Source organism: Eleutherodactylus coqui, chromosome 9 (assembly GCF_035609145.1).
Source record: "Eleutherodactylus coqui strain aEleCoq1 chromosome 9, aEleCoq1.hap1, whole genome shotgun sequence".
NCBI lineage: Eukaryota > Metazoa > Chordata > Amphibia > Anura > Eleutherodactylidae > Eleutherodactylus > Eleutherodactylus coqui.
The window spans coordinates 58729167-59012337 of NC_089845.1; the positions used below are offsets into that span (position 1 = coordinate 58729167).

Consider the following 283171-nt stretch of genomic DNA (forward strand, 5'->3'; position numbering starts at 1 on the left):
AGTCACTCGTGAATCCCAGCGATGCAGGCCCTATGGAGCCCTAGCCTAAATGAATTACTTACACTGGTCTAATGTTCATTCTTACCGTTTTACTTGAAGTTAATGCTTTGTGGGTTTCACATTCTGATAAGCTGAGCTGCTGTTAGCAGTATTCAGAGACTTGCTTTACTATAGACATATGGACCATTGGAACATGTAGACTTCAGATGTTCATTGACTTCTATGGGATAATTTTCTAGCCATGCTGTGGGATTTCTGCAGAAGTTGTTGCGCAGAGAGGATGACCATCATCTATTGTCAGTGGTAAAGGGTGTGAGATTAGTGGCGTTCCAATGTGAGGTGGAGAGAGAAACAATAAAACAAAGGGGTACTGGAAAAGAAATAGAAAGGGACCCACCCCAGACGTAACCGGACCCTGCAAAGAAGGTCTCGGTTCGTCTAATGATCCAGGATGGCAGGTAGTCTCATATGTTGATCCAAATTACTGGTCTAGATGACATCCCAGGAGGGGAAAGCATAACAGGGTGGCTCTAGGTAAAAAATACCAGAGAGGGCAAGAGAGAATAGGGTGCAAGGAAAAAAGCCCTGGTGCTCCAGTAGTTTGGTATTTAGAAGGAACAGAAAGGAACTTACTACGTAGGGGTGTCAGTGAAATTGACACCCCTAAAATCCTGGTTGGCGTGAAGTAATGCAGAGGATAGGCTCGTATTGCTAGGATTCCAAGGTAGCTGTTTTATTACAAGTAACAACGCGTTTTGGCTATACAATTTAGCCTTTATCAAGCATGCTTGATGCCGGGCGCTTATAGCGACATTTTTGGTTGGCGTCAGTTTTGGGTTATTTTCTTTCTTATGTATACATTGTTGTTTTATTCTGTAATTTTGTTTTACTCATGTATGTAATTATGTTTTTTACTATCTTTTTTTTTATTGGACACTATCCCACTATAGCTGGGGCATCCATAGGAGCCCCAGTTACAGGAGAAAACAACCCCTGTAGTTACATTAGTCACTGGCAGAGCTGGCCAGGGTCTAGTATGACCCTCCAGCTCTGCTGTAGCAGGTAATCCCAGTCGTCACATGACCCCCCGCCCCCGACTCCCGTAGTGAAAGTTACACTTTATAGAGCACTGTGTACCTGGGGAAGCAGAAGGCAGAAAGGGTTAAAAACCCCTCCTGCCTTCTCCTCCGGGTTATCAGCTGTCACTAACCGCTGATAACCCGTCCTGCCTCTGATTGATTGCAGAGCCAGGAGGCTGAAAGCGCCGCCGTAATTTTACATACGGCTAAACTTTAAGCCCAGGACCAGGGGCCGTAAATTTACAATCCCTGGTCCTAAACGGGTAAATAAAAAGAAATATTAAAAATGGGCCAATATAACAAAATAGACATAATATAAAAGTGCAAAAAACATACTTAAAAAGTGATAAAGGACTAAAAAAAATCAAAATGTTCTATACGGCATCACTGGGATATAAAGGAAAGGGGGTTTAGAGGAAATTACATTGGTTGAAAAGAAATTAAATGACCCACCAGATCAAGGTATCCCCACCAATGCAATAATGCCAAACACTCTACAAGGAAAAATAAGATGACTTTAATCTCTCGACAAAAATGTTTTTACCAATATGTCCCTAGCCAAAAAAAGATAATCAATATCTTCATAATGCAGTAGGGCATATTAATACCCAGCTTACTGGATGAGAAAAAAAAAAAAATCACATAAAACATTGTCCCTTATACTCCTCATCAAAGAATTAAAAAAGGATGTAAATCAGATTCCCCATAACAAAGCGAAAACCAGCAGATGTGTAATTCACTTTTTGACAAGTACAATCTTGCACTTATTTATACTCAAAAGGTTCTCAGCTGAGCGACTGAATTATTGAATAAACTTGCTGCTGTATATGCAGTTCGATTAAACGCAGAGGTGTAACTTAAAGGGGTTGTCTCGCGAAACCAAGTGGGGTTATACACTTCTGTATGGCCATATTAATGCACTTTGTAATATGCATCGTGCATTAAATATGAGCCATACAGAAGTTATTCACTTACCTGCTCCGTTGCTGGCGTCCTCGTCTCCATGGTTCCGTCTAAATTCGCTGGCAGCTTGCTTTTTTAGACGCGCTTGCGCAGTCCGGTCTTCTCCATTCAGCACGAGCCGCTTCAGTGTGCTCCCCGCTACAGCTCTTCTGCGCATGCGCAGACGAGCTGTCACGGCTCGGGAGCGCGCTGGAGCGGCCATTCTGTACCATCCTCTGTTAGAGGAAGGTGCAGAGCTGCCGAGCTGTCCGGAGAAGCCGCCCAGCTGTCCCGCCGTCCAGCTGTCCTGGTAAGTCATGGGCCGGGGGGGCTGCCGCTGCGATGGGGGGGGCTGTCGTTGGGCCGGGGGAACTAGCGCTGGGCCGGGGGGGGGGCTGTCGCTGCACCGGGGGAACTAGCGCTGGGTCGGGGGGGGCTGTCGCTAGGCCGGGGGAACTAGCGCTGGGCCGGGGGGGGCTGTCGCTGCGCCGGGGGGGCTGCGCCGGTTACCTGCTGCCTGGCGGTGGGTGACTGGTCGGCGGCTGCGGTGGGTCCGGTCGGCGGCTGCGGGGCGTCTGGTTGCCATGGAGACACAGCTGGCAGCGTCTCGGGAGCGCGCACGTCGGGCTGCAGCGAGCGACGGGAAAAGAGCTGGCGGCCATCTTGGGGAAACTTTTATAAGTTGCTGAAACGCTGGAACGGTAAGTACGAACCAGCTAGAAATGTCATTTACAGGGGGGCTTAGTAATGTGTACTTAATGGGGGGGACTGGTCAAAAAAAAAAATTCACTGCTTCCTCGAGACATCTCCTTTAAAGCTTTTGGGCCCCAATGCAAAATGTGTAGCAGGGCCCCTAATTATTATGTTTTATTAATAGTACTGGGCTCCCTATATGGAGATGAGAGGCCTTATGGGCCCCCTAAAGCTCCTGGGCCCGGGTGCAACCACATCCCCTGCACCCTCTATAGTTACGCCCCTGATTAAACGGACATTCAGCTCATAAAGTTACTCATAATATAGTAAGTAAAATCTGTTAAAACAACTGAACCTTTCCAACAGATACTCTAATCTAAATATTGAATAAACCTGTTGCTGTATATACAGTTCATGGTATTATGTTAATTGCTCTGCTAAAAATAACTAAACCTAAATATTAGGTACTCTACTCAACGCATTTCTCTAATGTACCAAACTAGATCATCAGGAGACTTCCAGTTATTACTTAGAGCTAATGATCAAAAGCCTAAATAATGTCTCAAAAGATGAGATATGCCAGCATGCGCTAAAGACAAGAGCCTAAAGGTGTAACCAAACGCTGATAACTAGCTAGTATAGAGAGACAGAAGAGGTAGGAATAAAAATAACAAACAAAAACACCATCAGCCCTGATGGTGGGCTAATGGAGTTCAGCATTCATCTAATTGTAATCACAGCAGTGAAAGTTTAAAGCCCTGATAATTCATCAATGAAATGTACCTGATTTAATAAGAATTTAAAACCCAGGCCTTTGGTGCTTTTAACCATGAAGTTCAGAGTCCATATGATTCAGAATATAAATGGACAAATGTTGACAAGTAATTCATCAACCGAAATAACCCCATTTTTCTGGTGGACTTGTGTCTTGTTTTTTGTTGCTTTCTTTGCTATTAAAAGGTTGAAGTGTAGTAGAATATCTAGAACAGTTCAGACACACACAGAATTCATTATTACCTTTCAGTAATGTCTGATCTTGCTTGGTTTTTCTAACCAGTCAATTTCACCTGTTAGATTGAACATGGTATAAGATACAGTGCCGTAACATTATTTGTTAGCATGTTTAGTGTTGGCTGCACTGATTTGATGTTGCTTTTTTTCTCCATTTCAATGTCTTCCATTTTTTTAAAGAAAAACTCCAAAAATTAGCAATAATGTGTGTTCTCTAACTGTATATTTTAAACACTCCCTGTATTAATTATTACATTTTAGCTTCTACATTACATCTGGTAAACGGTTCCAGGGTAATGAAAAGTCTGGGCTACTATTCAGAATTTCAGCATCACAAATATATATTTACATTATGTGTATAATGTAAAGGGCGCCAAAGTTATGGCAAGCATTGTACATGGAAGAGCCTGCTATCCCTGCTTTCCGGTTTGTATTTTCAACGCACGTTACTTATTCACTTAAATGAAACTAAAGGTTATTGCATTGTGCTATTCATTTGGTTATTACACAGGATTTGCATTTGTCTTTTGATTGAATTAAAAATTGATAAGTGCATTTTATTGAAGAAGGCCATAAGTGTCACAATTGCAAATAAGTAAATCAACTGTTATGTAAGCATCTTGTGAATATTTGGTTGCATTGAAAGCAAAATTTAAGTAACAGGAATATGTGTTAATTAGAGATGAGCGAGCGTACTCGGAAAAGCACTACTCGCTCGAGTAATTTGCTTTATCCGAGTATCGCTGTGCTCGTCCCTGAAGATTCGGGTGCCGGCACGGAGCGGGGAGCTGCAGGGGAGAGCGGGGAGGAATGGAGGGGAGATCTTTCCCTCCCTCTCTCCCGCCCGCTCTCCCCTGCTCCCCGCTGCGACTCACCTGTCAGCCGCAGCGGCACCCGAATCTTCAGGGACGAGCACAGCGATACTCGGATAAAGCAAATTACTCGAGCGAGTAGTGCTTTTCCGAGTACGCTCGCTCATCTCTAGTGTTAATACATCATGCAGCTCATAGAATGCAGTATGAAGGCCCCCATATATGTAAGGTGGATACAGTTTCTGTGATTGTTTTATTGCTACATGAAGTTTTTATGTCCCGCTCCAGGACATACCGTTACGTCCCGGGAGCCTGGTACTTCCCGCAAAAGGACGTACCGGTACGTCCTGGAGATAGCACGGGATCACATATGATCCCGCGATATCCCGCAGCGGGAGCCGGCTCCAACAGCGGGGGGACATCGGAGATGCGCCCGCCGCTGTTAACCCCTTCCCTGCCGCGATCTAAGTAGATCGCGGCAGGGAAAGAGTTCACAGGGGGATCGCGATCCTTGTGTGTCTCCGGCCGGAACTCGCGATATAATCGCGAGAGCCCGGCCTGTCACCATGGCAACAGGACGCCAGACACTGGCGTCCTGTATTGCCTGTGCCTATAATCGCTGTACAAGCGATAAGGCATGGCAGAGCAGTAGCTCTGCCATGCCTTATGACAGCGATCATAGGCACAGTGATGTAAGTCCCTCAGAGGGACTCAAATAGTATAAAAAAAAAGAAAAGAAAAGTGTAAAAAAAAGAAAAATGTAAATGAAAAAATGTAAAAAAAAACCCCTTTTTTATGCTTTTTCTAATATTAGCATAAAAAAAGGGAAAAAAAACTAAAACCCCACATATTGGATATTGACGCGTCCGTAACGACGTGTACAAAAAGTTGAACATGCTTTTTATTTTGTACGACAAAAAGCGTAAAAAAACCCCCTAAAAAAACAGAGGCAAAATACTAATTTTTAGCATTTTGCCTCACAAAAAATGCAATAAAAGTGATCAAAAAATCTGTACATTTTCCAAAATGGTACCAATAAAAACTACAGCTTGTCTCGCAAAAAATAAGCCCTTAAAGAGCTCCGTACATTGAAAAATAAAAAAGTTACATGACTTTGAATGCAGCTATAGAGAAAAAAAAAAGATTTCCAAAAAAAAAGGGGGTTTTATTGCAAAAAAGTGTAAAAACCTAAAAAAAATAACAATTTTGGTATCGTTGTTACCATACCGACCCGCAGAAAAAATTTAGTGTGTCATTTATGCTGCATGATTAACGCTGTAAAAAAAAAATAAAAAATCTATGGCAGAATTGATGCGTTTTCTCTCCCTGTTATCATTAAAAAAATTTTACGATATTGTCTATATACCCAAAAGTGGCACCGATAAAAACTACAGATCGCCACGCAAAAAACAAGCCCTTATACGGCCGCGTCCACGGAAAAATAAAAAAGTTATGGCTTTTGAAAAATGGAGATGGAAAAATACCAAAAAAATCGCTTGGTCCTCAACGCCAAAATAGGCCGTGTCATTAAGGGGTTAGTAGGAGGCAGAAAAAGAGACAGGAAGTAGTTGAGAGAGGTGCTTGGTGCAGGATGGAGGTTGAAGCAGGAGTCTCTCCTGGTATACTGCAATGTCGCAGATATATTCCTAAGGACGGCTGCTTCTGGGAGAAAGAGATACAGCCATTGAGAAGCTCGCAAATTATGCAGAGAGCAACTAAGCTGTGGACAGAGATAGAAAGGGGTTTCTTCTGGTTTATGGTACAGGGTTGTAGCAACAATTGTTCTATGGGCAGTTTTCTTCTGATAAAATTGGAAAGGAGTGCTGAATAGTGACATCAATTTCAAGTTGTTCTGATGCTGAACCCGTGGCAGTGAGCCTGGAAGAAAGTCATCCCTGGTCATCTGGGCGTAGAGTTGTTATAGATATCCTGCACTACCAAACCTAAAGACTGTTTATGAGACAATTATCATTTATTGCTGATCTCAGTCAACTGGCTAGGACTCTACAACCATTCATATGGACTCTTGAACTTTGACAGACTGAGATACCCCGAATCACCAGGTCATAAGTTACCATTTTCCTGTTTTACTGTTAATAAAGCGTTATTTGTTCAGCATTGACTCCCGTGTCCTATGTCTGTCAGGCTGACATTGACTTTGAAAAGTAAGAAAGCTCCAAACCCACTTCCTGTGGTCCCTTACAAATACATGAGAGAAAAGAGGGCTGAACCTGGCGATTTCAATGGGAGACTTTCTCACGTGTAGGAGGGACTTTGGACTTTCCTGTAATGATGTCATGGAAAAGAAGGATCTGGCATGTTCAGTTTTAACTCCCTCTTGTTCTCATGGGTGGTATACTACTACTACTGAAAACATATGCAACTATTGAAAGTGTATGGGCACCTTAAGAGTGAAGACATCACAATAGCAATGGCAGGAGAAGAAAGCTGTGTCATAATGAATGCCAACAGTGTTTGTTCAATAAAAGGAAAAAGGCAATTTCTAGGAGGCCAAGAGGCACAATATGGAGCATGTTTCTGTATGGGAGGAGAGCGCGCATGTTCGGGCACTGCTCCTTTGATTTTAACTGATTAGCTGGAAATAGCTGAAATCATCAATTAAATGAATGAAGTTGTGGCAGAGCAAGCACACGGCCACTCCATTCATTGCCAGCCACACAGATACAAGACCTCTCTCTTTTCCCTAGTATTAACTATCCCTCCTAGCTTTGTGTCATCAGCAAATTTGATCAGTTTCCCATCAATTTCCTCCTCCAGATCATTTATAAAAATGTTGAACAGCACTGGGCCTAGGACAGAGCCTTGTGGTACCCCACTTGATACATTCTGCCATTTGGATGTGCAGCCATTTATGACCATTCTCTGAGTATGATCACTCAGCCAGTTGTGAATCCACCTAACAGTTGCCTTGTCAATCCCATATCTGGTCAGTTTTTCAATAGGTATAGTATGAGATCCTATCCTGGAAGGCTTTCTGCCTTCCTGTTATCACATTACAGCCATTCGTGTGAATGGCCTTCCTGTAATTCTACATTTTCCCTCTAGCAGCTGCTACAAGGAAAGGTCAGGTTGACTGCTGCTTTTCCCAGCAAAATCAGATGGTTGCTTGGGGTGCGGAAAACAGGATTCGGGACAATTAGCTGTGAGACCCACATTCTAAAAAGATTTGTGCATCTTGGCAGAACCCCTTTAGGAGACAGAGAATATTGCAATTCAAATGGTCAAACTAAAATCTCTCGATCACATCTATACTTTTAGTGCATCAGACCAAAACACTTAATGTCAGCTCGAAAGACATGGAGGGAAAATAAGTGGAGTAGAAGAAACAGGGTGATATTTGATGGTCAGAGGTAGCTGGCAATTCAATAATAACTCACTCAGAAAGGAGAGGGGAGAGAACATCGTAACCTGCACTCCCCGAGGACATCCAGGATAGATTCGAGTCAATAGAAGAGAATGGAAACTTCCATATCTACATACCAGAACTTTATTGGTCCAAACACATTTTGAGGGAAGACTAAAACAATTCCCCTTCCTCAGGAATGAATATACAATAAGGCTGGTTTCACATGGGTTACAAAATCACACGATTTTGTAGCGATGTGACAGCGCTACAAATCGCATGTATGTGGAGCCCATAGTGTCCAATGGGTTCTTCCACACAAGTGATGTTCTGTAGGCTGCTACATTGCGAGACAACAAAGTCGCAGCATGCTCTATGCATCCGCGAATTGCTATGTTTTGTAGTCCATGTTTCCCTATGGAGCCTCCTTGTTTATCACATTGCATAGCATGAACTTTTTTTGTGCTATGCGATTTTAACATTAGAAAGTCTTATTAACTTTCTCGCTATAAAAAAAAACGTACGAGAAAATCGTGGGTAGCAGCGACGCAATGCACATTTCCCTCCCCCAAAAAAGCATCACTGATGCTACAAAATTGTGTGTACATAGCAGCGATATCGCTGTCACCTGTGTGAAAGAGGCCTAAGGCCTCATGTTCACGGGCAGATTGGATTGCACATGCAGGAACCCGCAGCAGAATCCATTGAAGTCAATGGAAGCCGTCCGCCCAGGATCTGCAGAAAAATGGAGCATGTTGCAATTTGTTTTCCGGACCAGAAGGTCCACAAAACAAATCTGCATGCTTTAATTAAGCTGCGGACGCCCATGTCACCCTATGGGCGGCTTGAATTGTCGATCATCCACGTGGGTGCATGAGGCCTAAAAGTTTTGAGCAACTTTCTTACATATACAGTGAAGCCAACAGTGAAATATTCCACCTAGCTCCATAGGCTTGAGCGGGTGGATTTCCTGTTAACTTCTTGGTCCGTGAAGCAGTCTGCAGCGGTATTTAACAAAAATGGAAGCCAAACGGAACACAAGTAAATGGAAAGCTGTTTTTTTTTTTCTTTTCTTTAAGCCCATTGAAACCAAAGGGGAAAAACTGAAATTTTAATTCCATTTTAAGTCCATTTCTCTGCTTCAAAGATGAAACCGGGAGACAGTAAACCCTAACGGAGTCCTAACGCAGGTGAGAACAAACCCTAATATACAATTTATAAATTCATCTCATTTACTAGTACAACTAAAGCATTTCCTTAGTATTATCATATTTGCATGCAGGTTACAGTCAGTATAGAAAAACCACTCTGATCTTTGTCTTATAAAGCTCCTTCGTTAAATGCTGCTATCATCTTACTCCCCAGGCAAGAGGAGTTTTCCAGAAAATCTGAGAGCAAAAGAGAATGAAAAGACAGACGCTCTAGGGAATAGACAGTCTTTTAAGTGCTAGACGAACGAAATAGAAAGACTGTTCAAGCAAGCACTCTCCATGCTAATAGAAAGCTAAACACTATATGACATAAGGCTCTGGTTATTGATATTCTAAATAAATGTGATTACTGCTTGTAATTTATTAAACGGTAGCTTTACCTTTGGTGAACTTACTCTAAGATACTACGGCATTGTACAATAAGCACTATGATACATTTCTTTAAAAAGGCTGTTCCACAAAAAATGTTTTAAACATCTGGCCATGAGCTAAAACGTAGTAATACTCACCTCTCTTTCCCTCCCACCATAAGCGGCACAACAGCACCCACGGCCCTCCCGGTCTGTGTTTGCAGAGGAAGTCAGGTGACCATGGCAGCTAATCAGATGTCTCAGCATCACCATTAGAGATGAGCGAACGTACTCGTTTAGGGCGATTTCGCATTCGAGCACCGCTTTTTTTCGAGTAACTGACTACTCGGGCGAAAAGATTCAGGGGGCGCCGGGGGTGAGCAGGGGGTTGCAGAGGGGAGTGGGGGGGTGAGAGCTCCCCCCTGTTCCCCACTGCTACCCCCCCGCTCCACCACGCCGCCCCCCGAATCTTTTTGCCCGAGTAGTCAGTTACTCGAAAAAAGCGGTGCTCGAGTGCGAAATCGCCCTAAACGAGTACGTTCGCTCATCTCTAATCACCATCCATTCTCCTGGCATCAGTGCTCGCATCCTGGATGCCATGGGCGACAATTAGGCCTTGGTCCAAGCTATATCACAAAGATTCATCCTGGTAACATGTGAGCAGAAGAGAAGTGGCGTCTGTAAGGCGCTCACTGACACAATTAGGAGATCAAGAGAGTCAACGGCAACGTGTTTCAGCACCGGACCAGTGCCTTCATTTGGCCTTTACCTTACTCTTCTCTTCTACTGTTCTTACCAGAGAATCGTTTGACTATCGGGGAGCTTGTTGCTATAGGACCATTGCTGAAATGTCTTTTTTTTATATGGTCTCAGGTATCAATTTTCTATCCAATTCATTACAGACCGCTGAGATGAAATATGCCCCAAACCAACTATTCCGTAATTCATCCTCCATAGGTTATATTCACTTTGTAGAATCCACGTTGGATTTTCTTGTGCCACCACAAAAGTCATGGTAGAAATCTGTAGATCTGCACACGAATTCCCAACACAGATTTGACACAGAATCCATGTCCAGCAGTAACGTTCCTTTTTTTTTTCCATGCGCGAACTTGAAATCCATGTGTTAAAAAAATCCATGCCGAAACGGTACGGCGCATTTCCCATTCCAATCAATGAGTCACATTGCAGATTGATTTTGCCATGGATTTGATGGCATATTTTGTACGGATTCGGCTTTAGATCTGCATGAAATTTACGTCTTGTGAATATACCCTAACAGAATCTAATAACATCTAGTTCTATAAAAGCCGGCATGTCTGTGCAGCCGATCACAAGGACAAACCTCCAGCTACTCTGCAAGCGCCTGCTTCTCTGTACATGCTGGAGCTGATTGCAGAATTTGTGTATATAATTTACTGTATATTCCAAAGCAGCTGCTGTCTAATAAACTGACGCTATGTAATATATCTACATTTGTAGATCACCCGTTACATAAGCAGCAGAATGTGAAAAGGAGTATGCCTTAGCATTCTGTTTTATAATTTTAATTTCTATTAAATCTTTCAAAAGGAAAACACAAAGAAAAAACAAGACAGAAGCGTCCATTCACTAATCAACCTAGGCTGAGCTCACCTGGCCATATGCGTAAAACCCTGCGCGAGTCAGAAAAGGTTTTACCGCTGTGAGCTGGCCTATCACAGCATATGGCAGTGAGATTGTGCTGCATGTGATGCATGCCGTCATGTGCAGTCTTCCTGTTTTTTTTTATTTTTATTTCCTGCGCTGTCGCTTTGCAACAGTGCATATATACGGCGCCCATATGTATTGTAATTGCGTATTGGCAGTGTTGATTATGCGCCCATAGAGAACAATGGACTCTCACGCGTAAAACGTGGCAAAATAGAACATTCTGTATTCTTTTTTGCGCTCATGTATTACGAAATTCTTACACGCAAATGTAAGTGAACAAGTATAAGGCAACGTATTTGATTGCCTGCGAATTACCGTGTATCACACGGTTATCTTACGCCTGTGTTGGACCAGCTTTAGAATCAGAATACAGAAATAAGAGGAGAACTGTGGAATAAAAATAGGTCAGAAAAAGAGAAAGAAGCATTTCACAAAAATTCTTCATATGTCTTAACAAAAATACAGCAAAACATGGCAAAACTTGGAATTACACTGACCAAGGACAAACTGATAAATCATACATGTAACAATATGAATGTTGTGCAACAGAATATTACAAAAGGAAAAGCACTAAGGCCTCATGTCTACTGGCACACACGGTTGCCCAGGGCAGAATCCCGCAGCGGATTCCAGCCGTGCCCGCAGACATGAGGCCAAAAAATACATTAACTCACTTGTTCGGATGCAGCGAGGGTCTCCTTAGTCGTGGTTGGATCTTTCTTCTTCTGCACAGCGGAATGCGCTTAGGATGCCAGGGACCGCACGTGTGATCCGCACGCCGGGATAAAATGATATCCACAGGTGTTTAATTACCTGTGGATGCCCAATGCATGTCTATGGGCTTATTGAACTGTGGATCATCCGCGTGGGTAACCCGCGCGGATTCCACATTTCAATTTTGCCCGTGGACATGAGGCCTTAACTGTAGCACTATATATAAGCAATCAATAAACAAGGCAAGACTAAAACAAAAAATGGTAGAAATTACAGAAAAGGAAGTATGAGAATGGGGAGGGTATTCCTGCCTTGTCCATTCCTGTAAGGGTGTGTATCCACAAGGGCCGTACTTTGAGGCAAGGATATTTAAGTTGTCCCAGGTAGCCTCAAACCTCTCCAAAGTATTGTTAAGTGAGGCTGTAAGATATTACAGAGAGTAGATCTCACACAGCCTGGCATGTAAGGCAATACAGGATTGTGCCGCTGTTTGTTTCCAAGACTGCGCTATGAGCAACTTAGTTGCCAAGCAGACAAGAAGAAGAAGCAGCCTGGTAGAAGCCTTATTGAGGTACCTGGGAGAAGTGCCAAGTGAATGGGTAAGAGGATCCAAGGGGATGCTAGGATAAAAAGAGATCCTCCATTACTATTTTTTCAATAGGGTGAAATGAGGGGGCACTCCAGGGAGATATGGAATAGCGTGTCTGTAGCTGACTGGCCTTGCCAAGAAGTAGAAGGAATAGAAACATTAGTGTGCAGGAGAGCTGGGGTGTGGTACCAGTGCATTAAGATTTTTTTCTGGTTTTCCTTGTAGTGTGAGGGTATATGTATATATTGCCATATGTTTTTTATGCTTTTATACCTGTATGCAAGTTCTATTCAATGCTAAAATGAGAAAACTTTAATATGTAGCCTTATATCAGATATTCCAAAGCTTTGCAAGGCTGAGAGAGATGTGTCCAGAAATTCAGAGATGATACAGAACCGGACACGAAGGCCACATGCTTGGCTGTTTTCCCAGAAGCGCCGTATCTAGATAGCGACTGGTCAACTACGTATATAACTATCACTGCCTCAGGCGTAAACGCGGACTTCACATATATGGTTATGCGGTGGATTTGAGCCAATGAGAACATTACCCATTCCTAGTGACGTGACCAAAATGTATAAGACTCCATGTAATCTGTAATAAAGTGCGCAGTTATGTCCCCGTGTGAGGAACTATACCAGACCTCCGTGTGTGGTGTTTCTTCTTTACCGCCAGCAACAGGGCATTGGGGTAGGCCTGATTGGTGCTGTACGGAGAATTTCCCTGACAGTAGGTCATGAAAATAGAATATTTCACAGTCCTATTCCAAAATTCCACAGTCCCTGGGAAATGGGTCACCCCATAATTGTTTCCCATTTTACCATATATTTAGCAAAGTTGGAGGCTCCACTGGAGTCAGCAAGATTTGGTAGATTGCCAATATTAGGCCCTTTGTAGACACCCCGCCTCTCTAAATTCTTTCAAAAACAGATGAGGAAGAGACCCTGGAGGAGCCAAAAAATTAGACTATATAATGTCACATTTGGTGATAGTGCAGGCACAGTAGGCAAAAGATGCTGGGACTGTGTCAGGTATTTGAAAGACCTAAATTTCCAAGATACAGGGTCAACCAAATCTGCCAAGTGGAAGATCCCTGCAGCTGACCAGGTGTGCACAAACCCAGTGGTTAAAAGGGGTGGTAAAAAGATTTGCAAATTATCCCCTATCCAACTTGCTGATCAGATCCCCACCATTCTCAAGATCAGGGATCCTGTGTCTCCTGTCGTCTTTACTGCAGGGTTACTGAACCCGCTCACAGTGAGGAGGAGACTGAATGGAGCACTGGTCATGCAAGTGCACCAGTGCTTCATTCTCTTTCAAAGGTTCTGCCGAGATACCCAAGTGGAACTTGCTCAGGTATTTTGGTCAGCCCTCTTGAAATGAATGGAAAGCTTGACCATACATGCTTGACCTGTGCTCCCCTCATGCTGATGTCACTGTGGGAGGGGACGCAAACCCCGCAGTAACAGACAGAATAGGACATGGGAGTCCTGTTCTCCAGATTGGTGGGGGGGTCTCAGTGTAGTGGCCCAGAACCAGTGGGGCCTCTCCATAATTTTGTATGTCTGTCTCGTGCAATTGACTTGTCGGTGTCTTAATTGTAGTGTGCATTTGGTATGTGTATTGCATCTCTGCAGCACTGAATGGGTTAATGTCTGGAAATGTATCATGTGTGTCACGTGACCTTGTGATATATATGTCAAGGTGCAAGGTACAGTGCAAAGAGTTCTTGGAATGCTTGCAAAAAGCGGGACATGCCAGTTTGAGTTGGTCTTGCAAGAGTCAGCAAATGAGCAAGTTAGTGAGTGAACCCCACAGAGATTGATCAGTCTGTGTGTGGAAGATGGAGGAAGCTGAGCGACTCCATTCTGCTTGGCCTGGGCTTACCCTACCCAGGATGTGCCAGTGCTACCACTAAGCACTGAGAGCGAAAGGAAGAAGGACCACTGCTAGAGAGAGAGAAAACACCAGAAGCATGAGTGTTTACCGGTAGAATGTTGGAGAGAAAGAGTCGCCGGGAGCAGGATCACAAAGATAACTGGGACTGTGGATTGTCCGGATTACTCCAAGAAGTCCTCCCTGTCACTCCAGCTTCTGGAAGTGTAATTTGTGCCAAACTACTGTTACACATTGAAACTTTCTGAAGTTACAGTAAACGGACATTACCGACCGTTCCCAGGTTGTCCAGAAAGTGTCCCTGTGTATGGACTAAGTTAATTACTTCACCGAGATTCACCGCAGAGGAACTGAATGGTGACATCACAAGTGACAAGAATATTGCAGGTACCCGCCGATTACATTTTTCCTGTGACTCCCCCAGCAGTAACTTTGACGGGTCCCGAACTACCCCCAAGGAAGGGGATGGGAGTGCCACTGTGACAAGGCCCTTATCTACCCCACCATCTCCTTGGCTGTGGGCCTGCTCCTCAGACGCTGCATCAGCAGTGAGACTCCCACCAATCAGCAAGTTATCCACTATTCTATGGATAGTAGATAACTTGTAATCTTGGTACAATCTCTTTAAGCTCTCTGGCATGAGAGGGTTGTAAAGGAAAGAAATCATGAATTAGTGCTTAAATGCCAGAGAGAAGTATCTGTTATACTACGGTAGATCCAAATATCCTTCGTGAAAGCGCATAGGCCCAAGAAGGTTGGCAGGGAAAGGGGAGGTTGCGAGACCACAGGAGCAAGTTAGGATGCATCGGAGCAATTCAAAGCTTCTCAATTTCTGTCCACTTAGCATAGGAATGCTGGGCAGCCCAAGATGGAATACACTATCATATAATAGTACAGTATCCTAAGTACAACTACGTATTCCCCCATGGGAAAAGGAGTATGCAAGTTTGTTATTGTGAGCAAGATGTTGTTAGAAAAAAAAAAAGAGATTTTAAACTCTCGATCCCGGATCTGAACCCTTTCAATATGGGGGTGTTGGTGTATCTTAGCTGCTAAGGATTCTGTAGATAAGGCAACGAAAAGAGGGGATAGAGAACAACCCTGTCTGGTGCCATTGGAGATAAAGCCGGTGCGGGAAACAGAATGTTGAAGTTTGACTGCAGCTGTACGAGAGGAAAAAAAGCATAAATGACTGTCAGGAAAGAACCTGAGATGCCAGGGGACTGCAGTATTTCAAACATAAGGGCGATCAATAACCTTTTCCACATCAAGGCCTAATAGAAGAGCTGGCTCGGATTGCTTATTAAGTCAATCTTTTAATGAGTCCTGTTTTAAATGTCATTTTTTTTCAAAGAATTAAAGCAGGTTTCTAAACACCTTGGTCAAATAACATTAGGCCAGTTTCCCATAAGCACATTATGCACCCATAATACAAGTGATTGTTCTGAATGCACCAGTTATACAGTTGTTTGAAACTGATCTAAAGGTATATAATTGTTACAATGCTTCTTGGTGTCTGTTTTTTAATGATACATAGAATGTACAAATGGCAGGGGAGTAGCTAAGTGGGACACAGAGGTAGCAGTCGTGAAGCAGGTGGTGGTGTTGTGTATAGCATGACGGTAACGACGGAGGTAAAAGCAGCATTTTTTTTACAAAAATATCAACTTTACTGCATGGAGTTTAAGATTAACTTTTTATTCCATAGGAGGGCTTTTTGTACTTACACGTTACATAATATTAACAATTCACACTCCCAATGTATTTATCCACATTTTCTTATCAGTGTATCACTTCGGCGGGACAAGGCACTTCGAACTTTCACCCATGACTAACCACTGTTCTCATAGTACTCCATACTTACATTTTCACTCCCTACTATATTCTCGAAGGTATGCATTATAGCAACATTGCAGCCTCAACCATCATAGATGCCAGAGTAAATCACCAATTCAGGAAATCCACGTCACTGTAGTTTCAATGCACTATAGGTGCAAACAGATATTTCTTGTAGATTTTTGTCTCACATCTCTTACTGATGCACAGCTCTGCTACCTCAAACGGCCTAGTTCACCCATCACAGTATATCACATCTACACATCACATTTTGATAAGCATCAAATATACCAACTTTCCCATATCACAGTCCCTTTTGGGGAGATACTCCCACAGTTGTATATGCAAGTCTGTCATTGTTTAGTCTGCACACATTAGAGACTGTTGTTTGACCGGTCTTATGTATCCTGCAGCTTTGTCGCATCTGGGTTCACGGCACCATTGTCGAATCCAGGTTCATGGTGATGTTTGCTATTTCAGGGACTGAGTCCCCTGTGAGAAGGGAGACTCCCTTTCGTTTCCCATGGCATGATACCGGTTTTGGTCCCCAGGTCACAGGGCCTTCTTTCTGGCAGTTTGCATCTTTGGCCCATGGTTGTCAGGCTCTTTCATCATCCAGTTAATCCCTCAGTCATCAGGGCCCCTTCCTGCACTGCTTTCCAGTATGGGACAGTGCTCACGTCACCCTCTCAGAAACAGAGGCTGCCACATCACTGTTAGGCTTCAATTGCTGCTGTGCCTGCTCCCCTCTTTGCCGGTGTAATCAATTATATGGCCAACATGGCTGCTGTAACATCACCTGTGACATGGCTTAGTCCTAGCAAGTTCCAAAACCTTTCTGTGGGCAGCATCAATGGTCCTTTTCACTCCACAGCCACAAAATCACAGCAAATAATCATGTGACCTCTGTCTCTGAAGGTCCTTGAACATACACAAGAATGTATAGATGTCTACTCATGTATAGGCAGGCACATCAAAAGGGGTTCAAACCCTTACGTTTCCTTACAGTCATGCCTACACCAAAGCTCACCTGTCAGATGAGAAGGTACAATAGCTGGCACATGGTGGATAGGGGAGTCCTATACAGGATACAGAGATAATGTAGCAGCCACACTCACACCAAGAAGATAGTAGTGAAAATAATATATAAAAGGCAGATGGCAGATTTTGCTTTGGGGCCCAGGACCTTCAAGGTAAAGGAGTTTTCCAGGGAAAATACTATTGATGACTTATCCTGAGGAAAGGACATCAATAGTTGATCGGCTGGGGTACATCACTTGGGACCCCAACCAATTAGTGGATCGGGCGCCTGCTGACAGCGCCAGAAATACACAGGGGTCAGAGCAGAAGTCGTTGTTCCGCCTCCTATGTAGTGGCCGGCTTTTGTAACTGCAGGAGCAGCTCTCATTGAAATCAATGGGAGCTGCGCTTGCAGTTGCAAGCACCAGCCACTACACAGGGGGCAGAACAACGACTTCCACTCTGACCTCTGTTTAATTGTGGCAATGTCAGCGGGAGCCAGATCAACTGATTGGCCTGGGGTCCCAAGCAGTGTACCCAGGCCATCAATGGTATTATTGTATCTTGATGCCACTGGAAGCTAGGGGTTTGAAAGGGCTTCAATGGAGGAACACCCCTGGCACACCCCTAGCTCCTGATTGGCTGAATAGGTGCAGGTCCTGGAAGGTGCTTGCAAGGCCATTATTTCCACTCCTGCCTCTATTCACTGAGGCCTCCTCAGATGCTTGGCTTGCCCTTGGTCACCTGGCTGCTGTGAGTACTGTCATACTACTCCCCCACCCCACCCGGCTGTGCTCAGCCAATGGCCGGCTACTGTTCTCCCACTTGCCCCGCTCCATCAGCCTTGGGGTCCGCTGTTGCTGTGCCATGGCCTACGCTGGTGCTGCCGCTCACGCTGCTTGCCGCCACCTCTGCTGGCAGTGCCACTGCCTCTGCCGGCGGTGCTGCGTCCGCTCTTGGGGGATTGTACAGGGCAGTGCTGTCAGGCTCCCCTCTGTCCTCCACCACCTGTGGCTGTGGCGCTGCCGCTCCGGCAGTGTGGCATCTCTGCTGTTGACCCCGCTCAGCGCTTTAGCACTGAGGGGAGTGCCAGCTTCTGGGGCGCCGCCATGGAAGACCTTTGTACCTGCGGCTGCAGTGGGGGCCGCTCTGTGCTATGAAAAACCATTCGGCTGGAGGCCAACCTTACAGGGCTGTCAGAACCTGCAGCCCAGCCAGCTCTCCAGCCAATCACGTACAGGGGGCATCACCCCCCTGTGAATCTTGACTCCACCAGTGGTTCCTGGTGGTGTCAAGATACAATAATACCCTGATCAACTGTTGATCTATGCTGAGGATACATCAGATATCTTAAAAAAAACACTTTAAGCCTCTGACATTGTGTCTTACTGCTCATGTATAAGGGAGCTGTTTCTGTATATTAAAGATTAAATCTGTTTTTGGTATATCTTCTAAATGCCATTTTATGTAAGAAGTGTACAACTTAAAGTGGCAAACTCAATTATAGTAATCGATGTAAGTTGTTTAATGCAGCTAATAATGTTACTTTTACATTGTGATTAGTCAAGAACTGTGTTTTCTTTGCTGTATCTGAGTTACTGGCTTTGTGGCTCCTCAGTTTAACCAGATAATTAACAAGGCTGTTCCTTTGCTGTGAATTAGAACTGTCAGAAAGAAGAACAAAGTAGACAGCATACTATCAAATGAAGTACATGTATACAAAGACTATGGGAGGTTTGTTATCAGTTATCTAGAACTCAAAGTGACCTTCTGCAGATGTAGTTTTCTCTGTTTTCTGTAAAGTCTCTGAACAGACTAACAGTTGGGTACAGCAAATGTATTTTTGTACAAAACAAATGCTCATTCATTTTGTCTTTTAATACAAATAATTCAAAAACTATGTGCAACAATGTTCCCTAGTCGTTTTATAGAGATGCCTGGTCATATTCTATACCAGAGATGGCACAGACTCACTTACTTTTGTGAGCCACAATAATGATTAGCTGACATTCGGGAGAATACTCATAGAAGCACCTGCCATAGCAAATTATTCAGATGCATGCCCAAAAATCTAAAATAATCCCTCATAATAACAAGACAATCCTGTGTTCCACGGCCAGGTACCAAAAGCTAGTCATACACATCATGCTGTTGAATTATTTCAAATAGCTGTGCTCCTAGAAAGACTGTCACATTCTAGGGCCACATAATAAACAAATAATAGTGCTACCCAGCAGCTAGTCTCCCTTTTTGTTTTGTTTACCCCTGGAGAAATGTAGCTCAAACAGAAGGTCCAGCCCAGCAATAACCATAACATAAACTCGCCCAAATCATTATATCTGCCCCAAAGATTGCATGGAATATTCAATCCTGAAGCTTCTGGATAGGTGAAAAACGCTAGATCAGTGGGGCACCCCCCCCCAATAGCTAGAATAGGGACCATAGTGCCCTGTGCCCACCATCAGCAAGATCATAGCTAGGAAGGGTAGCAAAATTCTGGTTACAGTGAGGACCCTAATGGTCAGGTCCCAGCTGATCTCGTATTTATTTTTTTTTATCAGATTTTGGTTAAAGTTATAATAGTAATATAGTACCACATAATTTCTATGCATTAATATATACATAAAAGTAATATACATAAGGCATAAAATTACCCAACCCAAACAGTGCATTGAACCATAATTATATTTAAACAGATCATACCCTCCCCCGTCCCCAACCAAACCTACTTAAAAAAGAACAATACGAACTCACTCTTCTCCACTCTCCCCCTAGCCCAGTCTAAATCCCCTAAACTTCAAAACCTCTTTTTTATATATATCCCCCTTCCCAAAGATACAACCTCACCTCTCTTATATTTGCAATAAAATCTCCCTCTGTCAGGGCAGAAGGCTGCATCCAACGAGCAGTAACCAGCTTCGGTGCCGTTCTGAGTGTGACCATCCCATCTGCATTACCCAGTATACAAAATCTGGTATTAAAACCAATTTCGAAAAAATATATTTTCTTAATTATTTCTAACACTCCATTCCAAAATTCATTTAATTCTACACAGACCCAGAACACATGCATTAAATCTGCACCATCCATATTAGATTTCGAGCAGTCTGACTGTAATCTAATAGCCATATTAAACATCTTTAATGGAGTAAGAAAAGCTCTATGCACTAAATCCAATATAGATACCCGTTGACTTTTAGAAAGAGATATTATTGGAATCATATCAAATTCTGTGGCCCATTTATCATCGCTAATTTGGTTCAAGTCTTTTTCCCATTTCTCTGAACTTTATTGGGAATTGCTGTAAATAATAAGAAAACATCTGTCTATTTAACCCCTAAGTGAAGGCCCCATTCCCTTTTTACGTCCTGCCTAAGTGGGCTTTAAAAAAACATGGGACATAAAAACATGCATCCCCTGTGTCGTTAAGGGGATAAATCAGTAATCTGTTCATAAGTACCTTCAGCAGAATTTTCACATCAGTGGTCAATAAAGGTATTGCAAGATAAGAATCAAGAAGAGAGAAATCCTTTCCGAGTTTAGGAATTAAGACAATTATAGCATCTCTTATTGATGGTTAGCCTACATAATAGTATTATGGTATTTACAGAGGGTGGTAAAGCAGATTAAGCATATAAAACAGGGCCATGCTTACCCTTCCCAATTAAGGAGTGAGATTACGTATTAAAAGTTGCATCAGAGGAGGCAAAAACAGCTGCAATTTTTTCTTGAGCATTTCTTACCACGGTTGCAGGAGGAGTTGAGCGAACAAACTGCTACCTATTCACTGCTTTGGTAAAGTGATCAGAGTTATCAGAATGTTCTGTTCATTCCACGCGTTCACCTCACTCAATACTCAATGCTCACTCAATGTTCCTACCATTGTGTAGCGTTTGCATATGTCTGCTCCTGATCACCATCCTGAAGCGCAATGGCTTCTCTCCTCCTTGTCATCGCAGCTTTAATTAGCGTCAGCCAACCTCTCAGCAAACCAGCTGTCGAGGGTTAATTTGTTCAAACAGACTGGTCAGTTATGTTGTCGGTTCCAAATTGACCTAAGCAGGAGGAGCGCTCCTTTGAGAGACCATGCACAGACCTATACACACAGTATATGGTTTGAAACAAGTGACTCTATTTTATTGTCTGTATCTCTTGGCTTTTATAGCCAGCCCCTCTCGCAGGACGGGACGTGTGGCTAAACAGGGAATAACCTCATGATACATACATTCATCTGATAAAAACACATGACTTCTATATCTTACAATGACATAATTATTCAATAAACTTTAGACGTGTGATATATGACTCAGACAAACACATCTTTAAGAAATTGCTGATTTCATATGACTTTTAGACATTTAACTTTAGACAGAGAGAGATGAAAACTCTTTGCGGTTAGGCCCTGTCTTGCTACATCCCGAGACATCTGGCCTTAGAACTTCCTGATTCCACTTAGATCAGACGTAGACCTTCAGTGTAGACAGAAACCACAGGTTACTTCCTCAAAATCAGTCATGACTTCTGTTACACATACAATATATTGCTAAAATATTCTTTTTGCTAAAATAGATTGATAAGCATATATACTATTTTTGATAAGCGACATTTATTAATTTCTTTACAGCCCCCATTGGCCCTTATCATTCCCCCATTTTGGACATCAGGAAGTCACACACAGGAATGACAATTATGGGGAATTTTGAGGCTGAGTTGATCCAGAGGAAGGCGAAAACCCTTTTAGGAAAAAGCCAATTATCCTTGTATAAAAGGGGAAAAATTCCTTCCTGACCCCAAATATGGCGATCGGAACAAGTCCCAAGATCACAGCCGACATCTGACTTTTTAAAATGTATTATTGTTTTCATGAATCTAAACAAATCTCATCATTTATGTGAAACATAAAGTGTATGTTTGACCGCATCACAATGGAACAATATTCATATACATTAAGAAAGGTATTCTCCTGGAAAACATTGCTCTCTTCCACATCACTATCGTTATGCACTATTGAATATATATCGCGAAGTGTCTTTATTGGAGTGGGGATAGACAGTAAGCAAGTCCGTAAAATATCTTCCCCACTCCGAAGGTTGGGCATGCACATGTGGGAAATATTCAGTACGTCTTTTGCAAAGTATTCCCACATGTTGGGGTGTCCTTCCGCCCAAACAGTCCATCTTCTTCTTACATCGACAGTTGATGAAGAATTGTCCCGAAAAGAGAGTAGTCCAAGAAAACAAAGGGTAAATAATACACCTATCCAGACTATCAATGCTGGTGTCCAGGTTGCCATCCTCCTCCCCCACCCTGGGTTGGGCTTACTCTCCACCCCCCTCGTGGTGCTGAGGCGTTGGAACTTTCTTGCAGTGTGAGGCATGGATCCAAGTGGGTTTGCCTTCTAGCTTGACCGAGGTGGGAGTGGTTAACAGCACTTGGTATGGTCCGTCAAAGCAAGGTTCCAAAGTCTTTCTGACGTGTCTCTTTACCACCACCCAATCTCCGGGATTCAGAGAGTGGGATCCTTCCAAACTATCAGGGTCTGGAATAGAAGAGAAGACTAGGTCGTGTGTTATTTTTAGCTTTTGGCATAAATCCTGCACAAAGGAAGTAACTTTATCATGACCCAGGGATAGAGCTTGGGGGTGATACAGTCCTAACCTGGGCACGGAGCCAAAGAGAATCTCATAAGGAGACAGTCCTGTTTTCCTATTTGGTGTGGTTCGTACTGAGTAGAGGGCCAGAGGTAGGCACTCGGGCCAAGGTTTTCCTGTTTCAACCATGGCTTTCTGTATCTTAAGTTTGAGGGTGCCATTGAGTCTTTCTACTTTTCCGGAGCTCTGCGGATGATAGGGGGTGTGAAAGGCCTGCTCTACTCCTAAGGCGGACATGACTTCCTTCATTACCTCACCAGTGAAGTGAGTACCACGGTCGCTCTCAATGGTCTCTGGTACCCCAAATCTGCACACTAACTCTGACACAAGTTTCTTTGCAGTGGCCTGGGCAGTGGCCTTCGTGACCGGGTAGGCCTCAGCCCACCCAGAAAAGAGGTCAATGCATACCAGGACATACTCATACCTTCCTGATCTGGGCAGCTGGATGTAATCTATCTGTAGTCTCTGGAAGGGGTACAAAGGTCGCGGAGTGCACTTCCGAGGGGTCTTTACTACTTGACCGGGGTTGTGTAGTGCACAGATTTCACAAGCCTTGACGTATGCCTTTGCCATCCTGTCAAATCCCGGAGCGTACCACATTTTCTCCACCAGGGCTACCATGGCATTACGAGAAGCGTGCACCTTTCCATGAGCCAAAAGGGCCATACTAGGATAGGCAGCCGCAGGTAAACACATACGGAAACCCATCATCCAACCTTCATTTCCTTTTACTGCCCCTGCACTTGCCCAGCGCTCCTGCTCTTGCCCTGAGGGGAGTAGGTCCACCTCCTTCTGTGGTGGGACAGAGAGGGTCTGGTCCTTGGCAGGGGGATCAGGATCCTCCTCCGCTGGGCAGGACCTGGTCTGAACTCTGCACACGGGTGCCCTCCAGTCCAGCAGGGCTGCAGCCTTTGCTGCTCCGTCTGCCTTCTCGTTGCCTCTGCTTTCCAAGGAGTCCCCTCGGGTGTGTGCCTTTACCTTTATTATGGCTACCTGCTGAGAGAACCTGTGTATCTTCTGGGGTCAACACATATACAGTACAAGAAGGAGGCGGAGTGACCAAGTCTGCTGCCATGAGACAGAATACTTGGTGGTCGGCCGCAGAGGTACTGACATGAGCCTCACCGGAAGGATGGAGCTGAATACAGCACCCCAGGGGTCCCATCACATCGGTTCCCATGATGCAATCCCCAGCGGGTGACACCAGGAAGCGAGTGAGGACTCGTGACCCTTGAAAGGAGACTTCTATGGGCTCGGTCTCACGCATGGGTGTTGGTTCACCGGACACTCCAACGGCTATGGCTATGGAGTCTGAGAGGGGAATACTAAGATCGTTGACTTGTGAGGTACTGACACATGATTTAGTAGCCCCTGTGTCAATTAAAAAGGGCACCTCCTTCCCCTGGATTTTTAGAGGCTGAAAAATTTGTGGCCCACGTGCGTCAGTAACTATAAGGGACACGGGGGAAGGAGTGCCAGACCTTCATTGGTAATTGGTATACCCGTTATTTCCCTGTGGGCGGGATGATGTGGTATTGGCCGTACTTCCCTGTTGCCCCCTTTCGTCTGACGTGTTCTGTCTAGGGCGTTTAGGGGCTCTACAATTACGGGCCAAGTGTCCAGTCTTCCCGCAGTTATAACACTTACGGGTCTCCCGCCTGGGGTCGTTAAGTCGGACTGTGTCCCCCTCCATGGTGTAATGTTTAACCATAACACACTTTGCGTGGTCTTCTGTATCCATGACAAATCCTACAGCTTTCTTATATAGATCACGCGGTTTGGCCTGTCGCCAATCGGGGGTACATGCTTTAACGCGTTCAGACAGGCGCTTATCTATTCCTTGCATAAAGGCTTCACAAAAAGCAGCATTACGTATTGCTTTTGGACAATCATATAAACCCAGATCTCTGCCAACTTCCTCTAAACGGCCAAAGTAACATTCAATAGACTCGCCCTTGTTCTGTCTACACTGGGTTAGGGCTGTACGTCTCTCTTGGGCTTTATCCTTAAACCAGGTCTTAACCTTGTCAACATATTGAGTACCACTAAGTAATGTCTGGGGGTCATCTGGGCGATCTTCAAGACCACAAAATTGAGCAATACTATTGTAAAGGCCCAGAGGACATTTTACATTCATAAGACATTCCATATCTGTCCAAGTGGCAGAGTAGTTTTTCTGTATGACTTCCAACTTTCTATGGAAAGCTGCTGGCTCTGTCTGGGGATCGGGCAGTTGCTGACACAGTGCCATCTGGTCTGTGGCGCTCCAGGGTCGCCATGTAGTGACTGTAGACCCGGGAGTTGGTCTATGTGCGTCCGTAGGTCTGTCATTAGAAGACGATGGTCTGTCAGTGTCCTCTTGTCTGACCGTGCCCAATGGTGGACTCGGTCTGTTTGGTTCTCTATAATGGGTAGTGGAGGTTGTAACTGGGAATAAGGGAATCGGTTGTCTACACTGATCCCTGGGACGTGGAGTCCCACATACTGTACAGAGTTCTTTAAAACAGGCATTCTGTTGACCACAACGTGGACAGTCCCAAGCCGGACCTCTATTTACTTCAGGGCCCGGGGATCCTGATTGAGGGCTGTAGGGAGGTGTATCCATCTGGGCAGTAGCCTGTGGATACGTAGGAGGCAAGGGTGGCAAATTGGGATACAGAGAATTAAAGGGATTATTAGGAGACATTGGTGGAACGGCCGGGACGACAGGAGAGACTAATGGAACCGTAGGGGTTTCCATGGGAACGTCTATTGGTGGCCGGGGCATAGGACAATAAACTAAAATGCCCTCGCCTCGGGACTCGGAGTCCCAGTGTTCGTCTTCTGCTGTTTTAGAGCAGTCCAGAATAGCCTTCATGCCTTTTTCCAAACCCTTTTTTCTTATTTCCTTTCTATGCTTATCCTCATATTGTGACCAAAATTCATAATTGAATGTTCCCGCCTTCTTAAGGCCTATACGTTTGTAAACTTTATAGGCTTGTCTGCAAATGTCCTCCCCTTCTCTATCTTTAATTATCTCAATAGGAGTCTGATATATCTTAGATTGTTCAGACCCCATCTTGACCACTTCCAACTATTCTTCACTAAGTATACAGGACATATATTTCACACAGTAAACTAAGATAATCACTGAGACTATCTGGGAACACACAGTTCCCTGTCCCGGAATAGATTTACAGAACTAAAACGTGGTCAACTTCAAACACTAGGATTCAGGGGAGACCAGACTTCGCCTCTTAGGGAACTTTTAGTAATATTATAACAGATCCAGAGTAAGAATATGACTGCCAGAAATGAGACTATAACAATAACAATTATTTCAATCTCCAATACAGACAACATGACTCTTTAAGTCCCAATGAGTGAGTTCTTCCGTCTAGGACAGTTAAATGAACTTATTCACTCTAAAATATGGACGGGGCAGAAAATATAGGAAACAGGCAACAACATACCTCTAGTCCGTTAGAGACACACAGATCAAAAGAATCCAGACTGTATAATAGTAAGATAAGCTCTTACCTGTTACACCGGTGTTTTAGTCTGGGGTCTCCGAATCCAGTATCCACGTCAACGGGCCAGGAGTTTGTTTCAGTCTACTGGTTGCGATGTCCCGTAAAGGTAAGCCCCGCCCCCTAGTTGGACGCCAAGAACTGTCGAGGGTTAATTTGTTCAAACAGACTGGTCAGTTATGTTGTCGGTTCCAAATTGACCTAAGCAGGAGGAGCGCTCCTTTGAGAGACCATGCACAGACCTATACACACAGTATATGGTTTGAAACAAGTGACTCTATTTTATTGTCTGTATCTCTTGGCTTTTATAGCCAGCCCCTCTCGCAGGACGGGACGTGTGGCTAAACAGGGAATAACCTCATGATACATACATTCATCTGATAAAAACACATGACTTCTATATCTTACAATGACATAATTATTCAATAAACTTTAGACGTGTGATATATGACTCAGACAAACACATCTTTAAGAAATTGCTGATTTCATATGACTTTTAGACATTTAACTTTAGACAGAGAGAGATGAAAACTCTTTGCGGTTAGGCCCTGTCTTGCTACATCCCGAGACATCTGGCCTTAGAACTTCCTGATTCCACTTAGATCAGACGTAGACCTTCAGTGTAGACAGAAACCACAGGTTACTTCCTCAAAATCAGTCATGACTTCTGTTACACATACAATATATTGCTAAAATATTCTTTTTGCTAAAATAGATTGATAAGCATATATACTATTTTTGATAAGCGACATTTATTAATTTCTTTACAGCCCCCATTGGCCCTTATCACAGCCTTAGCTATTACCACTTGTCCGCTTCTCCTCTACTCTCCCACAACAGGAACCATGATCCAACACAACCAGCAGCCCAGAAACCAGCAAGACAATCAGTGCAGCAGAGGTAGAAGCAGCAACTTGGAAAGAGAGGGACTAACGGGACCTGTTGGGAGTTCTCCTGGCGTGCCTGCACTGCTCACATCATGCTCTAGGCAACATAACCAGTCTGATATCCCCTGGACATGTAATAAATGCTTTATGCTATAACAGTACCCATACATATGCCAGCCATCAAATTACCGAAATAAATGAGAAAACCACCATTTTCTATAACTTTACAAACTTAGCTACTCCCAAATTTTGCACTGTTCTCGGTTTACATTTACTTGCAGTTCTCTTATAAGGTTGTCTCCAAAAGACCTAACGATCTAATGTTAAAAGGTAAAACTGGTTTGCCAACTGCCATATAAAAAGTTATTGATCCCTTAACTGCATAATGTGTCTTTCATTATTCTAGCTTCTAGAACATTAGCAATTACTTTTGTTTACTGCATTATTTCTCATAAATAGCCATTACGAGTACATTTATCCCGTTCTCCTCGTTGTATTATACTAATCAAATAATTTATTCATGTAGAAGAAGAAAAAAGTGAATTACATCTCTGTAAATGCCTTATTAACACTTCAAGCAGATCCCAGGTTTTCTACGGTATAAGCTTTAGGCTGGGCTCACACGACCCTGTGCGGGAGAATCTCTTGCACTCACACAGCAAGTAGGCAATGGCATGTGTATTTGCTGCTGCCGCCAATCCCCATGCACTATCTTGGTGTGTGTGAGTATGCAATACGTGCCAAGATAGTACATACTGCTATTTATTTTAAAGCGTAAGTAATACGCGTGCGAAAAAAACGCTGGTGTGAGTGATCCAATACAAATCAATGGGCTATTGGCATTACATGTCGTGCATGGGAAAATTGTGTGCGCACTGCACAATGACAATACAACACCTGTGTGAGAGCGGCCTTAAGCTAATGCCCTCAGACAGTCTTTTTCTGGCATTTCATTTCTTTAAAAAAGGTTTTAAAAAAATATGTATTTTTTATGAGGATTTCTTTTTACAAGTGCTTTTTTTTGGGGGGGGGGGGGGGGAGGGGTTATTTACAGTTGCAATCATAATTATTGAACCCCCATTCCATATTAGATTTATTTGCCATAGTTGCAAACTTTCAGCTGTTTGAAAAAAAGACAGTCAAAGAAGAGCAATTGAAATAGCTCAGCGTAACTAATATAAGAAGTGTTTTTTGCATATCCAACCCAAATTGCCACTTTTAATGGCTATTACAGCTTATACCAGTAATACATATATAATTATATACAGGAGATACCCAGTATGTTCCATATCCCTATATACAGGAGATATACATCCCCTGAATACAGTGATACTGATGTAACCTGGATATGTCCTGTACATAATTATATGTACAGCTGGTATAATGTATACTACCTAAACATACAAGATTACATGCAGTACATGGTACATACCTCGTTTTACTGCATTTACTGCTTCTCTGCTCTCATCCACAGGTCCCGACACTGTCACTGCAGGGATGGCCGGACATCCATCCTGACCCCCACACACTGCACACACAACACTGCTACATCCATCCTGATCCTCCACACGTCACAAACACAGCTCCGCTACATCCATCCTGAACCCCACACATCACATACACACAGCTCCGCTACATCCATCCTGATCCTCCACACGTCACAAACACAGCTCCGCTACATCCATCCTGAACCCCACACATCACATACACACAGCTCCGCTACATCCATCCTGAACCCCACACATCACATACACACAGCTCCGCTACATCCATCCTGATCCCCACACATCACATACACACAGCTCCGCTACATCCATCCTGATCCCCACACATCACATACACACAGCTCCGCTACATCCATCCTGATCCCCACACATCACATACACACAGCTCCGCTACATCCATCCTGATCCCCACACATCACATACACACAGCTCCGCTACATCCATCCTGATCCCCACACATCACATACACAGCTCCGCTACATCCATCCTGATCCCCACACATCACTTCATCTTATGGAGACACACACTCTCTGTGACACTTGGCATGTTACACACACACACAGCGGCTCATCAGAGTTTTTCCAGAATAGACTGTTTCCTTCTATCTGAATCATTAATTTAGAAACTCCAAGGCAAAGAAACACAGAGGAAAACTAGATTATGGTCCTTCCCGACATATCTTTATCAGTCAGAGGATTTTGTGAACTATCTGAAAATACATTGGGCAAATTATCTCGATGATACAGGAGACAGGCCTCTTCTGGGCAGCTTCAAAGGCGGTCATGTGGGGCCACATAATAAATTACACCTCAAGCAAACGAAAGCAAATCAGACAACAATTCTCCAAGTTGCAACGCAACTTGTTTACAGCTCAAAACCGACAGAACAAGTACACATAACCACACAAGACATATTCTAGAATCCTATGTCCAAAGTCAGGCCCTTTGGCTCACAAAAATGGACCAAAATAAATATTACCGGTAGGCCAACAGACCGGGTCGCTTATTGGCCCGCTTAGCAAAGGCACAGTCTAAAAACAAATCTATCTTGTCCCTCACTGACCCAACAACAAGTATCACAACTTCAAACTAGAAGAAACTGGAAAATATCTTACGTGACTATTTTGAAGACCTATATAGAGCACCCCCCAAAGATATGGGCAAAATGCAGGAGTGGCAAGACTCTTTAATATTGCCTTAACTCACGGATGTACAAACAGCCTTTTTAGAGGAACCATTCTCTGAAACAGTAGTGATCATAGCATGACCAAACAATATAACCCCTGGCCCGGATGTATATGGTAACGAATATTATAAACTGATGCAGCTGGACATAGTCCCGGTCCTAACCAGGCTATACAATAAAATCTATGCTCAGGACATACAAGTAGACATTCTACTAAATTCAAGAACTATCCTAATACTAAAACCAAATAAAAACAGAACTCAAACACAGTCATACTGTCCAATTTTCCTACTAAACAGTGACTATAAATTCCTCACAAAACTGATAGCCAACCGACTGCAAATCCTGTGTCCACAACTTCTCCACCCCTTCCAGAGGGGCTTCATAAATAATAGACACTCTACCAAAAATGTTTGAGCGGCGATAGCCGCAACGATCGAGGCCAAACACCCACTGGACCCGCAGAAGCTATTGATGAGCCTGGATGCGGAAAAAGCATTTCGCAAAGTGTCATGGCCCTTCCTACAACTCTCCCTACAAAAAAGGCACTTTGGCCCAAATTTCTGTAATTTTATTGATTATATCCAAACTAATGCCTCAACCACCCTGACGATAAATGAACACAACATGCAACTGATAGATATGTTCAGGGGCACAAGACAGGGCTGCCCTCTTTCTCCCCTTCTTTTTAACCTCTCTTTAGATCCCCTACTGTATCATCTCCAACCAACTCCTCTTGATAGGCCATCCTGCTCACACCACCCCAATATGTCTATAGCTGCATTTGCGGATGATGTGCTCACATGCATTGCCCGTGCCCTCCCAGAAAATTCTCCAAGACCTCTAAAATCTAGGCCTACTTTCAGGATGTGCCCTCAATTTAGAAAAACAAGAGTCCCCATTGACAAAAGGTTCCCGAAGGCCATGCTGGACCCATCAATACCTCTTCCAATGGCGAACATGCTTCATCACCTATCTGGGGATTCGTATACCTAAAAAAAATGTGTGAAATATACAATGCAAACATCAAACCATAAATAACAGCCCTAGAGCAGACTATATCAAAGTGGAGAAAACTCACACTCTCATATATAGGCAGATGCCATCTGCTTAAGATGGTCGAATTCCCTTGTCTTCTATATATACATTTCACACCCTCCCAGTGTACCTTACCCCTGCAGATGAAAAAAGGATAAACTATCTCTTGAGAACATTCATCTGGAAGGAAGGAAGGTGCAGAATCCCTTTTAACATTCTTAGACAACCACGGAATAATGGAGGGATGAATTTCCCTAATATACGAACACAGAAAATGGCCATATACTTACTGACTAAGGAGGGCATATAGCTGCATCCTCTCATCATGCAGGTAGCAGACTACCAAATGAGGGAGCCAATTACACCTGTGAGGGCACCGATGAGACAGCCACTCACACAGCCTCTTAATATAAAGTGGCATGACTGCTTGGTGTGTACTCCCACAAAGAGTGGACACAAATTGTCAGACCTTCTGATACATGTAGTGCACCATGCAGACCAGCAACCTAATTAACGACGCCATAATAGTTTGGAGGATTTCTCTGCACTTTAAAAAGTTAACCACATTGGTACTGCCACCCTGGGCTCCCCCTGGCGTTTTAAAGCCACACTGCATGTGAATAATAGATAATAAATGCAAGGCATTAGTTGGCTTTTGGCCAAGATACATCAGCTCACTAAGCGCGTCAAGGTACCTTGCCTGTAGGGAGTCCCTATCTATATATATAAAGACGAAAGCCCTCACTGACTCACTGACTCACTGACTGGCCAAAAGTTCTCCAACTTCCCGATGTCAAAGAAACATGAATTTTTGCGCAAGCATAGATTATCTCCAAAATAGGAAAAGTAATTGGGTCCCAACTCGATTATTCAATTCTAGCGCAAAAGAATTGGCGTCGAAATTTAACGTACATAATCTAAATCTCTCAGTTCCCAATGTCATAAAAACTTCAAATTTGGCACGGGCATTGATTATGTCATAAATAGGAAAAGCTAATGGGTCCCAACTAGATTATTCAATTCTATGCACAAAAGAATTAGCGTCCAAATTTTACGTACGGAATCTAATTTTCTCACTTTCCGGTGTCATAGAAACGTGAAATTTGGCAGGAGCATTGATTATGTCATAAATAAGAAAAGGCAATGGGTCCTAACTCGATTATTCAATTCTATGCGCAAAAGAATTAGTGTCCAAATTTTACGTACGGAATCTAATTTTCTCCCTTTCCGGTGTCATAGAAACTTGAAATTTGGCACGAGCATTGATTATGTCAGAAATAGGAAAAGTTCATAGGTCCCAACTCCATTATTCAATTCTAGCGCAAAAGAATTGGCGTCCAAATTTTACGTGCGGAATGTAATTTTCTCCCTTTCCGGTGTCATAGAAACGTGAAATTTGGCACGAGCATTGATTATGTCATAAATAGGAAAAGCTAATGGGTCCCAACTCGATTAATCAATTCTAGCGCAAAAGAATTGGCGTCGAAATTTTACGTGCGGAATGTAATTTTTTCACTTTCCGGTGTCATAGAAACGGGAAATTTGGCACGAGCATTGATTATGTCATAAATAGGAAAAGCTAATGGGTCCCAACTCCATTATTCAATTCTATGCGCAAAAGAATTAGCGTCCAAATTTTACGTGCGGAATGTAATTTTCTCCCTTTCCGGTGTCATAGAAACGAGAAATTTGGAACGAGCATTGATTATGTCATAAATAGGAAAAGCTAATGGGTCCCAACTCGATTATTCAATTCTATGCGCAAAAGAAATAGTGCCGAAATTTTACGTACGGAATGTAATTTTTTCACTTTCCGGTGTCATAGAAATGTGAAATTTGGCACGAGCATTGATTATGTCATAAATAGGGAAAGCTAATGGGTCCCAACTCGATTATTCAATTCTAGCGCAAAAGAATTAGCGTCCAAATTTTACGTACATAATCTAAATCTCTCACTTCCCAATGTCATAGAAACGTGAAATTTGGCACAAGCATTGATTGTGTCATAAATATGAAAAGTTAATGGGTCCCAACTCGATTATTCAATTCTAAGCGCAAAAGAATTAGTGTCCAAATTTTATGTATGTAATCTAATTCTCTCACTTCCTGATGTCATTTTATATAAAGGAAGCGTCGCATGGTTACCTCCACGTGGTGTTTTCTGGGTAACGCAGAGAACTATGCAAAATGGTGAACATATCTTTTTCCTCAGTATCTCTAAAGTAACCACGACTTCATAAGATTTTCCATGTGAACACCAGATAAACACCAGTACCAAATTAACTCAGGCGAAGCCGGGTATATCAGCTAGTACTACTATAAATACGTCATAGAAGGGAAAATATAAAAACATAAAAACAATCACAGAAAATGGCCATATACTTACTGAATAAGGAGTGCATATTGCTGCATCCTCTCAACATGCAGGTAGCAAACTACCAAATGAGGGAGCTAATAACACCTGTGAGGGACACCGATGAGACAGACACTCACACAGCCTCTTAATATAGAGGGGGGTAGCCGCTTGGTGTATACTCCCACACAGAGTGGATACAAAGTGGCAGACCTGGGAGTATACACCAAGCGGCTGCCCCCTCTATATTAAGAGGCTGTGTGAGTGGCTGTCCCATCAGTGTCCCCCACAGGTGTAATTATCTCCCTCATTTGGTAGTCTGCTATCTGCATGATGAGAGGATGCAGCTCTCTGCGCTCCTTAGTCAGTAAGTATATGGCAATTTTCTGTGGTTGTTTTTATATTTCCCCTTCTGTGACGTATCCCTAGTATACGAACATACAATATAGTGCCATTAACCAGAATAATAATAGATTGGTTGCAACGGACATCGTTTTTCAAGGATATTCAGGCAGAACAGAAACTTGTGCCCCAAATAGCCCTCCCTAACTTCCTACACTTAACATGCCAAATGATCCCAGAGGAACACAGAGAAACCCCCTTCTAATGTCAACGTGGAAAGCGTGGCAGAAATTCCGTAAAATAACCTTCTTACACCTGAACTTCTCGCCTTATCTAACATTGCTAAATAACACATATTTGAGGCTAATTGCTCATGCGGCAAATTCCGCCACTGGCACGACGGGGGAATAGTCAACATTGAACCTTTATTACACCGAACTACACATAAAATGCTGTCACTGGGAGATCTACAGGCTAAATACCCACAAATTCATTTCACCTTCTTCCCATACATACAGGCCAAAAGCTATATAGACAGAATATTGCTGAAAACACCTGTAAATGAATGGCTGGGACTGAATCAGTTACAGCTGCAGCATCCCCTGGCACATGACGCCATATAACCAGAACTTACCAGTTCTTAAACATCCCGATAGACCATATTTCAAAAACTGCGCTTTCCAGGTGACTCAATAGACATACCTGAATTAACAGTACCATTGCTCTTAAAAGCATTACGATATAGTATAGTCTCCCTCCCATCAAGCAGGTATATCGAGATGACTCTGCAGCTATATCAGAGCATATATCACCCCACAGCGAGGCTACAAAATAGGAATATATAATGATGACAGATGCTTCAAATGTGGGGAACTGAGGGCGGGCCTCTGTCACTGTCTGTGGGACTGCACGGTGGTCTGGAGTTTCTGGAACAGAGTTCACCGCTTCACTATAACTAACCTGACTTCTACAGCCCCACTGGATCCAATTTTCGTATATATAAATCCAGATAAACAGAGTTCAACCTGTAAGCTTTTATTCATAGTGGCCACGGCAAGGGTGAAAACGGTCTTACAGACATGGATTGATGTGAGCCGCCCCCCCCCCCCCCCCCTCAAACTCTTTTTGGAGAAGCTTTCCTTTATTAGGCGCATGGATTGGGTGGAGGCCTCTCTCCGAAAGGAGACACAGGTAGAGGGATTTTTCAAGATATGGGATAGTCTTATTGATATCCTACCACACAAAAAGAGCAATACATGAGTCTTTCAGAACAACTACATGGAGCATGACGAGGTCTATGATGGCAGACCCCCAATTGGCGGAGTATGACGAACAAGGGTGGGCGTGATGGAGGCCTGCATGCGCCGGAGCGCTTATACGCATCCGGGACGAATAATATAGGTCTGCTTGCTACTTTATGGAAGAGGAGAGACGCAAATGAGAAATTAAAGTAATTAATGGTGTCAACTTAGTTTATGGTTGGTCAGGTTGTTGAAGGTTTTTTATTTTTTTTTACACACAGAATGTGACCCCATATTTCCCTCCTCCGCCCCCTTCCCTGCCCTCCGTACGAAATGAGAAGGCAGAAAAAGTATAGTCAAGTTTTAATGACTGAATCTATTTACAAGGATAGATGAAATATCTTCCTAGGCGATAAATATGTACTTGTTTCTATACAACTGTATGTTCATCAATGCAAGCTCTGTAAAAACACGGAAACCCTGTTAAATGCTAAAAAGGTTTAACAAAAAAAAAAGTCTAAAAATATTTACTAATATACTTCGGCTCGGACTGGGCCTTGACAAAAAAGTGGACCCCCAGCTTCCCTTCATGAGCGGTGCAAAGACATGCTGGCCAGGATCCTCCTTACTTGTGGGCTTCTCAATGTTGCTGTGGCGCCCCCGTCAACAATCATCTTAAAGGGGTCCTGTCACCATTCCTAATATGTCTGTTTTAGTAAATACCTTTATTCCTTATAAAGTAATAATTCCGGAGCATCTTTTCTCATAACTCTGTTACGCTATTTCTTTGTTATTCCTCCTGAATATTTAGGAATGAATTGACAACTGGGTGTTACCATTCCTCTTGTCAAAAGGGGTTCTTCCTACATAGTCTGCAATCTGCATTGATCGGACAGTATCAATGTGTAGAGACCCATTCCCAAATGGTAACCCCCAATTGTCAATTTATTCACAAATTTTCAAGAGGAATACGTGAAGAACATCCCAACATGAGGTTATAAGAAAAGAAGCTCCAGAGTTGTTATATTATGAATTATGTACATGAAATATCATTGTTGGACTTTTTTCAAAAGAATTGCCATCAAATGTATGTAGATATTGTACACTTCTCGCTACTATATAGATATGGCTTACAGGAGACGGCAGGTGAGTAATAACGTATTACTGTCTAAAGTTCACTGAGGCACAGAACAGCCAGATCCATTCACATTGCTCTAAATTTAATGAAAGGTCACGGCACTCATGACCATATGCGGTAAGTCATTCAAAGGCCAGCAATTTAGTAACCCAATGTATATAGAATTGTATAAAAGCCTATTTCCCAATTGTGAAAGCTTCTTACAGTAGTCATACATTTTGTTCTCTAATTGTAACAATTGAGCTGGGAACAAATAATTCTCTAATATTTATAGCTGTACGATCAATCACATGGAGCGTTTGCTCCCTTTAGGCACATGGCTCTTGCAGATCAGCCCTTGTCTTTAAAAGTGATTGGCCGAGATACTGAACCAGTTAAACTGTAGGGCAGAGGAATATGACAGCATTACTAAAGCATCAAAGCACCCTTACATTAGTATGTCAAAGAAAGACATTATTTGGGCAGTCCACAAATGTCACCAAGCCACATTCTCTTATCTTGCACATCAGGGGAGACATAATAAAGTACCCTAATAAGCATGGGCTCCCCACAGAGAGGGGAGTGTGACACACATTGAGTGCTAACTGTTTCTGATAATCTGTTCCTTTTTTGGCTATTACAAAGTTAGCTGTACACAGGGCTACATTCAGGCAGCAATTATAACATATGGAAATTTCAAGCCAGCTGTGCTTTCAAATACTTTAGCACATTCTCTTTATCTTCCCTTGCATGATATACAATACTGCTTAAATATAAATTAACTAAATGCCAACTCTTATATTGGAAATTTGTCACTGTCCATTAGAGGTAGTGGGCAGTGGTAAAAAGAAAGGATTGTGTCCTACATCCAAATGGTTAAGCTTTGTAGGAGCGTTTTGAGATGCTTGCAAATCTCAGTGTATTGGTTTATTGTATTGGTAGTGTTACGTCCGACCCAGATGTATTGGTTGAGTCCCAAAAGGACAAATATATACATGTCAAAAGGAAACCTAAAATAAGGAAAATAGGGAAACTAACCCTAAATCCTCGGATAAAAGACGACCCTACATACCAACGGAGCACTCGCCTTGATAAGGGCGACCCCACGTCAGGGACCTTGGGCAATTCTGACTCTCCCTAGATGGCGAAAGGGAATAGTGGCAAGAGTTAGTTGACATACAATAAATATGTAATAAATAAACCACAAGAAACAAGAGTACAGGGAATAAGATGTTCAAACAGCCCAGATTAATAAGTAAAACACCAGACTTGTGTTAACTGAAGTGCAGAACAGCACCAGTACCAGATGTACATGTGCATTAGTGTGCATTGCTAGTCTAAGAACTCATTCACATGGGTGTATTGCATAGTTCGGTCAAGCTTGACAGGGGGGGGGTGACACCCCCTGTACCTGATTGGCTGCACATGTGGTAGGTCTGTAGGTCCTGCAAGACCACTACAAAATCCGAGGTGGTAGCGTTAAGCGCGGGATGGAATTGGTAGTGGTGAGCAGGGCAGCCGACTAGCAGCTGTGAGCGGGGGGAGTGCCACTGAGCAAGCAGAGAGGCTGCAGGGTCATCTGACACGGAGCTGACAGGCGGCTGTTGGGAGACAGGGCTCCAGAGTCGGGCGGCTGGCTCTCCCAGCCGCCAGAGCACAAGCGCTGCCTGCGTTACCATTGCGATCAATGACCGGGGGAGCAGACGTCAGGGACCACAGAGTTGCAGCGCCCGACACAACGTTCAGAGTCCGCTGCCTGGACACAGCGCTGAGCCGACGGCCAGGCTGGAGCCGAGGACGTCTTTTTCGGTAACAGAAATGGATGCAGCCTGTGCATTGATGTGTGCCAGTGGTGCTGCCTTAGGGTGATGGTGTGTGGTCTTCTCAGGCATACATTATTACATGTTAATGCTCCCATGTTACTGCGGTAACCTGGCAGCATTTACATCTCATAATGTATGCCTAAGAAGACCAGAAAGCTTCAAGGTGCACCGCTGGCACACATCAATGCACACTCTCCTGCTAGCACCTTCCAGTCTTGACCCAATCGGGAACTGGGGGAGTGACAGGGGCATTAACCCTGTCAAAACCCTAGCTAATGGTGGTGTCAAGATACACTAATACCGGAAGCCCCTTTAGCTTCCATGTAGGTGAAGATGGAGGAAGAGGAACAGCATCCTGTAGTGTTTGGAGTGTGAATGTGAGAAGAGGGAGTTACTAAAACCCCCAGAGTGAGAGCAACCCCAAATAGTTCTGTATACAGGAACACACCTTACCAGGTACCTGTTCACACCTTAGGCTTTTCTTGTGCGGCCGTCCATAGTTAGGATCACCGCACAGAGGTACTTTATTGTGACACCCATGTGTCTGCCGCGCAGGGGGTTTATTGCCTAAGCCTTCTTTAGCAAGTGTCTGCAAAAGTGTCTACGGAGTGACCCCTACCCCCCCTTTCTCCTCTGGAGTGCTTCCAATCCAGGACCGTTGACATACAGATAACGCAGAAGGTAGGTCCGTATTCATCCTGTGTATCCTCCCTACCTCTGAGCCATAGCCGTTTACCGTTTAAAGTGAATTGTACCTGCATTACCTGTTATACAAGTTATTCTTCAGTAAAAGTTATACCGGGCCCTAACTGTTCCTAGGGACCCGAGGTACTACACACAAGTCTCCTTGTGTTCATTTTCTCTGCCGCATAGAATACCGGTGTGTGGGAATGGTGGCATCACGAGTGATTTGTACTACTACTCCCCCCACCCTGTTTATTGGCATTCCCTATCAGAGGTATGTCGAAGCTGGCCTGCGATATTACACTGGCCTTGGCTACGTGTAATCTCTCTGGGACCAGAACCTGGTAAGTGCCACCGTGACATGTCAGCACTAGAGATGAGCGAGCACCAAAATGCTCGGGTGCTCGTTACTCGGGACAAAATTTTCGCGATGCTCGAGGGTTCGTTTCGAATAACGAACCCCATTGAAGTCAATGGGCGACCCGAGCATTTTTGTATATCGCCGATGCTCGCTAAGGTTTCCATTTGTGAAAATCTGGGCAACTCAAGAAAGTGATGGGAACGACACAGCAACGGATAGGGCAGACGAGGGGCTACATGTTGGGCTGCATCTCAAGTTCCCAGGTCCCACTATTAAGCCACAATAGCGGCAAGAGTGGGCCCCCCCCCCTCCCAACAACTTTTACTTCTGAAAAGCCCTCATTAGCAATGCATACCTTAGCTAAGCACCACACTACCTCCAACAAAGCACAATCACTGCCTGCATGACACTCCGCTGCCACTTCTCTTGGGTTACATGCTGCCCAACCCCCCCCCTACACGACCCAGTGTCCACAGCGCACACCAAATTGTCCCTGCGCAGCCTTCAGCTGCCCTCATGCCACACCACCCTCATGTCTATTTATAAGTGTGTCTGCCATGAGGAGGAACCGCAGGCACACACTGCAGAGGGTTGGCATGGCTAGGCAGCGACCCTCTTTAAAAGGCGCGGGGCGATAGCCCACAATGCTGTACAGAAGCAATGAGAAATCCAATCCTGTGCCACCTCCATCTGGAGCTGTACACGTGGGCATAGCAATGGGGAACCTATGTGCCACACACTATTCATTCTGTCAAGGTGTCTGCATGCCCCAGTCAGACCGCGGTTTTTTATAAATAGTCACAGGCAGATACAACTCCGCAATGGGAATTCCGTGTGCACCCACAGCATGGGTGGCTCCCTGGAACCCACCGGCTGTACATAAATGTATCCCATTGCAGTGCCCTGGGCAGCAGAGCTAACGTCAGCTAAAATGCAGGTGGGCTTCGGCCCACACTGCATGCCCCAACCTGACCGGGGTTTTTAATTCATAGACACAGGCAGGTACAACTCCCTATTGTGAAGTCCCTGTGGACCCACAGCATGGGTGGCTCCCTGGAACCCACCAGCGGTACATAAATATATCCCAATGCAGTGCCCAGCACAGCTCAGGTAATGTCATGTTTAATGCAGGTGGGCTTCGGCCCACACTGCATGCCCCAGTCAGACTGGGGTTCTTTAGAAGTGGACACATGCAGTTACAACTCCGTGTGGACCGACAGCATGGGTGGCTCCCTGGAACCCACCGGCAGTACATAAATATATCCCATTGCATTGCCCATCACAGCTGAGGTAATGTCATGTTAAATGCAGGTGGGCTTCGGCCCACACTGCATGCCCCAGTCAGACTGCGGTTCTTTAGAAGTGGACACATGCAGTTACAACTCCGTGTGGACCGACAGCATGGGTGGGTGCCAGGAAGCCACCGGCGGTACATAAATATATCCCATTGCAGTGCACAGCACAGCTGATGTAACGTCAGCTTTAATGCAGGTGGGCAAAAAATTAATTGGATTACACTGTAGGCGAGGGCCCCAAAAAATTGGTGTACCAACAGTACTAATGTGCCTCAGAAAAATTGCCCATGCCCAACCAAGAGGGCAGGTGAAACCCATTAAGCGCTTTGGTTAATGTGGCTTAATTTGTAACTAGGCCTGGAGGCAGCCCAGTTAAAATAAAAATTGGTTCAGGTGCAAGTTTCAACGCTTTATTGAATTGAGAATTGAAACGTATAAAAATTGTTTACAAAAGTTATATGACTGAGCCTTGTGGGCCTCAGAAAAATTGCCCGTTCGGCGCGATTACGTGAGGTTTCAGAAGGAGGAGCAGGAGGAGGAGGATGAATATAATACACAGATTGATGAAGCAAAAAGGTCCCCGTTTTTTAAGGTGATAGAGAACGATGCTTCCATCCGCGGGTGCAGCCTACGTATTGTTTAGGTATCGCTGCTGTCCGCTGGTGGAGAAGAAAAGTCTGGGGAAATCCAGGCTTTGTTCATCTTTAGGAGTGTAAGCCTGTCGGCACTGTCGGTTGACAGGCGGGTACGCTTATCCGTGATGATTCCCCCAGCCGCACTAAACACCCTCTCTGACAAGACGCTAGCCGCAGGACAAGCAAGCACCTCCAGGGCATACAGCGCGAGTTCAGGCCACGTGTCCAGCTTCGACACCCAGTAGTTGTAGGGGGCAGAGGCGTCACGGAGGACAGTCGTGCGATCGGCTACGTACTCCCTCACCATCCTTTTACAGTGCTCCCGCCGACTCAGCCTTGACTGGGGAACGGTGACACAGTTTTGCTGGGGAGCTAGAAAGCTGTCAAAGGCCTTAGAGAGTGTTCCCCTGCCTGTGCTGTACATGCTGCCTGATCTCTGCGCCTCCCCTGCTACCTGGCCCTCGGAACTGCGCCTTCTGCCACTAGCGCTGTCGGATGGGAATTTTACCATCAGCTTGTCCGCCAGGGTCCTGTGGTATAGCATCACTCTCGAACCCATTTCCTCTTCGGGTATGAGAGTGGAAAGGTTCTCCTTATACCGTGGGTCGAGCAGTGTGTACACCCAGTAATCCATAGTGGCCAGAATGTGTGTAACGCGAGGGTCACGAGAAAGGCATCCTAACATGAAGTCAGCCATGTGTGCCAGGGTACCTGTACGCAACACATGGCTGTCCTCACTAGGAAGATCACTTTCAGGATCCTCCTCCTCCTCAGGCCATACATGCTGAAAGGATGACAGGCAAGCAGCATGGGTACCCTCAGCAGTGGGCCAAGCTGTCTCTTTCCCCTCCTCCTCATGCTCCTCCACCTCCTCCTCCTCCACGCGCTGAGGTATAGACATGAGGGTGCTCTGACTATCCAGCGACATACGGTCTTCCCCCGCCTCCGTTTCCGAGCGCAAAGCGTCTGCCTTTATGCTTTGCAGGGAACTTCTCAAGAGGCATAGCAGAGGAATGGTGACGCTAATGATTGCAGCATCGCCGCTCACCATCTGGGTAGACTCCTCAAAGTTTCCAAGGACCTGGCAGATGTCTGCCAACCAGGCCCACTCTTCTGTAAAGAATTGAGGAGGCTGACTCCCACTGCGCCACCCATGTTGGAGTTGGTATTCCACTATAGCTCTACGCTGCTCATAAAGCCTGGCCAACATGTGGAGCATAGAGTTCCACCGTGTGGGCACGTCGCACAGCAGTCGGTGCACTGGCAGATTAAACCGATGTTGCAGGGTGCGCAGGGTGGCAGCGTCCGTGTGGGACTTGCGGAAATGTGCGCAGAGCCGGCGCACCTTTCCGAGCAGGTCTGACAAGCGTGGGTAGTTTTTTTAGAAAGCGCTGAACCACCAAATTAAAGACGTGGGCCAGGCATGGCACGTGCGTGAGGCTGCCGAGCTGCAGAGCCGCCACCAGGTTACGGCCGTTGTCACACACGACCATGCCCGGTTGGAGGCTCAGCGGCGCAAGCCAGCGGTCGGTCTGCTCTGTCAGACCCTGCAGCAGTTCGTGGGCCGTGTGCCTCTTCTCTCCTAAGCTGAGTAGTTTCAGCACGGCCTGCTGACGCTTGCCCATCGCTGTGCTGCCACGCCACGCGACACCGACTGCTGGCGACGTGCTGCTGCTGACATCTTGATTGCAAGACAGAGGTTGCGTAGGAGGAGGAGGGTGGTTTAGTGGAGGAAGCATACAACGCCGCAGATACCACCACCGAGCTGGGGCCCGCAATTCTGGGGGTGGGTAGGACGTGAGCGGTCCCAGGCTCTGACTCGGTCCCAGCCTCCACTAAATTCACCCAATGTGCCGTCAGGGAGATACAGTGGCCCTGCCCGCCTGTGCTTGTCCACGTGTCCGTTGTTAAGTGGACCTTGGCAGTAACCGCGTTGGTGAGGGCGCGTACAATGTTGCGGGAGACGTGGTCGTGCAGGGCTGGGACGGCACATCGGGAAAAGTAGTGGCGACTGGGAACCGAGTAGCGCGGGGCTGCCGCCGCCATCATGCTTTTGAAAGCCTCCGTTTCCACAAGCCTATACGGCAGCATCTCCAGGCTGATCAATTTGGCTATGTGCACGTTTAACCCTTGAGCGTGCGGGTGCGTGGTGGCGTACTTGCGCTTGCGCTCATACACTTGCGCTAGCGACGGCTGGACGGTGCGCTGAGAGACATTGGTGGATGGGGCCGAGGACAGCGGAGGTGAGTGTGTGGGTGCAGGCCAGGAGACGGTAGTGCCTTTGTCCTGAGAGGGGGGTTGGATCTCAGTGGCAGGTTTGGGCACAGGGGGAGAGGCAGTGGTGCAAACCGGAGGCGGTGAACAGCCTTCGTCCCACCTTGTGGGGTGCTTGGCCATCATATGTCTGCGCATGATGGTGGTGGTAAGGCTGGTGGTGGTGGCTCCCCGGCTGATCTTGGCACGACAAAGGTTGCACACCACTGTTCGTCATTCGTCTGCACTCTCAGTGAAAAACTGCCAGACATTTGAGCACCTCGGCCTCAGCAGGGTGGCATGGCGCGAGGGGGCGCTTTGGGAAACAGTTGGTGGATTATTCGGTCTGGCCATGCCTCTACCCCTGGCCACCGCACTGGCTCTTCCAACCTGCCCTGCTGCTGCACTTGCCTCCCCCTCTGAAGACCTGTCCTCAGTAGGCTTAGCAAACCAGGTGGGGTCAGTCACCTAATTGTCCTGCTGCTCTTCCTCCGAATCCTCTGTGCGCTCCTCCCTCGGATTTACTCCAATTACTACTACCTGAGTGATAGACAACTGTGTCTCATCGTCATCGTCCTCCTCACCCACTGAAAGCTCTTGAGACAGTTGCCGGAAGTCCCCAGCCTCATCCCCCGGACCCCGGGAACTTTCCAAAGGTTGGGCATCGGTCACGACAAACTCCTCCGGTAGGAGAGGAACCATTGCTGCCCATTCTGGGCAGGGGCCCAAGAACAGTTCCTGGGAGTCTGCCTGCTCCTCAGAATGTGTCATTGTAATGGAGTGAGGAGGCTTGGAGGAAGGAGGAGCAGCAGCCAGAGGATTCAGAGTTGCAGCAGTGGACGGCGCAGAACTCTGGGTGATCGATAGATTGCTGGATGCACTTTCTGCCATCCACGACAGGACCTGCTCACACTGCTCATTTTCTAATAAAGGTCTACCGCGTGGACCCATTAATTGTGAGATTAATCTTGGGACGCCAGAAACGTGCCTCTCTCCTAATCCCGCAGCAGTCGGCTGCGACACACCTGGATCAGGAGCTCGGCCTGTGCCCACACCCTGACTTGGGCCTCCGCATCCTCGCCTGCGTCCACGTCCTCTAGGCCTACCCCTACCCCTCAGCATGGTGTATTACCAGTAGTGCAGAAACAGAACGCTGTAATTAAATGTGCCGCTTATTGGCCTGTGGTTGGAGGCTGACTTCACTTACGGAACGCACAGCAGAGCCAGGAAAGAATTTTGCACAAGCCTGCTGTAACACTTAGCTGGCTGCGTATTAATTAGGACTACTACCCCCAGCAGAGACGCAGTACACTCAGGACGGTCGCAGGCAGCCCAAATAGATTTTTTTGTCCCAAATTTTTTTGGAAAAGCCCACTGCCTATATAGACAGTCTATGTCTTTCAACTTTTTCACTGTCCCTGCCTCAGCACTACTGGCCCTATACTATGTAAAATTACTACAGACTGTTTCCCTCTGGACAGGATGACAGCGGTGATGTAACGGGCAACGCAGAGCCAGGAAAGAATTTTCCGCAAGCCTGCTGTAACACTTAGCTGGCTGCGCATTAATTAGGACTACGACCCCCAGCAGAGACACAGTACACTCAGGACGGTCACAGGCAGCCCAAATAGATTTTTTTGTCCCAAATTTTTTGGGAAAAGCCCACTGCCTATATAGACAGTATATGTCTTTCACCTTTTTCACTGTCCCTGCCTCAGCACTACTGGCCCTATACTATGTAAAATTACTGCAGACTGAGGACGCAATGCTCTGCACAGCCGATATACAAAAAAATAAAAATAAATGTGCAACACTGCAAAAAGCAGCCTAAACAGTACTGCACACGGTCAGATGTGGCCCTAAGAAGGACCGTTGGGGTTCTTGAAGCCTAAAATCACTCCTACCACTCTCCCTATAGCAGCTCCAGCATCAGCAGCACTTTCCCTGAGCTATGTCAGAATGCATCTGTGGCGAGCCACGGGAGGGGCCGATTTATATACTCGGGTGACACCTGATCTCGCCAGCCACTCACTGCAGGGGGGTGGTATAGGGCTGGAACATCACAGGAGGAAGTTGTAATGCCTTCCCTGTCTTTCTATTGGCCAGAAAAGCGCGCTAACATCTCAGAGATGAAAGTGAAAGTAACTCGAACATCGCGTGGTACTCGCCTCTAGTAACGAGCATCTCGAACACGCTAATACTCGAACGAGTATCAAGCTCGGACGAGTACGTTCGCTCATCTCTAGTCAGCACTTATCCCTCCCAGCTCTTCATGTTAGCCAGGTGCTCAGGGTCACCCCTCTGGGGTGTTGCAGTAGATCAACCTTTAAGTCTTCGACTTGTTATGCACTTGCATTCTTAAGCCCCATTTGCACGCAATGATTATCACTGAAAATTCACTCAAACAATGTCTTTTGAGCAATAATCGTTGCATGTAAATGCTACCATCGTTTATTTTTTGCCCGAAAGATAATTTTTAGTTAGCAGGGACCAAACCCTGTGATTCTCCATGGAAGCATTGATAACATTGTTTTTAGCTAGCAGTCCCATGGCAGAACAAAAGAGCTGTATGCAGATAACAGACCACCTGCTGTTCTCTGCATACAGCTCAGAGAGGCTCATTTACATGCAAATGAAAGTAATAAGCTAATCGGCATTAGTGCTCAATAGCAGCTTATGCAAAATGATCGATCAAACTGTCATTCTCCTTATCTTTTGAAGGAATTTTGAGCAATCATTTTTGTGTGTAATTGGGGTTTTAGTGTTAAACAATATACTAATGTCACAGACTGTAATCCTAGTTTTATTTCTTTTCTTATAAAACTTAACTTTTAATTAAATATTATACTCTAAAATCCTAAACGGAGGGAAAGGCTTTCATAAAAGAACTTTTTCTTGTGTATGCAGATGATGCATTTCATTACTCTCTGTATATCTCATGAGACACCTTGATCGGCTTTTTATTAAAGACAATCTGCTTGTGATGTGTTTGCAGACTCTTTTTAGATCTCTGAGTTAGTTTCACACCAGCTTTTGTAAACAAGAGTGCACCAAATAGTGTTTATGCGCTCAGTTGCGCTGGTTTGTAGATATGCAGGAATATAATATCAATAACTATGATCCTCTGTAAAATATTGAATTTATCACAAAGAGACGAATAATCTCTTTTTAGGTTCTGTTCTCTCTCTATACAGTGCTCAACGCGTTTCCTCGCTCACGCGATTCATCAGGAGCAATGTCACCAAACCTTTAGAACCAGATAGAACGACCAGGATCAACAACTCTATATTTATAAGTACCCTAATCCCATAAATTTTTTGATCACCAGTGGGATTAATTGTACGGAGTGCAAAAGATCAAAAATGACTAGCGTCTGCACACTCAGTAATGAATTGTGAGTTCATAACGCTAAGTAACCAAAAAGTCATCTGTGATGATCGTCTTAGTTAGTTACCACTATGCTGCACATACACTGGTGTCTATTTCTAGACAAACAAGTGTGCTGCCAGAGATCAATCTAGGGCTCTTTTAGCAATCTGACAACAATCTGTCGTGATGCCAGACAGTTTACCTAGCTAGCTCAATATTGCACCTAGATTTCTGAGGTTGCAAAACCCCCCAATTTGTCAGGGTATCGGTATATAGCCTAAGATCCTTTCCTATGCTCAGGCACTAGTACTAATTACCAGTAGCCCGGCTTTGCAGAGAGGTCAGCAACACACAAAAATAACAAACAAGGAGAATCTGGCAGCAGCTCCAGCCTTGGTTAAACAATTTACTAAAAACAGACACGTGGGGAGATCTGACAGGTCCTCTTTAAAGGGATATTCCCAGAATCAACATTTAGCACCTCTGCACAAGACAGGTGATAAATATCTGATTGGTGAGGGTCTCACCGCTCTTAGGAATTTTCTATAAATAGCTGATAAATGTTGATTTTTGGAATTTCCCTTTAAGCTTACCAAGATATATTATTAATGGAGACTGCATGATCAAACCAAGATGCACAGCTCATATCATAGCATCAACTCAAATATCATGGCCAGCAGCCATATTTACCAATATACTAGTACAAGAATACATGACGGCAGGTAAAAACAGCACTTCCTAACAAAATGCAGACAGACAGGTTGCTATATGGAGGAGCATTGCACAACTGCAAGACACTGATGAACAAACCCACTCACAAACTTACCACATACTCGGTAAAGTGTCTGCCTAGGTGTTCCCTGTTACCATGCAGGGCGGCGCAGGGTCCCGCGGTCAGCGCGCGCCACCCCGGCGTCGGCTCTGGCGTCCTGGAGCCCTGACGTTGGGGCTCTCCTGGCGACGTGGAACTGCTGGTGTGCGGCGGCATGGGCGTGTCCACCCGTAGGGTGCCGCCCGCACTCCTCCACCTCTCTTGTGCAGTAGTGGGGGAGCTGGCTCCTCCCACTCCGCCCCAGGGTGGAGCCTTGTAGTTAAAAGACTGGCAGTGATCTGAGCTCACTGCCGGTTATTGGTTCTGCTTGCATCTAGTCAGCCTGTCTCAGGCAGTGCTAGTTGCTAGTCTCCTTCTAGTTTGCTTGTCAGCTTCCATCTCCAGCCTTGCTTTGCCTTGTTAGTCCTGTTGGTCTTTTCAATCTGCCTCTCTGTTGGCACTCTGTCCCCCATCAGGTAATTTCTTCTTGTCAGTCGCCAGGTCCCTAGCCAGCGCAGGGACCGCCGTCAGTTGTCCGCCTGGGGTTAGCCAGGGCCGAGGCAAGTAGGCAGGGACAGTGGGGTGCGGGAAGTTCAGGGCACCCCACCTGGCGCTCGGGGGGCAGAGTGCCGTAACATAATAACTGGCCCTTTAAACTGTTTTTTTTTCCATGGAGGCGATCAGCTTCCTCACAAACCAGCTGCAAGCCCTGGTGCCGGTGATCCAGGATTTGCCAGCTCGCATGGTGGCCCAGGAGCAGTGGGCATTGTCGCAGGGGTGGAACGCCTCAACCAGTCCCGAACCCAAGTGCCCTCTTCCATGAGGTGTTCTCTGGGGAGAGGAACAAGTTTTTCATTTTTCAACAGGCGTGTCTGTTGTTTTTTCGGATGCGTCCCCGTTCTTCCGGGTCGGAGGCCCAGAGGGTCAGGCTTGTAATGTCCCTGCTGCGGGGCTTTTTCCATTCCTGAGGGTTCCCCCGGCCTGCAGTCGGTGGACTCCTTTTTCCAGGAACTCGGGGGTATCTTCGATGAGCCTGACCGAGTAGGGTTGGCGGTTTCTCGGCTGTTGGCATTGCATCAGGTGGTCGCTTTGTGTGGAGGATTATTGCTCCTATTTCAGATGCTATACGGGTGATACTGCATGGAACGATAGCGCTCTGAAAGACGTTTTTCTGCAGGGTCTCTCGGACGCGGTTAAAGAACTATTGATTTCCCATCCCATTCCTGGGTCCTTAAAGGAGACTATGGAGCTAGCGGTGAAGGCAGATAGGAGGCTCAGGGCTGGGAAGCAAGATAGAAAGATCCGTAGAGTCAGGGAGGTCGTTTGTACTGTTCCCTCCTCTTCCGTACCAGTCTCTGTTCCCGAGCCTATGGAAATGGACCCGCTGGACCCCAAGGAGCGACGCAGGATTCGTTTATTGCATCACCTCTGCCTCTATTGCGAGAAAGCTGGACATCGGGTGATAACCTGCCCCCTGAGGCCTCAGCCCCCACAGTCCGAATCGGCAGAAAGACTCCAAGTCCTAGGCGATTGCAGGGAGGATCGCCTAGGACTACAGGTACGTCCTAAACTTCTGGTACATTGCCAGGTTAGATTCCGGAACTTCTCCCGCTCAGGGCAGGCGTTTATTGATTCTGGAGCAGCCGCTAACCTGATAAAGCATGCGTTTCGTTAGGCCCCTGATGGCTGAATTTGTGGCGCTGAAGACGCCAATTCGTTTTACTAGCATTGATGCTACCCCTCTTGCTTCGGGCTTGGTACGATGGAGGACCCCCGTGTTACAGTTCACGGTGGGAGGTCGCCACTCGGAAGATCTATCATTCCTGGTGATGGAGAAAATGTCGGTAGACATGGTACTAGGGATGCCGTGGCTGGCGTTGCACAACCCCCAATTCGATTGGGCCACTGGGGAGCTGACCCAGTGGGGACCATCCTGCCATAGCCATCTTGCTCCCCTTCCTCTCTGCTCAGTGGATACCGCGCTCAATCCCCGTGGTCTGACTTCCCTTCCTACCCCGTCTGCCTGTCCTGCTGCTGAGGTCGCCACCGATGTGCTGCAGGGGGGATGGAAGGAAGTGCAAAAGAGTCTAGAAGTGGTGGGGTCTCGTATGCAGTTGCGTAGTGGGAAGAGTCTGTCTGTATCTGAGCCGTACAGGGAGGGACAGAAGGTGTACCGTTCCTCTGGAAATCGCAAAAGGAGGGTTCGCAGGGTGTTCCATAAGTCGTTATCGAAACCTTTTGTCCCTTCTGCCAGTTATTGGTTATGCTTGCATCTAGTCAGCCTGTCTCAGTCAGTGCTAGTTGCTAGTCAGTCTCCTTCTAGTTTGCTTGTCAGCTTCTATCTCCAGCCTTGCTTTGCCTTGTTAGTCCTGTTGGTCTTTTCCATCTGCCTCTCTGTCAGCACTCTGTCCCCCATCAGGTAGTTTCTTCTTGTCAGTCGCCAGTTCCCTAGCCAGCGCAGGGACCGCCGTCCAGTTGTCCGCCTGGGGTTAGCCAGGGCCGAGGCAAGTAGGCAGGGACAGTGGGGTGCGGGAAGTTCAGGGCATCCCACCTGGCGCTCGGGGGGCAGAGGGCCGTAACATTCCCAGTATTCCATAGCAACTGAGGACACATGGGATTTGTAGGGGATGGAATACTAACAAACACTTACAGCAGCCGTGTGCTTAAAGGACCTGTTATGATGTCACTGTCATGTGATAAGCCACCTGTGTGGGAGCAGTCTAGGTTCACATGACAGTGTGTGCTGTGCTGCTTTTCATCCCTGTTCTATGAAGAATGTATGCAGCAGAGCTGTATGTGATGTACATGTAGCAGAGCTGTGTATGCGTGACGTGCATGTAGCAGAGCTCTGTGGTGCATTGCGACACCAGAAACATTGGTACTATAAAATTTCCTAATAATTACTAGTTGGGAGGAGGTGTTTTAACCTGCAGTTGTGTATACTTTTAAATTGCATACAAGGATACGTATATAAGTATATTGGTAAATATGGCAGCTGCCAGTAATGTTTAAGGTGCATATGTCAATTTAGCCCACGTTTTGCCAGTTTAGTAATGATCGCAGACAATACATTTAATTTTTACTAGGGAGCAAGGTTGGCAATGCTAAAGACGTACCGTGTCCCATTTAAGGCACCATTATGAGGAAGTACGCTATAGATATAAGGTCACAGAAGTTAAGGTCACTGTTTGGTGATGTCCCAGTTGGTGACAGTGGTCGGTAGGCTGGTGGCTTTCCTGTAATGATACCACAGGGCTGATAAAGCACAGAGTATATGACGTCTTAAAGGGCATTGTCAAGGACACTGTTTGATCTGCCCCCTTTAATGTTTTAGATTGAGCACTGACATGACAGGTAGGTGTGTGATGGGTAATGACATGGATAGCGGTGCTAGCCCTATAAATAGTGGAGCCACAGCTTGCAGACACCCACATGGCTGCATCTGGAAGTAAGGCAAGGGATGAAACTTGCAAACTTGGATTTTCTTCTTTTCTGGACAAGTAACCCAAAATCATGCACAGCCAACAATATTTACGGACACATTGGAAAACTGTAATGAATGAATTATAAAGATTATTACGGTAAGTAATGAATGCTTATAGCTCCATATACTGTATTGATATCAGTGCATTACCGGCATTTGCTGCGAGGGAAGGGTCAGAATTTGGGACAAGCAGCATGAATCGATAAATGCTTTGTCTGGCTGGTGGAGTAATGATGTGAGGAATGTTCTGCGATATCTGTTGATGGATGCCACAATGAATTGTTGTGGTTGTGAAGGGCAAGGGTGGTCCAAAGCACTACTAAATAGGTGTCTCTAATAAAATGGCCATCCAGGATATATAAACTAGTGGTTTTGTGAGCGTAGAGAGGGGATCTGTTTAACTTACTGGTTTTCTCTTTACATTAATGGCTTACACACTTATGATAGCAAGGATAATGCAGTCAAATATACTGAAACCATACAGAAACCTGATCTCGTTACACTGGAAGTCAATGAGGTCAATTAGGATTCAGTGATCCTTTCGAAAAACTGATCTGTCATAGCGGTTACAGCTCCGCTAGGAACGGACATCATGAAACTAGACACTTGAGTGAACTGAGACTAATTGATTCAAGAAAGGGTAGACAATATTTCTGTGATATCTTAAAGGGATTGTCTCGCGGCAGCAAGTGGGGTTATACACTTCTGTATGGCCATATTAATCCACTTTGTAATATACATCGTGCATTAATTATGAGCCATACAGAAGTTATTCACTTACCTGCTCCGTTGCTGGCTTCCCCGTCGCCATGGATCCGTCTAATTCTGATGTCTTCTGGCGTTTTTAGACGCGCTTGCGCAGTCCGTGCTTCTGGCTGGTGAATGGGGCCACTCGTGCCGGAGAGCTGGTCACCGCGTCGTCATCGTAGCTCCGCCCCGTCACGTGTGCCGATTCCAGCCAATCAGGAGGCTGATATCAGCAATGGAACGCACAGAGCCCATGGTGCACCATGGGAGAAGACCCGCGGTGCACCATGGGAGAAAACCGCAGTGCATCCCTGGGAAAGGACCGGCGGCCATCTTAGGGAGATTTTTATAACTCCATATTTCGTTGGATCGGTGAGTAGCAAGCGGTTTAAAAACCGCTTTAAATTGCTATTTTATGCCGGGGGGGGGGGGGGGGGGGTGACGGGGAATGGGGTAATGTAAAATTTTGATGTTTGCCACGAGACAACTCCTTTAAGTCTTACATTTAAGAAAATGTGTATGTGCATATGTAGTGCCCCAGACCTAAAGGCTACTTCAGAATGTCTTTCATGTTTGCCATATGCATTTGCATTGTTAGCAATGTCTGTATGCATGAAGTGTATGTGGTGCACCTCTGCGGTGCTGAAAGTGTTAAGTGTCTGGAAATGTATCACTTTGTGGTCACCTGACCATGCTTTATATTAATGTTCGCAGAATGTGAGTGCAAGTTAGTCCTAGACTAAGGCCTCCTGTGCACTTGCGGGCACGGATTTCACTGCTGAATCCCGCAGTGGAAACCGTGCGTGCCCGCGGACGTAGAGAGGGAATAGACAGTTTCTTACCTCTCCGGATCCAGCACGTCTCTCCTCCGTGCAGGCCGGATCTTCTTTCTTCAGCACGGTCTGGTCTAGTCGATCAGTCTGCAAGAAGTCTGGTCTATGTCAGTTGGAGAGAAAATCAGTTCTTGGCCTAGTCTAGCCTGAACCAATCTAAGAGCAAGGACACTTGGAATATCGGTTGATGTGTCTTTGATGCGCTGCATATAGAATTTCCCTGTGCTGTGGAAGTGAGAATAGAAGAAGCCGAAAAGGTATCACCCATCTCCCTTGGACATATCTGATTTCAGGAGACTTCGGGAAAACTACAAGCCGCTGTGAGAAAGAGGAGTTCACCATGCAGCATTGGGAGGCGTCTGAACAAGTGAGTGTTGATAGGTTGAGAGTCCGGAGAGGAAAGAAGTGTGTTGTTTTCCAGGAGCGGAGCTGCACAGATAACTAGGACTGTGGGTCCGATATTCATCCTGTGTTCTGCCTCCCTGTCTTACTACCAACTCTGCCTATACCCGTGCTGTGATTTGGCCTATGTACTGTTGAACTGTTTTATGTTGGCCTAACAAGTAAAGCAACATTGCTGACCGTTCCGCTTTGTTTTCAACTATAGTGTGTGTGTGTGTGTGTGTGTGTGTGTACGTACTATCATTTCATTATCCAACTCAACGTCACTGCAGAGGAAGGAACGGTGGCATCACCTATGACAACCCAAGGGAACTCAGTCCCGCTTTCCCACTACTTTTAATAGCCTGCCCGTGGCCCTGTTGGACGTGTCCCTGGCTACCTTCCGGGTAGCAGACAGTAGTGCCACCATGAAAAGGCCTACAACTCATCCCCACTGTCTCCTAGGCTAGGGTCCATTTCTCAGATGCGGCACATACTTTCCTACAGTCCCAAACTTGACACGGCACTCACTTTTTAAGCACAATCCCTACAAGTATTGGTCCTAACCACTGCCCTGCAAAACGGAAATTACAGTTTTGTTGTTTTTTTTTTTTTATCAGTCATTACCTAATAGAACAGTTGAAAATATAGCAGCCAGTATTAATTGCAGACTTCTCACCTCCAGGACCTTGTTTTGGGTGATGCACACAATGGCAGATTTGCTATTCAAAATGTGATAATTATCTGGTGCAAATTACCACATTGACTGTGTTTTAGCCACTTTCGGTCACATTTGTTATTGCGTCTGACAAAAGGACGTTCCTTCAAAAAAAGCGTGCATGGCTTAAATTGCACCACAAATTGTGCCAAGTTACGTCTAAATTTTGACAAAAGTTTATCAGCAGAGCTACTGTGATAAATCTGGTACATTTTAAGGCCACTTTCACACATGTGCTCTTTTTCTCGATTACCACGACGTTTTGAATGCCGCAGTTATCTTGGTACAACGCTCCCACCAATTTCAATGGGGCCTCACAGACCTGCGCTCAAATGTGGCCATTTCTAATGCTACGCTATTGGAGCGCTGTTTGCTCTATTTTGGCATGTTTTCACGCTTTTTAATGCCCTTCATCACTTATTACAATAATGGAGTATGCTAAAAAGCGTCGGCAACATGCTTGGCGTTTTGCCGAGGCTATGTGTGAGAGTGGCTGAAGACTGTCTAGTGTAACGTTGCGCAGTTTAACTTTTAGACCATATTAGTAAATAAGCCCCGACATATTGGATCTGGCGAGTGTCAGGACATCATATGCAGTTGTGCAAACAATAACCTTATGCTGGCCAGCGCAAGGATGCCATTTATGGTGATGCACAGAGCCAAAGAGGAAGGGAGAAGAGTTGAGTAATTAAAAGGGGACTAGTTTGAGGTCGGAGTATTAGGGTCCCCTCTAAGATATGGTCTGAGTATTGAATTTTGATATGGGGGATGGTCGGGTGCAGCTGTAAAGATGGACCCTGCGGATGAAAATAGGGCCAGGGGGTTTAACAAGGATTCTGGGGCACTCGCCAGTTTCAGGGCAGTGGTGGTCTCAGCTGGCATGGCATTCACTATAATTGGGAATTTCATGGCATACAGGCGGTCCAGGGCCTCTGCCCTGCGGTTTCCCATCAAGGATAGGAATCCACTATGGCAGGGGAGTCTTTCATCCCCGCTGCAGTCCCCTCATCACTGAACACTGTGACAGTGTTTAATGATGAAGGGACCTTCTTGGAGCAGCTGCTCCAGTGAACGGGCAAAGTTTCATACGCTGCGCATATGAAACTTTGCCCATTCACATGTATTCCACTCATGCAATTATCAGGGTTTTTTTGCGCACATAGGTGTGCAAAAAACACGCTCATCTGAATGAGGTCTAAAAGAGCACTTTATCTTCTATAAATAAATGTAGGCTTCTTATGACTTAGCACCATTCACCAGCTCTACTACATAACCCTAATAGTGCTATCCCAGACACCTGATGGCGCTGCAACTATCGAGTAGGAACCCTCCATCATACTTTTTTTAGGAGTGCCCCTTAATTACCTCATCATGGTCCATAATTTATTCCTCACTTTGGGACATATCTGATTTAGATTTACCCTCCAATCCATCCTATGAGTTATCCCCCCAGAACTAGTACCAAGCGCCTCATTTAGCTTTTCTGGAAACATACTGCCTATCCTTCCATGACGGATCTCTACAGCTGTAACAAGCGCATGAGCACCATGGCATATTCGGCTGCTTCTGTTCACAATATATTAGGCACATTTTACTGCACATTGACCCCTTGAGACTTTTACCTTGTCACTATACATGTATGTTATTCCCCTCCCTTTCCTATGAGACTGTATAGCCATGATTTTGTTCTTTCATGTTCTTGTCGTCTATAAAGTACATGTTCTACCTTTTGCATACATACCGGCATATTCACTTACAAGCTGGAGAAGGTTTCTGCTATAATTTACGACAGTTTCTGGAGGGCTAATTCACCCAGCCATATATTTCGGCCATATGCTCGCTGTGTATTCCAGATACCACAAGGCCCCATTATAAACAATTTTTGAGATACCATGAGAAGTAAGGGCAGCAGTGTTGGGGAGAGCAGTGAAAAATCACTAGCATCTCAGACAGTTAATTCACCACACATGACTTCTTTTGGTTATGCAATTAATGTTTAATAACTTCTTTATTATATACACACACATGCGTATATGGGCTCCAAATAACGGATCCACCTTCTTCCCTTTTATGAAAATAGAGACATTTGCCCTTTTCCAATCTTCTGGAACTTCTCCTGTTCTCCAGGAATTTTCTAAAATTACAGCGAGTGGTTCAGCAATTTCCTCCACTGCTTCCTTTAGTATCCTAGGATGTAATTCATCTGGACCTTGAGACTTGAATTCATTTAAGTTAGCTGAGTGTTCCCTCACCATCGGTCTACTTATAGATATCCTGCATTCTTTTATTCCCCAAATAGCACAAGGAAGATCAGTTGATGTTCCATCTACTTTCTGAGAGAAAACCGATACAAAAATAGGAATGTAAAAGTTCGGCCTTCTTAGCATCATTCTTAACCAATTCACCATTTTCATCTTGTAAGCATCCAATAGCATCTTTGACATAACCCCAAAAGCCTTTTTTTATTACTTTTTGCCTCTCTTGGAAGCATCAGTTCATGATATTTAGTAACTATATGGATTTACCATATTTATTAATCTTGTTTCACTCCCTTTCCTTTAGATGATCCATTTTGTATCAATCTGCATTCTTTGTATCTTCAAGTAGTGCTGGTAATACACACATGAATGATATTAGTTCTTAGTCAATGTGCTGTCAGTTGTCATTTGCTGTTAGTACTGTATGGTTGTCTCTGTCTCCCAGTATGTCCTGTAGTTTCCTTTTCTTTCCCTCCCCTATACCTTTCCTTGTGATTCCCCTCCATTTCCCCTTATACAAACCGCCACATTCATTGAGTAACTTTACTATCCCAGGGCAGGCTACCCTGTTTACAATTTCCTCATCACATGATGTGTTTTTGTTCCAATCATGTGGCTGCTAAGGGCGGTCTTTTAATGTCGGCATGAGATTTGTGAATGGTACCTATGCCCTCCTAGCCACTTTTTAAAGGACCCTCCTTTGGAGTAGCTACAGGGTTCCTGTCATACTATGTGACCAATATATTGTGGTGAGTATTGGGAAGTTAAACTCTTGATCCTCTCAGTTCCCATTTAGTTTTTAAGATACATTTGGAGGTGGTTTATAGCTGGTGTATATTACAAATCGGCACTGCAATAGCCTATACTGCACTACATAATATAGCATGCTTAACTATTACTAGATGCTATATCCATGCACAGCACGTGTTGCCCGATTCTTGATTTTCTACTAATACCATGTCTGTTGGCAGCAAAACCTCTGGTTATAGATCCTTGGTGCTACAAATATGCGTGAAGCAGCATGGCCACAGTGTACTCTGCACTGCTGTTTGGCCAATATTCTTTGCATATATTTTTCTTGTAGTCCCCTTGGTATATCCCTAAATGAAGCTGTATAACAAACGTCACACAAAACCTCTGCGTCCTAATAGCAGTGTACAAACAGCTACAAAAAGCGTTAAATTAATGGATCAGGTGTGACATCTAGTGGTTGTACAGGGAAATTGCACCTTTAAGCCATAAGGTACACATCGTTCACATTTTTGGGCCCGCTTCACACGGCCGATAAAAAATAAATGAATTTAAAAAAATCACGCGAGATTTGTGAGTTGGGAGATGCACAAATGTCACATGAATACGAACACCATTCTTTTGAATGGGGTCATACGCATGGGCGATTCTTTTTCCGCATAGCACCATGATGCGGGAAATAAATTGCGGCATACCCTATCTTTGAGCATGCTCTCGCATCACATCTCCCATTGTCCCATGCAGCAGCATTGCACCACACGCTAGGTGCACGCAGTGCGATAATATGCGTTGAGAGGTTTCCCCATTCAAAACAATGGCAGAAAATAAAAATAAATCTTATTTGTAGAGCACTAACTTATTCTGCAGCATGTCAGGTAATTTTATTCATTACCCCCACCAAGCTGGGTACTCATTTTACCAACCTCAGAAGAATGAAAGGCTGAACTGGCTACCTGAACCACGCAGGGATTGAACTCATAACCTTCAGGTCATGAGCAAGAGCTTAGGACTGCATTGCTGCTGCCTTAACACTCTGCACCTCACAGCCCGATATCGCGCTCGTTCGTGTGAAGTTAGCCTAACCAACATGCATTTTCCCTGTGGATACGAGGCATTTTTATCTCAAAACCGCCCCACATCACTCAGGGGAAGTTTGCAATGCGGAAACCTCTCATCGCATGGCACCGCGTGCGCCTGGCTTTTAGTGCGATGCTGCCGGGGCTCCCATTGAGAACAATGGGAGATGCAATGTGAGAGCACACTACAAGATAGGACGTATTGTGATAGAATATTTTTCTGTAACACAGATTTCCATTGAGAACAATCGGACATGGATTTTAACCCCTTAACAACCGCCCAAACAGCAGCCGTTAAGGGGCCTTATTCTGATGCATGTGCCCTTTCATGGCGCTGCATCAGAATCTCCCTGGAGGCACGGGTACTTGTATGTCAAATGACAGCCTACTATTAACCTCATCATCATGTTTATCTACCAGTAGTATTAGGGATTTAACCCCCTAGCAGAGGCGTAACTTGAAGCTCCCGGGCCCCAATGCAATACCTATAACAGGGCCCCCAACTATAATGCTTTATTCATAGTACTGGGCTCCCTATATGGAGAAGAGAGGCCTTATGGGCCCCCTAAGGCTTCTGGGCCCAGGTGCAACCGCATCCGTTATTGTTACGCCAGTGCCCCCTAGTGATAAAGCCTGTTTGCACCTTAGTGACAGAGCGACACACACACACGCTAAGACACAGCCTCCAGAAACAGACAGGCGACTGGTCGTTTTACTTAACTTCAGAATAGAACAGTTCTGAAGTTTGGACTCATGGAGTGACAGGAGAAACCACAGCCACAGTTATCTGTAGGTCCTGGCCCGGTACCACACTTTTTCTCTCTCTCATCCGGTCTCACATTTACAGAAGGGAACGCGCTGCAGAACTTCTGGGTAGTAGTTGTCCCCACAATCCCTAGGCCATCCTCTCGGCCTCCTCCATTCTGTGCCTGTGGGTTGAAGGTACCCACAGACAGCTGTCTTGCACTGCTCTCTCAGACAGGACCAGAACGGAACTCTCCCTTTCCTGCTCAGACCCAGAACACATATCTCAAGCATCATTACATGACAGACAAAAAAGATACAAAAGCAGACAGTCATCCACATACCAGACACTTAACTCTTTCAGTGCTGCAGCTATGCAATGCACACCATTCTTGCTACATGAAAGACATTGACAACACAAGACTGACCATATACACCATTAAGAAGGGGCCAGGTTGTACTGGGCCAGTGCATAAGAATGAGAGGATTCCCAACTGGGTGATTAAATTATGCATGTGAAATGCCAGTGATGTAGCACGGTGCAGAAAATGATCTTTAAACTAATAGTCCATTAGAACAATTACAATACTCCAAATATATATTATTGTAATCAATAATAGTAACACAGTTCATTACATAAGTACAGCGCTAGAACCAAGCTCAGTACATAAATACATACAGTACCAGAACCAATATCATAAAAACAGTCCCAGAACCAAGCTCAGTACATAAATACAGCACAAGAACCTACAGCAATAAAGTGATAAACTGTAAAGTCAAGTCAACCCGTTATTTAAGTTTGTACTTGTACTGTAATATTACCTGAACAGTGGTAAAGTATGATGGGAGTTATCTGTTCAGAAACAAGAATGCTACTACTAGAGATGAGCGAACGTACTCGTCCGAGCTGGATACTCGTTCGAGAATTAGCATGTTCGAGATGCTCGTTACTAGAGGCGAGTACCACGCAATGTTCGAGTTACTTTCACTTTCATCTCTGAGACGTTAGTGCGCTTTTCTGGCCAATAGAAAGACAGGGAAGGCATTACAACTTCCCCCTGCGACGTTCAAGCCCTATACCACCCCCCTGCAGTGAGTGGCTGGCGAGATCAGGTGTCACCCGAGTATATAAATCGGCCCCTCCCGCGGCTCGCCACAGATGCATTCTCACAGAGATCAGGGAAAGAGCTGCTGGTGCCGGAGCTGCTATAGGGAGAGCGTTAGGAGTGATTTTAGGCTTCAAGAACATCTGATCGTGTGCAGTACTGTTGAGGCTGCTTTTAGCAGTGTTGCACAATTTATTTTTTTTTGTATATCGGCCGTGCAGAGCATTGCGTCCGCAGTCTGCAGTCATTGTACAGAGTATAGGGCCAGTACTGGTGAGGCAGGGAAAGAGATATTCAGGCTATATAGGCAGTGGGCTTTTTCCAAAAAATTGGGGGAAAATACTATATTTGGGCTGCCTGTGACCATTTTCAGTTTACTGCTTGTCTGCTGGGGGTAGTAGTCCTAATTAATACGCAGCTAAGCGTTACAGCAGGCTTGCGCAAAATTGTTTCCCGGATCTACTGTCTGTTACATCAGCGCTGTCATCCCGCCAGAAGGAAAGAGTATACATATATTATACGCTGCCTACAGTATCTATCTGCTGGGGGTAGTAGTCCTAATTAATACGCAGCTAAGCATTACAGCAGGCTTGCGCAAAATTGTTTCCTGGATCTGCTGTCTGTTACATCAGCGCTGTCATCCCGCCAGAGGGAAACAGTATACATAATATAATACGCTGCCTACAGTATCTGTCTGCTGTATCAGCTCAGCATTTTAAAAAAATAGAAGCAAAATACTTAAAGCCTACTACTGGCCTTTGGCCACTTGACTGCTTCTGCGGTGTGAATTCCACTAGCTCAGTCATACGCACCTACATCTCACTACAGGCGTGCACAAAATTGTTTCCTGGCTCTGCTGTGCGTTCCATAAGGGAAGTCAGCCTCCAACCACAGGCCAATAAGCAGCACATTTAATTACAGCGTTCTGTTTCTGCACTACTGGTAATACAGCATGCTGAGGGGTAGGGGTAGGCCTAGAGGAAGTGGACGCAGGCGAGGACGCGGAGGCCCAAGTCAGGGTGTGGGCACAGGCCGAGCTCCTGATCCAGGTGTATCGCAGCCGACTGCTGCGGGATTAGGAGAGAGGCACGTTTCTGGCGTCCCCACATTCATCTCACAATTAATGGGTCCACGCGGTAGACCTTTATTAGAAAATGAGCAGTGTGAGCAGGTCCTGTCGTGGATGGCAGAAAGTGCATCCAGCAATCTATCGACCACCCAGAATTCTGCACCGTCCACTGCTGCAACTCTGAATCCTCTGGCTGCTGCTCCTCCTTCCTCCCAGCCTCCTCACTCCATTACAATGACACATTCTGAGGAGCAGGCAGACTCCCAGGAACTGTTCTCGGGCCCCTGCCCAGAATGGGCAGCAATGGTTCCGAATCCTCTCCCACTGGAGGAGTTTGTCGCGACCGATGCCCAACCTTTGGAAAGTTCCCGGGGGATGAGGCTGGGGACTTCCGGCAACTGTCTCAAGAGCTTTCAGTGGGTGAGGAGGACGATGAGACACAGTTGTCTATCACTCAGGTAGTAGTAATTGGAGTAAGTCCGAGGGAGGAGCACACAGAGGATTCGGAGGAAGAGCAGCAGGACGATGAGGTGACTGACCCCACCTGGTTTGCTACGCCTACTGAGGACAGGTCTTCAGAGGGGGAGGCAAGTGCAGCAGCAGGGCAGGTTGGAAGAGGCAGTGCGGTGGCCAGGGGTAGAGGCAGGGCCAGACCGAATAATCCACCAACTGTTTCCCAAAGCGCCCCCTCGCGCCATGCCGCCCTGCAGAGGCCGAGGTGCTCAAAGGTCTGGCAGTTTTTCACTGAGAGTGCAGACGACCGACAAACAGTGGTGTGCAACCTTTGTCGCGCCAAGATCAGCCGGGGAGCCACCACCACCAGCATGCGCAGACATATGATGGCCAAGCACCCCACAAGGTGGGACGAAGGCCGTTCACCGCCTCCGGTTTGCACCGCTGCCTCGCCCCCTGTGCCCCAACCTGCCACTGAGATCCAACCCCCCTCTCAGGACACAGGCACTACCGTCTCCTGGCCTGCACCCACACCCTCACCTCCGCTGTCCTCGGCCCCATCCACCAATGTCTCTCAGTGCACCGTCCAGCCGTGGCTAGCGCAAGTGTCGGAGCGCAAGCGCAAGTACGCCGCCACGCACCCGAACGCTCAAGCGTTAAATGTGCACATAGCCAAATTTATCAGCCTGGAGATGCTGCCGTATAGGGTTGTGGAAACGGAGGCTTTCAAAGGTATGATGGCGGCGGCGGCCCCGCGCTACTCAGTTCCCAGTCGCCACTACTTTTCCCGATGTGCCATCCCAGCCCTGCACGACCACGTCTCCTGCAACATTGTACGTGCCCTCGCCAACGCGGTTACTGCCAAGGTCCACTTAACAACAGACACGTGGACAAGCACAGGCGGGCAGGGCCACTATATCTCCCTGACGGCACATTGGGTGAATTTAGTGGAGGCTGGGACCGAGTCAGAGCCTGGGACCGCTCACGTCCTACCCACTCCCAGAATTGCGGGCCCCAGCTCGGTGGTGGCATCTGCGGTGGTGTATGCTTCCTCCACTAAACCACCCTCCTCCTACGCAACCTCTGTCTCGCAATCAAGATGTGTCAGCAGCAGCACGTCGCCAGCAGTCGGTGTCGTGCGGCACGACAGCACAGCGGTGGGCAAGCGTCAGCAGGCCGTGCTGAAACTACTCAGCTTAGGAGAGAAGAGGCACACGGCCCACGAACTGCTGCAGGGTCTGACACAGCAGACCGACCGCTGGCTTGCGCCGCTGAGCCTCCAACCGGGCATGGTCGTGTGTGACAACGGCCGTAACCTGGTGGCGGCTCTGCAGCTCGGCAGCCTCACGCACGTGCCATGTCTGGCCCACGTCTTTAATTTGGTGGTTCAGCGCTTTCTGAAAAGCTACCCACGCTTGTCAGACCTGCTCGGAAAGGTGCGCCGGCTCTGCGCACATTTCCGCAAGTCCCACACGGACGCTGCCACCCTGCAACATCGGTTTCATCTGCCAGTGCACCGACTGCTGTGCGACGTGCCCACACGGTGGAACTCTACGCTCCACATGTTGGCCAGGCTCTATGAGCAGCGTAGAGCTATAGTGGAATACCAACTCCAACATGGGCGGCGCAGTGGGAGTCAGCCTCCTCAATTCTTTACAGAAGAGTGGGCCTGGTTGGCAGACATCTGCCAGGTCCTTGGAAACTTTGAGGAGTCTACCCAGATGGTGAGCGGCGATGCTGCAATCATTAGCGTCACCATTCCCCTGCTATGCCTCTTGAGAAGTTCCCTGCAAAGCATAAAGGCAGACGCTTTGCGCTCGGAAACAGAGGCGGGGGAAGAGGAGGAGCATGAGGAGGATGGGGAAGAGACAGCTTGCCCACTGCTGAGGGTACCCATGCTGCTTGCCTGTCATCCTTTCAGCGTGTATGGCCTGAGGAGGAGGAGGAGGATCCTGAAAGTGATCTTCCTAGTGAGGACAGCCATGTGTTGCATACAGGTACCCTGGCACACATGGCTGACTTCATGTTAGGATGCCTTTCTCGTGACCCTCGCGTTACATGCATTCTGGCCACTACGGATTACTGGGTGTACACATTGCTCGACCCACGGTATAAGGAGAACCTTTCCACTCTCATACCCGCAGAGGAAAGGGGTTCGAGAGTGATGCTATACCACAGGACCCTGGCGGACAAACTGATGGTAAAATTCCCCTCCGACAGCGCTAGTGGCCGAAGGCGCAGTTCCGAGGGCCAGGTAGCAGGGGAGGTGCAGAGATCAGGCAGCATGTACAGCACAGGCAGGGGAACACTCTCTAAGGCCTTTGACAGCTTTCTGGCTCCCCAGCAAGACTGTGTCACCGCTCCCCAGTCAAGGCTGAGTCGGCGGGAGCACTGCAAAAGGATGGTGAGGGAGTATGTAGCCGATCGAACGACCGTCCTCCGTGACGCCTCTGCCCCCTACAACTACTGGGTGGCGAAGCTGGACATGTGGCCTGAACTCGCGCTCTATGCCCTGAAGGTGCTTGCTTGTCCTGCGGCTAGCGTCTTGTCAGAGAGGCTGTTTAGTGCGGCTGGGGGAATCATCACGGGTAAGCGTACCTGCCTGTCAACCGACAGTGCCGACAGGCTTACACTCCTAAAGATGAACAAAGCCTGGATTTCCCCAGACTTCTCTTCTCCACCAGCGGACAGCAGCGATACCTAAACAATACGTAGGCTGCACCCGCGGATGGAAGCATGGTTCTCTATCACCATCAAAAACGTGGACCTTTTAGCTTCATCAATCTGTGTATAATATTCATCCTCCTGAAACCTGACATAATCACGCCGAACGGGCAATTTTTCTTAGGCCCACAAGGCTCAGTCATATAATTTTTGTAAACAATTTTTATACATTTCAATGCTCATTAAAGCGTTGAAACTTGCACCTGAACCAATTTTTATTTTAACTGGGCTGCCTCCAGGCCTAGTTACAAATTAAGCCACATTAACCAAAGCGATTAATGGGTTTCACCTGCCCTCTTGGTTGGGCATGGGCAATTTTTCTGACGCACATTAGTACACCAATTTTTTGGGGCCCTCGCCTACAGTGTAATCCAGTTAATTTTTTGCCCACCTGCATTAAAGCTGAATTTACATCAGCTGTGCTGGGCACTGCAATGGGATATATTTATGTACCGCCGGTGAGTTCCAGGGAGCCACCCATGCTGTGGGTCCACAGGGAGTTGTAACTGCATGTATCCACTTCTAAGAACCCCAGTCTGACTGGGCCATGCAGTGTGGGCCGAAGCCCACCTGCATTAAACATTATATTACCTCAGCTGTGATGGGCAATGCAATGGGATATATTTATGTACCGCCGGTGGCTTCCTGGCACCCACCCATGCTGTGGGTCCACACAGACTTCACAATAGGGAGTTGTACCTGCCTGTGTCTATGAATTAAAAACCCCGGTCAGGTTGGGGCATGCAGTGTGGGCTGAAGCCCACCTGCATTTAATCGGACGTTACCTCAGCTGTGATGGGCACTGCAATGGGATACATTTATGTACAGCCGGTGGGTTCCAGGGAGCCACCCATGCTGTGGGTGCACACGGAATTCCCATTGCGGAGTTGTACCTGCCTGTGACTATTTATAAAAAACCGTGGTCTGACTGGGGCATGCAGACACCTTGACAGAATGAATAGTGTGTGGCACATAGGTTCCCCATTGCTATGCCCACGTGTGCAGCTCCTGATGGCGGTGGCACAGGATTATATTTCTCATTGCTTCTGTACAGCATTGTGGGCTATCACCCCGCCCCTTTTAAAGAGGGTCGCTGCCTAGTCGTGCCAACCCTCTGCAGTGTGTGCCTGCGGTTCCTCCTCATGGCAGACGCACTTATAAATAGACATGAGGGTGGTGTGGCATGAGTGCAGCTGAAGGCTGCGCAGGGACACTTTGGTGTGCGCTGTGGACACTGCGTCATGCGGGGGGGGGGGGGGGGGGGGGGTTGGGCAGCATGTAACCCAGGAGAAGTGGCAGCGGAGTGTCATGCAGGCAGTGATTGTGCTTTGTTGGAGGTAGTGTGGTGCTTAGCTAAGGTATGCATTGCTAATGAGGGCTTTTCAGAAGTAAAAGTTGTTGGGAGGGGGGGGGGGGGCACTCTTGCCACTATTGTGGCTTAAAGGGGTTGTCCCGCGCCGAAACGGGGTTTTTTTTTTTTTTAACCCCCCCCCCCCCCCCCCCCGTTCGGCGCGAGACAACCCCGATGCAGGGGTTAAAAAAAAAAAAACAGCACAGCGCTTACCTGAATCCCGGCGGTCCAGCGTCTTCATACTCACCTGCTGAAGATGGCCGCCGGGGTCTGCTCCCTCCGTGGACCGCAGCTCTTCTGTGCGGTCCATTGCCGATTCCAGCCTCCTGATTGGCTGGAATCGGCACGTGACGGGGCGGAGCTACACGGAGCCGGCATTCTGCACGAGCGGCTCCACTGAATACAGCAGAAGACCCGGACTGCGCAAGCGCGGCTAATTTGGCCATCGGAGGCCGAAAATTAGTCGGCACCATGGAGACGAGGACGCCAGCAACGGAGCAGGTAAGTATAAAACTTTTGATAACTTCTGTATGGCTCATAATTAATGCACAATGTACATTACAAAGTGCATTAATATGGCCATACAGAAGTGTATAGACACACTTGCTGCCGCGGGACAACCCCTTTAATAGTTGGACCTGGGAACTTGAGATGCAGCCCAACATGTAGCCCCTCGCCTGCCCTATCCGTTGCTGTGTCGTTCCCATCACTTTCTTGAATTTCCCAGATTGTCACAAATGGAAATCTTAGCGAGCATCAGCGATATACAAAAATGCTCAAGTCGCCCATTGACTTCAATGAGGTTCATTACTCGAAACAAACCCTCGAGCATCGCAATAATTTCGTCCCGAGTAACAAGCACCCGAGCATTTTGGTGCTCGCTCATCTCTAGCTACTACCCATCATTACTCTACAGCCCATACAGTGACTATAGGACTTATCAGAGGCAGCCAGTGACAGAACAAACAATAGCATTGTTACTCACACATAATGTCATCTCTAAATACTGTTCTGGTTTTCTTCTCCATCTAGTCCAGATTAACATGACAGCTCCTCTCAGACACAACATGTCTCTTCAGAGGTTTCCACACAGATGTCTTTGGCCCTTTGCTTTTTCATATGCGTAATCCCTATAGTAAGATTAACTCTTAATAGTACCACACGTTTTCCCTAAAATACTATATAATAGTGCAAGTTACAACATGTCCTGAGTAATAAATTAAAAACAGAAAAACACACTGCCCCCCTCTGATGAACAATGAGCCGTCCTGCCGCCCTGTAATAAATTATCCACACTGTACCTCTGTAGTAAATAAGGAACCATAATGTCCCCCTGTAGTAAATAGAGGCCATATTGTCCTCCTGTAGTAATAAATAGCCATAATGTCCCCTTATAGTAATATATAGCAATTATGTTCCCCTGTTGTAATACACTATATGGACAAAAGTATTTGGACACTGCAGAAAATCATCAAATATACAAATACTGAGTTTGCCGAACGTCATGCTGGGAAGGGCATGGGTAAAATAAAAAGCCGCTCATTTTGTAGTAACTATTCATTCATCTGATCGAGCCCTTGTGGAACGAACTGGAGCGATGGGTACGGCACCGCCACCCACGCCCGTCTTCACAACAATCTCTTCTCACAGCCTTGCATGAAGAATGGCGAGCTATTCCTGCTCAGATTTACAGAGAACTTGTGGGAAGTATGCCTCGAAGTGATGCTGCTGTAATATAAGCAAAAGGAGAGCCAACACGTTACTAAATAGAATAAAGCACTTTTTCTGAAAAACATGCAGTGTCCAAATACTTTTGTCCATATAGTGTATATAGCCACAATGGGTACTGATGTACCTTGACGCCACTGGAAGCTAGGGGTTTGACAGGGGTTGCATGGAGGAACGCCCCTGCCACACCCCTAGCTCCCGATTGGCTGAAATCTTTATGGATTTTTGCCTGGGCAGGAGGGTTAGGGTCATTTTTCCTGTTAGGCTTACCTTATATGTAAGCCTAACAGGAAAAGTAAGGCTAACCGTAACCCTCCAACCCAGGCAAAAATCCATACCGATGCTGCTGCTATGACCTGGGGCTCTTCTGCTGCCGCCGGGCCCTCTGGTTCGCCAGGTCTTCTGCTGCCACCGTTGCCGCCAGGTCTCCTGGTGTGGGGTCATGAAAACACGCCCCCAGCCAATCACAACATGGGGGAGTTACTCCATGTCAAAACTGCTGTATTATGTCACCACCCCTAACTTCTGGTGGCTATATAATACAACAGTACCCCCACAATGTCCCTCTGTAGGAGTACATAGCCATAATGTCCCCTTGTAGCCATGATGTCCCCCTGTAGGCATAATGCCCCCTATACAAAAATAATAAAGTCACTCACCTCTCCCACGGACCCATGTCTCCTTCTGTCCACCACTGGGCCTCTTACGGACGATATCTTGTAGAGCAATACAGACAATGCGATGACAAGATTGCACTGCCAAGATTTTGCGTAGAATTTCCGCCGTTGCACGGTGCCATGGGATTGCATTAGTTCATGCAATCCTAAGCAGACAGCCACGATTTGCAGAGGCTTGCACAGAAATGTCATTGTTGATGCGCCAGCTCTGCGCATGTGCAGCTGTGTGCCAGCCAGCACATTGCAGAGCAGAGAGAAGACGCCGGAGGAGGCGAGTCGCGGGTCAATGCAGGGGCATGGATCGCATCCCGCTGTGAGAATTCTCGAAGGCGGAATCCGACCCCGCCGTCTGTATTCACCCTTAAAGACACAGATACAACTAACTTCATCTTTAATAAATGAAGATCAGCATGCAGTACGATCGCTATTACTAGTTCGGACCTGCTGTCAGTGCCCCGTCTCCAGCAGCGCCTGAGGCAGAAGACCCAGTTGCCCACCCTTATCTACACCCCTGCCCAGGACTTTAAGTATGGATGAATGTGACAACTGAGTGGACAGTAATACTATACTAGTAGTAATGCAAGGGTAGACAACAGGAACAGAAGCTTACAGTTGACTAAAATCGCCAAGTCCTTTTCGGTACTGTTGCATCTTGTCTCCACCAGAGTTATGGGTGGAGACATGGGCTGGGCTGCCGGAGCTAGAGGGGAAGCCCACTGCTCTGGATTGGCTGCCAGATACCACACCTGTGCTGAGCTGAGGAGATTCAGAAGGCACTTTTCTGGTTTCTGCTGTGCTAACCTGTGGCAAGTATGTTCGCTGCTGTAGCATCGTCCTTTACCTCTCCCAGCTACTGTCACTGATGCACCTGCTCTCCCTTCTCCCCACCCGACTCCTGCGCTAACAGTCACCCCCATGGACTGGCCTATACGCTGTAATAATGCGTGCTGCCGTAGTCCTTCCCTAGCTTAAGGCGGATGCATGCTGTCTCTCTTCCAGTTCTCCCCACTGGCTGTTACATCTCCCAGTCTGGCAGTGCATAGCAGCAGTAGAAAGTTGCCCCCAGCAGGGAGCAGGCTCACCCACAGCGGCTGAGAACTGATCGGGAAAAGTTACACAGTACAGCGGGGACCGGAGGTACAGAGTTGCTTGAGAGCGTTGGGGAAAAGCGCTTAGGACGATGTAGTAGTCGAGTGGGGCCAGGAGGAGGAACAAAGTTGCCAGAGGTCAGCAGAGTGTGGACCATAAAAGCAACTTCTGCAAAACATCCTCAGTTCGGTGCAGGTGTGTGTCTGCGGGAGCCAATCTGGAGCTGCGGTACAACTCTAGTGGAGACAAGATACAACAGTACCATCCTTTTCCATGTCAGTGGTTTCCAGTGGTTTTTCATGTAGTTTGTAATGACATGCATTTCCTCTGCGCATGTACAATAGAAGAAGCAAACAAGGAATACTGGATTTTAAGGCACATAATTTATGCTAAAACTTGAATCACATTGTAGACGCCAGGAATATTTAAATGGAGACTAGCCAATTAGGAACTCCTCTCCAAATGAGCCTGGACTGCAGCACTGTGGTCAGCTGACCCCCTCTAATAGCTTCGCTATGGGACAGTTGTATACATTCAGGAAAGGTAGGATACGAGGCTATATAGTCTAACTAAGGCCTCATGCCCACAGCTGGGTTGGATTCTGCCTATGAAATATCGCAGCAGAATCAGACCTGGCACCCCTCAGACCCTATACTCACCTCTCCAGATTTGCTGCGAGTGTCTCCCCCGGCGACTCGGCATACATGCACAGTGCAGCGTATGACGCGCCGGCGCTGGGCTGTGATGCAGATTCTCACGGTACTTTCACAGTGCTCACAGCGAAAGTATCGTTGGACGGATGGCTTCCATTGACTGAAATGGATTGACCACACAGAATAGAACATGCTGCGATTCTCACCTGCTAACAGAAAATTACGGTTGATTACCGCTCGTGGGAGGGAAGAATCGTTTAGCACAGCATGTCTATGGAAAGACATTGCTGTGGAATTCGCCGCAGGTGTCTGACTGCGAATTCCGCAGCGATTGTCTGTCCGTGGGCATTTGGCCTAAAAGGCTTGGGACAGATGGATGCATGGAGTTCACAACAAAAGTGGAGGCAGCCACTCCTCCACAAATGAAACAAAATACAAAGTTAGCACTTTCTAAAAAAACAATAATATAAAAGGCACACTTTTCAGACAACTTTTGCTCATCTAATAGCCTGTGATTCATACAAGATAAGTGGTGTGGTGGGTTTACTGAACTTATTCAACTTTTTATGTAGGATATTATAGGTAAACTGGAAAATAGTTTTCAAAGATGAGCATTCTCCTTAATGCATATGCAGTGTCCGAAGAGTAGGCCCAAAGCCTAGGAGACAGCTGGGTAGAGTTTTGGCCTTATCACAGGGCTCTACCATCTCCCACCATGAGGGTAGCATGGGACCTGTCCACGTCACCACTGGGGGAAACTTGCACAGGGGTAACCCAATACGTGGTTTACCTTTAAGAGTCTTTTGTCACAAGTGACGCCACTGTTCCTTCCTCTGCGGTGAATTCGGATGATTAAATGGTCCACGCTCACAGGGAACTTTTAAATAGCAAAGTCTGGAACAGCGGGCAGTGCTTGTTTACTTGAGGAACTATTTACAGTCCAACCAAAGGTATAGACTCACACCAGTAGAAAAATGGTGCAAAATCCCAAATGATGTGACAGGGAGGAAATCACAGGATAGCAGAAGAAGCTACAGTCCTAGTTATCTGTAGGGTACTGTTCCCGGTACAAACTCCTTTACACTTACCAGCACTCTACTGGTCGGCAGTCACATTGGCAGGCAGGCACTCCACACTGCATGGTGGTTCGATTCTCTCTCCTCAGTGGTTCAGGATACCACTGGCATCTCTTGGGTAAAGCAGCCCCAGGGAAGACTAAGGATACCATTCAGTCTCTTCCATTCCGGGCCACACAGAACTGATGGTGTCTGTGTGGCTCGCTTGCAACTCCACAAACGCTACTTACTCTTGCAAATCCAGAAAAGAAGACCTTGCACAACACCTTGCAATCACATATAAGAAATATGATCACGTGACAAACAACAAGATACATCTCAGACATCTCACATACCAGACAGTTAACCCATTCAGTGCTGCAGCTATGCAATACACATCATGTTGACTCAACATAAAAGACACCGACAGCACATAGGCACAAGACAAATGCATGCATACATTATGGAGGGGCCCCGTTAACGCCGGCAATTACACATAAGAGGTTACAGCATCTTGAATTTTAAGTGAAGTGGATTCAGACATATACATTCAGAATGCTCTAAAGCATATGTCATACTTAGGGTTTGTAGGCCAAACCTGGCCCTCCACGTCATTTTATGTTGCCTACGACAAGGTCCAGATGCACAAGGACCACTTTCTCGTAGGACGCAGCCAATGCTTGGCAGAGGGGGCAGCGCTAACACAGAGAGCGGGTACCATCTTGGATTCGGAACTCCAATGCGCACCTCCAGACTACTCTGTTCAGCAACTCACAGGTGGTGGTACAACTCTGCCAGCCCTACCCAGGCAGCCTAGCCACCCTCCAAGGCAGGAAGCTTCATGCTAAAGAGGTGAAAGGGGAGAAAAACCATCATAGTGCATAGAGCTGCATAGCCCTGATAAGCAGTAGTTACATTTAGGGGTCATTCACATGGGCGTATGCAGTTTTGGTCAATGAAATACGCAGCGTTTTCACAGACCTAAATTGTGCATATTCACCAAGTATTTGGACCTTCTTGAGTTATTTTTCCACAAAAAAAAAATCCAACAAGGTCCCATAGACTTTTTCTGTATAAATATGCAGTGAATACGCATGGATCATGCATAATCAGGCTGCATTCACACAAGGCACTGCAGTTGCAATAAATACCACACCAAAAAGTGCATTGGTGAAACTGTATGTGTTTTTGCTATGTTTTTAGTAAAATGTGGCAAAAAAAAAAAATAACACACATGCAGTTTTGCAAATGCGCTTTTTGGTGTGGTTTTTATTGCAACCGAACTGCCCCACGTGAATAGAGCCTCACTGTGTATTTATGCGGTCCCATTGACTTTAATGGGCAATATCAGTCTGTACGTGCTTACTCAGACAACCGTATGCACAAAAACGCATAGACTTCTATGTGGGCCTTATAAAAGCCCCTTTGAAGGCAACCATAATGCTGATGTGGCCCTCAGTGACAATGAGTTTGACACCCCCCTGCTCTAAAGCATGTCGCCCCAGGAATTGACGGACTGCCATGCCGCCCAGCCACTGAAATCCTAATGGAGGATTTCAATATCCAATTGAAGGGAAACGTAGGATCACATGGCTTGTATTCAAGTAAGAGCCCATGAACCATATAGTTGGGCCATTCCACAGAAAGCTCACAGCAACATAGTAGCCAATGAGGCTATTCACATATCAGATTTTGATAAAGGCCAAAGCAAAAAATAATTGCTGCAAGTCCAATTCTTGTCGGTTTTCATGGATCAGAATAGTGCATGCAAGGTGCAGGGGCCACGAATATTGGACCTCACATGGATGCACGGGTGCTGTCCAATGCTAGTTGGCACAAGTAGCATACAGTCATCTGACTATGAGCCTGTGAATACAACAGAATGGGAGCTGCTCTACTCCGGGTAATAGAATGATGGCTCCGCCTCATTGACATCAAAAGGCTCTTAATGTAGGGAACTGCGGTTTATAATATATTCCTGCTCAACCGCCACGTGTCATTCCACGCTAAAGATAACAGCTATAATCTCATTAGTAGCTAGTTGTTCTATTTAAGGGAGTCAGTAATGTAAATTATCCTGAAATCTCCACTAGGTGGCAGCAAATTACTAACTAGTGTTTCCGCCTGCATATTGTTGCCAGACAAAAACAGTGAAAATAGTTAAATCAGATATTGTTCAAGATTGATAAATGCATTTGTTCCATTTCAGAGAATGATAACAGAAATATCAGCATTAGGCCAGGGTCACATGGGTGAATAGCAGATTGGGCGATCGCCGTGCGCACGGGATATCCGCGGGCATTGAAAGGCATGCATTTTTGCTTTTTTGTTCACACTCACGGAAACGAATTGCGTATTCCATGAGCAGAAGAAAATTCGCACCATGCTCTATTCTGCCACGGAATCCGTAGACGGCCTACATTGATGTCAGTGGAGCCTGTTTAATCTGTAGCCAATATGCAATTTACATTGCGTATGGCCTGCAAGTACCCGCGTCATCGCTAAGCGACGGCAAGGGAAATACAGAGGAAAAAAAGACTGCTGCCCATGACTGGGTTACTGGACGGACTCACAGCCGGAATCCGCTGCGGTCATCTGGTCTGCCTTAGGTTATACTCACATCTGCATCAAAGTCTCTGACACTGGATCCCGTCATATTGGAAAAGAAAAATAGCGCTACAGACACCGCAGCAGAACCCGACGGCCCTATTATAAGTCAATGGGGTCCTCCAGGCCGGATTTACATGAGCGTATTTACACATGCATTATTGCCACATTTTCATGGATTAGAAGTTGTATATTTGTGCGTGCAACTGCGTTTTTAATATACTTTTTGCGCATGCCAATTGTGCACAAAAATAACACAACCATGGTCCCGTACATTGAAGTGGCTACTTAATCTAGATAGTTTCATATGTTCTATTCCCCAATGCACATTTTGTACCTGGACGCTACAGATATGGCTTTTGCCGTGGCTCAAACAGGAAATCCTAAGTTTCATCTGCCAATAGGATGCCAACACCCCCCCCCCCCCCAAAAAAAAAAAAAAAACAGATGGATTTGCCGTGCAGGTGATCAAAGGGAGCCACATTGATCACCTCTGATGTGGAAAATGTTTTTGATGTTGTGCAACAAAACTTTTTGAGTTACTGTCTCCATTGATATTAACTATATGTATCAGTAAACAGGAGTTATGAGTTTTTGTTTGTTTGTTTGGGGGGGGGGGGCACTATTTTGCCATCCACCTTAGGCTGGGCTCAAACGTGCATGATTACCACGTATGATGCATGTGCTGTACGTCCGTGTGATGCGCGGTAATTTGCAAGCAATCACATTGCCTTCCGCAGATCCGCTTAGGTCAGTGTGTCAGGATGGCGTAATACAGAATATGTATGTGTGGCAGCATATATGAGTGCAATCAGTTAGTCAAAAAAAGAAAGAGCCTTTTTGATCCATGTAGCCAATTCAGGCAACGTTTCGGCCACACATCGGCCTTTAGCAAGCCTAAAAACAATAATAGCATTTAAAAAAATATACACAGACAATGATATATCTCATTGTATGACTATTAAAACCACATCCAAGAAAACATCATATAAACATAACAAATACATACCATCTGACCAGGCAAAGAGTCCATGCTGAAAATGGCCCACAATCACATCTCTTCCGATATATAGGGTGTGGAGCTCCCGCCCCATGCTGGACCCCACCCATTATTAGGTATAGGCAAAAAGGAGTGGATCCATCTGCTGTCAATCGTGGGCTGCATTCCCATGAACGTATATCGGCTCGGTTTTCACGCCGAGCCGATATACGTCGTCCTCATCTGCAGGGGGGGAGGATGGAAGAGCCAGGAGCAGGAACTGAGCTCCCCCCCCCCCCCCCCCCTCTGCCTCCTCTCCGCCCCTCTGCACTATTTGCAAGGAAAGAAGGTGTGACGGGGGCGGGGCTAAGTTCCTAGAATTAGCCCCGCCCCATTCCGCCTCTCCTCATTGCAAATAGTGCAGAGGGGCGGAGAGGAGGCAGAGAGGGGGCGGGAGCTCAGTGCCTGCTCCTGGCTCTTCCATCCTCCCCCCCCCCCTTGCACATGAGGACGACGTATATCGGCTTGGCGTGAAAACTGAGCCGATATACAGTCGTGTGAATGCAGCCTTAGCGGAATGGCCCCGGGTCATATCCTCTCATGCTATCTAATTGGTAAATAGGGCTTTCTCATCCTGTGTCAATGTGAAGACCAGAACCGGAACTAATAGATCGTGGCCCTCCCTATAGTACACCTCGCTTCCTCGTCACGTGGCCCGCGTCACCTGATGACGCGTCGTCACATTATCCATATCTCCGCGTGTGACTAAGTGTCACATAATCACACCGTGCATGGAGCGCCCTATAAATTGCTATCAACTGAGACGCCGTATTCAATAGAGTCCATGCGTCACAGCATCACGTGACTCGCGTCATCGTATGACGCGATGTCTCATACCCTGGATCGTAGCACGTGAACAAACGTCACTCATATGCACCTCCCATTGATTCTAATACCATAGACAGGTTTAATAGCGTTTCGATAGAATATCAAGTGATCACATATTCCTACTGTTTATAGGCATTTTTATTTGCATTTTTTTAACTACGATGCTATTATTGTTTTTAGGCTTGATAAAGGCCGATGTGTGGCCGAAACGTTGCCTGAATTGGCTACATGGATCAATAAAGTTCTTTCTTTTTTTGAATAACTGATTGCACTCATATATGCTGCCACACATATATATTCTGGATGACATCTAGGTTGCTAGTTCACAACTAGAGATGAGCCAACCTACTCGGCCACGCCCCTTTTTCGCCCGAGCGCCACGATTTTCGAGTACTTCCGTACTCGGGTGAAAAGATTCGGGGGGCACCGTGGGTGAGTGGGGGGTTGCAGCGGGGAGTGGGGGGGAGAGGGAGAGAGAGAGGGCCCCCCCCTGTTCCCCGCTGCTACCCCCCGCTCCGCCACGCCGCCCCCCGGTCCCCCCGAGTCTTTTCACCCGAGTACGGAAGTACTCGAAAATCGCGGTGCTCGATCAAGTAATTACTCAAAATGAGTATATTCGCTCATCTCTATTCACAACCTTTTGTCCTTGTACTGAGGAGGTTCCTCCCTGATGGGAGTTTTTTTGTAATCAGTGAGTGCTGCGGGCTTCTAGTATTTAGGATGGCGTAATACGTGAGTGCAAAAAAGAACGCAGCATGTTCTATTTTGCCGCCTATATACTCATGTGAGAGCCCATTGTTGTCTATGAGCGTGTATTTACGCGTGCTCATAAGCAATTACATTACGTATGGGCAGCGTGTATAAGCGTAGTTGTGAAGCAATGGCGCGGGAAATATAACCACTAAAAAACTGTTGGATTTTTCACGATTTTACGCAGCTGGCTAAGGCGTCTTGCAGTGCACTGACGCCGCACCAGCAAAATCACTCCACCGCCAAAACGAAAAAGGGAGTCCCCACGGAGATGAAGGGAGTCCCCACGGTGTTGAACTCCCTCCCTCTCCCTTTGCCAGCCAGCTTGCAGAGTCTACCGTAGGAGTCTATGGAGCCGCTGGCGTTGTGCCGTCAAAAGATAGAACAAGTCCTGTGTTTTGATGGAGAGAAATCTTGGCGTCAAAATATTTTTGACGCAAGATTTTTGGGACGCGTCAAAAAAACACTCATCTGAAAGAACCTATAGGAAACCATAGTGTTAGGTTGTGCTTCTGGGACGTGTGGTACTATGGGTTTCCGGGAGCAAACTTCCACATGGGGAGCTAGGTGCGCAAAAATCACACGCTTAAAAAAAAAACGCAGCTATTAGAACCAATGGTTTCCAATGGGAACGTTCAGATTCCTTCATCTGAACGTTCCCATAGTGAACCATTAGTTCTAATAGCCGCGTGTTTTTCACACACGTGATTTTTATGCTCCTTGCTCCCCGTGTGAAAGAATCCAATGATTCTGATGGTTGCAAATTTTGGCCAACGTGTTATTGCGGCAAAATAGCTGCGATAAAACGTTTGTGTGAATAAGGCCTGAGGACTAGGCACACAAATGTTCGGAAAACATTTGTGCTTGACAATCCGGCCGTGTAAAAGGGCCTTCAGACTAAGGCCTCATGTCCACGGGCGGGTCGGATTGCGCTTGCGGTAGCTCAAAGCAGATTCTGTCCGCGGCCGAGGACCCTGTGTATGTGTACCTGTGCAGGCAGGCAGCATCCGTGCGGACATACGCGGCCCGTCCACAGTGTCAGATGCGTGCGGGCCGCAGATTGGACGGCTTCCATTGGCTTCAATAGAATCCGTCTGTGCAAGAACCGCAGTAATACGGAGCATGCTGCGATTTGTTTTCCGGACCAAAAGGTCCGCAAAACAAATCCACATGATTTAATTGCAGTGTGGATGCCCATGCTTCCCTATTGGTGGTTTTGATTTGTGGATCTTCCACATGGATTCCTCAATTCAAATCCGCCCGTGGTAATTGGGCCAAGGACCATTCCTCTAAGTGATTCAATATACTGCCATGCTATGAAAAAAACTACTCTCTAAAACCAGCCTGAGTATGTGAAGGGGCATAGAGAATGTAGAGGCAACAGTCGTGCCCAGTCCTTGGTGCCTGAGTATGTGAAGGGGCATAGAGAATGTAGAGGCAACAGTCGTGCCCAGTCCTTGGTGCCTGAGTATGTGAAGGGGCATAGAGAATGTAGAGGCAACAGTCGTGCCCAGTCCTTGGTGCCTGAGTATGTGAAGGGGCATAGACAATGTAGAGGCAACAGTCGTGCCCAGTCCTTGGTGCCTGAGTATGTGAAGGGGCATAGAGAATGTAGAGGCAACAGTCGTGCCCAGTGCTTGGTGCCCGAGGAGGCTAAAGAACGGTCCCTCAAATACCATTGATTACCTTGTGACAGTGGTGCCTGTCAAGGACTGGGTAGTGTTAGCTGCAGTACACAGAGATACATTGATTAGCTGTCACTCCATAGTTAAAATCAATCATCAGTGCTACTTAAAGTTTTTGTGCAGTAAACGCCTAGTTGGAAACTGAACGTGACCATTCCCCTTGTCAATAGGATATCTCCCCGCACGGTACGATACTGTCAGCAATGAGTGGGCTCTGTGTGTCGGGACACAACCATTTGACAATAAGAACGTTAATACCCAGTTCTCAACTTATTAATAATTTCCAGGAGGATTAACTGGGGGACAAAACAAGGCAGAGGTCTAAGAAAAGACACCCCAGAATTACTATTTTATGGGTAATTAACAAGAGGCGTGATGAAGTAAAGCATACATTTGCTATAGTGCACAGCTCAGATATATGAGGGGGTGCTGATAAGTATCGAGCCTTTCCCAGAAAAAATTGAGCTAGGAAGCTAAAACCGCCGCACTATTCTACATGTTCCCCCAGGATGTCCATGCACTTGTGACATCTCTCCTACAGCTTTTTAAGTCCCTTTGCAATCCAATTTTGGACCCAGTGTTTTTTAGGAGGCTTTCTCTTTCTGTCACTATACAATGGCGACGCCTGCTGGCTAGAGTCAGTACTGTGGTATGGGACATGCTGGATAGGCCCCCGACTGATAGCAGCCAGTAATATACAGTAAGAATACCCTGTCAGACGTCTTCCAACATCGGAGCTGTACATCCTTCAATCAGAAGGTCTTCAAATGTCAGACAGTGGATTGGAAAGGGTTAAAAAGAAACTCCTCCAACTGCTGGTCAAACCACTCTTTTGCCGCATTATGTGCCTCCACAACCCCCCCAAACAGTTGTCCCTTTAGGTGTTATTGAGATTGGGCAACAGATGGTAGTCAAACGGAGCTAGGTGGAGCAAATAGGGTGGATGGGGCATCAGATGAAAGCCTAAGGAGGTCATTTTTACAATAGTAGCCCCTGCAATGTGTGGTGGGGCATTGTCATGCAACAGGATGGCACCTTTACAGAGCTTTCTTCAACATTTTTCCTTAATATTTTACCTCAGCTTTGTCAATAATGAACAGTAATATGTTGCACTGATGGTTGAACCCTTTGGGAGGTCGTCCACGAGCAGAACTCCCTTCTTATCCCCCAAAATGGTTGCCATTTTGCTTCTGCGCTAACCTTTGCACACAGAACGTCTTTGGCCTGCCTCCATTTCTTAGACTGTTCCTTTGTCTCATAACAGTAGATCCAGGTCTCATCACCAGTTACCAGTTTGTCCAGGAAATCTGACTCATTTCTTGCAAAATGCTCCAAAACATCCACCAATGTCTCCACACGTCTCCTCTTCTGTTCGGTTGTCAAAGGTTTCGGGATCCACTTGGCTGTAAGCTTTCTCATTACAAAGTCATTGTTGATAAAGGCACCAACTCTCTCATGTGATATCCCCAGACATGTAGCAATACTTCTGGCTGATATTCGGTGGTCCTCCGTGATCATGTCATGGATGGCTTTCACATTTGCGGGCAAGTAGACGCAGACAGGCCTTCACTGGGTTCTCACTTTCAACACCAAAATGGCCAGTTTTAAAATTTACGACCCAACGTTTAACTGTTGCATATGAACGGCCACTGCCACCCAAAGTTTGTGACATTTCATCCTGGATCTACTTTGCACCTTTCCCTTGTAGAAACAGGAACTTGATTATGGTTTATGCTCTTCCTCACTGAACGCCTTTGGAGATGCTGCCATGTTCACTTTGGACCGGAAAAACAAGAGATAAGTTAAAATCATAAGTAGTTGATTTTTGCATCATTAGATATTGACAAATAGATAAGTACACCCTGCAATTTACAGCTACCTAGCTCACTTCTTTCTGGGAAAGGCTCAATACTTATCAGCACTCCCTCGTATAAAACAGTCATATCACTGTAATCAGCATGCCTGTCACTATGTTATTTTACCCCTATGCCCTTACAGAGGGCAGCATAAACATGGTGACAGATTCCCTTTAACCCTTTGCAATCCAATTTTGGATTCAGGGTTTTCTATGGATCTTTCTCTTTCTGCCATTATGCAATGGCACCATCTGCTGGCTAGAGCCAGTACCGCGGTATGGGACATGCTGGGGAGGCCTTCGACCACAGAGCGGCCAGTAATCTGCAGTACGAATACCCTGCCGGATGTCTTCCGACATCAGAGCTGTACAGCCTTCAATCAGAATGTCTTTAGACGTCAGACAGTGGATTGGAAAGGGTTAATCATAGTGCGACTCTGATTAAAAGGCCTGAATTAATAAATTTGATACAATTCACTCCAGAGCACTTTTTACTTAGACCGGCCTTTTAAATTTCCCCCTAAGACCTTTATGTCCAGTGATGGTACTTGAACCCAAAGTCCACTACTTTTTAAACCATCCTTTCAATACCATGATAATCAGATGTAATGATCAGCATCTGCATGAAGTGACTTTATGCTACTTACATTGTTTTACAGCATTGTGCGTGTCATTACAAAGACTCCGGAGCTGCACCTTGTTTATCAAGTCACCCACATACAGACTCGTAATACCGCCTAAAGGCAGCAGTGTGTTCCTGCAGAATATAACATGTTATGTCTGGAGCGTCTGCTGCTAACAGCAAATCTATATTACTAGCTGATTATGAAATTAATTCCTTTCGTATCGACATCATACTTAGAATGTTTTAACACTTTAGTACACAATGAAAGTCCTAGGGGCGTAATTATAGGGGATGCAGGGATGCAGTTGCACCCGGGCCCAGGAGCCTTAGGGGGGCCATAAGGCCAATCTTCTCCATACAGGGAGTCTAGTAGTATGAATAAAGCATTATGGTTGGTGGGCCCTGTTACAGATTTTGTATTGCGGTCCCAAATCTTAAAGTTACGCCTCTGAAAAGGCCCATTTCATGAAAGCCCAAATAGATGAGCAGCTCCTGAGATGTGGGGTCTTATAGCATTACATGTATGGCAACAGTGTTATAGATGGGATGTCAAGAGCTGCAGCGGCTCTTTCTTACAGCTCTTTCAGCCTGGCTAAAAGAAGGGAATAGTGACAAATTTGGAGGAGAGGGATCCTCATAGCAAAGAACAAAAAACCAACTACTTGAAAAGAGTCGAAAAAAACTGCATTTGGGAAGACTAAGCAAAATGTAACAAGAATGGGCTACACGCCATGTATTTTAGACATTTGTTACACCTATCTTGACAGTTTTGAAAAGTGCCAAGAAAAAGGGGTATGGATAGGGCCAGCTGCACATGGCTGAGCCATATTCCGCATGCAAGATCCCGTAGTGGCCCCCGGCTGTGACCCCGGGCAGCAACGCTCCATATCTGCAAAATCTGTACTGCGGGTGACTGCAGATGCTCACTGTCAAATTTTTTTAACAGATTAAAAAATATATATATGGCAAAATCAAACGAAAAATGCGTGAATGGATGATTTTCTGCTATTAATTCCCTAGCTTCATTAGTGTGAAAATCGCCCATTCATATGATTGGGAGTGGCGTGTTGCAGAAAAAATGTGTTGCTGTTCAGAATTCCGTCGGTAGAAATCCTTCTAATGACTTCTAATGTCTTAAATACAGGCACCTGTCTTCTTTTCCGAGCGTTGGATGCAGCTAAACCCCTCCCCTTTTTTCCAGCATAGGAGTCTATGGACACTCCTGCGCTTTGTGCACCAGAGATAGGGCAAAACCTATATACTGCGCAGCAGGGAATTTCAGTCGCTGATGTTCTATTTTTTTTGTTGCGATTCGTACGCCCGAACATTTCCATAGACAACCATTGGTTCTAATAGTCGCGATTCTTTTTGTGCGTGCAAGTTAGCTGCGCAAATTCCCTCGTGTGAACGAGGCCTTAAGGGGAAAAAATTCCTTCCTGAATCCAATCTGGCAATCGGACTAATCCCCGGATCACCGACCCTTCTGAAGTAGTTATGGTCCAAGTTACCGCCACCCTGCGTCCTCTCTGCAGATCTTCACGGGCCCCTTTAGGCCACCTGCAGACGGGCGGGTCGGATCCAGCGGCGAGAATTCTTGCCGCGGGACCCGACCCCAGCGCCTGCAGGGAGGAGAGCGTACTCACCCACGCCTGGCGACCCCGGCTCTTTCGTGTGCTGGCTGCCAGGCAGCCGGCGCATGCGCAGACCGGAGCCGGCGGCCGGGTGAGTGACGTTTCTGTGCGAGGCTCTGCGAGTCCCGCACAGAAATAGGACATGCCGCAGTTTGTTTGCCGTGCGACATTTCGCGCGGCCAAACCGCGGCCGTCTGCATAGGAGTGCGTAGTGTAATGCACTCATATGCAAGCTTTTAGTGGCGGAAATCCCGCCGCGGGATTTCCGCCTGTGTGCAGGCGGCCATACTGTGTACTATTTATAACTCATAATGAACAGTTAATACATATTATTGTAAACATGTTTATAGTATAGCATTGAATTGAACTCTATGCCCATCATACTATGAACACTCAACACTTGTGAAAAGGTCTTTGTTTTAGTGTTCTTGCTCAAGGATGCAAAATAAATGTAGGACAAACATTCCCAGTCCCATGCATTCTTCCCAGTCACCCACGGGGAAGCGTTGGGTACATTCCCTATCCACTTGTCTGTTGTTTTCTTGTACGCAGTATCCCATCCCCTGTCCAGATCTGGGAACCTGATGGAATATGTGATAAGCGGAATGCGCTCATGTTTTCTCTCATGCTATCTCTGGCCCTGACATTATTTTCTTTTCAGTCAGATTAGACACAATGGAATGTAATTAGGAGCCGCTCCATCGGCATGTCTAGGAATAACCATTATTTCAAGGGTTTGGTGCTTGTTGAACTTTGCATCTGTCTTTGGTGTTAGATACTTTCTTTTTGTGTTTAGAATGTTCACAGAGTGGAAACAATCCTCCCTTTGTTCTGTGATCAGCTCCGGAGGATGCCTGGAACATGTTGTCAGTGGAGAATTACAATGACTTAAATGTGAAGATGTTTAATAGCATAAATAGAACACAGGTTAATAGCGTAATAGATGAGATATTGCTGAAGTCAAATGACGTGCAGTTAGAAATCTGGTATTAATCCCAGAATGCCTCAGAGCATTGACTATAGGAGCGGTCCTGATACCTCCTGTTTTATCATTCAACATAGGCCAGGCTCACAGGGGTGGATTCCAATTGCGAACGGGGTCTGCACGGAGGATCCGTAGGAAAACGCAGGCATTGAAAAGCATGTAAATTCACTTCTTCACGCACACTCGCTGATAAGAATTGCATATTCCGCAAGTGGAGGAAAAATCGCAGCGTGTTCTATATTGCTGTGGATTCCGCGTGGACAGCCTCCATTGAAGTCAGTGGAGGCAGTCTGATCTGCAGCCCATACAATTATCATTGCAAATTGCCCTCGGGTACCTGCGACAGTGCAGGAAATACAAATACAAACATTCAAAAAGCAACCTGTACATGACCAATGGAGAGCCAACGCAGGTATCAGCATTACAGGAAAAGAAGATGCACAGGGTCACCGGCTGGACTCACAGCTGCAATTTGCTGCGGACCTCCAGCATGCAGTATCCGATCCACCCATGTGAGCGTAGCCATAGGAATATATTTGATAAGGGTGCCTTCACACTTGCACTGGAGAGCAGGAAATAGGAATCCCCGTGGCTGAAGGGTTCTGTCTCTGGACAGGACTGAACTGCACTGGGTAGACCCTATTGTCTATAATGGGGTCCATCGGCTTTCTGCTAGGCTGCCAGGTTTTGGGATGGAAGAAGCAGGAAAGGGAAATCCCCGTGGCTGAAGGGTTTTGTCTCTGGATGGAACCAAACAGAGCTGAGAGGACCCCATTGACTATAATGCTGTCCACCTGCTTTCCGCTAAGCTGCCCAGTTTTGGGATGGAAGGAGCAGGAAAGGGGAATCCCCACAGCTGAAAGGTTCCATCTCTAGACAAAACCAAACAGTGCCATGCGGACCCCATTGATTATAATGGGTTCCGGTTCACTTTCAGCTCAGCTGCCCAGTTTTGGGATGGAAGAAAAAGCGCTGAAGGTTCCGAAGCAGATGTGAAACTACACCAACTATCTACTAAATAAGAATGCCAGGTTTTTATGTTGCCCTTTATTAGAGATGAGCAAGCGTACTCGCTAAGGCAAACTACTCGAGTGAGTAATGCCTTATGCAAGTTCCTGCCCGCTCATCTCTAAAGATTTGGATGCCGGCGGGGGGTGGGGAGCGGCGGGAGAGAGCGGGGAGGAAAAGGGGGGGAGATCTCTCTCTCACTCTCTTGCCCCCGCTCCTCCCCGCTCACTCCCGCAACTCACCGGTCTCCCCTGCTGGCACTCGAATCTTTAGAGACGAGCAGGCAGGTACTCGCATAAGGCACTACTCGCTCATGTAGTTTGCCTTAGCGAGTATGCTCGCTCATCTCTACTCTTTATGCATTGCAATAACTACAAATCTACTAGTACTAGCACAAAATGTTTTGGAACTAACAAGACTTCTTTGCATTTCAAGTCTAAGGGCTCCTTCACACTGGCGAATTTGTGTGCATTTTTCCTGGGGTAAAATTTACGCACGCAATACGCAGAGACTAGAACCCATTGATGTCAATGGGTTTGAACACATTTCCCAATTTTGTACGAGTGCAAGAAAAATAGGATCTGCTCTATCTTTCTGCGCATTTGTGCACCAAAGGTCCCCATAGAGATGTGCAACAACATGCGCAATACAAAACAGGGTGCATGATACGCTGTGCAATTGTGTGATTAAAAGAGCACATCTGGAACTCATTAGGCTAAATTTCCATTTAAATCAAGGCGTTTGTCTGCCACGCGCAAATGAACACTCCCTGTGTGCAAAGATGTACAGTAAAAATTGCCGATCCGCATGCAAAAAAGCCTCATTAATAGCGCAAATACATTGCGCTGAGGCATTCGCAAAAACTCATAGTTCGTATGAACAAGCGAATAATGTCAGAGTTTGCTTATGCGATCTGCTTAGACGAGTAGATACATTGTTGGCTCGTTCAGACAAGAAATCACTCAGTACTTTATATTCACTGTAGAAGGGAATGAAAAGGACTGAACGAGCGCTGTTTAAACTGAATGATAAGTGAATGAGCCAACAATAATTTTTATGTCTGCATAAAATAACCGACGAGCGAAAAGGGAACGATTCTTATTTGTTGTTCAGTCATTTAGACCCAACGATTATCGTTCACTTTCGCTCATTTGAATGATTTATTGAACGATAATTCGTTCCATTTAAAAGCACTTTTAGCCGTGTATCCCACATCACTTCACAGTGAAAAAGTCCCACTAGTATTGAATGCAATTTCTATTGACTTCTATTCCAACCTCAAAGGTGTATTAACCCTTTCCAATCCAATTTGTATCCTGGTTTTCCTAGGGGGCTTACTCTTTTTCTGCTGTTATACAATGGCGCTATATGCTGGCTAAAGCCAGTACTGCATGAGGTGACACATTGGATAGGCTCCGACAGCAGAGAGGCTGGCAATATATAGTAAGAAAACCCCGACGGATGTCTTCCAACATTGGAGCTGTACAACCTTAAATCATAATGTCTTCAGATGTCAGACAGTGAATGGAGAGGGTTAAGTCTCATCCTGTCATTTTGAATAAGTAGCTCTATATAAAGAGTGAAGGGATCCCATACCTCTCTGACAGACTTATATCCATGGAAAAGAAAGAATTGGGCAAGTTCAACTGACTATAAACTGAAAAGGTAACATACCCAAGATTGAAAAACCAGATGACATAGTAACATAGTATGTAAGGCCGAAAAAAACATGTCCATCCAGTTCAGCCTATTACCCTCCAATGTTGATCCAGAGGAAGGCAAAAAAAACCAAAACAATTAGCTCTTTTTCCACAAAGAGAATCCAGCTTGTTGTTGTAAGGGTCGAGGGTCTAAGATAACAGTGACCGGACTATGCTAGCACACTACAAGTAGTAGCCATCATTCAACAGTGTCACAAAGAAAATGTTATTAATTTGGCATCTCAATTATTTTGTAGATTCAAAGTTAACAATACAGACAACCGAATATCTCTGATGCCGAACAAGACTCTTCAGCCTTTTAATATGTCTCAAAGGGCCACAAGTATAAATCTGCTGTGGTAACAATAATACTTGCATTACTTTTCATGATGTGTACACTTTAAAGCATCATTAACAACTACATACAGTAGATAGGTGATACATTTTACACCCAGAGTAATGAGTAATGCAATACTGTATGTCAACTATTGTGTCTAACAGTCCAGCAAGGAAATTCAAGTATGTTTACTGAGTAAATCCAGTTCATTATGTCACACAGCCGGTTCCATCAATACACAACAACTTGCCAAAAATACTTTAGTCACTCACTGAACGGCTCGAGTCATGACTGCTGCTTCTTAAATAGTAACAAGTGTAAATCCAGGTCACTATAATACATGTTGTCTTCAGACTTGTCTGTCCTGTTCCAATATTCGTATAAAATTCTTAGCGACTATAAAGGATTAATTTCCTATTGCCAATAATCAAAAAGAATGTCCAATCATTATATCATGATCAAAGAGTAAAAAGATAGATATATTTCAGGGGGTTGACCTGATGGACAATGCCAGTTTTCACACAGATTAGCCCATTCCCCAATTGATTAGCCATAATCTGAATGAGCACTTGTTCACTTCCCCCCAGCTCCATTATCACAGTCAGTGACTGCGACCTCCGGACTCCCCGATCTTGCAGTCAAGATCATCGATCCGCTGCTGCTGGGAAATGCGTCAGCACTTCATCCTTGTCCAGACTAGGGCTCCTGTTACGGCAACTAGTTGGGTGCACATGTGTGCCCCACTCGCCTTTTAAAGGGCCAGCTCATGCATCCAGCTTTTCCATCCATGGTCAATCTGGATAGGCTTCTGATTATTTAAGGAACCAACTCCCATTAAAGCAATTAGTCCAGTTGGTATACAAATTGTGTGCACTTGTTTTGACTGACTTCTGGTGTGACCTGAACTTGTTCTCCCCAGCTTTCCTGACTTCTCCTCTCCTGACCTCAGTTTGTTTTTGAAACACTTTATTTCTGTCTGCTGACTGCCCTGACTGTTGACCTGCTATATTATTTTACAAAAGTTCCACCTGTCCTGACATCAGCTCTGTTTCACAACTATGTCTCTGACTCCTCATTTGGTATCACGATACGGTTACCCTGACCATTTTGCCCAAGCTGATACAATACCAAGACTACCTATGAGGTAATGGCTTGGGTGCTCCGGCAAAAGAGACCAGATCCAGATTGGTGGGGTTTAAGGGTAAATACCAGGAGATCCCGGGTGCTGCCCTAAGTGAAATAGGTTTGTAGCATAGTGGGTCTACACACGCTGCTTGACAGCCATCAAAGTGAAAATAAAATAGAGTATTACACATCTTTCACTGTAATAAGTGCTCTCCGATTTGACTGACAGATGAGGATCCTAAACTGGAGACACCCTTTGATAATTTCAGAATTTCCTACAAGCATTTCAAGTGTGTTTTGAAAACCAGAAATCCCATTTAAAGAGGTTTTACACTACTAAACTTTTGGTGAATGCAGAAAACTGAACTACGGATTGGCCCATCTAAAGAGGCAGTATCACTTATGAACGCCCACCTGCATTCTTGGTTGGACCGATTTCTGGCCTTGTTCCATCTCCATTCACTAGTGATGCTTGTTCCTGTGTACAATCACAGGAACGATTATTACTGAGACGACTTGTCGGGCATCTATACCTGACAAGTCATTCCATCTTGTACATAATACACAATTCAAATACTCTTGTGTGAGCCTGGCCAAATAAAGATTCGCAGATTCACATATTGACACTTTCTTGAAGAAAGTTACTATATTGACCTTTTACATTGGCCCTCGCCGTTCCACAGTTTGTAATACACTTGGAAATAGTAGAAGGTATAACTAAAAGATAATACACAGAAATCATGGCCCATCATTGCTATAATCACCTTTCCAATTGGGCTACCCTATAAAATCATGTTGTGTTTTCTTTGTCATTTCCTATATGGAATGTTGCTGTACATCCATGGATTGCAAGCTTGTGACTCATGAGTATAAAGCCCAACTTTTCATGGTCTTTCCATGAGTCACAGGATTTGGAATGGTATCTCACTTTCTCACAGCGCTCAGGATCTATTTTTAATTTTCAGTAGGTGGACATCCCTTTTATTTCATACCATTTACTTTAGCCAAGACCAACGTCCACTATGCACTATGTACTACATCTGGGTACATTAACAACTGGATAAGCTTAGATATTAAACAGATGCTGCAAAAAGCATTTCTTCTTCAATTGACGGGCAGAATCTCCTTTCTTTTTTTCCTGCACTGATTTCCTGCAGTCTGGAAGTGGATGATAACATTTTGCTTCCTTCCAGTTACAGAAGAGAACTGCCTGCAGCCATAGTAGCTCTGAAACAGCTAATGTTGGCCATAGAGATGGATGAACGACTAGTCATTTATCGTTGATCCGGTTAGACCTTCGTTATGGACGACATTGCTATTTATTCCAACAACATGGGATGATTAATTTACATTTTAGAGAAGAGCACAGCATCTAAATGATGATAAACTAGAATGCAGGGTCCCTTTTACTCAGGTCGATTGCCAGGCATAATGATATATCTGTGACTACAGCCTGATGAAGAGGCCTAAGTAGCCGTGGAAACTTGCAAATAGAATTACTATTTAATATAATACTTCCATCTTTTTCATACAAGAGTATTTAATATCACATAGATTTTTCTGGCTAACGGTACCGCTCTGTTTTTTCTCTACATCCTTATTCCAACAAAATAACACGATTCTGAGAATGGAGGTCCCACGTTCCCCATCCAGCGGGGAGGAGATTGAATGGAGCACTGGTTATGCAAATTGCCTTGTCGCTCCATTCATTTTCAATGGGACTGCGGAGACAGCTGAGCGGCAAGACTTGGATATTCACGTCAGCCTCACTGCAATTAATGGAGCGCCAACCGCGCATGCTCAGCCAGTGCTCCCTTCACTGACGTTGTTGTGGGCTGGAGGAGTATCCCCGCCATAATGAGAACAGAAGGGATAAGGGAATCACCTCAGGATTGGTTTGGGTCTCCGTGGTGACCACCGATCTGCAAGTTATCCCCTATCCTGTGGATTTGGTGATCATGTGTTATTCTGGTCCAACCCCTTTATAATTGATGAAGTGAGGACAATGGTAGCATATGGATTTTGGTGCTGAATCTGCTGATCTTTCTTTCGTCTTCCTAAATTATGACAACTCGAGCAGCAACCAAAAATGTCCATGTCAGATCATGTTTTTGACGGACATCTGTCCTTGGTCAGTATCTATTGTAATCTTTCGGGTCACAATCGTAAGAGATGGTCTACATCTGACAGAATAGATGACTAATATCAATAGTACATGGCCAGACACAAACTAGCCAGTTACCCCAAAGCAGTACTCTAATACTTTTCACATTTAGTCCAATTTAGCTTGTATGAGAATGACTTTCCAGATGCGAAAACCCTCCCAGTGTTTAAAATATCATTCATATGTATGAAAAACCAATGCTATACTCATTCTGAGAAATGAAACATATTTTCATTCCTTTAACTATTTACACGGGCTGATAAATCGATCAGATTCCCGCATCCAGCATAAATCTGAACGCTCAGCGTTTAGTGTAAATGTGTGCTCCAACTGAACGACAAAAAGAATTTGTTCACTTCTTGTTCGTCGTTCAGTTTATGCATGAGGAAAAACTGAAAGATGATAGGCTCATGGAAACAGGCAGTCGTTCATCTAAGAGCGACTGCTGGCTTACTGTGAATGGCGACGGGCCAGAACGATCTCCTACACGCTTCGCCTCCATTCACTAGCGATGATCATTCCTGTGTAAAAACAGGAACGATCACCGCTAGAATGACCCGTCAGGCATCTGTAAAAGGGCTCTAAGCTAGTAGGAGAGGAGCGAGGAGCCACTCTGTGGGTTTTGAAGCTGTGGCTCTCCCGCGGAAATCTCACGGCTTTTCGGTGCGACCAAGCCGCAAGATCTCCGTCTCGTGGGAACCCAGCCTTAGGCCGCCTTCACATGGACGTCAAAATAGTGTGAGATTTGTGCATTGCAAGGTCCTCGAAGTAATGCAAGGTGATTTGACATAAAAACGCCTTGCATCCGCAGGGAATTCACATGTTGGCAAGGGAGATATATCGTGCTCGCCCGTGTGAAGTTAGCCTGGTGGTCTAAAGAAAAAGTTTGATTTCTAAACTTTAAAACCTTCCTTTAAGGCCGGCTGCACAAAACCAATTCGGATTCCACATGCGGGAGCCCACAGTGGAATCCAACCCTGTGCTCGGCTGGTGTCCATGCGTACACCGGCTCACCGTCGGACATGCGCAATACAGATATATTTTTTAAACCCCTGCTTTTCCTGCGTCAATTGCGGAAGTGCTGCGAGTTGAGCGGCTTCCATTGGAAGCCGTCTGCACAGAATCCGTGCAAAAATAGAACATGATGTCCCAGCAATGATCATTGATGCGTAAAAGCTGTCGGACATGGACACCTACCAGATCGCCATAGTGGTCACTGCAGCAGGCAGGACGGAGGCCATGTGCTGGCGATAAGTACAGGATCCAATGGTAGATATGCCATAAATGTCCTAGATAAGAATACTCCTTTAGGCTTCATACACACGGGCGAGCGGGATAATGGGCCGTGAAACTCGTCGTAATATCGCGCTCACCAGTGTGCGTTTTACACAAGGGATGCGAGGCGTTTTCCTGTCAAGAAGGCCTTCCATCACTTTAGTAAAGTTGCGATCCTCCAACACGGCGAGTGCGATGCGTGGTTTCCCTTTAAAAACAATGGGAAACACTTGCCGATCCTCTAACACACCTGAAAGCTGCACCGGAGGATCGCTACTTTGTAGAAGTGATGGGAGGCACATCAGGCGACATGGTGTATTTGCGTGCGCGTGCAATATGCAGAGAATAGGACACATCTTCAAGTCATTGAACTAATTAGCCATTTCAATGGCTAAGAGCATCAGTGCTTTTTTTTTCACGACTTGTGCGCGCAAAAGACGCTGTTGTGTACACAAATACGCGACCCCCGATGCGTACAAATATGCATATGCTTATGTGAGACAGGCCTTAGGGATTCTTCACACAGGCACAAGCGTATTTGTGAATGGCTGAGCACTATGTATTTGCAGAATGAATGATGTTTTTTTTTGCGTGTACATCGGCGTATTCTAATATACTTTTTTCACCCGCAAGGCATGTTCATTTGTGTGTGGCAAAGAAAGGCGCACCAATAGGAATAGCTAATTAGTCTTAATGAGTTCCAAATGTGTTTTCTTTTTCTGCACAATTACGCAGTGTTTCATGCATCTCCTTGTGTATGGCACGCGCATTTGCACCCCCCCTCTTGACTTCTATGGGGATCTTTGATTCGAAAATACACATAAAAATAGAGCATGTTGTATCATGGGGTCTCTGTTGTCAGGTTGCTATGATGACTAATACACTAATATGGGGTATTTGTGGCTGTCAGGTTGCTATGGTGACTAATATATTAGTATAGGGTATATGCGGCTGTCAGGTTGCTATAGTAACTAATTTATTAGTATGGGGTATCTGTGGCTGTCAGGTTGCTATGGTGACTCATACACTCTTATATATGTGGCTGTCAGCGCTCTAAGCGGAGGATGCAGAAGACAAGGTGTTCCTGCTTGTCTTCTGCATCCAGCTGTTCTGTGCTCGGAGCACCTGACTGTTATACAGCCGAGCGCTCCAAGCGGGGTATGGAGAATAGAGCTGGACCGCTCTGTTCTTCATACCCTGCCTGTTATCAGGGAGCAGGATACAGCTGAAACAATAGTATCAGCTATATCCCGCTCTGACTACCTGATAAGACTCATCGTTGCAATTCAGCACGCTGAAAGACAACGGTGAGCGACGGCTTAAAGAAAACTGTACGATGTCAGTGCAGGTACACACAACGATTATCGCTCAAAAGATGGCTTTGAGCGATAATCGTTGTGTCTAAATGAACCTTAATACACTGATGTTTAATTCCCTATGAAAGCACCAGTAGGGGTCTCTTCGGCTGGCAGATATTGGGGCATCAGTAGTTGGCACTCTAATATGAAGTGGGCATCAGTGGTTATCAGGTTGCTATGGTGACTAATACACTGTTATGGGTTATCTGTTATTGTCAGGTTTCTATGGTGACTACTATACTGTTATGGGGTCTCTGTGGCTGTCAGGTTGCTATGGTGACTACTATACTAATATGGGGTCTCTGTGGCTGTCAGGTTGCTATGGTGACTACTATACTGTTATGGAACTCTGTGGTTGTCAGGTTGCTATGGTGACTACTATACTGATATGGGGTCTCTGTGGCTGTCAGGTTGCTATGGTGACTACTATACTGTTATGGGGTCTCTGTGGTTGTCAGGTTGCTATGGTGACTACAATACTGTTATGGGGTCTTTGTGGTTGCCAGGTTGCCATTGGTGACTACTATACTGTTATGAGGTCTCTGTTGTTGATAGGTTGCTATGGTGACTACTATACTGTTATGGGGTCTCTGTAGTTGTCAGGTTGCCATTTGTGACTACTATACTGTTATGGGGTCTCTGTGGTTGTCAGGTTGCTATGGTGACTACTATACTGTTATGGGGTCCCTGTGGTTACCAGGTTGCTATGGTGACTACTATACTGTTATGGAACTCTGTGGTTGTCAGGTTGCTATGGTGACTACTATACTGATATGGGGTCTCTGTGGCTGTCAGGTTGCTATGGTGACTACTATACTGTTATGGGGTCTCTGTGGTTGTCAGATTGCTATGGTGACTACTATACTGTTATGGGGTCTCTGTGGTTGTCAGGTTGCTATGGTGACTACAATACTGTTATGGGGTCTTTGTGGTTGCCAGGTTGCCATTGGTGACTACTATACTGTTATGAGGTCTCTGTTGTTGATAGGTTGCTATGGTGACTACTATACTGTTATGGGGTCTCTGTAGTTGTCAGGTTGCCATTTGTGACTACTATACTGTTATGGGGTCTCTGTGGTTGTCAGGTTGCTATGGTGACTACTATACTGTTATGGGGTCCCTGTGGTTACCAGGTTGCTATGGTGACTACTATACTGTTATGGAACTCTGTGGTTGTCAGGTTGCTATGGTGACTACTATACTGATATGGGGTCTCTGTGGCTGTCAGGTTGCTATGGTGACTACTATACTGTTATGGGGTCTCTGTGGTTGTCAGATTGCTATGGTGACTACTATACTGTTATGGGGTCTCTGTGGTTGTCAGGTTGCTATGGTGACTACAATACTGTTATGGGGTCTTTGTGGTTGCCAGGTTGCCATTGGTGACTACTATACTGTTATGAGGTCTCTGTTGTTGACAGGTTGCTATGGTGACTACTATACTGTTATGGGGTCTCTGTGGCTGTCAGGTTGCTATGGTGACTATATTATAGGGTGTCTGTGGTTGTCAGGTTGCTGTGGTGATTACCATACTGTTACGGGGTCTCTGTGGTTGTCAGGTTGCTATGGTGACTACTATACTATTATAGGGTCCCAGTGGTTGTCAGGTTGCTATGGTGATTACCATACTGTTATGGGGTCTCAGTGGTTGTCAGGTTGCTATGGTGACTACTATACTGTTTTGGGGTCTCTGTGGCAGCATGCTTAGTCCATATGAGCCCACCATATAGCCCTTGTATCTATGGACGAGCTGTGAGGGATGATGCACGACAGCACTGCAGATACGTGGAATGATTCCTCCAAGCTCCCCTTCCCTCCTGTCTGGGGCTCAGCCTGTGATTTATGGCCATCATTCTGGTTGGCTTCCAGTGACAGCTTCCAGCAGCTATAGCCGCCAAGATGGCGCTGCCGCGCCAGTGCAGGAGACAGAGCGGAGCTGGGGCGTGCAGCCTCTAGTGCTCGGCAGCTCGGTGCTCATTCCAAACAGGAGCAGCAGCGGCGCTGTTAGCAGAGCGGGTGCTCGAGGCTGGAGAGCTGCGGGCTGTGGGAGCGGAGCGCAGGGACTGGAGCCGCCATCCATCCGCTGGAGGGACGCTGAGCGCCGTGTGGAGCCGCTGCGGAGAGCCGGCCAGCTCGCAGCCGTCCCCCGCACTGCAGTCTGGGGATAACTTGGCTGGGTGGGGAGGGGGGGCGAGCGCTGAAGATGAATCGAAGTTTCAGTAAGTCCCAGACTCTGCGCTATGTGGCGAGCAGCGCCGTGGAGGTGAAGAGCAAGGTGAGGCTGTGCTGCGCCCCGGCCAGGTCCCCGCAACCGCCGGCCGGCCGGGGATTGTCCTGCTAATGAATGGGGAGAGGGATGGGGACGGCGGAGCCCGGACGGTGCGGCTCACAGGCTGCACGCTCTTTTGTTTCTTGTGTAGCGCTCACTTGGGGAATGTGAAGAATTCCTGTTCCAGAGCTGGGACCCTCATGTGTGACCGCACACGTATGTGCTGGGACCCTCATGTGTGACCGCACACGTATGTGCTGGGACCCTCATGTGTGACCGCACACGTATGTGCTGGGACCCTCATGTGTGACCGCACACGTATGTGCTGGGACCCTCATGTGTGACCGCACACGTATGTGCTGGGACCCTCATGTGTGACCGCACACGTATGTGCTGGGACCCTCATGTGTGACCGCACACGTATGTGCTGGGACCCTCATGTGTGACCGCACACGTATGTGCTGGGACCCTCATGTGTGACCGCACACGTATGTGCTGGGACCCTCATGTGTGACCGCGCACGTATGCGGCGGGGACCCTCGTGTGACCGCGCACGTATGCGGCGGGGACCCTCGTGTGACCGCGCACGTATGCGGCGGGGACCCTCGTGTGACCGCGCACGTATGCGGCGGGGACCCTCGTGTGACCGCGCACGTATGCGGCGGGGACCCTCGTGTGACCGCGCACGTATGCGGCGGGGACCCTCGTGTGACCGCGCACGTATGCGCCTGGCGCGCGCGTGACCGCGCACGTATGCGCCTGGCGCGCGCGTGACCGCGCACGTATGCGCCTGGCGCGCGCGTGACCGCGCACGTATGCGCCTGGCGCGCGCGTGACCGCGCACGTATGCGCCTGGCGCGCGCGTGACCGCGCACGTATGCGCCTGGCGCGCGCGTGACCGCGCACGTATGCGCCTGGCGCGCGCGTGACCGCGCACGTATGCGCCTGGCGCGCGCGTGACCGCGCACGTATGCGCCTGGCGCGCGCGTGACCGCGCACGTATGCGCCTGGCGCGCGCGTGACCGCGCACGTATGCGCCTGGCGCGCGCGTGACCGCGCACGTATGCGCCTGGCGCGCGCGTCCAGTGTATGACCTCCCCCATGTATGTGCCTAGTGTATGTTCTTGTGCCCTCCACCCATGTATGTGCCTGTTGTATGGATCATGGATCCCCCCCCGTGTCCCCTGTATGATGCCCCCCTAATGGATGTGACAGTTGATTGCTTTTATTTTCCTCCCATCATCTGTGTTCCTTGTGTGGCTGTTATTTTTTTTCCTCTCCCCCTCCGGTCTGCCCCAGGTATTTGGTCCGGTGTATACATTCCTCTCCCCCATCTGTCTGTCCAGTGTGATCACCCCTCCGGTCTGCCCCCAGGTATTTGGTCCGGTGTATACATTCCTCTTCCCCATGTATCTGTCCAGTGTGATCGCCCCTCCGGTCTGCCCCCAGGTATTTGGTCCGGTGTATACATTCTTCTGCCCCAGGTATTTGGTCAGGTGTATACATTCCTCTCCCCCATGTATCTGTCCAGTGTGATCACCCCTCCGGTCTGCCCCCAGGTATTTGGTCCGGTGTATACATTCCTCTCCCCCATGTATCTGTCCAGTGTGATCACCCCTCCGGTCTGCCCCCAGGTATTTGGTCCGGTGTATACATTCCTCTCCCCCATGTATCTGTCCAGTGTGATCACCCCTCCGGTCTGCCCCCAGGTATTTGGTCCGGTGTATACATTCCTCTCCCCCATGTATCTGTCCAGTGTGATCACCCCTCCGGTCTGCCCCCAGGTATTTGGTCCGGTGTATACATTCTTCTGCCCCAGGTATTTGGCCAGGCGCATGTTACCCCCCACCCTGGTGTCCACCTGGCTCCTCCTCTGGCAGTTGGGGCCAGGACAGCTGGGTTGGTCCTGTACATGAGGGTCGCCCCCTGAGGTGTCTGCAGTGATACATTGTATCCTTGTGTTCTAACTTCCTGCAGCTGGTTCTCTGCATTCTAGCTTGTAGCCATGAAGCCTCCTACAAATGTCTGTAGTTGCTGGTGTGTAACCTATGCTGATTAGGATCCTCGGACGGCTCATTACTGGTGCCTTCCCCTGGTAGATGGGAATGGGGTTCTAATCCCGTCCTTGATGTGATCTGCCGGAAACAGCATAAGGGAATTCTTTATGGTGGTCGGCTGCAGATTGTCAGGACCTGATATGTATCAAAGCACTGCAGATATCAGCCTCAGTGATATGCTGAGCCCTACGCCAGAATAGATCAGAGAAGCTGTGGGTATTACATGAGCACATTGGAGTCACGCAGCCCCCGTGACATGGCCAGAATTGAGTTAATTAGTGTATACTATTTGTGGAGGACACATAATTAAGTTGTGAGAACTGCCCATAAGATGCAGTGAGGGGGGCGCTCTTTGGGAATGCCTGCACATGTTGTGTGCTGTAAGCAAGCTCTTGGTGGGACGGAGGTGAGCCTTGCTGTGAAGGCCTGCAGCGCTGCTAGCTCACCTATAGCTGCAGCACAAGGACTATAGACGCAGTGTGCCGAGTCTATAGGAGCCCGTGCTGCCACTCTATCCAATGCGCTACCCTCGTGATTGTAAAACCCTTTAATGTGAGCTTGCCAGTGGGATTTAGGGGAACAGCAGCCTCCTTCCACACCTCGGTGAGTCAGCGCAGGTTCCGTGTAGACTCATCGCTTAAGCTTTCATCTGCTGTCCTGTTCCAACTTGCCGTTGAGCTCGGAGCAGTTTTCTAGGCTCTTGCTTTCTTTATTGGGAAGGCAGAATGATTTTTTTCCCATCATTAAATCGGTGTGCGTGATGAGACAGGTGTGACATCATGCATAACAAAGCGGACGGAGCATGATGTGTTATCCTGTCATTGATGAGCGGCATCCTCTACCCAAGGAATCTGCTGGGCATTGAAATGCGCTGCCAGTCCTGTATTCTTGCATGGCGTATGTGTTGCAGTAGATGGCGGTCGGAACGTTTTCAACATTTACGGGAAAAAAACTATACATTTCATGAATGTGGCGCTGAAGGAGCTTAAAGGCTTGTACTCGGATGACTTGATGATCAGGGAGGACTCATGTCCCCTTCTGTTTCTCTCTTCGCGGGGGACGGAGCGTTGGCTGAGCATGCGCAGTCGGTGCTCCATTTATTTTAATGGGTTGACGGTAGAGATGAGCGAGCGTACTCGGAAAAGCACTACTCGCTCGAGTAATTTGCTTTATCCGAGTATCGCTGTGCTCGTCCCTGAAGATTCGGGTGCCGGCACGGAGCGGGGAGCTGCAGGGGAGAGCGGGGAGGAACGGAGGGGAGATCTTTCTCTCCCTCTCTCCCGCCCGCTCTCCCCTGCTCCCCGCTGCGACTCATCTGTGACGCACCTGTCAGCCGCAGCGGCACCCGAATCTTCAGGGACGAGCACAGCGATACTCGGATAAAGCAAATTACTCGAGCGAGTAGTGCTTTTCCGAGTACGCTCGCTCATCTCTAGTTGACGGGGATACCCGAGCGCTTGCTGCTCAGCTGTCTCTGCAGTCCCATTGAAAGTGAATGCAGTTGGCGCTCTTGCACGAGCAACGCTCCGTTCAGTCTTATCCTCGCTGTGGGTGGTGGGGGGGGGTGGCTGTAAGCACACAGCGAGGAGGACTGGGGACACTGAACCCCCATTCTTAGGAAAGCCTGCAATGTCCTGATACCTTGTCAAGGCTTATTCACATGGGCAAGAGTATTATGCCTTGCCTCTCAGCATATTCTATATTTTAACGTTCCCTCTGAACGCATCACCCATTGTTCCCACTGGGACCTTAAAGGGGTTGTCCCGCGCCGAAAACGGGTTTTTTTTTTTTTTTAACCCCCCCCCCCCCCCGTTCGGCGCGAGACAACCCCGATGCAGGGGTTAAAAAAACAACCCGCACAGCGCTTACCTGAATCCCAGCGGTCCGGCGTCTTCATACTTACCTGCTGAAGATGGCCGCCGGGATCCTCTGTCTCCGTGGACCGCAGGGCTTCTGTGCGGTCCATTGCCGATTCCAGCCTCCTGATTGGCTGGAATCGGCACGTGACGGGGCGGAGCTACACGGAGCCGGCATTCTACACGAGCGGCCCCATAGAAGACTGCAGAAGACCCGGACTGCGCAAGCGCGGCTAATTTGGCCATCGGAGGGCGAAAATTAGTCGGCTCCATGGGAACGAGGATGCCAGCAACGGAGCAGGTAAGTATAAAACTTTTTATAACTTCTGTATGGCTCATAATTAATGCACAATGTACATTACAAAGTGCATTATTATGGCCATACAGAAGTGTATAGACCCACTTGCTGCCGCGGGACAACCCCTTTAAGACATTGTGTGACACTCGCATGCCATGTGATGTGCTTGTTAAAGTGATGTTACCCATTGAAATCAATGGGAAACACTTGCGATCCTCTGATGCGCGTGAAATGCACCCGCGGACTGCAATTTCATAGAAGTGATGCGAATTGTGTTTTTGAATTAAAAACTCCTCTGATTGGCGTAAAGAACACACGTTGGCAAGTGTGATATCAGGCGGAGTTTCGCATCCTGATATCACCCTCGGCTATGTGGATGTAGCCTAAAAGTGAGGTTTAAAACTTCCCTTGCTGTATGGCAATGAACCCCAAACAGTGCGGTAGGTGGGCCTGGACTGTCTCTGCTGTCCGCAGTGCCCTTTAAGCCCCGGAGATATGGATGATGTCTCCTATATCATCCACAGTTCTGTCCAGATCTCATGCATACACTGTACAACCCCAGACCGGCACAGAAGAGTCAGTAAAGTCTACCCACAATGGTCAGATGATCTCCACATGCGCCAGTCCATGCTTGAGCAAGATTTGGACGGGTCTCATGGATGATGCTTCCTATGTCATACAATCAAAAATCAATCACAGAGTGTGGGCAGTAGAGCCGTTATGGGCCCGCCTACTGGACTGTTAGCGATGTTACATACTGTGCGGGAAAGATTAACCCTCACTTCTACAAGGTACAGTATCTAGACAAACAGGCAAAACTTCATTAAAACCTGTGATGTCCAATGTATTGTTCCCTTCATGCCATTGTCATTTGCTGCAAGCTAGTAACCGGTTCCATTTAACCAGGTCCCCTTTGGAAATATGATGCTGGTATCAGAACGATTCGACCAGACCTGCGTAATGCCAATATTATCGTACGGCTCGGAGACTTTGACCTTGCTGTCGCAAACAACTGAGTGTCTGGAGTCCCTTCACATGCGATGCCAATGCCAGATTCTCCATGTCCGTTGGTTTGACTTAATCAGAAACAGTGAGGTCCTGGCTTGCACAGGGCTTGAGTCCATCACAAAAACAATAACAAGACTACTTGCACTTTTTGATCATTTTGCACGCTTGTCAGAAGCTGTCCCGGCCCACGGTGCTCTAACTGCAGCAATTGCTAGGAAAATCGAGAGACAATCCCCTGCCAGATGGTGAGGGTCTCCCGGTCGTCTGTGGCACTCGTGGGTGCAACAGATGGGCAACAGTACCTCCTCCAACATCAACACCGAATGGAACAATGCTCTCGGTCGGGGTCATTCTAGATCGGCACTACGGACCTTCGTCGTCCAAGCGAGTTAAAGGGGTTGTCCCGCGGCAGCAAGTGGGTCTATACACTTCTGTATGGCCATATTAATGCACTTTGTAATGTACATTGTGCATTAATTATGAGCCATACAGAAGTTATAAAAAGTTTTATACTTACCTGCTCCGTTGCTAGCGTCCTCGTCTCCATGGTGCCGACTAATTTTCGGCCTCTGATGGCCAAATTAGCCGCGCTTGCGCAGTCCGGGTCTTCTGCTTTCTTCTATGGAGCCTCTCGTGCAGGATGCCGGCTCCGTGTAGCTCCGCCCCGTCACGTGCCGATTCCAGCCAATCAGGATTATTATATAGTACTGACCTATCCTACAACAATATACAGAGATTGTCAGTATATGTCTCCATAACTTTGGAAATTGTTCCTCTAATTCCCAACTTTGACACTCCCATATGACCCCCCCCCCTTCCCGTGTATGTCGCAATTTGACAATATTGTTTTGAGTTTCTCCTTCAAAAGTTGAGAACTATGAGGAAACGTGTTGCAAAAGTAGATTAGATTGGTCTCCTATCTGCACTCCAGTTCTGTCTTCCTCCCCTGTTCGGGGAGCAGGAAAGGGGAATCCCTGTGGCAAAATGGGGTCCGTCCACTTTCCGCCTTGCGTTTGGACGGAAGAAAGAAACTGCGTGCTGTGCTTTTTCTTCTAAAATTTTGAGCTAGATCCGTGGCAGAACCTCCGACCAGAGGTTCCTGAACCGGATGTGAAACCGTTCTTCCACCACTGAGCAAGGGATGGTCTTATTATTGGTCTGGGGTATTGGCGTCACCTCTACCCCTGTAGCCCTATAGATACACTTCTCAGGAATCTCCTGGTTGGGTGTTCAGGCTTCTCTGTTTGATAGTTTGATTTTTCTTTGGTAATCTGCATCATCTTGAGTTGTCTCTCCTCTTCGTCTTCACATCTTGTAACTTATTTCCTGCATCCTCTAATAAGGACTACGGCGGAATATGTTAGTGCTATATAAATCGAGGCTCTCTTTTACGAGGGATCGATCATGTGTATGTTGCTATGGGCATGACTGTTGAGATCTTACTCGAAGGCTTAGAGTTGGCCATGTGCATGCAGAGTTGCTGCTGGTTCTTGCTGGTTCCGGCACAGTGGGTCCTATCTAGCAGTGTAAGGTTGTACAGGTGGACTTGTTAAGGTGAGGTTAAACTGCATCAAAAGCCACGACTCAAAGACCTAAAATGATGCTTTTGTGCTAAAAAATGCCTCCAAATTTCTGTCCACAAGAACAGACAATGAAGGAGGGAGATGACTCTTGCTGCCCGTAGAAGCCTACAAGGAGGAAAGGTGGAATGAGCTGTTGGAGATGGAGAGATTCAAGTGTGGTGGTTCAGGTCGGGTTCACACAGCCGTAAGCCTAAAACGCTGCGTGGGTCCAACAGCGTCTTACCACATTTTCACAGCTGTGGAGCCGGCCGTGACCCTGCGCACTGACCGCGTACTCGTACCCCATCATGCACCTTACGGCGTTTTTTTGTTTCCTGCACGGTCACTATGCTGCGGTGTGTATACTCACCGCCCCTACATAATGTAATTGTGTATGTATGTGTCTATATCTATATATCTATCCAGCCCATAAAGAACAATGGGATCTACCTTGTGTATATACACAGCAAAATAGAACATGTTGCGTTCTTTTTTGTGCTCGTTAATGTGATTGTGTAAGGCATTGTAATTGCCTCAGAGCTATCGTTGATCATTGGGGCGTACAGAGCCCACGTAATACGCCGTAAACATACAATCGTGTGAGTCTGGCCTTATAGTAAGTGTTTCTTCACTGTTATAGCTACTGAAATCGCATCTCCACTGCTCAGTACTTCTCTGGTGCACTACAGGATGATGGTTGTGTGTTTCAGACATTTTTTTAGTATATCAAATCACCTAATAGCAAAATAAGCCAATTTTAGCTACTTCCATCAAATAAACATTTTAAGTATTGCTTAATTAAACCAATAAAAAAATGACAAATGCAAGGTAGCTGTCCAATAGAGGATGATTCGGCCCCACATATATATTCTTTACTGGCAACTAAGCCAGTTCTCCTTTGCACCAGTTTTGATTGATCTCCTCCACTTAATTTTCACTGCTTTTAGTCTTAACTGATTAGAAATGATGGATGAAGCCAGACTGCGCTTAGAATTAAGGAAATTTACTCTGAGGTTCTACTGGAAGTGTGAATGGGTGAATGTGCGACAATAAACACGGATTTATTTTGAAGTGTCTATACGTTTTTGGGAGACAGGAAGTATATAGTATTTACAGTTCTAGACTGTTCACTGCTTGATTTAGGCCGGTTTCACATCTGCTTGGAGCCTTCGGTCGGAGGTTCTGTTCAGCCAATGGAGCAGTAAAGCGGACCCCCCAACGCAGATGTGAAACCGACCTAAGGCATCCCTCACACAGGCATTTGCAACGCTGCCTTTATTGCGGTTTCAGCAGCGCTGGCACACGTTTTGCCAGCATTTTGGCTGCGTTTTTAGCACAGCTGAAAAAAAAAGCAATCCTCACCCAGCAGGTGCCGTCTGGGTCCCTCCCGCTGCTCTCCGGCGTTCCTGCAAGCTTCCGTGCAGTTATCTGCATTGATAGAGCATCTCTTGCGGGTAACAGAGAATAAACCCCCCCCCCCCCCCCCTCAGCAAGAGTTTGCTCTGATTGGTTCTCGAGCGTGCACTAATCACAGCCATTCATTTCAACAGACAGCGTTTAAAAATGCTGAAACACCCAAAAATAAAACATGCACCGCTCGGAAATCGCGGCGTTTTTCAGCTATCAAGCGGCTGTCTGCTCTTGTGTGAGTGGTCCCATTGAAAACAGTGGGAGCATTGTACCGTGGTTGGCACAGTGCCGGAAGTGCCGTGCTAATCACGGTAAAAAGCTCCTAAGGGTCTCAAAGATAGATATAGATATATAAATTTCAGTGTACAAACAACTTTTATTAGATGAAATGTTAATCAAAAGTATATAATTCTTTTATATAACTATATCTCCAAGTAAAGACTTAAAAAGGCTTTAAAAATGCTGCAAAGAAGCTTTTGTCAAAGTGGTTGAACAGGAATGCCAAAAAATTGCTGCCATCTGTAACGCCTGTGGAAACCAGTCCTATGGCAGGAGAATATGTATATTTGTGGATCGTATGGGACCTAACAGCATACTTTTTAGAACCGCCCTGGACAGCCCCTTTAAGCCTAGTAGGACTGAGATTATTGGGATGGCATATCTGCCTCGCTACTTCTTGTAATAGTTTCTTATCCAAGTCACCCATGTAGGCTTTCATCTTAAATTGTCATAATCCCCCAAATTTCAATTGGTGGCCATCCTACAGGATATGGAATGAACAGGTCTGTCATGGGAACTGATTTTTAGTTCTAATTTCAACCTTGTCACCAACACCAGGATTATGGAACGTATTAGACATGGAGGGCAGAAAGAACGGTTCCTGCAGTAATTGCATCACCTAACGTTGTGTCCTAGCCAGTGTCCATCACCACCCTTGGGTTATGTGAAGCGGCTATGGACCAGAAAATCTGAGATTGGAACCTCTCCTGTATGAGTGATACAAGGGTCGGTGATCCGGGGATTATTCCAATTGCCAGATTGGAGTCAGGAAGGATTTTTTTCCCCTAAAATTGGCTTCTACCTCATTGGAGTTTTTTGCCTTCTTCTGGATCAATATTGGCGGTTAATAGGCTGAACTGGATGGACATATGTCTTTTCAGCCTTACATACTATGATGTGATGTTTGGTTTCTCCCTAAAGACCCTTCTCAAATCCAGATCTGCTTGTAAAACTAGTCAATAGCTTCTCAAATTTTTCATCCCCTCTGCAGAGCTGCCATAAAAGATGCCAGTGTGTTGGATTCTTAGGTGGCATATTAAATTGTAAAGGGTCATTTTTAATGTTTCGGAGGGATAACACCTGGTTCAATATTTGGTATAAAAATGTATTGTGTTATAATCCATCTTTTTGAGGGCTAATTCACACGGGCGTATGTTTACCACATATTACATGGGCTCTTTACACCCGTGTGATGCACGATCACTTACAGGCAATCGGTTACATTGCCTTATGCAGTTCCGCTCACCTCAGCTTATCAGAATTCCATAATATGCAAGTGCAATAAGGAGCACCGTGTGTTCTATTTTGCCGTATATAAATGCGAGATAGAGACCACTGTTCTCTATATGCACAATTACATTGAGTGTGGGTGGCGGGTATACGCATCATCATTAAGCGGCGCGGGTAATATGAAAAAAAACCAAACAGATTACTGCGAATGGATGCGTGTGCAAATATGCAGTCATGGGCCGTACACAGGGTCACAGACTGTTCCATAGCTGTAAGAATGCTGCAGGTTCCCCGCAGCGCTTTACACTTACGGCTGTGTGAGCCCAGCCTATCGAAGGAGGATACTTTGTAGAAAACTGTAGCGTAGATTTTCGAACAATGTTAATCAGGATGCGACCAGCGGGATCCACGGAATTCTAGTCTAGAAAACTAATTTAGTTTGTCTACAAATCGCAAGTAAACATCATACCAATATAGTTTAAAACTGCAACGAAATGCACTGGGCTTTATCACTCCCCCTCCCCCCCCCCCCCCCCCCCCAAAAAAAAAAAAACCCTCCTATAAACCTTCCTCCAAAAAGCATGACTAGTGTAAAGGTCAAGATCCTCTGAAAATTTAAACTTGCTTCCCACCATCCTGAAAAAGATTGGCGTGAATGGAGGCCTGCACTGTGCCCAGGGCGTGAATGGAGGCCTGCACTGTGCCCAGGGCGTGAATGGAGGCCTGCACTGTGCCCAGGGCGTGAATGGAGGCCTGCACTGTGCCCAGGGCGGGAATGGAGGCCTGCACTGTGCCCGGGGCGGGAATGGAGGCCTGCACTGTGCCCGGGGCGGGAATGGAGGCCTGCACTGTGCCCGGGGCGGGAATGGAGGCCTGCACTGTGCCCGGGGCGGGAATGGAGGCCTGCACTGTGCCCGGGGCGGGAATGGAGGCCTGCACTGTGCCCGGGGCGGGAATGGAGGCCTGCACTGTGCCCGGGGCGGGAATGGAGGCCTGCACTGTGCCCGGGGCGGGAATGGAGGCCTGCACTGTGCCCGGGGCGGGAATGGAGGCCTGCACTGTGCCCGGGGCGGGAATGGAGGCCTGCACTGTGCCCATGGCAGGGCCATATGTTTGGTGCCGTCAAATAAAGAGTAATTGTGCGTTAAAACAAAATGTAACAAGGACATCACGAATTAATTTTGTTTGTGAAGTTGGGTCCCATTTGTTCATAAAAAGCGTTGAATAGTCTTCAAAGTAGGTCGCGGCAAATATTTGTATCCTTTTGTGAAAGATGGTAGACTTTCTACAAATTCTGCAAAATTCTAGCAGCGTAGGCTTTCATTTTCTGTAAGACTGTCACTTATAGACACTATAGGTGTTTCAGCAATCTTGTGGGGGTGGGGATTTGTGTATAATTTTGGTTGGGTATAGATGGTGACAATAGTTTGGATTAACTCATTCAGGACCAAGCACGGTAAATGTATGGCGCTTGGTCTTGGGCTTTAATCCCAGCCGATAGTAAAAATATGGCGCGATTAAAGCCCCTGCTTCTGCAATCAATCAGAAGCAGGTCGGGTTGTCAACTGTAAATCACAGCTGATAACCCCGGAGGAGGGGGGAAGAAGTGTTTTTTTTTTGTTTTTGTTTTTTTACCTTCTGCCTCCTCCTTTCTTTAGGCCCCCTGTCCACAGCAGTGTATTCGCCGTCGGTAAACAGCCGGCGAATCACGCTGGCCAACGCTTTCCATAGCATTGCTATGGAAAGCGCCGACCCCTGTCCACGAGCGGAGAATCTTTGCAATTCTCCACACGTGGCAGACAATTTGCAGCATGCTGCGAATTGCCCCGATTCTCCGCGGCCAGCCTATCTGAGAGATGGGGCTGACCGGCTGAGATTCGGCGGCGACTCCTGTTCCCGGATGGCGGAGATCTTCCGCGGGACTTTGCAACGCCCGTGAACAGCCGGCCTTAGTACACAGCACTCAATGAGTGATATGTACTAAAGAGTAAAAGTGGAGGTGTTTCTTCCACTACGCGAACCAGTGGTCACGTGACCGCTGGGATACCCTGGCACAGCAGAGCTACAGGGTCCTATAAGACCCTAATCAGCTCTGCCAGTGACTATTGTCACTAAAGGGGATGTTTTCCTTGTAACTGAGGGTCCTATGGATGCCCCAGCTACAGTGAAAAAAATGTCAAGTAAAAAAAAGACCATGTGAATGTCCCCCAGAGGCGATTACACGGTTTTGTCCAGGTGTATCTACTGTTGCACTGGACAGGAATGGCTGTTTTTACACGAACGATTATCGCACTTATAATTGTTGAATTGTGCGAAAATGAACAATAATCGTTCAGTGTAAACATGGCCAACAATTGAATGATAATTCATTCATTTTATGTAGGCCTACAAATCATCATTTGGCCGTCGCTTTATGTTAAAAGCTATCATTCATTCGTTTGTAAACCGCTCCCAGGTATCTCCAGACCTCCCTAACAGACCAACAATGGACTGAAGGAGCTATGACAATGTAAACTATTATCTGCAAGTGTTAACGTCTGTTGTTTGAAATCAAAGGACTTGGTCATTGTTCACTCCTTACAATGATTGATTAATTGCTCTATGTAGAAGGACCCTAACGTATTTGTCACTGAGAGGGGTGAAGACTAGCTTAACTACTGAGCGTTGGAATACTGGCTGTGATAAAGGGGAGAAGAAACCTTGGGAGGGTAAAGGAGCAGCTGGTGCACTTAGTCTTCCACATGTTCCCTGCTGGATCGTAGGGTTATACTTGTTGTTGGGAGGAAATGTATTTGTATATGGAGTTTAAGAACGCCATTGTTGCCTCTTTCTCTTTTACTTTCCTATTGGTGCTCGCTCCTGACTGGCTAATTATGGAGGCATCCTCTTATCCTGATTAATCAAATTTTGAGATATCTATGTACCTATTAGTTTGAAACAAATTGTTCCTTAAAATAAGCTTGACCTATCTTAAAATCTCTTATGATTTCTGGACTAGTGTGTGATTGTCCAGGAAGGATAAGAGAATAGCCCCTCTGTCCTAATGCTAATATATACAGGGTACTGGTGTACCTTGACTCCACTGGAAGTGGTGGGTGTAAACCAGGGTTAGGCTGTTTGACAGCCAGGTGACTCCCCCACTTCCAGGTTCGCTGTTTGCAGAGTGGGCGGCCAGATTGACAGCGGGGGACGGAGAATAGAGGAGCAACACGGGAGATACCAGAGCAGCGGACAAAGAGCGGAGGCTTCTGCGCCGCCGGGGGCATTCAGGTGAGAATGACCGCAGGCGACAGAGTGGAGGAGCAGCAGGGGAGATGCCAAACAGCAGCCAGTTACAGCTGCTGGCCACCAACAGAGCCCTGGGATCGGCATAGCTAGCGCGGCCGGGTGCACATTAATATCACAGCGCGCTGTCCCCGCTGCCGCCTTCACTAGTCCCCTGGCGCCGTAGTATCTCTGGTACCGGTGGCCTTGCTCTCGGATGGGAGGCTGTTGTCCTGCAGAGTCACGCAGTTGCCAATCCCAGCTCTTGTCAGCTGCTGCTACATTAGTGCCCTGCCGGCGTACTATCTACGGCATCGGCAACCCTGCCCCCACCGTCCCGGTTGTGGGGTGGGGGGAGTCTTTCTCTGCGGAAGGGCCAGTGCAGATTGTCCTCTTTCCACCGCACCCCCTCCCCGCCGGCGGCCTCCCTTCTGCTCTCCTTGCTGCCTCCCTGCAGCCCCACTGTTCACAAGGTACTGCTGTATCTTGTAAGCCAATGCGAAGCTAAGGGCATGCCAGGGTGTTCACTCCTAGTGACAGCTGTCACACCCCTAGCTTCCGGTGGCGTCAAGATGCACCAGTACAGTATTAGGTAGAGGCAGATTCTGTCGTTAACAGTAAGAAACACATGTACCGTATATACCGGCGTATAAGGCGACGGGGCGTATAAGACGACCCCCCAACTTTCACCTTATACGCCGGTAATACAGTGGAGAAAAAAAAAATCATTACTCACCTCCCCCGGCGTTCTGTCGCGCTCCGGCAGGATGTCGCTCGCTCCTCGTCCCCGGCGCAGCATTGCTTTCTGAATGCGGGGCTTGAAATCCCCGCCTCCAGAAAGCTAATACACACGCCGTCAGCCAGTTACAGCCATTCAATGACATCATTGAATGGCTGTGATTGGCTGAAGCCACGTGTGTTTTACCCAATCACACTATTCAATGACATCATTGAATGGGTGTGATTGCTAACACACGTGCGCCTTCAGCCAATCACAGCCATTCAATGCTGTCATTGAATGGCTGTAACTGGCTGACTGCGTGTGTATTAGCTTTCTGGAGGCGGGGATTTCAAGCCCCGCATTCAGAAAGCAATGCTGCGCCGGGGACGAGGAGCGAGCGACATCCTGCCGGAGCGCGACAGAACACCGGGGGAGGTGAGTAATGATTTTTTTTTTTTTTACACTTTTTTTTTTGTATTACCGGCGTATAAGACGACCCCCGACTTCAGAGCAGATTTTTCGGGGTTCAAAAGTCGTCTTATACGCCGGTATATACGGTATATCCTTTTACCCCAGTGTGGAGACAAATCATCTTCTATTGGATGGTTGCCTTGTGTGTTTGTTTCTTTTTTGGTTGTTAGCCAGTATTCTAATATTTTCTAATAAAAGTTGTAATGATGTAGCCTAAATGAGTTTATTTTGCTATTTGATAGTTTTATATAAAATTTTGCAGTTGAACAGTACATTCATCTGGGTCATTTGTGGTTTCATAGACAGGGAGCAGAATCTGCTGTTTTCTTTGTGCACCGTTTATAAACATTATAACAGTTAGTCTCCTCCCACCAGTTCAGAGAGAACCAATAATCAGTGATACTGTATTGTATCTTGTCACTTTCAGAAGTGTAGGTGGTGACAAGATACAGGCTGCTTGACATCCTGGGCACGTCCCCAGTTTTTAATTGGCTGCAGGGCTGCCTCCCCCTGCTCGGGCTCTCAGATCCTGGCACTCACTAAGAGAGGCTTCCCTGGTAGGACAGCGGCTTCCCTGGGGGCCTCCCTGCACTGGCAGCACACGGGACCGGGGCGGCAGCGGACACTGTGGGAGCAACGGCGCAGTATCGGGGACTCAACAGCACATCGCTGGGTGAGCGTGGGGAAGGCTGGAGGGGAGTGGGGACACTGCAGTAAGACTGCACAGGACAGCGCTGGGTGACAGTGACGGAGCAGGACGCTGGGGGGGAGGCTGGAGGGTTAGGGGACATCGCTGGGTGACAGTGAGGGAGAGCGAGGGGGCGAGGATGGAGGGGAATTGGGGTTAGCAGCATCAAGAAGCCACTGTGCTGCCGGAGAATCCGCTCTTAGTAAGTGCCAGGACCTGAGAGCCGAAGCAGGGGAAGGCGGCCCTGCAGCCAATTAAAAACTGGGGCCGTGCCCAGCCTGTCAAGCAGCCTGTATCTTGTCACCGCCCACACTTCCGGTGGTGACAAAATACAATAATACCTTCCTCATGTACACACATTGTTTATTCTAAAACATTATTTATGCCTTAAGTAAACCTGTTCCACTGGCTCCTGGATTTGTCTATTTGGCTCTTAAATCCAACTAAACAAATCCTTTTCCATCCCATATCTGCTTTAAGTTGGCACATATAACTCAACACGCTCATCCCTTCTTTTCCCCAACATCTGCTATCGGAAGAGTCTGGACACCCCCATACACATTAGGTGGTCCTTGAGTTTGACCAACATTCGTCTTATTTGTATGCCCACCCTTAGGTTTTAGGCTGTATTTGCAATTCCATACGGAGCCATAATGCCCCATGGGGAATATTAACACTTGATAGACTTGTTGCACCAATTTCTGTGCCATTGATCTGATCGGGATTGTTTTAGTGGCAAGTATATGGATTTCTGCAAGCCCCATTGATATGAATGGGACAATTGCTGTTATTTCTGCAGCATATCTGCCTGTGAATATACCTTTAAACTTCTATGGGACCCTACTGTGATTGTGTATGTCTTTAACGTCCTATAAAAGGACAAAACAAATCATGCATTCTTCATCCGTTGATGAAAATGACTATATTCTCTCCTAGCTTCTGTAGGAGAAGGTCTTTATATTACGGTGCTGAACGATGCACTATATGGCGGCACACAATAATTTGGGCACTGTATTACTGAGAAGCGGCTATTCTGTGTGCCTGCTATTATACAGTCTTCCAAAACTCTAAATTCTCAGTGGATTGCTTCTAAGTGGATTATTTCTGATGTTCGCTAGGTTTCCTTATTCCACATAGATGCACAAGCAGCGCGTCTCGGAGATTATAACAATACAGACAAGCCCTCTAAACTATCCCACACATGTGGTGCTCCTCCAACAAGGGGGATTTACTGGCGCTGGCGGAGAACAGTTGCCCATCCCTAATCCTAGAGAGTAAGATCTGCTTTATGGAGTAAACATGTTCTTCGTTCTTCTATTGAGAGATTAGCAAACAAGTTCAAATTTACAACCTTGTGCCAAAGCCTGTGCGCTGTTATTGTAGCACGCAAGTATCGCTGCCTGCCATCCTCGGGGTCACTGGTTGTCTGTCGCTGCATGCTGGGACTTGCAGTCCTGTCAATACCTATATGGTTAATATTTGCTAATCTTGCTGCCTTACCGTTTCACCTGATTTGATATGACCCCATTCATGTCTTGCAGAGATGCAATCTTTGATACCATTTCCTGATTTGCCTTTTAAGAGGATTTAAATGAAAACGTGGCAAATTGCGTTTCCCATTGTATTCGGTGAATCGTTATTGCGGCCATAAGGATTATTGTTAATTGAGTCGTTCAAAGAAATGCAGTAAATGTTCTACAATTAAAAAAGCAAACCTTACTGGGCTATTAATTGCCCCATTGTTCCAGGAGCGATGCTCCGGGGGTCTTGTTTAGAAGGAGTGTTGAAGTGGCATACCTGTATATCACCGGTGCAGCCGCTTGCTGGCCTTGGCGTATTCACATCAGTGTCGAAGCCAGTGATTGGCTGCAGCGGTCATGTGCTGCTGTGGCACTCCACGGAAGTTAACAAAGGCAGCGAGGGTTTGACAGCTGAGTAATTTTTTTTTATATAGATGGAGATATAAGGAACTCTGATTATCTCTCAAAATTAGTTAAAGCGAAATTGGGCACTAATCGTCCCGTGTAAATACAGAAAAAATAGTTTACTAAAAAACAATTGCAGGAATCCCGCTACGTGTAAACACTGCCTGCTCAGTGCTTCACATAGAAGGGGAAGCGCTGAGTGAGAAGCCCGCGATCCAGCGGTGAAGTCTGTCAGTCTAAACACTCTACGAGCGCCGACGACCTTATGGTGTCATCAGCACTTGTGCAATCGTTCAACCGACTCTTGTCCCGTCTAAATGGGCCGGTATAGAGATATAGATAGATATGATCTATTTTAGAACATTTTCTGCAACTTGTTTTTTTCAACTCTTGGACATCCCCATTAACTCTCATGATTTGTAATCAGATCATTAACGCATGCCTGCATTTTCAGATGACTTTTCCGAATAATTGATAATAAGGTTTGGTCATTTTGGTCATTGACTTTGTATTCTGCATTTTTCACTAGATTTGCCCTCTGTGGGCTGTATATCTTATCCTTAGTCCTCTCTGAGTTGGCAGGAGAAGCTGCTGCTTCACACTGTGCATGGGGAAAAACAGCAGATTTTGCTCCTTAAGGCCCGTGACGGCGCCCCTTCAGAGACCCCCAAACTTACCTGCGGATCCGGCGTCCTCGCTCCCGCATGACGCTTCGGCGTGAAGTGCTGCCGCGTCATGTGACACGCCAGCCACGTCACATGACGCGGCCGGCCGTGTCATATGACGCGGTAGGCGGAGAAGCAGTTTTACGCTATCTTCCGCTGTGCTACAGCGGAAGATGGCATGAACGGACGGCTTCCATTGACTGCAATGGAAGCCGGCCGCGCGTACACCCGTGGCAAATAGAGCATGCGGCGGGTGAGGACGGGTGAATTCACGGTGCGGAATTCCGCAGTGGAATTTCGCACCGTGAGGCCTGAGCTATTAGGTTCAATAGAACCTAATAGCTGTGGGCAACGCAGCGGATTTCCGCCGCGAATTACGCGGCGGAAATCCGTCCGTGTGCAGCCGGCCTAACGCTCACACCCGCACACACAAATAACAGCCGCATGGAGGGCAGTGTACAGAAGTACTGAGCAGTGTAGATGTGATTGCAGTAGTAGGACAGTAAATAAACTATTAACTATATAAGCATGTTTGTAATGCTGTTCTCACACATTTTAAAGCGTTTTAAACAGCAGCATTTTCAAATGCGCTCAAAGTTTTTAACTCGCCACATTATTACAGTGGTTGATGAAGTGCGCTGAAACGGACTAAAATAGAGCAGACCGCTTTCAAAAATCGTGGCATTTGTAGCGCAGTGTTTGAACGCTCATCTGAGAAGCCCCACAGAAATGAATGGAGGCGTTTTACAGCATTTAGCGCGGCATTTGAAACGCTATGCTAAACTCTATTTAAAAAAAGTGTGTGTGTGGCCTTAGTTTCTGCTTCTGTCCCCCTGTTCTTCTGCCTCCACTCTGCTGTCCGTAGACCTATATGGGCAGCATGAGTAATCGCCCTTCTCCCCGTGTTCCATGTTTTGTTCACTTGTCAATAGGCAGTTCTTAGCAAATTAGAAGGAAGGGACATTTTAGAATGATTTTTCAGCACAAAATCGTAATTTTAGGTAAAGTGATTTACACTTTTGCTAGCTATCGTGTTAGCGGTTATTAACAGAAATTGTCTCAAATGGCGGTGACCATTTAATGCTCTATGTCTATTATCTGCATATTCACACATGGAAGATTTGTTTTAGAATGACACCATTTATTTAAATGGAGCCTTCAAATCCATGGCCTCTCTGCGCATTCTGTAACAACCCCACCATTCACCTGGGGGGGCGCCGAATATTTAGTGTTGCAGAATGTTTTTGTGTTGTGTTTTTTTTTTTAATTTTTGCATCAAATTTGCCATGTTTGAATGTAGTCTCTCCTAAAGTAGAGTCATAAAAATGTGTATCTGGGAAAACCAGTCCCTTTAAGTAGGGAGTATTTTCTCAGTGTCTTGAATGCTGACAAATACTACTTTCCAGTTTAATGCAGGTAATAAATCTCAGATAGTAATGATGTGTCTGAGCAGTTTTTTTTTTTTTCACTGCAGCGTTAAGAAAGGTGCGAATGTGAAAGTTTGGCGTGACTAGTTGTGCAGAGAAAAAAATTTGATCCAGTCGTAGCAGGAAATGGGGAAAAATGCCTCATGCATCCCATTTTGGGTAATGAGGGATTAAAAAATAAAACTTTTTTTTTTTCCTCTTCTGTTTTCCGCTGCATCGGAGCCTCACATTAATATTTAGTATACTCTGTATTCATGGAACAGAAGTTCACCCGCCCGAGACTAAAGTGTGTGTTGTTTTTTATTTTGGTTTGTTTTTTTTCTTGGTTTTTTTTTTAAAGTGTATTATGCAGTATGTGTTTTTGTTTGTTTTTTGTTTTTAATTCATTGCAGCCAACAAATGATGTAACAGCCTTTTGTTATTTTAGGCTTTCCGCTTCATTTTGAAGCCAGACTGCAGGGACTTGCATCCATTCATCCATGAGCTCATTAGTGAGGTCGGACAGTGAAGGCCTAGCTTATAGTTTTATGGACTACATTCTGTGCACAGGGACTTGGTCATGGGGGGCCTTCAGACTGTCACAAAGTTGGCACGCAGTTTTCTGGAATTGCTATACAATATACTTAGAATATGATTTCCCTGACTGTAAGTAATTAGTCTAGATCAAACCATTCGGTCAGCAGCCCAAAGCTATTCTTTTTCCTCCATTGAACTTAACAATTGACATTATGCAATTGGGTAGGAAGTGTTCTCCTGGCACCCATTAGACACAGACTTGTCCATGAGCCTGCCAGATGTGGAAGCATATAGCTTCAGTGGTTAGGGCACTTTTACACCATTCTAGTCAGCGGTTTTCCATTACTTATGGTGATCTCGGTATTAGTGTACCTTGACTCCACCAGGAACTGCTGCTGGCGTCAAGATTGACAGTGGGGTGACGCCCCCTTGTACCTGATTAGATTGCAGGTTCTGGAAGGGCAGTACAGATGTCCTGAAAAAGTGATACAGCGTCCCCAGGTGCTGAAGGTATACAGCGGGCCCATCTGCAGCAAGGGCTTTTCCGCGGGGTACCCTAAAGGCCGAACCCCCGTAAGTTTGTCGGGGGGGGGGGGGGGGACATTAAAATCAGGGAGGTAATTGTGCCCTGAAGTGACTTCAACGCTGCAGTCGGCACTCCACCCCTATCCCCATCTCACTCTAAGATCGCGGCTGGGTGCAGGGAATATAGAGGACCGGGGGGAGAAACACTCCCATCCGCCGGCCGCACAGTCCCCGAGGACTGCAAGGCACACACCGCCCCCCCCCCCCCCCCTATAACACAAACAAATCGTGGCTGCCTTCTGGGACCCCACAGGCCCAGGGGGGACCGCTGAGACACTTACAGCCGGCGGACCAACAGACGACGATGACACTGAGGCGCAGGGCACACGGCTGACTGCATAAGTAGTGAAGGGAGGCTACAGCACCAGGGGACTGCTAGAGGGAGCAGGGCACCCTGAAGCTGGGAACCAACAGTGCTGGGTCTGTGGCAGGGACCCGGTTCACAGGGGTGCAGCACATCAACGGCGGCTAACATAGTAAGGCTCACTCACATGCCACGCAGCTTTGTACCTACTAGCATCTAACAATCTTCCACCAATCGGGAACTGGGGGTGTGACAGGGGCGTTCCTTCTGTCAAACCCCTAGTTTCTGGTGGCGTCAAGATACACTAATACCAGTGATCTCAACCTTGTGTTTTTCTGTTCTAGTTCAGGAAATTAATGCATGAGGCTCCGTATGACAAGTTCTGCCTCCAGAGCTTGTTGAGAACTTGGTATAGTAACTGCTGCAAGTGAGTACTGACAATTTGCACCTTCCAGAAACCTAAAAGACTTCTCTTTGTACCATTGCCTGAGCTGTTGCTTCTGGCCGTTGCCACCATACAGTTGGCGAATCTAGATGGGCAGAAATGTTGTATGCCCCTTTTATACTGCTATTTTTAAATGTAAAATGGCTGAACCTGATTAACCCTTTTCAATCCAATTTCTCTGCCACCCACACGCTCCCCAGCTCCTATTTATTTTGGGTGGGAGAGTGCTTTGTGAATTCCTTGAATTAATATGTAGATTACACTATGCAGGACAGAGCTCTGATGTCGGACCGGTCTTCTGCATATGTTGATTACACTATGCAGGACAGAGCTCTGATGTCGGACCGGTCTTCTGCATATGTAGATTACACTATGCAGGACAGAGCTCTGATGTCGGATCTGTCCTCTGCATATGTAGATTACACTATGCAGGACAGAGCTCTGATGTCGGACCTGTCCTCTGCATATGTAGATTACACTATGCAGGACAGAGCTCTGATGTCGGACCGGTCTTCTGCATATGTAGATTACACTATGCAGGACAGAGCTCTGATGTCGGACCGGTCTTCTGCATATGTAGATTACACTATGCAGGACAGAGCTCTTTTGGACCTGTCCTCTGCATATGTAGATTACACTATGCAGGACAGAGCTCTTTCGGACCGGTCTTCTGCATATGTAGATTACACTATACAGGACAGAGCTCTTTCGGACCTGTCTTCTGCATATGTAGATTACACTATGCAGGACAGAGCTCTTTTGGACCTGTCCTCTGCATATGTAGATTACACTATGCAGGACAGTGCTCTGATGTCGGACCTGTCTTCTGCATATGTAGATTACACTATGCAGGACAGAGCTCTTTTGGACCTGTCCTCTGCATATGTAGATTACACTATGCAGGACAGAGCTCTTTTGGACCTGTCCTCTGCATATGTAGATTACACTATGCAGGACAGAGCTCTGTCAGACCTGTCCTCTGCATATGTAGATTGCACTATGCAGGACAGAGCTCCGACTTCAGATCTGTCTTCTGCTCCGATATCTGACCTCTCTTCTTCCTAGTGTTAAAAACATGTCTGACCACATGGGAGCTAGGCAGGGAAATCTCAATTTTAGACGATGTGTGACACTGGATTGGAAAGGGTTAATAGGTGTTTTCTTGCACTTGGCCATGTTGTGAATGTCACTACCTCAGCGAAGGTATCCCGAGTTCCTCTACTCTACAAGAGCGTGTAACCTAAGGACTAAAGCTTTATTTCTTCTCAGTAGGCAGCTGTATACAAACTTGAAGGAGCTTTTATTTTATGTCCTGACTAAACAGAAAATGTTAAAATGTGAGGTTTTTGATCTATTGTCTATTAAGGTGAAGTTGGAGGCATTTCAAATAACTTTGAGGCAAATTATCGTAGCAAGACGTTGGAAAAGTTCAGCAGGATATTGGCGTATAAATAAAGCGCTATGGGCGTCAGGAAGACCTCATGTAGACTTTAGAATTAATGTTCTTTGCCTCCTAATCTAATAATATAGAGCAGTGCTTCACTCTCAGCCAGACTCAATGTAGCAGACTTAGTCACATCTCGGAGGAGTGGCGTAATTCTTCACAAATACAACAGGGGAAATGGTGTTTAGAAAACCCCGTTTATTGGGAAACTGCATCAGCAGCCATTTGTTTCTCCTAAATTTATATGGGGTTTTGGGATGACTATTTTGGTTGCCTTTTTCTAAGCAGGGGTGCACAATATGCGGCTCAGAGCCTCATGTCATTCTGGACCCCTGTGGACCCCTGTCTTGCTCAACTATATATGAGGACAAGTAGTAAGGGAGCACTGTGGACCCCTGTCTTGCTCCCCTATATACGAGGACAAGTAGTAAGGGTGCACTGTGGATCCCTGTCTTGCTCCCCTATATATTAGGACTAGTAGTAAGGGAGCACTGTGGACCCCTGTCTTGCTCCCCCTATATATGAGGACAAGTAGTAAGGGAGCACTGTGGACCCCTGTCTTGCTCCCCTATATACGAGGACAAGTAGTAAGGGTGCACTGTGGACCCCTGTCTTGCTCCCCTATATATGAGGACAAGTAGTAAGGGAGCACTGTGGACCCCTGTCTTGCTCCCCTATATACGAGGACAAGTAGTAAGGGTGCACTGTGGACCCCTGTCTTGCTCCCCTATATATGAGGACAAGTAGTTAGGGAGCACTGTGGATCCCTGTCGTGCTCCCCTATATATATGTACAAGTAGTAAGGGTGCACTGTGGATCCCTGTCTTGCTCCCCTATATATGAGGACAAGTAGTAAGGGAGCACTGTGTATCCCTGTCTTGCTCCCCTATATATTAGGACTAGTAGTAAGGGAGCACTGTGAACCCCTGTCTTGCTCCCCTATATATTAGGACAAGTAGTAAGGGTGCACTGTGTAGTCATGTTTGGGTCCCCTATATATAAATACAAGTAGTAAGGGTGCACTGTGGTCCCCTGTCTTGCTCCCCTATATATGAGGACAAGTAGTAAGGGAGCACTGTGTATCCCTGTCTTGCTCCCCTATATATTAGGACAAGTAGTAAGGGTGCACTGTGGACCCCTGTCTTGCTCCCCTATATATGAGGACAAGTAGTAAGGGTGCACTGTGGTCCCCTGTCTTGCTCCCCTATATATTTGGACAAGGAGTAAGGGTGCACTGTGGACCCCTGTCTTGCTCCCCTATATGAGGACAAGTAGTAAGGGTGCACTGTGGACCGCTGTCTTGCTCCCCTATATATAAGTACAAGTAGTAAGGGTGCACTGTAGACCCGTCTTGCTCCCCTATATATAAGTACAAGTAGTAAGGGTGTACTGTGGACCCCTGACTTGCTCCCCTATATATGAGGACAAGTAGTAAGGGTGCATATTTTTATGCACTGCAGCGCATATTTTTTTCTAGCGGGCAGGCCAGCTGTGAGTGGCACTTAAGGAGGAGAGGGACCGTTACCTGGGCGGTAGCCAGTTCCATGCTGCAGACTCCACCGGCGTGTGGTTCTCCTACCACAGAGACTGCAGTTGTGATTCACCACAACTGCAGTCTGTTAGTGGTGTAATTTATACTGTATAACGTATACCAGCTGTACATATATAATTATATACAGGAGATTCCCAGGCTATATCAGCATGCTCCATATCTCTATATATAGTGAGATGTGTAACTTATACCAGCTGTACATATATAATTTATATATTGGAGATACGGGAGTGATATATGTATTTCCCTGTTTATAGTGATATGGAGCATGATGGTATAACCTGGGTATCTCCTGTATATAATTGTGTGCAGCTGGTATAAGTTAAACATCTCCAATGTATAGTGATATGGAGCATGCTGGTATAACCGGAGTATCTCCTGTATATATTATATATGTGGGCTGGTATAAATTATACATTTCCTGTTTATAGTGATATGGACCATGCTGGTATAACCTGGGCATCTCCTCATATAATTGCACACTTAAAAAAAAAAAAAAGCTTTTTTTTTTTTTTTTTTTTTTTTAAATTGTGTTTAAAGCATGTACTGTTCAGATCAGCAGGTTTTTTTTAATAGTATATGCAGTTTCTTAAAAACATATGTTTTTTTGAATACTGTATGCCGTTTTTTAGTTTTTTTTTTTTTTTTCTTGTATTTTTAAACCCCCGTTTTTAAAAAATTTAAAAAAATCACGAACACAGCCTAAGGGGCTACAAACAAATATTCATAGACCAGGAATTGGGTCATGTTTGGAAACCTTATGCCAAAGGGTAGATCACGTATACAAATTTGCTTTGCAGCTGTACGCAGCACGATTTACATATGGGTACAAGGGGTGGGGGGGCTCAAGCTAAACTTTTGCAGCCAGGCCCCTGAGTACTTAGCTACGCCCCTGATTGTCTGCTGCTCTCTGGAGTGCTGATTGGAGGAAAGGTGACCCTCCCATTCTCCCAATAGGTGGAGTCCCAGAAGTGGAACTTCGTTTGAATATTTTGGATATACCATAAATGTCTCAGATGGGAATACCCTTGCAGCCCTTGGAAGTGTGGCCCTCAGACCAGAAAAAAATTGTGCACCCTTGTTCTAAAGAGATCCTCCTGTGATACAACCTGACACTAAAGCTGGCCGTAAACGCAGTTTGCTGGGAGTTCTTAACCAGCTAAAAATGTACATGGTAGCCCAACTGTGCCCTGACCTCAAACATGTCTGAGCACTTGTCCCCTTGGGAGCTATGCCACGTGGACAGGGGAGTCTGAGGCAGTGGCATTAATGCTCTGCCCATAAAATAAACACGCATGCTCTTGCCAGACCAAATAAGTGGGTTTATGAAGAAGTGATAAGACACCAATCAACTTAGGCCTCCTGCACACGGGCAACACGGCATCACCGAGAGAAAATCGCAGCAATATCGCATCGCTGGTCTGTGCGATATCGCTGCGACTTCTCGCAGTGATACCACGATTTTGTAGCGCCACATGCGAGGTGTCGCTGTCCTGGGTTTCTCTGTAGCGTCCTCTAGGCCCCGGCACTCTTATTCATCTCTTCTGGCCGGGGATTGAAAAATCCCCGCCTCCTCGAAGTGTTGGCTGTGATTGGCTGACTCTTTGCCAATCGGAGCCAGCGCCCGATGAATGGCTTTGGTTCATCGAGCGCTGGCTCTGATTTGCTAAGCGTCAGCCAATCATAGCCAGCGCTTCCAGGAAGCGGGGATTTTTCAATCCCCGGCCAGAAGAGATGAAGAGAAACCGTGTCGGGCAGCGAGAGGAAGTTGCAGCAGCATCTGACAGCGCTTCTAAGGTGATGTATGCTGTTTTTCGGCTTTTTTTTCCTGGAGCCAGGGCTTAGGTTATGGCTTTGACAGTAGGATTTCCTACTGTCAAAATTGCATGGCACCACACGAAAATCGCGCTTTCCTGTGACGCAACAGAGAGGAAGGCTCCATAGGGAAGCACGGGCTACAAAACCTCACGAGTCGCGTGCATATAGCGGGACCCATGAGGTTTTTGTCTGGTTCTTGCATGCTACAAAACATCGTCAGTGTGAATTAACCCATAGGAAAGCATGGGCTTCACATACATACAATTTGCAGCATTGTAGTAATGCGACTTCGTTGTGTGCAGGAGGCCTTACAGTACAGTTATCTAATGTGCATGGCTACTTTTAACTCCTTAAAAACTAGTAGTTTTTTTAAAAAAAAAAAATTTTTTCTCAGCTTTCAAAAAAATCATAACACTTTTTCACCAACGGCCTTCTGAGAGCTTGCTTTTTTGCGGGATGAGTTGTATTTTTCAATGGTACCATTTAATGTACTGAAAAGTTGTTTTTTTTTTTAATTTCTGCTGCCGTGGGATGTGAGTATTGTGGGTTTTTGTTTTTTGTACAGCTTATACCTGGCGTATAGGACAACCCCAGACTTTGGAGAAGATTCTCCGGGGTTAAAAGGTCGTCATATACGCCGGTGTTTACTGTATGTTGTTTGTTTTTTTTTTCTTGGAGAAAGGGTGACCAAAGAGAGCACAATTTTGTGTGTTTTTTTTTTTGTTTTTTTTAACTGATGGTGGTTACCATGTGGAATAAATAATTATTTTAATAGATTGGACTTTTAGGGACACGTTGATGCCACCTATGCATGTAGAGGATTTTTTTGTTTATAGTTTTTTGTGTTGAAAAATGGGGGGGAAAGTAGGGATTAAACTTTTTAAAATTTTGTAATAAAGAAACTTTTATTCAACTTATTACTTTTTAATCGCTATAGGGGACTTAGACTGGCAATCATCTAAAGGCTAATATAATATACTGCAATACTTCAGTATTGCAATATATTTTATTTCTGCAGGCGTTTTATTAAGATGCGCCATAGACACTTCTTAATATAGAAATACATGGCAGTCTTGGGCAGCCTTCGCAGGGCCCTGGGCTGATATGGCACCCAGCAATCTCATAGTGGGGAAGGGGGCATGTGGGAGACAGTCAGTTACCTCCCTCTATGCAGCCATGTAAATGTTGCTTTCAAATTTGACAGGCATTTAAATAGTTGACAGCTGCAATCATAGTTATCACTGATTGTGGCTTTTGAGGATGGGTGTCAGCTGTCAAAGACCCGACATGCATTCTTGCACATACTAGTTCCCTTGCACCTGCAGGGGAGCTAGTATCGCTGGTTCACAGTGGGGAGGCAGCAGATTTCTCTCCTTGCTCTCCCCCGCCCCTCTCCATTGCCATAACGCAACGGCTGTTCAGAGCTGAACAGCTGTTATTTAGATTGAACGAGGAGTGATCAGCTGATCGTCCATCGTTTATGCAGCCTAAGCGATGGACGATGAGCTGATCACTCCTCGTTCAGTGTAACTAGTGGATGTTCAGTACTAAATGGCCGCTGTGTTATGTCAGTGGAGAAGAGCGGGGGAGAGCAAGAGAGAAATCTCCTGCAGCCACCCTTCTGGCTGCTCTGTGAGCGAGCCAGCACTACTAGCTCCTGTGTAGGAGCACGGGAGCAAGGACACACAGGGATGAGTGTCAGGCATCATTTGCCCGACATTCGTCCTGTGTAAACCCAGCATAATCGGTGCCTGGAATTAATAGGACTGCAGCGGGTGAGATGAGATCCTATTCATTAACCCCTTAAGGACAAGACACTTTTAGGGATTTTACCCGTATGTTGATTTTACTGTCCTATTTTTGTTTTGTTTTTTTTCAGCTACTGTTTTTTTTTTGGGGGGGGGGGGGTTTCCCCTTGACCTGTGGAGCTATTTTATTTGAACCTTTTTTTTTTTTTTTTTTTAATTCGGGGTAAAAAAAAAAATTTCTACAACTTTTTTTTTTTTTTTTTTTTTTTTAAACTTCTGTGTCTCCCATGATGTTATATAAGACGAAGACCTCTAGGGTTCACTCACATTGGCTTTTTTTTTTTTTTTTCAATTTCACACTTTTCCACTGTATTCATAGGATACCCAGTTACCGGGAAAAAACGTGCCCCTGTAGTAACAGTAGTGAGTAACGGAGCTGATCCAAGTCTGCTGAGACCCTGCAGCTCTGCTGGGTATTAGTGCATCTTGTCTCCACTGGAAGTATGGGGGAGACATGGCTTAGCCGGGTTAACGGAGAGGGGAGGGCCAGGTGATGCCCACAGGTGGTGATTGGCTGCTGCATCTCCCTACTAGTCCGCTGCTGTAAGTATGTCGGCTGCCATCTCCCCTGACACCCCACTCCCCATGCCGGGGTCAAGTTCCTGTTATGCCCCCGCTGTCGGTGTCCACCCATCTGTGGTGCCTGTGATCGTGGTCCCGCTGTGATTTTCCCCTCCGCCGGCCTTCCCGCTTGGCAGTGACTGTGCTGCTACCCAGTTGACTGCCATTAGCGCTCCCTGGGCCGCTAATGCAGTCCCCGGCATCCTCCCATCTTCGGTACTGGCAGCATGCGATTTGCAAGCGGTGAGTCTCCCTGGTGGCCTCCGCACTGTGCTTGTAGCTGCGCAGTCACTCTTGGCACAGGCGGCGCTTCCCCGACAACCACTGACCGCGGCTAGTAGGAACGTCGCTCCTCCGCCCGGCAGTCTGCTGCCTCCTCAGTGATAAAGCCGCTCCTCCAGACACCTCTCAGCTGCCTCCTCCGTCCTGCCATGCTGTGGGATCACCAGCACCTTGAATCGCTCTGCAGCCTCCTCTATTCTAATCTATTGTGCTGTCCTTCACCAGGGACTACATCTGTACTCCAGCTTGGCAGCCAATATGCAAATGGGAGTGTGAACTGGCCATTCCCTGTCAGTGCTTTATGCCAAACCCAGGTCTCTACCCCTAGATCCGGTGGAGACTAGATGCACCAGTACCACTCTGCTGTGCCAGGGGAAACTGTGATAGTTGAGTTGAATAGTAGAAGTAGTAATTCCATTTTTTTTTTTCTGTACTACATGGCGCTTGTTAAGCGCTATGTAGCTTGTAAATCCTTGAGGGATTAAGCCACTACATCTTTACATATTCTTCTCTTTGTGGCACTGTGTGCTTTGTCATGACATCCTATCCTGTTTTTTGGAGCCCTATATGGACTATGTGAAGAAAGTCTAATATGGTGCAATGACCCGTACTCTGTTAACAGTAATACAATTCACAACTAATTAGTCCTGGTAATTAAGTATTAATAGCTTTTAGCCTGAATGAAGTTGTGATGGAAATTTGGATCCAATGAATTAATTACATGTCTATGCGGTCTTTATATGTAAACAATTGGGATGTACTACATCAATGTAGGCAGTATTCATTCTCATCATTTTCGGGAAAGGATGGGACTGCGTTTAATATCCGTTATGGTGCAGTGTTGCCTCAGTCATGATTGGCTTATCAAGAATAGTCTGATGGACTTTTCCTGTATGACAGTAGAATGAACTGTTCTCTCCTGCAGATCAGCTGGGACCGGTCATCCCAAAGCAATATTCTGTGTTCTCCTAGCAGGCTGAAGAATCTGTGAACTGAAACAAGTTTTGTGGTGTAATAGGTTTTCAATCCAGTCTGTTTAGTAATTTTAATTTGATGCCTGATTGACCATGCTTCCTCTCTGTGCGCAGATAGGGGATGTATTATGTCCTATCTACTGCAATGGCTGCTGCTCCATGGAACTCATAACCTGCCTGTGGATGAGCGAGCTGCTGGCTAAACGATACAGATGTTACCATTTTACAAACAATCAGTTATTAAAGGCAACCGGGGTGGGGGTAGGGGGGGGGGGGGGTCAGTTTTTACATGTGACACACTTTGGCCGGGCTCATGCGGGGGGTGACCCGGTCACCCTGCATACCTGCTATTTACTGCATTGCGAATGACTGCTGCAGCTCACCAGTTGTCATGCGTAGTAAAGTTTTTTTAGGTTTTTTTTGGTTTGTATTGCCGGTGCTTGGTGATGACGCGGGTACCGATAGCCCATATACTATGTTAATTGCATGTGGGCCGCGGGTCGAATGGCCTCCATTGACATCAGTGGAGGCCGTCCGCGCAGATTCTGTAGCACAATAGAGCATGCTGTGATTTTGCTTTTGCTTTATATCCACCTTCTTGCCATTTTTGCACCTTCAGTACATATTTTGTTTTTCTCTTTCTAGTGTCCGTAGCCAACTTTATTACGAGACGGTTGTAAAGCCGTCGGTTATCCTAGTAAAGTCCTGGTGTGACTGGTTTTGCTCGGTTGTCATGTTCTTGCAGGTCAGAGAAGTTGCAGCCAGTGGGTTACGGTTTGCACAAAGATTACACTACAGAAAGCACCCCTTTCCTCTGTTCCTCGTGTCCCGTTAGCTCTGACACACAGGTTTGTTTCAGCAACCTCTGCATTACAGAGCTGTTCTCGTTACTCTATGCTCAGTGACATAACCAAGTACAACTCCTAAAACTTGGCCCTCCATTAGTTACCTTTTTTGTTTTTTAGACAGATCTTAGGCCGCTTTCACATGGGTGACAATCGCATGTATGTGAAGCCCACATTAGTGATGTTTTGTGGGCTGCTACGTTGCGGGGGGAAAAAAATTGTGGGTTGCTGAATATTGCTACGATTTACTATGTTTTGTAGCCCATGTTTAAAGATGCATCACCTAAGGGGCTCCGCCATATATCTTCTCTGCAGCTGTGATTGGTTCATCGAGCACTGACTCTGATTGGTTTGAGTGCGGTGGCTCAGTCAATCGCAGCCAGCGCTTCTTGGAGGCGGGGATTTTGAACCCCTGACCAGGAAACGCTGAGAGAAAACGACAAGTCTGCCAGAGCTGCAGAGAAGACGTGATTGAGCCGACAATGCCTCTTAGGTGGTGTGTGTGTGTTTTTTCTATGCAGCTAAAGCTTATTTTCAGGGTAGGGTTTATATTTCAAGCCCCACCGAAAATCCCTGCGAAAGAGCGCTACAAAGATGTGCGACTTTGTAGCAACACAATCGTGATATCGCCGCGAGTAAACAGTGATATCACACAGAACACCTATGCAATATCGCTGTGGTCGCCCCTGTGAAAAAAGCCTTAAAATAGAGGCCAGGGAACAGGTGTATATCAGACATTGAACAGAAGAGATATATATATATTTATTATAGGCTGGGAGGAATATTAGGAGGACGGCGTCTTTTCAGGTACACTCGTCAGACTTGTAAGTGTAACTTCAAGGCCATTATTACGTTCTGCTTACATTGGTGACTAATCTGCTGGCATATGTAATCTAGGCTGAGGTGGAGAGTTGCATAATCATTATATAAATTGTGTATAAATGGACGGCTGTCAGTGGGAAGGGAGTCGATATGCCGCACTATCTCTATGCAGATACTTTTTGCAGGATAAGTATTTAACTTCGGGAACTTGTGCCTCGATGATCAGCGTGGCTATTAGTGTATCTTGATGCCACCGAAAGTGTGGGTGGCGACAAGATAGTCTTCTTGACAGGCCGGCCACTCCCCCCTGTCAGGTCTTGGCACTCGCTAACAGCGCCTTAGCTGGCGTTGGAGTGGGCCGTGTACCCGGATAGTGAGGGAGCGGCAGCACAGCGGCTTCCCCGGCCGCCTGCCTGCATTGTGCAGAGGTGGGGGAGACAGTGAGCGGCGGCGGCAGCAGAACCGCTTCCCCCGTCGGGCTCCCTGCACTCAGCAACGGCTCCGGATTTTGGGGGACCAGCGGTGGCCGCAGTAATGCGATGCTTCACAGGGAGTAACGGAGGGAGGGAGAGAGACCTGGAGGCCAGTGGTGGACAGTGAGGCAGCGGCGGGCATGGCAGAGCCGCTTCCCCATCTGCCTCCCTTCAGTCTGCAGCGGCCACCAACACAGAGGGAGTGGGGGACCTGTGGCCCTGACTCACTGGGGGAGGGAGGCAGGGGGACAGTGAGGGAGCGTCGGGGATGGCAGAGCCGCTTCCCCGTCGGCCTCCCTTCACTCTGCAGCGGCCACCGACACAGAGAGTGGGGGACCTGTGGCCCTGACTGTCACTGAGGGAGGCAGGCAGGGGACGCGGAGGCTGGAGGGCAGCGGCGGGGTGCCAGAGCCGCTTCCCCGTCGCCCTCCCTATACTGTGCCGCAGACACACAGGGAGTGGGTGACTTGCGGGGCTGACAAGACTGAAAAGAAAGGACCTTACAGGCTTGAGCCAAATGTGAGCTGGCGGTGTGAGTGGCGTTCCTGTCAAAACCCCTAGCTTCTGGTGGCGTCAAGATACACGAATACCATCGACGTGTTCTGTATCTCCAGAGTGCAGGAAGTGTTCGGCACGCTATTTTTCATGATCTTTTGGCCACTAGACTTGCTACTTATCCAAGTTCTTGATCTGTTGTCTCAGTGGTTGTACGTATATAGTTGGCATAAGTAGAGTTTGCATGGTGGGGTCCTACAACCCATCGGCTGTTAACTACTACATCATGTTCTGCACAAAGGTAAAGTCTACTAGGGTGACTCTTTCTTGGCAGACTGTTTTTTGGGGGTGGTTTGCCATTGCCTTCCCCAGTCATCTTCTCCCCAGTTGTCAATCAAAGGTATGGGAACGGTCTAGCACAGCGCACTATGCAAGTTTTGTAGCTCCTGAGTTCCGAAAATGGTGTTACAGAAACGTCCAATAAAAATGGGAAGATGGGACAATGCCACTATGGCGTCACCTGTTAGAGGGTTCTCTTCCTTATGAAGAAGGCTCTAGCTTTGGCTCATATTCCTAGTCATTGTTACAAGGCTTGTGTAAAAGGTCTGACATTGACTTGCAGGAATGCTGCCTTCCAATAGGTGGTGCTGCAGAGGTATTGTTCCATCTTTCCATTTGCATACATTTCCCAGAGGAGCATGCATGGCCTTGTATATCTCCTGCAACTTCTAGGTACTCTCCCTAAGTAGAAACCATACCCTTCCTGAGAAATGTTTGTTTCATGTGAAAATAACTGGAAATGAGGAAGACTAAACAATACCTCTGCAGCGCCACCTATTGGATGGCAGCATTCCTTCAATTCAATGCTTGACCCTTTTATACAAGTCTACAGAACAATGATTGGGAATTGAAAACCAAGCCAGAATCCATACACAGACAGCTGATTCGAGGTGTTTGCCCCTTATAAGTGTGCAGTAGGACCTGGCTTGGCTAGTGAGAGGCCTGTAATGAGTGAGGAGATTTATAAGGCCATCCATGCTCTTCTGGGTAATATGCAAATAAGGAAGATGGAACAATACCTCTGCAGCGCCACCTATTGGATGGCAGCATTCCTGCAAATCAATACTTAACCCTTTATACAGGTCTGTAGAGCAATGATTGGGAATTGATATAACTGGATTACACACGGTGTTGTGCTCTCACTGTGTTTAAGGTCAAAAGGCTGCAGGCGGACTTTACTTTTGTGTCTGTAGTATAATATAGAAAAATCTATTTATTTGCGGCATTTTGGTTTTGTAGTGTTTTTTGGGACCATAGGCTTTTTTTTCCCCTCCCCAGCATGCAGCTCACTCAGGCCGTGCTGTTCTCTGCCTTTTTAATTACTATTGCCTGCATTAATTAATGGGAGCATTATACCGCGGTGGTAAAAAAAACGGATGTGTGAGAGTGGCCTAAGGCTGCTTTCACACTTGCACGGGGCATTCCGCTTTCCTGCTCCGTTCGGGGAGCAGGACAGGGGGATCCCCGCAGCCAAACCGTTCAGTCTCTGGACGGAACCGAATAGCGCCGGGAAGACCTCATTGACTATAATGGGGTCCGTCCCACTTCCTACACAGCTGCCTCATTTTGGAATGGAGAAAAGTGTTTTTTCTTCTGGTATTTGCAGTCAGATCTGCGATGAAACCTCCAACAGAAATATAAAGATCACCGAACCATGCCTCAAATACAAAAGACCTTGATCTAAGCTTTGCACAACAGCAACTTGTCATTATATACAAGCATTATTCATTCCTTAAAGGGGTTGTCCTGCGCCGAAACGTTTTTGTTTTTTTTTCCCAATAGGCCCCCGTTCGGCGCGAGACAAACCCAATGCATGTGTTAAAAAAAAACAACCGTTTAGTACTTACCCGAAACCCCGTGCTGCGGCGACTTCTTCCTTACCTTACTAAGATGGCCGCCGGGATCTTCACCCACGATGCACCGCGGGTCTTCTCCCATGGTGCACCGTGGGCTCTGTGCGGTCCATTGCCGATTCCAGCCTCCTGATTGGCCGGAATCGGCACACGTGACGGGGCGGAGCTACGAGGACCAGCTCTCCGGCACGAGCGGCCCCATTCACCAGGGAGAAGACCGGACTGCGCAAGCGCGTCTAATCGGGCGATTAGACGCTGAAATTAGACGGCACCATGGAGACGGGGACGCTAGCAACGGAGCAGGTAAGTGAATAATATGGCTCATAATTAATGCACAATGTATATTACAAAGTGCATTAATATGGCCATACAGAAGTGCTGAACCCCACTTGCTTTCGCGGGACAACCCCTTTAAGGCCCCACTGTCTTTTTACCTATGCTATATACATTTAAGGTGCACCTTAGACATATTGGGGGAGGAAGCTATCCTAGAACCCTGTTCACATGACGCCGATTCCACTCCAAAATCCAAGGGAGCTTATTCATTGTGTTCAATAGGAGTTCGCACTGCAGTTCATACAATGTGGATTTGATGTCGCAGGAAAAAATTACCTGGCGATTCTTGAAGATTCTGCTTGGGGAAATTCTCATGGCAATTAGCTGTATTGAATTGGGCCGATCTGCGTATGAATCCACAGCATCCTCAAATGAAAATCCATGTCACAAATCCGCATGCTTCAGGGTCCCTCATTTATTAAATGGTCCCAATGATACCTTATTCCAAAACGCAGCTAGTTGTGGGGGAGCCCCATAACATGTAAGTGACATTTGTAGGATTGGTAAAACATTTGGGGCATTATTGGCATCTGATTGAACGCTGATATTTGCAAGAGAGGACTTTCATACATCCGGTGAGTTATGCACTATTGCGAAAGTCAAGCCGGACATATGGCCTCCGGTAGTTACGGTAGTCCATCTCCAAAGCCCTCATTCTGTTTTGGGTATTATATATGTGAATGATTTGAAGAGATTAATAAATGCATTGTCGGCATCAGGCATTAGCTAACGCGGCTCAGTAATGCCTAATAATATCCAGGGCTCAAATCCTCCCAGGCAAGGGAATTCTGGGAGCCTTGGATTCAGCCATATGGGAGCATATGATTTTATACCAGATTCTATGTATAAGTACAGCGGTTGGGGGTCTACACTGACCCACATTACATTACCCTACTTCCAGCCTCGTTAGCAAATCAGTATGTATTACATGATATCCTAGAATATCTGTAGATGGGTTCAACATTTAAGCATCTCCTCCACCCTTAAGACGATGACCTTGCGTTGCCATGGATTTGGGAGAGCTAACCCCACATGATGCTTAGCCTGTTGTCAAATCTCAGGTTTTAGCCCAGTATGAACTTTCTGCTGAATAAGACCACAGAAGTGTGCATTTATGTAATTAATGGGGATGGCCAGAGAGATGCATGGTGCAGTCCGTGCAACACTTCAGGCATCAAAACCATTTTAACAAGGCTTATTCTCCCCATCGCTGCTACAAATGTGCTAAGTGAAGCTAACTTTTTGTTTTGCATTTCAATGTTAGATTGGATGAACCAATGGGTTGGCTGTGATTATTAGTTTATCGAACACTGCATTAATTGGCTAAGCAGCGGTCGAAGAACCAATCGCAGCCATCGCATTGTGGAGGTGGGATTTATGATTTTGGGGAGCCGCGGCATGGATTGGTTAGTTTATAAATGCCGCCTCCACAACACGATGGCTGTGATTTGCTTCTTCGACCAATGCTCAACCAATCAATGCAGCGCTTGATCAACCAATCACAGCCATTCCATTGTTTCATTGAGCGCTGCATTGATTGGTTCTCAAGCACAGCTCAGCCAGATCGCTTCCTGGAGGTGGGATTTATGAATCCCGTAACCAGGAAGTGATTATCTGTGGGTGGCCGAGGGCTGCAAGAACCGTGGCGGAGCTCCATAGAGCTGCGGGAGGGACCTGGACTGAGCCTGCTAGGAAATATATTCCTTTACTTTTCTATGTAATGCAGCTAGGACTTATTTTGGGGGTAAAGCTTATATTTCAAGCCTTCCTGAAAAGTCGGGATAGGGCTTATTTTCAGGGTGGGTCTTATTTTGGGGTGAATGTTTATTACTTTATTTAAAAAAAAACAACTTACTTTATAGTTACTTAAAGCCCTTAATCACTGAGGATGCCCAAATCACTGCTGCCAGGAGTGCTATTGCAAAGGCAGATAATAAAGGGACAATGATCACTCCTGCCTGATACCTCACATAAGAAAAAATTGGCCCTAAAGCCCACCATTAGCTATAATTTTAGGGTTAGAGTACAGTAGTTTGACCCAAGATATAAATTCCCACCCAGAGGCATATTGTCCAATGTATACCAGAGATGATGGCATTCCATATATGAAAGCCTTTGCAACATCACGAAAGTGGCCTTGTTTTCACAGTTGTCTGGTGGTACCTAAAGGCCCAGACACAAACCGTTTCTATTGGTGGTTGTAGACTTTTCTGGCACAAAACACATCTGAAATTGGTAAATAAACCATATGACCTTATTTACTCTATTAGACAAGACTTTCGCTAGCATTGTGACATCTGCGCTAACCACAGTGACAGCAGTCCGTGGAATCAGCTGATTGTTGGGGATCCCAACAACAGGTCACCGCGATCATCTATTGATGACCTGTCGGTCAACAATGGCAGAGTTGAAACAGCGTCCTGGAATATCCTTGTAACGCTGCGGGGCGACCTCTCTTCATAAAGCCGGGCGTCGGCTGTTTATTACAGCTGACACCCGTGGACAATAGCTGCAATTAGCTGCGAGGCCGATCGGGGCTACTAACCCTTTAACCCCTTGAGTGGCAGGTTTCCTACCACCCTGTCGTGCCCACCAGGGCAGTTTTTTTTAATTCATTGAATTTCAACTAATTTTGCAGTTGCGTCTCAAGAGCCATAACTTTTTCATTTTTCCATTGACATGGCCATATGAGGGCTTGTTTTTTGCGGGACAAGTTGTGATTTTTTTTTTAAACGGGGGAGGAAAAAAAGAACTGGGGAAAAAAGAAAAAAAGGGGCCATGTCATTAAGGGGTTAAATAATGTATTAACTTCCTTCTGTGGGTCATTACGATGCATGGATACCACATGTGTGATTGTATTTTTGATTTTTTACAAAGTAAAGGGAGACAAGTGTTTTTATTTTTTTTTTATAATTTAAATTTTTTTTTAATTTAATTTTTTTTTTTGTCCCTTTAGGGGACTTCCACAGGGACCCATCAGGACCCCCTTATCACATTCTGGGGGTCCGATGGTGACAGCCCTTTACATGCTGCAGTTACATAGACTGCCGCATGTAAAGGGTTAACACAGCAGAGATCGGAGGTTTTCTCTGATCTCTGCTGTAAGAGCAGGTACCTAGCTGTCCTCACAGCCAAGCGCCAAGCTCTCCCTGCCACAGAGACCATCGGCTTGCTTCTGACAAACCGATGGTCTCTATGGCAACCTGTAAACAAAGCAGGAGATTGCCGGCATATCGGCAATATCTTCTGCTGGTTTTTCAAAGCCCTTGCTTTGTTCTCTGTGGGTCTGTGCAGGCAGAGCACAATGTCACAGCTTGTGGCATTGTGCTCTGCAGCTCCCATAGTGATACATAGCCCAGAAATCTTCCGGGCTATATCACCATCAGCACTGGAGCTCGTCCCGGAAAATTTCCGGGCGTGCCACTCAAGGGGTTAAATGTTGCTGTCAGTGGCATTTAAATCCCCCGTACAGGTGTCATTGCAGCCAGGGGCCTTATAAAAGGCCCCAGGGCTGCCTTAGGAGACTGCCTATCAAATCGCAGTATGATGTAATGCTATAGCATGACGTCATACTGCAGAAGTGATCAAAGCATTGCATGTTGTAGTCCCCCAGGGTGGCTTTAAAAAAAAAAAAAAAAAAAAAGGGGAAAATAAGATCAATAATTTTTTTTTGTTTTGTTTTTTATTAATTGTAAAAGTTAAATCACCCCCCTTTTGCCATATCTATAATTAATTTAAAAAAAAATCTAAATCATAAAAGAAAGATGGATATTTGGTATCGCCGTGTCTGTACAAGTCCGATCTATCAAAGTAGCGCATTCTTTACCCCACATGGTGAACGTCGTCTGAAAAAAAAAAAAATAATAATAATAAAGAACTCCAGAAATGCATTTTTTTAGTTACCTGATTTCCCAGAAAAAATGTAATAAAAAGCGATCCAAAAGTCGTATGTATTTTTCAAATTGGTACCAACGTAAACTACGGGACATCCCACAAAAAATGATTTCTTGCTCAACCAGGTCGACAGAAAAATAAAGTTATTACGTGCAGAAGATGGTGGCAGAAAAAATTTTTTAAAAATTAAATGTCTTTAAAAAAAAAAAAAAAGTACAGTAAAAAAACTACGTTTGGTATTGTAGTAATCGAACTGACCCATAGAATAAAGTTGTCATTTTTGTTGCAGTTTGTGCGCCGTAGAAACAAGACGCTCTGAAAGATGGCGGAATGTCATTTTTTTTTTTCATTTTACTCCACTTAGAATTTTGTAAAAGTTTTTCAGTACATTATATGGTACATTAAATAGCACCATTGAAAAATACAACTCGTCCAGCAAAAAACAAGCCCTCATACAGCGACGTCAATGGATAAATAAAGGAGTTATGATTTTTTTTAGGGGGGGGGGGAAAAGGGCAGTGTCATTAAGGGGTTAAACATATACGTCTTGTTTTAGCATGTGTAAATAAGGAAAGATTTAAAGAGCTTATTTTGTATAGGCTGGAGGAAGGAAGGGTAATGGAAGCATGATATAAGATTCAGGGGGAAGGAGTTAATAAGAAGCATTAGAATAAGGGGACAATCTGAGATTAGTTGGGGGAGACCAGAAGCAATGTCAGAAAATATCTTACTGAAAGAGTAGTAGATGCTGGGAAGAAACTTCCAGCAGACATGGCTGGGAAATCAACACTAAAGCTGCGTGGGATTAACCTAGATATATACTAAAAGAAATGGATAGTTTAAGACTAGATGGTCCATTTAGGGCGACTTTGCAATCGAGCACCGCTTTTTTTCGAGTAACTGACTACTCGCGCCGGCACCCCCCCCCCTCGCTCCACCACGCCCGAGTAGTCAGTTATTCGAAAAAAGTGGTGCTCAATTGTGAAATCGCCCTAAACGAGTACGTTCGCTCATCTCTACTTCTTTTCTTTTGTTTCTATATAAATGTAAGGCTAAGCAAGTATGTTAATCATATGTATGTTTAGGTTAACTCGGTGCTGTGGGAAGATATAGGGGGCCACCTGGAAAAGAAGGCTGCAGAATTTTGCTACTTGCGCCATTTTTTTCAAGAAATGCCCCAGTGTTGCGTTGCATAACTACTGTACATTAGGAAGGCATAGGCTTTGATTTATCGGAGTTTCAGTGGTGAAGGATGAATATGAAGAAACCTACATAATGTGTGTACATCGGTAGTGTTGAATGCTCCGTGAAAGGCTAGGTCTCTTCAAATGTTTTCCTGCACAGATTTAATATTTATCCATAATGGAATGTTCTACGACTAGTTTAGTCACTTGTTGGTGCCTAAGGCCATCTTGTTACATTGTGTTACAATGTTACAGTGGAGTTTGTTACTTCCTTAAAGGGGTTGTCCAAGGCTCCTACTATTGATAACTTATCGTCAGGATAGGCCATCCATAGTTGACCGCCAGAAGCCCACTGATCTTGACCCCTGCCAGTCCAGCTGGTGGTGTGCATATTGCAGTAGCCTGGTTTTGTTCTGAAGGCACAGCTCCATTGAATTCCGTATGAACTGTAGCTGTAGTACAGAATTCACTGGGGCAGAGGGAACTTAAAGTATAAAGCCCTTTCACAGAAAAAAACGTACCCTAAAACATATAATTCTTTATTAGTATATGCCCTAAAAACTTTGGGCTATGGACTGATGCCATCCTGGTAAGCCACTTATTCCTCTCGCACCTAGATGAACCCCTCATGTGGAGCAAGGCTGTAAAGGCCCATTTAGACTCAACAATTATTGCTCAAAGCTGTCTTTTGAGCGATAATCGTTGTGTGTATCTGCACTGACATCGTACAGTCTTCGTTAACAAATTGCTGATCGTTGCCTTTGCTGAAAGACCATGATCAGCCTTATCAGGAGTTCATAGAGGGATACAGCTGATACTATTTCAGCTGGTATCCCGCTCCCTGAAAACAGGCACGGTATGAAGAACACAGCGGTCCAGCTGTGTTCTTCATCCCCGTTTGGAGCGCACAGCTGTATACCAGCTGAGCGCTCCGTGAACAACCAGGATATGAGAAAAAAGCGCTCCAGCTGTGTTCTGCATAGCCCGCATTCAGCTGTTTAACAGCTGAGCGCTCTGAGAAGAGAACAGGTGGATGCAGAAGACGAGCAGCCCCGCTTGTCTTCTTCATACCCCGCTAGGAGCGCAAAGTGATCGCTCAAAACTGTCAATCAAAATGACGTTTGAGTGAACATCTTGCCCTCTAAATGCATACGATTATCGCTCAAAAGACATTGAGAGAAAGTGGTTGTCTAAACCAGGCTTAACAAATATTCCTCACAGCCCAGAAGGACTCTAGGGCAGTGTTCCCCAACTCCAGTCCTCAGGGACTGCCAACAGATCATGTCAGGATTTCCTCAGTGTTGCACAGGTGATGTAATTATGGTCGTCAGTGCTTCAGACTTTGCCACAGGTGTTCTCACCATAGGATATCCTGAAAACATGACCTGTTGGTGGTCCCTGAGGACTGGAGTTGGGGACCCCTGCTCTAGGGCAATGACTTATATTACGCCTATTTGATAGATCGATCCTGCTAAAACTGACCCGTACCTATAATTCTTCAGTAGGGGCAAAGAATAATGAGCTTATTCATGGAGACCTGACAACAAGTTATAGTGTATATACTAATAAAGAATTATGTTTTAGGCCGCCTGTCCACGACCGCAACGGACTATCTCTAGCAATATTCCGCCACGGAGGAGGAGGGGGGAGCACTAAAGTGTCTCCCCAATGAGCCTATATTAATGATGGACTCATCGTGGCAAATCACAGCATGCCGCGATTTTAATCCCGAGTGGAAAATCGTTATGATTCTCCGCTCGTGTGCAGTAGGCTGCGCTTTCCATAGTTATCCTATGTAAAGTGTCATCCGTGCTCTGTGCGCGATTTATCGCCGCGGATCTCACAATGACACCTCGCCCGTGGACAGCCAGGGTACTTTTTACTGTGAAAATAGCTGTAGTACAAATCGGCGGTGACCCCGAGCGGCAGACCTCCACTGATCAGCTATTTATGACTTATCCTAAAGATCGGTCGTCGGTGGTAATAGACCCTTGCAGCCTCTTTTAGGCCCCGCAAGTAGAAAATCGCATGTTTATGGGCAGTATTGGCTGCAGCATCTAGAGGCGAACGCCCACTCTGGATTCCGCAGTTCAGATACATCCGTGTGCATTGGACCTTAAAGGAGATGTCTCGAGGAAGCAGTTAAATTTTTTTTTTGCCCAGTCCCCCCCATTAAACACACATTACTAAGCCCCCCTGTAAATGACATTTCTAGCTGGTTCGTACTTACCGTTCCAGCGTTTCAGCAACTTATAAAAGTTTCCTCAAGATGGCCGCCGGCTCTTTCCCCGTCGCTCGCTGCAGCCCGACGTGCGCGCTCCCGAGACGCCGCCAGCTGTGTCTCCATGGCAACCGGACGCATCGCAGCCGCCGACCAGACGCCCCGCAGCCGCCGACCAGACGCCCACCGCCAGGCAGCAGGTAAGGCGCTAGCCCCCGGCTCCCCAGCGCTAGACCCTCAGCCCAGGTGAAGGCCCCGGAGCCCAGCGCTAGGTTCCGGAGCCCAGCGCTAGGTTCCGGAGCCCAGCGCTAGGTTCCGGAGCCCAGCGCTAGGTTCCGGAGCCCAGCGCTAGGTTCCGGAGCCCAGCGCTAGGTTCCGGAGCCCAGCGCTAGGTTCCGGAGCCCAGCGCTAGGTTCCGGAGCCCAGCGCTAGGTTCCGGAGCCCAGCGCTAGTTCCCCCGGCCTAGCGGCAGCCCCCCCGGCCTAGCGACAGCCCCCCCATCGCAGCGACAGCCCCCCCGGCCTAGCGACAGCCCCCCCCCATCGCAGCGACAGCCCCCCCCATCGCAGCGACAGCCCCCCCCGGCCTAGCGACAGCCCCCCCATCGTAGCGGCAGCCCCCCCCCCGGCCTAGCGACAGCCCCCCCATCGCAGCGACAGCCCCCCCGGCCTAGCGCTAGTTCCCCCATCACAGCGGCAGCCCCCCCCCCGGCGCAGCGACAGCCCCCCCCCGGCCTAGCGCTAGTTCCCCCATCACAGCGGCAGCCCCCCCCCGGCGCAGCGGCAGCCCCCCCCCCCCCCCCCCCCCCCCCACAAATCACTTACCTGGGACGCTTCTCGGGGCTGCTGGGCTGGGCTGGGCGGCTTCTCCGCTGGGCAGCTCCAGTTTCTGCACCTTCCTCTAACAGAGGAAGGTACAGAATGGCCGCTGCAGCGCGCTCCCGAGCAGTGACAGCTCGTCTGCGCATGCGCAGAAGAGCTGTAGCGGGGAGCACACTGAAGCGGCTCGTGCTGAATGGAGAAGACCGGACTGCGCAAGCGCGTCTAAAAAAGCAAGCTGCCAGCGAATTTAGACGGAACCATGGAGACGAGGACGCTAGCAACGGAGCAGGTAAGTGAATAACTTCTGTATGGCTCATATTTAATGCACAATGTACATTACAAAGTGCATTAATATGGCCATACGGAAGTGTATAACCCCACTTGGTTTCGCGAGACCACCCCTTTAAGGTTCTTAACAAGTGACAACTTTTTTTTTTTTTTTTTAAATGTCCATGGCCAGCTTAAGAAAAAAAAATTACTTTGTATTACATTTCTACAATTTCAGAGTAAAATGTGAGGCTAGTGTCTTTGAGAGTGTGTGTGATACAGTTTATTGCTTTCAGCCCTGTGGTGAACCTGTCCTCAGGGACCAGCATTCAATGTAACTTCCAGATGAAGAGATAATTAAACCTAAGTGAAATTGAATGAAACGAGCAGCAGATTTGCTGGATTTTTTTAGTGTCTCTGAAAACACTCAGATTTTATTTCCTCAGCTCTGCAAGATTTAAGATGCATCTCAATTAGTCTGCAATTAATCTTAATTTGTGTTTGTTTTAAAAAAAAATAATTTAAATTCACCTATTTGTTAATAACTGGACATTCGCATTGAGATGTATGCGCTTTCATATATAATATGACTTATGTGTTTGTATGCAACCATTATGTATGAGTGGTACTAGTGTAATGTGTCGACACTGGAAGTATGGGTGGAGACCTACAGAGTGACAGATAAAGCACTTGTAATGGGTCGAAGCTCCTGATTGGCTGCCGTCAAGGTAGCCAATCGCAAGCTGTGGGCATTCCCTGTAACTCAGCCCAGCCAACCCATGTCTCCACCCATACATCCGGTGTCGATATTTCAGGTACTTGTGCATTATGTCTCCACTGGAAGTATGGGTGGAGACCTACAAAGTGACAGGTAACTCCCTTGTAATGGTCCAAAGCTCTGGATTGGCTGCCCTGGTAATCCCCCTAAGCTCCAAGCAGTGCGGGGGGACTGAGGATCCAGAGCTTCCCTGCAGTGTGTGTTTGTCCGCTGCCGGCCCCCGCTTCCCTGTAGTGTTTTTCTCTGCTCCTGCCCCCACTGCCACACTCTCCGCTGGGCTCCCATCTCCACTCTCCTCCCCGGCACCACTGCCACTCTCCCCGCTGGGCTCTCATCTCCTGTCCTCCCCGGCACCACTGCCACTCTCCCCGCTGGACTCCCAACTTCTGTCCTCCCCGGAACCACTGCCACTCTCCCTGCTGGCCTCCCATCTCAGCTCCCGGCTACGCTGTCACTCTCCTCACCGGGCTCCCATCTTCAATCCCAGGTCCGCTGTCACTCTCCACACCGGCCTCCCATCTCTGTTCCTGGCTCCACTATCTCCGGTCCCAGCCCCTCTGTCACTCTCGATGTATGGAGTTAACAGCCGGCTCCCGTCCTCGCCGGGTGGGTAGGCCGCTAGGTGTCAGCTGCTGTCTTCAGCCACCGCCAGCGTAGTCAATCACAAACTGTGAGCGTTCCCTGTAACTCGACCCGACCAACCCATGTCTCCACCCATAGTTCCGGTGGAGACCAAATGTACTAGTACTGTATGAAATTGTCTGTACATGTGTAGAACTGAATCTAAGAAAAGTCATATGGCTTATTCTAGTTAGGGTGGTTTCACACTTGTAACAGGGATTCTGCTTTCCTGCTCCGTTTGGGGAGCAGAAAAAGGGAATTCCCACTTCTCCAATTCTGGAAAGAACTGAACAGCACCGGACGGACCCCACTGACTATAATGGCGACCGTCCACTTTCCGCCCAGCTGCTTGGTTTTTGGACTAATCTGAGGCGGAACCTCCGACGTAGATGTGAAATCGACTTACGTTAAAGGCATTGTGCAGTATGAGAGACAAGGCTGTTTTCTTCCAAAACCAGTACTACACCAGTTCACAGGTTGTGTGTGGTATTACAGTTCAGCCCTGTTCATTTCAGTAGAGCTAAACTGCAATATGAGATACAAGTACGAACAGGAGGTACGGTTTCTGAAAGAAAGCGGTCATGTTTTATTAATCATGTACAACCCTTTTAAAGTGTGTTGTAATAATGTTCTAGCTGTGCCCTTTAAACACTTTTTTACCTTCATAGTTTATATATACTGTAATCTGCATAACCGGCTTTTCAAATACATTGCCTCACTTATTTTGTACTGGTGCAGCCTTCATGCCCTGCTCAGCAGGTTGCTGAGCTCATATCCGCCAGCATCCCCCTTCTTGTCCAATATCTGCTCTGCACACTGACTGAAGTAACAGCTGTATTGTTACTCTCACTTCAAACAACTGTAGCTCCAGTTCTGTCACAACTGCTGACATGCTTTTGGTCTTTTTTTAAAGTTGCTGGACTTTAAAGTGAAGCCAATGGCGTGGCTGTAGCAAGGATAGAACCGGAAGCTAAAGTAATTTGAAGAATAAAGGTCCATTTAGATGGGACGAATATTGGGCAAACTATGCCCGACACTCGTCCCTGTGTGTCATCGTCCCTGTGCTCTTGCATGGGAGCTAGTGTCGCTGTCTGACTTACAGAGCAGCCAGCGGGGGGGCTGTAGGAGATCTCTCTCCTTGCTCTCCCCCACTCCTCTCCATTGACTTGACTTAAAGGGGTTGTTCCGCGCCGAAACGTTTTTTTGTTTTTTTTGCATAGGCCCCCCCGTTCAGCACAGGACAAACCCAAGGGATGTGTTGAAATTTAAAAAAAAATTTTTACTTACCCGAATCCCCTCTCTGCAACTTCTTCCTTCTTTTCCTCCAAGATGGCCGCCGGGATCTTCACCCACGATGCACCGCGGGTCTTCTCCCATGGTGCACCGTGGGCTCTGTGCGGTCTATTGCCGATTCCAGCCTCCTGTTTGGCTGGAATCGGCACACGTGACGGGGCGGAGCTACGCGATGACACGTAGAAGGGGGCGGAGCCAGAACGCAGCTCGTGCCCGGACTGACCAGAAGGGAGAAGACCCTTCTGCGCAAGCGCGTCTAATCGGGCGATTAGACGCTGAAATGAGATGGCACCATGGAGACGGGGACGCCAGCGCAGGGAAGGTGAGTATGTAACTTCTGTATAGCTACTATTTAATGCATGATGTATATTACAAAGTGCATGTATATGGCCATACAGAAGTGTATAACCCCACTTGCTTTCGCGGGACAACCCCTTTAACATAGCGGCTGTTCAGTGTAAATGGCAAGGACACACAGTGTAAATCAGCTCATCGTCCATCGTTTATGCCGCATAAACAATGAGCTGATCGCTCATCGTTCAGTTTAAATAGCGGCTGTTCAGTATTGAACAGCCGCTATGTTAAGTCAATGGAGAGGGATGGGGCAGTGAGAGGAGAGAAATCTCCTGCAGTCTTCTCGCTGTGACCCGGTGATACTAGCTCTCGTAAAGGTGCGCGGGAGCTAGCATGTGCGGGGACGAGTGTCGGGCATCGTTTGCCCAACAGTCGTCCCGTCTGAAAGGGCCTTAAAGGGGTTGTCTCGCGAAATCAAGTGGGGTTATACACTTCTGTATGGCCATATTAATGCACTTTGTAATGTACATTGTGCATTAATTATGAGCCATACAGAAGTTATTCACTTACCTGCTCCGTTGCTAGCGTCCCCGTCTCCATGGTGCCGTCTAAATTCGCTGGCGGCTTGCTTTTTTAGACGCGCTTGCGCAGTCCGGTCTTCTGCTCTGAGCATGAGCCGCTTCAGTGTGCTTGCCGCTACAGCTCTTCTGCGCATGCGCAGACGAGCTGTATCTTCTCGGGAGTGCGCTGGAGCGGCCATTCTGCTACCATCCTCTCTTAGAGGAAGATGCAGAGCCGCCCAGCCGTGCCGAGAAGCCGCCCAGCAGAGCCGCCCAGCCGCCCAGGTAAGTGATGGGTGACGGACTGACGGGGGTGACTGACTACCGCGGTGGCCCCTGTTAATCCAAGACTGTAAATGTCCTTTTCCTGTTGACCAAACAAAGCTCGGGTTAATCAGTCAGGGTGTTAATTCCCACCATACCATTCTGAGAACATAGATTTAATACTAGTGGCCACAATTGTGGAAACCTTTTGAAAAAGTGCCTTTTTGATATTTGCTGGCACTTTTTTTGTAATATAAAATTCTACATCATTGGAAAGATCATTTTATGTAGAATGTAATGCAAAATTGGATGGAATTCAGAGAACTGAGCAAAGTTATAGTTAAATAACCAGAACAAAAAGCACAACGGTGTCTGGTTCATATGGACTGGAATATAACCAATGAGCATAACAGTATTTGGAAGGCCAAGGAGTGCTGTTGTGTTTTGGCAAGTCATAGTAGCATTCGGCTTTCAAGGTCATGAATGAGGGATGACAGCAGAACAGCTGTCTGTGTGCTGTATGATTGTCAATATGGCTGATTTTCTTGTTTTCCTTTGTGTGATGAGCTTGTAGGACTTGGTAAAATAAAAAAAAATGGTGAAAAGAGTTGACCGGTCAGCCACAAAGTGATGTAAAGTAGTAATTGAGTGAACAAGGCTTACATGTAAGATAAAATTTGAAGAGAAATCAGTGGAAACTTCACCCAAGGAGGTATTTCAAAACTTTTGAAGAGGTCTAAAAAGACTCAGTTACTTCTACTGGTAAAGTTAGGAAAAAGAGCGCAGTGGTAGAAAAGTTAATAGGTTTTGTCCAGTTAACAGAAATGACTGTGACTGTAGAAAGTGAACTTTCAATCGTTATGAAGTTGAGTGCCAGGCCTGTTCGACGCAGACTGAAAGAATTTTCTCTAAATGTTAGACTTCCATGAAACAAAGCAAAAGAAGATTATAATGGACTAAACCCCATTCTCCCTGGACAGAGGAACAATGGGCCAGAATCATTTGGAGTGATGAGACCAGTATCTCCCTATTCAGTAATGATGGCATAAGGGCTCATGCCCACGGACAGAGCATGGACAACCACGGTGGTAAACAAAACGCACCCACTGGTGATCGTGCAAAAACGCATGTTTTTCCACGTTCTCCGTTAATACTATATTAATGAAGACCTCCTGTGGCGTAAATCCACGGGAAATAGAACATGCCACGATTTATTCCATTACCGTGAATCACCCAGGCAGGGCTCCTGCCCACGGCCTGATATTTGCTTCGGAATCCGAGTGGGGGTCCGCACCACGGTTCTGCAGCAAATGGCGCCTATAGCATGCTATGGGAAATCTATTCTTCCTGCACACTTGCGGAAACCAATTGCGGTTTCCACAAGTGTAGGAAAAATCGCAGCATGCCCCATTTTTCCATTGAAGTCGAGTGAGGGGCGTTAGTGTTGTGATCTGGGGATGTAGGACAGTAAAAGGTTTGCCAGAATTTGGGAGATTAATGGGACTGTAAATGCCAAAAAATACATGAAAGACAAACTTGATCCCAAACTGAAGCCTTCTGCATGTGATACTTTCCAAGATAATGAAGCCTTTATATTTCAGCTCCATGTGGATGCTGTCTGCAAAGGGTGGTGTCAGGGTAATCCTATTACGCTTCTAGGGAGTCCTGGAAATAGTCCTGATCTTACCCCATGGGAAATACATGGAACTTGTTAGTCAGAAGCCACAGAGGAATAAAACACAACTAAGAGAAGCAATCATACAACTTGGGTTGCACAATGTAGCACCTGAAGGACTAAAAAACCTGTTTCCTTCCATGGGAAGGCGATGGAAGGCTGTAATTAGGGCTAAAGCTTTCCTAGGCAGTACTAACTAACATGCGGAGTCTTCAATATTTGCTTTTTTTCTATTTGTTTCGCTTAACTTGTTTATAACTTCTGTTCTACTATGAATTCTTTCATAAAGTGTTGCATTACATCCTACACTAAACTCTTTCAAATGATACAGAATTACACGGTGTTATGGCAGAAAAGGTGAATATAAAGCGGCCATATACTTACTGATATACTGATACAAGAGGGCAGGTATGTACACCACTTATCCCTCAACATACAGACTGCTATTGGGCTGTGGAAGTCCGTGGCGTTATGCTGCAGCTATTAGGTTTTACTGAACCTAATAGCTCAATTTTCACGCTGCGCAACTCGACTGCAGAATTCTGCAGCGTGAAAGAAATCGCAGCATAATTCCTGCGGGAATACGCGTGGCCGGCTTCCATTGAAGTCAATGGAAGCCAGCCGTCATGCTATACTCCCTCTGTAGCACGGCAGAAGTATCGCGTGATTACGCATCCCCGCCCACTGCCAGCCCCATCATCATGCGCTGTACTGGGCATGCATGCCGGCTCGCCGGGCGGGACGAGCACAGCGCATCCAGAGAAGGGGGTATGGAGTCTTTGGGGGCCGTCATGACGGACTCCGCTGCGATATTCCGCTGGTGTAGTCAGTCACGGCCATGGGCAAAAAGCCATATGGAGGAGCCACTGCAGAGGTGCTCCTGTGGGGCACATTACACAAATCATATTCTCGAACGAGTTTTGTGCGATACGCACAAATCTCGCAGGAATATGGAATTCATTCACCCGAGCAAACTTTTGCGCGTTCTATATCTTTGGCGGCTCCCTCGGAACGCCTCGCCCACTGTTTTCAATAGAACCTTGAAAGACTATGCATGTAACTTGCAGGCCGTGCATTGCTTCCCATTAACCCTTTCCAATCCAATGTCGGGCCTGCCCCGACATCATAATTTCCCTCCACAGCTCCGATGGCAGTGCAGGAGTGCATCTGCACCCGATCTTCAGACACATCAGGTGCAGATGCACTCCTGCACTGATTCTCAAAAAGGACCCTCGAGGAGAAGGCGGAAAGGGTTTTTAACCCTTTCTGCCATCTCCTTTACACATTACATAGCGCTCAATTAGCGCTATGTAATGCAGGAGATTCCGGCCGGCGATCATGTGACCGCCGGTGTTACCTGATCCCCAGCGGTCACATGAACGCCGAGCTGGGAGCCTGCACCGTGGGGGGACCTGCTTACCTGTTCGGCGTCTTCCGCATTCTCCCTTCTGCCTCCCGGCTCTGCGATCATGTGACCGCTGGGTGCCACCTGACCCCAGTGGTCACATGATCGCCGAGGCAGAAGGGAGAATGCGGAAGACGCCGGACAGGTAAGCAGGTCCCTCCACGGTGCAGTGAGCACCTGCACTCTCCTGAACTCGGTCAGTTGAGGAGTTTGCAGGGAAAAAAAATTTTTTTTCTCATCCATTCTCCCCAGCTCTGATTTATTTGGAGCTGGGGAGAATGGATGAGAAAAAATAAATGGATTGGAAAGTCAATGGGAAACCCTTGCAATCCTATCGCACGTGAAAATCAGAATTTCACCACTTTATAATTGGTGTACATGGAAAGCCAAAATAAGGAGTGCTTTCTAGTTTATCAGCGTTTGTGCAGGAGATTATATAATATATAATGTGGAAGTATTAGTACATTTTTACTGGTTTCGTATATTTTAATATTTTTGGAGTGTCGACTTTAGTGCATTGTGTTTTCCCCATTCAGTCTCCTCCAGATCAAGTTATGAGTTGTGAACTTCTGCCGCACATCTACTAAGATAGTTATAGGATTTTTGTTTTCATTTAGTTAGAGCTTGGCTCATTGCTGGAGATTACCGGAGATTGGCTGCTGACCTTTCTGCAATGTATGATTAATCAATACATGGCGTCTGGGATAGAGCACACATGCTGCACGTCCTTCTGGAGATTAACCCTTCATATGTGAACTGTTCATGCTGACCTGAGTTTAGTGCTTTGGAAATTTTTATTTTTTGTGATGCCTACCTGAAAATACAGGCCATACCTAAAGAGAACACCCAAAGGTCTTCCATTCAGAGTGCCCTCTGGCAGCCTTTCGGGAGACTTGCCTGCTCTGTTGGATGTCTGGGAGACCTCCCTTATTTTGGGTCACACCTAGAGAATTCAAGAGAATAGACAAGTAAGATGTAAAGATGTGGAACCTGGATGTCCAGACCAATGTTACCCCTGTTTCTCTTAAGGGGCCTCGTGTGGCGCAGAGTGATAAGCTCTCCCTCATGACCTGAAGATTGTGAGTGCAATCCCTGCATGGTTCAGGTAGCCGGCTCAAGGTTGACTCAGCCTTCCGTCCTGCCAAGGTCAGTAAAATGAGTAGCCAGCTTACAGTTTTTATGAACTGTAACTAGAGCTTATTTTTGGAGTAGGGCCTTATATTTTGAACATTCTCAGAAATCGTGCAAGGGCGTATTTTGGGGGTAGGTCTTATTTTTAGGGGGTAGTTGCAATTTTTTTGCTTTTGAATGTTAATGTGATATGCTTATATCTTTTAGGAGACACCAAAACTGCGATCAAAGAGTTTTAACGGCCTTTGTGTCTCTTGCTTTCAGTATGGAGCCGAGTTTAGAAGATTCTCGTTGAATCGATACAAGCCTGGGACATTTGAGGACTTCTACAATCTTCTCCTGCAGATCCACAATATCTCCAGTGTCGATGTTATGCTTGGCTATGCCGACGTCCATGGTGACCTTCTTCCAATTAACAATGATGACAATTTCTGTAAAGCTGTTTCAAGTGCCAACCCACTTCTCCGAGTATTCATACAGAAGCAAGGTAAGACAATGATCCCTATTCTTCGTTGCCGGGAAGTACAATCCTGTGACTTCTTATGCAGTTTAATAGAATTTTAAATGTGTATTTGGACAGTGCAGTGGTAGTTCACGTTATTTGGGTCAAAGCGCTAAGGAACATTCAGCTTGTTGTACTGCCAAGTTAAGTGCTAGCACGCTACTTGCATGTTTATGTGTTCAATGGTTGTGGTTTAAAGGAATTAGTCGGACCACCCAGGGAGATGCAAACCAGGTTTCTTCTTCTCGTAGTGCATTATTTCAGCTTGTAAAGGAATTATATAAACGTGATGCACTATAAAATCCCTATAATCTCACTCATGGCATGTGTGAGAGTCCTAGGAGCTAACCAGTGTGTCTCTGAAAGATGGTCCTCGGTCTAGACTCGGGTTGATAGAACATTCCGATTTGTTTATGCTCGTTTAGCTCTGATACTTATAAGTATGCGATACAAAGTTGCGTATGTCGTTGACTCCAATCATAAAATAGTATTACAATACGGTACGCAGTTTTTCTTTGTATTGAAACACATAACCCTATACTCCCATTCGTTGAATGCTATGTTTTTTGGGTTTTTTTGCACATGCAAATTCACAGCGGTCATTGTGTAAATGCGCTTACGCCTATATGACACGGGCCTAATACTACCTAAAAACTAAAGAAATTTTTTGAATGGTCTGTAGGCTGCACCAAACCACTAGAGATGATCGTGGCTTAGAAAACTGTTAGTCCCTCTTTTTTTTTTTTTTTAAAGAGGTTTTTCCGACATTAAACAAAGAATTGGTTGGGGGCAGATAAGTGAGAGAAAAAACGGGGGGGGGGGGGGGGGGGGTGACCGTATTTGTCTCTCAAATGCCCCCCAGCTCCAGCCCCGTTGGTCTGACACCAGAAGCTGCTGCTGCACGTCAGCTTGTGGCTTCATTCCCAAACGATGGGGCTAGAGCTTGGGGGACAAGTGCGAGTACTTTGTTTCTTAGCCACTTATCTGCCCCCTGCCAATTTTTAGTTTGTCAGAAAACCCTTTTTAAGACTTTCATATATAGTATGTTTGGTAATATTAGTATATTATTATTTTGTGCATTTGTTTGTCTACATCTATAGTCCTGTTCTATGATGTATAGCACATATAGTTCTGGACTCTTCCCTGATGGCAGGGAAGACTAGGATCAGGCAATTGGATTTCAATGGCCAAATTCTTGTGATCTTGGAGAGCTAAGTAACTGGCAGAAGTGTCTGGCGGTGGTTTTCTCCTCTCTACATTCAGAAGATTTAAGATTTAGATCTTCTATTCTGCAGGTTCCCATACTTAAGGGATTAAGATTACAATCTAGATAACTGGAGGCCATTGCTGCCTTGGTTGACTGGCTGATAACTTTCTGTTTAACTGGATATGACATTTGGGTGATAAGACCTCCTTCAGGTTAGCACTCATTTATTTAAGTGCACCAAGGAGAAGCTGTTTAAGGCCTCATGTCCACGGGGAAAATCAAATCTGCTCCGGATTTGTAACGCGGATTTGGGCCGCGGATGCAGTGCGGATGAGCTTAAAATAGTATTTTATTGCATGCGGATGACACGCGGATGCGTTTTTTTTCACGCGTGTATGCACGCGGATGGCATATTTGCATCTGCGCGTGAAAAAAAATGCAAGGCCACTGAAAAAGAAGCCAAACTTGTAATCCGCATGCAGATTTCACGCACCCAAATAAATGGCATTTAACACCCGCAGCGGATTTCCCGCACCCCATAGAGATCAATGGGGCCATCCGGAGCGTGATCCGCACCTAAATGGAGCATGTCCATTTTTTTTCATGCTCCATGATTTTTCTAATTCACATTTATTGACCATCCGCGGGTATTTAGCTACCCGCGGGTGGTCAATGCATTCCTATGGGGCGCGGATCCGCGCGCGGGTGATCCGCTGCGGATTTTAATTATTATTTTCCCCGTGGACATGAGGCCTAAGGGTAAGTAGTGTTGACCTCGGTGGTTCTGTATGCTGCAACAGAATAGCTGAGTTTGCAAAGCTTTGGCTCGTTTAATGTATGTAGCATACACAGGGCTTCATGGATTTACTTTAAAGGGGACGTATCGCCTGTATAATATTTTTTTTAACTAATTAAATCCAGATAGTAAAATATTTCTCAATTTTTCGAATCTGTTTTTATTTTCTGATTTTTGTAGACATTTTTATTGTACTGTATACAAGATTACCGGAGCTGTAGGTAACGGCATTTAGTGTTTTTTTGCAGCAGCTATGTGGTGCTGTAGACATAAAAGACTTCAGGGGACTTAACTTTCTATGGGGGAGAGTTCCAGGCATGATTTGTGACATGCAGAGATGATTGCGCAGGGAGGGGAGGAGGTGAGCTGTGACTGCCGCCTATTGTGAACGGTGGATCATGTTATATATTATGTATATATTTGTGTGTGTATATGCACATGTACATATATATGTATATATAGTGGATATAAAGAGTCTACACACCTCTCTTAACATGTCATGTTTTTGTCATGTTAAAAATCCAACAAGATGAAGAATTTCAGGTTTATTTCCACCTTTACTGTGACCCGTTATCTATACAGTTCAACTGAAAAACACACTGAAAGCTTCTAGGGTAAAAAAAAAAAAACCTAAAACTTAATGTGGTTGCATAAATATGCATACCCTAAAACTCTTACTTTGTTGATGTACCCTTTGACTTTGACACCATTCAGTCTTTTGGGGTAGGTGTCTTATCAGTATGGTACATCCTGACTTGGCAATTTTTGCCCACTCTTCCTTGCAAAAGCACTCCAAATCTGTCAGACTGCAAATGGGGTCTCATGTGTAGCGCCCTCTTCAGGTCACCCACCGATCTTAAATGGGACTCGGGTCTTGGCTCTGGCTTAATCAACCGAAAGGTTTGATCATCTTCTGGCGAAGCCATTCTCTTGGTGATTTGGCGGTATGCTTTGGGTCGTTGTCAGGCTGAAAGGGGAAATTCCTCTTCATCTTCAGCTTTTTAGCAGAGGCCTGAAGATTTTGTATGAAATTGGATTGATATTTGGAATTGTTCTTAATTCCCTCCATCTTGACTAAAGCCCCAGTTCCTTCAGCAGAAAAACAACCCTAAAGCCTAATGCCGCCTTCACCATCTTCACTGTGGGTAGGGTGTTCTGTTGCTGATGCGCAGTGTTGGCTTTGCACCACACGTACCTTTTGGAATTATGGCCAAAAAGTTCCCCCTCGGTCTCATCGGACCATAACATGTTCTCTCACAGACTTCCGGCAGACTTAATGTAGGTTTTGATAAAACATAGACTGTCTTGGATGTTTTTCTTTGTTGGAAAAGGCTTCCATCCTGCCCCCTACCTCACCGCCCTGACATATGAAGAATACGGGAGATGGTTGTCACATGACTACACAACCAGTACTTGCCAGAAACGTGATAGAAACATGGCGTTTTAACAGAGGGAAGTTTCAGTCTATTAGCAAACTTAGTGGTCAATGTAAATTGCGGAGGGTTTTGTTAAGACTATGACCTATTGTACAAGTCAAATTTTTTAAAGTTAATTACATATCCTTTTAAAGTATTTTAGATGACTCTTGTGGTTAGATGCCACTTGTGTAGTACTATTGCACCCCATGTATTTCCTGGAAGCCTTTCGAGCATGACCTCTACTGCCCTATTTACAAGGAGCTCAAGTTATACCGTTAACCTTTAATGCGCTGTAAAGGCCATGAAATGACATCTATGTTTACTGGGAGTTTAGGAAAATGGGACGTCTACTAATAAAAGGCACCTTGCGACAAATGAAGCGGTGTTTATTACATTGTTTTCAGTACTCCGTTTTAGAATGAATGCAGGCGTCTATGGGAATGGGAGCGCTCAGTCACCGATGTTGCCCTAACCTAAGCCATATGTCATAGCGTTTGTTCTTTTAATTGGGGGAAGTATTATTAGAAGCTGTTTTCTACATATGTAAAGCAAATGTCTAACCATGTTTAGATGATTTTCACTGCCACCAGGCTTGTTGAAGCTTTTGAGCCCAACTTTTCCCCCCCTTCGTAATCTGCAATACTCCTGCAATTCTCTTCGATCTAGGGTTGGAATGGTTGACGTTTGTATAATTTCCCGGAATAGGTAAAGCTTGTTTAATAGAGCACAGGATTTGTTGTAGCTTCATCATATACGGAGTTCTGTGGAATTTGTCTAAATGGCTTTTTCCTTGGAAGAGTCTTAAATGAACATAACCCCCTTAGGACTTGGACCACATTTAAATGCCAATCTCTTCGTGTACGACCTAGTCACCTACTCATGAAGAAACTCGAACAACTAATTCAACTTGCAAGCTTTTTTTTTGTTTTTTTGTTTTTTTTTTTAAACCTATTAAAATTGGTGTTCTAAGGTCGTTTTATGGTTTCCTCCTCGGTTTGGGGCCTCATTGTATTGTTTTTCTGGTGAAAGAGTGAAACTTAAATTATATTCACTTTAGGCTGCCTGCACACTGCAGAGCCAGATTCAGCATGTCGAATCCCGCAGCGGAATCCGGCTCTGCCAGAAGCGGCGGCCGCGTGTACCTGTCTCTCTTCTTTTTCTTTTGTACTGCGGCGAGCTGCCAGACATGCGCACTACAGATTCTTAAACCACTGCTTTTCCTGTGGCATTGCCTAGCGATGACACAGAATCCATGACCTTTCCACAATGTGATTGCGGAAGGGCTGCGGATCGGACAGCTTCCATTGCCTTCAATGAAAGCAGTCCACGTGGATTCCGTGAAACAACGGAGCATGCTATAGGCGCTATTTTCTGCGGATCTGTAGTTCGGACTCCTGCCGCGGGTTCCGTAGCAAGTATCCGTCCATGGGCAGGAGCTCCAGGTTAGGTGTACGCTAGCTTACCTTTAAGGCGCATGCTGTCCATGGGAGTACATGGACAGCACTCAGCCCTATTATAACCTATGAGACTATACATATGGAGTTTTTTTTCATGTGGACCTAGACCTATAGTACATGCGAAAAAAACAAAACAAACAACCTCATGGCATCTCCTATTTTTACCAATTAGAAATAGGACATGCCATTGTATGGGTCGGTGTATATCAGACAGTGCATGGACTGGTGGTGTCAGAGTTGTGCCCGAGTCTCAACTCAGTTGTGCTAGTATCTCTTTTTCAATATTTTTCAACATTTTTTAGTCCCACTAGGGGACTTGAATATTTGAACATTTGATTGCTTGCATAATACACTTGTGTAGTGCGGTGTATTATGCTGAAGAACACTGGCAACTAGTTTATTAGGCCTGACCTCAGGGCCTAACAGTCTTCGGTTTGCTGCAAACTCTGAGGGCTCTGACTGTTAACCCATTGAGTGGCGGGTTTCCTACCACCCTGTCGTGTCCACCAGGGCAGGTTTTTTAAAATGGTCTAATCATTGAATTTCAACTAATTTTGCAGTTGCGTCTCAAGAGCCATAGCTTTTTCATTTTTCCATTGACATGGCCATATAAGGGCTTGTTTTTTGCGGGACAAGTTGTGATATTTAAACGGGGGAGGAAAAAAAGAAATGGGGGAAAAAAGAAAAAAAGGGGCCATGTCATTAAGGGGTTAAATAATGTATTAACTTCCTTCTCTGGGTCATTACGACGCATGGATACCACATGTGTGATTTTATTTTTGATTTTTTACAAAGTAAAGGGAGACAAGTGTTTTTTTATTTTTTTTAAATTTTTTTTTACTTTTTTTAATTTTTTTAATTTTTATTTTTTGTCCTTTTAGGGGACTTCCACAGGGACCCATCAGGACCCCTGATCACATTCCGGGGGTCCGATGGTGACAGCCCTTTACATGCTGCAGTGACAGCCCTTTATATGCTGCAGTCACATAGACTGCAGCATGTAAAGGGTTAACACAGCAGAGATCGGAGGTTTTCTCTGATCTCTGCTGTAAGAGCTAGTACCTAGCTGTCCTCTGACAGCTAACAACCAGCTCTCCCTGCCACAGAGACCATCGGCTTGCTTCTGACAAGCCGATGGTCTCTATGGCAACCTGTAAACAAACCAGTGCAGGAGATTGCCGACATATCTGCAATATCTTCTGCTGGTTTTTCAAAGCCCTTGCACTGCTCTGTGTGGGTCTGTGCAGGCAGAGCACACTGTCACAGCTTGTGGCATTGTGCTCTGCAGCTCCCACAGTGATACATAGCCCGGAAATCTTCCGGGCTGTATCGCTATGAGCAGTGGAGCTCGTCCCGGAAAATTTCCGGGCGTGCCACTCAAGGGGTTAAACGGCCCCTTCAGCGTGACCTCATGAGAGGTCGTTTGGTTGTGGTGGAAGCCCCGGACTTACTTAAGGCCCCTAGGGCTGCTAATAAACAAATGCCTACCAAGGCATGCCTCTGACATCTCTCTAGACTGCTTATCAGGATACAGTATAATGCAGTACAATTTCCCATATTTAAAATATTTAAAAAAAATCTAAGCAAAAAAAAACAAAACCCTAGACATACTTGGTATCACTGCGTTCATAAATGTCTGGTGGATCAAAATGATGCATAATTTAGCCTGAACTGTGAACGTCGTTAGAAAGGGAAAATAAAAAAAAATAAATATATATATATATATATCCATCCGCAGAATTGTGCTCTTTTGGTCACCCTGTCTCTGAGAAAAAAATAAGAAGAATAAGTGATCAAAAGGCCACATGTATTTCAAAATGGTACCAACGGAAACCACAGATCATCCTACAAAAAAAGAGTCCTTACACCTCGCCATCCATGGAAAGGCAAATCTTTTGAAAGAGATTTTATTTTTGAAAAATAGTAAAGCAAAAAAAGTCAAAATAAACTTTGTATCATCGTAATAGTACTAACCCATATAATAAAGGGATGTAATTTCTGCCACAGTGTTCACTGTAAAACACAATACTCCCCCCAAAGAGTGCAATTTTTTTTTCTATTTCACTCCGCTTAAAAATTTTTAAGTCTTTCAGCATCTTGTATGGAACATTAAATAGTAACAACTCGCTCTACAAAAACAAGCCCTCACTAACCTCAATAGAGAAATTAAGTTATGATTTTTTTGAAAGTGGAGAAGAGAAACCAAAAGTTGAAGAAAAAAAATGTTTGTCCTTAAGGGGTTAACCAGCATGAAATTAAACCCATTTAGTTTTTTAAAAAAATTTTTTGTTTGCGTCAGGGATTCCTTTTAAATCCGTAGTTAATTTGGGAGGATAGATTCCAAAACGGGGTCAACTAAGAATAATGCTCTAATGTCGTTGAGCTTTTTGCGTTGCGTGTCGTGAATTCTGCCTTTTCTCCAAAGTGTAGTAAAATCAACGACTATTAAGGAATCCTAACTTTCTGAGCGGACAGACCTTTTCCTAAATCTCTTCCGCTATGTATATTTAAAGCGGTTTTGTTCGTAAATGTTGTTCCGCTCCTGCATTTTTATTTTAAATCCTCTTTGAATGTGTCATCACTTGTGTCCCCTAAAATGAGACTTGTCCCAGTTCTGTCACCTCCATGATAAAGCCGAATGTCTCTTTAGGAAATAAACGGAGCCGAAAGCAGTTGGCTGGATGAAGTAGTATTAACATTGGATGTTCCCAGCCAAATAAAGCGGCATTCAGAAGCCGGTGTAGTGTGCGATACCTACAGATCTATCCGGAAGGGTTCATCCTGTCCTCAAGGAACTGCTGGATTAACATTTACAAGCATATGGGACACTTGTTTTATCTTTTTTTTTTTTTTTTTTTTTTCTTTCTGTCCACATAGAACACCAGACCTTGTAATTCTACAGGGAGAATTTAATTTTCGTTGGTAAGCTTTGTTTTTTTTTTTGGTTTTTTTTTTTACAATTTCCAATATTTTTTACATAAAGTTAGGCATGTAATAAGCTGAGATTAACCAAAGCAATTATTTACTAAATTGCAACCAAAAGTTTCTGACCCATTTACTCATGGGATCATTATGAGTAAATAAGCAAAATGATTGGACCCCATTTTAATCTGGCCTGAAATTTTTTTTTTAAATTTACCTTCATTGCCAGGATTGTTGTGTATAAGGGTTGATAGTAATAGAGAATAACAGCCTTTTATGTTGCTACTGTGGGAACATTGCATGTAGGAAAATTGGTCTTGCCTGTACAAATTATTAAAGGGGCTGTAACAGAATTAAATTTTGGCGCCTATCCATTGGAAAACTGATGCTCCATTAATTTTATTGGGGGCTAACAAATACTAGCGCTCTTGTACTCGGCTGTCTCTGGTAGTCCTGTTGAGAATGGAGTGGTGCTTCCCCATTCAATCTCTTCCTCACTGTAGGGGTGGACGGGAGAAGGTGCAGTAAGCCCAGAGTGAGGAGCAGGGGAAACGCAGGACACCCGTTGCCTAGATTGGTGGGAGGTCTCAGCGGGGAGACTCCTACCAACCAGACTTTTATTACCTATTATAGGGACAAGTTTTTTATAAAAAATTAGGTAGGGGGCATGGAGTTAGCTACTTATTCATCAGCCCCATTGCTAAAATCACTGATCTCTTCTAGTGTTCCTGCATCATGGGGAAAGCAAAAAAAAAAAAACAAGCTGAACTTTGCAAGACTCAAGCTTTTGACCTTGTGGAAGGAAAGAAATGTAGTGGGCAGCATGCTCATTGAATCGGGGGGCAGCAGTGCTGCAGCTGCACATGTGTCCTCTCCTGCTTTCTCACCTGATCCTTCTCGGGGAGGTTCTGGTAATTCACCATCCTGCACTTTTGTTGGATAGAGCTCACCGTGCAGAAGGTAGGACCCAAAGCTGCTAGACATGTAAGTGCTGCAGCTAACTCTGAATACGTTGTATCTGATCAGCAACACATTATTTAGCAGAACTTGCTTCAGTATAATCACTCTGTCCTCCTCCCTCAAGCCAGTGTTTTAGCAATCTCTTAAGGCCTCATGTCCATGGGAAAAATATGGCTCGTGCGGATATAAATAATGCCCTAGAGGAGGAGGTAGGAACATGGCAATTGTAAGTGGCAGATTGGTCTCACCATAACATGTGGTTCCGCGGCATACCTGAAACAGTTAAAGCAGAGCAACTTGCTAACTATCTTAGGCCTTATGTCCATGGCCGGATTTCCGCCACATGAAACGCAGCAGAAATCTGCGGCGTTTCACTGCCGCTATTAAGTTCTATTGAACCTAATAGCTCAATGTACATGCTGCAGAATTCCGCAGCATGTCCTATTTGCTGTGGGTATACGTAGCCAATGGAAAGCGCCCGTCACGCTATACTTCCGCTGCAGCACAGCAGAAGCATGGCGTGAATGCGCGCCGGCTGCATATGGCGTACTGTGCATGCGCGCTGGAGCATCATGCGGGACTTCGGGCAGCGGAGCCGGAGGAAAGTATGGGGTCTTTAGGGAAGGAAGGGGGGGGGGCGCTGTGACTGACTCTGCTGCAGTATTTCGCTTGCGGAGCCCGTCGCGGCCGTGTACATAAGGCCTTAAGGATTTTTTTTTGTTGATGTCCTTCCAGATACACCTTTAAATTTTTCTGTTAATGGACCGAGTGCCCCGAATACCAAAACCTAAGTTTCTGCTTACATTGATGCAAAGAGATGTTATCATCCCGCTTTACATTTCTACCATTTTAAAGATGGACTAATGCTAGTGGATAGGATTATATAAAAGGACCGATTCCAGACAAATTTAAAGAAACTTCCATGTTTATTGATCAATCTGCAGCCACTCTGGCAAGACATCATGAATTCGCTGCTGCCACGAAAATTCTGCGTGCCAACAATATCCCCTACAAATGGGGGTTTCTTGTGAAATTAGTGGTAAAAAGAGGTGAAGAAACTAGTTTTTGACTCTCCTGCCAAGCTGGCAGAGCTTTTCCAGGACTTTGGGATTCACTATTGTTCCAAATTCACCTAGAGGAAAGCAAGCAACAAGACTGGAACATGGAGTAAAGAAAATCAAACCGTGGCCGTACACCTTCTGCCATGTTTGTGTGGGTTGAAGGGCATACATAATTATTTCTTACCTTATAATGTAATTTATTCTGGTTACATTTTTTTCAGCTTCTTTGATGTTTTATTATACTTACCATGATGTCTTACTGCGTGCAACGTAGCCCAGAAGTGGAATACACCTTTTGTACCAAAGCACATTTTGGTTAGCTGTTCTTCATCCTCCCCCCCCCCCCCCCCAGCTTTGCATCATCACTAAAGAGTCGTTGCATAATTTACAGAGGGTTCTGTACCCACACATTGTTAGTTGGTCACAAGGTGTTTACACTGCGTTGATATGAACCCCAGGAATGGTCTTTCACATAATCCCACTCAGTGTAAAAGGACTTATCAGTCCCTTTAAAAGGCCTCTTCTTTGGAAAGAGGCTGAAAGCTTGAATGCAAATACCTGCTGCATACAAGAATCACACGTTTATCAGGAAGACCTTTTCTGGTTAACGCACAAACATTGCACATTTATTCTTGCTGCTACAGCAATTGACAAAAATGGAATAAAAGACCTTGCAGAGAAAAATGTTTTGGCTTTTTCTCCAATCCAGACCTTTATCAACCCAATGGGGAAAATGTGCTGTCTTGGTTTATACAATAAATATAAATTTATACTATAAGAGTCATTTAAACCCTAAATGGAAAAGAAACTAAATTTTATTGTGCTTTTTTTTTCAAGAAAATCAACCATTCTAAGCATGGGTCTGTCCTGATTACAGGAGATTTTAACAGTTATGTGGCCATCTCTAAGATTGTCTGCTTCTCTAGTTTTGATAAACCCACTGATTTTTCTATCTGTTCACGCAAAAAGAGAATTTTCTTAATATTTGCAGATTTGCAACACCTTACTGAGTGGGATTACACACAAACGCACAACCCACACTCGCATAGACATCGTCACTGATAATGTTTCATCATGTAGTAACTTAGTCTGATCATGTGCCAAGTACTTATACCAATTTTAGAATAATTTCTGGAACATATAAACACCCCTCCGTTCCCCTTACTTACAATTCCTTGGAAACTGAACAATTACTTTTCACATTCCCATAAATACTTGACCAAAACGTATTCATTACGCCTGGGATGCCGCCATCCACAATGTGGGGCGTTCATAAAACCTATAGTGGGGGACATTTTTATAAGCTTAGCAGTTGAGGGAAAAAAAAGGATAACTAGTCAAGATTACGTCTCTTGAATAATATTATTTACTTGATCCAATTAAACGAAGCAAAATACTGGCCAGCTAGATGAGAGACGATGTATAACCTCCAAGATCGGCTACAGCAACGAGATTTATGTAAATATGAACAAGCTCTGCGGAAAATGAAATTAAAATTAAATTCAGGAATTATAGTCAAAATAATAAAGCTGGTGAATTATCAGCATCGGGTCTCCAAATCGAGAGCGGCGATCTCTAAAATATCCTATCATTTTAACGCACAACATTAAAAAACATTCAACCTCCAAACTGTAGCGACTCCTATAGCTGATTATTATGCCTCATGCTATAATCTCTGCAGCAACTCAACTTCCCAAGCCACTACTATGGAGATATAACTTGTTAAATTCCATTTCGATCCTTAAGATGTCAAGAAGCAGTTAGAAACCTCTTCTGCCCTTATAGCTTTAGCAGAAATCATTAGTACTATCAATGAGTCACTTAAATCATATAAACTTCCTGGCCCTGATGGTTTAACAAACGATTGCTCTAAAGTTTTTGGGGGTTTTTTCGTTTTTTTTTTTTTTTTAGTCTGCCTTAGGCCGCCTGGAAATTCCATGGCAGAATTTCCGCCGCTGGAAGACTGCATAGGATTGTATTAACACGCAATCCTATGCAGACGGCTGCGTGAAATCTCGCGTGGTAAATAAACCGTGGCATGTCCTATTTCTGTGCGGGGCTCGCAGAGCCCCACACAGAAACGTCACTCACCCGGCCGCCGGCTCCGGTCTGCGCATGCGCCGGCAGCCGGCACATGAAAGAGCCGGAGCTGCGGGGCGCGGGTGAGTACGCGCTGGTCCCTGCAGGCGCTCGGGTCGGGTCCTGCGGCGAGGATCCTCGCCGCCATATCTGGCCCGCCCGTCTGCAGGCAGCCTTATCCTTTCATATTCATTCCCTTTTTTAACAATATACAAATGACAGAATCCTCTAAAGAGATGTTACATTCCATAATTATTACTCTGCCTAAGCCGGATCGATCTGGAAACTTCCAACCTATATCGTTACTTAACACCGACCTAAAAATATATTCAAATATTTTACCACTAGGTTGGTGAATATTTTTACCTACTTTTGGTTTTTCAGGATCAAGTGTGATTTGTTAACGGTAGGTACTCTATTGACGGTACTTGTAGATTTGTACTGAGCCCAATGGGAATAACGAAGTGAAATTTCAGTCAAATTTGGGATATCTAGAGTAGTAGATATCTCTCCCCCCATCCCCGCTCCCCGCCGCAACTCACCTGTCACCCGCGCCGGCCCCCGAATCTTTAGAGACGAGCGGGGAGATACTCGGCTAAGGCACTACTCACTCGAGTAATGTGCCTTAGGGAGTATACTCGCTCATCTCTATTCCTTACCCATTCCGCTAAGGGTTCCATGACCAGAGTATCTGGAATTACTGTAGGGGAACAGAAAACAATTTGTTTGTGAACAATGTTATTGTAATCCTTACCAACCCAGAATCTTATTACCTGCAGTGTTAGAAATACTAAATAAGTTTAGCAGCATCTCTTATTACAAGCGAAGCGTCACTAAATCTCAAATTTTGGGTATCTGTTATTTTCAATCTAAACACATTCTCGTCTCCGTGGGTAATGGACGCTATTTAGGGATTAAATGAATCCTTCCCGAACAGTATTTGTGAATAATTATATTCTATTAACCCAAGATATTGAGCATGACTTAACTACGAAGCATCATGGGTCGGCAGAATAGCAAACCTCAAGATGCTAAGAATTCCAACATCCTATATGTTTAGGATTGTCCTTATCCCTGTTCCAGTGTCATACCTCCATAAACTACAAAAAATTCTTAATAAACCTGTTTGGAAAGGGCAATGTCCATCTCAATTAGTATGTGGCTCACTGCAGGGATCATTCAAATCTCAGATATATGGGAAGGTAATCGCCTGATGTACTTGTAATGATATTTCTGCTAATTTTCACCTTCCTAACAAAGATTCTTAGAAGTTCCTCTGAATACACCATTTTATTACTCAGACCCAAACTTGTGTCTTCTCTAAACTACATTTGAATTAGCGAACTGTAATTTACATAAAGTTGTCAAAGGCATCTCAAATGGTCATTTCTACTGTTATTTTTGGAAAGATCTCTGGGGGAGAGGCCCCATTGCTTACTTCATTGGGAAAGCTCTAGGTATCTCTGTAGGCATAGACTGGAATAAAATATTTACATTAGCGAGCTCACTTTCAAAAAATATCTCATTTAGAGTTGACAAGGAAGCTTCTCTATCGTTTGTATCTCACTCCTATACGCCTTGTTGCTATTTATCCTCCCATGTTTCCCCGAAAAAAATAAATTTTTGCCCCAAAGGAGACACAAGGTCTTGTTTTTGGGGGATGTCTTATCATACTTAGCAGGCGCCGTCCAGGTCCCCTCCTGCTAAGGTCTCCACAGTTCCGCCAGGCTTCCTTGCAGTTCTCAACGTCGACAGAAGATTGCTTGCTAGTAACGGGTGGTTGTAAACCCTGCCTCCAGCAAGCAATTGCTCTATTGGCTGAGCTGCGGTGCTTGAGAACCAATCACAGCATGTCATTGCCGAAGCCTGCAGGAACTGCGGAGACCAGCGGGTGAGACCCGGACGGCACCTGCTAGGTAATGTATAGCTTTTTTTTGTTTGTTTTGTTTCCCCCATGTAGTGCAGCTAGGGCTTATTTTCAGGGTAGTCCTTATATTTCAAGCCCCTTTCCTGAAAATTGGAGTAGGTCTTCTTTTCGAGTGAACACAGTATGAGTTCAGATAAATGCTGGAGATGCTCTGGTGGTAAAGGAACCCCGTAACTGACTTTTGGGGAGGGGGGGATTGCCAAAGTATTAAAGGGGTTGTCCCGAGGCAGAAACGCAAAATTTCATATTAGCCCATTCCCCCTGTCTCCCCCCGTCATTAAGCAGCCCTTGTGAGCGGTTATAAACCGCATTGTACTCACACGTCCGCAGAAAAAATGACTTTTAAAACTTCTCCCTCTAAGATGGCGCCTGCTGAGTCCCTGAGTGCGTTCCACGGTGCACCGCTCGCTCTTCCTGGATGCCTCATGCGCGCTCCCGAGACGCCGGTCACGTGAGCAGGTGACTGACGTCATCGGTGGAGGCGTGTTCTTCTAAATGAATGGAACGCCGATCCAGCCGCCTGATTGGCTGGTCGGCAGAAAGCGTCACAGCGGGGAGGTGCTGTCTACCGGAGAAAACAGCAAACAGCTGTTTCTCCCATCTCCTGACTACACAGAAGCTCCGGTAAGTACACCTCCCCCCTCCCCCCCCCCCCCCCCCCCACAGCGCCCACAGCACCGCAGACACCTCACCCCCCCAGCGCCCACAGCACCACAGCACCGCAGACACCTCACCCCTCCGCCCCCCCCACAGCACCCACAGACAACTCACTTACCCAGGCGGCTGTATTGCGTTTGTCCCGGCTGGCGGCTGCTGATCCCGAGTGGCTCCCGGCTGCTGATCGTCCCGGCTGGCTGCTGATCGTCCCGGCTGGCTGCTGGTCGGTTGTCCCGGCTAGCTGCTCCTGGATGGTCCCGGCTGGCTGTTGCTGATTCGGGGTGAATCACCCCTGTTTAAAGGGACGCCGGGAGCTGAATAGCCGCCCCTGCGCGCTCCCGTACAGCGATAGCTCGTCTGCGCATGCGCAGACGAGCTGTATCGCGCGGGCACGCTGGAGAAGCTCGTACACAGAGGGAAGAGAGAAGACTGCGCAAGCGCGGCTAAAATGGCATGCTGTGGCAGAAATTAGTCGGCACCATGGCGACGGGGACACAGAGACAGCGCGAGAACGGAGGTAAGTAATTGAATAACTTCTGTATGGCTCATATTTAATGCACAATGTATATTACAAAGTGCATTAATATGGCCATACGGAAGTGCTTAACCCCACTTGCTGTCGCGGGACAACCCCTTTAACTGCTTTTGGAACTAGGCTAAATTCCTTCCTGAATACTTTTAAGTATCCCAATACTATGGAGCTCCTGCTTAGCACTGCTGCTTGTAGGCATTGCAAGTTTAGCCCCTACTGATAAGACTGCAGTCTTCCATGTCCTAGGAGCAGCAAAGGCTTTGATTACAACATCTTAGAAACTCTCTAGGGTTCTGTGATGTCCGAGCTCACCGTCTGTGTTAGCAGAACTTGCAGGTTGGAGGGGATAATAGCAAGTATGCTTGGTAACTATAGAAAACATACTGTTAAATGGGGGAAGTGGATAAATTCACCACTTTGTCCTTTATCTGTACGCAGCATGACCCCCCCCCCCCCAGCATTTTACGCTCACGGCTGTGTGAGCCCGGCCGTATAGTGGCTGGTCATTATTTTTGTTATGCATTGAATGATGTGTAAGGTCATCCATCCCTTGAGTAAGCAGAAGATGGGAGGCTAGTAATTGTATTATTTGGAAGACTGTAGCATCTAAGTGTCTTTCCTTTGTAAATATTACCATTTCGTGTAAATCTGCTGCCTCTGTTACTCTGAATACACACATGCTCTACTAGAAAACAGCACATATCTACGTCCGCCAGCTGCATATGGTTTGGCAGAAGTACATTCTATTCTCCAGGCTGTCTGTTCCTAAAGCGTGCCCGTTACTTCATGTGGCTTTTCAGGATAAGCTGTTTTGTGTTTTCGTGAGAAGCAGCACTATTTCTGGCAGTTATATCCTTGAATGTGAAATTTTTCACAAGCTTTACCCTCGATAGGCTGTATTTCTAATTTTTCTTCCCATGCTGAGGGGAGGCTAGCTGCTATGATGTCTCCCATATGCTGAATCGTCTCAAGCTCTGTGTACTGCCGCTATGCCTGAGAAGCAGCAGCATGGAGGACATTGTACAGCAGTACTGTGCAATGTAGACATGAATCCAGCACCGGAAGGGATATACAATGCGTAATAGTCTACATCCAGTCGAACTGGATTTATCTTGATGCCACTGGAAGCTAGGGGTTTGATAGGGCTTCCATGGAGGAACGTCCCTGTCACACCCCTAGCTCCGGATTGGTGCAAGAATTGAAGGTCCTGGAAGGTGGCTGTGCATGCATCGGCTGATACTCGCTGTCCCCTGCCGCTGTTGACTCCCTGCAGCAGTGAGTAACTGTTCCCCCTGCGCTGTATAGGCTCCCTGCTGTGGTCCTCCTGCGGTACTCTGCCGTTCTGCCGGCGGCTGTCGCACTGTTTTGTGGCCTCCCTGCTGTCATCTGTTGCTACTCAGCAGCTGTCAGCGGTGGCAGTGTGTCAGTGTTCCCCCTGTGCTGTATGGGCTCCCAGCTCTACCCCTCCTATTGCGGTACGCTACAGTGGTGGGCAACTTTCAGTCAGTGTCCCACGATGCTCTCACCTCCATGCTGCAGCGCGGGCCAGGAATGAGCTTCACGGTGCTGGGGCTGCCTGCAGCGGGGGCCACGGTACTAACGCCTTCTGGCCAGCCGGCGGGGAAGAACCTTGCAGCTGGGGCTTAGTGGGCTGCCAGGACCTCCAGTCCATCCAGTTCTGCAGCCAATCACTTACAGGGGGCATCGCCCCTGTCAATCTTGACTCCACTAGTACTTCTGGTGGCGTCATGATACACCAGTACCCATCCGGTCTTTGTGTGTCTTGCTCTGCGCCTCTCATTCTGCAGTTGCTTCCTCCTCCCCCTTTTCTCTCCATAGACGTCTGCAGGCAGCATGTAACTTGATCTCTCAGTGAGCTGGTTTGTCCTGAAACTTGTTTTAGCAGTGTATCAGAGTAGATGTGATCAGCGAGGGAAGGAGAGAAAAATAGTGAAGCGGAGAAAGAGGTATTTTTCTGTAGTAAGATGTATTACAAAGTTTCTTATTTGCTTGTACTACTGAGTTATGCAGGGTTTATTGAAACAGTAGTGCTGGTTTAAGGGTTAATGTCTTTAAGCAAATTAGATCTACTCTAGAATGAAGAGAACCGTGTCTCTGGTACCACATATAGAAAGCTAACCTGTGAATCTGACCCAAGGAACCTTGAAACAAGACCAGGGATCATCTGATAACCATGCACACTTGTGTAGACGGCACAGTTAGAGATTTTGCTTGTCAGTGTGAAATAGGGTTCTATTTGGCTGGGTGAGATGCTTTTTAAAGCACCTTTTTGGAAGTACTGTTTCAAGTACTTTAAATAGGTTAGTCATTGACTTACAGGGTACCTACCTAATAGGTGGCACTAAAAAGGCAGTTTTCTATTTCTTCCAGGAGAGCTAATTTGCATACTTTCCCCAGGGAACATTGCCTTTTAAAACTCGCTACCCCACCTGGATCCCTTGCAAATATCAGGAGTGGTGTGCTTCCCTTAATAGATTTGGTATGCCTTGCATGGACTTAAAACTCTCCTCCCACCTACCTGAACATAAAGAAAAACTCTACCCCTTCCAACCCAGATCATAGGCCTCTTACCCCATCCAGTAACCTACTGTGCACTACAGCAAATAACCCCTGAAACAGCTGTCTGCACATGGTTATACTTTCCTTCCTGAGAAGGCTCTGGTTTTGACTAATATTCCCAGTCATGTTACAAGGGCCCCTTAGAAGGTGAGACTTCTTCCAATAGGTGGCGCTGTAGAGGCATTATACAGTTTCCAATTTGCATACTTTTAAGTTTTGGGACTACTTTATTAAGTGGCTCCTCATCCCACATCATTTTCAACTTCCGTACCTTAGTTTCAAGTCTTAGACGATGTAAAAGTACCCGAGCACGCTGGTGATGTGCATATCATTTACAGCTTCAAAAAGCGCATATGCTTCTGTGTTCAATTATTCCTGGATGATTTAAAGCAAAAGCCAGTGCACGGGGCGAGCAAGCTGTGTAATCCACACCCCGCATCTGTTCATTAGGTTAGTGTCGCTCTGCTGTGGCTGTGCGACCAACATAATCCACTTACATTTTTGATCAAAAACTGTGCTAGAGCAAAGTTTTCTTTGGCTGAAATAAAATATAAAATGGGGATTATCACTGCTACGTGAACGGCTCCCGTTGCTAAATAGTGTAGGACAAACGGCAAATGTCACCAGTACACATAAGGAGGAGAAAGCCAGAAGAATAAGCAGAAGACTGCTGAGAAATGTAGTTTCCCAGTCTAAGTCGGCGGTCACGTTCCGGGTGGTGGTGGAGAACAGGCCACCTCAATGATGAACGGGGGAGAAAAGTGAGGAAGAATTCAGATAGTAAGCTCATCTATGTATGGTATCCTATGTATCATGTTGGTACTGGGGTTTCCAGCAAAATGTTACATCCTGGGACCACCCCTTTGGACAGCTTTACGCCTATACAAGAGTGAGTGAATAAATGGCCATGGGCCAAGCACATGTTTAGCCAATGGCTATCTTGCCCGATGCCTCCATACACATGAGCACTCGGCTCAGTCAAGGGTGCCTATGTTCTGAATTTGGGAAACTGGAAAATGTCCCCTGCCAGACGCCTTATGTCCCAAGAACAAAAGGGATTTGACAATTTAAAAACTACTTTCTGGGCGTAATCTCCCACAACTTTTCCCATTAGGGGAAAGTTGAAAGTCCCCCATACACATTAGATGATTGGGCGCTCCCACTGAAATCAATCTGTTTGGTCAATCTAAAGGTCCTCTTACATGAGGCAATTGTTGTGCGCCTAAGCGCCCTACAGTCGTCCCAATGATTATCGCGCATGTGCTTGTACACAGGAGCGATAATGGTTCAGTGAATGCTGTCTTCTGCCTGCGGTTCTCTTCCCCTCATCGCTGAGGTCTTTCATACTCTTTAGATAGACAATGTGAAGGAATGGAAACAAAATATGGAGACACTGGTCAATACTGAGATTGTTACTGACTTAAAAAGGTCCTAATCTGTAGTATCTTGGTGCGCGGAACATGAATATGACCATGAACATTCTTCATTGGCTCTCGTTTTGAAGATATTTCATAAATAGGGTGATGCAAAACAAGCATGGAATACTTTTCACCTAGTGTCTACTAACTTTCTTGGGAATGTTTGGGCCAAAAACTACAAGGAGCAAGACATGCTGATGCAGTATCAGAAACTTGGCTGCAATGTCTCTAAAGATCCACTTCCTTCATTCCCATCTCTATTCCTTCCCAGACAACTGTGGTATGGTTAGTGATGAACATGGTGAACGGTTCATCAAGATATCCCTACAATGGAACAAAGATACCAGGGGAAATGGTCCGCTGCCGCGCCGGCTGACTGCTGCCGCACGGTCCGCTGCCGCGCCGGCTGACTGCTGCCGCACGGTCCGCTGCCGCGCCGGCTGACTGCTGCCGCACGGTCCACAGAGATGCTCCCGAACAGCTGGACAAGAGACAGGCAAAGAAATCAAAGACCTAGTCTATGACCTGATTACAGGTATTAACCATCGGCCTATTACTATTGGCATGCATTTTGTGATGTAAACAATTATTGCAGCTTACAAAAAAAAACAATTTTTGCATTTTGATGTCATATTCGTGTTGAGCATATAAAAATTGATAAATGACTGATTTTATTTCAGTAACATGACTTTTTTTAAAAATTTGTTGACCAGTGGAATTGAGCTTATTTCCCCAGAATAGCTTTGAAATCTGACATTTCTCTGGTGTCATTGGGGATGATGAGGCTTTATTTCCAGGAGGGTTTTGTTCTGGCGCCCTTTTCACAACAATCACAGGTCATCGAACAGCTTTATGCTTTCCTTCCTCACACAGGAGAGATAAATCTACAGTTTTACAAATGACTTGGCACTCCCGTTATTTGCCCTCCCAGCAGACTGTGCGCAGGTTGCAGGATTTTACGTCTACAAATACAGCAATTTTTAGACTTGCAGGGACGGCGAAACAGAAGGGGCTAAAAAGTTCATAAAGCGATCCAGACTTTAAGGAGGCACAACCCTGCCCAATATCTGCAGACTTTATTACATGATGCCATAGTGTCTACATTGTCTAACATGCCGCAAAATGTGCTCCTATGCAGTACAAACTAATATCCACCGCTATATAGCCTCGGCTACGGAGGTCCTGAGTCCAACGGGCCACACTGTGACTAAGGGGCACAAGAGGCTCCTCAAACATGAGTGTTCTTCTCTTCTGACATAGAGCTTATGAAGTTGTCAAAGCTCAAATGGGTGTTTTCACTTTAACCGGTCGTCTTTCCTGCTATGCCGAGTTTGCCAAATACATCCATGCGTCCTACAAGTTAAGCTGCTCTTTTGCAGCTTTACCCCTTATGTACCAAGGTGCTTTGGGTCACTTTTTAGGGATGTTGCCCATGTGCTTGTTTTACTCCCCTATTTCTTTTCTTTTTTCTGCAGCTACCAAAATTTATTTTTGCTGAGTTTTTTTTTTTTTTTTTTTTAAAGTCACTAACTGTGCTGAGTGGAGTCTGCTAGGACCCTGCAGCTCTGCTGTGGCAGGGGGCATAAATACCGATTTGAATAGCAAAAGTAACACTTTCACTTTTTCACTTCACTAAATAGAGCTCCTTGAGTGCTATGTAATTTCCAAGAGAGAAGGCAGAAGCTGTTAAACTGTTCTGTCTTCTCCTCCCGGTCCTCAGCTGTGACTAACAGCTGAGAACCCAACCTTTTCATGCTAGATTGCAGGAGCTTTAATCCCATGATGTATTTTTACCATCGGCCGGGATTAAAGCCCAGGACCAAGCGCCGTACATTTACGGTGCTTAGTCCTTAAGGGATTAATGTGGTTTTACACGAACAGATAATCTGCCTATTAACCCTTTCCAATCCACTGTCTGACGTCTGAAGACATAATGATTTAAGGCTGTACAGCTCTGATGTTGGAAGACGTCCGTCGGGGTTCTCATACTGTATATTGCCAGCCTCTCTGATGTCGGAGCCTATCCAACGTGTCACCTAATGCAGTACTGGCTTTAGCCAGCATATAGCGACATTGTATATCAGCAGAAAAAGAGTAAGCCCCCTAGGAAAACCAGGATACAAATTGAATTGGAAAGGGTTAACCAGCACTGATTTACAATATACATGGTGATTGCTAGTTGGGGATGAATGGTCGTTAATATAATCCTCTATCTCCATACAGATTGCATTAGTTGGCAGCACATCGCCCATTTACATGGGGAGATATACTGCCAACAAGCAAGCATTATATGCCCACATAAAAATCTGCTCACCAACCGATGATAGGGAAAATGACTGTCTGTGTCCGGTCATCCGCCTGTGTAAAAGGCGATGCTGTTGGTTTACAAAGCGGGTATCCATTACATAGTGGTTTAGGTGTCATGTAGGGGGGGCTTCGGGAGAATGGGGGAAAAGTAAAGCTGATTTATTCATACATGAAGTGACATGCAGCAGCCAGAATGACCTGAAAAGACAGAAGAACTCCAAGTTTTGTAATGCCCCTTACAGATGTGCCATGCGGGCGCCGTTGGTGGCACTAGATGACCTGAACAACACCTCTCTGCTGCAGTGGGATCGATGAGAGGCTTTGCCGGGATGTGTCCGGCTAGAACTGGATGCTGACATCTGCTGTGTAGCTAACAAAGAACATCTGTAAGGTGCATTAAATACTTGAAGACGTTTTCTGTGTCTTCCCGTCATTCCGCCTGCTGTAGGTCAGTTCACGTATGAATAGATCAGCCTTACTTTTGCACCATTCTTTAATTACCATTTACAAAGCAGAGCCAAAGGTCTAGAGACTGGCTGAACACTGACTTCCTGTGGTTGCGAGAACTCTCTAGGGCGCCTCCATAGGGCATCATATTAGATGGATTCCCCCCATTTGGCATTTTTATTTTTTAGTATGCACGTTTTTTTAGAGACTTTCTTTTTTTTTTTTGCGCCTGAATTCTCGGACGGCGCACAGACACTTCCATATGAATGCAGCTTTAGGGTATGTTCACACGGCACAGAGCCCATCCGTTTTTCAGACTTCGTTTGCTGGTTAGCAAATTAATTGTTTATAAAAAAAAAAAAAAAAAGACTGAAATGAAGATAAAATACATGGTTTTAGGCCCTCGGTCAAGACGTTCTCTTCCGTAATGTCCCTTTAACCCCTTGAGTGGCACGCCCGGAAATTTTCCGGGACGAGCTCCACTGCTCATAGCAACATAGCCCGGAAGATTTCCGGGCTATGTATCACTATGGGAGCTGCAGAGCACAATGCCACAAGCTGTGGCACTGTGCTCTGCCTGCACAGTCCCACAGAGAACAAAGCAAGGGCTTTGAAAAACCAGCAGAAGATATTGCCGATATGCCGGCAATCTCCTGCTTTGTTTACAGGTTGCCATAGAGACCATTGGCTTGTCAGAAGCAAGCCGATGGTCTCTGTGGCAGGGAGAGCTTGGTGCTTGGCTGTGAGAGGACAGCTAGGTACCAGCTCTTACAGCAGAGATCAGAGAAAACCTCCGAGCTCTGCTGTGTTAACCCTTTACATGCTGCAGTCTATGTGACTGCAGCATGTAAAGGGCTGTCACTGCAGCATGTAAAGGGCTGTCACCATCGGACCCCCGGGATCTGATCAGGGGGTCCTGATGGGTCCCTGTGGAAGTCCCCTAAAAAGACAAAAAAAATTAAAAAAATGTAAAAAAAAAAAGCAAAAAAATTATAAAAACAAAACACGTGTCTCCCTTTACTTTGTAAGAAATCAAAAATACAATCACACATGTGGTATCCATGCGTCGTAATGACCCAGAGAAGGAAGTTAATACATTATTTAACCCCTTAATGACATGGCCCCTTTTTTTCTTTTTTCCCCTTTTCGTTTTTTCCTCCCCCTGTTTAAAAAATCACAACTTGTCCCGCAAAAAACAAGCCCTCACATGGCCATGTCAATGGAAAAATGAAAAAGTTATGGCTCTTGAGACGCAACTGCAAAATTAGTTGAAATTCAATGATTAGACCATTTTAAAAAACCTGCCCTGGTGGGCACGACAGGGTGGTAGGAAACCCGCCACTCAAGGGGTTAAACGAGACTATTTTTGTTTAAGCATTTAAACGCAACTTTGCTCATGAGACGTCTGAGCGTCAGTGATTCTTTTTCTTGCAAAAACATCGCTGCCGCTTGCGGTTTTCGCGCCATAAACAATAGGAGTTTCTAATGTTAAAAACGTATTGCATGAAAATCGTAAGTTTGTGCTTTGCGATGCGCTAAAAAAAAGGCTCCATAGGGAAACATGGGGGGTAACAATAAAAATATCGCAGCATGTCCCATATATTTTTTTTACCCCACATCACATAAGTGAAAAAAATCGCAAATTCGAGTGAAACCATTGAAAATCATTAGTTTCATAATTCTGCGTTTTCACTCACATCGCTCAAATGCGCAATTTTCTCGCAAGTGTGAAGGCACCCTTAGATTTGGAAAATCTCCTCCAAATACCTATTAATGCATTATACCAAATCTGCAGGTGTGATGTGACCCTCGTGTGATGCTGGCCGTTCACGGCAGGCGCAGTAGAGATCAGCCGCACGCTCATTCGGCTGACAGCTCTTCCTCCCATCTCTGTCGGCGCGGCTGCTTCAGGGTCTGCGGTGGGGGGGAAGCATCGTCTAGAGCCGGTCGGTAAAGGTCGACACATCCTGATGAGATTTATATTGACAGCTTCCCACTTTACTGGATCAGAAGTGATAAAAGAACAGGAAATTTCCGGTTCTTTCCGGTAGAAGTCTTTGTTGTCGCCGTCCATTATAGCCTGCAGCGCTCTGTTCTCCGTGATGGTGTATTTGTATCAGACACTTAAGCAGGATCTATGATCAGAGTTCCCAGAGCCTCTACATGTGGAGATGGCTGCTGAGCGTTTCCCATCGCTTCTTGGATTTCAATATTTGCTTTTGTCATAAGTTGCTGTAAATATCTTAATGCGTTTGTTGACTTTCTGATGCGAAGGTACTTTAAGGTCACGGAGTGTTCTGTTCCTGTTACATAGTTTATGTATTGGGGAATGATTGTGCCTTCTTGTATGGCAGTTTTTATGTCTTCGTTCTCTTCGACCTTGATGGACAAGGTGAACAGTTAGTTCTTTTACTCCTCTGCACAGAACTGGCCCAAGTCTCCAGACACTTCCAGTATCTGAGTGCTTTGTTAATAGTTGTAGAACTGAACTGCTCATGCTTTCATCTGCAGCCCTGAACACAAGTACAACTGTGGGCAAGGAGTTCATGTAGAAAGTGGATCTAGGAGGGTTCTTAACCCCTTAGTGATGCAGCCATTCCCCCCCCCCCCCCCCTTCATTTTTGGCTTTTCCTCCCCACTTTAAAAAAATCCTAACTTTTATTTATCCTTTGGCGTGGCAATCTGAGTGCTTATTTGCAGGATGAGTTGTATTTTTCAATTTTTAATGTACCGGATGATGTACTGAAAATCTTTTTTTTTTTTAATTTTTAAGTTGACTGAAGTAGAAAAAAAAAAGCAATTCTGCCATCTTTGGGGTCTTGTTTTTATGACGTGCACACTGCGGCAAGACTTGATAACTTGATTCTATTGGTCAGTACAATTGGGACGATACTAAAGTTTTATATAGTGTTTGAGGTTTTTTTTTTTCTTTAGTACTATTTTAACAGAAAATAAAACCTTTTAGAAAAAATTTTTAACGCCATCTTGCAGCCATAACTTTGTTCGGTTGATATATTTATGCGAGGACTCGCTTTTTGCTGGATGTCCAGTAGTTTCTCCATGTTGGAGTTCATATGACCTTTTGATCACTTTTATTTTTTTTTTTTGTAACTTTTTTTTTCTTGCAGACGAAGTGGCCAAAAGTACAATTCTGGCAATGTGGATTTATTTATTTTTACTCCGTTCACCATTCCTTTTGATGCATTGGACTTTTACGGACACTGTAATAAAAATTATAAACATATTTGATCACTATTATGGGAAAATTTTATTTAAACTTTTATTACCCTTATTTTTATTCATATTTTTTATTTTACACTTTTTTTTGGTCTTCATAGAGGACTTGGAACTAGCAATCATTTGATTTGCTCATACAGTGTTATGCAATACCATACTATTGCATTATACTGCATTCTAACAGGCAGTCTAACAAGACGTGCCACAGGCATATCTTCATAGGAAATTGGTCATGGAAGCCTTCAGAAGGCCCCAGGCTGCCATGGCACCAAACGATACCTTGCAATCTCATGGCGTAGGAGGGGGTCATTTGGGCCCCCCCAAACACTGAATTGGCATTTAACCCCCACTATCATTGTAAACACTGATCGCAGCCCTTGTGGGCGGGTGTCTGCTCTCAACGACAACCCCCGCCTGCAGTGTGTGGAGTGGGATCAGTATCCGATCCAGCTCCATACAAGCCCTGTGTGCCCAGGACATAGCGGTTTGATCTGTGGCGTGAAGGTGTCATGAGTACTGCCTATTTGAAGAAAAAAAGGATCCTAGGGATACTGTTCTTAAAGGGGCATTCCCATCTCAGGAATCCTATTTCATTGCTCTAAATCTCAGGATAATGTACTCACCCATAACCTTTTTATTTCCAAAATGCTCCGTTCTCCATATACCACAGATATTGATTCCTCTAGTTGTTTACTGCTCGTTGCCAAGGAAACACATTGCTCCCCTGTTATTCCTTTCCACAGAAGAGGTAGAGTGGGACGGCGCTTGGTCACTTCTTTCATCTAAATTTGGTGGCTTGGATTTCGGGCGTGCATCCAATTATTATAATTTTGTTTGCGATTTCAAACGCAGATGGAAATATTCCTTTTAACTGCAAGACGAAATGATCAGGGAATGGAGCGGCGCAGCCAGGTTTGTTTAACCTCCCCTTGGCATATACTTCAGCTCGTGGTGGGTTACAGCTGTTCTGTACCATTTGCAGACTATAGACTTCAGCATACCTCAGTCTGTAGGTTGCACACATGATCGGGGCCAGTGACGGCACCTGGTAGAGCTGGGTAGATGCCCAGCTTTGAAGGCAGGTGCTTTGTATGTTTTGTGTTTCAACTCCTCACCATTTTCAAGATCTGTCAGTAAATAGCAATATTAATTGTGTGCATTTACAAAACTGGTTAAAGCGACCCTCCGATCCTGGAGAAACAAAGATGGCTGTACTGCTCCGACTACCTGATGCATTAGTAGGCATCAGTAGTGTGAGACAGAGTACTGCGCTGACACACCAGTTCTGCCCACTCCAGGCTGATGGGATTTACCTTCACTGATACATTGTAACAAGCTATCAGAACAGTAGAAACCTGTTGTATGGGTAGATTTACAAGTGGATCTCTTGAGACCTCTGCACATCAATTAATTGTTCCATTCACTGCCAGCAAGTAGAGATCTAAGAAAATACAAACACAAAGTTAGAAAGTTGCAGATGTCCACCCATTATAAAATTTAGAATTTTTTTAAGAGCACTTTAAGGGATGAAAGCTGAGCTGTGATTGGTTGTCATAAGCAACAAAGACTTTTTTTTTTTTTAGACCGATTTTCATAAATCTCCTTTTGTCTATTGAGCCATCTGACCTCTCTGAAGTGGACTATACCCGTTGAGACGCAACCGCCAAACAGGCGTGTGCACGAACATGTACTTAGTTGAACAGCGTGTTTGTGCATACTGGCGAATAGCTTCATTTCAACAATATCAAAGGGCATTTCGGAATGAGAGGAGTGAACCGACATAATTGCATAATCACAAATTGGTAAAAGTATTTGAGGCGTCGGGCAGGAGGCCTGAAGAACGTCTGATCGTACAGTGCAGGATATGAAGGATTACTGGCATCGCCAAGAAAATCTCTAAGGCTGGGTTCACACAGGTCGGATTTGCTGCGGTTTTGCCACGGAAGAAATGCTTCTGCGGCAAAACCGCTTCAAAGGTTAATTTTGTCTTTTTTCTGCAACGTTTTTTACTTTTTGCCGCGTATTTTGGTGCAGATTTTGCTGCGTCCATAGAGGTCTATGGACAAAAAAACGCTGCGGAAAAGACAAAAGAATGGACATGCTGCATCTTTGAAAACCGCGCCGCAGTTGCATTTCCACACTGCGGCTGTGCGGAAAAAATCCGCACTGTGAGAACCGCTTTTTTGCAAAACTCATTTGTGCCACATTGCACTGCAAATGCAGTGGTTTTGCCGCAGTGCGGACATGCAACGGCAATCCGCGGCAAAACCGCACCAAATTCGCCCTGTGTGAACCCAGGCTAAAGGTTACATGTCATCACCTATGATAGTCCCAGTGTGTGCTTTTTATACTCTCCCAGTTTCTTTGTGGTTACCTCTACAAGGCTAGCACGCGGACAGCGCATCATCGGACTCTTGTCTGCACACTCCCATAGAGAACAATGTAAGTGCGCATGCGTGGCCTGAAGAGAGATGAGTATGCTGCACTGTTTGTAAGCTACCTTCCCCCGGGTGACTGCTCAGAAACAGGGAGTCAAGTAAGTATAAAAAGTACATGCCCGGACTTCTCTGCCCTAATTTGGTTGATGGTGTTTATAGGTGATATGTTCCTTTTTTAGGAAGTCTTACAAGAAATCAGCATTTCTTTTCCATGTGTCAAAGAGCTGCTAAAAAAAAACAAAACATGTGTGTGTTGATATTTATGGGCGGCTCTTTCAAAGATCCAATATTGTGGAAGGTTGCGGTCCTAACCGATATCGCGTTCCCCAATTCCTGGCATCATGGCATGCAGTATGTGAGTGCCGATGCCTGGAGAACGAGCAATGACACTGATGGGCTGCGGCGGCCAACTGCCTCCTGGTGACGTCAGTTGTCACAACAATCACCGGGAGCACAGCGAGGCTTTGGTGCTGGATCTCGGCATAGAGGTAATAACTGCACAGTTTATTATTTTACTACGGGCAGCCCTATTTTTAAAGGGATGTTGCCCAGTAACCAGACAACCCCGTTAAAACATTGTTGAGAAAGGGTTGTGTTTCCTAGTAAGAGAACTGCCCTGTATATACTTCAGTTGCCAACCTGACTCTTTGGTTTGTTTGGTGTTTTTTTGGCAACTTTATCTAAAAATCATGGGCAGAAATCTAACCTCATTAGTGATCCATGTCTGCAGTTGAAAGATCTGATAAGACATCGGCAGCATTTACTGAGAACCGCAAATCAATGAAGTTTACAATCACAATAACCTTCACAAGCTTCTCCAGCTTCATAAAAAAATCATGAATACATGTTTTTTTATGAACAGTGGAGGAAAAAGTGCGTTATTTTTACACATTGGCCAGGAATTTATGGCCGGACAGCAGTCCTGATCCGGGAATTTTACATTTATGAATTCTCAGGTGTTTTCTGGCAGCACCAGCCAGAGCTTGGGGAATTGTGCCCTAGCCATGCCACCCTTTTGTCCACATGCCCCCTTTGTGTCGTGCTGTTTGCCAAGTGCTGAGTGAAGCGATCGCTATTCTTCCTGCCTAACACTGGTGACTCGAGGCCTAGAGCAGAAGGCTGAATAAGGAGATGAGTGAGCGGTGGAATAGTTTCCAGTGGAGGAGTTTCAGAAAGCAGAGCTGAACAGAAGTGCTGCTACAGCAAATATGCCATAAGGAAAAACAATTTGCCATCCAAGAACAACCTTTTTTCCCTTTAGAGGAAGTGTTTACTATTTTCAGCTGTCTAGTTCTATCTATCCTTTTTTCATAAATATTACCACCTGTTCTGTCATTTTCTTGAAACTTTATATTTGGACAGATAAATTTTTGTATTTTTTTTGTTTCCAAACCTTGGAATAAATCAGGAGAACAATAACATTTCTTAAAGTGACCATAATGCCACATAATATCTTTAGGATGTGGAAGAACTACAATTGTGTTGACTCATTGGTTAGTGTCAGGATCGACGGCTCGCGGGGTGTCCGTGCTAGCACCGTCGGTTCTGTCACTCAGGCGGCGGGGGTGAGGCGCAGGGGAGCCACAGTCCTGGTGACCTTCCCTGGCTGCCGGCTCCAGGCACATGCTCCCGTGCACGGGGGCAGGCGCTGTGGTAACCGGGGTTGTTAGGGACGTGGCGGGTGCCATTCCGCACCGCGCCCCAGTTGCTATGGCAACCGGCCGTGCTCTCAGTCTCTGCCTGTCTGTACTGGTGCCGGGAGGCTGCTTCTCCCAGCATCCTCTGATTAGCTTCTGCCGCTGTCACTCTCCGCACCAATCAGCTGCTGGGGCGGGACTTCTGACAGCATTTAAATCATTCAGTTCCTGGAATGATTCCCAGTGTATGTTAGGTCTTCCAGCTGCACCTGCATTTTTTTTGTATTGACACCCGTTTTGACTCTCTGTTTTTTGGTCTCGACCTTGGCTTTTGCCTGACCCTTGGTACTGCGTTTTTTCCTGTGTCCGACCCGAATTGTCTGACCAGCATCTGTGTTTGGATCCGTGTTTGTGGTCTGACTCCGTGCCCTGCTTCCCTAGAGAGCCTAGGGACTGTCGCCCAGTTGTCGCCCTGGGGCTTAGCCTAGGGGGGCAAGTGGGTAGGGACAGGGGTTGCGGGCAGTTCAGGGACTTCCCATACCCGGACCCCAGGCCCCTTGACAGTTAGCACTTCTAGGGCCATTAGTTAAAATTCAACCCGAGTCAACTAGAGCCAGTACTGCAGTATGTGACATGTTGGAGAGGCCTCCGACAACAGAGTGGCCAGTAATCTACAGTAAGAATACCCTGCCGGACGTCTTCTGACATTGGAGCTGTACAGCCTTCAATCAGAATGTCTTTAGACATCAGACAGTGGATTGCAAAGGGTTAACGTGAGGCTCCAAGGCAGATGTGAAACCACCCTAGATGGATGCGAGGCAAAATAGTTTTGTCTTGAACAAACCTGCAAAATGTTCTGGGCCAGGCAAAACCTAGTATTCACTCAGTGTCCTCTTGTTCTTGCAGTCCTGCCCTGGAGCCTCTTTCCACTCCATCGTTTGCTGCACTAGAACCGTAGCTTGGCCAAGTCAAAGTGGCTTGTTGACGCCTACCCAATCATCCGGAGCATACAACCCCCACCCCCAGTTACACCACTGTGCTTTGACTCTATTACCCACAGTATATGTATAGCATAATGAGGAAGTACAAGACAATCGCCACTTAGACCTCCCATGAGCACCATAAGCTGTGGTTCCAGTGCAGGCATCCATGAAAAGAAGAGACTGTCAGAAAAGCTGGTTTGGGTCATGGAAAGTAGAATGGTGTGAAATTGCTCACCATTAGGAAAACGTTTTTTTATTTTTAAATGTGAAGTTTTAGAATTCCTTTAGCACACACTGGAAATTTTTTAATATAAAACCTTGCAATTGCCAAAACTGTAAGAGACAACATCAGTCCTTCAGATGTTCGGCTGTGAAATGCCTCCAATTTCTCCAGAAGGCAGAAGACGTAGCGTGTTGAGCGTTTCAGAGACGGTCTACACTCTGTCTGCATCTGCGCTGAACACTTTGTGCTTTAACCATCAATTAATTTTTCAGATTCTTCTTCTGTACCTTTGACGGTTGGCACTCTGGATGGATCAGAAAGTGATTCATGTTCAGGGTCTTCCAAGTATCGATGCTTTCCATGTCCTCCTAGCAGCGCCGCCGATGGGATTTAACTGACACAGCGGCAGAACAGCTGGACGGCACATTCCCTGCATACGTACGGAATTTGTGGCCGTGTGTCACATTCTTCAGAGTATGCAGCCAGGACTGGAGAGAAGGACAACCTAACGGGGTAGCAAATGTTGTAAGATGTGGTGGAAGCGTAAACGAGGGGAGGCTTTCTTGTGTTTATTTTCAATGTGAGGTGATATGGTATAGAACAGATGTATTGTTGTAAGGCGGGTTGGTTATGGTGTTTTTGGTTCATCTTGGCTGTGAATTTGTTGCAGTTTCGATGATGGTGCTGGTTGTGCTAATCACAGTGGGGTGCTGACATGTCTCTCACTTCTAAAGGCGGCTGAGAAACTGTTCCTATGGAGAGCTTATTTCTTGTTTTCTTTGTACCGGTTCTGAAAAATCACTGCCATAGTGTGCAAAGGGGAAGTGGAGCCGTTTCTCATAGCAGAATCACGATGAAGGATCATAGAATGGTAGAGTTGGAAGGGATCTTCAGGGTCATCGGGTCCAACCCACTGCTCAGTACTAAATCATCCCAGACAGATATCTGTCCAGCCTTTGTTTGAACACTTCCATTGAAAGAGTACTCACCACCTCCCGTGGCAACCTGTTTCACTCATTGATCACCTTCACTGTCTAATATCTAATCTGCGTCTGCTCCCTTTTTAAGATTCATAGAATGGTAGAGTTGGATGGGATACCCAAGGTCATCGGGTCCAACCGATACCATTGCTTCTAGTTCGTTCTTGTGCAAATGAGAATAGGGCTGATCCCTTTGGACTGTGACAGCCCTTGAGCCCCCAATATGGTCTTTGAGAAGTGAGAGGTGGAATCGAATTGTTTGATAGGAGCAACTACTCAACTTTCTTCCTAAATCACCTCTTGTGTCTGGTAGGAAAAGTAAAAAGTGGAGCATAGATCAGTCTTGTATGATGAGCAAAGACGTGTGATATTTATATATGGACCTGCTAGTTGGGTTCTGAGATTCTCAGAAGTAGCATAAGGTTACATGGACCGCATTCAAGTCGCACAGAATATGCACAACCCCATACAAGAACTCTTCAAGTATTATATGCATGTTTTGGGATTAAAGCAAACTTTTGAAATAGGGCATATAATGTTATAGAGGAGTTCTCGGCGCGATCAGCATTCATTGAATAGCTGCCATGTATTTTTCTCTTGTGGTAGCCGCTAACTGGAGCTTACCTGGGGCATGGGCGATGGCATCTGACAACACCTATGTAGACATAATTGGCACAAGGCTGACATGTTTTCTCATTTTGGTAAAACTTTTATGGCAGTACCAGCTACTAAAAGGGCCTCCTTAGGGCTTGTTCACATCTTGTTTTGGCCTCTTGGATTCTGTCATGGCATCCAAACGGAAATATGGATAGAACCGTAGGCTTCCATTAGTCACAGACCAGTAAAAGGTCTGTTTTAAGTAGTAGTTCATTAGTTGACCACGCTGATCTCTCGACACGATTGCCAGCAATTGAACCCTGCTCAAATGGAGACTTCATTGAACTCTGTTTGAATAATGGGAACCTATAGTTTCATCCAGTATTCTGTCTGGATGCCACTTTCAGGAATCCAGATGGAACTACATGACGGAAACCAGAAGTGGAGGCTGAAATGAATGAAAATGTCCTTTTTAAGCAGGTCAATGATCATGAATGAACTAAACATTCATCAGTATGTTCGTTTACCTGATTATTGCCCCATGTAAACAGAGCAGCAATTGGCTGACAAAGCAGACACTTGTTGATTGGCCGATCAGCTCATATGTGCTGCCGGAAAAAAATATTAACCTGTGAGTGTATATAGGGGATGCGCTGCTGAGAACGATGAAAGTGCAGCGTAACCAAGGAGCAGGGAGGGATAAGGGGAAAGAGGCCCTCAGCTAGGGTTAAAAAAAAAATGTATTAGCACAAGGCTGACAATCTTGTGGTGTTTTTTTTAAGCAATTTTTTATTTTAAAGGTTGGGTGATCCTTTGACATTAAATGGAAACACTAATGAAAAGCTGTCAATCGACAGTCAAATGATTGTGTAATACATGATGTAAGATAGAAAAAAAAGTACATGATTGCATGCTAACAAAATAGTCCCTAATATAAAGTCAATAGTTAAAGTCAGTTCATAATCACAAAATACTATTAAAGTATAAGCGCATGGCATAAAGTATGAGATACAAGGCTTTTAGATAGTCAGCATAAAGGAAATATATATAGGGGGTTTCTTAAGTATCGCAGTATACCCCTGAGGCTTCATTCCCACGAGCGCATATACAATACCCATGTGAAGCATTGGTTTCCAATGCAGTCGTTCACACGGGTGAATGTACGGTGCGTAAATACGCCGGCAGTGCGAAAAAAAGAACATATGTGCAGCCGGTGCATATACGCTCAGCCAAAACCTAGTTCTGGAACTGTTTTGGCCAATATACACCAGCGGGTCCTATAGACTCCTATGGGAGCAGGGAAAGAGGAGGGGGGGAGGCATTTTTGCAGTGTCCAAAACTGTGAAAAGCCTACAGGTGCTTTTATATAGGCACTGGAGGGCATCCCGAGGATTTTGGCAGAGCAAGGGTTTTCCGGGGTGCAGCATTTTTTTTTTTTTTAGCTGAAAATGACGCTCGTGGTCGTGTGAATGGATGAGAAACCGCTGGCTATGATCGCAGAAAAACACCCATTCAAGCGCTTATATGGCGAAAACGTAAGGTCACCGTATATGTGCTTGTAGGAAAGAGCCCTGAGTCCGCTAAACTTCAGGGGAATCAATTTGGTCCAATTAGGAAGCATGAGTGATTTGAGAATCGCATGCACCTGGTTTGGTTCAAATGAAAGTGCCGACACATGTACTAGAGAGCCAACAGCAAGACAAAGGCAATGGTTTTATAGGTGGTGGCCACAGACAATTACACTCCTGAGTCTTCCTGACTGACTCTAGTTTCCTTGTCCCTGCTGATTGAGCATCTCCTACCATCAGGTTGCACAGGTAGGCCGGCTTGCCCAGCATGGAACAGCCATACATGGTGATGATGGAAGGTTTGATTTGTTTTCCAACACAGTCTAAAGAACATGTAGCAAATATAGAACACATGCCATTATATGAGAAGAGCTGGACAGGACCGTAGAAGAGCATCAACTCAACATCCAGATTGGTATCTTCTCCTCTCTCTGAGAAGGTCCAGGAAGAGCACTACCAGAACCCCATGTAATTACCTCCAGCAGGCTACTGGTCTACAGGTTTCTGATCAAACCATCCGAAACAGACTCTACAAGGGGGGCATGAGTGTTCAACATCCTGTAGTGCAGGGGGTGGGGGACTGGAGTTGGGAAACACTGCTGTAGTGGAACCTGTGGGGACAGCCCAGCACCACATAGCTTGAATGGCATTTGCCAGAGCATGGCACACTTGGTGGGCGTCCCGGTTTCTTCACAGGTGAGCACATGTGAAAGTCTGGAGTCGCTGTGGTTTATCCATATCCAATGTGTGATTCAAGTGTTCCCTTGAATTTTTTGACCATCGTAATATCCGCAAGATAAACGGTCCTTTTATAGGAATAGAACAAAAGTGTATGAAGGATGAATGATCATTCGTTCTTCAGTCTGAATCGATTTCTATGAAAGCCATTTAAACAAGTGCCGATTTTGTTGCTTTGGTGCTCATCATCTGGCTCGTATTGAGTTGTTTCCATGCACCCTTACATGTAGAAACCATAGAGAGAAGGCTAGTTCAAGGAGCAGAATGAATGTGTTCTCGAACCCCACAATGTAAAAGCAAACATCATGAGCCAGAAGTATAAACTAGACCAGTAGAAACAAAGTGGAGCAGGTATATGATTGGTTGGACTAGGCAACTGCCTCACTGGTTTGTGATGGCCATATCTTTGACTGAACTTTTCAACCATTTCTATTCCATATTATGGGTCATTCAACGTAAAGCTGACCAATAATATACAAGGATTCTATGCAGACAACAGGTTCGGCAAAGATAATTGCTGCAGATGCGTACTTTATCTCAAGATACCCATCAGAGTTAGACGAAACACAATTTTGGCAGAATTGATCTGCTGTGCAATGAGCCTGTGCCAAGGGACGTCGGGCAGCAGCTTATTCCCCTCTACCCATTAAAATAAAAATGTATGCGGAGCTGATGGCACATGGGCAGAGTGTCTTTCATATTAGTTTACTTAAAGGGATTCCGTCATCAGATTCACGCTGTCCGAGCCACCAGCAGCATTAACCCGAGACAGGAACCTCTTACCCCCTGTAAGTGCCTTATGCTGCGGCATTTCAGAATAAATGCACTTTGCACTTTGAAGTTTGACTCTGAGCTGAGCCCCGAGTCATGGCGGCGGTCCATCCAAGCCTCACCCGCTTACTACATGAAGATTGACCGTTCATCTCCCTATACACGCAGGGAGATGAGCAGTGAGTCCTCATATAGCGGATGGGGAGATGCCGGGATGGTCCGCCTCTGTGACTCAACTGCAAGTCAAGCCTCAAAGTGCATTTATTCTGAAATGCCGCAACATTTTGGACACTCATGGGGGTAATGGGCTTCTCCGTTTCAGGTTCATGTTGCCCTTCGCTCATGAATCTGATGACAGAATCCCCTTTTTAAATTCTCAATAAAATTCAAAACTTAATATACTTTCAAGTTCAAATATTTGAGGCCGCTTTATAGGAGGTTAAACTCAGTTGGTTTTTAGCGCGTGGGATGAATCGGAGTATGTAAATGAAAGCGTTAATTGCGTGGAGCACAAATTCCATGCAGATTAAATTCTTTCATTTCATAATTTTTTTTTCATTTACATAGGACCAACATCTTTCACAGTCATCATTCACTGTCCGCATTGTAGCTCACAATTTGATTTACAAGTTAACCTATTAATGTTTTTGTAGTGCAGGAAGAAACCCGCCAGGGTCTGCCTTAGGTCACATGGCATCCTGTGCGCAATTTTTGTTTTTTACCCCACCCCAATCATAAGAATAAAGGATATTGCACTGATAGACTATCTAATTGTATGCTGCCTGTGCAGAAGACAGCAAGATAGCAGCATTCCAACATTAGAACAATTCAGGAAATAATGTACCAAAACCAAGCTCATAACATAAATACAGCACCAGAACTGAGCTCCGTACAGAAGTACGGCATGAACCAACATCATTATATAGATACAGTACCAGAACCCAGCTCATAACCCAAATACAGTAGCAAAACTAAGTGATTGTCTTTGTGGGGGCACCGATGGGCTGACAGTGGACATCAGAAGGGTGGAGACAGAGCCAGGAGAAGGATAATTCATGTAACTCCACAAGATCATCTGCCCAGACAGACCTAAAGGAGGCTATTGCCCCAAGCCTATATTTGCCTGGTGCCCCTGCCTATACGCTGAAGCGCCGCATCCTTTGCAACTGCATGGGTCACATGATGCTAAAGTCGGCTATGAAACCCTGACAAAATAGTGGGAATATACAAACTTTATGGTCAGATTTGAATCCAGGACCCCAGCACTGAAAGGCAACAGTGTTGAACACTGAGCTACCATGCTGCCCTGGTCGGAGCCCAAATCCAGACCCGCAGCGCTACAAGTCAACAGTGCTGTTAAAGCGCCACTCACATGTGATTTATTTTTTTTAATCTGTTTTGCAATGCCATAATAAGTCCACAGGCTGTATTAACACAGGCTAATAGTTGGTGTAGATTGATGTTAGAGCATGATATAGTAACACATGCTGAAAAGCCATACCCTGTGTGTAGTGGAGCAGGTTGAGATGCAATGCATTATTTATGGAATATCTTTTCCTAATCTCAAATGCCCTCGTCACTAGTTCGTAAGAAGAGAAAAAAACTGAAAACCTATGAGCCGTGCCCATACAGACTGCGCGGGAGGGGAACACGCTGACCGGAATAGCTGTCCCTTTCCCCGTATGGTAGAAGGGGTTGGAGTAGAGGGATGGTGGTGATGAAAAGTTACATGGTGAGTGAGGCTAAAGTAAGTGTGTAAGTGTGTGTGAACAGTAAACATGGAAAGCAATGCTAAAAGTAAGCAGATAAACCTGCCACGTGTTTGCCAATTGCACGCTGCTGGAACGGTTTGCTCGCAGATACTACCGCCATGTGACTTTTACTTGTGATGCAAGTAGACAGGACTTTCCTTTGTCACATGTAGTAACTTTAAAGTTGTGCAATAGTTGCATGCACAAAAGATCCTGACACGGATACTGTGCCTGCGGGAGCATCCGTCTTATTTCCCTGGCGCGTGTGTGCGTGTGTGCGTGTGCGTGCGTGCGTGCGTGCGTGCGTGCGTGCGTGTGTGTGTGTGTGTGTGTGTGTGTGTGTGTGTTCTAGTCCTATTGAATGGATCTCCCATAAATGTTATTTATTATACAGGAGATGCAAGATATTGAATGTAATATGAGGCCTTCTGAGTTGAGGGCTGTAGCGGGGGCGCTAATGTAATAGGTTGGCCATCACAGATTTAATGTATGCAACAAAGCTATAGTCATGGACAATATGATAATGTAGCACAATTCTGTAGAGCGAAGACCTGTATTGCAAAAACACAGCACTTCAGCCGCAATTCGCAGTGTGACAAACGCAGCAAGTACGCCCTGACAATGCATACTTGCTGCGTGACGCAATCGCCATTTATACTTTCCCACCTCCGGTTGCCTGTGCGGTCCGCCTGAAAGTCCATGTACAGACTGTGCAATCAGCACTCGGACCGTGTCATCGGGCAGGAAGCTGAAGGCAATGTGCGCGTGCTCCAGTAGGGAAAAATGTGATTGTTCCCAGCAAGAGGAACCACATAACCTTGTAGATATACCTTTTATTGGCTAACAAAAATACATAATGATATAGCAAGCTTTCCAACCTACACAGGGTTCTGCTTCATGCTTAAACGAAATGGATCCGAAGAGGCATGCATATTTATAAACACATACTTATAATAAGGCACAGACATGGGTGAGATTAATTTGCACTTAAAAGAATACAAGAACAGAAATACAAACCTCTTTAAATAGTCACTGGTAAGGGAGTGAAGGTTCTATGGTCCTTGAATTATTGTTGGGGGGGTCACCAAGCCAGCAGTGTTTTATATGTGCTTCAGATTTCTCATATTTTCTAGTCACGCATGAATCCTCGTGAAAACTTAATCCCTATATTGAAAGTGTCAGGAGTTGTTATAAATTTATATCCTCAAATTCTTCCATGGCTTTGTGACTTAAAATTGCCTTTCAGTGTCATAACTTTCATATGTTCTGCATTGTGTTCGTGACTTGAACAATGCTCACACAGGCAATTCAGTCTTTCTTTGTTTTAAGTGTGTGGCAATGAGATCTCCTCCTCGGTTTAGGATTTTTGTCCTGTTTCTCCAACATAAAGCCCCCCAACGGGACATTTACTTCACAGGATCAGGTATACAATGTGAGACATGGAACATGTGAATGTCCCCGGGATTTTAGTCCTGCTGTGTGTTGGGGATCTGTATCCTGTCCGCGGTCCGTACATGTGAGCAGGTCTTACAGCTCCTTACATTACAGGGATAAGTTCCTTCTTGGATGTCGGAGGGCAATGCACTCCTGATTTATAAAGTTCCTTAAATTTGGAGATTGCCTGTAACACAGAAGGGGAGGGTCTGGGAATATGGTTTTCAGATGGTCATCATTGTGTAGGGTATGGTGGAGTTTCTTTGCGGTTTTCCTTAGAACCTCTAGGTGCCGATTGTAGGTCACTACTAGAGGTACACAATCGTTTCCTTCCTACAATTGAGGGGGGATGGTAGCCCTGATTTAAAAATGCCCTTTTAAGATAGTATAAATGTTCCTCTCTGTTGGGTTGGAGCAGATCCAGTTGTATCTGATGGCCTGGATGTAGACAATGGACTATTTGATGTGTTTAGGGTGGAGGATAGCCTTCAGCGCTCAGCCCGGTGACACAGTCCGCGCATGGGTATCGAGAGGCAGGAAAGTATTTTTAAAAAACCCTTCCTACACCTAGGAACCTGCTGTACGAGCACCATAACTTAGTTTATGGTGCTCCTGGCCAGTGACAGGTTCCCTTTAATCCTTTAATTCTATTGTCTATTGTGCGTACATGTCTATAGGGGCTGTCATCTTGCCTCAGCTCCAGTTATCAGCATTGAAAGATGCTTTTAGAGCAGAACTCATGGGGCATTCTCACAATGGTCAGGAGCTAATTCATTAAGACCTACATTTTTTTGCCTTAATACGTAGCCTTGCCATTGGAAGATGAGCCGAATATCATAAGAGGTGCACACTTCTTAATATATTAGATAAATCTCAGGCCGCCATTGTGCCAAAAAATGAAATGTTACTACAAGCTGGCCTAGATTTCATCTAGAATTTGCTCGTTTTCTGGTGTAAGACACAGTAAATGTGACTGGCTGCACTGGCCACGCCCACATCGCTAAGCCCCACCAACTTTGAAGTTTTCCGCAAGCTGCACACTTTACATTTACACCAAAATTGCACCTTTTTGTTGCCAGAATTCTCACACACCATTAATTTCCCCCCTTGTGGTGATCACCTATTGTGAATGGTAGATTCCCGGGTTTTAAAATGTGATTGTTCCCAGCAAGAGAAACCAAGTAATCTTGTAGATATGACACCTTTTAATGGCTAACAAAAATACATGATGTTACAGCAAGCTTAACAACCTCTGGGGGTTCTTCCTCAGGCATAATGAAATGGATCCGAAGAGGCAAATTTATATACACATATACTTATGACAAGGCACAAATAAGACCTCTGCATAGGGCAAAACGTAGCAGTTCGTTTTTTGGAGTAATAAAAGTTGCATCTCTATTGATGCTGGAATTTGCACCATGTATGCCGCTCCTAAACCTTTTCTACATATATATGCAAGGCACAGACATAGTGTGATTTAATTTGCACTTAAAAGAATACCACAACTGGATGACTAGAGAAATAAATACATACTTAGTCCACTGATAAAGATGTGAAGGTTTTATGGTCTCTGAATTAGTGTTGGGGGGTCAGCAGACCTGTTATTTCTGTTATAGATTTTTCATACTTCCCAGTCATACAGGAGTCCTTTTGAAAGTGTCAAGTTGTTATAAATTTGTACTCCCAAATTCTTCTATGGCTTTGTGATTTGAAATTGCCTTCAAGTATAATAACTTTCATATATTCTATGTTGTGTCCGTGACTAGAAAAGTGCTTGGCCACAGGTAATTCTGTCTCAAATTGTGTGGCAGTGAGATCTCATTCTCACTTTCAATATTTGTCCTGTTACTCCAACATTAGTGTCACCTTTCCTTGTTATCCTTCCAGTGATGATGAGATGACTGATGTAATTTTTTTTTATTTTTTTCAAACCTAGACTGTGACATTAAAAATTTTAAAGCGCCAAAAATCTTAATGTTTAGCATTAACATTAAAACTTGATTTATACAATAGGTAATTTTCTGACCCTTTCCAGAGAATCGATCAGCTTGAACAAGAACTGTGTAAACTGCAGGCATGATGTTATAGAGCAGGAAGAGCTGAACAGATTGCTATATAGTTTTATAGGAAAAGATTCAGTAGAACTTATATTTTATTCGTTGCTCATTGTGAACAGTCCAATGGGCGGTCCTATCAGTTGACAGCTATCTGAATGACTATAATGGGGTAGCTGTCAATCACTGATAGGACCGCCCACTGGACTGTTCTGCTCAGAATAAGCAATGAATAAAATACAAGTTCTACTGACTATTTCCCCATAAAGCTATATATATATATATACATATACATATACATACATATACATATATACACATACACATACACATACACACATCTCCTGCTCTATAACCTGATGCCGGCAGTTCGGACAGCAAGTTCGAGACAACAGACTGCCTTTAAAGTGACTGAACCCCGTACAAGTCCTTGGAGGTTACAATGATGGCTTCCTTCTAATAGTGTGTTAAGAAGTTTCGTGAAGACAGTAGAATTCAGTCTAAGATCTCGGTCCGTGGCTTATTGTTACTTTTGAGCACTTAATGTTTTCCTATGCGGATTTATTTTTGGATAATTGAAGACTTGCATAAACAGCCCATTTTCCGATGAATGTTGGGCTGTGGCTACTGAAGTACATCTTGTATGTAATCCTCCGCATTCTTGTAAGGGTTTGAGGCCTCAAATCACATTCTTGTTTTCACTTTTATGACTTTTCATCTTGTTTGGCAATAAATATATGGTTAAACGTGTGTTATTCCAGGCTTAGTCTGATCCCTTGTAGAATCTGGCATTCCAGAGACAAAGGTCAGACCTTCCTTGCTGCAGAACACCTGGTTGGGAAGAGTTCCTTGACATCTGATACTGCTGATCTTCTCTGTGATGGGACACCGCTTTCTGGTCATGAACAGTAGTGAAACAAAAATTCCTTCATTCTGGTTTATAGGGATTTTAAAACCAGAGTTTGCTTTTGGTTATACACCACTGCTGGACCAACACTATATGCCAAAATAGTAGCCAGCCCTTCTAATTACCTTTCGCTATTTCAGTCTCATATATTATTAAAGGGGTTTTCTGAGAGTAAGATATTGATGGCTTATCCTCTGCATAGATCACCATATCGGATCAGTGCGGCTCTACCGAAACCTGCACCAATCAACTGATTGAAGAGGCCTGTGACATCATGTCCATTGGTCTCATGGCCTGATAGCAGTTGAGTTTCATTCGAATGGCTGACACTGAGCTGCAATACCAGGAAGAGCTGCTATGGAACGTATAGTGCTGTGCCTGGTATGTAGTGAAATGATACAGCAGCGCTTCCCCAATCTGTGGCCACTTCAGACAGCTGATCGACAGCGGACCCCCACCAATCTGATATTTATGACCTATCCGGAGGATAGGTCATTAACCTTTTCCAATCCAATTTGTATCCTGGTTTTCCTAGGGAACTTACTGTTTTTCTGCTGTTATACATATGCTGGCTAAAGCCAGTACTGCATGAGGTGACACGTTGGATAGGTTCTGATAGCAGAGAGGCTGGCAATATACAGTAGGAGAACCCCAACAGATGTCTTCCAACATCGGAGCTGTACAGCCTTAAATCATAATGTCTTCAGAGATCAGACAGTGGATTGGAGAGGGTTAATATCGAAGTCCCAGAAAACCCTTTTACTCTTGCATAACATCAATCATACAGCCGTACCATCACCATAGAAAAATTCTGCTTATGGTCCCAACTGCCTGAGAAGCAATGTCGGCATTGGGAGGTTAAAGTGGAAGTTCACCATGTCAACGGGGCTTGTCAGATGGTTTCATCCATACGGGTCTTTGCAGTGCCCTACTAATGGCTAAAATAAGGTGGGTGCATTGCGTCTCAAGCCCCCAGTATCAAGGATGTGTCCAGCTTTCATGAGCTTCGGACGAAGGGGTATTCACCCCTGAATAATAAGTGTATCAGATCATCTTAAGATTTGCATAAAGGTGATGACCGGTCCCCTTTAAAAAATTGACTCCAGTGGGTACATTATATTTCTTTACGGCGTTCAGGTTTGCTGGAGCAGGGTTTACATCACTGGCATTTAAACGGGGTTTTTGGGACCTCAATATGTGTGAATCCAACCCAGAGTAAGGCAAGCAATCTCAAAGTTCTAGAAAACCCCTTTTAGGCTCCGTTCACATGTAAACTATCTTGTGGCGGGTACGCCTCACTGTTTGAAGAGGACAAACTGAAAGTCTGCAGCATAACCTGACATGCTGCGGATTTAAATCCACACTGAACGTCCGTTTATGCTGTGGACCCTCTACAGCCAATTCCATTGCAGAAAATCCACCGCATTCCAAACTGTGTGAACATGCGCTATAGCAGAGGCGTAACTTGAAACTCCTGGGCCCCAATGCAAAACTTGTAACAGGGCCCCCAACTATAATGGTTTATTCATAGTACTGGGCTCCCTATATGGAGAAGAGAGGCTTTATGGGCCGCCTAAGGCTCCTTGGTCTGGGTGCAACCGTAGCCTCTGCATCCCCTATAGCTACGCCCCTGTGCTATATCTTTTATTTATACAACCACATAGTCTGGAGGTGCAGAGCAGAGCACTGCACCCTACTGCAACTTTCCCAAAAGCTACTAGTTTTTCCATGGAAATTCAAAGGGAATGAGGTATCTAAAAAAATAAATAAATAAAAAGTACCTAAAAAAGACAGTTTTTGATAGGAAAATGTTGTTGAAAGTGAATTGTGCCTTGCAGCCAAAATACCTATATTTATAAACGACTGGTCTGGCTGTTTCCCTTCTTATTTTTAATATGATCTGTGTTTTTGCCCCCTCTAATCCAATATGTCTGCCCTTCTTTCTTATCTCTCTCAATAACATTGGACATTGGATGCCTTTTTCTATGGGTAATTTTCCAATGACTTTTTGGTGGAGTCTCACTGATGTCTCCTCTTATCACCAAATACCTCCCTGACATTCCTATCTGTTATCTGGAGTGGAGATGGGCCCCAGTCCACCCCAGGAATTTGCTCATTCTTTCTGGCCTGCACAGTCTCACTGACTCAGACCTTGATATTTCCTGCATTTAAAGGGGTTGTACGAGGATCACAAGTTATCCCCTATTCACATTATGAGGGATAACTAGTTGATTTGGGTGAGACCCCTGCTGATCTCAAGAACAGGGGTCCTGTGTCGCGGTTTGCCTGACGCTGGAAGGGGGTCACTTCTTCCCCCACAGTAGAGTGCTGGTTGAACACATGCAGTCGGCACTCCATTCATTTCAATGGGCGGAAGTATCCGAGCGCCTGCCACCTGGCTCTTTGTAATCTCATTGGAAGTGAATAGAGTGCAAATGCAACCAGTGCTCCATTCAGTCTCCCCTAACTGCCGGTTTACTGGAGGACTAGAGACACAGGACCCCTATTCTCAGATTCGGTGGGCGTATTAATGGTGGGACCTACACCAATCGACAAGTTATACCGTGGAATGAGGATAACTGGTGATCCTGGTACAACCCCTGCAAGGACTTCAGGTCCCTATAATTCCTAGTCCCCCTAAACTTCGTAGGATGTCTTGCAAGTGGTACCCCCCCTCCACCCCACCCCTTCCGGATAAATCTGTGATTAGTGCCAACTGTGTTGCTTAATCCCTTAATGACCAATCACTTCAAGTTTTCATTCCCCTTTTTTCATCCCCACATCTCAAGAGCTGTTGCTTTTTGATCTTTTCTTCAACAGAGCTGTATGAGGACTTGGTTTTTTTATGTCTATGAATTCCATAAAAGCAAGATATTAGGTCAGTATGATTACGGTAATGCCAAATCTACGGTATATAATTTTATGGTTTACAAGAAAAAAAATTTGCATTTTGTTGCCATATTTTAACCTCTATAGTTTTTTTTTTTTCCCACAAATGTCGCAGTATAAGGGCTCATTTACTGCTGAGTGAGCTGTAGTTTTTATTAGTACCAATGATGGGGTACTTCAAATTTTTCATTTTACTAATTTTACAAGTTTTGTTTGTTTTTTTGTGGCTGACAAAAAGTGCAATTCTGTCTTTTTACTTTCATTCACTAGCGATATTCTGATATTTCGGACCTTTAGGAGTATGGCAATGCCAGTTATTTTTCATTTTGTAATGTTTGGGGTTTTTTTTTAAAGGGGAAAAGCATCAACACTTCTTTTTTTATTTATTTTTTTCTTGAGCATTTAATATTGTTTAGTTCTTGTAATGTAATGTTTACCTCCCCCCCCCCCCTCCATGCCGTGGGGGAGGCTGAGTTGCTGGTCAGCTGCTTAGACGCCATGGTCAGCATTTAAATGATTGCAATTGAAGCTAGTTCTGACTGTGCCAGCAATTGTCAGAATGGTATTTTTCACTGGTTTTCCTCTGTGCAGTATCTACTTTTCTCTTTTCCCCAAGCTGTTGGGTGCAGACATGCTACTATGGTGTCTCCCATACACAGAGAAGATGAAATCCTTCTCCTGTATCCTTAGCTCTCTGTAGCACACGCTCAGATTGCAGTAGCATGCAGCAGTACTGAGCAGTATAGAAGTAACTAGTTGTTAGTCTATAGTATCAGTGTTTCTGGTGGCGCAATGCTCCACTTACTAATGTAATATATAGTGAAGGGGATTGGAATTGGTTAAAATATTTTCGTGCAAATAGTAAGCTTTTGGCATTATTTACAATTTTCCAGAACATTGCAACCAGTAACTTACGAACTTCAGCAGCTCGCTGAGGAGACATGTTGACTCGTTCCTTTCGCATACCTGCTGCACAGCTTGTGGCTGAGGTGACATCCTTGCTTGTCGCTGTGTCATGTAAGCTGCATTAGCTTCACGGCGGTGTTGAACCCTCTGTGGTGACATGTTTGCATGACAGCGACCGTTACAACACTGGAGAACAGTTGACGATTAGATGACGGCTGGACAGGTGTTGGCGCCATTAGCACTTAAGATGACATGATATCACATTCAGGAGATGGGAAGGACTATATTTCAATATTGTTAATCAATATAGACTGCCAACTATGTATGTGGACATTTGTGAGGTGTCATTTATAGGAGTCTCCACACAGGTGTCCAGCTGTGTCACAGCCAGCTACAAACTGCCAGACTGAGTACTGCTGTATCCATAGCAACTGAGGCCGTGGGGGATGTAGTCCACTTATAATCCCTCATTCAGTGCACAAGGATGAAGGACCTGTGATGGCGTCACCGTCATGTGATCAAGCTCTGCTGGTTTTGGACCTGCAATGACATAACCGTCATGTGATAGGGGGAAGCTCAGACCATGTGACTGATCATCACAGGGCCTTCGAGCACACGGCTGCTGTCAGGCTCTGTCTTATATATGCTTTAGGACCTGCGATGCTGTCACCATCATGTGATTAGGAGCCGGAGCATATGAAACACTCGCACACACTCGCGGACAAGTGGTCGTTAGCACTTTACTTCCAGTACTGCTGTGGGATAAAACACTTATTAAAAGCCTATCTGTTGAGTTTTTCTCCCTCCATTAGTTTCTTCCTCTCCACAGACTTTTATGGGCAGCATGAGACTGCATCACACAACTCCCTGCACCGTCACTCTCACACTTTATGTAATCCATCACTGTTTCTCTGCTGTTAGAGATGGACTACACATGACAACAGGCAGACCTCAAGTTAGAGAGAAGTGAGACCCTATTGGCCAGAACTTTTTAGAATGATTTTTTTTTTTCTAACATAAAGATTTTAGATAGTGATTTGCACATTTGTTATCACAATGGCCATCCCATAAGAACAAGTTGGTTGATTTTAACTTTGTATGTCTCTCTCTAAAATAAGAATAGAAGTACTATTACAAGGTTTTAATTAAGCTGACAGTGCCCTGCTACTATGGTCACAGTATGTCACTGCTACAACCAATCAGAAGCTACAGTGGTGACTTCAGGGAGATCACCAAATGCCCTTGATTGGCTGGCATAAAGGGAGGAGAAAATGAGCAAGTATGCCTGGGGGAACGAGGTGATGGGGTAACAGATAGCACAGTGGTTGCCGCATCCTCTCCCCAGTCAAAAAATGAGTATTCCTGAGCACAAGCAACTTTTTGAACCCAAAAATTAGTAATCTTAATTTTTTTACATATTCTCTACCTTTTTGAAAGAATTTCTAAAGGTCAAGTCCGTGGTCTACAGAAAACAGTTCTTACTAATATATTTTAGAGGAAGTGCTTTAAGGGCAATATAAAGTCTTACCACACCCCGACTCATCCCTTATCTTGGATTCTTCTCGTTGATCCTGTTCTCCTTGTTCTTAAAACATTCAACTCCATGGCTGAAATGACTTGAAGGTGATTGTGTAACTTCTGGAAGATTTGAGCCCTATGCAAGGAGCATTACAGCAAGTAGATTGTAGTGCTCTCCGATTCATTACAGGGCTTGTATGATAGGGAAATGTGGCTGCTTTATTCCATGAACTCTGCCGCAAAGGCCATTGGGATTTGCTATTGCAGCTTGACCCCATTGAAGTGAATGGTACTGAGCTGCTATACTACACAGAAGTTGTGGAGAGGTACAACACTGTTCTTGGAAGAAAGCAACCCTAAAGAACCCCGGGCACAGCGCCATATATATGGTTGTGTCAGTGCCTGGTACTGCAGCCCATTTACAGTGAAGTGAATTGGAGAATGAGTCCTACATGCAGATGAAGAGGCTTGTTAGTCAGCCTGTGCCCGGTACTCCTCCAGGAGTGTGATTATATATAGATATACATAGATATGTATAGTATGACAGATATAGGGTGGCACGAAGTTATTTATACGATCTTCAACAATGTGCTTTCTGCATCTATCACGTGCTGCACGCTTCCTGTCACTTTCAACGTCTGGTTCACGTTCTTGATGCTTATCAAGGATCTGATAAATTCTGCAGCCATACGACTTTTTAACCTCAACATAATCATTGGTGAGTGAGAACAAACAAATGGGAAGATAGAATGATGGCTCTACAGCGCCACCTATTGGAAGGCAGCAGACCTGCAAGTCAAGCCTTGTAAAAATGACTAGATACCGTGTTTCCCCGAAAATAAGACAGGGTTTTATTAATTATTGCTCCAAAATATTTATTTTTTACATGTACCAGTATATCTGCCTAGACACATTTAAAAATCATTCTAGGGCTTAATTTCAGGGTAGGCCTTATTTTCAGGGAAACTGGGTATACACCAGAGGTAATGTTCAATCTTCCTATTTGCATACATTTCCGAGAAGAGCATGCATGGTCTCCTAAGTATCTTCACTGGGTGCTCTCTAAGGAGAAACCATATCCTTCCCGACCTAAGTCATAGTTAAAAGGTTTGACATTGACTGACTTGCAGGAATACTGCCTTCCAATAAGTGGCGCTGTAGGTTTACAAGATTTGGTAAAATGTCTGACTATGACTAGCAGCAATGTTGCCTTCCAATTGGTGACCAAGCCAGCAACCTACTGTACACTGATGATGGGCAAAAACCCCGAAACAATCTGTACATGGTTTATCTTCTCCTTCGAAAGAGGACTCTGGCTTTGCCCTACTCCTCGTTAGGGCTTGTTGAAAGGTGTGACGTTGACTTCCAGTAGGTGGTGCTGTAGAGGCATCGTTCCAATTTTCTATTTGCATAAATTTCCCAGAAGTCTCCTTACTAGGTGCTCTCTCTAAGGAGAAACCAAACCCTTCCCTTATATATAAATATACACACCAGATTTTATTTATATATGTATATAATCTTCAGAGTTTTTTCCCTCTGCGGTAGTTCCATGTGTATACATGTTATAGATATGTATCCTTCTGTGCCATAGCCTTCTAAATACAGTACTCCAGGCTGATTCTTTTATACCATGAATTATATGTAATACTGCATATCGAGGGGAGGAGAATACAGTACGGATCACAGCAGGTACACAAGAAGTAGAAAATGGCATTCAAAATGTTTTGGGATAAAATATCAACTTTTGCTTTATTTGAAAACAGGCAATTTCATATAATTTTGTCCAAAATGTGTCTTTAAATCGAGTAAGAAAAGTGCTGATAATATGAAAGAAAATCCTCTGTATTTTGCGAGGCGGAAGTCCAGGATGACTCTTGCCAGTACATTTCTTGGCGGAAGCTTCAGCCAAATGAGCATTACCACTTGGTTACAGAGAGCTGCGAGAGCATGTGGCTTCTATCTGCTGCAGCGGGCTCGCTGGGTCCTGGCGACGGTCTGAACATAAAGTGCTTTGTTTCAGTCCTAAATAATTCTTTTCAGAATCTGAGATCTTGGCTGCAGGACTGGCATTACCTACTTGATGACTGGCATCCAGGACTGAAGTTATGAGTACAGTATGTAATTGCCATTTTCTACATAAACCGCTCTAGTAACCTTTCTTAAAAGGGTAAGCCCTTGAAAAACTTATCAGCTATCCACAGTTTAGGTGATGAATATATTGATTGTTGGGACTACCACGACGACTAGCGCCCCCATGCTGGAAGAGTTTGAATAGAGCAGCAGTCATGCATTTAGAGTCTAGGGGACTGATGGAGCTAGACAAGTACAGCGCTCGGTACCAGAGATGGTGAATGGAGGTTAGGGCACTAATGTGGTACTACCCCTCCATCCAAACTCCTCCTTACCCCCATTCCAGTGATCTGGGGGGGACTTGGCGATCATCATTTATCCTTTGGAGAGGTGATGAGTTCTTTGTGGAATAACCCCTAGTCTGGTTTCCAGTACTAACATCCAATTTTGCTGCAGTTTTCACTTTGCAGTTGAGGTATGGTTTTGAGCCACAACACCTCTTCAAGACCTTGAGTTTCAGTGAGGGGTGGCCGTCTCACAAGTGTATTAGTCCTGCAAAATCTGTCTTGGTAAAGGAGTTTTCCAGTCTTTGATAGATAAAGCTTTAAAACAACCATCTGGTCCAGAAACAAAGATGGCCACACCGGTTCTCTGACTACCTGATGCACACGGTGCATTAGTGCTCATCAGTAGTCTAAACCACACTACACCTGCTTTTGATTGACCAGTGCACCATGCGCATCAGGTAGTCTGAGGAACAAAGATGGCTTCTCTAAGACTGGAGAGTCGCTTTAACATTTGTATCCAGAGGCATATGTTAAATCCCTATGGCCCAATAGAAATCAATGGGCTTTTAGCATTGCATATTACATGGGTGACATACACCTGTGTGAGTGAGCCCTTAGCCTGTAAAGCAATTCTATCCAATCTAGACAACCTTCTGTGACTCAAAAGGAGCCACTCCTCCCCCAAGGTCCATTGAAGTGCATGGAGTGGTGGTGCGCATGCGTGGCTACCCGCTGCTATACACTTCAGCTTGAGCTTTGGCTGGTGTGCCTGCATGACTGGTCATGGGATAACCCCTATAATAAAATGGAAATCTCCCTTCTTCCCACAGAAGTGAATAGAGCGGTGCTCACGCATGCGCACCACCGCTCCATTCACATAGGGCATTCGGGTGCTCCCAGTTTCATAATCACTTGCAACCCAGTGTTGTACCCGCAGCGATCAGACATTTCCCCTTATACTGGGAATAATTGTCATTAGTGGGAAAACCCCTTTAAGGGCTCCTTTACACGGGCGTATGCAGTATTGCACATGCTTCAGCACAACGTATTTGCGCTATGAGCGAGGTTTTTATTTTTTGTATGTCTATCTGTGTATTTTACTGTACTTTGTGCTTGCAGGGCTTGGCTTTTGCACATGGGACACAATCATGCCCTGATTTAGATGGCTGTTTAGTCTAATGAGTTCCAGATGTGTTCTTTTTCCTGCAGATCTGCGCAGCGTATTGCACATCTCGTTGTAGATTTGCTTACCCTCCATAGACTTCTGTGGGGACTATTGGTGCACAAATGCACACTAAAGTAGGGCATGCCGAGTTTGCACAAGGTCTCCGTCTCGCAGTAGTACATTTTATCTTTGTGGCTGCAGCTCATCGTACAAGATTGTGATTCCTTTTGTTCACCTCCTTCAACCTGCTACGTCTGGGGCCAGGGAGCCGCGCGCTGGAAGTTACGCCAGGCATGCCCTAGATGCATGTGGCTGTGCCTGGAGGGCAGGGCTGTGGGTACAGCTGTGTGGGCGCCTCTGCACTTTTCTTTTCAAGGGGAGGTGGTTCTTGTAGAGGCTTGTAGAGCCCTTCTTATATCCCATGAAGATGGTACCATGTGATCCGGCTGAATACATTGTAATTAAACCCATCCACGTCCCAAACAGAACGTTTTTTGCTTTTTTTTTTTTTTTTTTTTGAGCGGCACGGTTCTGCTGTAAACACAACCGTCCTCCCGCAGTAGATTCAATTATGGGAGCTCGGCCACAAGAGGTTGTATTGGGTTTCTGGAGATGGGAGGGGTGCGGGAAGTGAGTCGTCGTACCAACCTATAATTTAGGCAGGGAGTAAAGTTACTACAGAAGACTTGGACATTTCCTTGGATCAGTTCGTCACGCTGTAGTAATTAAAGGGGATTTCACACCTAAGTGATAGCATAGTGCTGGAATATCCCTACTGATCCTCACACTATCCTAATGATGTGCCATAGCAGGATTACAGGGGAACACCTTTTAAAGGAGCAGTCCAGGTAAAATCTGGTGGTTGTGGGCAGGAGAGCCGGGTGTAGGATACCAAAGACTATGTCCTGTACCTGGCCCTCAACGGGGCATAATACAGTCTACCCCAATTCGCCTCGAATGTTACGCCCATGTGAAGCTATCCTTAAAGTATGTGCTGAGGCATGTGCACAAAGAATTTGCGCTATGAGCAAGGGGTTTTTTTTTGCGCACGCGGGACGTACAATTGCAGGGGGCAGACAAACGTTGCTGAGGGACAGAGCAGGGGAAAAAAATTTAAGTTGAAACCAGGAAGACTGCGCATGACAGCGATCGTGAGATACAGTCATAAGCCACTGCCATACGCACTTATACGCTGGCTCCTCCCGCGCTAAAATGTGTGAAGTGTTTATACCATTGCATCTCTGCATAAGGCCGGGCTCACACGAGCGTATGGTAAAGTCACATGACCGTAAGCAGAGAGTAATATGCAGCGTTTTACCGGCGTAGGGAACTGCTGATCCCTGCGTATTGTCACGTTTTTATTTGCGTATCCGTGCGTGTGTACAGTGTATTTCTCACGCTGGCCTGTTCTTTTCTTTTTTCTTAACTTCCTTGTCATATGTCTTAGCAACACGTGTAAAAAAATGGAATAGCATATGTACTGCGTTTCGAACGCACCCATATGTGCGTAATACACAGTAAAATAGAACATGCTGCGTTCTTTTTTTACGCATGTAACGTACGCAATAAATATACGCAAGTGTGCTATTTACAGAGTTTTACGCATAGCAAATAAGTTGGTGTGAGCCTGATTTTTCTTGTACATTCAGTCCGCGCCTCTGTAGTGAACGCCCCTATAGTTGGGTGCACGTGGCATATGGGGACGTCCTGTATCTCCATGTGTGTACAAGCACTGGCCGGGTACTTGTGATACATTGCTGGAGGCTACTGTACTGCTGGAGGCCGCATGGAATCCCCGCTGAGTGCAGCGCCAGCTGGAAGCCTGCCTGCAGCATTCCGTCCGGTTGGGCAGGTGCCGGCGCTGTGCTGGGGGGTGTGGGAACCCTTCTCATCTGCCTCATCTCCCCAAAGCTTTTTCCACTGACTGTTTTCTACATGGGGGAAAAAAAAAAGCAAAACTGAAGCTAGAAATGAGCAGTTATCTTATATCGCGCTGTAAACGTTCTGCAGTAAACGGCCCGAAGCCGAAGGACAAAGTTCTGGACTATTCAGTTTTCATATATGGAACAGAACGGCCGGTACAATACATGCAGGAAGGGCCGCCGTAATGCACTTGGCTGACAGGCAGGAACAGACTCAGCGGGAGCTATTTTACAGCTACATTTTCCAGCTGTTCGTTTTCTAGAATTGTGTGCTATCTGTAACTTTGTAGATGAAACTACAAAGATACTTGTTCTAAACACCAATCAGCCAGAGCATTAACCCTTTCCAATCCCAAGTTCCCTGCCACCCCTAACCGGCACTAACTTATTTTGGGTGGAAAGCACAAGATGCCTCCAGCCTACCACTAAGGCTGGAGCTGCTGCCAGATTCTCCTCCATTTGTTATTTTTTGTGTTGCTAACCTCTCTGAAAAGCCAGGTTACTGGTGATTAGCACTAGTGCCTGAGCATAGGAAGGGACTTTAGGTTGGATGCCGGTACCCTTACAGATTGGGGGTTTTGCAACCATAGTAGTCTAGGGGCAACTTTGAGCTAGCCAGGTTAGAAACTACGTGGCATGATAGGTCGTTGTCAAAATTCTAAAAAAGCCCTAGATTGATCTCTGGCAGAACTTGTGACTGTTGAGAAACAAACACAAGCGTTCGTGCAGCACAATTAACCAATTGAGGTGATGTTCTTTTGGTTACATAGCGTCACAAACTCGTAATTCATTGAGTGTGCAGACGCTAGCCAGTCTATTGATCTGATGCATTCCGTACAATTAATCCCACTGGTCATCAAAAACCCTAGGGGATTATAGTACTTGCAAACAGAGAATTGCGGATTTTGGCTGCATCATTTGGTTCTATGCGTGTTGTAACATTGCTCCTGATGATTCGCGAGAGCGAAGAAACGCGTTGAGCAGAGCACGGCATTTATATAGAACAGAACCAAAAAAGGAGATTATATGTCTTCCTCCTGTTCAAAATTTTAATATTTTCTCATTACCTTTTGATATTACATCTCTGTATGTGACAGACGCACAAACATCGTGTCTTCTTTACAAAAGCTGGTGTCAAATTACCCAGAGATCCAACAAAGAATCTGCAAATACTTTATAGCAGATGATCTTTAAAGACGCCTTATGAGATATACAGGAAGCCATATAACATATCCCTGTATATCCACACAACCAGCATAAAAACAGACGTATAATCTTCACCGAGTGCGCCTTTTCTACAAAAGCTGGTGTGAAATCTATAGATCTAATAAAGAATCTGCAGATATTCCATAGCAGATTGTCTTGAAGGTGCCTTACGAGATATACAGAGATTAATAAAAGGCATCACCTGTATTCGTAATAAGTTCTTTTATGAAAGCCTTCCCTTCCGTTTAGGATTTTAGGATATAATATATTAAAAGTTAAGTTTTATAAAAATAGAAATAAAACTAGGATTACAGTCTGTGATAAGGGTCAGAAACGCTCTTTTCTCCTTAGGGAGAGCAACTATATACTATAAACTAAGTGAGGAGACTCAAATGGCCATGCACGCTCCTCTGGGTAATATGCAAATAAGGGAGATGGAATAAATCCTCCACAGTGCCACCTATTGAAAGGCAGCATTCCTTCGAGTCAAAGTCAGACTTTTTATACAAGTCTTCTTACAATGACTGGGAATCAAAAGCAAAGCCAGACTCCATGTACATACAGCTGTTTCCGGGTTATTGCCCATCATCAGTGTACAGTAGGAGTCTGGCTTTTGCTAGTGAGAGGCCTGGGACAGGGGTCAGAAACGCTCTTTTCTCCTTAGGGAGAGCAACTATATACTATAAACTAAGTGAGGAGACTCAAATTGACTCGAAGGAATGCTGCCTTTCAATAGGTGGCACTGTGGAGGATTTATTCCATCTCCCTTATTTGCATATTACCCAGAGGAGCGTGCGTGGCCATTTGAGTCTCCTCACTTAGTTTATAGTATATAGTTGCTCTCCCTAAGGAGAAAAGAGCGTTTCTGACCCCTGTCCCAGGCCTCTCACTAGCAAAAGCCAGACTCCTACTGTACACTGATGATGGGCAATAACCCGGAAACAGCTGTATGTACATGGGGTCTGGCTTTGCTTTTGATTCCCAGTCATTGTAAGAAGACTTGTATAAAAAGTCCCACTTTGACTCGAAGGAATGCTGCCTTTCAATAGGTGGCACTGTGGAGGATTTATTCCATCTCCCTTATTAGCCTGTGATAATAAACGCTTGCGGAGTCCTGCAGCGGATTCCAGCTGTGAGCCTGCGTAATGTACTGCGTCTCATCGCGTACTCACGTGATCGTGTAATCCAATGCATTTGATCCATATATTACTGCAGGTCAAACCCTTGCGGAATCTGCAGTCACTATCCAGAGACCGGCCTTACACTAAATAGGAAAGGGCTCCGACATCGGACCCATCTCTAAATAAATATATATATATATATATATATAATATATATATATATATATATACACATACACACATACACACATACACACAGAAGAGGACTCCGGTGATGCACACCTCTCCTGCATAGTATTAGAAACCTGTCGGACCTCACCATACAGGGGAAATCTCAATGTTGGACGAGGTCTGAAACTGGATTGGAAAGGGTTAAGACCAGATCCGCACCTCTGTATGGCCGCCTGCACACGAGCGTTCCGGATTCCACTAGCGGATTTTCACGCGCGTATGGTACCTAAATGTGCTTGCGGATAGGTGCGGATGCGTGAAAAATCACGCGCGGATATACGCGGATGTGTTGCGGAAAAAAACGCGCAGAAAAATCCGGAAGACACCCTTATTGTAAACCCAACCCCTAGAGAACTGCCCATTCCCTGGAAAACAGCTTAAAAACCAACACCCAGACTCCGTTTTGTCCCTCTTGCTTGTGCGAGCACCGTTAAATTATTCTGGCAACATGCTTTCACCCGGTGAGCAGATGTCTTTGTGGGCATGGTTGATCCATGTAACTTTTTTCGGACGTACTATAAAAATACTATATAAGTTTGGTAACGTAGTAATCGTACTGACCCATAGAATAAAAATATCGGGTCGTTTTTGTTGCACTTTGCGCGCTGCAGAAACAGGACGCACCGAAAGATGGTGGAAAGTCTTTTTTTTTCTCTCCGATTACAATTTTTAAAGGTTTTTCAGTAAATTATATGGTACAATAAATAGTGCCATTGCAAAATACAACTCGTCCCGCAAAAAAATAACAAGCCCTTATACAGCGACGTCGATGGATAAATAAAGGAACTACGATTTTTTAGGGAGTAGGAGGAAAAAAAGGAAAAAAGAAAAAAAGCTCCGTCACTAAGGGGTTAAAAGTGGGGATGGAAAAAAGCACAATAAAAACAAAAGTAAAACTGCTTGGCCACTAAGGGGTTAAAATGAAAAAAAAAAGTACATTTGACGCAATAGCGAATAATACTCACGCAAGTTCTTCTGTTCTGCTTCTACTGCGTTCGTCCACGCATCCCCATAAACCTGCGCGGACAGTAGGCGCCAGGATTGTTCCTTTCTGTTCTTGTCGAGGTATTCTGGGGAGTTACTGTCCCATAGGCTGGGGAAGTCCTGCATGATTGCCACAAGTTTCCCCATGTCGATCATTATGGCTTGTGGCAGGCTGGTGTCTGCTGGCTGCTCTCTGGTAGATGAGGGGACTGAAAGGACAGATCTGCAGTTGAAATGTGCCTGTGAAGCTCTGTGCTGTGTGTTGGGACGCCTCCTACCATGCCTACTTCCTGTAGTCATAGCAACCAGTGACTCCATCCGCAGCTGCACTGCGGATGTACTGCGTGAAAAAACGCACCCATTCACTTGTATTGGAGGCTTCACGCGCATGATCCGACCAAAATTAGAACAGGTCGCAGATTTTTTCACGCGCGTGAAAAAACGCGATACACATCCGTCCGTCTGGGGACAACTGCGGATCCTCATAGGAGTATATTGGCTGCGGTCTGGGGCGGATTATGTGCCTAAAATAACGCGCTGGAAATTCTGCTCGTGTGCAGGCACCCTATTGCACCTGAGAATCTTGGGCACAACTCCTGTCGGACGGCACACAGACATCTGTCCATTCCAGTCCACATGGACGCTGCACATTGCATGTTCTAGTTCTTGTACAAACAGATGACAATAGGACATACAGCTATTATTTTGTTGGTGTTAAAAGCCTGTCCTGTGTATAGTGTTATAGGTTATAATGTGGAATACATGGGCAGCACTCAGCCTTGTGAATGAGCCCCAAGACAGGGGCCACATGATGTTGGAATTGCAGTTTTAACATGTTTCACTGCATCTAAGGAGGAAGGAACACCACCTCTGCAGCGCCACCTATTGGATGGCAGCATTCCTCCAAGTCAATGTCCAACCGTTTTATACAAGTTTGAGAATTGAAAACGAAGCCAGAATCCATGCACAGACAGCTGTTTCGGGTTTTTGCCCCTCATCAGTGTGCAGTAGGTTCCTGGCTTGGCTAGTGAGAAGCTTATGATGCGAGTCGGAAGGGGTGTCATTGCTCCTTAAGGAGAGCACCTAGAAGGTGTGTGAGGAGACTTATAAGGCCATGCATGCTCCATTGATTTGCAGGAATGCTGCCATCCAATAGGTGGCGCTGCAGAGGTATTGTTCCATCTTCCTTAGTTGCATATATTTCCTGGAGGAGCATGCATGGCCTTATAAGTCTCCTAACGCACCTCCTAGGTGTTCTCCTTAAGGAGAGATGATACCCCTCCCGATCTATTGCACCTCTGTGTATTTGATGTGCATATTAAAAAATGCTGTCTGTAAAGTTTAATGCGTTTCGAAATACAGTTTTGTTATTGGATTTGCAGCCGTAGGTGATGGCATCTGATTTCTATATGCTTCCCCTTTAAGAGCTGATCAGCTGAAGACCTTATTGCCTTCCGCGGTAAAACACCTCTCCAATTAACATTCACATACTAATGCAACACCATGGGGAAGCCGCTGATGGGTGGAGTGGATAACACGGGCTCTGCTTACCATGGCTCCTATCACATGGGGTGTATTGGGCAGTAAGTCAACAGTCTGAATAGTCCTACGCCAGTCCCTTTCATCTTAGTGGGACTTACATCACGTGCCACAGGAACAACCACTGCAGATGAATGGGACTGTCCCAGGAATATGTGCCCCAAATCTGCTGCGTGTGACCAGAACGAGTTCAAGTATAATATTCACATGTGCCAAATCTGTTGGCGAAGTGTATGTGACTGTCCCGTTACATGTGGATGGGGCTTGTGGAGATCCATGGTCCTTACCGGCAGGACAACCTCCGTCAGATGACTGGAACTAACTTTCAGCCGCTGACACGTCTAAAACAAATGTGCCGTGTGACTGCCCTAATGGTGGCTTCATGAACGGGCTTCAGTGCTCTTCTCATAGTGGTGCCCGCAGGCTGATGGATTTTACCCTTTTTAAGAGGCTTTCTACAAAAAAAACTAATTAAAAAATGCAATATATTGGGGTACACAGGAAGACCGTTAAGTGATTAAGCATAGGACACGCTTACCAACTATCATCGCTCCTGCGTTTTCACGCAGCAGTGATGATCGCTCGCTGAATGGAGGCGCAGCGCACAGGAGATCTCTTCCGGCTGCCTTCATTTAGAATAAACAGGCGGTCATTCATAGGCGAAAGGCTGCCTGTTTGCACAAGACACTTACTAGGTTTTTATGCCTGCTTAAACCGAACCATGAATGATAAGCAACTGAATTGTCATTTGTGATTTAGTGTCAGGCAGCTGCTGCCAAGGCAAATAGGATCATGGGGTGCATCACAAGAGATCTAGGGGTACATGAAGAGAACATTATTCTTACTCTCTACAAGTCACTGGTCAGACCACACATGGAATTTTGTGGACAGTTTTGGGCATCAGTAATTAAGAAGAATATAGTAGAGCTTGAAGCAGGTTCAAAGGTGGCAACTAAAGGAATAAACGGAATGGACGGACTTCAATTCCCAGAGAGGGTATCCAAATTACAGGGTTATTTAGTTTAAAGCAAAGATGGCTGAGGGACTACCTAATTGTGTATAAATCTATCGGGGAACAATACAAAGGGGACATCCTCTATGCCTAGAGGAAAGAAGGTTTCTACATAGACAGAGGGTTCTTTACTGTTAGAGCAGTGCGACTATAGAACTCTCTGCCTGAGGACGTGGTGGTGATGAATTCACTACAAGAGTACAAGAGGTCTGGATGGCTTTCTTGAGGGTTACAATATTACATGTTAGTCACTAATTACCTCAGAAGGGTCGGTGATCCGGGGATTATTCTGATTGCCAGATTGGAGTCGGGAAGGAATTTTTTTCCCTTTTTAAATGAGGAAAATTCGTTTTTACCTCATTGGGGTTTTTTTTTTCTTTCCTCTGGATCAACATTGGGGGATAATGTACTGAATAGGGCCATATGTCATCTAGTTCAGCCTATCGTACTAAATTAGATTGGCTGGGTGTACACTGAAGAATTATTACTCCATTGTGCATTATCCAATCGTTCCATGTATAACGGCCCTTTAGTAAACCAGAGAATAGAGAAGTGTCCAAAGTTTAATTTCCTTTTATAGAGAGAGACCATTTCACAAATGTGCGGCCATGTTTATTCTCCACATCCCCCCAAACCCTCCCCCCCCCCCCCCCCCCCTTTCAAAAAAAATTAGAGCACTGATTTTGGGGAACATTTTTGACTGTGGCTCTAAGACCCGCTCCCCTCAGGCCATTCTAATACCTCCGCCACCATTGATAGTGACTTCCTGGTCCCGGAGAAATAGGACTCTCTTTACTGTATAGTAGAAATTTATCATCGACTATCAAAATGATTAGTGCAGTAAGCAACGGAAGAAGCACTTATAAACGGCATGTGCCTAAATTAGAATGCCCAGCAGACAGAATAATGGGCAGATCATTATATTAGTTTGCTCAGTCGGCTTTCAGAATTGCAGGCGAATAAATTATTTACCTGTGCTTCTTTAAAATTGCATTATCACTGGGTTGTTTAGTTTTTCTTAGGAAATGTGAAAGTGTGCGTAGGAGAGAAGCCGCTAATCCTCTTCCCTTGTATCGCGTAGCTAGGAAACCAGTAAGGTAGGTACCAGACAGGCATTACTCATCCAATCAGCTAATAGCACCCCAGACAGAGGGGAACAGTCCCGATGACCCTGGAGGTCCCTTCCAACTCTACCATTCTATGATTCAGTCACCGGTTATGTAAGTTATCAACCATGAAGTTACTAGTGACTAACGCACTTATAAGTAATCCTCTACGGTAATCTATACGTATGCTGATGGATTTGTAGAAGAACGGAAGGGAATCTGAATTCTTCCTTTTCACCCCAGAATGATGCGTACCTCCAGGCATGGTACTGCTTTATACTACATTTACTGGAAAGAATCCTTAAAGGGAAGCAGTCAGCAACTAGAAGCACCATAAACTACGTTCTCCAAAGACTTCAAAAATATGAAAGCTATATTAGCACTTGACACATTTTGAGCTTTTTGAATCTCCACTCATTAAGAACCAACCGGCGTTCACCGTTTTGAACGCCGCGGTAATCGCAGTATAACGCTTCCATTGATTTCAATGGGGCCTCACAGACAATACTGTGATTTTTGAACGCAGCCGGCTCTATTTTATGCTTTTTAACGCATCTTAATGATGGGATGCGTTAAAAACCGCCATCGGATGCAGTAACCTGTGTTCCAAAATGGCGGTAAGATTGCAGCATTTTGACGGTGCTGTGTGTGAGAGTGGCCTAAGGCTGGGCTCACATGTGCAGGTTGGATTCTGCGCATGTATATCCACTGCAGAAGACTTGCAAATGATCGATGGAAGCGAATAGCGTTTTGTCGCGTATGCGTGCTGGTTTCCATGCGGGTGTACGCATGTGACAGTGTATTGTCCGAGCGGAAGAACGAATTCAAGCAGGGAATGAAATCGGAAAGTTGTCCAACCCCCTGGAAACTCCCTTCTAACGCCCATGGGGGACACATTTGCTGTCGTGGTGAGATGTTCTGAGAGCCTTCAGGACGGGATACCGCTCTGTAGGCTCGGCTGGTTCATACTACTTATTTTGGAAGTAGTATAAACCACTATAAGCAAAACAAGCACTTCTTGTGGAGGAAGAGGCCAGAAGAATAAGCGCGGACAGTCTGGATGGGGTATCGCTCCCCAGACTCCGTCCAGCATTGTCCGTCTACCAATTGCTGCTTTCTTTATACCATTTATCTGGTCCCCTAGCAACTTGCATAAAATCTACATCCATACTGCAGTTTGAACACATCCATAGAGATCAATGAAGGTCGTACACACGAAATTCACGGTAAAATAGACTATTCTGCGATTTTAATTTTTTTTTGTGCTCATGTAATCTGCCATTCCTACCCCCAAGTGTGAGCGAAACTTTGAAAGTTAATGCCTTTCAATACATGCTTATATGTGTGGAGTGCAATCACGGAATCCGCTAATCCAGTCAAGTGGCACCGGCCTTAGGGTGCTATTACATGAGCACTGGTGGCAGCCGCTAGCTCTCGCGCTTTCACAATTGCCTGATGGCACCTGTAAGTGCAGGTGCTGCCCAGCAACCGGTGCCATTAACAAGCTGTAGTAGTGCTAATTGTCGGGCAGCACATGTGCATACAGGTGCCACCCTGAGGCTGCTATTATACGGGCACTGTTAACACTCCTGTAATCAGTCTGATTCCCAGGCTGCTCCTGCAGCTGTCAGGAAACGTGAGCGTCAGGGCAGCGGCAGCGCTCGTATAATGGGTGTTAGAGGAGGGCACACAACTGCCGGGGGTAATACTTGCATCTTACCACTAGCGGGCTGCATCTGGACTTGCAACTTGAAATCACTGCATGTCCAAGTGGCATGGTGGTAACGCAGGGCGTATACAGAGTTAGAACCAGTACAAATGGCTCTGAACTACGTGTGTGGATGCAGTCCAACCATCCGGCTACGGCCGTCTGCTGCGGATTTCATCAAAGTCCACATGTAAGGGATTATTCAGACGACTGTAGTGCTGCGGCGAGGAAGGATGAGGTACATTTGTGCAGGTCTACGCACAGTGCTGTACCTTTTGCGCACACAGTGCCCGTTCACATGCCCACAACACACCCTTTCCATGGATTAAAAGGCTCTTTAGCCTAATGCAGTCCAGATGTGTTCTTTTCCCCACATTGTGCGCAGTGTTTCACGCTTCCTGTGTATTTACACATTTCCCGTAGACTTCTATGGGGCCCTTGTTGGGCAAGTATGCTTGAAAATAGAGCAGGTCCTACTTTTTTTTTGGTGCAGATTGTGTTAAGGATTTTACCCCCTGAATTGAATAGGTGAAACCTGCGCTGAAAATCTGTAGCCTGTATTGACATGTGACCGTTATAGTCAGCGTCACAAGTCAATTTACGCTACGGATCGTCCACACTGTGTGGGCAATCTTCTTCTCCTCCTTTTAAATCTCATCCACACTGCCGGTGTCACAGCATTTCCTCTACATGTGAACATACCCTAAATGTTTACAGTATGTTCAAGCAAGCACAGGTAGTAGATTTGTAAGTCAATAAGGGTGGTTTCACACCTGCATTGGGGATTCTACTTTTATGCTCCATTCGGGGAGCAGAAAAGGAGAATCCCGTAGCCAAACGGTTCCGTCTCTGGAGGGAACCAAACAGTGCCGAAAGGACCCCATTGGGATGGAAGAAAAAGCTCTGCGTGCAGCACTTTTAGGCGTCATGTCCACCGGGCCTGCAGACACGAGGCCTGAAAATACAATATACTTACCTGTCCTGATGCTGCGGGGCTCTGCTCCTCGCAGGCCGGATCTTCTTTGTTCTGTACAGCGAATGTGCTCAGGACGCCGGCGACGTGCCAGGTACATGCGCCGTGTCTTTTTTTTTTTTTTTCTTCTTCTTAAACTCCTGCTTTACCGCGGTCCCGCGGCATGGATGCAGTGACTGCTGCATCTGTACAGCAGATCCGGACCATCCAAAGCCACGGGAGCCGTCCGTGTGGGAAAATTGCACAAAAATGGAGCATGCTGTGGTTGTTTTCCCACACGTGCGATTTGCAGGTATTTAATTACTTGCGGGTGCCCAATGATTCCCTATGGGGTGCAAATCGCACGTGCAGGTGACCTGCGCGTTTTTTAAAATTCCATTTTTGCTGAGGACATGAGACCTAACTTCCAGTGCTTTCTGCCAGGTCTGCAATGGAAGTTCCAACACATGTGAAACCGGCATATGGGCTCTTGCACATTTTGGGTTTTACTTGAGCTTTTTTTTTTTCGCTGCGGGTTTTTTTCTTTTTCACCGCAAATGTCAATGAGACTTTCTAATGTTAAAAAAAAAAAAGCATCACACCAACTTGTGATTTTTGTGTGATGCGTTTTTAACATTAGGTCCCATTGACAATCACATTAAAAGCCGCGATATTGCGTGAAAAAAAGTGTAAGAAAAACACAAGTGTGCAAGAACCCGAAGACCATCTTTGCTGCTGTGAAAACTGTAATAAATGTTATATTTATGAGAACGCAGTATGTTTAAGCCCAACCGTTAAACCCAAAGTATAAAGCTGTCGATGATCTGACGTAACGCTCTCTACATTAGAGCGCTTGCCTTATAAATTGCTACTGTTATACGCTGTCTGCGGGACTAATGATCCCCAGTGGTCTAAAATCGTACATTGTTTAAAGGGACTATTGGGGAAGCTGTGCCTAATCTTGACACTGCCCAGTCATTGTAGTTTAAAGGGATGACACATCTGCGTTGGCCTGACTCCTGAGCCGTCTGAGAAGATTTTTCTTTTCCTTGGAAGCAGTCGTGTCTTTGAAGTGTTTTCCAGAGCTGTCAATTAGCGTTCCCTAATGAAAGTCCATAGACCAGTGTGTGGTTCCGTGACCACGTGAACCTGACGTTCTGCGGAAGACTGTTTATAGAAACTTTTCTGGCAAAGCACGTGGCATTTCTCATCTGGCAGCTGTGCAGCACTGGTTCCCACTGCGGTCTTTAATTCCGGAACAGTGCGTCTTGTAGAATTTGATGTATGCTATGTCACTGATTCTATGAAATCCCTAAAGCCATTGCTCAATCATCTCATAAAATCAGATTATATCTTAAATTAAGCTAAATGTAATTATACAATACTATACACTGTGCAATATTATTCACTTTTGCTTTTTTTATTGCTTAAATAGCACTAACCTGTTCTGTAGCGCTGTACAGAAATTGTCCCTGTTCACATTGCAAAACCCGATTTTAGAGATGAGCGAACGTGCTTGTTTAGAGCAATTACTCGATCGAGCATCGCTTTTTTTTTTAGTAGCTGCCTAATTGAGCGAAAAGATTTGGGCCAGTGGTGAGCGGGGGGGGGGGGGGGTGCTACTACTATTCCCGCCCCCCCCCCCCCAATCTCTTCGCCCGAGTAGGCAGTTACTCGACAGAAGCTATGCTCAATCGAGTAACTGTCCTAAACGAGCACGTTCACTTATCTCTAATCGCTATCTTTAAAACACACACTTTAGGACCTTTTACACGCAACAATTATCGCTCAAAATTCGTTCAAGTGGCCAAAAGTGAGCGATAATCTTTGTGTGTAAATGCAAGCAGTCATGCACTATTTCTTCACTTGGCGTTTAGCGCTGGTTTTTAGCCCGCATAAAAACCATCCTCAAGTTGCTCAAAATTTGTTCCATTTGAATAGAATTTGTGCATTCTTTTGAGCGGCTTGTGGACTGAAGGGGCGGAAGTGTTTGTTTGCCTTTCATACTCAATGAGACTCATTCAAAGAGAAGACAATGGAATCCTGCCAGCCAGATAGTCCCTCACATAAACACACGCCCACCTGAGCAAACTAATTAACAGTGTTTACTTTAGCTAATGAAGGATTAGAGATGATTCAAGCCATTATTTGTGTAATTTTAGTCAATTCGTTCAATGTTCGATTGTTTAAGCAATTATCCTTATGTGTGTTTAAAAAAAAAAAAAGCCTTAAGGTCAACTAGTTTCCCATGAAATTGGCCCAGCAGCATGTTTTTGTGTGACTGGAGAACCAAAAGGAAACCCATATACACATTAGGAACACATACAAAACTTTTGCACAGTATTGTAGGTCCACTGGAAGTTCTATTGCAGGATTTATTCTGCTTTCTTGTGCCTTATGTCCAAGTATGATGACATTGATAAGATAGTGATGCCGGTAGTAAAGGCAAGGTCTGCAATATCTCTATAAATCCTTAGAGCCTGTATGCATCCTTCCTTCCATTACAACGTTTTACTGCATGTATTTTATTTTCTGGCATGCCTTTTGTGGATTTGCTAATCCTTGTTGTGGTCTTTGTGCCTGTGACATGACTGGGCCTGACAGACGAACTGATAACAATCTCCGCTAACAATGAGATTCTACTCTCTTCTGCCAACTCTTATCAAATGTGTTTTTCCGGTTTCTTACAATATTTTTCTTCTGTAAGGTTTTTTTTTTTTAATGGTTTTATTAAACTTGTTCATAACGGGTTATAATATCCTTATTTCTCCTGGTCATGTGGATGTATCTTCCTGCCAGTCTAATTATTAGTTGGCCTTGTATTCCCATGATGTTATCCATTCTATCCCTCCTCTACCTTGAGGCTCTTAGCAGTAGACTAGATTAACATGGTACATTGATATAATGATTTAGTCTAATGTCTTTTGTCTTATCTACTTGCAGAAGAAGTTGACTACAACACCTTTGGGTCTGCAACCTTAAACCGAAAGAAGAAAAACGCTCTGGTGGCATTACGGAATGACAGCCTTCGCCATAAGAAACCTCATATCAACATTAGCATGCCACACGACTTTAGACCAGTCTCTTCTATCATTGACGTGGACATACTTCCTGAGACACATAGACGTGTGAGATTGTATAGACACGGGTGTGAAAAACCTCTGGGATTCTATATTCGAGATGGAACTAGTGTGAGAGTTACCCCTCATGGATTGGAGAAAGTCCCAGGGATATTCATTTCTAGGATGGTTCCAGGTGGATTGGCAGAGAGCACCGGGCTACTAGCTGTGAACGATGAGGTTCTAGAAGTCAACGGTATAGAGGTAGCTGGAAAGACTCTTGACCAGGTCACAGATATGATGATTGCCAACAGCCACAATCTAATAATTACTGTTAAACCTGCAAACCAAAGAAACAATGTTATTCGGAGTAGCCGGATGTCCGGCAGCTCTGGGCAATCGACAGACAGTACGGCGAGCCACCACAGCTTACCGTCTGCCCACCTATTACATAATTTTAACCCTGATGACATGGAGAGTGACGATGATGCCGATATTGTCATCGAAGGTAGCCTCGAGCCACGCAACATTCCCAAATCTCACAGCCTACCTTCCGGCAGCTTTTCCCGTATCAATGGCAGCAGCCTCAGCCACCGATTGGAAAGAGACTTGGCTCTGAACCATTCTGGCCGGGAGAGTAATGGAAGCATCCACAAAATTTTGAGCAGTTTAAAGGCTGACCCAAGGAATAGCTTGGTGATACCCAAGGGGGGCGTTGAGGAGGATGGCACTGTGATTACACTTTAAACATTTATGACCAGTATCAAAGTCTCGTCAATGTGTTCATTGGCCTACAAGGTACATGTCTTAAAGGAGAAATCTGAACATTTGCCTGTGACTTTGATGTTGAGCAGTTCCATGGTACATTATGTTTCCTAAGTATATTTTTTGGATTCCATGCTAGTACTGGAAATTTTTGATTTGCTTGGATGCTGTTTTGTGCCTGTGTGAAGCAACCTCTCTCGTCGGCCTCCGCTTCTTCACCGGGTGCATTACCAAATCTTCCTCTCTTTTCATAGCGAATCTACAGGAGTAGAAAAATGTAGCTCATTCTATGTTATAATGCAGGGCTTTGTACTGTTAAACAGTAAGTAGAATCAGATCGTAGCATCTGGTGACTTAATAATCTTAAAAACCACTCAGTATTTCTGTGGTACGTTCTTCTTCATGTGGTGGCCTGTTACTTCCCTATCATGACATGCAAAATTCTGAGCTCCTTGTAAAGTTCCCTCCAGGTTTTAGGTTTCTAACTGTATATTTTTTCGGTCTAGGATGTCTTCAATTAGGTGCCAGTACAAGCTGCATTCTGGTTACTTGGCTCAACAGCTCCACTTGCTGGTCAACTGTGGTAGAGAACGCAATCATGTTTGAGCAGAAGAAAGTACATGGAGATCAAAGCCGCTCCTTGCACTACAAGTGTTCATGCTTATCTGTCTGTGAATATTGTCGTTAGCAAATCATGTGGGGCTGCCTACATCAGATTTTGTCCGAATCCCTTTTAAAGACCATTCCTGACCTATTTGGATTATTGTGCTTCCACCATCTTTAAAGTGTCTTCATCTACCATCAATATATATACATGTGTATGCCGTAATGTTAAACTCTGACTTTAGGAATTCGAAAGACCGCCAAAATATTTCTCTGAATAACAGCGTTGAATGAACTCGAAGATTCCACATGTTTATCAACTGTTACAATCTAGAAACAATCTAGAAGCAATCTCTCTAATTTTACAAGAACCATAAGTAAACGCCCACTGTCACTTTTTAGTATGTTAAAACATCAGTTGGTGGTTTCCTGCATACGTCTTAACCATATCTGCTTGTTAGTTATAATCTACCACTAAATCTCAAGATCTTTTTAGGGCCGGTTTTACACGGCCTGAGAAAATCGTGCGAGATTTGTGTGTTGCTCTTTAACTCTTTCCAATCCACTGTCTGACCCCCTGAAGACATTATGATTTAAGGCCGTACAGCTCCGATGTTGGAATATGTCCGTTGGGGTTCTCTTACTGTATATTGCCAGCCTCCCTGCTGTCAGAGCCTGTCCAACGTGTCACCTCATGCAGTACTGGCTTTAGCCAGCATATAGCGCCGTTGTACAACGACAAAAAAAGAGTAAGCCCACTAGGAAAACCAGGATACAAATTGGATTGGAAAGGGTTAAAGGGGTTTTTCACATCTGAAGTATTGGTGACTTATCCTTAGAATAGGTCATCAGTAGTTGATCAGCAGAGGTCTCTGCCCAATCGGCTATTCACTGGGCTGCTCTGTCAGTGTATGGAGTAAAAGAGTTAAAGGAAACGCACAGCTCCGTTCTGTCTGTAGGGACATGGTTTTGGTATTGAGTTCCCATTCACTTCAATGAGAACTTTGCCTGCAATACCAAGCCAGGCCACTACTGAGAACGGAGCTGTGTGTGTGTTTCCTATAACCAAGTAGCTCAGCAATCAGCTGATTGGCCAGGGTTCGGAGCACTGGACTGTCACTGATCAACTACTGATGACCTATCCTGAAGATAGTCACCAATAGTTAAGATGTGGAAACCTCGCACAAATATGAACTTCATTCGTTTGAATGGGATCAGTATACACAAGTGATATTTTCCTGAACAGCATCGTGATGCTATGCGAAAAACGCATTGCAGCATGTTCTATCCTCCTGCGATATCACCCATTGTTTTCAATGGGACCGGCTGCAGCGGCGCCTGCCCCATTGAAAGCAATGGGAGAACTCTGTGATCCCCTGGTGCGGCTGTGACAGCCGCGGCGGGGATTCCCTTCAGCCCCACAGTGATGTGAGGCTGTTTTCCCATGATAACGCTTCATGTTACTGAGGCATTCACACGGACGGCGAGGGCGATATTAGGCCGTGAATCATGACCCGATATTGCTCTAGCCTAAGGGTATGTTCACACACAGAAATGTTGTGGATTTTCCATGGGGAATTGCCTGTATTTCGCAGTCCCAGAAGCTTTGTTGATGAGATGTTAAGAAATCGCATTTACATGCTGCCCAAAAAAATCTGCAAGGTAAATTGACCCGCGGTGTGAATTTTAAATCCGAAGCATGTCCATTTATGCTGCGCGCTCTTAGCACGGCGTTACCTCTTCAAATAAGGGGGTGAAATCTGCCTCCCGAGTCCCCGTAGTGCATGCAGACTTTGACGCGGATCTGCTAGGAGTGATCGTACTTGATTTTTTTTTTTTTCCCCCACTTCTGCGATATCAGAGAATTTGCCTTCAAAAAACCTCTATATTCTGTGGGTAGAGAACAAGGACTAAATTATATGAAATCTATACAATACATTCCAGTTTTTGGTTGTGTTTTTTTCTTTTGTCTTTTTATTTAAGGCCTCAAATCTGAATGGACAGCTACCAGTGTTTTATACATTTGTATTTTAAAAATATGTTAAATAAAGCCAGAACACTAACTTTTAATGGTCCTGATCTGCGTTTGTGTATAAATCTGCACGCGGTGTCTGTTATAATAAATGTTAATTACATGTTTGTTGGGTTTCTTCAACAGGCCAGTGCATTTTACACGGTTGCACATGGAGATCCTCCCTGTTGTGTTGAAGCTCTCTCACGTGAGCGGTTTTTACTGCACACACAGGTTTTGGGCGCGTATTACGCGGTAACTAACTCGACTGTCAATACAAAAAACCGTGACATGCACTATGCTGCTGCATGGTATGTGTGTATACACGTCATGATAGTGATGTTGGGTATTTGTCGGTACGCAATATATTACGTACTGCTGCGAGGTAAGTGCGGTAACACGCTCGTGTGAGAGAGCCATTGGAAACCAAATACTGGCGTAGGAGCTATTGTAAGTATCATTCTTGTCAAGTACTATCTCAAGATTATCTTAAAGGGACACTCCAGCAAACACACATTTTTCCATCACTGCACACCTCACCTGATTGCCACACTCTGGATGTCTTCAATGTATATATTAATTTCCATGCAGTGTCGCCTCCTTTCTGATACTTATCAAACACCATCTTGATTAACAATTATGCCCTGCTTTTTCTCCCTCAATTCTGTGCTAGTAATTCCATGATGCATCGGTACAGCATCACATGCACAGCTAGAGCCAGTACCATCTCTGACTGCTGGGAGGACAGTGTGATCATCATTACTTTCTGCAGTCTCCTAAATATGCTAAACACCATAAAGTATCGGCTGAACTGTCCTCTTCATTATAACTGTGTGGCCTCTTAATAACTGTGATAGTTTCCGTCTCTTACCTGTGAAGAGCCAGTGTGGTACAGTGCATGCAATTACATCATAGAGTTGGTGCTGAAATGCTGACTTCCTGAGAAAACAGGCAAGTATTGCTAAGGCGGGCACAATAATATCACATTATTCGACTGAGGAGGACTATGGGAATTTTCAGACAACCATTAAAGGGGTTGTCTCGCGAAAGCAAGTGGGGTTAAGCACTTCTGTATGGCCATATTAATGCACTTTGTAATGTACATCGTGCATTAAATATGAGCCATACAGAAGTTATTCACTTACCTGCTCCGTTGCTAGCGTCCCCGTCGCCATGGTGCCGTCTAACTTCGGTGTCTTCTTGCTTTTTTAGACGCGCTTGCGCAGATGGATCTTCTCCCTTCGGCTGGTCTCGGAAGCATCGGTGTTTTGGCTCCGCCCCCTTGTACGCGTCATCGCTTAGCTCTGCCCCATGACGTGTGCCGGTTCCAGCCTCCTGATTGGGTGGAATCGGCACGTGACGGGGGCGGAGCTACGCGATGACGCGTACAAGGGGGCGGAGCCAAAACGCCAATGCTTCCAAGACCAGCCGAAGGGAGAAGATCCATCTGCGCAAGCGCGTCTAAAAAAGCAAGAAGACACCGAAGTTAGACGGAACCATGGCGACGGGGACGCTAGCAACAGAGCAGGTAAGTGAATAACTTCTGTATGGCTCATATTTAATGCACGATGTATATTACAAAGTGCATTAATATGGCCATACAGAAGTGCTTAACCCCACTTGATTTCGCGAGACAACCCCTTTAACTAAACAAGGTAATAGTAGCTAACATATATACGAGGGGACAAAATTCACTGGAGTGGCTCTTTAAAGGGGTTTTTCACATCTGAACTATTGGTAACTTATCCTTAGGATAGGTTATCAGTAGTTGATCAGCAGAGGTCCCTGCCTAATCAGCTATTTGCTGGGCTGCTCTGTCAGTGTATGGAGCCAAGGAGTTAAAAGAAACGCACAGCTCCCTTCTCTGTAGTGGCACTGTTTTGGTATTGAATTCCCATTCACTTCAATGAAAACTTTGCCTGCAATACTAAGCCAGGCCACTACAGAGAGAACAGAGCTCTGTGTGTTTCCTATAACCAAAGTGGTTCGGCAAGCAGCTGATTGGCCAGGGTTCGGGGCAGTAGACCGTCGCTGATTTAACTACTGATGATCTATCCTGAGGATAGTTAAAATGTGGAAGCCAATTTGCTATGTATTTGAAGGAGTGGGGGGGGGGGGGGGAGGAGGCTTTTTTTCCCAAGGAAATTGATATTTCAAGGAAAGAATTTACTGGCTCTATGGAACAGAACAACTTGGACATTGTAGTAATGGTTATTAAAAATGTGACTCTACCGTGTAAATTGTACATCATCCCTTCAAGCAGTAATAGTGATTTGCACGATACACAATGTCTAATTACGACTGAATGGTAGAAGTAATTACTGTACATATGTTTTTGAAGCTCACTTCTTCCAAATAAAAGTTTGGTACAAAAAAAGCACCCAAAACTTAGGCTATAATATCGCTGCCAAAGAAACGGTAAAAAAAAAGCTGCAAATACATGTATTTTATACTCCATACAAAGTCTATTTAGTGTGTGTTTTACAGCATTAAATCTGAATGTAAGGCAGGATTACGAATGCCAAGACTTTGAGACCCAACATGAGCGCGCTTTCACATGAGCGGTATATTTCCGCAATCCGTACCTAAAGACACAACTTAACCCTTTCCGATCCAATTTTGGATTCAGGGTTTCCTAAAAGGCTTTCTCTTTTTGCTGTTATACAACAGTGCCATCTGCTGGCTAATGCCAGTGTGTGTGCGCGCACCAGAGAGGATCCGACAGCAGAGTGGCTGGCAATAGACGGTAAGAATACCCTGTCGGGCGTCTTCATACATTCTGATTTGAAGCTTGTACAGCTCCAATGTCAGAAGACGTCAGACAGTGGATTGGAATGGGTTAATCTGCTGCGGAATTACGCTTCATATTCCACAAGTTGAATACGGATTTCGGTGAATAATCTTCTACATTTTTAAGAATACAATTTGAAATGTGCCTCTCGTGCAATTAAGATTGAATAATACTTATTTTAGATCATAAACTTGAAAAAGACTTGCAGTGTCGAAACGCGTTGTTTATTTTATCTTTTAAAATAAAAAAAGATTAGTCTCCAGCTAAGGCGCGGGATAAGTTTTTTTATCTTTATTATACTTCTACATTTTTAGGCGCGGATTGCAGAAATATTCAGCTCGTGTGGAAGCACCCTAACATTATAAAATGCCCTTTTGTCTAGCTGTCCAATCAATTCACCGGTTACAAGGGACCTAAAGAGTGGCTGAAGACTGAGGCTCTGTTCACATTTGCATTTGGCTTTCTTGTTCTCACTGACTCCATTGGCTCTATTCTAGCCAACGCCTCACTGACTCCATTGGCTCTATTCTAGCCAACGCCTCACTGACTCCATTGGCTCTATTCTAGCCAACGCCTCACTGACTCCATTGGCTCTATTCTAGCCAACGCCTCACTGACTCCATTGGCTAGAATGAAGTTTGTCTGACTTCCGCCATGCTCTCCAATATTGTTCCAGAAAAAAAAGCGCAGCATGCTGCACCACTTTATGCTGGATCTGCCCCAGGAGTGTCTGACATGGATGCAAAATATATATATATAGCCTAATGAGTTAGTGGTTTATTGGGGAAATTCAGCATGATCGCTGCCCAGTCTAGGGGGAGGCCTTCATAAAGTTATGCCATAAGCCTCATCAGTGAGGGAACCATAATGGTGACCCCCCTCCAATCGCAGGAATGGAAACGGCTGAGCAGAAGATTAGTGGTAAGTAGTTTCTTTTGCAGTCCAGAAAGCCTGCCTAAATGTAAAAGCTAAGCCGGCTTCACCCGTACGTGTTTGAGTGCACAATACGCAGTGAACAGAACCCATTGATTTCAATGGCTTCACTCACGTGCAAGGACACGCCGGAAACCCTGCAGTTGAAGGTTTGGTCGTAAGGTGACTGAATACGTACGCGTGTGCAGGTCCTGGTGTTCAGGAAACTAGTGCCTCTGCAGTGTCCTGATGGCCATGTCTGGTCATGTGACCATTTATCAGCAGCCCTCTTTAGGAAGGGAGTAGTAGTGCGGGGGGAGAAGCCTTTGCTAACAAGGTGGTGGGGGTTGCTAAGATGATAAAAGAATGCAGTACATCTAATGACTGTTGGGCTGCTTTCACACCTGTGTTACGGCTCAGTTCAGGGTTTCCGTTTTTGAAGTAGAGAAACTGAAATAAACTGGGGAAAAAATTCATATATTTCCCCCCCCCCCCCCCCCCCCCCCCACTCATTTCAGCGGGGTCTTAAACAGGCTTCAGTTTGTTTCCATTCCATTAGGTTTCTGTTTTTTGGATGGAAGAGTAACGCAGTCTGCAGTGTTACTTTTACGTTAAAAAAAAATGGAAACCTGATGGAATGGAAGCAAAACGTAAGTCGTTTCTATTTTGCTTTACGTTTTTTTTTGCTTTAAACCCCATTGAAGGCAATGGCATACAAAACGAATCATTTTTTCTGTTTTTTTATTTCCGTTTCTCTCCTCCAAAAACAGAACAGCAAGACAGAAACCCTGAACTGAGCCTCAGCGCAGGTGTAAAAGCAGTCCTCGCTATATTCCTATTTATGTGTAAATATTGGATAAATTATAGGCAAAGTGTAAAATGTGGACATTGTACAAAACCCCTCGATATTTTATAGACGGTTTAACGTGTTTTAGGCAAAATGTGAAATAATGTGTTTTCATTCTAACATCAATAAATGAGTCATTATATATGTCTAGGCACTCTATTTCGAAAGCCAAAAATGGGACGCCAAAGTATGAAATAATGAATATTTTACACATTTGTCCTAATCATTCTAGGTGATGCCAAAAGGTAATCTGGCAAAGTATAATATACGGCCATCAGCAGTGGACGGGGGCCTCCCTTTGCCCGCGGCCAACCTATTTTTTTTTTTTCCTTTACACTAGAAGATAGGAGTACACCCTTTATACCATCTAACCTCATCGTCTTCCAGTTTTGCACCATCCACCCCTCATTTTCTTCCAAGGTGCACTACTACAGCCTCGTGGGCAGTCGCCACCAGCAGTGCCAGCCCAGCCTCGTGGCGGCCCGCTCCTCCACTGCACTCACGCTGACAGGCTGGCCAGACACCACAGCGTCTATGGGATACTCGCAAAGTTGGACAGGTCTGGCTCTCTCCCTGCCAGCTGCTACATGGTGTCAAGACGCGGGTTGTCCTCAGCTTCCGACTCCTTACCTAATACGCTGCCGCTCGTTTAACCAACACAATGATTGATGTATCAGGACTCATTAGAACAGCAGTCAGGACTTTATCAGCTCACCTCCCTCCAGCCACCATCGCTTTGAGAATCTGACTTCGTCAAAGAGGGACAGAGAAGGGCTAGCTCACAGACTTTGCCCACTCAGAGGCGCAGGCACTGTATGTTTTTGTTTTTTTAGGTCAATACTTGTTTTTGTGGGCATTATACACAATGCCTACATTTCACAATATTTAAAGAAAAAAATAAAATAAAAAAAACCTCATCCTGAAAGCCTGTCAACGTCATCTCGCCCATGAAATTACTGCTAGTGCCTACTATTTTGCTAATGAGCCCATGTACCTCCACAATAAGGTTCCACAGTTAGCCCATGTGATATGCAAATAAGCAGAGAAGAGTCATCTGCACTTCCCATGTCCTACTTCTATTGATATACCTAATTTTCTGTATAATAGGGGGCTGCAATGAGCTGTTTTTAGAAAGCAGAAGGGGGTGTGGTTAGCACCTCTCCTCACAAATCGGCATGGCTCTTCTCTGCTGATTTGCATACGACATGGGATAACCTTAGGGTAAATGTTCACACCTAGTAAAATTATTCCAAATAAAAAAAAAAAGCCGCACCATCGGAAATATCCTCAGCAGAAATTCTGCGGTATTTCCGTTACATGTGAACGTACCCTTAGAACCTAATTGCAGAGAGGCATAGGCTTATTAGGAAAAAAGAGAGCATTAGAAGTGATTGATTACATCCTGACGAACAGTGAAGTCAATTTTAGGGGTGAGATGGTGGAGACAGGTTCCCTTTAATGATGTATATCCTCTATTTAAATAAGGCTTGTCACTTTAAGAATAATCCCAGTTCAACAGGATCTTTTTGTAGACTTGATGTAATATTTCTGAAAGGAATATTCTGTCTATCCTATATGTGTACAGTCCTCTTTAGGTTTTATGTAAGTCAAACTTAAGGTGCCATCACATTTGCGAGAAAATCGTGTGATTTTTGCGTGGTGCGAGTGAAAACGCAAAACTATCATGAAACCAGTGTTTTTCAATGGTTTCATTCACATCGATGATGGTGCAAGATTTGTAAATCGCGGCATGTCTTATCTTTCTGCGTTTTGCTTTTTTTTTTTTTTTTTTTTTTTTTTTTTAAATCTCCTTTATGTTTTATGTTTTTAGATTTTGTTTCCTTCGTTTTATCACACTGCATCGCAAAAACTTATGATTTTCATGCGATGCGTCTTTAACCGTAGAAGCTCCCATTATCTATTGTGAGAAAATCGCAAGCGGCAATGATATTTTTGTAAGAAAAAACATCACTGGTGCACAAACCTCTCATAAGCAGAACTGCGATTTTTCTCGCAGCAATATTGCGGTCGCCAGTGTGAGGAAGCCCTTAATCAGGGTATAATTGACAAGTTATACAACTATCATACACTGTCAAAAAAATTAAATAAATTCAGCTCCTAGAAGAACTTGTCGTTTTGCTGCAAAACTCAGCATGTAGTTACATCTCAGGCGGATATACAAATGATTAGAGCTGTGCTGTGATTAGATGAACGGTCTTGTCACCGAAGGCCCTAAAAGTGGTTCCATGCTTGGCCTATAAAAGGCTCTCGGAGGCTCCTTGTGTGTGGTGACCTCTTCTTCCACTTGTGTAGAGCTTGTTGATCACTAGACGCTTCTACGATGCAACCACAGAGATTTCACCCTGTTAACGGAGTTTCAGAGGGGGTGCATTATTGGGATGTGAGAAGCTGGATCGTTGTTTCGATGAATTGCTGCCACCCGGGCCGTTCTGACCAGACTGTTAGGAGGTGTTGGGACCAGTGGATGCATGAGGGCATGCACACAAGACAACCGGAATTAGGACGCCCTCGACAGACCACCAGTGGGGAGCATTGTCTGATCATCTGACAACTCCAAGCTGCTCCATCTGTTTCCTTGTCCACCATGCAAAGACAGGTGCCACCATCATAATATCCCTGTGTCTGTTGGAACCATTTCCAGGCACTTGGCTGAAGGACATTTGGTCTTACGGCACCCATTACATGTACTGCCTATGACATACACCGTCACGTCCGTTTAAAGTGGTGCTGTGAATGACTTAACTGAACTGCTATGGAGTGGAACCAGGTTGTCTTTAGTGTCAAATCCAGGTTAAGTTTGCGCATGGACAATGGCCGTTTTTGTATCTGGAGACCTAGGGATGAGCGCCTCAATTCTGCCCCCACCGCTGGCATGTTGGTCTGGGGGGCGCATCACATACGACAGTCTGTCCCCCCTAGTAGTGGTACGAGGGACAATGACAGCTCGGCGATCTGTTCAAGACATCCTGCAGCCACGTGTTCCTCTCATGGCAGAACTTCCAAGAGACATTTTCCAGCTGGAAACAGCAAAGGGGTCATAGGAATTCCTCCACAACATTGTCACATTTCTGTGGCTGCCTAGGCGCCAGATTTATCACCAATAGAACATGTATGGGACCATCTGGGACACCAACTCCAACAGCCTAAGAGTTTGCACGATCTAGATGCTCAGTTACAGCAAATATGGACTGATATGCCTCAGGATACCATACAGAGCCTGTATGCCTCCCCGTATCACATCTTGCATCCAAGCTTGAGGTGGTACAACAGGGTACTAGAGCCACCATGCCCATCTGTATCAAATCTTGCATCCAAGCTAGAAGCGGTAGAACAGGGTACTAGAGCCTCCATAACCTCCTGTACCACATCTTGTGTCCAAGCTAGAGGCGGTACAACAGGGTACTAGAACTTCCATGCCCACCCATATCACATCTTGTATCCCAGCTAGAGGCGGTACAACAGGGTACTAGAACCTCCATGCCCACTCGTATCACATCTTGTATCCCAGCTCGAGGCGGTATAACAGGTACTGGAGCCTCTATGCTCATCCATATCAAATCTTGCATCCAAGCTTGAGGCGGTACAACCGGGTACTAGAGCTTCCATGCTGCCCGTTTCACATCTTGTATCCAAGCTAGAGGTGGTACAACCAGGTACTAGAGCCTCCATGCCTGCCTGTATCACATCTTGTATCCAAGCTAGAGGCGGTACAACAGGGTACTAGAGCCTCCATGCCGCCTGTATCACATCTTATATCTAAGCTACAAGTGGTACAACAGGGTACTAGAGCCTCCATGCCCACCCGTATCACATATTGTATCCCAGCTAGAGGCAGTACAACAGGGTACTAGAGCTGCCATGCCCATCTTTATCAAATCCTGTATCCAAGCTAGAGGCAGTACAACAGGGAACTAGAGCCTCCATGCCCGCCTGTATAACATCTTGGTGTCCAAGCTAGAAGCGGTACAACAGGGTAGTAGAGCCTCCATTTCCACCCGTATCACATCTTGTATCCCAGCTAGAGGTAGAAAACAGGGTACTAGAGCCTCCATGCCGTCTTGTATTGCATCTTCTATCCCAGCTAGAGGCAGTACAACAGGGTACTAGAGCCTCCAGCCTCCCCCAAGCCCCCTTTCCCCGTATCACATCTTCTATCCCAGCTAGAGGCGGTACAACAGGGTACTAGAGCCTCCATCCTCCCCCAAGCCCCCTTTCCCTGTATCACATCTTCTATCCCAGCTAGAGGCGGTACAACAGGGTACTAGAGCCTCCATCCTCCCCCAAGCCCCCTTTCCCTGTATCACATCTTCTATCCCAGCTAGAGGCGGTACAACAGGGTACTAGAGCCTCCATCCTCCCCCAAGCCCCCTTTCCCTGTATCACATCTTCTATCCCAGCTAGAGGCGGTACAACAGGGTACTAGAGCCTCCATCCTCCCCCAAGCCCCCTTTCCCTGTATCACATCTTCTATCCCAGCTAGAGGCGGTACAACAGTGTACTGGAGCCTCCATCCTCCCCCAAGCCCCCTTTCTCCATATCACATCTTGCATCCAAGCTAGAGGCGGTACAACAGTGTACTGGGGCCTCCATGCCCCCCTGTATAACATCTTGTGTCCAAGCTAGAAGCGGTACAACAGGGTACTAGAGCCTCCATGCCCACCTGTATCACATCTTGTATCCCAGCTAGAGGCAGAAAACAGGGTACTAGAGCCTCCATGCCCGCTTGCATCACATCTTCTATCCCAGCTAGAGGCGGTACAACAGGGTACTGGAGCCTCCATCCTCCCCCAAGCCCCCTTTCCCTGTATCACATCTTACATCCAAGCTGGAGGCTGTACAACAGGGTACTGGAACCTCACTTCAAGTGTTCAGTTCTCCACAATAAATTCTCCTTTTGCTCTGATATTGTAATTACTTACTTTTATCAACATTACAATCACACAGAGAAAGTGTCATTCAATTCTAACAACTCCTTCCAGGTGAGGGGATTATTATTATTTTTTCTTTTTAAAATGTGTGAAAAAAGGGCGAGAAACTGCAAAGTAAAAGGTTGTCTGTGGCCTATAACCCAGCTTTATTAATCTAGTTATGTTAATATAAAAAAACGTTATTGTCTATTAAACATGTGAGCTATTTTGTGGATCTACAGAATGGTCACATGTCTCAGCTGTCAAAATCACCAAATGTCCACTGCCGTCAGGTACACAATCCATGAACCCTTGTGGCCCGATGTGTTGCCCTGTGCCCTCACACTCGCAGTGCGATGAATGGGGCACAATGCGAGCCGCAGCTTGTCGTGACCGTAAATCGCAGAAAATGCACCGAGGTTGGATTTCTTTTTGCAAGCCGTGGATACGTCAATTTGTAACTTGCACCACGACCCCATTCAATCCTGAAAGCTGCTGTGTTGCCCCAGCCTTAGGCCACATTCTCTCACACTTCGGGTGCATTCCCACGAACGTATATCGGCTCGTTTTTCACGCCGAGCCGATATACATCCTCCTCATCTGCAGGGGGGGGAGGGGGGATGGAAGAGCCAGGAGCAGGAACAGGAACTGAGCTCCCGCCCCCTCTCTGCCTCCTCTCCGCCCCTCTGCACTATTTGCAATGGGGAGAGGCGGGATGGGGTGGGGCTAATTCTTGGAACTTAGCCCCACCCCCATCCCGCCTCCTTTCATTGCAAATAGTGCAGAGGGGCAGAGAGGGGGCGGGAGCTCAGTTCCTGCTCCTGGCTCTTCCATCCTCCCCCCCCCCCCCCCCTGCAGAGGAAGACGACGTATATCGGCTCGGTCTGAAAACCGAGTCGATATACGTTCGTGGGAATGCACCCTTCTTCTGTATATGCTTGCTTTTTTCGGTGATTTTAAAAACCACCATGCGTTCCAAGCGGTTTTGTTACATTTGTAACATGTTTTGAAGAAAAAAAGAACTGGCAAAAAATAAAACAACTGTATAAAATGCGGTTTATATTTAATTATAGACTTCAATGAAAACAATGAAAATGTTGTGTGTGAGACCAGCCTCAAACTTATCAGCTATCGACTTGTGTTACAGCGAGAGATCAATGTGATCATGGAGGTCCTGGTGTTCAGGAGTATGGAGGCCCACCGTTCCCCCTCAGTCACATAAGCACAGCAAGTGCCACAGCCCGTAACCGCCCATACGCCTATTTATGGTGGTCACCAAAGGCCTTACTCCGATGCATTCGAATGCCGACACGCCATGCCCTATGATCTTGGTGTGTCGGCGGAATTGCTATGGCATCTGGAAGCTACAGTGACCTTTAGGCCTCCTTCAACCGGGCTACACCGCATCACTGCGATATCGCAGCGATATCGCATAGCTGTAACGTATGATATTGCTGCGATTTTTGAGCGCTACAAAGTTGCATGTGATACTACAAAATCACGCGACTTTGTAGCATCTGCTACTGTCAAAGTTGCATCGCATCGCATGCAAACCACGTTTTCGTGCGATGCGATGCAACAGAGAGGAAGGCTCCATAGAGAAACATGGGCTACAAAACCTAGCAAGTCGCGGGCATATCGCAGGACCTGTGAGGTTTGTGTGTCGTTTTGTAGCATGCTACAAAACATCTCATGTGTGAAGGAAACCATAGGATACCATGGGCTTCTCATACATGTGATTTGTAGCATCGTAGCAATGCTCCAAAATCACGCAACTTTGTCGCCCGTGTGAAGGAGGCCTTAAGGCTCAGCTAGAGTCTGGGTCTCATAGGCCAATATACTGCAATGCTGTAGTATTGCAGAGTATTATAGAAACAAGCAAATGTAATGACATTCAATTTCCCTAGTGGGATAAAAAAAAATGTAAAGAATATATAGTAACATTTTAAAAAGTCAAAACCCCACCTTTCCCCGTTCAATACATAAAAAATCATCACAAATTTGATATCATAATGACCCACGTAAAAAGTTAGTACGTTATTTAACCCACAAGATGAATCCTATGAAAAAGTCATGTGGATCACCAAGTGTTAGCATTAAAAAGTAGAACTTGTCCCACAAAAGCAACCCTCATGCTACACCGCTGACGAAAAAACTAAATGTTAGGTCTTAGAATACAGCAATACAAAAAAAATATTTTTTTGTGAAAAAGAAGTGAAATATTTAAAAAACGATATCATTTGACATAGGCCGGCTGCAGGCGAACTGGTCAGATTCTGCATGCGGGAGCCCACAGTGGAATCTGACCCTGTGCCCGGCCGGCATCTGCACATACATGTATTGCAGATGGTCTAGATGGCTCCTCGTCTGACAGATGCAGTACAGTTTTTTTGTTTCGTTTTTTAAATCACTGCTTTTCCCGCGCTGTCGCTAGGTGATAAAGCGGGTAACCACAGCCAATCCGTGTGAATGGACATGCGAATGTTCTATATTTGTTAATGAATGCGAAATGCCGCGAATCATCCACGCGGTTGACGTTTGCGGATTCCGCAGTTCAAGTCTGGTCGTGTGCAGCCGGCCATATGTGTAATCGTACTGGCCAGCAGAATCAATTTAACATATTATTTATACCTCCAGGTAAATACTATAAACAAGAAGTAACCCGGGCCAGAAGTGCAGATTTTTATTCCTGCCTCTAGAAAAAAAAAGGAATAAAAGTGATCGAAATGTTGTACATTCCCAAAAGTGGGATAAATGAAGAGCTCATCCTGCAGGAAACAAGCCTTCATAGGGCAGCGGTAGAAAAATAAAAATGTTATGGCTCTTGGAATGCAACAGCAAACCCAATAAAAAAAACCAATATAAACTTGATATTGCCAGATTTGTGCCGACAGAGAATGTTATCACTATTAAATCTTGTTATGTGTATAGCAGCAACTTATTCTGCAGCGCTTCCATTATTACCCCCCAGTATGCTGCACACTCGTTTTACCGACCTCGGAAAGGATGGAAGGCTGAGTCAACCTTGAGACGGCTACCTGAACCATACGAGGATTGAACTTGCAACCTTCAGGTCGTGAGCGAGAGCTTAGGGATGGTTCATGGGCGCATGCGTATTTCAGTCACATAAATAGGCAGTGTATTTGCACAACTGAAGTGCACATTCAGGCTTCTTTCACACGGGCGTTTTGTCTCGGCTATTTTGCCGCGATAAACCGTGGGCGTAAAATCGCGCCCATCTGAAGCGTTGGATTCCAATGCATGTCTACAGATGGGCGATTTTCCCCTGCGTAAAATCAGCCGGCTGGAAAAGATAACGCATACGGTGCCGGCTGCTTTTACGCAATGCCAGAAACCATAGGACTTGTACTACCTTTGCCAGAACACGCCAGCCGTTGCCATATAGTCCTATGGGAGCTGCCGGAAAAGGGGAGGAGTTTAGCAGCGGCCCGCGTTGCTAAAGACCTTCCCCCTCATGGCAGCTCCCGTAGGCTGGAGAGGGAGTTAAGCAGGACTAGCTGTGCTAAGCTCCTGCACCGTCCCCTTGCCGGCTAGTGGCGGAGAGGAGAGTGAAGGGGGAGGGAGTGTAACAGAGCTGAACTCTCTCCCTACGGTATTCTGGGCAGCAGCGTATATACGCCACAGCCTGGCCGTCTGAATGGGCTTGAAAGCGCGAGATGCAGCTGCGACTTGGTTTCGGCTGCGATTTTTGTCGGCGATGCGGACACCCGTGTAAAAGAGCCCTCCCTGCGTATTACGTTGTGTAAAAACCCCACGAGCTCCCACTGATTTTAATGGGCAATTAAGTTTAATGCCGGCTGTTTTGGGCGTAGTCGGCACCAAAATAGAATATTCTGGGGTTTTTCACGCAACTTTTTTCGCGTCAAAGAGCCCTTAAGCTGCATTCAGACGGGCGAGAGAGTCGTGTGAGTTTTGTGCAGTGCGAGACGAAAATGCATCCCAATATTTGCAATTTGCGTATTTACATGGCGATTTTTTCCTCACACAGCAATGGTGCAAGACGGAAAAATGGCGGCGCGTTCTCTTTTTGTGCGAGAATAGAACATGCGGAGGTGCGGTCTCTCCTGCGGACGGCGTGCTCTTGTGAATTCACCCTCATAAGTACATATATTCATGAGGCGAGCCCCTCTGTGTATGCAGGGCAGCCATCATTCGCCCTGGAGGGGGCGCCCCCCTCACCAATGTCTGCCATTTGGGCCAATGCTATGTTATTAACTGGCTAACACAGCACTAAACTTGTTGGTTTTTATTGCTGTTTGTGTAGATTTCTATGGGGGCTTCTAATTACAGCGAAGCACAGTAATGAGATGTGGAGAACAGTGATTGTCACGTGACAGCGGATAAACGCTTCCTGTAGAAGATTGACCCGAGCCGGCGCCCGTACGGGACGTCCAGGCAGCCGTGTCACGTGTGTCGCCCAGGAGCTTTAGCATTCAGGTCGCATGGAGGTGGCGGCTGGTGCGGGACAGTGGCCGCCGCCACAAGAGGCCGGTGGAGGTGCCTCCCGTGGGAGTCCCGGGGACAGCGGCCATGTCTCCCAGAGTCAGAGCGTTTGCAGCGGCGCCTCCGTGGGGCTCCTGAGCGACGAGGAAGTGGCAGCCACAGAGTCATGTGACCACGTCCTCAGCTCTGCAGCGCTCCAGCTGTCCGCCCTCCTCCTCCCAGTACAGCACAGTTCCGAGGTGAGGGCGTGGCCCTGCGTGGTCATGTGACTAGCGGTGTTTACCAGCGCGGGTTGTATAACATGTTAGTACATAGGACCCCCCACATGTCATCTGATTATTGTCATTGTCACAGGCGGTCTTACTATAGGATATCCTGACAACATGAGCTGTTGGGGGCCCTGAGGACTGGAGTTTGGGCAGGATTAGCTCCAGCGCATATATATATAAAAAATAACTGACGGTGTAGTATAAGACACAAACCTAAAAATGGCGCCAGGTACAAGTGCTTCGTTAGCCGAGTCCTATCCTGCTGCACGCAGCTCTAGATGGTCGGCCGTGCGAATCTGAATAAATCCGTAAGGGCGCGTTCTCCTGTTGTGTATTTGCGTGACGGGCGTTGCGTTTTTACTGTATTTTTTTCGCGGACATGTGTCATTGCGTCCCGGCTGGGGGACATTTAACACAATAGGAAATTAACTTATGGCCTGTGGATGGCGCAGGCGAGAGACCGCGGCATTACACAGTTGGTGTCAGCTGTGATTGACAGCTGGTCTCCTGCTGCAACAGAGGGGAGCAATGAGAACATCAGTCCTCGCTCTTTTTACATGCTGCAAACTATGTACATGGCAGTATATAAAAGGTTATCGGCACTTCGTGATGTAATAGCGATCAGGGCTTTAATGGTACAAATCCCCTACAGGGACCTAAAAATGTAAAAAGAATAGTGTAAAAAAAAAGTTACAAAAATAACAAAAAAACCTTTCTATGTGTACATTCCCATTTGTATAAGAATATATATATATATTTTTTTTTTTAAAGGCCTCATATTTAGTATCCCATCCCTAACGACCTCTACAATGTATCTAAGTCACTATTCATCACGCAGGTACAAAACTTATTGTGTTCATCTTGCCTCCCAAAAAAAACAATTGAAAAAGCCGTAAATGTTACCAATAAAACTGCAGCTCGTCGCGCAAAAAACAAGCCCTCACGGAGCGCCGTCCACGCAAAAATCAAAAAGTCATTGAATTTTGAATGCCATGATCTATAAAAAAAATAATTTAAAAAGGGGGTTTTATTGTGCAAAAGTGGGTAAAAAGCTAAAAAAAAAAAATTGGTTTTGGTTTTGTTGTAGTCATACCAGCCTGGGATGGAGATGGGAGATAAAATCCCCCCCAAATCGTAGCGTCCTTTGAACCAAAATAGGCCTGTTATTAAGGGGTTAAAGACAATGGAGTCTGTCGGGTTTACTGGTATCTGTCAGAAAATGGATCTGGCATCGCTGTCATGGAGGCCATGGACAGACTCCCAGAGTATGATCACATGTGGCAGCCATTCATCTGAGCCGGGCTTGTAGCAGGCCGTGTGATAAATGGAACGAACTCTCAGCCAATGAAATTTCTGGATCCCATCTGCTGCGGGTGAATATACCTTCACTGCCCATCTACCGTGTGGAGTCGAGCGGCGTATGCGGCCCTGATAATATGGGGGGGGGGGACTGCAGTCGGTATTTTAGGTACCATATAGAGATGAGCGAACGTACTCAGATAAGCACTACTCGTCCGAGTAATGTGCCTTATCCGAGTATCGCTGTACTCGTCTTGAAAGATTCAGGGAGCGCCGCTGCTGACAGGTGAGTTGCCGCGGGGAGCAGGGGAGAGCGGGCGGGAGAGAAGGAGAGAAAGATCTCCCCTCCGTTCCTCCCGGCTCTCCCCTGCAGCTCCCCGCTCCGCGGCGCGTCCCGAATCTTTCAAGACGAGTACATCGGTACTCGGATAAGGCACATTACTCGGACGAGTAGTGCTTATCCGAGTACGTTCGCTCATCTCTAGTACCATATAATGAGTACTGCAAAGAAAGTGAGGAGTGATCAGCAGGAAGCACAAACCGCTTATCTCTTCATGGAGCCGCTCTCAACAACAGTCTAACCTCTACTGTGTCTCACAGGTTGAGAATTTGGAGAAGAGCCTGGAGGATTTACTTGTAAGAGTTGATGAGTTTGTTGGGATGCTGGATATGGTAAGTCCTGAATGTAGGTTTACAACATGTATGTGATGTTTGATACACTTAAAGGGGTTCTGTCTTTAAAAAAAAATTCTATACTTACCTATTCCTCCCCTGTCAGTCTACTTATGAGATCTTCACCTCTCCTATCTTCTCCTGTCCCCTGCAGTCCCAAGGGGTCACCTCCCCTCCAGATGGGTGATTCCTCTCCTTCCTTTGAGGTTACGTACATTCATGGGCAGTCTCCTTCCTGACAGCCAATGTACATTACATCACAGTTCACAGGCCAGCAGGGGGAGTGCTGATCTACTTCAGAGGTTGCTCGTGCGAGCTGTCTCGGCAATAGATCAGAATTCCTTCCTAGGCAGTGGACGCTACATCACAGGGATGTGACCACTGACCCAGCATGAAGTGAATGAGAGGAATGCAGGCTTCATAACAAGCCGGCCGGCGTGCGGTGAGGTGACCCCGAGGGACTGCAGAAGCTCAGTGGGGAGAAGATGCGGTAAGGAGACTGACGGGGGAGGAATAGGTGAGTATAGATTTTTTTTTTTTTTTTAAATGATAAAACCCCTGTAAGGCCTGATGTCCACGGACGAGTTGGATTCCGACCCTTTCTGCGGCCGAGGACCGTGCACACCTGTCCGGGTCTTCTTTTTTCTTTACTGTGGATGTGTTTTTTTTCCCCCAAACTCCTGCTCTCCCGCAAATCAGGCGGCTTCCATTGACTTCAATTGGAAGCCATCTGTGCGGAAACCGCACTGAAATGGAGCATGCTGTGATTTGATTTCTGCATCCAAAGATCAGCAAATCCAATCCGCATGCTTTAATTCAGGTGCAGATGCCCATGTTTCCCTTATCGGCGGCTTAAACTGCGGATCATCCAAGCGGGTGACCCGCGCAGATTCTGCAGTTCAAATCAGCCCGTGGACATTGGGCCTAAGGGGGTTTTCCAGGGAGAATACTATTGATGACCTATTCTCAGGATAGGTCATCAATAGTTGATCGGCTGGGTTTATCGCTCAGCTGTCTGAGCGCATGCTGCCAGCACCGCAATAACACAGAGGTCGGAACGGAAGTCTTTGCGCCGACCTCTGTGTAGTGGCCGATGCTTGCAACTGCAGGCACAGCTTGCGTTGATTTCAATGAGAGCTGTACCTGCAGTTACAAGCATTGGCCACTACACAGAGGACGGCGCGGAGGCTTCCACACCCAACCTCTGTGTTATTGTGGCGCTTACAACATGCGCCCGCTCAGCTAATCAATCGGGGTTCCAAGCGTCGGACCCCTGCCGATCAACTATTGATGAGCTATCCTTATGATAGGTCATCAGTAGTATTCTCCCTGGAAAACCCCTTTAATATATGTATACAGTGTTGTGGGGATGTGAGACTTTCCCACTCTGCACTGTGTATTCCGCAGCCCTGCAAATGTACATAAACTATAGCGGAAGTGTGCGCACACAATCACCCGGGAAGAGGAATGAGGTCGGATGCCGCTGCGCCAACGGCTGTGAGGCTAGGGTGACACGGCCACTATAGTCAGACACCAAGATTGTAAGGTCACACTGCAAAATCATAAGCAAGTGTGTGAATGCATTACTGCAGCCCACGGAAAGACAAGGCCAGACCTACATGTTTAGTCACAACTCACAAGCAATCCACAATATTCACTTGTGACGCCTCAGGGATTTGTTCGTAAGTGTCCAATGGGTGTTGCAAATCCTAAATCCCCAGATCGGTCTCCCTAAAATAGTGGCATGACTTCATTGCTACAACAAATGCCACCAAGGCCGCATAGCATCATTGGCATCCGGGGGTTTTCCAAACACAGACGTTGATGGTGTGTTGGTAAGATGCTTTATAAATGGTTGATCTGAGGGTGCCATTTGGGCGCTCTGCTTAGAATTGCAGAATATTACCCCATTCATTTACATATAGTTGCATACAGATAAAGGATTTGTCTCATCGGAGTCACCCCCTTTCAGAGTGCGGCACCAGGAGCAAACGGCTGATCGCCCCGCTCCTGCTACCTACATTCAGAATTTTGCTACGGTCGCTGCAGGGAAAGTATAGTATTACAGGATAGCCATTCCGACGACTGGCTGTCCTATAGTTTAAGGTCCACCAGAGTGGAAGAACGCTCTCTGTAAGACCGGCGCTACATTCTGGGTCATAGAGGTGAATCCTGAGCTTAAGACCCTGCTCTATGACGGTCATCCTCCCTAGTAGAGCAGATGAACTGGTTGTGATTTTTAAAATTTGTATGTTTTTTTTCTTGAGCGGGGGAACGGGGGGGGGGGGGAGGGACACAAAGTATATCCCACAACATATTGTGAAAAGGGGCTGTAGGTACTTCCAGACGTCCTCGGCTGCGAAGGTGGGTGGATCTTGTCTATTCTCCATAGGGGTTCTCTTTAGCAGCAATATAGGCCATTTGCTAGTGACAAAGAATATTCTGCCTCTGCCCTGAGACCTGTCACTTAAGGTGGAAAATTGGATCCCGCCGAAGCATTATTTTGTCACTTTTGTTGCGGTTGTCCTTTAATTCCCTTCTGCATTTAGATATGCGCTACTTAGTGGTTTTCTGTGAGTTTTGAAAAAGTTTCTCAGGGCAGAAAAAGGGGCTAGAATTTAAAAAAAAACAAAAACACACAATCTTCTTCGTCCCGCACGGCGGCTTTCACCACAGAAGTTCCTGCAGTGTTCACATGCCTTTCAATATTGACGCGGTCACTGCAGCCAATCACTGGTTTGAGCAGTGATGTGTGAATGAATGGCGCATGACCATTGAGACTAGTAATTGACTGTAGTGGTCATATGATCGTAACAGGAGCTTCTGGGATCAGAGTCGCTGTGCTAGACCACAGGGTCAGTTAATGGGTGAGTACTGCTTGTTTTTTTATTTTGGCCCATTCTCTACCCTTATGGTATGTTTACACGTAGCGGAAAAACACCATCAGTGCGGATTTTGATTTGAAATCTGCTGCGCTTCAGCACCTGATTTCAGAATATACCACATTCCCCCTTCACCTTCGAAGTCTTCGCGCTCTTGGCGCGTCCTTCACTGGGCACCTGGCAGCCTCTATTGAGCATAGTGCCACTGGTCACTTCTGCATCACCTGACCAGCCCGGTGGAGGAAGCACAGAGAGCGTGAAGACTTCGAAGGGGAGTGCGGTATTTTCTGAAATCAGGTGCCGAAACGCAGATGATTTCGAGTGAAAATCCACACTGATGGCGCGTGTTTTGACTTTGTGTCTTTTAGAGAAATGCTGCAAAAAATCTGCAGCATTTCTGCTCCATGTAAACATCCCTTTGGAACATCTTGAAAACTTCCAGAAAACACCTTTAAAAAAAAAAAAGTTCAAGTCAATGATATAGATATGGGCTCACCCTGCTGTACACTCGCCATCTACTAAATGCTCCCAGGATCCTGGACAGAAATATTCTTTTAATTTGAGCGCCGCTTGACTCTTTGGATGTGATTCTAACATTGAGCTTTGATTCTTGTGATTTTTTTTTTTCTCCACAGATTAGAAACGATACTTCTCAAGTAGTTAATGAAAAAGTGCCTCAGATTTACACCAAAGCTGCAGAAATGAGAAAACTGTATCAGAAAATTGACTTGCTCGAGGTACGGACCTGCATGCTACTCCGTATGATAAATGCTGAATGAATCTTGTAGCGTACGGCTCCTTTCACACCACGATATCCTCTGCACCCCTCTCTCCATTGCAGAGGTCAGTCTCGCATGCAAAAAACGGCCTTCAAACAGAACCATTGATAAGATGATAAAGTTTAAGGGTTTGTCCGATCGAGCCCTGTGATTCACTTGTAGAGCGTACAGGCTGCGGCAGCTGATGACACTCTGGGCGCAGGCTGCGGCGGCTGACGACACTCTGGGCGCAGGCTGCGGCGGCTGACGACACTCTGGGCGCAGGCTGCGGCGGCTGCCGAAACTCTGCGCGCAGGCTGCGGCGGCTGCCGAAACTCTGCGCGCAGGCTGCGGCGGCTGACGACACTCTGTGCGCAGGCTGCGGCGGCTGACGACGCGCAGGCGGCTGGGGGCACCCCACGCGCACAGGCTGCCGCGGCTGGCGACACCCCGCGCGCGCAGGCTGCGGCAACCTGTACAGACCACATTACAGGGGAGACCGACGGCTGCGGCGTGGGACACATCAGGGAGACAGGAGAGTGGAGTATACGATCTGTTAGTTTTACACAGGGGAAGATTATTTAGATAGAAATTAACTCTGACAACCCCTTGGAGACCACTTTGTTCTCGTTGTCACAAGGTTTCTGTCTTTGTCAGTCTTTTTAGCTGGGTAAAAAAGCGCTATTGATGACGCCTTTCTATCCAGCTTAAAACTACTTGACAGGAAACCTTGTGAAACGGAGACTAAGGGGGTCTCTGGTTTCACACATAAGGCCGGGCTCACAGGGGGGAATTTGATTTGCATATGCAACGATCCGCACCTATGCTAACGATACGCAGTAATACATGGCCATTGAAAGGCATGGGCTTTCGCAGCTTCGCTCAAACGTGCGGACAGGAATTGCTGTTTCCGTGAGTGGAATTAAAATCGCAGCATGCTCTATTTTTGCACGGATTCCACACGGACAGCGCCCATTGAAGTCAATGGATGTGAGTGTTCCATCGACTAATGTTAGCATTCCATGAGTTGCAAAAACACTTGCAACGTCAAAGGAAAAGCCAAAATGCCATCTGGAGGGGAAAGAGAGATCTTTCTTCCGCGCGGACGATACTCTGTGCGTAGCTTACATCCGCAGGGAAAAGCACCCGCATCTGCAATCTTAAGCGATCACTTGCATTTACTTTACGCGAATGATCGTAGGTCTTTCGCATGTGGAATCCAATCCATTTGTATGAGCCTGACCCAAATCTTATGGTTCTTTGCAGGGATCCATCTCAAGGCCATTTTTGACATGCAAAACAAAATCCTGCAACGAAGAGTGGGGGTGGAGGGAAAACTGTAGTGTGAAAGGCGTCTTACCTAAATGCTGTTGCTGTTATTAATTCTTGTCTCGCATGAAAAGATTTTCCAGTGATAAAACCCTTAAGGTGGTTTATATCATTAATAGAGCGGAGGTCACAATACCTATTTTCTCAAATTGCCCTCCATGAGAGCACCACAGGAGAGAACTCCCTAGCCCTATTAGGGACAGGAAAACGCATAAAAGGTTAAATAGCCCTGCTCCACCTCCCATCTTAAGTGTTTTTTCCTGTCCCTATGGCCACAGAAGAGGTTAAGTCCAGCTGTCTGTGGCCGGCGGTGGCACTTGGTATATTATCATGCCGGGTAGCTGGGGGTCAGAAACGCTATCTTCTTTCCTTAGGGAGAGCAAGTATAAACTAAGTGAGGAGACTCAAATGGCCATGCACGCTCCTCTGGGTAATATGCAAATAAGGGAGATGGAATAAATCCTCCACAGTGCCACCTATTGAAAGACAGCATTCCTTCAAGCCAAAGTCAGACTTTTTATACAAGCCTTGTTACAATGACTGGGAATTAAAAGCAAAGCCAGGGTAGCTGGGGAACATTCGCTGATGCCTTCCTTCGCTATGAAAACTACTCCTGTCATTTCTCTGTAATTCAGGATTTACCGCTTCTGTTAAAGTGGAAGTGGTCTTTTGGGCGTCTCGGTTCTCCTGCAGCTCCCAGCCAGCTCAGTTCCCAATTTCACTCTCTACAGCTTCTGTGTCCGCTGTACTAGACAAGTCCCCGCTGAGGCACACGCTGTGACATATTTCCACATTCTATGTTCATTTCTGGGGGGGGGGGGGGCATGTATCCAGCAACATGTACTCCCCGGGGTGGGGGAGGATCTGGGATTGAGGATTCCCCAATGGAAAAGGGATCCTTTCTGACAAGCCTAATCTAACCAGCAGCGCCGTGCCCTCCTTTCTTCAGCTTTTAGCAAAAGGTAGATAAGTACGGTACATGACAGGCTCCCTTTTAAAGTATCTTTTTGATGTGATACATAGCAGATTTGTTGCAGACACCCATCTGAGTGTAGCTTGCATAAATCCATGCACATGCAGATGAAACAAATCTACTGTGTGAATATATACTCCTAAGCCAATATTGGGGGAAGGAAGGTCTTAGAACGCAAGCAGAAGGGAAGCTGCGCTGTGTTATGTTACAGTTCATACAGACAAGCACTACAGATCCAGGAATTAGGGAATACGGTAGGCCTCCCTAAAAAGATTTTAGGGCACGCTTAATGCAGTGGGTGTTCGGAATGAACCTGATTGTGTGGGGTAGCACATTACAGAGAAGTGGTCCAGCTTGGGAATATGTCATAAGGTTTCTATGCCATATACACCAAACATATATATGCTTAACCACAGCCTTGACTTACAAAAGAAAAGGTCATTGGATGGAGCAGAAAATCTGGAAGTCAATTTAGAAAGATGTTGTTTTACTGTTTTCAATATCTAGACTTCTCCGGATCATTGGGGTAGTGCGACACCCACTGATGAAGCATTTGAGGTCATTTCCATTGCATTTATGAACAAGACACATTGAGGCAGATTTACTAGTCCTGCCTATTATTGCAAACCTAGACCAGGCCATTGGAAAATGCACCAAATTTATCACCGTAGCCCATGCTGGATGATGCATTTTGGTGCATCGTAAACGGTCTAGTCGAAGTTTATAGCACCTATTAGTTGTTTTAGTTTGTGGCGCAGAAGTTTGGCGCATGGTTTCACATTAAGTCCATGCTGCTTTATCGATGAGCCACACGCCCTTGTCAGATGAGGCGCAGAAAAAGGAGACAGAATACTGGGGCATTTAGCTTAGTAAATCTGACCTATTGTTTTCATGGAATTAAATTCTGGTATTTCACTGAAAATGTTGTGCGGTTGTCCTAATTTCTAAACAGGCCTTTGTAAAAACGGTTGGAAGCAATGTCGCACAGATGGAGGAGCTGGTTACCCAGGCTGAAACCAACCTTGCCACATTTCCTAATCCACTTAAGAAAATCTTCCAGAATATCAGTTCTTCACCTCTCTTTTCTCCTTCTGTGAGTATCTGTTAAAATGATCAATTACTTGTTTTAAGGCCCATTTAGACACAACGATTATCGCTCAAAGCCGTCTTTTGAGCGATAATCGTTGTGTGTGACTGCACTGCCTTTGTGCAGTTTTCGTTAAACCATCGCTCATCGTTGTCTTTTAGCATGCTGAAAGACAATGATGCGTCTTATCAGGGATTCACAGCGGGATACAGCTGATACTATTGTTTCAGCTGTATCCCGCTCCCTGATAACAGGCTGGGTATGAAGAACAGAGTGGTCCAGCTGCATTCTCCATACCCGACACAGAGCGCTCGGCTGTATAACAGCCGGGCGCTCCGTGCAGAAAACAGCTGGATGCAGAAGACAAGCGGGGACACCCCGCCTGTCCTGTGCATCCTCCACTAGGAGCGCTCGGCTGTATGATAGCCCGGCGCTCCCAGCGGGGAACAGCTGGATGAAGAGAACAAGTGACCCCCCCGCTTGTTCTCTGCATCCTCCGGAGTGGAAGGTGTTCACTCATGCGCAGACCAGCTGTGCGGCGCGAGCACGCCGCAGCGGCCCCATTCAACGGGACAGAGAGGCATACATGTATTCAATATTGATAAGTCATTTTCCCTGATTATAAAAGTTCCTTAACCATGAAGACTAAGCTGAATGGGGGCCTCCTTCGGACCCCATGACACGCTCGCTAATGGGTTGCCATGGCTGCCTGTGACATCTTCCAGACCTGCCATGTATTGATGATGATTATTAAAGGGGTTGTCCCGCGAAACAAAGTGGGGGTAAGCACTTCTGTATGGCCATATTAATGCACTTTGTAATATACATCGTGCATTAATTATGAGCCATACAGAAGTTATTCACTTACCTGTTCTGTTGCTAGCGTCCTCGTCTCCATGGTGCCGTCTAATCTTCAGCGTCTAATCGCCCGATTAGACGCGCTTGCGCAGTCCGGTCTTCTCCTTTGCTGAATGGGGCCGCTCGTGCCGGAGAGCGGCTCCTCGTAGCTCCGCCCCGTCACGTGTGCCGATTCCAGCCAATCAGGAGGCTGGAATCGGCAATGGACCGCACAGAAGCCCTGCGGTCCACCGAGGGTGAAGATCCCGGCAGCCATCTTCACAAGGTAAGTATGAAGACGCCGGACCGCGGGGATTCGGGTAAGTACTATCTGGTTTGGTTTTTTTATCCCTGCATCGGGTTTGTCTCGCGCCGAACGGGGGGGGCTATTGGAAAAAAAAAAAACCCTGTTTCGGTGTGGGACAACCCCTTTAAGCTCTACCCATGGCTGGGCTTAATAGACAGCAGTGAAGATTACCTTATACTTCATTCCAAAATTATTGCAGTATACTGAATATGCGATTACTTGTTCACTTCTACAACTCCCCTAATAGGACTAAAACAAAAAAAAAACAAAGGTAAGTTTTTAATAACATTTTTTAAAAATATGACAAATTTAAAAAGGATTTTATTTCATTCCAAATTTCATTATATACTGTATGTTGTTTTTTTCCTCCATCAATACAGAGAGCAGCATCTTCTCCGAGAGCTCCGCCAACAAGATACGAACATCCAACAGTGTTCAGAACTGAAGACTACTTGCCAAGCAGCAGTTAAGCAGAAGACTGGGACCCATGCTGGCTTATATTCAGGGCATTGCCGCAAGCAATACAGCATTGCACTTTTTACATCAGACTGATCACTGTTACACACTAGAGTCTTCCTGATAGAACTTCTTGAAAAAGTAAAATTAATTTTGTATATACTGTAATATCAGAGTCTTCCATTAAAATCCGTATTCGTATTGGTCATTGTTCATGTACATCATTCCACTTCCTTCTCCTTTTATAATATATGAAAACTGGGTTATTTGTTTTGCATCTCAGCTTCTGATATTGGCGGCATTTCTTTAAACTCCATGGAATACAGTAGTAGTAAATTTGTGAAAGATTTGCCCCTAACAGACTATGTTCGGAATATTTTAACCCTTTGCAATCCAATTTTGGATTACGGGTTTCCTAGGGGGCTTTCTCTTTCTGCCATTATACGATGGTGCCATCTGCTGGCTAGAGCCAGTAATGCCATATATGACATGCTGAAGAGAGGCCCCTGAGAACAGAGCGGCTAGTAATCTACAGTAAGAATACCCTGCCGGACATCTTCTGACATCAGAACTGTACAGCCTTCAATCAGTATGTCTTTAGATGTCAGACAGTGTATTGGAAAGGGTTAAGGCCACTTTCAAACAAGCGTTTTTTAACGCACCACATCAGCCATTGTAATGATGGGGTGCTTTAAAAATGCTGTTAAACGTGTTTGAAAACACTAAAAAAATTTACGTTTAAAAACCCAAGGAGGCCTTCGGGACACTCAAACTCCAATCGGGGGATTTAAATGCCACTCTCAGAATTAGTGAAGGAATTTAAGGGTTTATGGCGAGTGTCAACTGTGAGAAATTGCAAGGAAATCCTGCCCTTGCCCTGCATGGCTCTTTGACCCAGCGGGAAGCCGACATACGCACAGCGCTAGTTCCCCCGGCGCAGCGACAACCCCCCCCCCCCCCCGGCCCAGCGCTAGTTCCCCCGGCCTAGCGACAGCGCCCCCCCATCGCGGCGACAGCCCCCCCATCGCAGCGGCAGCTCCCTCCCCCCGGCGCAGCCCCGCGCAGCGGCAGCCCCCCAGGCCCATCACTTACCAGGACAGCTGGACGGCGGGACAGCTGGGCAGCTTCTCCGGACAGCTCGGCAGCTCTGCACCTTCCTCTAACAGAGGAAGGTACAGAATGGCCGCTCCAGCGCGCTCCCGAGCAGTGACAGCTCGTCTGCGCATGCGCAGAAGAGCTGTAGCGGGGAGCACACTGAAGCGGCTCGTGCTGAAAGGAGAAGACCGGACTGCGCAAGCGCGTCTAAAAAAGCAAGCTGCCAGCGAATTTAGACGGAACCATGGAGACGGGGACGCCAGCAACGGAGCAGGTAAGTGAATAACTTCTGTATGGCTCATATTTAATGCACGATGTACATTACAAAGTGCATTAATATGGCCATACGGAAGTGTATAACCCCACTTGGTTTCGCGAGACAACCCCTTTAAAAACAACGTGGTTTTGTTAGGTGGAGCATGAGGTCCATTCTCGACTTCATAGCTACTCTTGACTGTTTGCTGGATTTCTGGGACAAGGGGCCAACTTACTGTCTAACAGACCCACATACATACTGGAATCTTCCCCCTAGACATAATTTGCTCTGCCAAAAGTTTGGTGCTTCAGAAATAAACACCCTTATCTTTAAACAGGGCAATCTGTTGTTTTTTTAATTAAGCCTAACCTCTGTGACGTTATTGCAACTTACGGTTCTGAAGGGTTTTTTTGAATCCCTTATGAATAGGCTTTTCCTCACCATAACCTTTCAATTATGTAAGGGGGTGGGGGGTAAGCATGTAGTCTACCTTCGCAAGTTCCTCCAAGACATGGGTCTCCTTCATATTACAACATCTAGGTAGTATATAGAGCACTTGATGGAAACAAACCTTGCAAACTCTTCTTACTTTCAAGAAAGCCAACACACAAAAACCTTTTAAAGGGGTTTTCCAAGATTTTAAAAACATGGCTACTGTCTTCAAAAAACGTCAGTAATCCTGTTCCGCACCTGACTTGTGTGTTGCATTGCAGCTGAGCCCCATTTACTTCAATGGAACTGAGCTGCAACTCCAGACACAACCTGTGGCCAGATGTCGCACTATTTCTGGAACAGAGTAGCCATGTTTTTCTAGCCTCTTTTAATTGAGGATGGTTGATACTATGTTTTAGGTCCTTAGTTAGAAGGTACTCCTGAATTTTGCTATAGGCCTGTTGCTAAATGCTCTTTTCTCAAACCATTTCTCATTACTACTTGAAAGTATGTAACCTGAGAAAATAAAATTCTACCAGATAAATGCATATTGTACCAGCCAATTAATGTTATACAAAGGTATCATCCACTTTTGGATTGCAGCATACTGTATAGAAATTCTGACTGTGAAATGCTGTAAATACGTCACAGAAGGGGAAATATAAAAACATAAAAACAATCACAGAAAATGGCCATATACTTACTGACTAAGGCCTTACGCACACGGCTGTGACAGGCTCCGCAAGGAAGTATAGCGTGACGGGCGGCTTCCATTGACTACAATGGTAGCCATCTGCACGTGTGCCCGCGGCAAATAGGACATGCTGTGGGTAATTTCATGCTGCGGAATTCATTGAGCTATTAGGTTCAATAGAGCCTATTAGCTGCAGTGAAACGCCGCAGATTTCCGCCGCTTTTTACGTGGAGGAAATCCGGCTGTGGGCATGAGGCCTAAGGAGGGCAGATTGCTACCTGCATGATGAAAGGATGAAGCTAACTACCAAATGAGGGAGCCAATTACACCTGTGAGGGACACTGATGAGACAGCCACTCACACTGCCTCTTACTAGTTATTAATTACACCTGTCTCATCAGGTGTCCCTCACTGGTGTAATTAGCTCCCTTATTTGGTAGTCAGCTACCTGCATGGTTAGAGGATGCAGCTATCTGCCCTCCTTAGGGTGCATTCCCACGAACGTATATCGGCTCGGTTTTCACGCCGAGCCGATATACGTTGTCCTCGTGTGCAGGGGGGGAGGATGGAAGAGCCAGGAGCAGGAACTGAGCTCCCGCCCCCTCTCTGCCTCCTCTCCGCCCCTCTGCACTATTTGCAATGGGGGGGGGGCTAATTTGCGGGACTTAGCCCCGGCCCGCCTCTCCCCATTGCAAATAGTGCAGAGGGGCGGAGAGGAGGCAGAGAGGGGGCGGGAGCTCAGTTCCTGCTCCTGGCTCTTCCATCCTCCCCCCCCCCCCCCCCCCCCCTGCACACGAGGACAACGTATATCGGCTCGGCTTGAAAACCGAGCCGATATACGTTCGTCTGAATGCAGCCCCAGTCAGTAAGTATATGGCCATGTTCTGTGATTCTTTTTATGAAATGTTGTAACGACTTAGATGAGTTCAGCCATGTATGATCTAATATACAATTGTCACTCATTTTCTATCTAATATGCTTTAGAGCTCGGCTTTAAATTCACTAAACTTCCCCAAATAAGGAGCCATTAAGCTTTGGCGAGCGTTAGGACAAAATAAAATAAAGGCTTCCATGTATATGTTTGTCACATGCCTTCATGAGTCAAACTGTTCTGCTTTAGCTTCTAGAGTTCTCCTCCACTGATTGTGGTGAATGAAGTACAGGGCTGGTTATAGTGCATGAAAACAACGTAACATTTACCCCTTATTTGGAGGCCCACGACATGATGACAAGAGATAATTTTTTAGCAATCAAATCCTTATAGAATTATCAAAGGATTTGTTAGTTAATATTTACAGCATAACTAAACCTAAAAGGTGACTTTTCAGCTATTGCGTGTGTATTAGCAATACGCGACTTCTGACCACCTGTATTCTGCATCTTTAGCTGCAGACCCCCACCCGCATGCTCTCTTTCTCATTCCCTGTTTTCCCTGAGTTAGTGGGTGGAGGCTGGCTGCTATGAAGTCTCCAGTACATCGCGCACAGGGAGGACATTCTGCTCCCCTATTACCATCACATACATATTAGCGGCAGCATGGAGGAAATTATAGGGAAGTACTGAGCAGTGTAGACGTGATTCTAGTAGCTGTGAGGCAGTAAAACTAGATTAGTTGGGCAGTAGTATCTCTGTATGATTTATTTCATAAATTTGAGAGATTGACATTTTTTTTAACATCCTGAGGAAATACCATAAATTGCTAAATCTTTTACATATGATAGACCTCACATTAAAAAATGTTTACAGAGATACCACAATTTTTACTGCCTTGTTTAAAACTGTATATGCTGTACTCCCTTTCTCCCAATGGATTACACCAGTTATGCAGTATACTTCTTTGCATTTACTTGCCCTCTTGAAATTATTCAATTAGGAATAAGTTTAATTAGGGCAGATTTTTGGGGGTGCAATAGAAACCCTCGATGTAATAAGAGACAGACTGAAAAGAGTGCTTATGATTTTCCACACTTTTCATGTATAATTGAATAGCATCAAATTCTTACACTGAAGTGGTGGCTTCTGTATTCATAGAAATATAAGCTTTCCCTAACAGTAAGAAATGAATAATTCCCTCTGTATATCATAGTTTACATAATTTATATGGGCACAGAGCCATTCAATAATATATCTAGTTATTACATGCCCAGTTATATTTTTCTTATGTTTGGGAAAGAGATATCACCCCTCTGCTTTGGAATTAGTAATATCTAGAGATAAGCGAGCACCCAAATGCTCGGGTCCACGTTATTCGAGTCGACCTTTTCGTAAAATTCGTGACCTCTACTCAAGTAACCAACCCCATTGACTATAATGGGAGACTCGAGCATTTTTGTATGTGGGACGCCAGGTGCCGAGCTTTTTTTTTTCCCTCTCTCAAGCTCGGCAGAGTATGTTCGCTCAACTCTAGTAATCTCTTTTTCGAAATTCTATGTATCTGATCTCTCCATATAAAGTCCAAAAGAGTAATTTGCAGGTCTCTGAGGTCGTCAAAAGTAATGGAATCATTTGTAATGCATATAAAATTTCAGGTAAGATTCATTAAGGTCATTTTCAATGCATTTATTCTATTAAACAAGGTTATTGGCAGCTCCTTCCATTCATTCTTTTTAACCATAGCAGAAAGTAGAAGGTAATTCTTTCTATAAATCATCTACTTAGTCTATCTAATATATACAGACAAGTCATAAATTGACATACCGTATATTCCGGCGTATAAGACGACCCCCCCCCCAACTATCGCCTTATACGCCTGGAGGGAGCGACAGCCTGCCGCAGCGCCACAGAATGCCGGGGGAGGTGAGTACTGTTTTGTGGGTTTTTTTGTATAGCCGGCGTATAAGACAACCCCCAACTGCAGAGCAGATTTTTCGGGGTTAAAAGGTCGTCATACGCCGGAATATACGGTACTTGGGTTGAAGTAATGAAAACTCATATTTATGCCCTCCAAAAACTTTTTTTCAATACAGGTTTACAAATTCATAATTCAGTATATCAAAATCCCATTGATCAAAAGTTTACATGCACTAAGTTGTCTGTGCCTTTAAATAGCCTACACAACTCCAGAAAAGTATATAATGACTTTAGAAGCTTCTGATAGGCTAATTGACATTTCAGTTAATTAGAGGTGTACATGTGGCAATATTTTAAGGCCTACTTGCCTCTTTGTTTGCCATCTTAGAAATTCTAAAGAAATCAGCCAAAACTTCAGAAAAAGAATAATGGATCTCCAGAAGTCTTGTTCATCCTTGGAACAATTTCTAAATGCCTGACGATACCACATTCATCCGTTGAAACAAAATGATGCGACATAAACCCCATCGGATCACGTAGCCATCATATTCTTCAGGAAGGAGACATGTTCTGCCTTCTAGACATTAACGTACTTTGGCGCAAAAAATACAAACCATAAAGAGCCGCTAATGAACTTGTGAAGATGCTGAAGGAAATCTGTATGAAATAACCAGTAACAGTAAAAAGTGTCCGATATTGACGGGACCTGAAAGATCACTCTGACGCTGCTCCAATAACCCTACACTAAAAGCCAGGTTATCGTTAGTAAAGTCTTTGTCCCCATGTGAAGTTGCTATTTGGAGAAATCTTCTCTGGTCTGATTAAATAAAAAGGGAACGGTTTGGCAATGATTACTATTGTTATTTATGAAGTTAAAATGGGAAGACTTGCAATCCTAAGAATGCCATTCCAGCAGTGAAGCGAGGGGATAGCAGCATCATGTTGTGGGGTGATTTGCTACAGGGGTCACTCCACAAAATAGATGACTGGATAATCACTGGAGTTTTGCAGTAGTGGTTATGTTGCAGTAAGGGGTACCTAATTGGATATCAGAATAGATATGGTACTGGAGATCAAATCTGCTGATAGTTTGTCCAAGAGGGATTCTGTAGATAAAAAAGAGGAGACCTACCGTAGGACCGAACTTTGTGTAGCCCCAACAGCAAAGAAAAAAGAAGTAGAGCCGGCAAATGATACACTGAACGAAAAGTCTAAGGTAGGAGAAGAACCAGGAGAGAACAGTATATTTAAAGGGGTTGTCCCGCGCCGAAACGTTTTTTTTTTTTTTCAATAGCCCCCCCCCGTTCGGCGCGAGACAAACCCGATGCATGTGTTGAAAAAAAAAACGGATAGTACTTACCCGAATCCCCGCGCTCCGGTGACTTCTTACTTACCTTGCGAAGATGGCCGCCGGGATCTTCACCCTCGGTGGACCGCAGGTCTTCTGTGCGGTCCATTGCCGATTCCAGCCTCCTGACTGGCTGGAATCGGCACACGTGACGGGGCGGAGCTACGAGGAGCAGCTCTCCAGCACGAGCAGCCCCATTCAACACGGAGAAGACCGGACTGCGCAAGCGCGTCTAATCGGGCGATTAGACGCTGAAAATTAGACGGCACCATGGAGACGAGGACGCTAGCAACAGAACAGGTAAGTGAATAACTTCTGTATGGCTCATAATTAATGCACACTGTACATTACAAAGTGCATTAATATGGCCATACAGAAGTGTATACCCCAACTTTGTTTCGCGGGACAACCCCTTTAAGGCCATTAGAGTCGAGCATACTGAGGAATTGGCAATCTGCAGTGTCAAATGCTGCAGATCTATCCAGAAGACTCAGCACAGTAGCTGCCATTAGATTGAAATGTCAAGAAATCATTTGACACTTTCATACGGGTGGTTTCTGTAGAATATGGAGTCTAAAAACCAGAGTGTAAGGGGTCACTAAAAAAACTTGCAGAGAGATGATCGATTAAACAAAAATAAATCAAGTCGTCTTAAGAATTTGGAGATTAACCCCTTAGTGACCAAGCCTGTTTGCGCCTTAATGACCAAGCCAAATTTTGGAAATCTGACGTGTCACTTTAACATAGAATAACTCCGTAAAGGTTTTGCATATCCCAGTGATTCTGACATTGTTTTTTCGCCACATGTTGTACTTCATTTATCTGGTAAAAATAGACGGATAGAATTTGTGTATAAAAAGCGCCAAAACTGGGAACTTTTTTTAAATTGTCATTTTTTTCACATTTTCAATTGTAATATCAAATATGTGCAAACATACTGTACACATTTTTGATAAGATATATATTTCCATCTGTTTACATTATTTTGGATGCACATTTGAAAAGCTTTCTCTTTTGTTAACCATTTAGGAGACGTACAAATTTAACATTACTCATCAACATTTCCAGGAACACTTTGTTTTCCTACACCAAGCCAAGATTGCAAAGGCTCGTAGGTTTCAGAATGATAAGATAAACCCACAAATGACCCCCTTTTTAAAAACTACACCTTTTAATGTATTCAGGGGTGTCATGAGTATTTTGACCCAATAGGTTTTTTTTCAGGAGTTAATACAATTTAGAGGAGAAAAAATAAAATTTCATATTTTTGCAAATATGTCATTTTAAAGGCAGTTTTTTAGAGAGCACATGACAATGAGAATTTACAGCCCAAAATGGATACCCCTGTTTGTCCCATGATCAGAAACATACCCATTGTGGCCCTAATATTATGTCTGTATGCACAATAGGGCCCAAACCGAAAGGAGCAGCCGGTGGCTTTCAGAACAGAGATTTTTCTTGAAGGGGATTTAGACCCCATTGCCCACTTGTAGAGCCCTTGAGTGGCCAAAATAATATAGAATCCCCACAAATGACTCCATTTTGAAAACTAGACCCCTTAACGAATTCATCTAGGGGTGTACTGCTTATTTTGACCCCACAGTATTTGAATGAATCTAAGCAAAGCAAAAGGTAAAAATTACGATTTTCATTTTTTTGGCAATTGTGTCAATTTATAAAGTTTTGTTTGTACAGCACACATATGATTGAAGACTTGCACCCCAAATTGCATACACCTCTTTGTCCTGTGTTCAGAAACATACCCACTGTGGCCCTCAACTTCTGTTTGTATGCACAACAGGGCCCAAACCGAAAGGAGCAGCCGGTGGCTTTCAGAACAGACATTTTGTTTGAAGGCGTTTTAGGCCCCATTGCTCACTTGTAGAGCCTTTGAACGGCCAAAACGATAGAGAACCCCCACAAATGACCCCATTTTGAAAACTAGATTTCTTAACAAATTCATCTAGGGGTGTACTGCGTATTTTGATTCTACGGTTTTTGAATGAAGCTAAGCAAAGCATAGGGAAATAATTGCGATTTTCATTTTTTTGGCAAATGTGTCATTTTAAAGTTTTTTTTTGTACAGCACACATATGAATAAAGACTTGCACCCCAAAATGAATACCCCTGTTTGTCCTGTATTCAGAAACATACCCATTGTGGCCCTAATTTTATGTCTGTATGCACAACGGGGGCCAAAATGAAAGAGCAGCCAGTGGCTTTCAGAACAGACATTTTGCTTGATGGTGTTTCAGGCCTCCTTGCACACTTGTAGAGCCATTGAGCAGCCAAAACGATGAAGAACCCCCACAAATGGGCCCATTTTGAAAACTAGACCCCTTAACGAATTTATCCAGGCGTGTACTCAGATTTTGATTCTACAGTTTTTGAATGAATCTAAGCAAAGCATAAGGAAATAATTACGATTTTCATTTTTTTGGCAATTGTGTCAATTTAAAAAGTTTTTTTTTGTACAGCACACATATAAATGACGACTTGCGCCGCAAAATGGATACCCCTGTTTGTCCTATGTTTAAAAACATACCCATTGTGTCCCTAATCTACATTCAGGACAAATGGCTAGGCCTATAATGGAGGGAACACCTGTTGGATTTCAGGGCATTATTGAATAATTTCCAGGCCCCATTGCTCCCTTGTGCAGAAAAAAAATTGACTTCCTAAAAATAATCCCCTCCCCACACTTTTTGGCATTCCCCAAAACTTAGATAAAAGTAATAATGTAAACTGTGTGGTATGTCCGAAGACAGGGGTAATTACGGGGGCCTGGTTGGGATGGGCGCATGGGGCAATAAAACCAGGTATCCGTCGTCCTCCCATGCTTTTTTGGGGGGTATTTCTTGTCCTCAGTGGCAGGGATGGGTATAAAAAGTGACGTCTGTGAGGCTTAGTAAGCTTGCGGAGGTGCGGTGGTCTCACACAGAAGGCGCTCAACAAGTTGCTCCTGGAACTGCAGGTAGGCGAGCGTTCCCGGGGCTTCTTGTAAATTACGTATTACAGGTAGCGGTCTGAATATGAGGCTCACACGGCCTAGATGTGGAATCCGCTTGCGGAGGCATGCAGCTGATCCCAGCTGTGAGCCCGGCCATGGCCCTGCGTACGGCCGCGTGATGTACTGCACATAACTGCGTCCTCACACAGGTGGTCATGCGCAGTAACCTTTTTTTGTTTATTTCGCTATGTTCGCATGACGCAATGTAGTTGCGTATGGGCTGCGGGTATATCCGCGACCATGGAGCACAATGGGCTCTATGTAGTGGATATCCGCGGTAAAATAGAACATGCTGCATTGTTTTCTGCAAGTGGATTACGTAATTCCGACCCGCTAATGTGAGCGGAATTGTGTAATCCAATGCATTTGATTGATCTGCGTATCACTGCGGATCAAACGCATGCGGAATCCATAACTTCTATCTGGTCGTGTGAGACCGGCCTAATTGCTACCTTTTTATCACGTGACCACGGACCGCTCATCGACGCCACTGGTCACTGCTCCAGGCTCTCGGTGACCATTGGTCGCTGGGAGCAAGGAGGTTTTGAATTTCCCAGGCTCCCCGAGTCCTGCGAACATGCCCGGCATTTTGCTGGCGGGCGCATGCGGAGAAGCCGGAATGGTCCATGGAGAGGATGATTGCGTTGAGGTTCAAATGCGGAAGCCTTCGGGAAGATGTTTCATCTCCTCTCACCAATCGCATCAGTGAGGGGCGATGAAACTTCAACTTTAAAAAAAACGTTTACGTAATTGCCACTATCCACTGAATAACGGTGATCACATGACCAGGAACCGCATACCGCGGCACCCCGTGATATCTCCAGGCTCTCGGCAACCTTTCGTCCACGGGAGCAGGGAGATTTTACATTTCCTGGGCAATCCTTGACTTTTGCCCATGCGTCCGCCTTTATGATGACGGGCGCATGCACCAAACCCGGGGTGAGGTCTGCGGATAAAGATCCCATCGGGGGGACAAATCCGGGAACCTTAGTTAAGCAATTTCATCTCCCCTCACGGATACGATCCATAAGCAGAGATGAAATTTTAATTTTTAAACTTAAAACTTTTTTTTTTTTTACACTTTTTAACTTTATATGATCACTGTTATCCAATGGATAACAGTGATCATATGACTGGGAACCGCAAACAGCTGTCCCCAGTCACATCTCCCTGCACTTGGCTATCTATGACAGCCGGGTGCAGGGGAATTTTAAATTTCCCGCGGCTCCGGGCCTTCTGCCCATGCAGCTGACGTAATGCCGCCTTGCCCGCATGCGCAGAAGGCCTGCGTCTGGTCCCGGATAACCAGATCAGCGAGGGGGCAGCACGGAGGACCGGAGTGAGTATTCTCAGCTGTCCCCATGGATCCGATCAATGAGGGCAGCTGAATCTTAAACTTTTTTTAAAACTTTTTCTCACTTCAATGCGATTGGCACTATCCATTGGATAGTGCCAATCGCATTGCCGGGCGGGAGGAAGGGGGGGGTTCTCCGTAGCCCAGGATAACAGCTCCATACTGTCAGCTATCTGTGGGCACCGACAGCATGAAGCGGTCACGTCCACAGTTCATGTGGCTTTAATCTCTGCAGAAAGCACGTTTTTACGTCCTCAGGAATTAAAGCCCACTTCGGCATGACGTAAAAACACTATGGGCTGGTCACTAAGGGGTTAAGCGGGCTTAAAGATGGATTTGTAGTTGGCAGCACAGGATGGGTCAAGTGATTATTTTTATAGTAAAATAAAAGAGCATGTTTAAAGGAGGGAAAGATATCAGAAAAAAGAGAGGTTAAATATTGTAGTGAGGTGACTAGTGACAGTCGAGGAGAAAGACTGGAACGAGGCATGATGGAATAGGGACACTGATGCAGGTAGCAGGATGAGAGGAGCCTAGAGACTACTTCGTTATTTTGTCAAATGCTGAGAGTAAACTAGAGGAGCTGCAGGTTGGAAGGCGATCAAAGTTACTTGGGGATTAGAAGATTACCTCCTCCCCCACCCCCTGTTCATTAGCCTTGTGAGGATGGGGTCAGCTGGTTAACTAATGTAATCCAACAAGCCACTCCCAGCTGTAGTCTTGTCGCCTGAACTATAAACCTGGGGTGGCCTCCTTGCCATGCATAGGTGTCCAGCATTAAGTGTCCAGGAGCAAGTGTTTTATGCAGTTTGACAGCAGGAGACAGGTAAATTCCACATTCACCCACAGCCTGGACAAAAATACCCTCTTCTTTGCACTAAGCCCCACCACTATTCTCCTTTCAAGCCTTAACATTTTCTTCCTATTCCCAGCCCCATCACACTCCATCCACATCAGCCCTTCCCTTGTCTGCTCACCCATGCACAGCTCCCATGCACTTTTCACCTTCCTCAGACGCCTCCAACCCCCATACCGCCAAACGCCTTAGCCATCCTCACAAATCCCTCAACCACCTACTCACCCTCGCTATCCTGCTATTCCCCTCCCCCAAATCATACCAAACCACCCCACTAGCCCATGTGCCCCCCCCCCCCCGTCCCATTCAAATGCGCTCTATGGAACAAACTTCCAACCATCCACGACTTCTTCACCACCAAACACTTCAACCTGCTTGCCCTCACCAAAACCTGGATACAGTAGTCCAATTCTATCTTCCCTGCTGCATTGTCCTATGAGGGCCTGCAGTTCTCCCACACCCCCAGATCAGACGGCAGGTTTGGTGGAGTAGTTGGCATCCTCCTCTCGACGAACTGTACCTTCCAGGTCATTCCCTCGGCTCCCTCGCTCATCTTCCAGTCATTCGAAGTCCACACCCTAGGACTCTTCTGCCCACTGTCCCTGCACATTGCAGTTATATACCGGCCCCCAGGTCCCACCCACCTGTTCCTGGACCACTTCGCCGCCTGGCTCCCCCACTTCCTGTCCTGTGAAATCCCAACCCTCATCCTTGGCGGTTTCAATATCCGTACTAACAACCCCAGCTCCTTACCTGCCTCCTGGATTTTAATGCTCTATCACATCTCTCAGACTCCCCCATTCACTGAGATGGCAACATTCTCATAGTAACATAGTATGTTAGGCTGAATAAAGACAAGGTCCATCTAGTTAAGCCTGTTTTAAACCCCCCTTGCTGATCCAGAAGAAGGCAAAAAAAAAATCCCAACAAGCCAAAAGATGGCTTTTGAGCGATAATCGTTGTGTCTAAATGGGCTTTTATCTGGTGTCCAGTGAGGTTCCCAGTAGGGAATACCTCACTGGCATCTCCAAGTCCGATTAGGCCTTTAAATAGTGAAGAGCCTCTTAGATCCGTCCGAATCCCAACTTGCTGGGGAGCTGCTGCGGTGTATATGCTTGCTGTTTACAGCAAGCACAAAATATCAGTTCCAAAAGTAAAAGGTAAAAAATCCTTCAAGCTTGAAAAAGACACATCACTGCGTCGTATAATTTTTTAATATCGAAATAAAAAAAATATTGCTAATTTGCAATGGTGACTGCTCCTCCTTTCGCACAGGGAGCACAGAGCAGTTTTACCTTTTACTTTTGAAATTCTCTTTCTCCATCAGGTACTCTAGCATTTCCTGTGACCCTCCCATCTATTGCCCCTCAATGAATCTCCAGACCGTCCACACCCATCATTTCGCCGAGACCATCCAGTCCTCCCTGTCCCCTATCTCTCTACTCTCTTGCCCTAACCTTGCAGCTGAACACTACAACACCACCCTCAGCTGTGCCCTGGATGAAACGGAACCATCTGTGACCCAAGCCGTCAACCGCAGACCATGGCAACCTTGGCTCACGTCCCAAACGCACTTCATCTGGCAGTGCTCTAGGTGCGCCGAACAGCTGTGGAGAAAATCAACGCTGCCCGCAGAATTACTTCACTTCAAATTCATACTTATACCCTAACCAAGTTTTTCACCTCCCTTGTCTCCTAACTATCCCACAACCCCAAATGACTCTTCAACATCTTCCACTCCATCCTCAGCCCCAAAGAACAGGCCCCCATGACTGATTAAAGTGCTGGAGAATTAGTCGCCAATTTAAAAAAAATAAATATATATATATATATATACAACATCCGAAAAGAAATCTCCGAAAACTACATGACTAGTCCCAATCCCAGTCTCCTCAGCACTGCATCCAACACCCATTCACTTTCAATCTTTGAACCAAGGAAGAAGTCTCTAGGCTGCTTTCCGAAGCTCGCCCCACCACCTGTGCTAGCAACACTCTCCCTTCCTCTGGTCCCTTTCCCCAGCTGTCATTACCCACCTCACTACCATCTGCAACCTCTCCCTAACCTCTGGCACCTTCCTCTCCTCATTTAAATACTCCATCATATCTCTCCTGCAAAAAAAAAACAAAAAACCCTTGACCCAAAGGACACGGCCAACTACCAACCGGTCTCAAACCTTCCCTTCATCTCCAAATTACTAGAACGCCTGGTCTACTTCCGCTTCACAAGCTTTCCCTCTGACAACTCTCCCCTCAACCCCCTCTAGTCCTGTTTCCACCCTCTACACTCGACCGAAACCACCCTTACAAAAGTATCAAATGAGCTGATGACGGCAAAGTCTAGAGTTGACTACTCCCTACTTATTCTCCTTGACCTCTCTGCTGCATTTAACACTGTCAACCAGGACCTCCTCACTATGCTCCGCTCTATTGGACTAAAGGACACTGCTCTCTCCTGGTTCGTCTCTGACCACTCTTTTAGCGTCTCCTTTACTCCTCCACTTCCTCTCACTGTTGGGGTCCCCCAGGGCTCGGTCGTTGGTCCCCTTCTCTTCTGTCTACACAGCCCCAATTGGACAAACCATCCGCAAATTTGGCCTTCAATACCATCTCTACGCTGACGCCACCCAATTATACACCTCCGCCCGTGACATCTCTGAATCATTCCTCCAAAATAACACCAATTGTTGCTGTCTCTAATACTATGTCCTCCCTTTTTCTCAAACCTAACCTCTCTAAAACAGACCTTCTCACCTTTCCGCCTTCCAACCGACCTCCCCTCAACATCTCCATTCCAGTGTTTGGCATTATCATAACCCCCAGACAGAACACCCGCTGTCTTGGGGTTACACTGGACTCTGACCTCTCCTTTATCCCCCACATCCAATCTCTGGGCCAAACATGACACCTGCACCTCAGAAATCTTGCCCAAATCTGGCCGTTCCTCACCACGGTCACGCTAAAGACACTCGTTGTCGCCCTCATGCACTCCCGACTCGACTACTGCAACTCGCTATTCATTGGCCTTCCCCGCACCAGACTCTCCCCTCTCCAATCCATACTAAACCCCACAGCTAGGCTCATTTTTCTATCCAGCCTTTGCTCAGATGCCTTTGCATTATGCCATTCGCTGCAGTGGCTGCCCATCCACTACAGAACTAAATTTAAACTTCTCATCCATAAAGCTCTCTATCCTCTGGAACGCTCTATCCTAAGGCATCCAGAGAATTCCCGATGCACGAAACTTCAGACATGCCTTAAAAACGCAGCTTTTCAGGGAGACATACCAAATCTCCTGACCTAGTCCCCCTGCCCCTTCCTATGGCTCCCCACACCTTCCGCCTATCCCATATGACCTCTACCCCTGCACCTCCTTACCGCCCCAAACCCATTTGTTTCTTATTAACTGATTCTTACATGTAATTCCTGCACTGCTTGTGTTCCCCCAATGCCTTATCTCTCATACCCCTGTATTCTCCCACCCCGTTTGTTTCAAACTGATTGTATCTCACATGTAATTGTTGTATTGTCTTTGTTCTCCCATGCTTGAAAGCGCTGCAGAATAAGTTGGTGCTATACAAATAAAGATTTTCTGCCAGTTGTTGTCAATTTTCTCTTTCAAATAGCCAGTTCTTCGCCATAGAGATTTGTCATAGGTAGCTGCACTTCGGGGCTCAGGAGAGAATAAAAAGTATGTCATTCTGGGTTGTTGGATCGTAAGGAGACGATTGTTTTGAAATATGATTGTTTGGTGTGGTGAAGACCAGAGTAGTAAGTGCTGAGCATGAACTTGGAAAGGAGGAAATCTGTTCTCTGAAATTTTCTCCACAGGCAGTCAGGACACCTAAAGCACAAGTTTGAGATGTAAGGCAAGGTTATCACAGTCTGGAAAAGTCAAAGTCTGCTGCTTTGTCCAGGGTACTTTTGAGGGGCATGTCTGGCAGCCAGATCCCAACGGGAGAGGGAAGAGATCGGGGACAAAGAGAACTGTAGGGAGTCTCTAAATTGCAGAGTACATATAAACGCGTGTAGTACTCTATATTTGTGTGATAAATAGGAGTGTGTTGAGACCAGAGTACATGATGGTAAAGGAGAGTTTGTTGTGGTTAAAGAATGAGGAATTTAAACAGTCAGAGGTAGAATGGACCAAGTGTATTGCCATGTTTGTGTGTGGGAGAAGAAATAAGTTGTAAAAGGGAGGTGGTTAATGATTGGAACTCACTTCCAGAAAGGAGAGTCGGTGGTCATTGGGACTGTTAAGTCACTCATAATTAATTTGGAACTTCACAAGACACCCCCCCCCCCCCCCCCAAAAAAAAAAGAAGTAAACTATAAACTAAGCAGCAAAGTGATCCAAGAACTACCAGGTAAGGTCAGAGATAGTGGATATAAGAGTGAGGGTGTGGACCTAAAAAGGGGGGGGGGGGGGGGGGGGGTTTGAGGGGTACTGTGGGCTAAAATATGACGCGAACAGCAGTGAAGGTATACTATGACTTCAACTGTAGATATAGCTTACATATTTAATCTTCTACCACTTTTAAGCATTTTGCATGTAAAATGCATACGGAAAAAGGCTTAAGATGCTTTCACTTTTTTTTTTTTTTTTTTTTTTTTTATTCTTATGTTGTGGCTTTGGGGAAAAAAATTGAAATTCTTCCCCATCATTCTGCACTCAATGCCTCATAATGACAAAAGTAGAAACTAAATGTTAGAAATCTTAGTTTTTCATTTTTTTTAATGTACAAACATTTTGTATTGACATAAGTAATCAGACCCTGTACTTAGTTGTAGCACCTTCTTGGCAGTGATTACAGCCTCCAGTCTTCTTGGGTATGAAGCTACACGGTTTGCACACGTAGATTTGTGGACTTTCTGCCATTTTCTATAGATTCTCTCAAGCTCTGTCAGGTTAGATGTGGACAGTCTTTAGTTGCCATTTTCTGGTCTCTTAAGAGATATTCAAGGGGGTTCAAAGTCAGGGTTCTGGCTGGGCCACTCAAGAGTTGTCCCTAAGCCACTCCTGTGTTTTCTTGGCTGTGTACTTAGGGTCATTGTCTTGTTGGAAGGTGAACCTTCGGCCCAGTCTGAGGGCCTTTGCACTTTAAGAATATCTTAGTACTTTGATCCATTCAGCTTTCAACAACCCTGAACAGTCGACCTGTCTCACCCGCTGAAAAACACACCCATAGCACGATGCTGCCACTACATGCTTGACTGTAGAGATTGTATTGGGCAGTTGCTGAGCTGTGCCTGGTTTCCTCCAGACATAACACTTAGAACTAAGCCCCCCCCCCCCCCCCCCAAAAAAAAAAAAATTAATCCTGGTTTCATCAGAGCAGAGAATTTTGTTTCTCACAGTCTAAGTACATTAGGTGCTTTTTGGCAAATTTCAGCCAAGCTTTCATGTGTCTTAATAGAAATGCTTTTTTTCTGGCCACTCTGCCATAAAGCCCAGATTGGTGGAGGCTGCAGTGATTGGTGACTTTCTCAGTTTCTTCCATCTGTACACAGGATATCTGGAGCTCAGCCAGAGTGACCTTAAAGTTCTTAGTCACCACTCTTACCAAGGCATTTCTCCAATTAGTTTGGTCGGTCAGCCAGCTACAGGAAGAGTCCTGGTTGTTCGAAACTTCTTCCCTTTAAAAATTATGGAGGCCACTGTGCTCTTGGGAACTTTCAGTGCAGCAGAGTTTTTTTTCTATAGCCTTCCCTAGATCTGTGCCTCCGTATATTTCTGTCTCTGAGCTATACAGTAATTCTTTCCCCATGGCGACTAAAGTAAAATAGGAAAATCAGAAAATAAAATTATTGCAAAAAAATAGTAAAAGTTTAACTGCTCTCGGCCCACTCATTGCATCAATAAAAAAAAATATAAAAAAATTGGTAAAGCTGCATCCCTAAAAGGTCCATGTTATTAAAATATCACATTGTTAATCCTGTATGGTAAGCGTTGTCGTCAGAAACAAATATGCACTGCCAGAATTGCACTTTTGGTCACCCAGTCACCAAAAAAAAAATTTATGAAAAGCAATCAAAAAGGTCTATGTACCCCAAAACTACAGGTCATCCCGCAAAATCAATTACTCACACAGCTCTGTCAATGGAAGAATAAAAATAAAAAAGTTATGGGGTCTAAGAGAGAACAACGAAAAAAAATTTAAGTACATTAAACTATATAAACTCGGTATTACCGTAAATTGTACTGATCCCCAGAAAAGATAATGTATTTTTTCCTACACTGTAAACACCATAAAAACAAAACCCCTCAAAATGGTGCCATTGTGTTTTTTTTCTATTTTGCACCACTACGTTTTTAAAGGGGTTGTCCCGCGGCAGCAAGTGGGTCTATACACTTCTGTATGGCCATAATTATGCACTTTGTAATGTACATTGTGCATTAATTATGAGCCATACAGAAGTTATAAAAAGTTTTATACTTACCTGCTCCGTTGCTGGCGTCCTCGTTCCCATGGAGCCAACTAATTTTCGCCCTCCGATGGCCAAATTAGCCGCGCTTGCGCAGTCCGGGTCTTCTGCAGTCTTCTATGGGGCCGCTCGTGTAGAATGCCGGCTCCGTGTAGCTCCGCCCCGTCACGTGCCGATTCCAGCCAATCAGGAGGCTGGAATCGGCAATGGACCGCACAGAAGCCCTGCGGTCCACGGAGACAGAGGATCCCGGCGGCCATCTTCAGCAGGTAAGTATGAAGACGCCGGACCGCCAGGATTCAGGTAAGCGCTGTGCGGGTTGTTTTTTTAACCCCTGCATCGGGGTTATCTCGCGCCGAACGGGGGGGGGGGGGGGTTAAAAAAAAAAAAAACCGTTTCGGCGCGGGACAACCCCTTTAAGTCTTGCAATACATTATAGGGTACATTAAAAATGGTACAATTGAAAAATTCACCTCATCCCACAAAAAAAGAAGCCCTAATGTAGATATGTCACTGGAAAAATAAAATTATGATTTTTTGAAAATGAGAATACCTGTACGGAAGCATCAATGTTTTTTCAGTATCAAAAGTTATTACATCTGCTCTTTCACAAGCTTACATCATCACCCTGGCCCAATCCAGAACAACCAATACCTTCTTGATGTTTGACTCCATTTTATCTTTTAACAAGGCCATTCTGTTGTCCACCCCCCCCAAATTAGGTCAGGGAAAAAAAATAAAATCAATCAAGCTAGCCTCGTAGCCAGTAGTCTATATGTTAAAGGGGTATTCCCAACTTGGCTTTTCATAGCCTAGATGGGAAAACCTAGCCTACTGTCAGAAATGGTTGAGCACTTCAGCCCAGTGTTCTTTGCATAGCTTCTATTAAAGTGAATGACAGCTACAGAAACAATTTCTGTAGCTCCCCTTTACTTCAATGAGAGCTAAGGAAACAGCGCTGTGCTGAAGCACTTAACTGTTTCCAAAGTAGCCATGGCAGAAATTTTTCATCTCCGCTATGAAAATCCGAGATGGATATACCCTTCAATATCAACATTTATAGGCAATATAGTTCAATAGAACCCAGAACTGATGAGAACTTTGTTAAACACTCAGTGACTGTTTAATAGTCAAAGATACTGTACTATGTAGACAGACAACGCAGAAAATATCTGTATGCCGTCATAAAAAGGTGCTACAGATAAAATAGGTTTCAATGAATTCTTTCATTGAAAAAAAAAAAAAGTGATAATAGAAGCTAGATCATATCTAGTTAAAATATTGTCATAGCCCCTCATACCACTACTAGGGGGTGATCGACTGTTGTATGCAATCCCCCCCCCCCCCCTCCCAATCACACCAGTAGTGGGGGCAGTGTGCCGCTATTCAGGATTGAGGCACTCACCTCTAGGTCTCCAGCCACGAACACGGCTGTTGTCAGTGCCTAAACGAAGCCTGGATTCGTCACTGAAGACAATTAGTTCCATTCCGTAGAAGTCCGGTTTAGTCGTTCACAATACTACTGCAAACAGAGGTGATGGTGGACGAGTGTTAAAGGCACTACACATAATGCCATGAGATAACATTTCCTTTAGCCAAGCACCTGAGGATGGTCCTGACAGACAGCAGCCTGTAACGATGGTGCCACCTGTCTCTGGATTGTGAGCAATGAAATAGTTGTGAGCCGCTCATGATTGTCAGACGAGCCTCTCTACTGGTGGTCTGTCAAGGGTGTCCTGAGGTTGGTCGCCTTGTGTGCGTGCCCTCACGCAGCCCCTGGTTCTAACAGTTTGGTCAGAAGGGCCCAGGTGACAGGTAATTCGTTAATAAAACCATCCAGTTTCTTGCATTCCAACAATACGCCACCTCTCAAACTCTGTTAACTTGGCTGAATTTCTTTGATTGCATCGTAGAGGCGTCTAATGATGTTCAAAAAGCTCTACACAAAAGTGGAAAAAGGAGGTCACTACATACAAGTAGACTCAGCCTTTTTCTAGGCTAAGGGTAGATAGCCTTTTTGTAGAGCCTCAGAGGGCAAGACCATTCATCTAAACCAGGCCACAACTCTATTTGTTAAACTGTCTGCAAAATTTAGCAGGAAATAGGCCAACTCCTAGGGGAATTCCTGGTTATTTCAGCATATCTAAAGCGGAGGCACCCCCCACAATATAGTAATTCCTACTAACACGGTTTGAAAGTCTGCAAAAAAAAAAGGAACTTGTGCTTTTAGATGACAAGGGATAGTGTTCTTGAAAAACAGGGCCGAAAGAACAAGTGTTATCAGTCTTGGTGAACTGCAAATTTAAAGTTTCCAAAATTTCCCACTAGTTTAAATAGCAAAATTATGTAATGATTTGAGAATCTATTTGAAAATACTGACAAGGTGTACAAAAATTTATGAAAAAAAACATGCAAGAACGTATCGAAAAGAAAAGACACAAAAACACCCATGCAAATGTTTTATAGGTTTATTTTAAACAAAAGCAAGTCCAAATTGGCCAAAGTAACATATACTACACATAATACAACAGAGTAGAAATGAGGGAGCCCAACTGGCACCATAGATACATATTCTACAACTAGGGGGTTCCTGATTTCCCAAAGTTACTAATAAATAATATTTATATATGTATATAAAAAAGTATCATGTATCACACATTAAAAACTAAATTGCAGAAATCGGAATTAGAATTTCCATACTGGGAAAAGAAAAAAAAGTCTTGTTAAGTACACCCAAAATGATGCAGAAATCATGCTCCACCCAGTATGTAGATGCATTTATTTACGGCTCCAATGCCATTTGTAGAGATGCTAAGAAGGATTAGTCCAAGATGTGGTGTTCAACACAGCTATGAAAAGTTAATGTATATCTTCACGGAGGGGAGGTTTGCCCAGACAATTTTTCATAAAGAAAAACAGGAAAGAGGGAAAAAAACCAAAACAAAAACACAGCAGCATATTGTAATGTCTGAACATTGCTTACAGACTCAAAACCTGCCAGTTTAATATACAGGAGGCTTAAGCAAATGCGGTGTGCAACAGCACCAAAAAAAAATTTTAAAAAAACTAATAAATAAAAACCACACGGCGTGCTGAAGTCTACGAATATATGCTGTAGGCACTATACAGTATCCCAAAGATACTAGTTTCTTACCCTGATATACCTACAATGCACATGTGCAATATCTGATGTACTACACCTTTAGGCCTTAGTCAGACGGGCGTTTTTAGCCGCGATTTGCGCATGCGCCCGGCGATTTTATAAAACCATTGCTTTGCAATGGTATCGGACACATGAGCGCTTTTTATGCGCTCGTCCGATAAATTATAGAACAAAAAAAAAAAACGCAGATCGCACCTATCTGCGATCTGCGATTCCTGTTTTCTTCTCTATATGCGCTCAATGGGGCCGGCGGCAGCAGCGCCGACCCCATTGAGAACATATAGAAGACAAATCATTCTTCTCTGCCACAGCTGTAACAGCTGTGACAGAGAAGAACGATGTTTGCCCATTGAATTCAATGGAGCGGCAATACAGCCGCTCCATTGAAAGCAATGGGCTGCCGGCGTGCGCGGGATGAATTGTCGGGAAGGGGTTAAATATATAAACCCTTCCCTGCAATTCATCCTAAAATGTGTTAAAATAAAAAAAAAATTGTATTACTCACCTTTCCGCTGCAGCCGGAGTCCAGCCGCGGCCGCTGTCAGTTCTCCTGAACTGCTTCTTGGCACTATTCAGCCGGCGGGGCTTTAAAATCCCCGCCTGCTGAATGGTCTGCCTCTGATTGGTCACAGCCCTGACCAATCAGAGGCAGGTTTCACTCACACACCCATTCATGAATTCATGAATGGGTGAGTGACTGCTGCCTCTCAGCGCTGAGTCAATCAGGGGCAGGTCTGACTCACATCCATTCATGAATGGGTGTGAGTGAGGCATGCCTCTGATTGGCTCAGTGCTGAGCCAATCAGGGGGCAGGTCTGACTCACACCCCCTTCACACCCACTGCAGGACGGCCGCACGGAGCTCCGGCTGCCGGCAGAAGGTGAGTATACAATTTTTTTTTATTTTAACACATTTAAGGATGGATTGCAGGGAAGGGCTTATATATTCAAGCCCTTACCGACAATTCATCCCGGGCTCGCCCGCAGCGCATTGCTTTCAATGGAGACGGCTGTATTGCCGTCTCCATTGAATGCAATGCGCTGGACAGCTCCGCCCCGTTTCTAATGAAACGCGGCTAGGAGCAGATTTTCGGGCGATTTGCGGGCGACTTGCACGCACCGGTTACGCGATTTGCGGATGCGCATCCGTCATGCGATCCGCAAATCGCGCGAAAAATCGCCCGTCTGACTAAGGCCTTATCCTCTGACAATATTGTATAGTAAAACCAATGACTGTTTAGCAATCTATTGCCTGCTTTCAGAGGTATATACACACTGTGCAAACTAAATTGTCAAAAATAAAAGATGAGAAAAAAAAAAATTTTAAAAATCAAGATGTACTGAAAATGGGACAAAGTCCGAAAATTCCTATAAAAACACTGACAAGCTTATACAGAGGTCACTTAGAAAGCGCAGACCTAAAAGGGCTGATAAGTGAGCACCAAAACAGGGGAAAGTAACAAAATGCAATACAGACAGAAGGAAAAACAGTGTTAACATCCAAAACTTCTACCAGACTTCCCTCAAAGTTTCTGCATGAAGTTATACAAGACGTGGGAATGCTAGCCAGGTTTATGCAAGTGTAGCTACATCTCGACTACTAATTCATTTAATAGTCTTCCTGCAAGTCTAAATCATGTTGTACTTTCTTAAGCTCCGACACTTGAAATCCGAGCAAAACCCTCTGTTTGTGATTTCGGAGAAATTTCAGGCACACGTAACGTTTCGTACCAAAAAAGGAGCCAACGTCACTTTTCCACATTTCAAGTAGAGTAGATAGCACTTCTATTTCCGTCTTGCTGGGGTATGGTTTTATGTGGAAATACTTTGTCAAAAATGCTTTCTTCGATTCATTGGATACTGTTGCGCTACTGTCTGGAATCAACTCAAGGAGATCAAGAGACTGCAACGCATCGTAAGACTCTGAAGGGTCAGATTTGATTTCCATCCTCCTCCTTTTTGAAGGCACTGGGTCTTTTGAAGCATTGGTACCAGATTTGTAGTTGTTTTTGGACTCATTTGAGGCTCCCTGAGTATCACCAGTAGTATTTTTTGTTTTTACATACTCGCTTCCCCTCTGTTTAGGTCCATCGTCATTCTCAGGAACCACCTCTGCTCCCGCGGTACTATCTTTCGGGGCGTTGCGACAACGCTGAAGATGGACTGAAACGGCTGGCAAAGCCATATTGCCAGTGTAAACTCCGCAGCAATGGATGCACTTAAAAGCGGGAGTCTTAAGTATTGTATGTACTGTGGGCATTATATGATGCTTTTCTTTCAAATGTGTCTCATATGGCTCAGACCTTGACAAAGCAGAGTTGCAAAATGGACATTTTGAGGTTGGCTGATCTTCTGCACCACAAGACTTTGGTGTAGGTTGTATTTTGATATAAATAGGAACAGCAGTATTTGAGTTGGCTCCAGTAACTACAGCAAGGTTCATATCTTTGTCTCCAAGCTCTTCTCTAGGTACGTCAAAGGTGAAGTCAAAATGAGGAAACAGTGCATCACCATTAGCATCGCTTGTTATTGTGATCCCTTTCTTGCGAAAGTCAACATGCACCTTCTTGTTGCCTACATGCAAGATTTTCATATGATAGATAAAGTTTCTTAGTTCGTGGAAAACCGCTTTGCAGTACAGGCATACCATGCCGTGCATAAGTAAGTGTTTCAACATCTCGTCTTCACGAATAAATGACTTGCAGGTAACGCATCTAATGGATTTTGCTTTCAGGACCTTGAAAAATGATGCATGAGCAGCAATGACTATCGCTTCCTTTGCTTCATTGGTGGTTGAAGAGTCTATAGGTTTGTTGGGACAATTCTCTTGTTTAATATGAGCAATCTGCATGTGTACCTCATACACATTCGAGGGAAAGAGTTCACAGCAAACAGGGCATGTCTTCCACTGCTTAGCCTCCTTGCCTAAATCAGTTGGACTTTTTGTAGGAGTTGGTTTGGGTGGCTTTTTCGAAACATTTTGTGGCTGCTGTACAACAGGAGGAGGAGATGCTGCACCACCGGGAGAAGCTGAAACCTGAACCCCTTTATCAGGTTGAGACAACTGTACCGGCACTTTTGGTGGACTAACAGCAGGTAAAGCACAAGGAGAAACTGGTAATGTTACAGAGATGGGAGCAAGGGTGTAAGTTGGTATGCCATTCACTTGCTTTCCTGTTGGAATAAGCTGTCTGAGAATGGGGGCAGTAAGGATTGTATTTTGTGGAATGCCAGGTTGATTGCCTGCAACATGGTTAGGCTGTACTGACTGGTTTACAGGAAAAACGGTGGAGCTCATAGCCGGATTCATATTTATTAAAGTGGACTGCAAAGATTGAGGACAGGTTAAAACAGTTGACTGATTTAAAGCCAAAGTTTGGTTGATAGGCAGAACGGCAGATCTTACACCAGCCTGAGTACCTGTGATAACCTGGCTTCCTGAAGGAAGAACAGTTGCAGTAACCGGCTGGTTCAGCGAAAACCTTGGAGATAGGAAGACAGATTGAGGAAGGGAGGCTTGGAGGGTAATGCTCTGGGTTTGAGGAAGTTGAGTGGTAACAAACCCAACCTGAGCAGAAGGAGCAACTGTAGTAGACATTGTCTGGCTCAAACCTCCTGTGGGATCCGAGCCCGTAGATACTGGTAAAATCTTCTGCAAGAGAGCATTGGCTCCACCCACTGAAGACGAATTAGGACCATTTTGTGAAAGGTGAGATACTTTAGCATCTTGAGTAGTTGGACGGGCTACAGGTGTAGCGTTTGGAACCAAACCTGGTGGTTTAGGCGACTGAGCTAAAATAGGACTTGAAAACTTTTTGTATGCTCTTTTAACATGTGGTCGACTAATTTCGGAAATGTCAGTTCTAAGTTTAATATCCAGATCTCTGTGCTTATCAGATGTTAAAATGTGGTATATCAATGCATCATGGTTACTAGTAAGGTAACTACATTTTTTGCAATAAAACCTACTATCTGGACTGATCTTGAATACAGAAGAACGTTTGAGTTCCTCTTCAGACTTCTCTCCAAAATAATTCTCAAGTTCAGCTTGATGATGGGTCATAAGAATATGTCTTTTCAAACTATAATATAGGGTGTCAGTAAACTTACATTTTGTACAAGAGAATCTGACGGCGTTTATTGTATTCGGGCTCTCTTTTGCAGATTGAATTTTACGAACGCTAGAGTGAAATATCCGCATATGCTTTAAAACATTCTTCGTTTGTGAAGTGAAGGGGCAGCTCGGACAAGCAGACATAAGCTCCTGGTCCTTCTCGTCTTCATGGTAGCGTTGCAGATGACTTTTGAATGAAGACAGCAGTCTAGTTGAGAATTTACAGAGACTACAGCAGAACTGTTTTGATCTGTAACCCTAAAACGAAATGGAAGGATGAAAAACAAAATTAAATTCACCAAATAAGGTTTCTTTGCAGTTAATAAACCTTTTACCAATCTTGAGTTACAGCATGTCTTGTAACCCATAATGTCCATAGTGGCATTCACAAATCTGTACATTGCTGCTCTAAAGTCTGAGCATTTCCTGCTTGTTCGAGGTACGTACGTTCTGAACTATAATGCACCTTGTAACTCAGTAAAAGTAGAAGGCAATTTTAACCCTTTCCAATCCAATTACTATCCTGGTTTTCCTAGGGGGCTTACTCTTTTTCTGCCGTTATACAACAGTGCTATGTGCTGGCTAAAGCCAGTACTGCATGAGGTGACACGGATAGGCCTTAACAGCAGAGAAGCTGGCAATATACAGTAAGAGAACCCCGACGAATGTCTTCCAACATCGGAGCTGTACAGCCTTAAATCATAATGGCTTCAGAGGTCAGACAGTGGATTGGAAAGGGTTAAGCAAAATATTTGCAAAGTTAGTTAACATTCTATGTAAACTAATTTGCACAAACAAAATTACAGTGTAAGTTACACTTCATGTACAGGTTTAAAATCAATACACATTTGAAGCTCAAAACACTAATGATCCTATATGAGCACAAACAAGGTTTTGCATGCTTTCCACTACAGGGGCTGGCGCATGATTTAGCTTTACTGCATCTCCACTGTATGAAGTAGGGAGCCAATGTAAAAACACAATTGATCTATTACTAAACTATATGAATAGACATTTATCTTCCATCATTTTAATACAATTGCAAGGGTTAACCCCCCCAAAAAATAACGGCTTTGCAATTTATGGGTTTGGATAAATTGGATAAAAGAAGGGACTTTGTAAAGCCACAACTTATTCCACAGCGCAGAAATCATTTGATACGGCAACAAGGCTGGTGTGATTTGTATTTCTCCTATGGGCCCAGACTTCTACACAAGATCTGGGATTGTCTTCTCCTTGGTAAATACATAAAGTTTCCTCACGCATTTTACCAACCTTGGACGGATGGAAGGCCTTGAGACGGCTACCTGAACCATGTGGGGATTCAACCCGCAACTTTCAGGTCATGAGTGAGAGCTCAGGACTGCATTCTTAACATTCTTGGCCACACGAGGCACAATCTGCAGCTTTATAATATAGTTTGTTTTAATTCCTCACTACTTTCAAAGTCTGTGTTTGCAGTTTATGGATAAAACCTTTTGTTACATCTGAAGGCTAAAAACCTGTACAGACCTAAAGGAGTCTATAGAAATTAGATGAAGGTCGCCCGAGCCCACTGATTGCGAGGAGACCGGTTGACCACTATTGTGTGTGGGAGGGATTAGACTGTCACACCACAGCAAATGTTGGGGGAGGGGGTAGAGGGATGGGTGAAATTTTTCAGAATCCAATGAAGCTTTAGAACGGTGTATGTGATTGTAACATTCATATAAGAAATTCCAATATCAGAGCAAAAGGATAATTTATCGTGGAAAACAGAACACTTGAATGGAGGCTCTAGTATCCTGTTGTACAATCTCTTGCTTGGTTACAAGATGTGATATGGGTGGGCATGGAGGTTCTAGTATCCTGTTGTACCGCCTCTAGCTTGGTTACAAGATGTGATACGGGCAGGCATGGAGGCTCTAGTACTCTGTTGTACTGCCTCTAGCTTGGATACAAGATGTGATACGGGCGGGCATGGAGGCTCTAGTACCCTGTTGTATCACCTCTAGCTTGGATACAAGATGTGATACGGGGGGCATGGAGGCTCTAGTATCCTGTTGTACTGCCTCTAGCTTGGAGGAAAGATGTGATACAGGCAGGCATGGAGGCTCTAGTACCCTGATGTACCACCTCTAGCTTGGATACAAGATGTGATATGGGTGTGGATGGAGGCATACAGGTTCTGTATGGTATCCTGCTGCATACTGATCCGCATTTGCTGTAACTCGGGACTCTAGATTGTCCAAACTCGTAGGCTGTTGAAGTTAGTGCCCCAGATAACGACCGAGCAGGCCACAGACGTGTGACAATGTTCTGGGGACATTCCTGTGACACCCTTGCTATGTGCAACCAAGCATTATCCTGCAGGAAAATGCCTCTTGAGAGTTCTGCCATGAGAGGAACACATGTGGCTGTAGGATGTCCTGACCCTAGTGCTGAGCTGTCATTGTCCCTCATACCATTAGAAAACAACCTGGTTCCACTCTGTAGCAATTCAGCTTTATTGCTCATGACACCACTGCAAATAGAGGCAACGGTAGCTGTCAAATGCAGTACACGTAATTGGTGCCATGAGAAGATATTTCAGCCAACTTCCTGTCCCTGGATGGTGGAAAAAGAAACGGTTGGAGCTGCTTGTGCTTGTCGGACGATCCTCTACTGGTGGTCTGCCAAGGGCATCCTAGGCTCGGTCGCCTTGTGTGCCCTCACGCAGCCACTGGTCCCAACACCTACAGACAGTCTGGTGAGAACGGCCCAGGTAACGGGCAGTTCGTTGATCAGACCATCCAGCTTCTCATATTTCAATAATACGCCTCCTCTCAAACTCCTAAGTGGGCAAAATCTCTTGGATTGCGTCATAGAGGAGTCTAGTGGTCAACAAGCTCTACACAAGCGGAAAAAGAGGTCACGACACACAAGGAGCCTCAGAGCCTTTTTATAGGCCAAGGGTGGCAACATCTCTAATTATTTGTATATCTACCTGAGAGGTAACTGCAAGCAGAGTTTTGACGCAAAACGTCGTCTCCTAGGGGCTTGATTTGTTTGTACAGAGCCTGTATATACATATATATGTATATAAAAGTCTACATTAAAGTACACCTAGATTAAACAGAATCTTCGACATTTTAATTTCAATATAAAGGGTGAGCGTAGAGATTTGGAATAAATTGTGTAAATTACTGTGAAAATATTAAAGGGGACGGGACAATATTCCATATATTTCCTCCTTGTATGCATTGATCCAGACTATCTAAAGCTTATTAAATAGCGCACATCATCACTATACACAAGGCAAACAAGTTAATGCAAAATATGTAAGTGTACACAGGCACAACAATCATCTTAATAGTTTATCACGTATCCACAGAATAGGCGATAAAATAACTAATAAACTTCACATTGCTGGGAGCCCAATGATTTCTAGAACACCCAACCCGCCCCAATTACTGTAATCTGTTGGGTTGTGAAGGGAAAAAGAAAAGAGGGAAGAAGTGATGTCTGCTTGTGTGTGATCTGCTTTATTAAACTTTATGGGAGTTCCAGCAGTACATGCAACTGAAGCCAGAAAACAGATTAACTTTTGCACAAAATATTTTAATATCTTTTATAGAAAAGTAAAAAAAAAAAAATACCGGTAAGTATCAAACAGAATTAGAGGAAATGTACTAACATTACACAAGGCAGTGACATCAAGGGAGGATCTGAATGAGATTGGAAAGATTGTACATTTTAAGGTTTCCTTTTGGAAGAAATGTAACGTTCTAGGTTGCATATGGAAGGTGACATATATATATGTAATTACAATGCAAAAATAAAAATATTTTATGTACAAATAGGCTTGGTTATAATTGTGTAACAGATCAAAAAATAATAATAATAATGCACAGAAACCTTCCAGGAAATGAGAATATAGTCCAAATTTAGCTCCAGCAAATCCTTATCTGTGCATATGTGACAGACCAGAATAATGTTAAAAACCTGTTCTACTCTATTTTCCAACAACTAGTGTTAGACATACATTTCTGCGTCCAATAGATTCCCAAAGCGAGACATCCTCCCATGATGTACTGGAAAAATGTGTGTCTCCTGGATTATAAGTGTTGGTTTCCTAAAAAACAAACAAAAGAATAGACGTTTTGATACTTAATGGATTGCAAGCTTTTACTGCGGCTCCAGATAAAACTCATGCACTTCTGGAACGAGCCCACCCAACTAAGCAGTCATTTCTATACACAATGTGATCTCACGTGTCCATACTGCATTACATGCTTCGCTGTTTAATACACCGGTACTAACCGGTCATGTCATTCTACAGATAGGGGGAAAAAAAAATATATAAAAATTATGAAATAGAGCAATTACACATTTTAGGTGACCAACCTCGCCTGCGCAAGATACTTGTACAGACAGTGCCAATTAGAAGCCGTGCAAGAAAAGGTGCGGAGTTATACATTGCAACAGATGACCCTACTATCGAAGAACACGTAGAGCTTTTTTTTTGCATACGGTTGTAACCCTTTGCAATCCAATTTTGGATTCAGGGTTTCCTAGGGGGCTTTCTCTTTCTACTATTATACAATGGCGCCATCTACTGGCTAGAGCCAGTACTGCAGTATGTGACATGGTCGGAGAGGCCCCCCCGACAACAGAGCAGCCGGCAATATGCAGTAGGAATACCCTGCCGGACGACTTCCGACATCAGAGCTGCATAGGCCTTAAGCAGAATGTATGAAGACGTCAGACAGTGGATTGGAAAAGGTTAATCTTTAACCCTGACCTAGCAGCAATAACCTTAGCTTCCCCACAAATAAGCAGGTCTAAAAAGGTATCAGGGGCCACTTAGCCCACCACCCTACAGCAGTGGGCTGGGTCTACATTTTACGTAGGGCATTATACGTGTCTGAGGTGTACAGGAGGCCTACAGTAAGTCACAACAGTGGCACACAAATCCAAGTAGTCAGGTGGCCACCGTTCTATAAAAGCACTCAAACTGCACTTATGGCTTTGAAAATCTTGCACCATTACATTCTAGATAGGCCACCATATTTCTGGGAGCTACAAGAAATTATGGAACATAAGATTGAGGATTAACTGATTTGTACCATTTATCATTCTTTCCTTAAATAATGCATACTTATTTTTTTTTTTTTTAGAAACAAAGTTTTTATTTGGTTTTCAATCTTCCATCATTAGTAATGCCCAGGTCAGCAAAAGGCATTACTTTTTTTGCAATACATTTTTGTTAATAAAATGTGTAATCATAATTTTCAGAATCATGTAGACTATATCACACAGGCAAGGTCTGCACAAACTAGCAGGTTAGGGCCAAAACGAAAAACCTGTTAGGCCCCGTCCACGGGCACTGCGGTATCTCTGCCGCTGGAGCTGCAGCCCGGGAGCAGGAGCAGCAGACGAATCTCCGCCGGTCAGCCTACTCTAATAGATAGGCTGACCGCGGAGAATCAGGGCAATTCGCAGCATGCTGCAAATTGCTGGCAGCGAGCCGAGAATCACAATGATTCTCCGCTCGTGGACACGGGGCCAGTGCTTTCCATGGCAACGCTATGGAAAGCTTCAGACGGCGTAACTAGCCAGCAGTTTACCGCCAGCGAAATCACTGCCGTGGACAAGGGGCCTATAGGACGAGTCACTTTAGGGATTTCAGCCATGTGTGGTTTTACTTCTCTCTTTTTTCCCCTTCAGTTACCAAAATTCTTTTTCCTGCATTTTTTTTTTAATGCGAGTTACTTAATTTTTTTTAATGTTCTTTTCACTGACTATTTTTCATTCATTTTTTAGTTGTATAGTGTGTAAACCGCTAAAATAAAATATTTTCATTTAGAGTTATTTTTAGAATTAGTATATTTATGCCAAAATAAAGTACAGGAATTGGTTCCTCATTTTGGTATATAATTTGTATAGTTTTGGACTGGTGGCGGGTTGTTTTCTTTAGGTTATTCTGTAGTTTTTTTAAAACCTATTTTTGTCAACTAAATTTTTTATTTATTTTTAATTTTAATATCCACGTTCCCCATTACATCATATAAGACCTCTGGGGACACTCACTGTTTTTTTTAACCCCTTAGGCTGCCTGTCCACAGGAGAGTTTGAATTACGTTCCCAGCGACAATAATCTGGCCGCGGGAAACACAGTTCAAACTCTCCATAGCATTGGAGGGCGCCTCCCCCCCCCGTCCACGAGTGGAGAATCTTTGCGATTTTCCACTCGTGGCCGGCAAATCGCAGCATGCCGCGATTCTCTGCGGTCAGCCTATATATCAGATAAGGCTAACCACTGAGATCAGTCTGACGACTCCTGCTCCCGGGCGGCGGAGATCCGCCGCGGAATACCGCTACGCCAGTGGACTGGCAGTCTTAGAGACGGAGCTTTTTTTTGTTTATTTCTATTTTCTTTTTTTCATCGCCCCCTTCCGCTTTTTAAGAAAAAAAATCATAATTCCTTTATCCATCTACGTCGCTGTATGAGGGCTTTTTTTGGGGTACGAGTTGTATTTTTCAATGGTACTATTTAATGTACCATATAATGTACTGAAAAACTTTCAAAAAATTCAAAGTAGAGAGAAATAGAAGAAAAAAAATTGTGAAATTTTGCCATCTTTCGGCGCGCCTTGTTTCTACGGCGCACAAACTGCGGGACGCCTTGTAGTTTGCATTGGTACCATTTTGGAATACATGCGACTTCTTGATCGCTTTTTATTGATTTTTTTCCTTGGACACAGTGCTACCAAAGAAGTGCATTTCTGGCAGTTTTTTTTTCTGACTACATTCATCGCACGGGGTAAGTAATACATTATTTTGCTAGATTGTACTTTTACGGATGCAGCAATACCAAATATGTATTTGTTTTAGGATTTAGAATCCTTTAAAATAAATGTGGGAAAAAGGGGGCGATTTAAACTTTCCTTCCTTTTTTTTTGCAATTAGTAACATTTTATTGATCTTGTTTTTACTTTTTCAGTCCTCCAAGGGGGTCACAACTTGTGATGCTTTGATTGCTCCTGCAATAAGAAACAGCCGACACCTGGGATGTATGAAGGGAGGTCGCCCTGCGATCGCCTTTCATACATGTCCTGCAGCTGCAGGACTTAAAAACACTCTAGGGCTGTCACCAAGGGGCTCACACTTTTCCAGTTACAGGGTAAAACATACCTGTAGTCACTAACAGGTGATGAAGGTCTGCTTGATTGCAGAAACAAGAGCCCGTCTGCAATTGACATTGCGGACAAGCCACAGTTTCCGCAGGAAAAGCAGGAGTTTTAAAAAAAAAAAATTAAAAAAAAATAATCAAGAATTCGCTGCAGGAACCAGACTCTGACACGGGCTTAATCAGGACATTTGAAGAGTTTTGTGAATAGTGTGAATGGATTTGAACAGTCATATGAGCAACCAGAAATATATCAATTGCAAATAAGATGCAGCACCATAACTTGCCGCATCCTCATGCTGATTGCCAAGAGTGTCTTATAGTTCCCTAACAAATGGCAGATGTGGCATATAAAGACAACCTACTGGTGTAGACTAAACATCAGAACCTCGTAGGCCTCACCTATCACATCTTGGGCATATAGTTACAATACATTTCTTTTTCTTACTTCACAGTAATAATGTATGCAAATATATGGAAAACTATTGCATAGATCAGCCATTGACTCAGAAAAAAAAAAATGATGCCTAGCGGGACGTTCTAGGCTTCCCTTGAGGACACGCCCCCCCCCCCCCCCCCTTTTCTCCCCACTTTCAAAAAAAACCATAACCCTTATTGATATAGCTGTCTGAGGCCTTGGGGGGGGGGGGGTGTTCTTGTGTTTTTGTTTTTTTTTAACAAGTTGTATTTTTCAATAGTACTGTTTAATGTACTAAATAAAATTGAAAAATTTCCAAGTAGAGTGAAAGGTGAAGAAGAAAAACGAAATTCTGCCATCTTGGAGAAAGAGGTTCTTGTTTTCAATGACATACATACTGTGGCAAAAGTGACAAAAAAAAAAAACACAACTAATCTATAAGTCAATATGATTACTACATTTATATACTTTTTTGCTGTACTACTTTAAAAAAAATAAAATATCTTTGAAAAAAAACAAAATTATGGCTGTCAGAAAATGGTGGCAGAATAACTTTCCGTCAATGTACCATACTAAGGTTTTGGTTCTACATGACCATTAAAAAAGCAGAGCAATTCTGGCATTGTGATTTTTTCCCCCCAGACAGCTCACTGTGTGGGATAAATAACGCATTTGTTTGATAAATCGGACTTTTGGTTAGGGTTTTATGTATGCAGCGATACAAATATGTTTTTGGGGTTATGTTTTGTTTTTTTAATATATATATTATTGATCTTTGTTAATGCAGGCTAGAAAACAAGAAGGAAACTTATAGACTTGTAAGTTTTAAGGGAAACCTATCACCAGTTCGTGCTGCCTGAAAAATGGGACAGGGATTCCCATTGCCCTCGTGTATGCGTAATTCTGAAAAACACAGATTTGAAGCTTGACTTGGGAATAGAACGCCACGTCATTGGGGGTGGCCCGCACCGGCTTCTCCCTGCCCACATGTAGACTTACAGCTTTCCTCCTATACACAAAAGGACATGGAGCTGTCAATTTACACGCTGCGGGTGGGGAAGAGGCCAGCGTGGCCAGCTTGTGTGACTTGGAACTCCGTTCTCAAGTGAAAGTTCAAAGTGCGTTTATTCTGAAAGAAGAAGAGTTTTAGCATAAAAATATCAAGAGGAGCAAAAGGCATACTGGTCGCAGGTTCCCGGAGCCCATGGTTCGGGCAGCATGAACCTGGTGACATTCCCTTTAACAGTGCCAACACCTCTCAGGAGCCACTAGTGTGAATCTTGAGTTGCCAGCTACGAACCACATGGCTCACAAATCTCTGGTTAGGGAACTATAAGTTCAGTCTGCTTGAGATTATTTGCTTTCCATTTAGGATGCAAGTTTTTTAAAATGCCAATGTGACAGCTTACAATCACAGCTATATTCAGATGGCCACATGCGGGTTGTACCCAAGAAACGTAGGTGCAACTCCCATCGGGCAACACAAGGACAGCGATTTGTGTGCTGCCCGATATACACAGCCCCTGTACAATGCAAGTTAAAACCTACCCAAAAATAAGCCCTAGCCTAATTTTCAGGAAGGCTCGAAATATAAGCCCTACCCTGTAGTTACACTACATTAAATAAATAAATAAAGATAGAGTACATTACCTAGCAGGCTCGGTCCAGGTTCCTCCCACTGCCCTCTAGAGGTCCAGCGCGGTTCCAGCAGTCCTCAGCTGCTCGTACATCAGTTCTGGTTATAAATCCCACCTCCAGGAAGCGATGGCTGCGATTGGTTCTTCGACCGCTGCTCAGCCAATGAAAGCAGCACTGAATGAACCAATGCGATGGCTGTGATTGGTCGCAGCTCAGGCAATTCATAAATCCCACCTCTACAATGTGATGGCTATTGATTGAGCAGCGGTGGAAGAACCAGCCAATCACAGCCATCGCATTGGTTCATCCAGCGCTGCATTGATTGGTTTATTGACCGCTGCTCAGCCAATCAATGCCTTTGCTTTCTAGAGGCAGGATTTATGAATCCCGTAACCAGGAAGTGATGTTGTATGAGCGTCCGAGGACTGCAGGAGGGACCTAGACCAAGCCTGATAGGCAAGTAAAATAAGACCTAGCGCCTCTTTTCGGACAAAAATTAATATAAGACAGGGTCTTATTTTGGGGGAACACAGTATGCCTGTCTGTGACAACAGACTAATAAGACCTGCAGCAAATTTAACCAGAAGGATAATCTGATCAGCAAAAATAGCAATTCTGCCACTACGTTTACGGCGTTCACCATGCAGCATAAATATAACTTTATTCTTTGTATTGATGCAATTGTAGCAATACCAAGATTAATATACTTTTTGCTTTAATCCTTTTGTGTAATAAAGATTTTTCTTTAAAGTTTGTTTAGCTGTTGCAGCAATCCTAGACCCATGATATTTAAATTTTTCCATAAACTGTTGTAAGAGAAGTAATTTTTTTTGAGAGGCGTTGTCTTTATAGACATTTTGGGTTACCTACAACTTTTCATTGTTTTTTATTCCTATTTTTGAGACAGAATGAAAAAAATAGCAATTCTAGCATTTCCGTTTGGCATATAAATAATGTGTGTTATTTTATAGTTCAGGGCATTAAGGATTCTGCAGTGTCAATTATGTGCAATACATTAAAAAAAATCCCCCTTTCAAAAACCACCTTCTTAGACATTTGTAAGTTCCAATGTGGAACTTGAGGTAATTATCTGATCACTTCTGTAATACATTGCAATACCCCTTTCACAACAACTGTCAGTTTTAGGGTGCGTTCACAAGAGCGTATATCGGCTCCGTTTTCACGCCAGCCGATATACGTCCTCATCTGCAGGGGGGGGGGGGGGGAGCCTGAAAGAGCCAGAAGCAGGAACTGAGGCTCCCGCCCCCTCTCTGCCCCTCAGCACTATTTTCAATGAGAGAAGGCGGGGCTAATGTCCGTGAATTAGCCCCGCCCCACCCCGCCTCTCTTCATTGCAAATAGTGCAGAGGGGCGGAGAGGAGGCAGAGAGGGGACGGGAGCTCAGTTCCTGCTCCTGGGCTCTTCCAGCCTCCCCCCCCCCCCCCCCCCCCTGCACATGAGGACGATGTATATTAGCTCGGCGTGAAAACCGAGCCGATATACGTTCGTGTGAATGCACCCTCAGACAGATAAGACGGAGCCAATAGGCATCTGTACCTGGCAACCTCTGAGGCCATTGTAAGAGCAGCGTGTTAGCTGTCCATAGAAAACCAAACAGAACACCCACTGCATCCAACACGGCCATCCAGGCAGGGCTCATGCATTACAAAAAAACCACAATGCTGTGGCAAAAAGCCCCTTAGTGACTATATTGATAGATTTGTGTTGCAATACCATGCTGGGCCACTGCGCAATGCACAGAGCCATCTGCTTCCTACTCCATACAGCGTGACATACAAGCTGATCGACTAGTGATGACCTATTCTAGGGATAAGGCATCCCTTTTTTTTTTTTTAGAGCTTTAACCCCTTAAACACATGGCCTATTTTGGGCTTAAGGATGCAATGATTTTTGGGGAATTTTCATCTCCACTTTTCTAAAGCCATAACTTTTACATTTTTCTGTTGATACAGCCATATTAGGGCTTGTTTTTTGCGTGGCGAACTATAGTTTTATCGGTAGCATTTTTTGGTGCATATAATGTATTATAAAACTTTTCTTTTTTGAGAGAGTGGCGGGAGAGAAAACATCAATTCTGTCATTGTGAATTTTTATTTTATTTTATTTTTTACAGCGGCAATCATACAGCATAATTTTCTATGGGTCGGTACGATTACAACGATACCAAAATTTTTTTTTTTTTTTAGGTTTTTCCACTTTTGCACAATAAAAACCCTTTATTTGGAAATAATTATTTTTTATCACTGCATTCAAAGTCCCATAATTTTATTTTTCAGTGGATTGAGTGGGCTTGTTTTTTGCATCACGAGCTGTAGTTTTTATTTGTGCCATATTGGGGTACGTATGGCTTTTTTGATCGCCTTTAGGGAGGTTAAACGAATAAAATAAACAGCTGGCTCCGGCTGCGCGATGGCACGAGTTCACTTACACCTTATGGATGGCGCAAGATCAGCTTACGTCCTGTTGTGTTAACTACCCTGCAGACAGGACGTAAACTTACGCCCTGTGCCGTTAAGGGGTTAAAGGCCAAGTGGTATATAAAACAAGTACTATTCTACACTGAAATGTTTAAAGAGATTCTACGGCAAGAGTGCAAATGTTTTGGGAAGATCAGCAGTTAATACCAGCGATATCCCATTCATAAGGAGGAGTGGTGGCCGAACACACTGACATGGTCCAATCAGTGCTCACAGTGGGGCACACCTGACATGACTGCGAGAGGTGAAGCAACCCCGCAGTGAGGAGGAAGAAGGACAAGAGACCCCTGTTCAAGGTCAGCGGGGGTCTCAGTGGTGAGACCTCCACTGATAAACAAGTTATCCTTTGTTCCGTAAGGTCCTCACGAGGTTATGTTCTATCTCACATTGGCGGTTTAGAAGTTACATACAAATGCCGTATACTTCGGAGTATACTTACTTAGACTAGTGCTTCATATGCACCAACATCAATGCAACAAACGCATTAGGAGATGAAGACTTTTAGAACACTTGGTGCATCTGAGGGCCCCTCCATGTACCAGGCTGAAACCTATGGCAGCTACGAGCTAGTGTAGGTGTCAGCTATAATTTATGCCAATTTCTGGCTTAAGTTAGGGCACGTTGACCAGCCCTGCTGGCTCATGCCAGGCCCACCCACTTTTTGAAAATCATGAAGTCACAATTTTGGCACATACACCAAAATTGCAGCTTTTGTACACCAGCAGACTGGCATACCAAACAGAACACATATGCCCCATATATGTATATGCTTTATGGAATTTCCAAACCATGCTGTGAGAATGAACACTCGAGGCTTCATTCCAGCCATCACATTGGCTTTGTGTCATAAATCAAGTTGTAGGACCCTGCAGAGTAAACATACGAACTCCAGCGCTCCTTACCTCAACAGCTTCTTTGCACGTTTCCAGACCGATCTGCAGCAACAACTGCTTCACTCTTTTTCGCGCCTTCCTTATTTTCTCAAGATTATTGACGGGTGTTTGAAACATTTTGGTAGCCCTGAAGACAAAGAACACAAAAAAAAAAAAAGACAAAAATCATCATGTAACCGTTTTATACAACCATTCACAGTTAGGGCACACAGACAACCGCGAGATTTCCACTGGGAAAGCGCAGCTTCAAAACCAGCGGCACTTAGTCACGGATTTTGGAGCGGCTTGGCCACATGCTTTTCCGTTGCGGTCCATGTTCCCATAGAGAGCAGCGCGGCCACAACAGAAAAAAAATATAGGACATGCTACGGCCGGGGAATCTGCGCTGCTTTGCCGCTATGGCTTGGTGTGTGGATGAGATTTTTGACAAATCTCGTCCACATGGCTGGCTAACCCCGGGATTAGCGGCCGCAGGTTGATTTGCCACAGCGAAATTTCACACAGAATTTCCGCGGCAAAACCATCCTGTGTGAAGCCAGCCTTAAAGCGACTATTCTATCAGTTTCCGGTTACTTCTCAGAATGTGTAACCCCAACAGTTCCTCCTTGAACATTTAAGTTTTGTTCACATTTGCGCAATTCTCATCCTTCACACAAGGGACACCAACAGCGCACGGCTGACCTCACTGGCTGCATGTCTATTGGGCTGCGCCAAGGTGTCTGATGGGGGGAGTAGTGCTGCATAAAGTATTTTTCCAATCAAAAGCAATAGAATCTCCTATCTAAAAGGGGAAGAGCGCCTTAAAGGGGTTGTGTGACCACACAAAAAAACCCTCTAACAGCTGCTCACGAGTTAAAGACAGAAGAAAAAAAAAAAAGGGAAAAGATGGCATACTTACCAGTTTTTATCCCCCCAGGACCTAGCTGATCAGCTCCCGTGGCCCGGTCACCAACGTCCTCCAGAGGTCAAGTGACCACTGTGGCCAATCAAAGCCTCTGTCCGAACCCCTGGCATCAGACCTCAGACACTGGGCACCATAAGGTCGGAAGTACAAGACTGTGATGCCGCAGCCTTTGATTTGCCGAACAGTCAGCTGACCAGGGTAAAGACAACAGGTGGGTCTGCCCTCTTATGGCCAACTGTCAATGTTTTCTTTTTTGTAGTCCCAACCGTATTAAGCTGGGCCAGACAAATTAGATGAATGTCACTTTAATACATTGCATGAACAACCCCCCCCCCCGACACATAGGCTGACCGCTGAGAATCGCGGCAATTCGCAGTATGCTGCAAATTGCCGTCCACGAGCGGAGAATCGCTATGATTCTCCGCTCGTGGACACGGGGCCGGCGCTTTCCATGGCAACGCTATGGAAAGCTCCAGACTGAGTTATTCGCCGGCGATTTACCGCTGGCGAAATCACGGCCGTCGACAGGGGGCCTTAGTTGACATGAACTCTGGAGGGCATAAGTATGAGTTTTCATGACTTGAACCCAAGTATGTGAATTTATGACTTGTCTGTATATATTAGAGAGACTAAGTAGATGATTTATAGATACAATTACCTTCTACTTTCTGCGATGGTTAAAAGAAAATATGGATGGAGGGAGCTGCCAATAACCTTGTTTATTAGAAGAGGGGGCCTTACTGGATTATACCAATACAAGGGGGAAAATATTATCACTCCCAGGCGGCAGAGGTGACAAAAAAGATTGCCAAATGGTAAGGCTGCAGATATGAATAAAAATATAGTTTGGAGAAGAACACACTTCAATTCCCTAAAAGTACATTTTTTATACCGGCAGCCGACTGGGAGTTCTGCACTAGATGGACCGGACAACACAGGGCACTTCTCTTTTTTTTGAGCACATCTGGTTTTGAGTCACAAAAGCCCTATTTATTACAGCTGGGGACATCTGTACCAGATTACGGGACAACCGTCCTCCCGGAGGCGCCGATGTGAGCTGTGAACTGGCTTTATGACAACCGCACGGAACAAAGGAGACTGGAGTCTCTACATAGGAGCCGCCGAAGTGTTGTGAGCATGCTCTGTGACCTATGAACTCCTGAGGTCACTGTGAAGGGAGGGGGAGGAAGCGAGCTGTTGCTGCAGTACCAGACTAAACCACGCTGCCTACTACCAGCACTGTCCACACCAACAGCAGGCAAGGAAATCAGCGGGAATTCCCAGCGGTGCCCCCCCCTTCAGGTTATCGATGTAAAACATCCTTGTAAGTGAATCACAGCTTAGGCATTCAGCCAACTGGAATTAACGGCCGACGTCAGACGGATCTCAAGTACAAATCCCGGGGGTAGACGCCATAGTGGCACTAAGCAGATACTTTCCAGATTGTTCCGTACAAAGGCGTAAGGACTACACCGTTACCTGTGGATGGCCCCAGTGGTCAGCCCCAGTCAGTGCGCTTGGGACATTACAGCCTCACCCACTAGGATGCCGGCCCGGGAGTCATCCGGAACACCACAACTCCTGAACCGTCTCCGCTGCGCCAGACGTCTGCTTACAGGATAGTGAATTGGGGAAGTGAATGGTGGCAAGCGGTCAGAAGAGACCTGCAGCGCCCCCCGTCTACATGTACTGAAGGATTACTACTGCTACGTCATCCTCAGTAAGAGGACACCAGGGCCTGCGTGTCATGAGCGCATGTGTATTTGCGCATCAGGCTTTGCGTATGCAAGAGTGCTACATGCATGACACACACGCAGCTCTGCTACATGCATGACACACACGCAGCTCTGCTACATGCATGACACACACGCAGCTCTGCTACATGCATGACACACACGCAGCTCTGCTACATGCATGACACACACGCAGCTCTGCTACATGCATGACACACACGCAGCTCTGCTACATGCATTGTTCATGCCATACAACAGGGATCAGAAGCGGCACAGCACTGGAGAGGAAGTCTGTGATGACATCACCGCCATGCTCCACCCCAATCACATGATGGTGACGCTCAGCCTAAGGGAATGACTTGCATGCTCCGCCCCTGATCATGACTCATCAAAGGTCCCAGTGAGGGAGTTACATGCTCCGCCCCTGATCACATGACATTGATGGCATCACAGGTCCTGCATCCTTGTTCAGATTTCGGGCGGACTACAAACCCCCTGCGACCTCAGTTGCTATGGAATGCTAACGAACACCTAGCCGGACAGCAGCCGTGTGCATACAGGACCTGTGATGATGTCGTCATGTGATCAGGGGCGGAGCATGTCAGTCACTCACAAACCAACTCACAGACAGACAGATCTTGGTTAGTAGTTTAATGGGAGGAGCGCCAACACAGCACTCTGAAAGAAAGTCAGCCTTTCCAGCACCGCGTGACCTCCAGGGGGTGACAGCGCTGATCACAGGAGCGTATGAAGCCCACATCCCCATCATATCCCTAAGGCCGCTCCCCCCCCCCGTGTATTGCATACGTGCTGAGTGTCGACAATCCGCATGCACTATCTTTACACGTATGTGCGGGTGACACACGCCAAGATATTACAAGCTGACATTGTTTTGCATGCACATTTTACACCCTGTGATGTCATCCGCACGCAGGTGTAATCTGCTGCAGGCCGCCGCGTGGGACAGGTGTGCGGCACACGGCCAGTGTACAGTGGGGATGCCTACTCTGCCGGCCGCTGCGCACTATCTCGGGGTGTATGTGCGTGTGATATGCACCAATATAGAACATGCTGTGCTTTTCTAACGTCCTAAAGCCGAGCGCCCCCATTATAGTCACTGGGTCCCATCCGTCGGCGTAGGGATTCCCCAAAGGGATCAGGAAAGCGGAATCCCCATGGCAGATAATGCAGCAACCAGACCGCATACTAGTCCATCTCTCCCGGCTGTGCAGGAGGACACTGCCATCACTCTCTGTTATCAGCCACTGCTATACTGAGGTGTATAGGCAGCTGTGGAGCCTGCGGCTGGCGCCGCCATGTGCTGGCTTACAGAAGGCGGGCAGGCAGCGAGCGCACTAGGCGGGCTGTCCCGCACACACGTCTGTACTGCCCCCTAGGGGAGCCTACGGGATGCCCCCAGCGGACACCGACAGCCATGGCGCCTCCGTCATCCGGCCGGGGGAGGAGTCAGTGGCGCCCGGCTCCGGCGTCCGCCCGCTTCCCGCTCTGCTGTGGAGATAGTCAGCGGCCGCCGCTCACACAATGGCCGCACGTGCTGCACTTACCCGGCAGTGCTGCGGAGGGCGCTGCTCCCAGTCCGTACGGCTCCGGGCTCCGCCTCCCGCTGCTTCTTCCCGCCGGAATGAGGAGCCGCCGCCGCTCTTCCCCCACTAGATATGGCCACTACCAGTCACCGTGTGGGTGGGCGTGCTGAGCAGGGAGCTGCGTCCGCTCTTCTCCCGCCGCCGCCGGTGCGCCGTCCCCCCCTAACTGTCTCACCGCCAGAAAATGGCGGCCGGGTATATAGGTAGGAAGTGACGTCAGGGACCCTAGAATCTGCATAGACTTAGTGCCCATTAAGCCACGCCCCCTTGACATTTTAAGAGTTCCATTCTAGTTATTATTTCAGGGTGTAACGAAAGAATTAAGGGGTACAGCAAATTTTTTGGGGGGTCCCATAAGGCTCTAATGTACCCCCCCCCCCCCAAATAACCCCACCCCCTCCCTCTATTGTGCTCACCTACAAACGTCTCGCGTTGCTTTACTCAAAATGAAAAAAAAAAACAGTGACGTCTGGTTGTGGGCGGAGTAACGTGACATCACAGTGACGACGGCAAGTCACGTGGTTAGCATGCAGCCTCACTTCTTTTATGCAAATCTTATGGGTGGTGTGATGAAACTCCGCCCACAACTACAAGAGCCAATAGGAAAACACTTCAGTGGATGGTGGGGGAGGGATTTTTCTGATTGGAGGGAACCACTCTGGATTTTTTGTGAAATCTTAGTCTCCAATAGAAAGGATGTTCTCAATGAGGCACTGAATGTAATAATGACATGTGACCTCAATGGCTCATTACATATAGTCATTATAATACTGGCCTTATTAGCACATTGTGGAACATGTGACCACAGGACATTACAGCATAACAAGTTTTTATCACAAATTGCACAAAACTGTACATTTTCTCTACACTTGGCCTGTCATGGCCAACAAAAATTACCTCATAGCCATAACCTCCCATTGGCTAGAATGAGCGCAGTCACCAAATATTACCAAAAACCTAAATCCATGAGGCTGTCCCTGCCGATATCTGACATTCCACAAAAACCTATCATTTTCCATTGGGAAGGTCAGCAGCATCCTCCTCCCATCAGACACCTCTGCCGTTACAGACCTCCTCCCATTAAATGGCTCCTTCTTCCTCACATACCCTGTTCAGTGACTTCTCAGCTTCCTGTTTCTGTGGGAGCTGAGCGGCCGCCATTACAGATCTCTCAACATCCTGACAGGAAAATTGGTCAAGTTTCAATAAGAAACCGAAGCCATACTGTCATGGTGACCGTCTTAGTTGTTACCCAGCTTTCCCAGAAACAGCTATACTAAAACATGGCTGACTATTTACCGGCGTGACGGAAGAGGCTGATATGACATTCTGATATACAGTTGTATTTGTGGACATGTTGTCAGTCGCTGCTGTTTTACGTTTCCGTTCTTGTGAAACTCAATGTAAAAATGTACAATTTGCCAAATTTTGACATTTTGAAGGAAAAGCGATGAAAATCTTGTACACATTCTGATGCTTTACGGCGATAGACCGTAGAAATCACACTAATAAACTTTTCCCCTCCTTCTTCCTCACATACCCTGTTCAGCGACTTCTTAGCTTCCTCTGTATCTGCGGCCGCCATTACAGACCTCTCAACTTCCTGACAGGAAAATTGGTCAAGTTTTATTAAGGACGCCTGTTCACGGGCGTAGTGTTTTCCCGCAGCGGATTTCCGCTGCGAGAGCCGCCACGGGAAAGCACTAAAGTCACCGTGATTTTCCGCGATGCCCCTATCATAAATGATAGGTGCATCACGGAAAATCATGGCATGCCGCGATTTTTAATACGACATTTTCTGCTCGTGTACATCGGGCTGCGCTTTCCATAGTTATCCTATGGAAAGCGTTCATTGCGTTACCCGCGTGCAGATTATCGCCACGGATAACGCAATGATATATCGCTCGTGGACAGGAGGCCTAAAAAACTGAAGCCTTACTGTCATGGCGACCGTCTTAGTTGTTACCCAGATTTCCCAGAAACAGCTGTACTAAAACATGGCTGACTATTTACCAGCCTGACGAAAGAGGCGGACGTGACATCCTGATATACAGTTGTATTTTTGTGTCCGTGGAGGTGTTGTCAGTCGCTGCTGTTTTACGTTTCCGTGAAACTGTAAAAATGTGCAATTTGCTAAATATGTTGCTGTTTTGAAGGAAAAGCGCTGAAAATCGTGTACACATTCTGACGCTTTAAGGCGATAGACTGTAGAAATCCCACTAATAAACTTTTCTCCTCCTTTTTCCCTTTCATACCCTGTTCAGCGGCTTCTTAGCTTCCTGTTTCCGGCCGCCATTACAGATCTCTCAACATCCTGACAGTAAAATTAAGCTTCAATAAGAAACCGAAGCCATATTGTCATGGCGAGTTGTTACCCAGCTTTCCCAGAAGCAGCTATACTAAAACATGGCTGACCGGCGTGACGGAAGAGGCTGACATGACATCCTGTTATAGAGTTTTATTTGTGGACGTGTTGTCAGTCGCCGCTGTTTTATGTTTCGGTTCTTATGAAACTCAATGTAAAAATGTACAATTTGCCAAACTTTGACGTTTTGAAGGAAAAGCAATGAAAATCTTGTACACATTCTGCCGTTTTATGGCGATAGACCGTAGAAATCACACTAATAAACATTTCTCCCCCTTCTTCCTTACATACCCTGTTCAGCGACTTCATAGCTTCCTGTTTCTGGGAGAGCTGCGCGGCCGCCATAACAGACCTCTTAAGGTCCTGGCAGGAAAATTGGTCAAGTTTTATTAAGGCCGTCTGTCAACGGGCGTATTGTTTTCCCACAGCAGATTTCCGTCGTGGGAGAACGCAAAAGTCACTGCAATTTTCCGCAACGCACCTGTCATTAATAATAAGTTTGTCACGAAAAATCGCGGCATGCCACGACTTTTATACGCAAGCAGAAAATCGCGCTGATTTTCTGCTCATTTACATTGGGCTGCGCTTTCCATAGTTATCCTATGGAAAGCGTTCATTGCATCACCCACGTGCGGATTATCGCCGCAGATAACACAATGATATCTCGCCCGTAGACAGGAGGCCTAAGAAACCGAAGCCATATTGTTATGGGAACCGTCTTAGTTGTTACTCAGCTTTCCCAGAAACAGCTATACTAAGACATGGCTGACTATTTACCGGCGTGATGCAACAGGCGAACGTGACATCCTGACATAGAATTGTATTTTTGCGTGTGTTGTCAGTCGCTGCTGTTTTACGTTTCCATTCCTGTAAAACTGTCTGAATTTAAAAATGTACAATTTGTTAAATTTGTTGACATTTTGAAGGAAAAGTGCTAAAAATCTTGTACACATTCTTACGCTTTACAGCGATAAACTTTTCTCCTCCTTTTTCCTCTCATACCCTGTTCAGCGACTTCTTAGCTTCCTGTTTCCGGACGCCATTACAGATTTCTCAACGTCCTGACAGGAAAATTGGTCACGTTTTGAAAAGAAACCGAAGCTCTACTGTCATGGCGACCGTCTTAGTTGTT

The 283171-nt window shown here is 45.5% G+C and overlaps 3 protein-coding genes across 5 annotated transcripts; 2 read left to right on the forward strand and 1 right to left on the reverse strand.

Annotated features, from left to right (window-relative positions):
* Window positions 1–93085: 93085 nt before the first annotated feature.
* Window positions 93086–212553, forward strand: PARD6G (par-6 family cell polarity regulator gamma). Of its 2 annotated transcripts, XR_010786708.1 has the most exons (4): window positions 93086–93411; window positions 144112–144334; window positions 208995–209908; window positions 210382–212553. XR_010786708.1 is itself a non-coding variant. In XM_066579445.1 (3 exons), exons 1-3 carry the CDS (start codon window positions 93340–93342, stop codon window positions 209855–209857), a joined length of 1158 nt encoding a protein of 385 aa, XP_066435542.1. In that variant the 5' UTR covers window positions 93086–93339; the 3' UTR covers window positions 209858–212553. The 2 variants fall into 2 exon arrangements, 1 of the variants encoding a protein (XP_066435542.1); XM_066579445.1 differs by having other exon boundaries at window positions 208995–212553.
* Window positions 212554–226354: 13801 nt separating this feature from the next.
* Window positions 226355–237508, forward strand: LOC136579121 (biogenesis of lysosome-related organelles complex 1 subunit 4-like). The gene is made up of 5 exons (XM_066579446.1): window positions 226355–226670; window positions 228600–228671; window positions 232189–232290; window positions 235566–235706; window positions 237225–237508. The coding sequence occupies exons 1-5, from the start codon at window positions 226431–226433 to the stop codon at window positions 237312–237314; spliced, it is 645 nt and encodes a 214-aa protein (XP_066435543.1). The 5' UTR covers window positions 226355–226430; the 3' UTR covers window positions 237315–237508.
* A 20506-nt stretch (window positions 237509–258014) lies between these two features.
* Window positions 258015–279863, reverse strand: ADNP2 (ADNP homeobox 2). 2 transcript variants are annotated; one of them, XM_066579447.1, is made up of 4 exons: window positions 279636–279863; window positions 275443–275560; window positions 266840–266929; window positions 258015–263094 (listed from the first exon to the last, which is right to left on the reverse strand). In XM_066579447.1, exons 2-4 carry the CDS (start codon window positions 275548–275550, stop codon window positions 260332–260334), a joined length of 2961 nt encoding a protein of 986 aa, XP_066435544.1. In that variant the 5' UTR covers window positions 275551–275560; window positions 279636–279863; the 3' UTR covers window positions 258015–260331. The 2 variants fall into 2 exon arrangements, with proteins under 2 accessions (XP_066435544.1, XP_066435545.1); XM_066579448.1 differs by lacking the exon at window positions 266840–266929.
* Window positions 279864–283171: the final 3308 nt, after the last annotated feature.

Coding starts and splice junctions, on each gene's coding strand:
- LOC136579121 (XM_066579446.1), top strand. CDS start 226,431: ATGGAGGTGGCGGCTGGTGCGGGACAGTGGCCGCCGCCACAAGAGGCC. Junction 226,671..228,599: donor CAGTACAGCACAGTTCCGAG/GTGAGGGCGTGG, acceptor TGTGTCTCACAG/GTTGAGAATTTGGAGAAGAG. Junction 235,707..237,224: donor CACCTCTCTTTTCTCCTTCT/GTGAGTATCTGT, acceptor CCATCAATACAG/AGAGCAGCATCTTCTCCGAG.
- PARD6G (XM_066579445.1), top strand. CDS start 93,340: ATGAATCGAAGTTTCAGTAAGTCCCAGACTCTGCGCTATGTGGCGAGC. Junction 93,412..144,111: donor CCGTGGAGGTGAAGAGCAAG/GTGAGGCTGTGC, acceptor TCTTGCTTTCAG/TATGGAGCCGAGTTTAGAAG. Junction 144,335..208,994: donor AGTATTCATACAGAAGCAAG/GTAAGACAATGA, acceptor ATCTACTTGCAG/AAGAAGTTGACTACAACACC.
- ADNP2 (XM_066579447.1), bottom strand. CDS start 275,550: ATGTTTCAAACACCCGTCAATAATCTTGAGAAAATAAGGAAGGCGCGA. Junction 266,930..275,442: donor CGTGCAAAGAAGCTGTTGAG/GTAAGGAGCGCT, acceptor TTTGTTTTTTAG/GAAACCAACACTTATAATCC. Junction 263,095..266,839: donor AATCTATTGGACGCAGAAAT/GTATGTCTAACA, acceptor ATTTCGTTTTAG/GGTTACAGATCAAAACAGTT.